At 42.8% G+C, this 266,597-nt stretch overlaps 11 protein-coding genes, 1 long non-coding RNA gene and 1 other non-coding gene across 25 annotated transcripts; 6 read left to right on the top strand and 7 right to left on the bottom strand.

Moving 5' to 3' along the window:
- The first annotated feature begins 8,835 nt into the window (after positions 1 to 8,835).
- Positions 8,836 to 45,306, top strand: LOC123727839 (uncharacterized). Of its 3 annotated transcripts, none has more exons than XR_006759769.1 (3): positions 8,836 to 8,995; positions 21,471 to 21,561; positions 45,211 to 45,306. It is a non-coding gene; the product is annotated as an uncharacterized lncRNA (long non-coding RNA). The 3 variants fall into 3 exon arrangements; XR_006759768.1 differs by lacking the exon at positions 45,211 to 45,306 and adding an exon at positions 29,231 to 29,332; XR_006759767.1 differs by lacking the exon at positions 45,211 to 45,306 and adding an exon at positions 22,238 to 22,333 and having other exon boundaries at positions 8,837 to 8,995.
- Positions 20,488 to 33,171, bottom strand: vcam1b (vascular cell adhesion molecule 1b). Its single transcript, XM_014149425.2, has 10 exons — positions 32,884 to 33,171; positions 32,268 to 32,543; positions 30,364 to 30,654; positions 29,707 to 29,967; positions 29,222 to 29,497; positions 27,964 to 28,233; positions 25,264 to 25,575; positions 24,641 to 24,916; positions 22,279 to 22,539; positions 20,488 to 21,888 (listed from the first exon to the last, which is right to left on the bottom strand). Exons 1-10 carry the CDS (start codon positions 32,918 to 32,920, stop codon positions 21,728 to 21,730), a joined length of 2,421 nt encoding a protein of 806 aa, XP_014004900.1. The 5' UTR covers positions 32,921 to 33,171; the 3' UTR covers positions 20,488 to 21,727.
- Positions 45,307 to 50,847: 5,541 nt separating the features above from the next.
- Positions 50,848 to 57,006, bottom strand: LOC106573980 (lachesin). The gene is made up of 6 exons (XM_014149463.2): positions 56,824 to 57,006; positions 56,442 to 56,723; positions 55,962 to 56,242; positions 55,222 to 55,479; positions 52,475 to 52,750; positions 50,848 to 51,940 (listed from the first exon to the last, which is right to left on the bottom strand). Exons 4-6 carry the CDS (start codon positions 55,439 to 55,441, stop codon positions 51,825 to 51,827), a joined length of 612 nt encoding a protein of 203 aa, XP_014004938.1. The 5' UTR covers positions 55,442 to 55,479; positions 55,962 to 56,242; positions 56,442 to 56,723; positions 56,824 to 57,006; the 3' UTR covers positions 50,848 to 51,824.
- Positions 57,007 to 57,508: 502 nt separating this feature from the next.
- On the bottom strand, positions 57,509 to 65,624 carry LOC106573966 (probable G-protein coupled receptor 88). Its single transcript, XM_045696801.1, is given in 6 exon segments — positions 57,509 to 57,724; positions 57,727 to 57,888; positions 64,610 to 65,000; positions 65,261 to 65,415; positions 65,418 to 65,462; positions 65,465 to 65,624. Coding segments are annotated over 6 exon segments (1,029 nt in total). The 3' UTR covers positions 57,509 to 57,608.
- Positions 65,625 to 71,861: 6,237 nt separating this feature from the next.
- Positions 71,862 to 155,013, bottom strand: LOC106573944 (cell division cycle 14Ab). Of its 6 annotated transcripts, XM_045697310.1 has the most exons (17): positions 153,434 to 155,013; positions 152,630 to 152,809; positions 147,750 to 147,840; positions 142,467 to 142,542; positions 136,848 to 136,940; positions 132,936 to 133,015; positions 127,717 to 127,783; positions 104,613 to 104,675; positions 103,827 to 103,914; positions 103,270 to 103,500; positions 91,354 to 91,492; positions 87,360 to 87,540; positions 86,636 to 86,739; positions 83,104 to 83,151; positions 79,709 to 79,843; positions 76,901 to 77,300; positions 71,862 to 74,235 (listed from the first exon to the last, which is right to left on the bottom strand). In XM_045697310.1, exons 2-17 carry the CDS (start codon positions 152,730 to 152,732, stop codon positions 74,206 to 74,208), a joined length of 1,929 nt encoding a protein of 642 aa, XP_045553266.1. In that variant the 5' UTR covers positions 152,733 to 152,809; positions 153,434 to 155,013; the 3' UTR covers positions 71,862 to 74,205. The 6 variants fall into 6 exon arrangements, with proteins under 6 accessions (XP_045553266.1, XP_045553267.1, XP_014004894.1 ...); XM_045697311.1 differs by lacking the exon at positions 76,901 to 77,300; XM_014149419.2 differs by lacking the exons at positions 152,630 to 152,809; positions 153,434 to 155,013 and adding an exon at positions 148,316 to 148,855.
- A 273-nt stretch (positions 155,014 to 155,286) lies between these two features.
- LOC106573946 (RNA 3'-terminal phosphate cyclase) lies at positions 155,287 to 167,965 on the bottom strand. Of its 2 annotated transcripts, XM_014149424.2 has the most exons (13): positions 167,776 to 167,965; positions 167,649 to 167,687; positions 167,176 to 167,210; positions 166,961 to 167,061; positions 166,278 to 166,421; positions 165,310 to 165,433; positions 164,288 to 164,346; positions 164,048 to 164,189; positions 159,782 to 159,903; positions 157,352 to 157,410; positions 156,587 to 156,681; positions 156,252 to 156,356; positions 155,287 to 156,133 (listed from the first exon to the last, which is right to left on the bottom strand). In XM_014149424.2, the coding sequence occupies exons 3-13, from the start codon at positions 167,206 to 167,208 to the stop codon at positions 156,035 to 156,037; spliced, it is 1,083 nt and encodes a 360-aa protein (XP_014004899.1). In that variant the 5' UTR covers positions 167,209 to 167,210; positions 167,649 to 167,687; positions 167,776 to 167,965; the 3' UTR covers positions 155,287 to 156,034. The 2 variants fall into 2 exon arrangements, with proteins under 2 accessions (XP_014004899.1, XP_014004898.1); XM_014149423.2 differs by having other exon boundaries at positions 167,176 to 167,687; positions 167,776 to 167,938.
- A 7,373-nt stretch (positions 167,966 to 175,338) lies between these two features.
- Positions 175,339 to 182,855, top strand: LOC106573943 (lipoamide acyltransferase component of branched-chain alpha-keto acid dehydrogenase complex, mitochondrial). Its single transcript, XM_014149418.2, has 11 exons — positions 175,339 to 175,492; positions 176,135 to 176,276; positions 176,631 to 176,706; positions 176,886 to 177,067; positions 177,312 to 177,439; positions 177,980 to 178,232; positions 178,389 to 178,555; positions 178,930 to 179,007; positions 179,251 to 179,442; positions 179,688 to 179,759; positions 181,644 to 182,855. The coding sequence occupies exons 1-11, from the start codon at positions 175,448 to 175,450 to the stop codon at positions 181,809 to 181,811; spliced, it is 1,503 nt and encodes a 500-aa protein (XP_014004893.1). The 5' UTR covers positions 175,339 to 175,447; the 3' UTR covers positions 181,812 to 182,855.
- Positions 181,403 to 181,541, top strand: LOC123727950 (small nucleolar RNA SNORD94). Its single transcript, XR_006759912.1, has one exon. It is a non-coding gene; the product is annotated as a small nucleolar RNA SNORD94 (small nucleolar RNA).
- Positions 182,856 to 184,610: 1,755 nt separating the features above from the next.
- On the top strand, positions 184,611 to 189,839 carry lrrc39 (leucine rich repeat containing 39). Its single transcript, XM_014149417.2, has 8 exons — positions 184,611 to 185,306; positions 185,449 to 185,554; positions 185,702 to 185,858; positions 186,078 to 186,214; positions 186,663 to 186,808; positions 186,915 to 187,067; positions 187,320 to 187,498; positions 187,890 to 189,839. The coding sequence occupies exons 1-8, from the start codon at positions 185,185 to 185,187 to the stop codon at positions 187,961 to 187,963; spliced, it is 1,074 nt and encodes a 357-aa protein (XP_014004892.1). The 5' UTR covers positions 184,611 to 185,184; the 3' UTR covers positions 187,964 to 189,839.
- trmt13 (tRNA methyltransferase 13 homolog) lies at positions 187,209 to 207,126 on the bottom strand. The gene is made up of 11 exons (XM_014149416.2): positions 206,851 to 207,126; positions 192,406 to 192,455; positions 192,238 to 192,304; positions 190,802 to 190,864; positions 190,511 to 190,580; positions 190,315 to 190,421; positions 190,063 to 190,230; positions 189,866 to 189,938; positions 189,420 to 189,494; positions 188,817 to 189,240; positions 187,209 to 188,676 (listed from the first exon to the last, which is right to left on the bottom strand). The coding sequence occupies exons 1-11, from the start codon at positions 206,983 to 206,985 to the stop codon at positions 188,502 to 188,504; spliced, it is 1,407 nt and encodes a 468-aa protein (XP_014004891.1). The 5' UTR covers positions 206,986 to 207,126; the 3' UTR covers positions 187,209 to 188,501.
- Positions 207,127 to 207,251: 125 nt separating this feature from the next.
- Positions 207,252 to 220,108, top strand: sass6 (SAS-6 centriolar assembly protein). Its single transcript, XM_014149413.2, has 17 exons — positions 207,252 to 207,489; positions 207,826 to 207,886; positions 208,485 to 208,564; positions 208,636 to 208,740; positions 208,825 to 208,999; positions 209,310 to 209,387; positions 209,507 to 209,626; positions 210,714 to 210,905; positions 211,150 to 211,344; positions 211,473 to 211,562; positions 211,799 to 211,978; positions 212,160 to 212,241; positions 212,383 to 212,516; positions 213,045 to 213,170; positions 213,504 to 213,607; positions 213,870 to 213,964; positions 219,420 to 220,108. Exons 1-17 carry the CDS (start codon positions 207,425 to 207,427, stop codon positions 219,485 to 219,487), a joined length of 1,950 nt encoding a protein of 649 aa, XP_014004888.1. The 5' UTR covers positions 207,252 to 207,424; the 3' UTR covers positions 219,488 to 220,108.
- A 6,403-nt stretch (positions 220,109 to 226,511) lies between these two features.
- LOC106573938 (hippocampus abundant transcript 1 protein) lies at positions 226,512 to 243,948 on the bottom strand. Of its 5 annotated transcripts, none has more exons than XR_006759766.1 (13): positions 243,681 to 243,948; positions 239,995 to 240,090; positions 239,259 to 239,321; positions 239,035 to 239,162; positions 238,667 to 238,781; positions 238,200 to 238,418; positions 233,608 to 233,721; positions 232,083 to 232,154; positions 230,190 to 230,302; positions 230,003 to 230,100; positions 229,304 to 229,470; positions 228,283 to 228,549; positions 226,512 to 226,788 (listed from the first exon to the last, which is right to left on the bottom strand). XR_006759766.1 is itself a non-coding variant. In XM_014149411.2 (13 exons), exons 4-13 carry the CDS (start codon positions 239,283 to 239,285, stop codon positions 228,343 to 228,345), a joined length of 1,260 nt encoding a protein of 419 aa, XP_014004886.1. In that variant the 5' UTR covers positions 239,286 to 239,321; positions 239,995 to 240,090; positions 241,396 to 241,456; positions 241,746 to 241,821; the 3' UTR covers positions 227,098 to 228,342. The 5 variants fall into 5 exon arrangements, 4 of the variants coding, with proteins under 4 accessions (XP_014004886.1, XP_014004884.1, XP_014004887.1 ...); XM_014149411.2 differs by lacking the exons at positions 226,512 to 226,788; positions 243,681 to 243,948 and adding exons at positions 241,396 to 241,456; positions 241,746 to 241,821 and having other exon boundaries at positions 227,098 to 228,549; XM_014149409.2 differs by lacking the exon at positions 226,512 to 226,788 and having other exon boundaries at positions 227,098 to 228,549.
- Positions 243,949 to 254,531: 10,583 nt separating this feature from the next.
- Positions 254,532 to 261,262, top strand: LOC106573965 (cadherin-4-like). The gene is given in 12 exon segments (XM_045696674.1): positions 254,532 to 254,553; positions 254,712 to 254,749; positions 254,852 to 254,992; positions 255,080 to 255,235; positions 255,348 to 255,492; positions 255,621 to 255,793; positions 255,880 to 256,008; positions 256,163 to 256,348; positions 256,528 to 256,594; positions 256,597 to 256,768; positions 256,977 to 257,095; positions 261,033 to 261,262. Coding segments are annotated over 12 exon segments (1,560 nt in total). The 3' UTR covers positions 261,245 to 261,262.
- Positions 261,263 to 266,597: the final 5,335 nt, after the last annotated feature.

Genomic DNA, 266,597 nt, shown 5'->3' with positions numbered 1-266,597 from the left:
CAAATTATGCAGCCTGTTGCTCTCCAAGAGCAGAGAACACACAGACAGTACACATTTCTGCTTAAGTAAGAATGCAAGTCTTGGCCAAGCATTTTAATCATCATTGTTAAACTACTTTAACCAAGGTAGACACGTGGCAAGACCAAGTATCCATTCAATGGGTCAAGTACTTCGGCCAAAGGCTAAGTTCCACCGTAGATTAATAAAACATTTTATTTTATATATTTTTTATTTAACCTTTATTTAACTAGGCAAGCCAGTTAAGAACAAATTCTTATTTACAATGACGGCCTACCCCGGCTAAACCCGGACGATGCTGTGCCAATTGTGCGCCGCCCTATGGGACTCCCAATCACGGCAGATGTGATACAGCCTGGATTCAAACCAGGGACTGTAGTGACGCCTCTTGCACTGAGATGCAGTGCCTTAGAGAGCTGCGCCACTCTGAGTAAACAAACCCATCTGCAGCAGGCAACAGGAAAGCAAGCATAACTTTGGTGTCACTTTGAATACAAGCTGACTCCGGCTAGACGGTGTTTCCTTCAAACATTGGTGAGGCTGGCTTCCGGGTTAAGTGAGCAGTGTGTCAAGAAGCAGTGCGGCTTGGCAGGGACGTGTTTCGGAGGCAGCATGGCTCTAGACCGTCGCCTCTTTTTTATTTTTTTATTTCACCTTTATTTATCCAGGTAGGCAAGTTGAGAACAAGTTCTCATTTACAATTGCGACCTGGCCAAGATAAAGCAAAGCAGTTCGACACATACAACACAGAGTTACACATGGAGTAAAACAAACTTACAGTCAATAATACAGTAGAAAAATAAGTCTATATAAATGTGAGAAAATGAGGTGAGATAAGGGAGGTAAAGGCAAAAAAGGCCATGTTGGCAAAGTAAATACAATATAGCAAGTAAAACACTGGAATGGTAGATTTGTAGTGGAAGAAAGTGCAAAGTAGAAATATAAATAATGGGGTGCAAAGGAGCTAAATAAATAAATAAATACAGTAGGGGAAGAGGTAGTTGTTTGGGCTAAATTATAGATGGGCTATGTACAGGTGCAGTGATCTGTGAGCTGCTCTGACAGCTGGTGCTTAAAGCTAGTGAGGGAGATAAGTGTTTCCAGTTTCAGAGATTTTTGGAGTTCCCTTCCAGTCATTGGCAGCAGAGAACTGGAAGGAGAGACGGCCAAAGGAGAAATTGGCTTTGGGGGTGACCAGAAAGATATACCTGCTGGAGCACGTGCTAGAGGTGGGTACTGCTATGGTGACCAGTGAGCTGAGATAAGGGGGGACTTTACCTAGCAGGGTCTTGTAGATGACCTGGAGCCAGTGGGTTTGGCGACGAGTATGAAGCGAGGGCCAGCCAACGAGAGCGTACAGGTCGCAGTGGTGGGCAATATATGGGACTTTGGTGACAAAACGGATGGCACTGTGATAGACTGCATCCAGTTTATTGAGTAGGGTATTGGAGGCTATTTTGTAAATGACATTGCCGAAGTTGAGGATCAGTAGGATGGTCAGTTTTACGAGGGTATGTTTGGCAGCATGAGTGAAGGATGCTTTGTTGCGAAATAGGAAGCCAATTCTAGATTTAACTTTGGATTGGAGATGTTTGATATGAGTCTGGAAGGAGAGCTTACAGTCTAACCAGACACCTAGGTATTTGTAGTTGTCCACATATTCTAAGTCAGAACCGTCCAGAGTAGTGATGCTGGACGGGCGGGCAGGTGCGGGCAGCGATCGGTTGAAGAGCATGCATTTAGTTTTATTTGTATTTAAGAGCAGTTGGAGGCCACGGAAGGAGAGTTGTATGACATTGAAGCTCGTCTGGAGGGTTGTTAACACAGTGTCCAAAGAAGGGCCAGAAGTATACAGAATGGGGTCGTCTGAGTGGAGGTGGATCAGAGACTCACCAGCAGCAAGAGCGACATCATTGATGTATACAGAGAGTTGGCCCAAGAATTGAACCCTGTGGCACCCCCATAGAGACTACCAGAGGCCCAGAAAACAGGCCATCCGATTTGACACATTGAACTCTATCAGAGAAGTAGTTGGTGAACCAGGCGAGGCAATCATTTGAGAAACCAAGGCTATTGAGTCTGCCGATGAGGATGTGATGATTGACAGAGTCAAAAGCCTTGGCCAGGTCAATGAATACGGCAGCACAGTATTGTTTCTTAGCGATGGCGGTTACAATATCGTTTAGGACCTTGAGCGTGGCTGAGGTGCACCCATGACCAGCTCTGAAACCAGATTGCATAGCGGAGAAGGTACGGTGGGATTCGAAATGGTCGGTAATCTGTTTGCTGACTTGGCTTTCGACCATTCTGTCTGTTCCCCAGCTCACTAGCCTTGTTTATACCTGATTCTAACATGCATCCTATGTCCTGATCTTGTCCACATTCTGATTGTGCCCAGATTTTCCGACATGGGCTTACACATGGTGTTAAAATGTGTCTTTTAACTGTCAATTGTGATCAGATTTTTTGGTCCCTCCCTGTATGCAAATTATCGGACAGATATTTTTTCAAAATAATATTGTATTATTTATTGTAAGAAACATATTGATGCCGTAAGTCAACGGTGCCACCTTTCAATGATTTTAGAGGGCAGGATAATTATGATTTAAATGGTTTCACAGTCCAGATCCGTCTACACTTGAAATATATCCAGACACGATGGGTCCCTGATTACCTCTGAAGACGGTCGGGAAGATATTTTCACAATCACAATGTGTCTTTTAATAATCTACACCTGTCTCAAAATGTGGAGACAAGATCAGGACAAAGGACACATGTTAGAACAAGACATAAACAAGACTACTGTCTCCATTTCTACATTCCGCTGTCCTATCTGCCAAAATAAATAGAAATATGAAAGGGGGTCAGAATCTCTGATCCCCTTTAAAAATAAAAGAATCAAAAGCAGGTGTTGACCATTCATCTTAGAAACTACAACTCTGCGGTGACATTTTGAGCAAGAAGTGAACAGGACCTCAGAAGACCCTAGAACGTGAAAATGTTAGCTTATAGTTTTTCATGTAAAACAACCTGTATGGCTCAAATAAGTGAAAACAACTTTTAGTTCCATAGGGAGTTGTACCTGACCCTGTTTTCTAGAGGCCAAAATGTGATTTTTTTTGGCATGTTTTGTAGTGATCTTGCTTTTATAAAATATATTGATCACATTGATATTGATGCTGTATTTGACTCAACCTTTGCCGACAGCAAAGGCCCGATTCATTCATTCATTCATTCAAGTAGGCTATTTCATAGGTTATTATACTGTAATTACAATTTATCAAGTCCTTTCTGAGTACATACTTGGTCATTTATGTTCTGTAATATTAAGTGCTACCAAATTGCAATCAACAGAACATAATACATGGGGGAAAATGTGCTGACACCAGAGATAAAGCACCTCCACATAAAACATAGCCTGGTCCCAGATCTGCTTGTGTTCTTTCGCCAACTCCTATAGTCATTGGCAAGACCGCATTAACAGATCTGGGACCAGGCTGTATGAAACGACCCTGGTGCAACCGACATCTTCTGAACCACAGGGGTCCCCCTCCATAAAAAAGGTTGGAGTGGTAATCAAACAAACAACAACCCTCGGCAGCAGCTTTAGTCTAGTTCTAAAATAAAATATGTCTATTGAGTCTAGTTCTAGTTATAAAATATATGTCATCACAAATCTGGAACGAGCGCTGTTGCTTACTACCAGCGCCGTTGCTAACTACCAGCACCGTTGCTAACTACCAGCGCCATAGCTAAATACAAATGCCCATTGCTAACTAGCGTAGCTGGTCCCAGAGCCATATATTTTTACATATTTATTAACTTATTTCCGGATATCTTTGGAACTACCCACAATACACATTTCTCAACGTCATATGGAGAACCGGTGCTACCTATCTAGTTCCAGCTGGCTAATGTTAGCTACTAGCCATGTTAGTGTTGGCGCGACTATGTACATCCATGAAGAAGAAACCATATAAATGAATGCAAAAAACTGAAGCTCTTTTTCTCCTGTGCGTTTGGTATTGGTGGTCCAGCAAACGAGTGAGTGTTGTAATAGTTTTCCATCATTTGTAGCTGGTGCAGTAATACCCACATAGTGCAGGGGTTACAACTCATTTGTGGCCCAAAAACGAGAAGCAAGCTTTGAAGTCGGAATGGTTTGCCCAATTGAACCGAGCAGGTTGGAGTATGAGAACCATGCCCACATCTACTGTATGCAGTGCTCATTTCACCCTAGAGGGCTTATAGACAGGACAGCAGGATTTGGTCAGTTGTGCACCGTGGCCTCCCACTCCTCTTTCTATTCTGGTTAGAGCCAGTTTATGCTGTTCTGTGAAGGGAGTAGTACACAGCATTGTATGAGATTTTCAGTTGCTTGGCAATTTCTCGCATGGAATAGCCTTCATTTCTCAGAACAAGAATAGACTGACGAGTTTCAGAAGAAAGTTCTTTGTTTCTGGCCATTTTGAGCCTGTACCCTCCGTATTTTTCCTACCTTTTCTGTGTCTAGAGTCAACCATGTCTGACTGCCCCTTGTCTTCTGTTTCTAGGCCCATCCCTCCCCCCGTGTCATCGATGGCCAGCCAGCGTACACGGTGAGACGCCTCCTGAGGGTTCGACCACGGGGCAGGGGTTTCCAGTACCTGGTTGACTGGGAGGGTTATGGCCCGGAGGAGAGGTGCTGGGTTCCCGCTAAAGACATCTTGAACCTGACCCTCATCGCCGACTTTCACCGCTAGCACCCCAGTCAACTAGGTATCCGCCCAGGTATCCTGGCGTCCCTGGGGGGGGTACTGTCACACCCCTGATCTGTTTCACCTGTCCTTGTGCTTGTCTCCACCCCCTTGAGGTGTCGCCCATCTTCCTCACTCTGTGTTTTCTGTCTGTCTGGGCCAGTTCGTCTCGTTTGTCAAGCTTACCTCTCCTCCAGCGTTTGTTCCTGTCCTGTCAGCTCCTGTCTTTTCCCAGCCTCTCTTTTTCTCGTCCTCCTGGTTTTCGACCCTTGCCTGTCCTGACCCTGTACCCGCCCGCCTGACCGCTCTGCCTGTCCCTGTCCCTGAGCCTGCCTGCCGTCCTGTACCTTTGCTCCTACTCTGGATTATTGACCCCTGCCTGCCTTGACCTGTTGTTTGCCTGCCCTTGTTGTTACAATAAACATTATTACTTCAGTCTGCACTTGGATCTTACCTTGATGCCTGATAATTGTGGTGTTTGATGCAAGAAACCACTTGACAAAATAAAATGCATTATTATTCCTATATCATTATTACAGAGAATCAGACAAATGATGTTAGCCTCTGTCCCGTTAAGACAAAAAAAAAGCTCTGTCTAGAAATGTACACGTTTTGTGCTCTTGTAGGAAGCTCTGACGGAAACCGTGAGGCCGATACGTAAGCTTATTAAAGATCAGTGATACTATCAAGAGCAGTGTGCGGCTTCCTTTTTCCTTCATCTTGTTCAACTGTTGCCATGCACATGCAAAAAAGATTGCTCAGATATGCGAGTGCCTTCTGAATTTTGTGCTCTTGTAGGAAGCAATCACTCCCCTATTGCAGACTACAAATGATCTAGAACTGGGCTAATAACTAACTAGCTAAATATGTGCACACTTGGCTACATGCAGCTCTCACTTTGATCTCTAAACAAGTGCATCTACTCACAACCACAGCTGTAAACACAGTTCAGTTAAGATATGCAATCAGATTGGAAACACTTTTTAATTCCCTAAACATTTAAAATAATTCTCTCTACAGAGCAATACCAATTGCATGGGATCGATTGATGATCGATTGTGGGGAAGAATCTCACCCAGTGTCATATATACCGCAAGGATTTTGTGTTTTTTCTTACCTGAGCCTAGAGGATTTACCACTTCAAATGCATCCTGGTAGAGATTGATAGACAATGATGAGAGAGACTCTTGTAACCGTACATTTTCCTTTACATTTTTTTAAGTAAAACAGGGCTAAGTTACTCAAGCGTGCCCCTTGGTCAACTTCATCAACTACATCATCTTTATCAACATGTGCATCTGTGAGTGTGACAGTCTCATCATCTACTATATTTTCTGCATTTTGTCTGACATGAATGTGATCTGCAACCAGCTCCTTATGTTTTCTGCTCAGATGAGAGTTAAATGATGACCCGACCCGGAAATATCTGGAGCAGCCTCTATGGGGACAAGACACCTTTTTCCCATCTCTGATATGCCATCTCAAGTGAGCACACAAAATTGAAAAAAAATAGGGTTCTGAAATGAGCATCCCTGAACCTGGCAGGTCCATGGGAATTCCCCTTGTTGAGTCACCTCATTCTGAGGTTTTGTCGTTTTATGATGCCTATATACAGTTGAAGTCGGAAGTTTACATACACCTTAGCCAAATACATTTAAACTCAGTTTTTCACAATATCTGACATTTAATCCTAGTAAAAATTCTCTGTCTTAGGTCAGTTAGGATCACCACTTTATTTTAAGAATGTGAAAAGTCAGAATAATAGTAGAGAATGATTTACTTCAGCTATTATTTTTTTCATCACATTCCCAGTGGGTCAGAAGTTTACATTCACTCAATTAGCATTTGGTAGCATTGCCTTAAATTGTTTAACTTGGGTCAAACCTTTTGGGTAGCCTTCCACAAGCTTCCCACAATAAGTTGGGTGAATTTTGGCCCATTCCTCCTGACAGAGCTGGTGTAACTGAATCAGGTTTGTAGGCCTCCTTACTCATACATGCTTTTTCAATTCTGCCCACAAATATTCTATAGGATTGAGGTCAGGGCTTTGTGATGGCCACTCCAATACCTTGACTTTGTTGTCCTTAAGCCATTTTGCCACAACTTTGGAAGTATGCTTGGGGTCATTGTCCATTTGGAAGACCCATTTGCGACCAGGCTTCAACTTCCTGACTGATGTCTTGAGACACATTATAATAATTTTCCTACCTCATGATGCCATCTATTTTGTGAAGTGCACCAGTCCCTCCTGCAGCAAAGCACCCCCACAACATGATGCTGCCACCCCCGTGCTTCACGTTGGGATGGTGTTCTTTGACTTGCAAGCATCCCCCTTTTTCCTCCAAACATAACGATGGTCATTATGGTCAAACATTTCTATTTTTGTTTCATCAGACCAGAGGACATTTCTCCAAAAACTACGATCTTTGTCCCCATGTGCAGTTGCAAACCATAGTCTGGCTTTTTTATGGCGGTTTTGGAGCAGTGGCTTCTTCCTTGCTGATTGGCCTTTCAGGCTATGTCGATATAGGACTCGTTTTACTGTGGATATAGATACTTTTGTACCTGCTTCTGCCAGCACAAGGTCCTTTGCTGTTGTTCTGGGATTGATTTGCACTTTTCGCACCAAATTACATTAATCTCTAGGAGGCAGAACGCGACTCCTTCCTGAGCGGTATGACGGCTGCGTGGTGCCACCATGGTGTTTATACTTGCATACTATTGTTTGTACAAATGAACGTGGTACCTTCAGGCATTTGAAAATTGCTCCCAAGGATGAACCAGACTTGTGGAGGTCTACCTTTTTTTTCTGAGGTCTTGGCGGAGTTCTTTTGATTTTCCCATGATGTCAAGCAAAGAGGCACTGAGTTTGAAGGTAGGCCTTAAAATACATCCACAGCTACACCTCAAATTGACTCCAATTATTTCAATTAGCCTATCAGAAATTTCTAAAGCCATGATATCATTTTCTGGATTTTTCCAAGCTGTTTAAAGGCCCAGTCAACTTAGTGTATGTAAACTTCTGACCCACTGGAATTGTGATACAGTGAATTATAAGTGAAATAATCTGTCTGTAAACAAATTAGATTTCCTAACCGACTTACATTTAACATTTACATTTAAGTCATTTAGCAGACGCTCTTATCCAGAGCGACTTACAAATTGGTGCATTCACCTTATAATATCCAGTGGAACAACCACTTTACAAGTCTGTGACTTGCCAAAACTATAGTTTGTTAACTTGAAATTTGTGGAGTGGTTGAAAAACGAGTTTTAATGACTCCAACCTAGGTGTATGTAAACTTCCGACTTCAACTGTACATTGGATTTAAAAGCAGAGAAGTTCTTAAAAATGAAAAGGCACTCCTCGACCCCACAAGTAAAACTGTTTTTTTGCCACATTTCTATGTTTTTTCCCATGAGTAAGGAATGCTTTAATATTTATATTTAGGCAACAGAAATGGCAGGATTTACACCTGTACATTCCCAATGAAGCTACTTCCAGCTACCAGGCAGCCTGCAATATGGAAATTACACTACCCACAGCCAACAAATTGCATGCACACACCTGAAGAGCTATCAAGCTTTACAATGCAACTCATGCTAACCACACAATCTCAAGAAAAACATTTGTAATGGACTACAAGGCTAAATAAAATATCAGTGTGTGCCTGATGTTTCAGATATACTTCATTTAACGTTGCCTAATTAATGGATGGATAAGAATATCACCTGAAAGATTAGCAAAAGCACGAGGAAAATTCAACTTTTGCGGGAAAATGCCACGACCATGGTCCTGAATAATGCTAGAGAGCTAACCACACAAACCGGAGAAAATGAAAATATAAGAAAACTTTAATATCCTGCAGGGCAAAATATCAGTCTGTGCCTGTTGTTGCTGAATTTATTAATTTAATGGATTAATAATGATAAAAATCAGGGGGGATATTCTACTACACTTCTAATAAATCACATGCACCCCCAGACAGAATAGAGCTAATCAGAGATATTTGGGGAAAGGTTAGGGAAAGCTGAAATGCTAATGTTGTTCCCGACGTTACTCTACCTATATACAACCAGGCCTGCCCTGAGAACAGTCTTGATTTCCACTAATGCGATGCTCGGCGCCAAACGGTCTGTGAGGGAAGACGCATGAGAAAATAAGCTTTCTGTTCTACTCGAGCTATTTTATTAGTCATTTTCTTGGAAAAGTCACCTAAATATTTTTGAGCAGCTGCTAGGTATGTACTAATTCCACATACTATATAGTTCCATATACCTACTGCAGGTTTTCTTAACTAAGCAACTAACCTAGCTAGCTAGCTTGTTTGGATTGTGTTAGCTAGCCAAGTTGACATGTCGGTCAGTTGCGTTGATCTTTCTTGCTGACAAAATAATCAGTGATATTGTAGCTGTAGAGAAAATCCTTTTAGTATTAACAACGTGCAGAAATCCATATGTGTGTTTCTTTGGATAGGCTACTTAACTGGTGGGTGCATGACATGGGTGGCATGGAGCTAACGCTATGGTGGAAGAGTGGTCGTGGCGACACCGGACAAAAATACTGTTCGTATAGGGAGGGAGCAAGTGTTTAGCTAGCTAGGTCGAATGCACCTTTAGTTTGACAGCAGGCACAGACTGACATTTTGCCTTGGGATGTATAATTTTGCTGTGTTTTGTAGTTGGAATGAGGGTCTTCTCAGATGAAAGGGCAATGGTGCTTGCTAACGTTAGCTATAGCTCAGAGATGGGGAATTCCATTAAACCCCTTTCTGTAATTATTCTAACCTGCTGCGTTAATTCTCGTAACGTGCTACGAAAAATCACTTCTGCTAGTCAAAACTGGCAGACCTGCCCTGAGAACAGTCTTGGTTTCAACTATGCGATACAGCTCTCTTTCTCTCTATCTCACACACACCACAGACCGTTTGGCGCCACCAACTACAGCAGCGTTCGGGTACTACTGTACAGGAGGATTACAATTACAGTTAATAACAGTACTTTTCAGAATTTTACCCATAATGCAATGCAATCTACAGCATTAATGCTGTAAAACACTTAAGGTATTTTACTGTGCATTCTACAGTATTTTACTGTTGAAATTACAGAAAAGTCTTACAGTGTGGCATTGTGTTGTATGACAAAACTACACATTTTAGAGTGGCCTTTTATTGTCCCCAGCAGAAGGTGCACCTGTGTAATGATCATGCTGTATAATCAGCTTCTTGATATGCCACACCTGTCAGGTGGATAGATTATCTTGGCAAAGGAGAAATGCTCACTAACAGGTATGCAAACAAATTTGTGCACAAAATCTGAGAGAAATAAGCTTTTTATTTTAGCTCATGAAACATGGAACCAACACTTTACATGTTGCTTTATATTATTGTTCAGTATAGTACATTTGTATTTGGTAAGCAAAGTACGTGAGGATGGCTGGGGAGTGGTGATTATTAGGGGGGTTATTAGGTCCCCCGTCCTAAAGTTGGAGAATTTTGCTATTTTTTTTCCCTCTCACTGTTCAAATAAACCTACCATTAAAATTATAGACTGATCATTTCTTTGTCAGTGGGCAAACGTACAAAATCAGCAGGGGATCAAATACTTTTTTCCCTCACTGTACCTAATACACACAAATCTAAAGGGAGGAATAAGAATATGTAAATCTAAATATATGGATGAGCGGCATAGGCATGGTGCAGTAGATGGTATAAGGTACAGTATATACATATGAGATGAGTAATGTAAGATATGTAACATTATTAAAGTGGAATTGTTTAAAGTGACTAGTGATACATTTATTAAAGTGGCCAGTGATATGAGTCTCTATGTAAGCAGCAGCCTCTCTGAGTTAGTGATTGCTGTTTAGCAGTCTGATGGCCTTGAGATAGAAGCTGTTTTTGCTGCATATCAAATGAGATTTTGTTTTACTACAATGTAAAAACAATTTAAACTGAGCCATGTTGGTTTAAAAAGCTGACTCTTCAAAATGAAAAATTGATCAGTTGATCACTGAGACAGAAGCTGTTTTTGCTGCATATCAAATTAGATTTTGTTTTGCTACAATGTAAAAACAATTTAAACTGAGCCATGTTGGTTTAAAAAGCTGACTCTTCAAAATGAAAAATTGATCACTGTTAATTGTTAATCGTTCAGGTGACGAAAATAAAAAAGACAAACCGAGAGGTAGACTGCCATCTCTTGGATTCCATCCTAAGTCATGATCTGAGATTTCCGTCTAGATGGTAGTAGGGTGAACAGGCAGTGGCTCAGGTGGTTGTTGTCATTGATGATCTTTTTGACCTTCCTGTGACATCGGGTGCTGTAGGTGTCTTGGAGGGCAGGTAGTTTGCCCCCGGTGATGCGTTGTGCAGACCGCATTGCCCTCACCCTCTGCAGTTATGGGCGGAACAGTTGCCATACCAGGCGGTGATACAGCCCGACAGGATGCTCTCGATTGTGCATCTGTAAAAGTTTGTCAGGGTTTTAAATGAGAAGCCACATTTCTTCAGCCTCCTGAGGTAGAAGAGGCGCTGTTGCGCCTTCTTCACCACACTGTCTGTGTAGGTGGACCATTTCAGTTTGTTCGTGATGTGTACGCCGAGGAACTTAAAACTTTCCACCTTCTCCACTACTGTCCATTCAATGTGGATAGGGGGGTGCTCCCTCTGCTGTTTCCTAAAGTCCATGATCATCTCCTTTGTTTTGTTGATGTTGAGTGAGCGGTGTCACTCTGAGTGCCCTCACCTCCTCCCTGTAGGCTGTCTCGTCATTGTTGGTAATCAAGCCCACTATTGTGTCGTTTGCAAACTTAATGATTGGGTTGGAGGCGTGCATGGCCACGCAATCATGGTTGAACAGGGATTACAGGAGGGGGCTGAGCACGCACCCATGTGGGGCCCCAGTGTTGAGGGTCAGCGAAGTGGAGATGTTCTTTCCTACCTTCACCACCTGGGGGCGGCCCATCAGAAAGTCCAGGACCCAACTGCACAGGATGGGGTTGAGACCCAGGGCCTCCACCTTAATGATGAGCTTGGAGGGTACTATGGTGTTGAATGCTGATCTGTAGTCAATGATCAGCATTCTTAAATAGGTATTAGTCTTGTCCAGATGGGATAGGGCAGTGTGCAGTGTGATGCGATTGCATCGTCTGTGGACCTGTTGGGGTGATATGCAAACTGAAGTGGGTCTAGGGTGCGTAGAACTATCCTGCGCCAGTTCTACGCACTGTGTCGCCAGTGCGCCTGCACAGCCCAGTTCGTCCTGTGCCAGCGACCTGCCCTTGCCGGACTAAAGTAAGCATCCAGCCAGGACGGGTTGTGCCAGCCATAAGCTCCAGACCTCCAGTGCGCCTCCACAGCCCAGTATACCCTGTGCCTGCTCTGTGCACCCAGTCTCCTGTGCGTTTCCCCAGTCCGGTGAGACCTGTTCCAGCTCCACGTAAGAAGCCTCCAGTGATGATCTATGGTTCAAAGCCTCCAGTGATGATCCATGGCCCGGAGCCTGTAGTGATGATCCATGGCACGAAGCCGCCAGTGATAATCCATGGTCCGGAGCCTCCAGTGATAATCCATGGTACGAAGCCTCCAGTGATGATCCATGGCCCGGAGCCTCCAGTGATGATCCATGGCAAGAAGCCTCCAGTGATGATCCATGGCGCGGAACCTGTAGTGATGATCCATGGCACGGGGCCTCCAGCGACGTCCCCCAGTCCGGAGCCTCCAGCGACGTCCCCCAATCCGAAGCCTCCAGCGACGGTCTGCAACCCAGAGTCTTAAGCGGCGGTCTGCAGCCCAGAGTCTTCAACGGCGGTCTGCAGCCCAGAGTCTTCAGCGGCGGTCTGCAGCCCAGAGTCTTCAGCGGCGGTCTGCAGCCCAGAGTCTTCAGCGGCGGTCTGCAGCCCAGAGTCTTCAGCGGCGGTCTGCAGCCCAGAGTCTCCAGCGGCGGTCTGCAGTCCAGAACCTCCGGCGATGATCTACGGTCCGGTTCATCCAACGACGATCCACGGTTCAGAGCTTCCGGCGATGATCCACGGTCTGGTTCCTCTGGTGACACAAAAGCGGAGGGATCAGCGGGCGGAGTGGGGGATACGCCCCGAACCGGAGCCGCCACCAAGGGTAGATGCCCACCCGGACCCTCCCCTATAGGTTCAGGTTTGCGGCCGGGAGTCCGCACCTTTGGGGGGGGGGTACTGTCACGCCCTGACCTGAGAGAGCCGTTTTCTCTGTTTAGTTAGTTAGGTTGGGTGTGATATGGGGTGGGCATTCTATGTATTGTATTTCTTTGTTTTGGCCGAGTATGGTTCCTAATCAGAGGAACCGTTGTCTCTGATTGGGAATCATACTTAGGCAGCCTTTTCCCACCTGTGTTTGTGGATAGTTGTTTTCCGTTTAGTTATCTGTTGCCTGACGGAACTGTTTGCTTTCGTTTTGTTTCTTTGTTTAAGTGTTTCGTTATAGTAATAAATATGAGCACTTACCACGCTGCGTTTTGGTCCCCTTCTCATTATGACGAAAGCCATCACAAACACTTAAGATTTTCTGGGCTAACAATGTAAGAAATGCAAACAAAATACTGCATAGTTTCCTAAGGACTCGAAGCGAGGCGACCATCTCTGTCGGCGCCATCTTGCTAAGGTAGCCTAGCGGTTAGATTGTTGGGCCAGTAACGGAAAGGTTGCTGGTTTGAATCCCGAGTCGACAAGGCTCTGTTGATGTGCCCTTGAGCAAGGCACTTAACCCCAATTGCTCCTGTAAGTCACTCTGGATAAGAATGTGTCTGCTAAATGACAAAATAAAAAAACACAACCCAACGCTATCACAGGAAAGCTTTTTTAAACGGAAAAGCACTCAACAGTGTTAGCCGTGAGATATTTATCTCCTTTAATACCACTATGGCACAGGCCAGTGAAGCAAGAGAGCAGCTCATGTGCTTCACCATGTACAGAACTGTCCTTTACTCCCCTACACGTGTTGAACGTTAGCTGAGTTCCATTGATTTACCATAGCTAATTGGTTAAAAATGCTTTGTAAATCTTTTCCATTATTATTATCTTCTTTGAGAAAACATTTCTGGTAACTCTTCTTCTAGCGTAGGCCAGCCCTAGACTGGCCAAGTGCATTCTTATACAATACCAACTTGCTGAGCAGCATATCAATGCACACCTCACATGCCCACTCTAATATGTTCAAAGTTAGGCTGCGGAGAGAACCTAATACAACAATAGATACTATAGGAAGAGTTTTCAGTTGCACATCTGACCAAAATGAGATTCAAATGTGATTTTTGATCAAAATCATCAGTGATATTTATTTCCAAAATCCCTCAATATGCTTTTTCACTCCTTATTCAGGTGTAAGTACAGGGCTGCTTATATCGAAAACCAATCAAATCACAATCAAATCATGAAGTCTATTATATAAGTCTTTATAAATTAATAACACTATTTCTACTTAATGAAGGTGAACAGTAAATGTATTCCAATGAAACTGCTTGCGAACACTTATTCATTCCAGAGGACTGTTTTTTTTCTTCATATTCAGCAACATGCATTTTTAACCCATTCAGCAAAATAGCATTTTTAACCCATAGTCTTGGGATCCATATGATCACAAAATAGACCTACATCCAAGGAGATCCTCTTCACTCTTAACATGGTCCGCTACCAATGGGTCTCTCACTCACTGTCTGTAAAATTTGAGACATCAGTGGCCTGGATAAACCTACTTTGCCATCTCTCCAAAACAGACCACAATGCTCCATTTGCACCTCCCCTACTCTCCCACATGTCTTTGTCCTCGGGGGTTGTCTTTGTCCTCTTTGTCTTTCCTTCTGAAGCCAGGCATCGGGGCTGCTTCCATGGCGACTAGCCAATATGGTGGAAAGGGAAAAGAAAATCAATAGACAATGTGCTGAAGAAAGGAGCTGGGAACATGATAAAGACTTGTTAAAGCAGCAATGCCTTGTCCTGATTTGTCCACCCTGATTTATTTGCCATATTAAGCACATTGAGAACGACTATCAGTGCCTATGGGGGCTCAATATACGTTTGATTAAAGACATCAATGGCCATCATTTAAAGTAACCTTTAAAGACAGAACATGGAAGCGTGTTATGGACACTAATGATGTTGAAACCCAATGATTTAACAGTTTAGTTTGGCGTGACACATCCTCAGTGTGCTAGAACTCTCTGAACATGCAATCTGATTGTGTAAGACACCTGGGCCTCTTTTCACTACATAATTGAGAAACTCAATGTTCCCTGTAATTAAGAATAGATACTACACTCTTAAAAATAAAGGTAACAGTTGAAACCAAATAAGGTTCTTCAGAATGATGCCATAGAGGAACCTTAAAGGGGCATTTCACTGCTGCTCTAGTTAACAATATATGTCCATTAATATGTTATTGACATATCATATGTTTCATAGAAATCGAGAATTTTCTCACTACATGCAAATACGAGCGTTTCTTCATTTCAGCGGTAGAAACAGGCCAACTAAATTTCCTGGTTGTAAGGAAACCACAATGTCCAGAATTCATATTGATTTCGGGACATGGAGGACCGCCCCGTTGAGGTGTATCCAGTTGATGTGAAAAATATAGAAATGTGTCGCACCAGCCTTCACTTTGGCTTTCTCTCCTGTCCAGCTCAGGCGTTTGGCCTTCTAGCTGCTGCCAAACATACTGCTGGCAAACGACCTTCACTCATCAACCCCGGACTTGTCTTGTCATCATTACACACACGTGGTTCCAATTCCTACTCTATCACTGTATATATACTCCCTCTGCCGTTTGTCTTTGTCGGTCATTGCAAATGTTACTTGTTTTCCTGAGAGGAATCTCACCTACTATTTCCTGAGTACTTTATATTTTGCACTTTGGGTGCCTTTTTGTTTATGAAGATATATATTTTTTTTTTATTTCACCTTTATTTATCCAGGTAGGCCAGTTGAGAACAAGTTCTCATGTAAAACTGCGACCTGGCCAAGATAAAGCAAAGCAGTGAGACAACAAACAACACAGAGTTACACATGGGATAACCAAAAGTACAGTCAATAACAATAGAAAAATCTATATACAGTGTGTGCAAATGGAGTAAGGAGGTAAGGCAATAAATAGGCCATAGTAGTGAAGTAATTACAATTTAGCAAATTAACACTGAAGTGATAGATGTGCAGATGATGATGTGCAAGTAGAAATACTGGTGTGCAAAAGAGCAAAAAAAGTAAATAAAAACAATAAGGGGATGAGGTAGGTAGTTGGATGGGCTATTCACAGATGGGCTGTGTACAGCTGCAGCGATCGGTGAGCTGCTCAGATAGCTGATGCTTAAAATTTTGAGCACAACAGTGTTTGGGTTTCGTCCCACTTTGATCTATGGTGCTTTAAATAAACTCACTAGTTCTAAACCTGCGACTGCCTCCTGCCTCCTCTCTACACCAGTGACAAAATGTCTGTGTTTGTAGCCAGCGCTTTCAGCCAGCTAGGAACTGAAGACTCAACTGATGGGGATGCCGTGTCGTCGAACGTTGAAAGTGATGCTATTCCATCGAGTTTACCCTTCACTTCAAAGAGGAAGGTATCTGATCAGCCAACATTAGCACAGCAGAAGAGAGGGCAAGCTGCATTAAGGTAGCGAACTACATTTCTTTATCTAAACCAAAATATAGCTATCTAGCTTTCATAATACACTGGCAAGACATTCCAAAGCATGCCAATGTAATTAGCCAGCTGCTATCTGGCGATGAGATTTTAACTTTGCAAGCTAACATTAGCTTCTCAGGTTACGTAACCATTAGCCATTAGCTAGCTAACTAACTACCGCAGATGCTAACGTGACTATATGTGTTCTATTCCATCAACATTTGAAGAGGCTTCAACATCAAGCTCAGCACCAGGAACTAGTGTATGTCACCTAAAATCGACTAAATCTTTCCATGACGAGCAAATAAATCTACTGGAGCCAGGCATAAACATGGTCCGTGTCTTGTCATAGTTGGTGTGTTTACAAGTAGGCTATAACATCGCCAAAACCTGCTAAACCAGCTACCATTACCAACACAATAAGAGGTTCACCAGCTGAAGAACATTCTGGAACCTGCCTGGAACATTCAACCAACACAACATCCATATTCAGTTAGACTGACGTTGTAGTACAATATGGAATGCTTAATATGCTCACAACTGAATTGTGATATAGATATTTCTAGCTGTTGAATGTATATAATGGTGTTTTATATATATATTTTTACAAGTGTACTGACAAGTGACAAAATGATTCCAGCTGCATCGGAAACTAATGAAGTGTTGACTTCAAATTCAAATAAAATGTTATTTGTCACATGCGCCGAATACAACAGTTGTAGACTTTACCGTGAAATGTTTACTTACAAGCCCTTAACCAACAATGCAGAGTATGAAAATATTTGCTAAATAAACTAAAGTAACACAATAAAATAACAATGTGGCTATATACAGGGGGTACCAGTACCGAGTTAATGTGCAGGGATACGGGTTAGTTGAGGTAATTTAGGTAATATGTAGATCGGGGTAAAGTGACTATGCATAGGTAAAAAGCGAGTAGCCATTTGATTAACTGTTCAGCAGTCTTATGGCTTGGGGGTAGAAGCTGTGAAGGAGCCTTTTGGACCTAGACTTGGCGCTCCGGTACTTGCTTTGTGGTAGCAGCGGTAGCAAAGAGATCAGTCTATGACTTGAGTCTTTGACAAAAATGAGGGCCTTCCTCTGACACCACCTGGATTAGAGGTCCTGGATGGCAGGAAGCTTGGCCCCAGTGATGTACTGGGCCGTACGCACTACCCTCTGTAGTGCCTTACGGTCGGATGCCGAGCAGTTGCCATACCAGGCCGTGATGAAACCAGTCAGGATGCTCTCAATGGTGCAGCTGTTGAGGACCTGAGGACCCATGCCAAATCTTTTCAGTCTCCTGAGGGGGAATAGGTTTTGTCATGCCCTCTTCACAACTGTCTTGGTGTGTTTGGACCATGATATTTTATTGGTGATATGGACACCAAGGAACTTGAATCTCTCGACCCGCTCCACTACAGCCCCGTTGATATGAATGAGGGTGTGCTCAGTCCTCCTTTTCCTGTAGTCCACGATCAGCTCTTTTGTCTTGCTCATGTTGAGGGAGAGGTTGTTGTCCTGGCACCACACTGCCAGGTCTCTGATCTCCTCCCTATAGGTGGTCTCATTGTTGTCGGTGATCAGGCCGACCACCCTTGTGTCGTCGGCAAACTTAATGATGGTGTTAGAGTCATGCTTGGCCACGCAGTCATGGGTGAACAGGGAGAACAGGAGGGGACTAAGCACGCAACCCTGAGGGGCTCCCGTGTTGAGGATCAGAGCGGCAGATGTATTGTTACCTACCCTTACCTCCTGGAAGTGGACCATCAGGAAGTCCAGGATCCAGTTGCAGAGGGAGGTTTTTAGTCCCAAGGTCCTTAGCTTAGTGATGAGCTTGGAGGTCACTATGGCGAACGCTGAGCTTTACTCAATGAACAGCCTTCTCACGTAGGTGTTCTTTTTGTTCAAGTGGGAAAGGACAGTGTGTTCAATAGAGATTGCTTCAACTGTGGATCTGTTGGGATGGTATGCAAATTGGAGTGAGTCTAGGGTTTCTGGTATAATGGTATTGATGTGAGCCATGACCAGCCTTTCAAAGCATTTCATGGCTACGGACGTGAATGCTACGGGTTGGTAGTTATTTAGGTAGGTTACCTTATTGTTCTTGGGCACAGGGACTATTGTGGTCTGCTTAAAACATGTTGGTATTACAGACTCGGACAGGGAGAGATTGAAAATATCAGTGAAGACACTTGCCAGTTGGTCAGCGCATGCTCGCAGTACACGTCCTGGTAATCCGTCTGGCCATGCCTGAAACACCCTGGAAAAACACTCCAAATAGTGTCTAGCGGTGAGGTTTCCCTTTAAATGGGATGGTTATTTGAAAACCATACAAAAATCAAGAGCTCCAAAGAACCATTTTTGTTTCTACAATAATATGGAACCAATAATGTTTTTTTTAATGTTTTTTGGGGTGTTGTTTTGGGTGTTGAGCCTGATTTGCATATTTCCCATGATGCATTTAGAGTAAACATTATCTATATATTGACAAGATATTGGATTGACCACTTTAACAATGCAATTAAATGTCTGCAAAGGCTGAAGACAGGCGGTAGAGGCAGGAACATTCTAGCCAACGTTAGGGCAGACACACGTGCACAACAGGCACAACTCTGATATAAATAGTTTTTCTGAAAGTTGCCGTGATGCCATGTGCGTCCACTTATATCAGTACATTCTAAACAACCTAAACATTACGAAACTTATATTTGATCATATAAGCCCCACTTAGCAAATTAGGAATTACATTTTATGTTGACCAAATTCAACACTCTCATTGACCTTCAGGCAAAATATCCCTATGTCACGCTTCAGCCCCGGTTCGCTTCTTCCTCAAAAAGCACTTTGATGACGCTTTTTGACTACGGCATAAGAGCAACGCAAGATCTACATTTTCCAAAATTCCTAATCTTCTATTGTCATCAACGTATGATTCAAAACAGGATTCAGCCCTTTACCTAGCCTTCTGTGAATATCAACATCCCACTATATTATATATAACATCCCAATCAACCAGTCATGTGGCTTTTTCCTAAGTGAATATGCTATCATTACATTATTTAACACGATACAATACATATTTCATAAGGCCTTATTTTGAGGGCCTAGTTTACCCTAATACAGTGGCCTGCAACTCATGGTTTGCAGGCCACATCAGGCCAGCAAGTCGCATTATACTGGCTTGCAAAGTGATGTGTAATTCCGATTGAAATCCAGTCAGAGTGGGGATAGCTAACATTTTGAATTTTTAAGAGTTAAGAAGACTAAGATAAGAGACTACATAAAGGATCTAAACTCTGCATCGTTGGGAAAGAGCTTGTAAGTAAGATCCCGAGTGGCGCAGCGGTCTAAGGCACTGCATCTCAGTGCTAGAGGCGTCACTACAGACCCTGGTTTGATTCCAGGCTGTATCACAACTGGCCGTGTTTGGGAGTCCCATAAGGCGGTGCACAACCCAGTGTCGTTCGGTTTAGGGTTTGGTCGGGGTAGGTCTTCATTGTAAACAAGAATTTATTCTTAACTGACTTGCCTAGTTAAATAAAGGTAAAATAAAAATAAATAAAGCATTCAGTGACTCATACAAAAGCCCCTGATACTTGTTTGTCACGTCCTGACCAGTAAAAGGGGTTGTTTGTTATTGTAGTTTGGTCAGGGCGTGGCAGGGGGTGTTTGTTTAGTGTGTTTCGGGGTTTTTGGCCAATGGTCTATGTTAGTATATTTCTATGTCTGTGTCTATTTAGTCTATTTCTATGTTCAGGGTTTTTGGTTTTGCCTTCAATTAGAAGCAGCTGTTCTTCGTTGCTTTTAATTGGAGGCCATATTTAAGTAAGGGGTTTTTGTCACTGTGGTTGTGGGTTGTTGTTCTGCGTATAGCCTTACAGGACTGTCTTCGTCGTTTATGTTTTATAAGTATTTTGTTTGTGTTTTTTCCTTCTAATAAAAGAAGATGAGTATACACATTCCCGCTGCATTTTGGTCCCATCAATATGACGAACGTTACATTGTTGAAACGTTCCCTGGCTTTCCCCACTGCAACAGGAGACCCCAAAGCTCCTATTTCAATGAACAGATTTTAGTTATGGAAATAAATATTTAATATTGAACATCTCTACAAACGTACAATTCAAACACAATTCACAAAAAATAGGGCAAAACATATTCACAACATACAAAGGAGTATGAACAGTCACAAACATAACAAATACATTCTACATAGGCTTTGATTTAAAAACAACAGCTTCTTTAATCACGTACCAAACCGGCTCTAATATCCCACAGCAATAAAGTAAATGGTGTGGGACAAAAATACTCCATGCACATTGCACACTCTCCACACATGCAAACACTTCTAGTAAGTGTCCACATTAAAGCTGGAATCCTTAACGGTGAAATTGCCACATCCGTTTGCGATATTACAACAACCAAATAAGTTAATGCAAACAACAAACACTGTTTTTTTCCCCGCCGCGGACATGATTGCACGCGCGAAAGAACACCAGCATATGTACTGCATTTTTTTGTTACTACGACGCTCCCCAGCTCTGCTTCGTCAACAAAACAAAAACAATAACAACAACTGTGGGGCGGACAGTGGCGCTGTTTCCCCTACTGTGGATTCCATCTTTAAAGACCTATATACAAAAAAACCTATGAGGCAAATACAGTTTGGCTTGCTTCTCTATATTACATTACCACAATACTGACTTCACCTATTGTTGGGAAACCACCTTCCCATACTGATATAACAAAGTTAATTTAAACTGTACTTTTCAAATGCATTGTAATTAACTCGTTAAACAGTTCAAGTTTTTATCACAGCCAATTACAAATTGTATAATTTTGTTTAAAAACATGTAGCATATTGCATTTATCCAATAGTTGTGACACTTAGACATCAATGGGTTCAACAATAGCTGCAAAGAAGTGAAAAAAGGAGCAAATGATAGTTAGTTGCCGACAGTTAGATAATTACATTTTTTATTGACTTTTAGCTTAGGTTTAATAGAAATGAAAAACATCCAGAAGACCACACCTCCTTAAAGGTACTTCTCTTTTCCTCTTCCAGTAACATCCAAAGGTCATACGGCCTTGTCCTCTGCCCTTCATATGAGACCTGACACTGGACGAACCTCTCGTCTGTTCCCTCTCCCCTCCAGGTAAGTCTATGCCTTGGTATGCCTCTGCACACAGTGTAAAAGTCATTTTGCCTGAGGAACCACAAAACACTCACCGATGTGATACTCATACAGTACATGGTCATTTTGGTAGCACAAGTGGGGGCCACAATCTGGCTCCGGACCACAGGTTTTAGACTCCTCTAGTCTATGCAGACCCGGGCTTACACTTGGCCAGCTCATAGAAGCCCTTCCTCCTGGCTCTCCTCAGGTAGTCCAGGACTAGGCCCGTGGTGGTCACCATGATACCCACACAGACAGCAGGAATGACTATGTGGTTCCAGTCTGGTGAAGTACTGGAGTGCTTCTCTGGAGGCCAAGGGAGGAGGGGAAGAACAGGGAGACAGTGAGGACGAGACAGATTTGCTAACATTTTGGATTTTATGTTTTTACAGCATTCGAGTCCTCTCAAATAACACCAGTGTTATTGGTGGATGGAATTTCCTTGGCTTTTGCAAGCTTCACTGTTCTCAAACTACTGTACACTGTTGTCAGGTCTATCTCCGTAGTCACTGTTCCCAATTTCTCAGTTCAACATGGGGTTCAAAGTGGTTTCAAGTAACTGGTTTTGCTGTGAATTATATTTTATATAATAATAACAAATATAATAATTATATTTGTGGTGAAGGGAAATAAAGAGCTCTCCTGTTTCTTCTAGCATGCCAAGCTAAAGAGCGAACACTGAACCACATCACTCACCTATGACGTTGATGCTGAAGATCTCGGTCTCGTAACCCAGGTCATTGGTAACATTCACCTGGTATAAGCCTGTATCATTGGGCGCAAGGTTAACCAGCAGGAAGTTCCCATCCGGGGAGTAGAGCTCTGTGCCATTATCCAGTTTCCTTAAAACCACAGCAGGTGGGGGGAAACTGACAGAGCGACAGCAGATGGTGACATTTTGGCCTTCCTGCACCTCAGCAGATGGATATATCAGGACTGTTGTGTTCCTAGGAGGTGCTGGACACAAGGAAAATAGAACACACATCAATACTGAGGGAAGACACTTGAGACTGCCTTGAGACAACAAAGGACAAAATTGTATGAATATAGTACAGTTATAGTCTGAAATACTGTACGACATTTAGTCTATTGGCAGTTTACAATGCAACATACAATATTTATACAAAAGTATGTGGACACCCCACCGTCATAGGATGCCACATTTCCAACAAGCCAGTTTGTCAATTGTCTGCCCTTCCAGAGCTGTCCCGGTCATCTGGTAAGTGCTGTTATTGTGAAGTGGAAACGTCTTGGGGCAACAAAGGCTCAGCCACGAAGTGGTAGGCCACATAAACTCACAGAACGGCACCGCAGAGTGCTGAAGCGCATAACAATTGTCTGTCCTCGGTTGCAACACTCACTACCAAGTTCTAAACTGCCTCTGGATGCAACGTCAGCACAAGAACTGTTCGTCGGGAGCTTCATGAAATGGGTTTCCATGGCCGAGCAACTACACACAAGCCTAAAATCACCATGCGCAATGCCAAGCATCGACTCTGGAGCAGTGGAAACGTGTTGTCTGGCGTGATGACTCACCATCTGGCAGTCCGACGGACAAATCTGGGTTTGGCGGACACCAGGAGAACGCTACCTGCCCCAATACATAGTGCTAACTGTAAAGTTTGGTGGACGAGGAATAATGGTCTGCGGCTGTTTTTCATGGTTCGGGCTAGGCCCCTTAGTTCCAGTGAAGGGAAATCTTAACGCTACAGCATACAATTATATCCTAAATGATTCTGTGCTTCCAACTTTGTGGCAATGGTTTGGGGAAGGTCCTTTCCTGTTTCAGCATGACAATGTCTCCGTTCACAAAGGCGAGTCGAGGTCCATGGAGAAATGGTTTGTCAAGATCAGTGTGGAAGATTTTGACTGGCCTGCACAGAGCCCTGACCTCAACCCCATCGAACACCTTTGGGATGAATTGGAATGACTGCGAGCCAGGCCTAATCACCCAACATCACTGCCCGACCTCACTAATGCTCTTGTGGCTGAATGGAAGCAGGTCCCCAGAGCTATGTTCCAACATCTAGTGGAAAGTCTTCCCTGAAGAGTGGAGGCTGTTATAGCAGCAACTCCATATTATTGCCCATGATTTTGGAATGAGATTTTCGTACCATTACCGTTTGTTATATTGTTGATTACTGAGCAAAATGTGTGAAACTACTGACAACAGTGTGAAATATCAATGAGGAATGTTCTATAGAACCCATTATCTAGAATGACTTTATGTAATTTCATGTTGTTGAGTTCCTGTGCAGTGTTAAGTGTGGTTTAAGTGTGATATTCTATTTTGGTACAGTGTGACAACAGCTCAGCCAATGACAAACTTATAGAGCATGTTCTTAGATACTGACAGCTCCCCAGGGGTGGAAAAAGTACTCAATTGTCATGCATGAGTAAAAGTAAAGATACCTTAACAGAAAATGACTCAAGTAAAAGTCACCCAGTAAAATACTACTTGAGTAAAAGTCTAAAAGTATTTGGTTTTAAATATACTTAAGTATCAAAAGTAAAGGTATAAATCATTTCAAATTCCTTATATTAAGAAAAACATAATTTTCTGTCTTGTTTTTTTTTTTTACGGATAACCAGGCACACATTCCAACACTCAGACATAATTTACAAACAAATCATTTGTGTTTAGTGAGTCTACCAGATCAGAGGCAGTAGGGATGACCAGGGATGTTCTCTTGATAAGTGTGTGAATTGGACAATCAAAATGTAAAAAGTACATTATTTTCTTTAGGAATGTAGAGAAGTAAAAGTTGGCAAAAATATAAATAGTAAAGTACAGATACCAAAAAAGTTCTTAAGTACACCACTGCAGCTGCCACATGACAATAGAACGGCCACACTCCAACAAATGAGAGCAAATACAAGACCGTAAATAAGAAGCGAAAACAAGAGATCTGTGGGTGTAGAGAACAGTAACTTCATTGAAGAAGCAAAAAAAAGCTTATCAGGGTTAGGGAAGGTTTACTGTTGTTGCCAGTATGAATGCGTGGGAGCGGAATAAAGACTTGTTGTGGTGTGTTCTTGCCAGAAGCTTGGCACCCACCTTTGACTGTAATGTGTGTGCTAGCTCGCTGGCTGCCGTGCTCATTGAAGGCCTCGCACTGGTAGAGAGCAGAGTCTGCTAGCAGGGCAGAGGAGAGGGTGAAGGAGGTGGAGGAGCCGTTGCTGGACTGGAGTTCTACATCCTGGTCCTCAGAGAGTCTCCTCAGCACCATTCGTCCCACCGGAGCCCCGTCCGACAGGCAGGACACCGTCACGCTCTCCCCTTCCTTCACCTCACTGGCTGGGCTCACTGTGATGGTGGTTCCCCTGGGGGCATCTGCACAGCAAACATCAGACTCAGTTTAGGTTTATAAACACAGACATAGGTTATAAACCCTCACTACACAACTGCCATTCATACCTCAAGGACTGAAGTTCAGCATAACGGATTCCTTAAGTTGAAGGCACCAAGGGGGTGGACACCCCACCATAAACACAAGTGATTCAAGCAATTAACTGTTCATGGTCCTCCGTTCAGAACACAATGTGTGGAATCCGGTGTGTTATAATGCTGGGGCGGAACAAAATCCTGTACCACCTTGTGGCTTTCTAGGACCATCCCAATCCTTATCTACCCCATGGCCATAAAAAGTTAATGATTTTATTCAGACTTCAACCACTTACAGTGGAGCTCCAGTACAGTCACCGCCTGCCTCTCTCTCCCACTCTGAGGGATTTCGTCCATCTGAAGACTGACTCTGCAGGTGATCTGTCTGCCCTGGTCCTCCGGTCCAACCGAGAAAGAAAGCGTTGACGTCACATTCTGGAGTTCACTGGAATACTGTCCCATCTCGGAGGCTAGCTCGATTTCCCCATCGAGCCACTGGATCTGCAGGAGTCTGGCTGGGTAGACGTCGGCTACCGAACAAAAAAAGGTGCCGACACCGTGTTCCAGAAAGGGGCCAGTGTTCTCAATGATAGGGTCCGAGGGGAAAGCTGGGGGAGGAGAGAGAAATGGGTAGATTAAAATATTAATATGTGACTAAAAGAACCTGAGACCAGATAGAGATGTGAGCGAGTTAGTCAGGCATGTTGAACGGTAGACTCTTAACTTTGAAGGTTCATAGATGGGGTGTTTCAGATCCTAATGTTGGGACCTGACAAATTCCCATAAGATACCGTTTTTTTTTAATTACTCCCAGTAAGGGAGGCATTAATCCACACAACTTGTGAAACATCCCTCTGGATATAATCCTGGGTCAAAGACCTGGAATACAGCAACCCTTACCCCCTTCAACACAATGACTTTCACATCTAGGAAATAGGAAATGTCTTCACTTCAGTGACCCTGGAGTGTATTTATCATTCTTCACTCCTTGGTGATCCCTCTCTCACATTGAACCAGACTACTGATCCCAGTGCAATCCGACAAAAGCAAACTGGACCTCTGCCTATGTTATGTGGAAGAGCAGCATGAGGGATCATTCAAGCTTTAAGTCTTACATTTGGTTTCATAAGAGGAGGACTATTCTTCTAACCTCCTACAAAGCGTCACTGTACTCTTTCCAAGTCAGTGAAGTGAACCTAAGCATTACCCAAAACTGAGCAAAACAGTTACTGTATCAACATAAACCTGTAGAATTTAATGTGGCCATGGTACCACTGAACAAGTGTAAGGCAAAAAAACACACAACCCCAACTAACTTTGTTTTCAACTGGACATTTCCAAATATGCTTGAATTCATCGTATCAATCTGGCATTGGACTTCTGTAAAAAGGTGGCCGATGCAAAGCACGTTTCAAAGCAAATACATTGAACTTAACCAAGCCATCTTTCTGATGATGTACAGTGGCAAGAAAAAGTATGTGAACCCTTTGGAATCACCTGGATTTCTGCATAAATTGGTCATCAAATTTGATCTGATCATCATCTAAGTCACAACAATGGACAAACATAGTGTGCTTAAACTAATAACACACAGCGTAGGTTGGAAAAAGTTTGTGAACGTCTAGGCTAATGACTTCTTCAAAAGCTAATTGGGGTCAGGATTGGAGTCCAATCAATGAGACGAGATTGGAGATGTTGGTTAGAGCTGGCTTGCCCTATAAAAAAACACTCACTAAATTTGAGTTTGCTATTCACAAGAAGCATTGCCTGATGTGAACCATGCCTTGAACAAAAGAGATCTCAGAAGACCTAAGATTAAGAATTGTTGACGTGAATAAAGCTCGAAAGGGTTACCAAAGTATCTCTAAAAGCCTTGATGCTCATGAGTCCACAGTAAGACAAATTGTCTATAAATGGAGAAAGTTCAGCACTGTTGCTACTCTCCCTAGGAGTGGCCGTCCTGCAAAGATGACTGCAAGAGCACAGCGCAGAATGCTCAATGAGTTTAAGGAGAATCCTAGAGTGTCAGCTAAAGACTTACAGAAATCTCTGGAACATGCTAACATCTCTGTTGATGAGTCTAAGATATGTAAAACACTAAACAAGAATGGTGTTCATGGGAGGACACCACGGAAGAAGCCACTGCTGTACGTCTGAAGTTTGCAAAAGTGCACCTGGATGTTCCACAGCGCTACTGGCAAAATATTCAGTGGACAGATGAAACTACAGTTGAGTTGTCTGGAAGGAACACACAACACTATGTGTGGATAAAAAATGTCACAGAACACCAACATCAAAACCTCATCCCAACTGTAAAGTATGGTGGAGCTGCTTTGCTGCCTTAGGGCCTGGACAGCTTGTTATCATCAACGGAAAAATGATTTCCCAGGTTTATCAAGACATTTTTTAAGAGAATGTTAGGCTATCTGTCTGCCAATTGAAGCTCAACAGAAGTTGGGTGATGCAACAGGATAATGACCCAAAACACAGAAGTAAATCAACAACAGAATGGCTTCAACAGAAGAAAATACACCTTCTGGAGTGGTCCAGTCAGAGTTCTGACCTCAACCCGATTGAGATGCTGTGGCATGACCTCAAGAGAGCAGTTCACACCAGACATCCCAAGAATATTGCTGAACTGAAACAGTTTTGTAAAGCGGAATGGTCCAAAATTCCTCCTGAACGTTATGCAGGTCTGATCCGCAACTACAGAAAACGTTTGGTTGAGGTTATTGCTGCCAAAGGAGGGTCAACCAGTTATTAAATCCAAGGGTTCACATACTTTTCCCACCTTGCACTGTGAATGTTTACACGGTGTGTTCAATAAAGACATGAAAACATATAATTGTTTGTGTTATTAGTTTAAGCAGTCTGTGTTTGTCTATTGTTGCGACCTAGATGAAGATCAGATCAAATGTTATGACCAATTTATGCAGAAATCCAGGTATTTCCAAAGGGTGCACATACTTTTTCTTGCCACTGTATAGTATACTCACAGAAGACCTTGACCTCAGCGTGCTTGGCCTTGATGACAGAGCCACACTTGGCCTCACAGGTGTAGGCTTGCTCGTTGACCAGCCCAAGTGGGCCCAGGTGGAGATGGGAGAGGGAGTCCTGGGTGTGTGCACGGCTATGGACGGCCATGTCCAGCATGCTCCTCCAGTAGAAGGCTGGCTGGGGACAGCCCAAAGCCCGGCAGGAGAGCACCAGGTTGGATCCCATCTCAGCCGTCACCCCCACATCCATCGCCACCTCCAGGGGATACTCTGAGAGAATAAAACCACAGGAGAGAGGATAGATGACGTCGCAGTTTCTATGCTCAGTTCAATTGAATAGAGATAAATTCAGTTCAATTTGATTCTGTTCCATTTTGGGAAAATTCTGTTCAGTTATTTGAATTAAATTAAAACTACTATCCTGCAAGAAAAGCTCTTAGCAAAATCAAATATCTTTACATCTTAATCGACAAAAGAAAAAACAAGGCAAACATTACAGTATATTAAGAAGAGTAAACACACATCACAAAGTAAACTTTCATCACAAAAATAATCTGATGGGTAACACAATGAACATTTTGCCAGAGCCCTCCACTCCACATGATCATCAACAATAGTATTAGAAAAATGTACTTTATTTAGCAGATTCTCTTATCCAGAGCAACTTACAGGAGCAATTAGGGTTACGTGCCTTGCTCAAGGGCACATCAGCAGCTCCTGTACTTATCTCAACTTACCTGGAGGTGTGAAGCCTATCCTCAGAGTAAAAATAGCAGCAATCCACATTGGAGAGTCTCTCAAACGTCTGTACGAGTGTGAACAGATCATTTACTATTTCTGCTATCTGCTATGCCACTGTTCTATGGCTCTTCTACCCAGAGGGGAACCTACTGGCTTGGTGATGCAACACTGTTTGCTTCCCAGAGAATTTGGGTTGTCAGTACGTTTACTAAGACAAATTCCCCATTTCCGATAGAACATGTATTGTTCTATTGTTCTACTGTATTTAGGTTACACTTTACATTGAAATATATTATGCAGCTACTTGGGTAATTACATGTAATATACTGTAACAAGGCAACTATTTTGAAAAATAATTTGTCCAGTTTCCATTATTAGAATCCTGCCCTTGTTTAATGTACAAAGCTGCAATTACATAATTCAAATCTGGTAACTAAAGTAGTTATAGTAACTACTGCGCAAAAGCATAAAATCAACTTAAAATGTAATATTACCCAAATGTAAAAAAAAATCTCACCTTCAACAGAGAGCAAGGCGCTGACTTTCTGACTGCCGTGTTCATTGAAGGCCTGGCACTGGTAGAGAGCAGAGTCTGCTAGCAGGGCAGAGGAGAGGGTGAAGGAGGTGGAGGATCCGTTGCTGGACTGGAGTTCTACATCCTGGTCCTCAGAGAGTCTCCTCAGCACCATACGTCCCACCGGAGCTCCGTCCGACAGGCAGGACACCGTCACGCTCTCCCCTTCCTTCACCTCACTGGCTGGGCTCACTGTGATGGTGGTGTTGGTTGGGGGAGCTGCCAGAAGGGAAATCATCCAGGACAGAGAACACAAAACAAAACTTTAGCTTGCTAGTTTAGATGTTGCTTTATTGAGATTGCTCCTCCAAACAGACTTTTTAGACAAAGCTATAAAGATTACTCCTAACTATTAAACTATCACAAAGTGACACCAAACAGTAATGATCCAAAATACAAAACCAAGGGGAAATTCAAAGTCATCCTACCTTGAACAAGGACGTTCACGCTGGCTGTGATGTTTCCAATGGTGTTGCTCACCACACACTCATATTGACCAGAATCCACCAGTGTCATCTCTGTAAGGACAAGCTCCTCGCTCTGCCCCACAATAACAGCCTGTCCATCTGGACCAATGGCCTTCCACTGTGTATCTGGTCTGGGGCTCCCTTCAGCATGGCACGACAACGTGAGACTGGAGCCAACTCTCACAGCAGTCGGCTCAGATATTGATATATTCTGTGGTGCATCTGGAGAAAATAAAGAATACATTTTTGATGTGGTTGTTGTAGGTAGGCCTCAATGTAATCCTTATTCATGACTCAAATTCCATTGCATTCCATTGAGACATTGCTAATTGCTAAACTGCACATGGTAAGTGTATCTTTTGTATTCAAAAGATTATTTGTTGCCGTTATGAAAGTTAAGTTCCAAATGTTTCCAAACTGTATAGTAGTTCACTTGAACCAGTTGTCCTGGGGGAGTCCTGGGTGTGTGATTTTCCTTTTGTGAGGGTGGAGACAGAACTCTCAATTTCTAACACATATAAACAGAAATTAATCGCACAGCTGACCAAATTCCGCAAGATTTTACACTGGGTTAACAGAGATTACCCTTTGTCTAACATTTACACTTTAGTAACTTACAAAGCACTGTGAGAGACACAGTGGTTTCCTTGGTCTTCTCTTCATCAGGCACACCATCCTGATCGTGAGAGGCTCTGCATGTGATGCTTGCCTCTTTGTCCTCTGGGGTGGGCATGAACCTGTAGGTAGATACAACGGACTCTGCGTCTGTCTGGAGCATGCTGTCTCCTCGCAGCCACTCAAGTCGCAGGTGCTCCGCGGGATAAGCGTCTATCACCTCACATGTCAGAGTGTTGGACTGGCCCAAGAGAAGATGGTCGTAGCCTGATATGACAGGAGCCTCTGGAAATGCTGGAATATAAAATGTCGATCGTAGGGCAGCTACACATGTTTGAAACTGAAATTCGTAGACCTACTTTCAACATGTACTGTACATGTACAGTGCCTTCAGTGCCCCTGGGGCGGCAGGGTAGCCTAGTGGTTAGAGCATTGGGCTAGTAACCGAAAAGTTACAAGTTCAAATCCCTGAGCTGACAAGGTACAAATCTGTCGTTCTGCCCCTGAATAAGGCAGTTAATCCACTGTTCCTGTCATTGAAAATAAGAATTTGTTCTTAACTGACTTGCCTAGTTAAATAAAGGTAAAAAAATAAATATTCATACTCCTTTATTTATTCTACATTTTGTTGTGTTACAGCCTGAATTCAAAATGGATTAAATTGATCACCCATCTACACACAATAACCCATAATGACAAAGTGAAAACATGTTTTTAGATAATTTAGCACATCTATTGAAACTAAAATGCAGAAATATCTAATTTACCTAAGTAATACATGTTAGAATCACTGTCGCCAGTGATTATATCAGTTTTGAGTCTTTCTGGGTAAGTCTTTAAGAGGTTTGCACACCTGAATTGTACAGTATGTGTTCAATATAAAAATTCTTAAAGCTCTGTCAAATGGGTTGTTGTTCATTGTAGACAGCCATTTTCAATTCTTGCCATAGACTTTCAAGCCGATTTAAGTAAAAACGAACTAGTCCACTTAGAAACATTCAATGACATCTTGGTAAGCAACTCCAGTGTATATTTGCCTTGTGTTTTATGTTATTGTCCTACTGAAAGGTGAATTTGTCTCCCAGTGTCTGTTGGAAAGCAGACTGAAACAGGTTTTCCTCTAAGATTTTGCCTGTGCTTAGCTCTATTCCATTTATTTGTATTCATAAAAACTCCCTAGTCCTTGCCATTGACATGACAAGCAAACCCATAACATGATGCAGCCACCACCATTCTTGAAAATATGAAGAGTGGTACTCAGTGTTGTGTTGGAATTGCCCCAAACGTAACGCTTTGTATTCAAGAAATAAAGTACATTTCTTTGCCACATATTTAGCAGTTTTACTTTAGTGCCATATTTCAAACAGGATGCATGCTTTGGAATATTTGTATTCTGTTCAGGCTTCCTTCTTTTCACTCTGTCATTTAGGTTTGTATTGTGGAGTAACTACAATGTAACTCCTCAGTTTTCTCCTATCACAGCTATTAAACTCTGTAACTGCTTTTATGGGGTATTGTGTGTCGGTCAGTGACACAAAACCCAAATTTAATCAATTTTAAATTCAGGATGTAACACAACAAAATGTGGAAAAAGTCAAGAGGTGTAAATACTTTCTGAAGTCACTGTAGAACTGATTCAATTGGACTGATTCAATTCACTAATGCATTAAGTTACATACTGCTAACTTTATAATATGTTGTGTGATTATTAAAGTATTAATAAAGAATTTATTGATCCATTCATATTTCATTTATAAGCATTTATAAGTATGATAAGCATTACAATTCATAAGCATTCATAATATTTATAATAATCATTGAAAAACTTATAAGCATTCATATGCATTTTATATTGGCTTATTACAATGGTTTATGATGGCTTAGTGAATGAAGTTTAATGGACTTACAGTACACTTTGACAACCACACGCTGTTGTTTGGTCAATGCTCCGCAACTGACTTTGCAGAGAAGAATGTCATCATGTACTGTCATCACAGGGTCAAAGGCCGCCACGGATTCCGACCCTGAGGTGTGTATTTTAGCAAACATGGGCTTATCCCCCAGCAAAGCCCAGGACATAGTAACCTTTTCGTTACAATCCTTCACCGAACATTGCAGCTCCTGCCTATCACCAACTCTGAAAAATGCACTCTTTGGTTTTAGCTCCACATGAAATGCAAAGGCTGAAATGTAAAATAAGAATGAATTAGAATTCACATTCATAATCAATAACACATAACGGTAACTATAAAGTAGTCTAAGGAACGTTGAGGTCATGACAGTCAATTATTAGTTATAAGGTAGGCATCTTAGTAAACTAGAATATTTAGCCTATTATGGCTGCATATGTACATATTGTCAAGTACAATAGAGACATTTTCTGATTAGTTCATATCGCAAGCCTACCCATAATCATATTAAAATGTATGAAACACAGTAGGCTACCTACAGTATATAGATTGAAGACAAGTCACACTGATTGTAAAGTATAAATCTGTTGGAATTAAAGAAAAATAAGCTTACCTGTTACTGGTAGTATCAATATCCATAACAGAGACATTGAGCTAGACTGTAAATTTCCTTAGTATTCCTTTGTTAGGCTGTGGATGTTGTGTCTGGTCTGCCCAGTGTCCAGATCCAGAGCCTGTGGATTTATCACTTGTAATAGGGGGGATACCAACAGGGGGAAAATATATATTTAAAACACCCCCTTAAAATACCAAGGATGAATTCCCCCACTCCTTGAGTGGCCTTTAGTCTCGGTCTCTGTCTCTCTCGCTCTTCTTTCTCTCTCTCTTTGTCTGGTTTGGTTGTGAATGACAACCCCCTCTGCTGGTTTAAATGGAACACAAGATGGTTTCCTTTAAAACGTGATTAAATTATATTTTATCAGAGGAGCAAGATATTTGGGATCCCTCTGAAAATCCCAGACATGATATGTTAACTGACATAGACATGTTCCATACATTAACTATATTGATGTATTTGATCTGTCTGGTTGCCTGCCTGTCTGTCTGTCATGTATTTTTTTATTTAATTTAATTTATGCCTTTATTTAACTAGGCAAGTCAGTTAAGAACAAATTCTTATTTACAATGAAAGCCTACCCTGGCCTCCCCTAACCCGGACGACACTGGGCCAATTGTGCACTACCCTATGGGACTCCCGATCACGGCCGGTTGTGATACAGCATGGGATCAAACCAGGGTCTGCAGTGACACCGCTAGCACTGATATTCAGTGCCTTAGACCGCTGCACCATTCGGGAGCCTAAATGTATACAACATGTATTGAGCTAAATTAAATCTCCATTAACATAAATATGTGTAGGCTATCTAATCAAATTCAAATCAAATCAAACGTATTTATATAGCCCTTCGTATATCAGCTGATATCTCAAAGTGCTGTACAGAAACCCAGCCTAAAACCCCAAACAGCAAGCAATGCATGTGAAAGAAGCACGGTGGCTAGGAAAAACTCCCTAGGAAAAACTCCCAAGAAAGGCCAAAAACCTAGGAAGAAACCTAGAGAGGAACCAGGCTATGAGGGGTGGCCAGTCCTCTTCTGGCTGTGCCGGGTGGATATTATAACAGAACATGGTCAAGATGTTAAAATGTTCATAAATGACCAGCATGGTCAAATAATAATAATCATAGTAGTTGTCGAGGGTGCAACAAGCACGTCCGGTGAACAGGTCAGGGTTCCATAGCCGCAGGCAGAACAGTTGAAACTGGAGCAGCAGCACGGCCAGGTGGACTGGGGACAGCAAGGAGTCATCATGCCAGGTAGTCCTGAGGCATGGTCCTAGAGCTCAGGTCCTCCGAGAGAAAGAAAGAAAGAGAGAAAGAGAGAATTAGAGAGAGCATATTTAAATTCACACAGGACACCGGATAAGACAAGAGAAATACTCCAGATGTAACAGACTGACCCTAGCCCCCTGACACATAAACTACTGCAGCATAAATACTGGAGGCTGAGACAGGAGGGATCAGAAGACACTGTGGCCCCATCCGATGATACCCCCAGACAGGGCCAAACAGGCAGGATATAACCCCACCCACTTTGCCAAAGCACAGCCCCCACACCACTAGAGGGATGTCTCCAACCACCAACTTACCGTCCTAAGACAAGGCCGAGTATAGCTCACAAAGATCTCCGCCACGGCACAACCCAAGGGGGGGGGGGGGGGGGGCCAACCCAGACAGGAAGACCACGTCAGTGACTCAACCCACTCAAGTGATGCACCCCTCCCATGGACGGCATGGAAGAACACAGTAAGCCAGTGACTCAGCCCCTGTAATAGGGTTAGAGGCAGAGAATCCCAGTGGAGAGAGGGGAACCGGCAAGGCAGAGACAGCAAGGGCGGTTCGTTGCTCCAGCCTTTCCGTTCACCTTCACACTCCTGGGCCAGACTATACTTAATCATAGGACCTACTGAAGAGATAAGTCTTCAGTAAAGACTTAAAGGTTGAGACTGAATCTGCGTCTCTCACATGGGTAGGCAGACCATTCCATAAAAATGGAGCTCTATAGGAGAACGCCCTACCTCCAGCCGTTTGCTTAGAAATTCTAGGGACAATTAGGAGGCCTGCGTCTTGTGACCGTAGCGTACGTGTAGGTAGGTACGGCAGGACCAAATCGGAAAGATAGGTAGGAGCAAGCCCATGTAATGCTTTGTAGGTTAGCAGTAAAACCTTGAAATCAGCCCTTGCCTTAACAGGAAGCCAGTGTAGGGAGGCTAGCACTGGAGTAATATGATCAAATTTTTTGGTTCTAGTCAGGATTCTAGCAGCCGTATTTAGCACTAACTGAAGTTTGTTTAGTGCTTTATCCGGGTAGCTGGAAAGTAGAGCATTGCAGTAGTCCAGCCTAGAAGTAACAAAAGCATGGATTAATTTTTCTGCGTCATTTTTGGACAGAAAGTTTCTGATTTTTGCAATGTTACGTAGATGGAAAAAAGCTGTCCTTGAAACAGTCTTGATATGTTCTTCAAAAGAGAGATCAGGGTCCAGAGTAACGCCGAGGTCCTTCACAGTTTTATTTGAGACGACTGTACAACCATCCAGATTAATTGTCAGATTCAACAGAAGATCTCTTTGTTTCTTGGGACCTAGAACAAGCATCTCTGTTTTGTCCGAGTTTAAAAGTAGAAAGTTTGCAGCCATCCACTTCTTTATGTCTGAAACACAGGCTTCTAGCGAGGGCAGTTTTGGGGCTTCACCATGTTTCATTGAAATGTACAGCTGTGTGTCGTCCGCATAGCAGTGAAATGTAACATTATGTTTTCGAATGACATCCCCAAGAGGTAAAATATATAGTGAAAACAATAGTGGTCCTAAAACGGAACCTTGAGGAACACCGAAATTTACAATTGATTTGTCAGAGGACAAACCATTCACAGAGACAAACTGATATCTTTCCGACAGATAAGATCTAAACCAGGCCAGAACTTGACCATGTAGACCAATTTGGGTTTCCAATCTCTCCAAAAGAATGTGGTGGTCGATGGTATCAAAAGCAGCACTAAGATCTAGGAGCACGAGGACAGATGCAGAGCCTCGGTCTGACGTCATTAAAAGGTCATTTACCACCTTCACAAGTGCAGTCTCAGTGCTATGATGGGGTCTAAAACCAGACTGAAGCGTTTCGTATACATTGTTTGTCTTCAGGAAGGCAGTGAGTTGCTGCGCAACAGCTTTTTCTAAAAGTTTTGAGAGGAATGGAAGATTCGATATAGGCCGATAGTTTTTTATAATTTCTGGGTCAAGATTCGGCTTTTTCAAGAGAGGCTTTATTACTGCGACTTTTAGTGAGCTTGGTACACATCCGGTGGATAGAGAGCCGTTTATTATGTTCAACATAGGAGGGCCAAGCACAGGAAGCAGCTCTTTCAGTAGTTTAGTTGGAATAGGGTCCAGTATGCAGCTTGAGGGTTTAGAGGCCATGATTATTTTCATCATTGTGTCAAGAGATATAGTACTAAAACACTTTAGTATCTCCCTTGATCCTAGGTCCTGGCAGAGTTGTGCAGACTCAGGACAATGGAGCTTTGGAGGAATACGCGGATTTAAAGAGGAGTCCGTAATTTGCTTTCTAATGATCATGATCTTTTCCTCAAAGAAGTTCATAAATTTATTACTGCTGAAGTGAAAGCCATCCTCCATTTGCGAATGCTGCTTTTTAATTAGCTTTGCGACAGTATCAAAAATAAATTTCGGATTGTTCTTATTTTCCTCAATTAAGTTGGAAAAATAGGATGATCGAGCAGCAGTGAGGGCTCTTCGGTACTGCACGGTACTGTCTTTCCAAGCTAGTCGGAAGACTTCCAGTTTGGTGTGGCGCCATTTCCATTCCAATTTTCTGGAAGCTTGCTTCAGAGCTCGTGTATTTTCTGTATACCAGGGAGCTAGTTTCTTATGACAGATGTTTTTAGTTTTTAGGGGTGCAACTGCATCTAGGGTATTGTGCAAGGTTAAATTGAGTTCCTCGGTTAGGTGGTTAACTGATTTTTGTCCTCTGACGTCCTTGGGTAGGCAGAGGGAGTCTGGAAGGGCATCAAGGAATCTTTGGGTTGTCTGAGAATTTATAGCACGACTTTTAATGCTCCTTGGTTGGGGTCTGAGCAGATTATTTGTTGCAATTGCAAACGCAATAAAATGGTGGTCCGATAATCCAGGATTATGAGGAAAAACATTAAGATCCACAACATTTATACCATGGGACAAAACTAGGTCCAGAGTATGACTGTGGCAGTGAGTAGGTCCAGAGACATGTTGGACAAACCCCACTGAGTCGATGATGGCTCCGAAAGCCTTTTGGAGTGGGTCTGTGGACTTTTCCATCTGAATGTTAAAGTCACCAAAAATTAGAATATTATCTGCTATGACTACAAGATCCGATAGGAATTCAGGGAACTCAGTGAGGAACACTGCATATGGCCCAGGAGGCCTGTAAACAGTATATAAAAAGTGATTGAGTAGGCTGCATAGATTTCATGACTAGAAGCTCAAAAGACGAAAACGTCATTGTTTTTTTTTTTTGTAAATTGAAATTTGCTATCATAAATGTTAGCAACACCTCCGCCTTTGCCGGATGCACGGGGGGTATGGTCACTAGTGTAACCAGGGGGTGAGGCCTCATTTAACACAGTAAATTCATCAGGCTTAAGCCATGTTTCAGTCAGGCCAATCACATCAAGATTATGATCAGTGATTAGTTCATTGACTATAACTGCCTTGGAAGTGAGGGATCTAACATTAAGTAACCCAACATTAAGTAACACAATCTCTTTCAATAATGGCAGGAATGGAGGAGGTCTTTATACTAGTGAGATTGCTAAAGCAAACACCGCCATTTTTAATTTTGCCCAACCTAGATCGAGGCACAGACACGGTCTCAATGGGGAAAGCTGAGCTGACTACGCTGACTGTGCTAGTGGCAGACTCCACTAAGCTGGCAGGCTGGCTAACAGCCTGCTGCCTGGCCTGCACCCTATCTCATTGTGGAGCTAGGGGAGTTAGAGCCCTGTCTATGTTCGTAGATAAGATGAGAGCACCCCTCCAGCTAGGATGGAGTCCGTCACTCCTCAACAGGCCAGGCTTGGTCCTGTTTGTGGGTGAGTCCCAGAAAGAGGGCCAATTATCTACAAATTCTTTCTTTTGGGAGGGGCAGAACACAGTTTTCAACCAGCGATTAAGTTGTGAGACTCTGCTGTAGAGCTCATCACTCCCCCTATCACTCCCCCTATCTCTATGGTTTACCACCTAAATGTAGCATTAAGTATACCAATAGCAATATAACTAGTGTCGTGTCTTTGGCTATGCCGGATTCATATAAATCATATAAATGTAATTAACTAGAAAGTCGGGGCACCACGAAAGAGTGTTTATAGAGCTGTTATCTTCCGAATAAACTCTTAAAGACCTAGTAATATTTTACATCAATAGCAGTCAATATTAATCGTCACCTTATTTCAGTCTCATCTGAAAGTTGTAAATTCTTGGTTATCTTCATGAGCCCTGGCTAACAAGTTGAATCAGCAATACAAAATTGGGTTTACTTATTTATTTACTAAATACCTAACTAATCACACAGAATTACATATACACAGAATGCAAATTATGTCATACAGAAAATGTCCACCAGGGACGTGTATGATGGCTTGTTACTCAAAGAGAGGGGGTTGGGCTTGAATGAAAGAGCGGGAAGACTGAGGAACAAAGGGAGAAGCTGTGCTATCGTAAATACAGTATCTTATGCATTCTAAATTACCGCCCATTTGGAAAAGGAAAATGCAATAAATATTTACTCTGAGCTGCCCTTCGGTAGGTTGGTCGTAGATGCTGGCCGTGTTGGCCAACAGAGATCTTCCTGTCCTCGGAAGAATGTCTCTGGTGGTAAATTGTATACGTTGTAGTATCTTCGTTGTGTGTTAGACTGGATACCTCGTCCGTCCTTTCCTAGCCCACGTTTACAGCTGCTGTTGCTAACTCAACAGCTAGGATGTCTCACTTCTTTAGTGAATAAGAGTTCAAAGTTCATACCATTCACAACCAAAGCTCACGCTGAGGTTGGCTTAGTTCTGTAGTTGACATGTTAGTCCTTTTTAACGTATGGACCGTCGTCCTATCGTACTCGGAACAGAAAGTTATTCTTTCGTCAAGGGCTTATATAGTGGAGGGAGAGAAGGGTGTGTTTCATAGTTTATAACCAATGTCTCTTCACAGGGGCGGGCCACTGATTAAGCAGAGCTCTAACCTTATGAAAACCCAATTCTCTCATTTGGAAGCTAAAATTACATTTAATCTTTTCACAAATACTTTCATTTAAATTGCATTTAAATTGCACAAAAATTCCATGTGAATCTGATAACTATAATGTGTAGACTTTCCCAGATACAGTTTATGTCGTCCTGTCATCAGTCATAATGTCTCAGATGACAACCGAACAGACATCATATTCATTAAGTACCAACGCATATTTACAACTGGATCTATTACCAAAATATGGTTCCTTTCCCCCCACTTGTTTGATGTTCCCAGACTCTCTATGTTTAACAAAGGCTATTCAAGAGTCCTTCAGTAGAGTCAGAGAGAGAGGGAAGGGAGAAAGGTATTTATGGGGGGGGGGGGGGGTCAAAAACCTTACCCACAGGCCAACATCATGACACTAGAATGTATTTCTAGGACAACACCAATGCATCTGAGGATATAGACGTCCATGTGATAAGACCAGTCTGATTTACAGACCAGTATTGTCCCACATACAGTGCATTCAGAAAGTATTCAGATCCCTTGACATTTTCCACATTTTGCTACGTTACAGCCTTATTCTAAAATTCAATCCATAGTTTTTTCCCCTCATCAATCTACACACAATATCCCATAATGACCAAGCAAAAACAGGTTTTTAGACATTTCTGCTAATCTATTGTCACGTCCTGGCCAGTATAAGGGTTAATTGTTATTGTAGTTTGGTCAGGACGTGGCAGAGGGTATTTGTTTTATGTGGTTCGGGGTGGTGTTTTTCTAGAAGGGCATTTGATTTATGTATTCCGGGGTTTTTGGGCACTGTTTGATATTCATGTAATTCTATGTTTAGTCTAGTGAGTCTGGTTCTATGTTTAGGTAATTGGGGTGGAGACTCTCAATTGAAGGCAGGTGTGGTCTATTTGCCTTTAATTGAGAGTCCCATATATTAGGGTGTGTTTGTATTTTGTGGGAGATTGTTCTGTGTTTAGCCGTGTGCCTTGCCAGACTGTTATTTTGTCGTAGTGTTTCAGTGTACGTGTTTGTTGTTTTCAGTTTTCCTTCTTTATTTAATAAAGAGGATGAGTACACTTGTCTCTGCTGCATTTTGGTCCTCCTTTCCCGACGACAACCGTGACATCTATTAAAAATACAAATCTGAAATATCACATTTACGTAAGACCCTTTACTCTGTTGAAGCACCTTTGGCAGCGATTACAGCCTCAAGTCTTCTTGGGTATGACGCTACAAGCTTGGCACACTTGTATTTGGGGAGTTTCTCCCATTCTTCTCTGCAGATCCTCTCAAGTTCTGTCAGGTTGAATGGGGAGTGTCGCTGCACAGCTATTTTAAGGTTTTTTCAGAGATGTTTGATTGTGTTCAAGTCCGGGCTCTGGCTCGGCCACTCAAGGACATTCAGACTTTTTCCGAAGCCACTCCTGTGTTGTCTTGGCTGTGTGCTTAGGGTCATTTTCCTTTTGGAAGGGGAACCTTCGCCACAGTCTGAGGTCATGAACACTCTGGAGCATGTTTTCATCAAGGATCTCTGTAGTTTGCTCTGTTCATCTTTCCCTCAATCCTGACTGGTCTCCCAGTCCCTGCCAGTGAAAAACATCCCCACAGCATGATGCTGCCACCACCATGCTTCACCAGATAACAGCTGCACCCCCACCCCCAAATGACTTCCCGTGGCTATGGTCAGGCGCCTTTTGGATAGTATGAAATTGCTGTGGTATCTCAATGAGATTTCAGGGGGGGCTGGAGGGTGTGGAAGAGCACTGCCCTGGTATAGAATGTACACTCTAAATCAGTCTTAATTGTTGAAAAAGACAATCTAGTACACAGAGTGCTCCGTGTTCATCATTTCTAATAATAACTTTTAGCCAGCTGAGTGCACAAAGTTTCTTCAGGAATGTCCTATTCTTGTTGTTTCGTTTTAAAATCTCAAATTTAAATAGTTGTAATCCGCTGATTCTCTTCACGGCAGATCTAACCAATCACACCCCTCTTTTTAAGAGGGCCACTTGTAACGGCCATCGTCAAAATGAGACCAAGGTGCAGCGGAGGATGTGTTCATCTTGAAAGATTTTAATGGACCGAATGAACACTTACAAAATAAACCAAAAAGGACCAGCAACAGTTCTGTCAGGTTACAAAACTACACAGAAAACATTCACCCACAAAACCCAAAGGAAAAACAGGCTGCCTAAGTATGACACCCAATCAGCAACAACCATGTACAGCTGTTCCTGATTGGGAGCCATACCCGGCCGAAACAAAGCAATCCCAAACATAGAAAAACAGACATAGAATGCCCACCCAAATCACACCCTGACCAAACCTAAATGGAGACATAAAAAGGATCTCTCAGGTCAGGGCGTGACACCACTATGCTCCAGATCGCCTTATGTGCTCAGAGGTCCTTGATGAGGATCTACCCTATCAATACCCCATGATCTATTTTAAATGTAAGACTATGTTGCATATTTAAACTTAAATTGGTGACTATGGAAACAAACAGAATGTAACGGTTGTCGTCGGGAATAGAGGACCAAAACGCAGCAGGAATGTGGATGCTCATCTTGATATTTATTTTAAATAAAGTGAACACCAAAAACGAAAAACGCACAAACAACAAAACAGTCTTGTCAGGCACACTCAGCAAAACAAGAAACAATCTCCCACAACACCAAACCAAACAATTACCCATATATAGGACTCTCAATCAGAGGCAACGAGAAAGCACCTGCCTCCAATTGAGAGTCCAACCCCCCATCAACCTAAACATACAACAAAGGTTCAAATCCTTCCATTGAAAACAAGCATTCCATTTATTTCCATTTGATTGGTTAAGAACAACCTGTTATCTTTACAATATACACTGAGTGTTCAAAACATTAGGAATATCTTCTTAATATTGAGTTGTACCCCCTTTTGCCCTCAGAACAGCCTCAATTCTTGCGGTACCGAGTGGCGAGCGGTCAAAGGCACTGCATCTCAGTCCAAGAGGCGTCACTAGAGACCCAGGTTCGACCCCGGGCTGTATCACAACCAGACATTGAATATCCCTTTGAGCATGGTGAAGTTATTAATTACACTTTGGATGGTGTTAGGTTCTAATTTTTCAGAGTAAATAACTCACCGACACTAGCTTAACCAAGTTTAATTCTTCCCAAAGGGTCGTTACAGCTGTATTCAGACAAAATAACATTTCTCACCATCACAATTATATATACCCCACTTTAGACTCTCCTCCTGCTCTCCAATCCTTACATCTTATGGTTCCACAGGAAGCGGGTAATAGGGTAATAAACCCTTATTACTCCCTTCAGGGGATCTGACCTGACCTCCTGACCTCAACCCCTCCATCGTAATAGCACAGCTCCCCTATAGCAATCCTGTGATCTCCTCCCGTCCACCCAACACATTCCAAAGCCCCTCTCTTCCTACAGAAAACCATTAACGTCTGACATAAAACCCAGTCTCTTTCACTCCTTATAGTCTATGCTTCTCATCCATAATTTATTTCATATCTCAATGTTCAGAGTTTATCCCGATTCCAACAGTCCCTCCTCTTGAACAATAGCGTCCTAATGTTCAATTTACATAAACTTGGAAATGACTTATAAATGGATAAACAATGATAATAAAACATGTATTTAAAAAAACCTAACAAATGATTATAAAACATGAATTAAACAAACTAACAAATGGAACAAACAATGAACAAACATTCACCGTCAGGTTTACAAATTCAGAGATTTATGACATCTGTACTATGATCACGTCATACACATTTTTATTTCCATCTCTCATCACACAACAAAATGCCATTCCAGCTGAATCTGCTGTCTTGTTCCATGTCAGATGGAACGCTTTTTGTTTCTCCACTTTCGCCTTCTGGTTCCTAAGAGAGTGATAGCATAAGACTTGGAAAGCAACAAAAAGACACACAGAACATAACAGTATTAACAATGTGATAAGCTATACATAATTATATATGCATGAAAACCAAAGTCTGAGACCCTGACAATTCCCACTCTCTCTTCACCTGACTCTATGCCTCCAGGATACTTTCCTGTTGGGTTCCACAAAAATGAAAGCTCTAAAAAAAACTTCCTCATGCTTTCGCCCAGTCTTCCCCTTTCGGCCGCCAGGTTCCGAGAGGTGTTCCCAAGTCATGTCATTTTCACTTTGTCCTTATCTCCTCCATTTCACCAGATAGGCACGTCACCTGATATGCAAGTGCGTATCCCTAATCAACGTAGCACTGTATATGCTTTCACATCAATGCCTTCAACATTTTGTACAATTACCCAAACATCTATTCTCTATCATATGATGCATTAACCAATAAAGCAGCTAACCCTAACCAAACTATGATGTTTAAAGTAGCTCCCAGAACCAACATATCTCTATGTCTTACAGTGAAATCTAGTCTCTCTCTTTCGCTCTGTTTCCTCTGTCATGGTGTCTTCAAGCTCACCCATTATGCTGCTGGACCTCACTTCACGTGAGAACTATTCACCCCCCCAAGGAGAGACATGACGATCTTTAATGCTGCAGGTACTGTACGAAGTAGGATGTGTGGCCCAAACCAATGCTGTCCCAACACCCCCGCCTGGTGTCTCTTGATGTACACTCAATCTCCAGAATTCAGCCCGTGCCCTTGGTTATCGCTGCTTTCACTGAGGATATACACACTGCAACACATGGGTCATTTCCTGACAACATAAACTCCCCTCCTATGGCAAGATCACTAATTTGTGACATTTGAAAAACAGCCTCCCCTGTCCTCCCATCGGTCTCCCAGTTACCAGTTATCAAACCATGTGGCACAAGTCCTCATAAACTGTGATCCCAACAATGCTACTAAAGTAACCCTTGCTACTACCAACATGGTCCATGATTATAGTCTCACAATACCCCTCATTTGCACAGTAGTCCAGTTCCATGCTGTCAATATAGCATCCTTCGCTACTAGTACTGCTCCTTCAGTTACTGTCCCTACCGTGACTGCCATGAGAATAACTCCTGCATGTAATCTGTCAAATGTTTGCCGGCTGTTAGAAATTGGGGAAAAGATTAATGATTTGGGAAAAATATCCAACTTAACAAAACTCACAGGTCACAGGTGTCCTGAAAGTTTACCATAGTGTCTGCAATGCCACCACTATCTCTTCTACTCTCACCATGAGCTAGGTATGTGTAATGTTCAACTAATTCCCCATATTGTGTACAGTTAGCTGTCCTCCCTCTTCTATGAGCTATCTCCTGTAACAATATACAGTCTCTGGGAATGATACTCCTCTATCATTACATCTAACCCATAACACACGATACTCCTCTATCATTACATCTAACCCAGAACACACGATACTCCTCTATCATTACATCTAACCCATAACACACTAGTCACTACTCCTAATGCATGTTCTACAGTTATAAACATACTAACACATTCTCAAATCAGTTAGTCAATATACATCATTCTCTCCTCTGGAACAATGAACACCCTCATGTTCCACGAAACCTAAAAACATATTGACTTTAAAGAGAAAAAAAGTACATGTTTAATAACTTAACGCCATCCATTGATGCGATGTAACATTAAAATTCTGAATACAGGGTAAAACAAAAGAGAACAAGAAACTTTCATGGTTGTCCCAAGCTATCATCCAGTGAGTCCCCTAACAAACCACCTCCCTTCAGGATGACACTTAGAGGTAAGGTTTCTGGAGACTCTTTCGGTGCCCCCACCCCTCATCATTCTGTAGGAATTCTCTCTCGCTGTATCCCAATGTCACGTCCTGACCAGCAGAGGGTGTAGTTGTGTAGTATTTTGGTCAGGACATGGCAGAAGATGTCTGTGTATGTTTGTTCTGGGTTGTATGTTTCTATGTTGGTCTGTGTGGCTCCCGATCAGGGACAGCTGGTTATCGTTGTTCCTGATTGGGAGTCATATATTAGGTGTGTGTTTTTCACTTGGGTTTGTGGGTTGTTGCGCTAGCACTGCTATTATTTTGTATGTATAGCCTGTTAGCATGTCGTGAGTCGTTCTTGTTTATTGTTTTCCGTTTTTGTGTTCTTCTTTATCATTAAAGATGAGTATCCACATCCCGCTTGCATTTTGGTCATCCATTCCCAACGACAGCCGTTACAGAACAACCCACCAAAATAAGACCAAGCAGCGGAAGAAGGAGAAGAGGAACGCTGAGTATATGGACTATGCTGAGAAAATGGATTTTGACATGGACAATCGCGAGAAGTGGACTTGGGAAAAGATTCTGGCCGGAGAGGGCCCATGGAAGAAGGCTGGGGAGGACCGGGAACGCTACCGGGGTACACGACTGGTGAGGAAGCCGGAGAGGCACTCCCAATAAAACATTTTTTTAGGGGGCACACGGGTAGTTTGGCTAGGCCAAGGAAGAGCCATAACTAGACTAGACTAGACTGACTAGAACCAAAAAATTGGATCATATTACTCCAGTGCTAGCCTCCCTACAGTGGCTTCCTGTTAAGGCAAGGGCTGATTTCAAGGTTTTACTGCTAACCTACAAAGCATAACATGGGCTTGCTCCTACCTATCTTTCCAATTTGGTCCTGCCGTACATACCTACACGTACGCTACGGTCACAAGACGCAGGCCTCCTAATTGTCCCTAGAATTTCTAAGCAAACGGCTGGAGGTAGGGCTTTCTCCTATAGATCTCCATTTTTATGGAATGGTCTGCCTACCCATGTGAGAGACGCAGACTCAGTCTCAACGTTTAAGTCTTTACTGAAGACTTATCTCTTCAGTAGGTCCTATGATTAAGTATAGTCTGGCCCAGGAGTGTGAAGGTGAACGGAAAGGCTGGAGCAACGAACCGCCCTTGTTGTCTCTGCCTTGCTGGTTCCCCTCTCTCCACTGGGATTCTCTGCCTCTAACCCTATTACAGGGGCTGAGTCACTGGCGTACTGGTGTTCTTCCATGCCGTCCATGGGAGGGGTGCGTCACTTGAGTGGGCTGAGTCACTGACGTGGTCTTCCTGTCTGGGTTGGCGCGGAGGGGTGTAGCACAGTCTGGAGGGCAGTAGGCCAGAACCAGAGCCACCTCCAGGATAGGTGGGTTGGGGAGGAGGGGTGTAGCACAGTACCGTCGTTGACGGCAGCCACCCTCCCTTCCCTCCCTTATTGTTTAGGGGGTATTTATTTTTGTTTTGTTGTGGTATTGGGGATTTGTTGTTTCTTTTTAGGTGCATTCGGGGTATGCACCTTGAGGGGGGGGGGTACTGTCACGTCCTGACCAGCAGAGGGTGTAGTTGTGTAGTATTTTGGTCAGGACGTGGCAGAAGATGTCTGTGTATGTTCTGGGTTGTATGTTTCTATGTTGGTCTGTGTGGCTCCCGATCAGGGACAGCTGGTTATCGTTGTTCCTGATTGGGAGTCATATATTAGGTGTGTGTTTTTCACTTGGGTTTGTGGGTTGTTGCGCTAGCACTGCTATTATTTTGTATGTATAGCCTGTTAGCATGTCATTCTTGTTTATTGTTTTCCGTTTTGGTGTTATTCTTTATCATTAAAGATGAGTATCCACATCCCGCTTGCATTTTGGTCATCCATTCCCAACGACAGCCGTTACACCCAATCACAATTAAAACATTTTATAAATGATCCAACCCAAATTTAGAATGACAGTCCTCAATACTTACTTTGAGTCTAGGACTTGAATTCCAGCTTCTCAATTTAGCACACATCATCCCTGTTAGAACATACATTTATAAACAACCTTTTTTTGCTGGTAATAACTCTTCTCATTACAGCCCCCCCTGGTCCCTGTTTTCCTGTCACGAGTGGCCTGGTAATGAAAGATCAGTATCTTAATGCCTTCTTAGTCTAAATAGTTAGCAGGGTGTATACCACTACCACCACCCCTTTCCTTCACCCGGCACTTATCATTCTAGCGTGTCTTCTTCAGATATCATTTACAGTTCATTTTCCCAACGGCACATGTAACTTTTGCCTGTCACATTTCATGGCCCTTGATAATGTCCCGATTTTAATATCCAGGTAGATACTTCCGTTTCTCCCACGTACACGAGTCTCTCACCTGAGCCGTTCTCTCTCTCTCCACGCTCACTCCACACGCGCTCTCAGCACCCCTGCCCCGGTTTATGGCTCGGACTCAGATAGGAGTGGTAAAAGTCACTGTCTCTCCTTGCACGCCTTCGCCCGTCTTTCTTCAGCCGGTTAGGGAGGGTATTGAGGTTTACACACACTGCCTGTGGTCAAATTATTCCTACCATGCATTAAGACACGATCTGACGTCACCTTCCATGATAACCTAAAAAATAAAACACAGATCATAACAGTTAAATTCATTTCATTTCTGTTTACAGGAAATTCAGACAAACATTAACTATATGACAAATGATTACATTAACCTTCTCTTAACCTGTTGGGGCTACGGGGCAGTATTTTCACGGCTGGATAAAAAAAACGTACCCGATTTAATCTGGTTACTAATCCTACCCAGTAACTAGAATATGCATTTACTTATTATATATGGATAGAAAACACCCTAAAGTTTCTAAAACTGTTTGAATGGTGTCTGTGAGTATAACAGAACTCATTTGGCAGGAAAAACCCTGAGACATTTTCTGACAGGAAGTGGATACCTGATGTGTTGAATTACCTTTAAGCCTATGCCATTGAAACACACAGGGGCTGATTAATGTTTTGGCACTTCCTATTGCTTCCACTAGATGTCACCAGCCTTTACAAAGTGTTTTGAGTCTTCTACTATGAGATCTGACCGAACAAGAGCCTTGGAACGGTGATGGCCGATTAGACTCTGGCGCGCGAGGTCATGTTGGGTACCCTCGTTCCAATACGTTTTAAAAGAGAATGCATTCGTCCACCTTGAATATTATTCATGTTCTGGTTAAAAAAGGCACTAATGATTTATGCTATACAACGTTTGACATGTTTGAACGAACGTAAATATATTTTTTCCCCTCGTTCATGAAGTGAAGTCCGGCGGGCTTAGATCCTGTGCTAACAACACGGAGCTTTTTGGACATAAATGATGAGCTTTTTTGAACAAAACTTACATTCGTTATGGACCTGGGATTCCTGGAAGTGACATCTGATGAAGAGAATCAAAGGTAATGGATTATTTACATAGTATTTTCGATTTTAGATCTCTCCAACATGGCCGTTTGTCTGTATCGCAAAGCGTATTTTTCTAGGCGCAGTGCTCAGATTATTGCAAAGTGTGATTTCCCAGTAAGGTTATTTTTAAATCTGCCAAGTCGATTGCGTTCAAGAGATGTAAATCTATAATTCTTTAAATGACAATATAATATTTTACCAATGTTTTCTAATTTTAATTATTTAATTTGTGGTGCTGACTTGACTGACGGTTATTGAAGGGAAACGATTTCCTGAACATCAACGCCATAGTAAAACGCTGTTTTTGGATATAAATATGAACTTGATAGAACTAAAAATGCATGCATTGTCTAACATAATGTCCTAGGAGTGTCATCTGATGGAGATTGTCAAAGGTTAGTGCATCATTTTAGCTGGTTTTATGTTTTTTTGTGACGCCTGTCTTTGAATTGACAAAACATTACACACAGCTATTGTCAATGTACTCTCCTAACATAATCTAACTTTATGCTTTCGCCGTAAAACCTTTTTGAAATCGGACAATGTGGTTAGATTAAGGAGATGTTTATCTTTCAAAGGGTGTAAGATAGTTGTATGTTTGAAAAATTTGAATTTTGACATTTATTTGGTTTCAAATTTGCCGCTCTTGAAATGCACCTGCTGTTGATAGGGTGCACCACGGGTGGCACGCTAGCGTCCCACATAGCCCCAAGAGGTTAATAACGTCTCTAAGACAAATGTCAAAAAGCATAACATACTGTTACTGCTAAAATCATTTTCTCAATTAGTCCATACTCCCTTATTCTACCCATGACCTCTCGGAAGAGTTACCAGATTATGAAGTTAGCACCCTAACCCCTCGCAGAATTCCCCACTCCAGGATCCCAATCTGGTGAAATTTGTATCCAAACAAAAAACACAAAAGGAAATCAGCCATACATACAGTTGAAGTCGGAAGTTTACATACACCTTAGCCAAATACATTTAAACTCAGTTTTTCACAAATCCTGACATTTAATCCTAGTAAAAACTCCCTGTTTTAGGTCAGTTAGGATCACCACTTTATTTTAAGAATGTGAAATGTCAGAATAATACTAGAGAGAATGATTTATTTAAGCTTTTATTTCATTCATCACATTCCCAATGGGTCAGAAGTTAACATACACTCAATTAATATTTGGTAGCGTTGCCTTTAAATTGTTTAACTTGGGTCAAATGTTTTGGGTAGTCTTCCACAAGCTTCCCACGATAAGTTGGGTGAATTTTGGCCCATTCCTCCTGACAGAGCTGGTGTAACTGAATCAGGTTTGTAGGCCTCCTTGCTCGCACATGCTTTTTCAGTTCTGCCCACAAATTTTCTATGGGATTGAGGTCAGGGCTTTGTGATGGCCAGTCCAGTACCTTGACTTTGTTGTCGTTAAGCCATTTTTCACAACTTTGTATGCTTGGGGTCATTGTCCATTTGGAAGACCCATTTGCGACCAAGCTCTAACTTCCTGACTGATGTCTTGAGATGTTGCTTCAATATACAGTTGAGGTCGGAAGTTTACATACTCTTAGGTTGGAGTCATTAAAACTCGTTTTTAAACCACTCCACAAATTTCTTGTTAACAAACTATAGTTTTGGCAAGTCGGTTAGGACATCTACTTTGTGCACGACACAAGTCATTTTTCCAACAACAGTTTACAGACAGATTATTTCACTTATAATTCACTGTATCACAATTCAAGTGGGTCAGAAGTTTACATACACTAAGTTGACTGTGCCTTTAAACAGCTTGAAAAATTAAAAAAAATGGTATGTCTTTAGAAGCTTCTGATAGGCTAATTGACATCATTTGAGTCAAGATGACATCATTTGAGTCAAGATGACACAAGTATGATGTTTGTCCCCATGCGCAGTTGCAAACCGTAGTCTGGCATTTTTATGGCGGTTTTGGAGCAGTGGCTTCTTCCTTGCTCAGCAACCTTTCAGGTTATGTTGATATAGGACTAGTTTTACTGTGGATATAGATACTTTTGTACCTGTTTCCTCCAGCATCTTCACAAGGTCCTTTGCTGTTGTTCTGGGATTGATTTGCACTTTTCGCACCAAAGTACGTTCATCTCTAGGAGACAGAACGCGTCTCCTTCCTGAGCGGTATGACGGCAGCGTGGTCCCATGGTGTTTATACTTGCGTACTATTGTTTGTACAAATGAACGGGGTACCTTCAGGCATTTGGAAATTGCTCCCAAGGATGAACCAGACTTGTGGAGGTCTACAATTTTTTTTCTGAAGTCTTGGCTGAGTTCTTTTGATTTCCCCATGATGTCAAGCAAAGAGGCACTGAGTTTGAAGGTAGGCCTTGAAATACATCCACAGATAGACCTCCAATTGACTCAAATTATGTCAATTAGCATATCAGAAGCTTCTCAAGCCATGACATAATTTTCTGGAATTTCCCATGCTGTTTAGAGGCACAGTCAACTTAGTGTATGTAAACTTCTGACACACTGGAATTGTGATACGGTGAATTATAAGTGAAATAATCTATCTGTAAACAATTGTTGGAAAAATGACTTGTGTCGTGCACAAAGTAGATCTCCTAACCGACTTGCCAAAACTATAGTTTGTTAACAAGAAATTTGTGGAGTGGTTGAAAAACGAGTTTTAATAACTCCAAACTACATGTATGTAAACTTCCGACTAATGCACAGATGTCCATCCGCTCCCCTATAGCAATCCTGTGATCTCCTCCCGTCCACCCAACACATTCCAAAGCCCCTCTCTTTCTACAGAAAACCATTAACTTCTGACATAAAACCCAGTCTCTTTCACTCCTTATATTCAATGCTTCTGATCATTTATGTAATATCTCAATGTTCAGAGTTCATCCTAAATCCAACAATGGTGTATCAATACACCCAGTCACTACAAAGATACAGGCTTCCTTCCTAACTCAGATTTTAATGGCTGTGATAGGAGAAAACTGAGGATGGATCCACAACTCCAAAACACTAACCTAAATGACAGTGAAAAGCAGGAAGTCTGTACAGAATAAACATTTTCCAAAACAACACATCACAGAGTACCACTCTTCCTATTTTCAAGCATTGTTATGGGTATGCTTGTAATCAGCAAGGATTAGGGAGTTTTTTGGGTTAAAAAGAAATGGAATAGAGTTAAGCACAAGCAAAACTCTCGAGGAAAACCTGGTTCAGTCTGCATTCCAACAGATACGTCCTGAGAGTCAAATTCACCTTTCAGCAGAACAATAACCTAAAACACAAGGCCAAATATACACAGGAGTTGCTTACCAAGACAACATTAATGGTTCCTGGGTGCCCTAGTTACAGTTTGGACTTAAACCGGCTTAAAAAAAAAAATCTATTTAATCTATTTTGAATTCAGGCTGTAACACAACAAAATGTGGAATACATTAAGGGGTATAAATACTTTCTGAAAGTACTGTACATTAATCGCTGTTAAGCTCTGCTGTATGAATTGAGTAAGGCACTCTGGTTGAGACCATCTGAATGGCTCTGCAATAGATCCCACACAGTGAGGTGATTTAAGGTAGCATCACTTCAGCCATTTAGCTAACATGAATCCTGCCACGATCCCTCCTGTGATTCCGCTGACAAGACTGCCAGCCACTGCGCCCACCAACTGAGTGAACACCTTAGACTCGGGCTCCGCTGCAGGGACAACAGAGGGACACCACAGTTAAATAACATGGCATTTTAGGGAATGGAGTGCAAGTAGTGCAAAAGCCTGTATTACTAAGCTGTTTAAACATGTGGAACTGGCAATATTAACAGCATTAAGCTTTGACTGGTTAGTCTCCATGTAAAAACCTCCACGTTTCCTTTTTACAAATGACTATCAATCTATAAATCAGTTCTCTTTAACCACTTCATTGCTTGATAGCATGTTCTATTTACTTATACCAGGGCTCTCCAACCCTGTTCCTGAAGAGATACCGTCCTGTAGGTTTTCACTCCAACCCTAATCTAGTGCACCTGATTCTAATAATTAACTGGTTGATAAACTGAATCAGTTAGTCACAACTGGGGTTGGATTGAAAACGGGACGGTAGCGCTCCAAGAAGAAGGATGGAGAGTCTTGACTTATACATAGACTGGTCATTTTGTGAATCAATATCAACTTATTGATGGAGGAAATCATTACAAGGCAGCAAATATGACAACACACAGGTGGCTATATCGTACCTTGTACAGAGGCGGTATAGAATGCTCTCTCTGTATTCCCACTGTGGTGAATCACTCTACATTCATAGATGCCTTGGTGGTGCTCTTGGAATTTATCTATGATTAAATGGCTGTTTGTAACCATGGCCTCCTTGGGTAGGGCCATATCTGGGATCCTGGGCCAGATGTACTGTTTGGCTTTGGGGTACATGTCTGACAAGCATGTAAGGTTCAGCTGAACCCCAAAGGAAATGGCCTGCAGTGAGAAGGACTGGATACTTGTGTTTTCTGGTCCGTCTGCAAAGATCAAACAAATGTTGTAAAAATGCATAGATAATATGAAAGTATATACACTGAACAAAAATGTTATATTTCAGTTTCAAAGATTTTGCGGAGTTACAGTTCATATAAGGAAATCAGTCAACTGAAATAAATTCATTAATCTCTTATCTATGGATTTCACATGACTGGGAATACATTGTGCATCTGTTGGTCACAGATACCTGTGGATAAGAAAACCAGACAGTATCTGTGTGACCACCATTTGCCTCATGCAGCGCGACACATCATGTTTGCATATAGTTGATCAGGCTGTTGATTGTGGCCTGTGGAATGTTGTCCCACTCCTCTTCAATGGCTGTGCAAAGTTGCTGGATATTGGTGGGAACTGGAACATGCTGTCGTACACGCCAATCCAGAGCATCCCAAACATGCACAATGTGTGACATGTCTGATGAGTATGCAGACCATGGAAGAACTGGGACATTTTCAGCTTCCAGGGATTGTGTACAGATCCTTGCGACATGAGGCCGTGCATTATCATGCTGAAACATGAGGTGATGGCGGCGGATGAATGGCATGACAATGGGCCTCAGGATCTCGTCACGGTATCTCTGTGCATTCAAATTGCCATCAATAAAATGCAATTGTGTTCATTGTCCGTAGCTTATGCCTGGCCATACCTTAACCCCACTGCCACCATGGGGCACTCTATTCACAAAGTTGACATCAGTAAACCGCTCGCCCACACGTCTGCCATCTACCCCATACAGTAGAAACCGGGATTAATCCGTAAAGAGCACAATTCTCCAGCATGCCAGTGGCCATCGAAGGTGAGCATTTGCCCACTGAAGTCGGTTACGGCGCCGAACTGCAGTCAGGTCAAGACCCTGGTGAAGACAACGAGCATGCAGATGAGCTTCCCTGATATGGTTTCTGACAGTTTGTACAGAAATTCTTCGGTTGTGCAAACCCACAGTTTCATCAGCTGTCCGGGTGGCTGGTCTCAGATGATCCCGCAGGTAAAGAAGACGGATATGGAGGTCCTGGGCTGGCGTGGTTACACGTGGTCTGCGGTTGTGAGGCTGGTTGGACATACTGCCAAATTATCTAAAACGATATTGGATGTGGCTTACGGTATAGAAATCATTTAATGTTTATCTGGAAACAGTTCTGGTGGACATTCCCGCAGTCTGTGTTGCCAATTGCACGCTCCCTTGCAACTTGAGACATCTGTGGCATTGTGTTGTGTGACAAAACTGCACATTTGAGTGGCCTTTTATTGTCTCCAGCACAAGGTGCACCTGTGTAATGATCATGCAGTTTAATCAGATTCTTGACATGCCACACCTGTCAGGTTGATGAATTATCTTGGCAAAGGAGAAATGCTCACTAATAGGGATGTAAACAAATTTGTGTACGAAAATTTGAGAGAAATATGCTTTTTGTGCGTATGGAAAATTTCAGGGATATTTGATTTTCAGCTCATGAAACATGGGACCAACACTTTACATGTTGTGTTTACATTTTTGTTGAGTATAGCTGTCATAATGTTGTCATTTGTAAATGCAAATAGTACAATTATGAATCAAAAGATGATGCGGACACGGTCAACCACCCACCACTGCGACTTGTATGCTCTAGTCGGCTGGCCCTCGCTACATATTCATCGCCAGACCCACTGGCTCCAGGTCATCTATAAGTCTATGCTAGGTAAAGCTCCGCCTTATCTCAGCTCACTGGTCACGATAACAACACCCACCCGTAGCACGCGCTCCAGCAGGTATATTTCACAGGTCATCCCCAAAGCCAACACCTCTTTGGCCGCCTTTCCTTCCAGTTCTCTGCTGCCAAAGACTGGAACGAATTACAAAAATCGCTGAAGCTGGAGACTTATTTTTCCCTCACTAACTTTAAACATCAGCTATCTGAGCAGCTAACCGATCGCTGCAGCTGTACATAGCCCATCTGTAAATAGACCACCCAATCTACCTACCTCATCTCCGTATTGTTTTTATTAACTTTTCTGCTCTTTTGCACACCAGTATTTCTACTTGCACATCACGATCTGCTCATCTATCACTCCAGTGTTAATATGCTAAATTGTAATTACTTCGCTACTATGGCCTATTTATTGCCTTACCTCCTTACTCCATTTGCACACACTGTATATAGACTTTTTTTTCTTCTCTATTGTGTTATTGACTGTACCCTTGTTTATTCCATGTGTAACTCTGTGTTGTTGTCTGTGTCACACTGCTTTGCTTTGCTTTATCTTGGCCAGGTCGCAGTTGTAAATGAGAACTTGTTCTCAACTGGCCAACCTGGTTAAATAAAGGTGAAATAAAAAAAATAAAAACGCATTGTCATAACAATTAGCGTGGGGATATTATTACAGTTCCAGTACCATCAGATAAGGTATCTTAAGCTTAGCATTGTGGAACCCCTGCTTGTTGGCCCCTGGCTAAAGTAGTTAGTAGTACACTTACATTGCACCTCCAGTTTCATCTCTTCCTTTGCCTCGGACACCACATTCTTGGCCACACACTGGTAAACCCCTTGGTTGCTGCGGTGTAGCCGGCCCGTGACGTTTCCTTGTGCGTGTCGATGCAGATTCTTGGGCCAGAGCTCCCCTTTTCTCTCCCACTCAATAGTGGGGGTGGGGTGGCCATTACTTCTGCAGCTCATCACCACTTCCTCCTCTTCCATCCCAGATGAGGAAGCACTGATGTTGATCTTGGGTGCATCTGGAACACAACAACACGTTACTATGAGATATCTGAGGACGATTACAAGGTTTTATACCTCAGCCTATTATCATAATGCTTCAGGATCTATCTGATCCTGTCTGATCTACGACTGCCCAGGGAGTGGCGCCTTTAGGGCGATTAGAAATTCAGCATAAGTCAAACAGTTCAATAGCTCAAGGATTAAGTGTACCGTATTGCCATCAAGGCTGGAAGGAGACATCTTTGAACACAGTGAATCATTTCGGTAACACTCTACCGAGAGCATCCAGGTAAAATGGTTTCTAACTTGTTAAAAGCATGTAGGAGCCTTTATAATGTCTTATAACAAGTCTTACAATGCATAGCTGCATCATAATGCATTATACATGGATGCTTTCAGTAACGTGTTACCATTATTTATTCACAAATTAACTAGGGACTATCACTAAGACACCGTATACCCATTCTGAAGTGAATCTGAATTGTAATAAGGTACTCACAGTGTATGTCGAGACCTGTTTTGAGTTATTTCTCATGTCTGCTTTCACTTCACAGGTCAGATTCTTCCCAGTATGGTCCCTCAGGGGAGTAAGAGTCAGTGTGTCTGACACGTTAGCTGCATCCAAAGTCTGCTGTGTTTCATTTTTAAGAAGCTCACTTCCTAGATACCAGCTTATGTGGACACGGTCAACGTGGTCAAATGCATCAACACTGCATGTTACATCACAAGCCACATTTTCCGTCCAAATACTTGGCATCACCAACACAGGTTGACTAAAAGCTGTAAAATCAGAGAGAAGTTGATATAGAGTGATTTTGCTCTTTCACATGATGGCAAAACAAGTTATTTAGGCCTTGGCTGAAGTAGACTAGCATTATAATTTACAGTGTAAATATGTCAAATTATTCAAGACATTATTCAAGGCATTGACAGTAGTTTTTGAGGTTATGTCATCACATGCTACAATTATTCTACTTACCATAGACAGTCATCTTGACAGTTTTTAGTTTTTTCTCTGAACTGCCATCGCACTTTGCATCGCAGGTATATCGACCCGCATCCTCAATCCTCACGCTGGAAAATTTGAGAGTGCTGTTTTTGGTCAGCATACCATCAGAGTCAGTAGTAGCTCTTGTCCACCTGAACTGTGGTGTCTTACAACTACTAACGCAAGCACAGGTGAACTGGAAGGCTGAACCTGCCAGCACAAATACCTCTTTCCCAGGAGGTGAAATGGCGACTTCTTCTATCTGACTACAGACTACAAAACAACAATACATACATTCATTGAATACATAAAATATCCATAGCATAAATGGAATGAATAATATTAATTTATTGATCAGAGAAATGATGTTTACCTGTGACATGGAAGAAGGCACACAGTTGAAGAAGTTGCATCTTTTTCATATCCATTTTTCAGGTAGAATATTGAGCTTGAATGTATAGTTTTGCTGCAGAGCTTGGCCACTCAGTGTAAGGTATCCACCCTTTACTTTAAAAAGACCGGACTGGATATTCCATGATTCTGATGCCAAGAAGGGATAAGCTAGATCTTTTCCTGTTATTATGGGCTCCTTAAGCCATTTCCAAATGAAAACATTGATGGCCACAGGAAACCGTGTGTGTGTGTGTGTGTGTGTGTGTGTGTGTGTGTGTGTGTGTGTGTGTGTGTGTGTGTGTGTGTGTGTGTGTGTGTGTGTGTGTGTGTGTGTGTGTGTGAGAGAGAGAAAGTGATGATAAAGAAGCCCCTAGTCTCCTGTAAAGGCCAGATGTGACAAAAAGTGTTGCACTTAAAAATTCTGCTTTATTAAAATGAACACAAACTGATTTACAATTTGCATATAACACTATTACAACCATGGTCCATAAAACAGTATAATGAAAAATAGATGAAACTAGACAAACTAGTGTTATACACAATGTTTTTACAAATCATTTACTAATTTGTTGAGTGTGCTTCCAGTTGACAGTGTATTCCATAATGGACCTACAGAATAACGCTTTAATAACAGGATCACTAACATTTTCCAATTGAGAGCAACATTATAGTGTCATTTTTGATTGAGTTGTCAGGTAGGCTTTCTAAAACACTGTAGCAGCTGTATCCTTACAATAACCAATGTCAAAGCAGTTCAGATTACGTTCAGCCAAAAATGTGACTATTTTGTCTTGGGACAAGGTGAGATATTGTATTCATCGTAATGGGCTCAACCCCAACTGCAGACCCTCTCCAAAATTCTCCCTTGAGCACGGATCTTTCCTAAACTCCTCGTTCTTCCACGTGTAGAGAAATGGGTTTGTAACAAAGATAGTGCAGAAAATCATCCATGAACATGTCCTAAGTGCCAATGGAACCATGGTAAAAAGTGCTGTTAATAACACCCAGAAAAGAGGCTCTGTAGTGAGGATGAATATGAAACACACTGCCAACACGTAGAACCCCAAACGTTTGTCCTTTCTGGGGAGCGAACAGGGAAGGTTATTCATGATAGGAAAATGTAATATGCTGATCCTCTTCACACTGATCTGCACCCTTCAAAATACACTGCTCAAAAAAATAAAGGGAACACTTAAACAACACAATGTAACTCCAAGTCAATCACACTTCTGTGAAATCAAACTGTCTACTTAGGAAGCAACACTGATTGACAATACATTTCACATGCTGTTGTGCAAATGGAATAGACAACAGGTGGAAATTATAGGCAATTAGCAAGACACCCCCAATAAAGGAGTAGTTCTGCAGGTGGGGACCACAGACCACTTCTCAGTTCCTATGCTTCCTGGCTGATGTTTTGGTCACTTTTGAATGCTGGCGGTGCTTTCACTCTAGTGGTAGCATGAGACGGAGTCTACAACCCACACAAGTGGCTCAGGTAGTGCAGCTCATCCAGGATGGCACATCAATGCGAGCTGTGGCAAGAATGTTTGCTGTGTCTGTCAGCGTAGTGTCCACAGCATGGAGGCGCTACCAGGAGACAGGCCAGTACATCAGGAGACGTGGAGGAGGCCATAGGAGGGCAACAACCCAGCAGCAGGACCGCTACCTCCGCTTTTGTGCAAGGAGGAGCAGGAGAAGCACTGCCAGAGCCCTGCAAAATGACCTCCAGCAGGCCACAAATGTGCATGTGTCTGCTCAAATGGTCAGAAACAGACTCCATGAGGGTGGTATGAGGGCCCGACGTCCACAGGTGGGGGTTGTGCTTACAGCCCAACACCGTGCAGGACGTTTGGCATTTGCCAGAGAACACCAAGATTGGCAAATTTGCCACTGGCGCCCTGTGTTCTTCACAGATGAAAGCAGGTTCACACTGGGCACGTGACAGACGTGACAGAGTCTGGAGACGCCGTGGAGAGCGTTCGGCTGCCTGCAACATCCTCCAGCATGACCGGTTTGACGGTGGGTCAGTCATGGTGTGGGGTGGCATTTCTTTGGGGGGCCGCACAGCCCTCCATGTGCTCGCCAGAGGTAGCCTGACTACCATTAGGTACCGAGATGAGATCCTCAGACCCCTTGTGAGACCATATGCTGGTGCGGTTGGCCCTGGGTTCCTCCTAATGCAAGACAATGCTAGACCTCATGTGGCTGGAGTGTGTCAGCAGTTCCTGCAAGAGGAAGGCATCGATGCTATGGACTGGCCCGCCCGTTCCCCAGACCTGAATCCAATTGAGCACATCTGGGACATCATGTCTCGCTCCATCCACCAACGCCACGTTGCACCACAGACTGTCCAGGAGTTGGCGGATGCTTTAGTCCAGGTCTGGGAGGAGATCCCTCAGGAGACCATCTGCCACCTCATCAGGAGCATGCCCAGGCGTTGTAGGGAGGTCATACAGGCACGTGGAGGCCACACACACTACTGAGCCTCATTTTGACTTGTTTTAAGGACATTACATCAAAGTTGGATCAGCCTGTAGTGTGGTTTTCCACTTAAATTTTGAGTGTGAATCCAAATCCAGACCTCCATGGGTTGATAAATTGGATTTCCATTGATTATTTTTGTGTGTTTTTGTTGTCAGCACATTCAACTATGTAAAGAAAAAAGTATTTAATAAGATTATTTCTTTCATTCAGATCTAGGATGTGTTGTTTAAGTGTTCCCTTTATTTTTTTGAGCAGTATATTTTGAAATAGCAATACAAAACGACCATTGTCTCACCAATAATAGTCAACAGCAGGGTACCAGCTTCAAATGGGTCAGAGAGAATGGACTTCCTTCCTGAGCACAAATTCCCAGAAATGGTGAGCACTGTTCCTGATAAGAAATAGCACAGGCAAAGTAGATTATGAAACCAGGCAGAGGGGGAGATAAAGGATGGTACTCCTGAGTCAATACCCTCCATGATGGACATACAGTCGTGTACACATGTTTTGTTTTCATCCTGTATGTTGGATACATAAAGTCACAACCTGTCATTCCTATTTCAGAAAATGGCAGCCCTAACACTTTTTATATCTACAACCTTTTGATTTTTATGTGTAAATTCCAAGCTGAGGCAGCAAAGGGGGTGCATACCTTCTACAGGCATTATGCTACTGAATCACAAGAACGTGAGTCTGTGTGAGATCTCCCTTAGGTTTGGCTAATCATAAGCATTTAAACTGAGTATTTACTCATATTTAGCCTGTATTTTATTTTATTATGGGTCAGGCACATAGCCGCGGGAAGTCATGTTGCTGAGGGTGCTGCAGCACCCCCCTGAAACCCCACCCCCCCCAGTCGGCAAAATAAATACTGCACCCCCACCCCCAAATGACTTCCCGCGGCTATGGTCAGGCGCCTTTTGGATCGTATGAAATTGCTGTGGTATCTCAATGAGATTTCAGGGGGGGCTGGAGGGTGTGGAAGAGCACTGCTCTGGTATAGAATGTACACTCTAAATCAGTCTTACTTGTTGAAAAAGACAATCTAGTACACAGAGTGCTCCGTGTTCATCATTTCTAATAATAACTTTCAGCCAGCTGAGTGCATAAAGTTTCTTCAGGAATGTCCTATTCTTGTTGTTTCGTTTTAAAATCTCAAATTGATAAAGTTGTAATCCGCTGATTCTCTTCACCGCAGACCTAACCAATCACACACCCCTCTTTAAGAGGGCCACTACGCTCCAGATCGCCTTATGTGCTCAGAGGTACTTGATGAGGATCTACCCTATCAATACCCCATGATCTATTTTAAATGTAAGACTATGTTGCAGATTTAAACTTAAATTAGTGACTATGGAAACAAATAGAAATGTGATTAACAATATTTTCAACATCCAACTTTATCCTCTGTATTACTTTTTACAGTAGGTAATAAGCTGTAGCAAGGTGGTCATTATCAGGTTATGATTAGGTCTTAACTATGACCAGTAGGCTACATAATATAGCACCTAATATAGTGGTCAGAATTATGACCAGCTGGTCAAATAGAGGTCACAATGTCGACCAACTGGTCGTATGGTTGTCAGAAAAAGTCATACTGACGTCTTTTTAACCAGGTTTTACCGACTGGGTTGTTTCTATAAAACCATAAACAACAAAACACTGGCAGCTAAAAGCACAGTGGCTCTTCTTGGAGAAAAGCTATAAAACACTTTGATTGCAATCTGGTATGAAACAATCAGAAGCAAAACAAAGGACCTCTTGAACTTCCTTGAATTGTTTTTATATCTGGATTACTATTCATAACTTGGAAATCTTCTTGCTTCAAAACATTACAGAAATATAACAAGTGTGTGTTTGGGGTGGGGGGGGAAGGGCACCGATCATATTTGCAATAGAGATGGTATAGCATTACAGTAAAGCCCATACACAACCTATGTTGTAGACTTTCTGGTAAGGTTCAAATCCTTCCATTGAAAACAAGCACTCCATTTATTTCTGTTTGATTGGTTAAGAACAACCTGTTATCTTTACAATATACACTGTGTTCAAAACATTAGGAATATCTTCTTAATATTGAGTTGTACCCCCTTTTGCCCTCAGAACAGCCTCAATTCTTGCGGTACCGAGTGGCGAGCGGTCAAAGGCACTGCATCTCAGTCCAAGAGGCGTCACTAGAGACCCAGGTTCGACCCCGGGCTGTATCACAACCAGACATTGAATATCCCTTTGATAATGGTGAAGTTATTAATAACACATTGGTTGGTGTATCAATACACCCAGTCACTACAAAGATACAGGCTTCCTTCCTAACTCAGAGTTTAATGGCTGTGATAGGAGAAAACTGAGGATGGATCCACAACTCCAAAACACTAACCTAAATGACAGAGTGAAAAGCAGGAAGTCTGTACAGAATAAACATTTTCCAAAACATGCATCCTGTCTGCAAAAAGGTGCTAAAGTAAAACTGCAAAAAAATGTGGCAAAGAAATGAACTTCATGTCCTGAATACATAGCGTTATGTTTGGGGCAAATCCAACACAACACATCACAGAGTACCACTCTTCCTATTTTCAAGCATTGTTATGGGTATGCTTGTAATCAGCAAGGATTAGGGAGTTTTTTGGGTTAAAAAGAAATGGAATAGAGTTAAGCACAAGCAAAACTCTCGAGGAAAACCTGGTTCAGTCTGCATTCCAACAGATACGTCCTGAGAGTCAAATTCACCTTTCAGCAGAACAATAACCTAAAACACAAGGCCAAATATACACAGGAGTTGCTTACCAAGACAACATTAATGGTTCCTGGGTGCCCTAGTTACAGTTTGGACTTAAACCGGCAAAAAAAAAAAAATCTATTTAATCTATTTTGAATTCAGGCTGTAACACAACAAAATGTGGAATACATTAAGGGGTATGAATACTTTCTGAAAGTACTGTACATTAATCGCTGTTAAGCTCTGCTGTATGAATTGAGTAAGGCACTCTGGTTGAGACCATCTGAATGGCTCTGCAATAGATCCCACACAGTGAGGTGATTTAAGGTAGCATCACTTCAGCCATTTAGCTAACATGAATCCTGCCACGATCCCTCCTGTGATTCCGCTGACAAGACTGCCAGCCACTGCGCCCACCAACTGAGTGAACACCTTAGACTCGGGCTCCGCTGCAGGGACAACAGAGGGACACCACAGTTAAATAACATGGCATTTTAGGGAATGGAGTGCAAGTAGTGCAAAAGCCTGTATTACTAAGCTGTTTAAACATGTGGAACTGGCAATATTAACAGCATTAAGCTTTGACTGGTTAGTCTCCATGTAAAAACCTCCACGTTTCCTTTTTACAAATGACTATCAATCTATAAATCAGTTCTCTTTAACCACTTCATTGCTTGATAGCATGTTCTATTTACTTATACCAGGGCTCTCCAACCCTGTTCCTGAAGAGATACCGTCCTGTAGGTTTTCACTCCAACCCTAATCTAGTGCACCTGATTCTAATAATTAACTGGTTGATAAACTGAATCAGTTAGTCACAACTGGGGTTGGATTGAAAACGGGACGGTAGCGCTCCAAGAAGAAGGATGGAGAGTCTTGACTTATACATAGACTGGTCATTTTGTGAATCAATATCAACTTATTGATGGAGGAAATCATTACAAGGCAGCAAATATGACAACACACGGGTGGCTATATCGTACCTTGTACTGAGGCGGTATAGAATGCCCTCTCGGCAGGGTAGCCTAGTGGTTAGAGCGTTGGGCTAGTAACCGAAAGGTTGCAAGTTCGAATCCCCTAGCTGACAAGGTACAAATCTGTCGTTCTGCCCCTGAATAAGGCAGTTAACCCACTGTTCCTAGGCCGTCATTGAAAATAAGAATTGGTTCTTAACTGACTTGCCTAGTTAAATAAAGGTAAAAATAAAATAAATACAATTCCCACTGTGGTGAATCACTCTATACTCAAAGATGCCTTGGTGGTGCTCTTGGAATTTATCTATGATTAAATGGCTGTTTGTAACCATGGCCACCATGGGTAGGGCCATATCTGGGATCCTGGGCCAGATGTACTGTTTGGCTTTGGGGTACATGTCTGACAAGCAGGTAAGGTTCAGCTGAACCCCATAGGAAATGGCCTGCAGTGAGAAGGACTGGATACTTGTGTTTGCTGGTCCGTCTGCAAAGATCAAACAAATGTTGTTAAAAATGCATAGATAATATGAAAGTATATACACTGAACAAAAATGCTGTATTTCAAAGATTTTGCTGAGTTACAATTCATATAAGGAAATCAGTTAACTGAAATAAATTCGTTAGGCCCTAATCTATGGATTTCACATGACTGGGAAAACAGTTGTGTATCTGTTGGTCACAGATATCTTAAAAAAAAGGTAGGGGGGTGGATCAGAAAACCAGACAGTATCTGTGTGACCACCATTTGCCTCATGCAGCGAGACACATCTTGTTCGCATATAGTTGATCAGGCTGTTGATTGTGGCCTGTGGAATGTTGTCCCACTCCTCTTCAATGGCTGTGCAAAGTTGCTGGATATTAGTGGGAACTGGAACACGCTGTCGTACACGCCGATCCAGAGCATCCCAAACATGCTCAATGGGTGACATGTCTGGTGAGTATGCAGACCATGGAAGAACTGGGACATTTTCAGCATCCAGGAATTGTGTACAGATCCTTGCGACATGAGGCTGTGCATTATCATGCTGAAACATGAGGTGGGGTGGTGGATGAATAGCATGACAATGGGCCTCAGGATCTCATCCCGGTATCTCTGTGCATTCAAAATTGCCATCGACAAAATGCAATTGTGTTCGTTGTCCGTAGCTTATGCCTGTCCATACCTTAACCCCACTGCCACCATGGGGCACTCTATTCACAAAGTTGACATCAGTAAACCGCTTGCCCACACGTCTGCCATCTACCCCATACAGTAGAAACTGGGATTAATCCGTAAAGAGCACAATTCTCCAGCATGCCAGTGGCCATCGAAGGTGAGCATTTGCCCACTGAAGTCAGTTACGGCGCCGAACTGCAGTCAGGTCAAGACCCTGGTGAAGACAACGAGCACGCAGATGAGCTTCCCTGATATTGTTTCTGACAGTTTGTACAGAAATTCTTCGGTTGTGCAAACCCACAGTTTCATCAGCTGTCCGGGTGGCTGGTCTCAGATGATCCTGCAGGTAAAGACGACAGATATGGAGGTCCTTGGCTGAAGTGGTTAATAACACCCAGAAAAGGGGCTCCTGTAGTGAGGATGAATATGAAACACACTGCCAACACGTAGAACCCCAAACGTTTGTCCTTTCTGGGGAGCGAATAAGGAAGGTTATTCACGATAGGAAAATGTAATATGCTGACCCTCTTCACACTGATCTGCACCCTTCAAAATATTTTGAAATAGCAATACAAAACAACCATTGTCTCACCAATAATAGTCAACAGCAGGGTACCAGTTTCAAATGGGTCAGAGAGAATGGGCTTCCCTCCTTTGAGCAGTGATGCTGCGGAAGCAGGGAGATATGAGCATCCTTTCTGTGGGTACCGCGAAGACGTGATCCAGGGTAGTAGAAATCCCAGCGCCGAAAGCCACGACGCAATTAGCATCCATTCTGTGTGTATTTTTTGGTAGATGGACAGATAGGTCTGTAGTGATTTGGTGTGGTTTTGGTGTGATTGGATCTGTGTGTATTTTTTGGTAGATGGACAGATAGGTCTCCAGTGATTTGGTGTGGTTTTGGTGTGATTGGATCTGTGTGTATTTTTTGGTAGATGGACAGATAGGTCTCCAGTGATTTGGTGTGGTTTTGGTGTGATTGGATCTGTGTGTATTTTTTGGTAGATGGACAGATAGGTCTCCAGTGATTTGGTGTGATTGGATCTGTGTGTATTTTTTGGTAGATGGACAGATAGGTGTTGATTACCAAATCACTAGAGACCTATCGGTTGACGGCTATGAGGGAATGGGAGAGAAGAAAGACAGTGATGCCGAGGAATAGGACTTCGTACCCAGCCGGAAAAGGACTACCAGAAGAAATCTCCACTGCCTCGTGCGGCATCCAAAATGCGCACACCAACAGCCGTTCACAATGAACGCATTGCTAGCCGTCCAAAGTTTCTTAATGTCACGACCAGGTAGACAACCAAAAGGTTTCAAATTGTCCCAAACAAGCACATGAGAGAATAGACTGCCGCAAGGCTGATCTTGGCATTGTGTCCCACATCGCAGTCTATCAGTTGCGATGATTCGTTTGGCATGTTTGAAGAATAAAAAAGGTTTTTCATACGAAAAAACGGGAAGGAGTCCTTATGCAATATTGTTTATGCTAATCTCCTATTCAGTGGATATGTTCCCCATGTTAATGCGGCAGTGATACAGTTGCATGGGGGGTAATAGACTATGGGCGCAGCGCGCCTGTGGTGATGCTACAGAGTGCAGACACTAGCTCAACAAAGACCTATAAGAAGAAGAATGGAACAGCACGCAGGTTCATGTTAACACTTAGCCTACACATCTAGCCTATTGCACCCAGCGTCTTCATTAATATTGAATGATTTCCAGGTACTGAAATAACTAGAAGCGCAAATAGGCAGGGACGGATTAATGCAGGCAGGGTAAACAGGGAAAGGCCCTGGGCCCAGGCCCATAGAGGGCCCAATAGGCAAAAAATAAAACTATTAAAAAAGAATTATATACAGTATATATTATATATATACAGTATACAGTTGAAGTTGGAAGTTTACATACACCTTAGCTAATTACTTTTAAACTCAGTTTTTCACAATTTCGTCCTAGTAAAAATTCCATCTTAGGTCAGTTAGGATCACCACTTTATTTTAAGAATGTCAAATGTCAGAATAATAGTAGAGAGAATGATTTATTTTGGCTTTTATTTCTTTCATCACATTCCCAGTGGGTCAGAAGATTACATACACTCAATTAGTATTTGGTAGCATTGCTTTTAAATTGTTTAACTTGGGTCAAACATTTCGGGTAGCATTCCACAAGCTTCCCACAATAGGTTGGGTGAATTTTGGCACATTCCTCCGCAAAGATCTGGTGTAACTGAGTCAAGTTTGTAGGCCTCCTTGCTCGCACACGCTTTTTCAGTTCTACCCACACATTTCTATAGGATTGAGGTCAGGGCTTTGTGATGGCCACTCCAATACCTTGACTTTGTTGTCCTTAAGCCATTTTGCCACAACTTTGGAAGTATGCTTGGGGTCATTGTCCATTTGGAAGACCCATTTGCGACCAAGCTTTAACTTCCTGACTGATGTCTTAAGATGTTGCTTTAATATATCCACATCATTTTCCTTCCTCATGATGCCATCCATTTTGTGAAGTGCACCAGTCCCTTCTGCAGCAAAGCACCCCCACAACATGATGTTGTCACCCCGTGCTTCACGGTTGGGATGGTGTTCTTCAGCTTGCAAGCCTCCCCCTTTTTCCTTCAAACATAACGATGGTCATTATGGCCAAACAGTTCTATTTTTGTTTCATCAGACCAGAGGCGGTTTTGGAGCAGTGGCATCTTCCTTGCTGAGCGGCCTATCAGGTTATGTCGATATAGGACTCGTTTTACTGTGGATATAGATATTTTTGTACCTGTTTCCTCCAGCATCTTCACAAGGTCCTTTGCTGTTGTTCTGGGATTGATTTGTACTTCTCGCACCAAAGTACATTCATCTCTAGGAGACAGAATGCGTCTCCTTGTTGAGCGGTATTTTAAATGTTTATATTATTTAATCTTTATTTAACTAGGCAAGTCAGTTAAGAACAAATTCTCATTTTCAATTACGGCCTCGGAACAGTGGGTTAACTTCCTTGTTAAGGGGCAGAATGACATTTTTAGCTTGTCAGCTCGGGATTCAATCTCGCAACCATTCGGTTACTAGTCCAAAGCTCTGATCACTAGGCGCCCCAATAGTATGACGGCATGACGGCTGCATGGTCCCACGGTGTTTATACATGCTGTGACAGACCAGGGGGTTGGGTCAAGACGTTTACACAGATCAGACACAGACAGAGTATGATTAGCTCGGTTTCAAGGGTGTTAATTAAATAATAAATCAAAAGAAAAGGATAGGTCTCCCCCATGAGACCCTCTCCGGGATACCGTCTTCTGGGCTCCGGATCTTGCTGTATCCTGTCGGGCACACAAACTCAAACTCCCTCGTCTCCAACTACACGGAAGTCATCTTACTTCCCCCAGTCCTCTCCTGTGTGCTGCCCTTCTGGCAGCGTTATGGGGCTTGTACAACTGGTGAGCAATTAGCCCTTGATTACTCACAAACTTCCCGGAGAGCCCGTCGAGACCTGGCACGTCCAGAAGACAGAGCCATCGCCTCGTGATGTATACTCCGTCTGTCACCAGGCCTCGACGAGTCTCCCCCTGGTGGCTGACCTGCTGTACGCCACAATGCGTAGTATTGTTTGTACAGATGAACGTAGTACCTTCAGGCATTTGGAAATTGCTCTCAAGGATGAACCAGACTGGTGGTCTACAATTTTTTTTCTGAGGTCTTGGCTGATTTATTTTGATATTCCCATGATGTCAAGCAAAGAGGCACTGAGTTTGAAGGTAGGCCTTGAAAAACATCCACAGGTACACCTCCAATTGACTCAAATGTTGTCAATTAACATATCAGAAGCTTCTAAAGCCATGACGTAATTTTCTGGAATTTTCCAAGCTGTTTAAAGGCACAGTCAACTTAGTGTATGTTGACTTCTGACCCCCTGGAATTGTAATACAGTGAATTATACGTGAAATAATCTGTGTGTAAACAATTGCTGGAAAAATTACTTGTGTCATGCACAAAATAGATGTCCTAACCGACTTGCCAAAACTATAGTTTGTTAACAAGAAATTTGTGGAGTGGTTGAAAAACGAGTTTTAATTACTCCAACCTAAGTGTATGTAAACTTCCCACTTCAACTGTACATGTTCATATCTTTTTTATGCAACTGCCTACCACAGGATGACTCAGGAGCCCGCTCTGAATGAGTGTAGACAGCCTTCTGCTGCTTTGCTATTTATCAGATGGGGGAGGAGAGGAGGTAGGGGGCCCACGTGGGTAACTGGGGGGCCCCGTCTTGGTTGGGTAACTGATTCAGGACCGGCCCTTGCCTTTTGGGGGCAAGATATGGTTGTGGGGGAGCTCCCCACCTTGCAGGCAAAACACAAAACACGGCAGAGAGAAAGATAATTTCCGCAATTCTACACATGCCATGAGGCCTATAGAAAATGTTGCCATTTTAAAATCAAGTTTTCTGCAATTCTAGACATTTTGCCATGGTGCAGAGTCATTTTTGCGGTTTTAAAGCTAATTACCTGCAATTCTACACATTTTGCCATGACTTCTGCCATGTTAATGATATCTGAGTGAGGGTGACTAACAAAATCAATAGGGGCCCCCTGGAGGTCAGGGCCCCCTGGTCACATAAAACTTGTTAGCTGACATGGCTAATTGAGTGACTGTCAGTGACTGATATAACAAGATTAAACTGCGGATGCACATTACAAATTGCACCTACTATATCCTACTATTCTAACTCAGTAAGTTGACTACAAAAAAAACCCCAGGGCCTATGATTTGTTAATCCGGCCCTGCAAATAGGTCTAGTCTACCCTGCCTAGGCCTACATAATATAATCTAAAGCAATATAGCATAGGCTATCCTCATAATAGAATAAGGAACATCCATAAAGTGATTATCTGGCAGGCAAGTGTCATAAAACCAATGCATCCCCAGAGACTGGCGGATGGCCTGATATTTAATATTAAATGAGATGAGTCGGGGATGCCTTTTGAACATCTATGGTATCAGCCAAGCTAAAAAACAGTTTGTTAAAAAAGTATATATTCCAGGACCTTCCTCGTGGCGGCGCGGTCTAAGGCACTGCATCGCAGTGCTTGAGGCATCACTACAGACCAGGGGTTCGATCCCGTGCTGTGTCACAACCGGCTGTGTCCTACACCACCTTTTGTAGTTTTGATGGATCATCATTGACGGGTTTATATAATTGCTAAAACCCACACCAGTCAATGGCATTCCTCTCATTTCCAAACATGACTGCAGCATTTCAATAGCTAACAAGGCATTCACATGAAAAATAATCAACTTTGGAACAAGCTGAAGGAAAGATAAGGCCTCATGAATCTGAATCAGTTTCAAATTATTCAACAGCGGGTGTCTAACCATAGCTTATACAGGACACTGCACTTTCATACACTATAAAACACTAACAATCACATGTACTTATTTAAAAATAATGTAGAGTACATTATAGGTTACACTTTATGTAATCTCCAACGGTTGATTTAGAGCAAATCATGTAATTTAAAGCAATGTTTTGTAAAAATATATAATTCTGTATCTCTTCACTGCTAAGAAATCTGGACTTCAGCTCCAAACATCCAACGGTCCTATTATGTGTACGTCATTTACAAAACCAGGAGTTTCACGTACACAGGAAGAAATAAATCCAATGCTTCCTTATCTTGAAAGTAGTAAACTCTGCAAAAAAAGAAACGTCCCTTTTTCAGGACCCTGTCTTTCAAAGATAATTCGTAAAAATCCAAATAACTTCACAGATCTTCATTGTAAAGGGTTTAAACACTGTTTCCCATGCTTGTTCAATGAACCATAAACAATTAATGAACATGTACCTGTGGAACGGTCATTAAGACACTAACAGCTTACAGACAGTAGGCAATTAAGGTCACAGTTATGAAAACTTAGGACAGTAAAGAAGCCTTTCTACTGACTCTGAAAAACACCAAAAGAAAGATGCCCAGGGTTCCTGCTCATCTGCGTGAACTTGCCTTAGGCATGCTGCAAGGAGGCATGAAGACTGCAGATGTGGCCAGGGCAATAAATTGCAATGTCTGTACTGTGACACGCCTAAGACAGCGCTACAGGGAGACAGGATGGACAGCTGATCGTCCTCGCAGTGGCAGACCACGTGTAACAACACCTGCACAGGATCAGTACATCCGAACATCACACCTGCGGGACAGGTACAGGATGGCAACAACTGCCTGAGTTACACCAGGAACGCACAATCCTTCCATCAGTGATCAGACTGTCCGCAAAAGGCTGAGAGAGGCTGGACTGAGGGCTTGTAGGCATGTTGTAAGGCAGGTCCTCACCAGACATCACTGGCAACATCACCTATGGGCACAAACCCACCGTCACTGGACCAGACAGGACTGGCAAAAAGTGCTCTTTACTGACGAGTCGTGGTTTGTCTTACCAGGGGTGATGATCGGATTCTCGTTTATCGTCGAAGGAATGAGCGTTACACCGAGGCCTGTACTCTGGAGCGGGATCGATTTGGAGGTGGAGGGTCCGTCATGGTCTGGGGCGGTGTGTCACAGCATCATCGGACTGAGCTTGTCATTGCTGGCAATCTCAACGCTGTGCGTTACAGGGAAAACATCCTCCTCCCTCATGTGGTACCCTTCCTGCAGGCTCATCCTGACATGACCCTCCAGCATGACAATGCCACCAGCCATACTGCTTGTTCTCTGCGTGATTTCCTGCAAGACAGGAATATCAGTGTTCTACCATGGCCAGCCAAGAGCCCAGATCTCAATCCCATTGAGCACGTCTGGGACCTGTTGGATCGGAGGGTGAGGGCTAGGGCCATTCCCACCAGAAATGTCCGGGAACTTGCAGGTGCCTTGGTGGAAGAGTGGGGTAACATCTCACAGTAAGAACTGGCAAATCTGGTGCAGTCCATGAGGAGGAGATGCACTGCGGTACTTAATGCAGCTGGTAGCCACACCAGATACTGACTGTTACTTTTGATTTTGACCCCACCTTTGTTCAGGGACACATTATTCCATTTCTGTTAGTCACATGTCTGTGGAACTTGTTCAGTTTATGTCTCAATTGTTGAATCTTATGTTCATACAAATATTTACACATGTTAAGTTTGTTGAAAATAAATGCAGTTGACAGCGAGAGGACATTTATTTTTTTGCTGAGTTTATTTATGCACCAGAAGAGACTAATTGACCCTTTCGGTTTCGATTGACTATGTAGTATGGCAAACAAAATGCATTAAAAAAAATAGTAACTATTTCAAGTGCATCTTTGTGGAATATTATACAAAGGTATTTGGTCATCGACGCTCATGATAACGATTGTCTGTGGCTGTTTAAAATCTCTTTCAAGATAAGAAATGTAGGTTTACTACCCAGCTTAGCAGAGTTGATGCAGAGCTGTTATTGCAATAGAATGCTCTGAGTTGATGTGCCTTAGTTGTTGTCATTGGAAATAAATATGCTATTTATAAAGAGATGCTATGTTCAGTTAGCGTTTTCAAATAAAGCATTTAACCTTTTTGACAGCTGAAAGGACAGAACAGCTGTCAAACCAAGACAACCAGAATCAGTCAGAGCTTGTGTTCCTTCCTTTGCTATAATGAAAAAATGTGAATTCTTATCTGTCAAGATGGCAAGAGTTCTAAAGAGACAGTAGGAGCAAGAATAAATCATTTACAGAGGCAAGAATTTTGAAGTCTTTTTTTAATTGTGTTACCTCCTTCAGCAACCTCTGTTCCCCGTAAAATATACACATGTAGTACAGTAGACATTTTACTATGCTTACTGTATGAAAATGAAAAATTCTAATCTACAGTTATACATTTTCTTTACATACTGCTTGAAAAAATATATGCAAGTACGAATTTTACAGCTATAAATTGTACATTTCAAGGAGGTAGAATACCTGCATTATTAAGATTCTCCCATCTCGAAACAAAGAAACGCATTTCACTGCCAGGAATGTACAGAGCTCTAACAATAAAAATAATAATAATCCTTGCAGCCATGAACAGGCGCTTCCGTACACATTCATTTAAATCAACTTTGAAATTCAAAAGTTTAAAAAGTAAAAAGCATAGAAATATAGGGACTCTTATAAGGTCCAACAGAAAATGGATGTCAGTCGAGCCACAGTAGGTCATATTCATTGGTAAAAAACAAGCTTTGATAATGACTGCTGCATTGTACACACAATGACATTCAGCAATGGGATTTTAAAGACGGTATTTTGGGGGACAGTTGTGCTTTTCAGTTTTTTTAGGAACCTCTACCTGCAAAGCGGAAATGTTTTTTTCTTCTTCTACAGTCTGAAAGAATCGTAATACGCAGGAAAAGTTTCTGCGTTGTTTTTACATTCTCGACACAAACACAAAAACTGGGAAATATTTCAGTAATAGCGACGAACATCTGTTACCAATGTGCCTTGACGATAACACAACTAACATAACTGGTTCTACAGTAGGTATGTGTTAAAAATAGGCTGCCACAAATCAAGTTCCATCATCCACAGCGTGTCGAATAACACTGAAAATGTGCTCCTTTTCCTTTCAAAGAGCCTTATTGCAGTGGGATCTTGTCTGTGGAGGGGATTGCTACGCTGCCTGGTGTATGGTATACTGCAGGGACTGAGGCTTATGTTGTGTGTGGTGTTGGTCCAACAACACAATACTACATTTTCTCTACTAATGACCACTGTTCATCATGCTCAACATACCTAGTCACAATAACCTAGTCTGGTTATTGGTATGACTTTAGTTGTCAAATCATTGACCTGTGAGGGTTTATGAAATCAGCTACATCCTTTTTGGTGATAATATTCTGTATTTATCCTTTACTTGACCATGTGAGTCCCATTGAGATGCAAATCTTTTTTTCAATGGAGTGATGTAGGCTTGCGACAGAGGAGAACATTAAGCATTAATTAGTTCCAATTGGGGGTTACCAAATCCCACCAGTTCATTGAATCGATTGAATCAATAAAAATAAAAAACTATTTCAAATAGTGAAGAGGAGACAACACTCATCTCTTCCCTATACGTCATTCTCTTCTCTCTGGAGACCACGTCACCCTTTCATTCCATGAGCAGAGGACTGCACACACATGGTTTCCAGACACACTCACTGCTCAGTCTCAGTCTCATTCACACACGCTCACATAGGTATGTACCTACAGGTTTTCATACAGTCTATGGTACATACATTAGCGTGCACGCACACGCGGTCTACATTCTCACACACAAAACAGAATAAGAAATGCAAGAGCACGTCACCCTGAGCCTGGTCCTGTGCTGCCAATACATTGCTGATTAGGAACCTCTCCATAAACCCCTCGCATATTTGGATGTTGTTAGTGAAGTAGTAACACTCAGACAAAAATAGAATTGTGATAAACCAAAACATGTTCATTAACCCACTTGTAAATATAAACATAATTCTTTATCCAGGCAACACAATTGTCATGTTTCATGTATAAAATCCTCTCGTCTAAAAATATCCTATTTTTTCAGTACATGTCATGTGTTGTGTACACAGTAATTTTGCTTAGCACATGTACACATAAATAAAAACGGAAAACTGTGATGCAGGGAAGCAGAGAGCCTCCAGTCTACTGTATATGGCCATATCTCAGCTTTAAAGAGACAGAGCACTCACATAGTTACAGCCTGGCCAAGCCTAACTACAGCCGGGTAATCTCCCTTTGTTAGCATTATACAAACAGTGACTTCAGTTAAGGTGGATGGAGGCCGTCTGAAGCTGACAGAAGAAGCTCAAAACTCAAAGTTCCATAAGCCCTTGTGAGTTTGTGGCTGTCTATGTGCCTGCCCCCAAAGATCACAGCCATCCAGATGCCAAGAGAGAAGAATAAATGTCATACGTCATATAGCGCCTCCTGGCTTATTCATTTCCCTTTTCAGTATGTGGGAGAAAGCAGGGAAGAAGGGGGAAATGGAGAGGGGTGGGAGACTCCATCGCGCCCAGTTCAGTTGTCACGATGGCTGTCCAGTCTTGGCCAACGCACAACCGCAGCTTTAGTATTGAACATATTCAGATTGAAGGGACTGCAAGAGGTGGAGAGGGGAGACAGAGACACAATATGACGTTGAGTATAATGAACGTGAATCACAGGGCATCATAACAACACAACCTATGGCATCATAACACAACCTATGACATCATAACACAACCTATGGCATCACACAACCTATGACATCATAATACAACCTATGGCTCCATGGCAAATGTAAAAGCACATTGCTGCATGTAATTGTTTTCAAAGTGTTGACGGCAGACAAAGAACATGCAGGGAGAAGGTTGTTATATAACAAGCCTGCATGAAATATTATATTCTAACAGGGTACAATAGAACGGTTGGTTGCAAAGGTCCAGAAAAGCCATTCAAATAGACAATCCTTAAAATTCCAAATGCATTTTCCTGAACTAATGAATAGATTTATGGTGGACAAGACAGACAGGGTGTCTCTGTGTGTATGCAGCTAGAAAAGGAATTAGCAGGACTGACAAACAGATGGGGGGAGGCATGTTGCAAGAAGGGAGCAAACGAGAGAGAAGGAAAAAGCTTATGTTATTCTGATGAAGCCACAACTCCACTGACTGGCAAAACAAAGAGACGAGAGGACAGCTGAGACATCCATAACAGATAGTCATCCAATATTCCCCATTGTCAACCACTCCCTCTGCCATAACCCCTCACTATCCGTCACATCACCGGTTACCTCCTATTCACACGATGTGTGGGCCGGTGGCTGCCAGAATGGTGTGCCACTATCACCTAGGAAGGGTTAGGGGAGTATATTTGAAGATGATGCGATTTCATCTACACTTTATTTATTTTGTAGGCAAGGTGATAGCGAACAAACGTGAATTAACTTGATATCTGTGCAAGGGTAGCAGCTTTTGAGTCTGTCCCTCCTCCAATGCTAAATTAATGACAATGGTGCAACACTCTAGGTTGCCTGAGAAGCAGTGGTGAGAATGCTGGCACAAAGCAGCATTCCTATATGACCAAAATGCTACCAGTGGTGTAGAATGAGAAATAACGTCAGCTTACCCGGTGTAATCCAAAGACAGTGATACTGCACCAACCTTATTTGTCTGAACAGAGTCCTTCTATTCTGAGCGGAATCAAGTGTGGGAAGTTCTGGGAATTAGCCTTAGATGTCTGGCCCTCGTGGTCGGGGCCTATGAAAGTCCCCCTCGTGGTCGGGGCCTATGAAAGTCCCCGTCGTGGTCGGGGCCTATGAAAGTCCCCCTCGTGGTCGGGGCCTATGAAAGTCCCCGTCGTGGTCGGGGCCTATGAAAGTCCCCCTCGTGGTCGGGGCCTATGAAAGTCCCCCTCGTGGTCGGGGCCTATGAAAGTCCCCGTCGTGGTCGGGGCCTATGAAAGTCCCCCTCGTGGTCGGGGCCTATGAAAGTCCCCCTCGTGGTCGGGGCCTATGAAAGTCCCCCTCGTGGTCGGGGCCTCCAAATATTCATTATAAAGGAAGAGGATTACTAGGCTGGCCTCTCAGGGAATGAGTGAGCGCTACAGTATGGCTGAGCGTGTCAAATCCTTGTAATAGCAGAGAGCAGCACCAGACTGCCAGCCTAATAACGTAATTTTTTTTATTTAGCACACTCTTATCCACATAGTCTAGATTTAATAATAATGGTTACAGAAAGTGCATCTTTGGGGGAAAAAAAGTTTAAATTAAAAATATGTATACAAAGGCCTTCGGTTGGCCAGCGTCGAATGGAAAAAAAGCACAAAAGTCAGGATGAAAGAGATTTAAAAAAGTTTCCAGGACCGAATCAATTGGAAGTGGAAATGAGTCAAACTATAATCTCTCTTAGGCATATGATGGCCTACGACGTTGGGGGGGAAATTATGGTGTGATCAGCCTTCCCTTGCATCTATCGAACACACATGTGAATATCTTTCAGTTCTTATGTTTCAAGTGTTGTTAGATGGCTCAGATATTAGATGTCCTCATGTTAAAGCCAAACCCAGAAACCGAAATGAATCACCCTGAAATCCAGCCAATCACCCAATGAAATGACCTGCACATCAGCCAATGAGGCCACAGTGTCGAATAAACCTTTGCTTACCCAGAATCCACCTGGTTAGTAGTTAAAGCACATTTTCAGTTTAGTGTTCATTCTGTTGATGAGCTTATTATTTTTAATTGGTATGTGATGCTAGATCCACTCAATAGAGGTGAATACAGTAAACAGCCTAGGAAGAACAGAGCCGCAGAATAACACTCCACCAACACACATTTGAAGAGGCACCATTGTTCATAACACTAATTAGACCTCTGCCCAAATGTGTCAGTAAATTATTTTAACTGGAGACGGGTAGCTAGTGGGAAATGGCCTAATAGCCATGGTTAGTGTGTATGAAGTAGGCATTTAGACTGGAACTAGGCCATCGCAGGTCCTGTTTCAGCACCATGCAGACAACAGACAAGGAACAGAGAGGAGTTCAGTGGAGCCGCCAGAGAGTTAGACACACACAGTGGAGAGCCTGCAGCAGCAGCAGGGATAGGACAAGAATTCCGACTGGCTACGATTATAAATAGACATCATCTACACAAAAAGGGAAGACACTCGTGTTTGACAGAAGTGCAGAGAGGAAATATGACAGTTCAAAATACGGGTAAGAGAGTAGAAATACCAAAAAGATGGTGATGTTGGAGTATTTTTGGGGGCGGGGCACACACTTACGGGGATTGAGCGGCTGAGGTAGCGGCCGGAGGGTCCGCTGAGCCCGGAGTAGCCCTCCTGCTGGGGTCTGAATGGGCTGTACTTATCAGGCCCGGGGCCCAGCCTGCCTGCAGCATGTTGGGGGGCCCCCGCGGGGCTGAACACCCCAGTAGGGGAGGAGTTATACTGATTGTTGTTGACCTCATGATGGTGGTAATTGGCGCCGCACACGCCATTAGCCACGTAGCCGTGAACGGAGACGGCCCAGCCCGACGGAGGGATGGGGGTGGTGACGATGGAGGGAGGAGAGGAGGAAGAGTGTGATGAAGAGGGCGTGTACGGCAGCTTCCTATTGCCCTCGCTCCCGTCAGCTGCGTACAGGTTGCCTAAGGAGCTGGCTAGCCTGCAGTTAATGAAGGAGCTGAAGGAAAGGTAGATGGGAGCGGGGAAGGGGACATAAATACACAGGACACATCCCAAACACCAAACAAACAATGACAAGAGGACTGCCTTCTTTCACAGGCTCAGGAGAGGACGGCTGCCTACTGTGGACTGGTACTGTGGATCTAATAGTGGATTGATTTACTATATTTTCACTAGGGCTGTCACCAACTAAAACAAAATCTTGGTCGACCAAGTGCCATCTGTTCTTTCGACCAATCTACGAAATGTTAAAACGTGTATTTTTCCATATATAGACACACTGTATGTGTTTAAATAAAATCAACTATATGTAAGCTACTCAGCTTGTCTGAGTAGTCTACATAAGCGCACTGTGATTAAATAATGAAGACAAATGACACGAGGGATTCCGAGATCAAGACAGCCTAACCAGAAGAAAGAAACCTGTTCCTGAACCACCTCCTCCTGCTGCTGGCCTTCTCAGATTCTGCCATTAGCTCCTTGCAGGTAATAGGCTACACCAGGGGTCAGCAACCTTTTCCATTCGGAGTGTAAAGTTATCTTACCATTTCTACCAATCTGCGTGCCAGTTACTTTCGTGGAACAGTTTCATTTATTTTATAATAAAGTCTTTACATCTCAAAATCCTTGTCATGTGATTAATAAAAATTATATCGAAATGAAAATTATACAAATCTAAAAGTAACTTCTATTGCCAACTATGTAAAAATAGCTGACATAAAGGCAACAAATAAAAACATTGCATCCTGCAGGTAGAAAAGATCCTGATAAAAATAAATCACATCGCCTATGCATGATCTGACTTGAAACATTGTATCAACTATCAACTTGGTTCAGCCCAAAGCTTACATTAATGATCTTGCATCGTTGTATAAAATATTCTGGACCCTCAGCGTTTCCTGGCCAATGATCTCTGGACAGACACAGCTGTATTTGTGCAAGAGATAACAAGTAACCAGGTAGGCTATTTTATGACGCTTCCACCGGATCAGAGCATGACATTTTTTCCCCAATTCACACCAAGTGGTGGTTATTGAAAGTGAGAGAGCTGGAAAGATCTTTCAAATAGGCTACATTGAGGAACTATTGTCATTCTCAATGGATGTAAAAACAGACTTTGTTTACTTGCTGTTTGAAGTGATGAAAAAATAACTTTGAGAAGATCCACAGCTTATTAGTGGTGGTGAGTTATGACAATCAGAAATATCAGATCCCCAAATGGGAACATTTATAAGACTACATTTGCACGCAGGCCAGGTAGACTAGTCCTACTTCTATGTGTAATCAGGTGCATGTCCTTACTCAACATTGACAGGAGCACTCCAAAAACAAAACAAAATGAATAGATTGACAACTCATAAATGGAATGAAATAAACCAAAACTTGTTTCTCACAAGTGTAGCCTAGATTGTGCTCTCTGCAAACAATGTGTCCACTCCTACAATGAAAACAGTAAGACTGTAATAATATATGTAATGCGTTAACAGAAATGACGGTAACCAAACAGACATTGTAGGTTAGAAATTATGGGAATTAACGTTAAATGTACTACTTGTGATACTGGTGTGCCACCTCTGCAATGGATTAGTCTACTGAGACAGGCGTCAATCAAGACTTGGCGTAAACATCTTTTATTTATTTCTTAACTGCTCGACAAACCCTATCGACCAAACAATCGACCAGTCGACTAAATGGGATCAGCCATATTACACACAACCGATTTACACTGACGGCAAGCAGTCTACATTAGTGGATTGAGTAGGATAGTAATAGCAGATTGATTCAGCCAATCTATATTGCCATGGCTACCTACATACACATTTACTGTTGAATAATTTGATAGAAAAAGACAATAACAAATCCTGAAAAGAGCACAAAGTACAGTAGGTCTGGTACCGCTCCAGAGGAGAGATTGTTGTGGCATATTTCTGTGTTGTGTTATCTGCTAGTCCCTGTCTCTAGTGGTGCAGAATGCGGGGGATTTAGATTTGGTCTGTTGGGAAAGCTCACAGCCTGCAGCGCGTCAACCCTCTCTGTGAATCGGTCTGGTCACTGAGACACACTGCACACGTGTTCCCTGTCCTGCGTATCCTTCCACCTGCAACTTGCTCTCAGGACATGGGGTAGTCACAGACAGGCAGAAACACAACCAGGGGACTGAGACAGCCAAAAAAGGACAGGACAGGAAAGAGAGGGAAAGAGAAATGTTAAAGGAGTAAAAGACAAAATCTTCAGGAGTCAAGAGAAAGGGTAAGTGGATAAATGGAGGGATGGGAGGCTGCGCAGTATTAAACAGAAAGAAAAGGGAGGAAGAAATGGAAGGAGGGGGAAGAATGGAAAAAAGAAAATGAGTCGATAAAAGAGGAGTAAAGGGTAAGACGTGTCGGGGGAGGGGGTCGGGCTCACCTCTTGAGGTTGGACGCCGAGGACGAGGAGCTACGGCTGATTCTCTTGGCCGTGGCGGAAGCAGAGGATGATGGGACTTTGGAGGACTTGAGGGGGGAGATGGTACCCTGAGTGCCCACTCCAAGGTTCATCCTACTGGGAGAGAGAAAGAGATCGAAGAGAGAGAGAGAGACAGACAGAAGGAAAGGAAGAATAATTGGATATACATCGTGTGAGGTGAAATAAAAGTAAGAGCTGTTAACTTCTCTAGGGTAGGGGGCAGTATTTTGACGTCCGGATGAAAGGCGTGCCCGTAGTAAACTGCCTGCTACTCAGGCTCAGAAGGTAGGATATGCATATTATTAGTATATTTGGATAGAAAACATTCTGAAGTTTCTAAAACTGTTTGAATGATGTCTGTGAGTATAACAGAACTCATATGGCAGGCAAAAACCTGAGAAAAATCCAACCAGGAAGTGTGGAAATCTGAGGTTTGTAGTTTTTCAAGTGATTGCCTGAACAGTATACAGTGACTTAGGGTTAATTTTGCACTTCCTAAGGCTTCCACTAGATGTCAACAGTCTTTAGAACGTTGTTTCATGCTTCTACTGTGACTGGGGAGAGAATAAGAGCTGACTCAACAAGTGGACTGCCTGAGGCCAATGAGTGGTTTACTGTGCGGTCACGCAGGCGCTCCGTACCCTTCTTTTTCCTCTGTGATGAATACGCTATTTCCCGGTTGGAATATTATCGAAGATTTATGATAAAAAGACCCTAAGGATTGATTCTATACATTGTTTGACATGTTTCTACGAACTGTAATGGAACTATTTTGACTTTGTCTGAATTTAATGCGCGAGCACAGCGCATTTGGAGTACTTGACCAAACGTCCGAACAAAAAGGAGGTATTTGGACATATATATGGACTTTATCGAAACAAATGAACATTTATTGGGGAACTGGGATTCCTGGGAGTGCATTCTGACAAAGATCATCAAAGGTAAGTGAATATTTATAATATTATTTCTGAGTTTTGTTGGCTCCACAAAATGACGTGTTTGGTTTCGTGTCTGAACGCTGTACTCAGATTATTGCAAAGTGTGCCTTCGCTGTAAAGTTTTTTTTAAATCTGACACAGCGGTTGCATTAAGGAGAAGTGTATCTATAATTCTTTGAATAACAGTTTAATATTTTAATCAACGTTTATGATGAGTATTTCTGTAAATTGATGTGCTCATTCACCGGAAGTTTTGGGAGGCAAAACATTTCTGAACATTACACGCCAATGTAAAATGGGGTTTTTGGATATAAATATGAACTTTATCGAGCAAAACATACATGTATTGTGTAACATGAAGTCCTATGAGTGCCATCTGATGAAGATCATCAAAGGTTAGTGATTAATTTTAGCTGTATTTCTGGTTTTTGTGAATCCTCTCCTTGCTTGGAAAATGGCTGTGTGGTTTTTCTTGTTTAGGTGCTGTCCTAACATAATCTAATGTTATGCTTTCGCCGTAAATCCTTTTTGAAAATCGGACAATGTGGTTGGATTAACGAGAAGTGTATCTTTAAAATGGGATATAATAGTTGTATATGTTTGAGAAATTTGAATTATGAGATTTTTGTTGTTTTGAATTTGCCACCCTGCTATTTCACTGGCTGTTGAATAGTGTGTCCCGCAGGTGGAACGCTAGCGTCCCACATAGCCCAGAGAGGTTAACCTGTTTGGGATAGGGGGCAGTATTTTCACGTTCGGATGAAAAGTGTGCCCAAAGTAAACTGCCTGCTACTCAGGCCCAGAAGCTAGGATATGCATACAATTGATAGATTTGGATAGAAAACACTCTAAAGTTCCTAAAACTGTTAAAATAATGTCTGTGAGTATAAGATAACTTATTTGGCAGGCGAAACCCCGAGGACAAACCATCCAGGAAGGTTTTTTTTTTTTGAGTTCACTGTGTTTTCTATGGGAACATAGATTTCTGTGGCACTTGGTTGCAGTTCCTATTGCTTCCACTAGATGTCAACAGTCTTTAGAAATTGGTTGATGTTTTTCTTTAGAGAAATGAAGAAGTACGGCTATTCAGAAGGAGGGTCCAGCCTAGTGTACTCTTGTTTGGGGCGCACGACCTGAAGCTCACTCCACTTTCATTTTAGCCGCAATTGAACACAGTGTATTACGTCTTAAATTTTATTGATTATTTACATTTTAAAATACCTCAAGTTGGATTAGGAAAGTTGTTTGAAATGTTTGGACCAAGATTACAGGTAACTTATTAGATATTTTGTAGTCATGTTGGGCGAGTTGGCATCGATATTTTTCTGAATCAAACGCGCCAAAAAAATGGACATTTTGGAGATATAACGACGGAATTAATCGAACAAAAGGACCATTTGTGATGTTTATGGGACACATTGGAGTGCCAACAGAAGAAGCTCTTCAAAGGTAAGGCATGAATTATATCGTTATTTCTGAGTTTTGTGTCGCGCCTGGCGGGTTGAAATATGATTGTCATGTGTTTGTTTGATGGGGTACTATCCTCAGATAATCGCATGGTTTGCTTTTGCCGTAAAGCCTTTCTGAAATCTGACATGGTGGCTAGATTAACAAGAAGTTAAGCTTTAATTTGGTGTATTGCACTTGTGAATGTATGAAAGTTAAATATTTCAAATATTTATTTGGGAATTTCGCACTCTGCAATTTCACTGGATGTTGTGGAAACCTTCCGCTAGTGGAACCCCCAGTCGTAACAGGTTAAAGCAGTCTGGCCGCTGCTTGTGGATGTCTGTGATCTGTCTGTCAGTACTGGGCTGAAGAACTTCCAACGTCATTCAGGACGGTACAGCAATTAGAGGAGACTGTGCTAGTCGGAGTAGCCTCGGCCTCTTTCAGTGACACACACACTCGCGCGCAGACAACACACACACAGACACCCAGACAGACACCCAGACAGACACCCAGACAAACAAACACACAACAAACACACCTACACGCTAACCTTTGAGTAGGTGAAAGAACCAGGGCTAAAGGAGTGGGAGGACGGAGAGCTTTGTAGAGCCTCTTCGAGGAAAATTAATTAAGGGCTGTACTTTAGCACAAAAGAGGGAGTTCCATTTCCATCACTGTTCACACTCCCAAGTCGCCTCTCCTCCTCTACCTCTGACCATCCAGCACTTTGCTGCAGGTAGCCTAGTTACAGCTTGAGTTGAGCTATACTTCGCACCGAATTGAATGAAATATAGACAGGCATGGTAGCATGTGTGAAGGACATTGTGTGTGCAGAGATATGTGTTGAGACTCGAGAGAGAGAGAGAGGTGTCGATGCAACTTATATTGAGGAGACTGTTTTGTGATAGCTAGGATACACCCCTGCCACTTAGACAAACCGCATAGTCAACACTATTGTAAAGGTACCTAAAAGGTTGGGACGGTGACCTGGTGTGCATTTTCATGTCTTCAAGTCTGAAAAAAAAGAGCAAGAAAGATTAATGAGGGTTCACTTCCAGAGATAGCATGTTTGCACACTTACAGTGCATTCGGAAAGGATTCAGACCCCTTGACTTCTTCCACATTTTGTTACATTACAGCTTTATTCTAAAATGGATTAAATAAAACATTTTCCTCAATCTACACACAATACCCCATAATGACAAAACGAAAACAGGTTTTTGAAAAGTTTGCAAATGTATTAAAAATACAATCAGAAATAACATGGGAGTCCACCTGTGCTAAATTCGATTGTGGGACATGATTTGTAAAGGCACACACCTGTCTATATAAGGTCCCACAGTTGACAGTGCATGTCAGAGCAAAAACCAAGCCATGAGGTCAGGGGAATTATCTGTAGAGCACCGACACAGGATTGTGTCGAGGCATAGAGCTGGGGAAGGGTACCAAAAAATGTCTACAGCATTGAAGATCCCAAAGAACACAGTGGCCTCCATCGTTCTAAAATAGAAGAAGTTTAGAACCACCAAGACTCTTCCTAGAGCTGGCAGCCCGACCAAACTGAGCCATCGGGGGAGAAGGGCCTTGTTCAGGGAGGTGACCAAGAACCCAATGGTCACTCTGACAGAGCTCCAGAACTCCTCTGTGGAGATAGGAGAACCTTCCAGACGGACAACCATCTCTGCAGCACTCCACCAATCAGGCCTTTGTGGTAGAGTGGCCAGACGGAAGCCACAACTCAGTAAAAGGCACATGACAGCCCGCTTGGAGTTTGCCAAAAGGCACCTAAAGGACTCGCAGACCATGAAATACAAGATTCTTTGGTGTGATGAAACCAAAATGTAACTCTTTGGCCTGTATGCCAAGCGTCACATCTGGAAGAAACCTGGCACCATCCCTGAAGCACGGTGGTGGCAGCATCATGCTGTGGGGATGTTTTTCAGCGGCAGAGTCTGGGAAACTAGTCAGGATCGAGGGAAAGATGAACGGAACAAAGTACAGAGAGTTCCTTGATGAAAACCTGCTCCAGAGCGCTCAGGACCTCAGACTGGCGCGAAGGTTCACCTTCCAACAGGACAACGACCCTAAGCACACAGCCAAGTCAATGCAGGAGTGGCTTTGGGACAAGTCTCTGAATGTCCTTGAGTGGCCCAGCCAGAGCCTGGTCTTGAACCCAATCGAACATCTCTGGAGAGACCTAAAAATAGCTGTGCAGCATTGCTCCCCATCCAACCTGACAGAGAAGAATGGGAGAAACTCCCCAAATACAGGTGTGCCAAGCTTGTAGCGTCATACCCAAGAGGACTCGAGGCTGTAATCGCTGCCAAAGGTATTTCAACAAAGTACTGAGTAAAGGGTCTGAATACTTATGTAAATGTGATATTTTAGTTCTTGATTTTTTTATAAATTTGCAAACAATAAAAAAAAACTGTTTTTGCTTTGTCATTATGGGGTATTGTGTGTATATTGATCAGGGAAAAAAACGATTTAATCCATTTGAGAATAAGGCTGAAACGTAACAAAATGCGGAAAATGTCAAGGGGTCTGAATACTTTCTGAATGCACTGTATATGTACTTCGTGCACTGGGAAGTGGAAAAGTAGCGATCACTAGCCTAACATTCAAAGCACTTTCCTGAGTCATGTAGGCTACATGACTAAAACCTCAAACGAAAAGCTCAAAAACTACTTTGAGGTTTACAAAACAAAGCAAGTATTTAACAGAAAACCCCAGCATGACACCAAGCCAATATACTGGATAACCTGCCGGACGGTGCCTGTGTTATTTCAGCGGGGTAACCATGGAAACCAGAGCCCTGAATCAGATCACAGAGCCACAGGCTGTCTCACTAGCTAGGAGACAGCGCTAGACAAAGTCAGATAAATCCAAATCATTCCATTTCGTTGGACGATGTATACCATGCATTTCCCGTACATACGACTAATACAACTTGAAACCTCCTTGACACTGAGCCCGGCAGGGCGGTGGTTTCCATGCCAACCAGAACTTGTCGTGCCAGCTAAAATACACTGAACAAAACTACAAACATGTAAAGAGTTGGTTCCATGTTTCATGAGCAGAAAGAAAAAAAATCCTAGATTTGTTCCATATTCACAAAAAGCTTATTTCTCTCAAACGTTGTGCACAAATTTGTTTACATCCCTGTTAGTGAGCATTTCTCCTTTGACTAGATAATCACTCCACCTGACAGGTGTGGCATATCAAGAAGCTGATTAAACAGCATGATCATTACACAGGTGCACCATGTGCTGGGGACAATAAAAGGCCACTCAAATGTGCAGTTTTGTCACACAACACAATGCCACAGATGTCTCAAGTTTCAAGGGAGCGTGCAATTGGCAACACAGACTGCAGGAATGTCCACCAGAACTGTTTCCAGATAATTTGATGTTAATTTCTATACCGTAAACCACCTCCAACATCGTTTCAGAAAATTTGGCAGTATGTCCAACCAGCCTCACAACCGCAGACCACGTGTAACCACACAAGCCCACGACCTCCACATACAGCTTCCTGCGGAATTGTCTGAGGGGGGTTGGGGGGGCTGGGGTGCTGAGGAGTATTTTGGTCTGTAATAGAGCCCTTTTATGGGGAAAAACTCATTCTGATTGGCTGGGCCTGACTCCCCAGTGGGTGGGCCTATGCCCCCTAAGGCCACCCATGTGAAATCCATCGATTAGGGCCTAATTAATTCATTTCAATTGACTGATGTCCTTATATGAACTGTAACTCAGTAAAATCGTAGAAATTGTTGCATGATGCGTTTATATTTCTGTTCAGTATACTTCTGGTTTGATTTCTATTTACTTCAGCATTTTGTCTCAGTGCCTTGACGTATACCAGGGATCATCAACTAGATTCAGTCGCGGGACAATTGTTTCTTGAGCGGATGGTCAGGTGGCCGGAACATAATTACAAATAATTCATAGACTGCAAATGAACCGCAAGAAGCCTTAACAGATATAATATTGGAATAAAACATAAATCTTGCTTCCATTTGTTTATGATCACGTGTCTCTATTATTAGTGGAAATACTTCGGAACAGATTTCCCAAATTAAAATCACCTGATTTCCTGGTGTTTTTACATTTTTTATATCCAACAATGAAAATGCAATTTTTATTTATTGCTCAGAAAACTTAGGGGGGGGGCAAATAAAACCACCCGCCAAATTCGGGCCCGTGGGCTGCCAGTTGGGGAACCCTGAAGTATACTGATCTGATATCTCCTATATAGACCTTTAACCTCTGATAGAAGCTGTAATGACATTATGGTTGAGTAACTGAAACGTGTCCAACTGAAATGTCTAACTGAAATACTTAAATATGTATTACTTTCCATAGAACGGAGGGCAGAGTTCAAACGTGACAAGCTATACAGCTAAAGGAGAAAAGTCCTTGAGATCTCAAAAAGGTGGAAACTAATAAGGTGGGAGGATCTTAAAGGGGACGTTTGGAGTATCCCAGGCAGCTCTTACCTTAGGGCTCCTGTTGTGGCCGACCTGGGCTGGCGCCGGCCCTTTAAGGCACGCAATTTATCTCCTTGGGTCATGCATAGGCCGTTCTCCCCAATATAGTCGTTCTGTGGAGAGAACACATGACCACATAAGATAATGTGGCTAAGTATCTACAGTAGATTGGATTAACAGACCAGAATATGGTACTGTTTTGTGTATAAGAACAATTGTTTATAAAAAATAAATCCTCTAGTCCAGGGTTTCCCAAACTAAGTCCTCGGGATCCCAAGGACTGCACGTTTTGGTTTTTGCCCTAGCACTACACAGCTGATTAAATAATCAACCAATCGTCAAACTTTGATGATTGTGTAGTGTTAGGGCAAAAACAAAAATGTGGGGTCCCGAGGACAGAGTTTGCGAAACGCTGCTGTAGTCTGTTTAGTGCTGGTTTGATTAATAAATTAAACACATTCCATTACAGGTATGTACTAAATAATACACCACAGACATCACAGATTTTCTCCAATCAACAGAGAGAACACTAAAAAGGTAGGAGAATATCTGCAGCCTCTTAGCTGGAAACAATGCAGATGTACATCAGATCCACAGGGAAAATGGGGCATTGTCAGGGTCCGGTTCATTAGGCACCAAACGGAAGAGAAACTCAAATTTTGGTTTCAGCCTGTTTTATTCCGTTTGTTGCCTAATGAACAGGACCCAGGGCAGGGTTGTGGGTGGCGCTGACCTCTTGAAGGCGGTCGGTACTGTGGGACCTGAGGATGCCAGCGGGGCTGCTGGTGGTAATAGAGGTGTGGGTTGGTCTGAGGGTGAGATCGTCCATGCTGGAGATGAGGTGAGACACGCCCCTCGGCTGCTTCTGCTGCGAACGCTGCATGTCCCCCTGCATCCACATGGCTGCCTGCCTCCTGAGACAAAGAGAGAGAGGGAGGGAGAGGGAAGGAGAGAGATGGAAAGTTGGAGAGGTTGCATTAGGAAATCCTCGCCTACCATGTGACATTAAGTCTATAACACCGTGTCACTTGTGGCCTGACCAGAGAGAGACCGATACAGACCAGCTTGTCCATCCATACCATTCCATTGCGCTGGGATGGAAACTATGCCAAGAGATAAGACCATAACTGCTGTTGAAGGATTGAATGGAGTGGAGGAAACAGAACCCCATTTAATCTTTACCCTTTGTTCACCCCAGAACATGGACAGATTGGAGAATTAGGAAAACAACATTTACATTGTAGTCATTTGAAAGAAGCGGTCAGGTCACACCTTTAACTGAACTGGTATATATATATATTTTTTTTTTGTAAAGAAAAAAGTATTTAATAAGATTATTTCATTCATTCAGATCTAGGATGTGTTATTTTAGTGTTCCCTTTATTTTTTTGAGCAGTGTATATATATATATATATATATGTTGCAGGCACCAGACTCTGTCACGTCTGTCACATGTGCTCAGTGTGAACCTGCTTTCATCTGTGAAGAGCACAGGGCGCCAGTGGTGAATTTGCCAATCTTGGTGTTCTCTGGCAAATGCCAAACGTCCTGCACGGTGTTGGGCTGTAAGCACAACCCCCACCTGTGGACGTCGGGCCCTCATACCACCCTCATAGAGTCTGTTTCTGACCGTTTGAGCAGACACATGCACATTTGTGGTCTGCTGGAGGTCATTTTGCAGGGCTCTGGCAGTGCTCCTCCTGCTCCTCCTTGCACAAAGGCGAAGGTAGCGGTCCTGCTGCTGGGTTGTTGCCCTCCTACGGCCTCCTCCACGTCTCCTGATGTACTGGCCTGTCTCCTGGTAGCGCCTCCATGCTCTGGACACTACGCTGACAGACACAGCAAACATTCTTGCCACAGCTCGCATTGATGTGCCATCCTGGATGAGCTGCACTACCTGAGCCACTTGTGTGGGTTGTAGACTCCGTCTCATGCTACCACTAGAGTGAAAGCACCGCCAGCATTCAAAAGTGACCAAAACATCAGCCAGGAAGCATAGGAACTGAGAAGTAGTCTGTGGTCACCACCTGCAGAACCACTCCTTTATTGGGGGTGTCTTGCTAATTGCCTATAATTTCCACCTGTTGTCTATTCCATTTGCACAACAGCATGTGAAATGTATTGTCAATCAGTGTTGCTTCCTAAGTGGACAGTTTGATTTCACAGAAGTGTGATTGACTTGGAGTTACATTGTGTTGTTTAAGTGTTCCCTTTATTTTTTTGAGCAGTATATATAAGATTCTCCCCTGCCAAAATCTACAACATTTCGGAACAATTCAGCATTTAAATCAGAGGGGAATTCACAGATTGCTAGTCGGGAGGGATGAGACGAGGTGAGGAGGGGGGATGATTAAAGATACTCTGATACAAGCTGTGGAGGACCAGGACAGGAGTCTGTTCAGCTTCACAGATGACCGAATAGGAACAAGACCCGAGCACTGTGTTTAAACCAGCGGTTGGAACCGGTTCAGGGAACAGAACAGAAAACCGGAAAATAAATGTCATTTTTCAAGGAACAGAAACGTAACCGGCAACGAACATGAACTGTTATTTTAAAAGCAGTTCCATGTTGTCATGGCTCTATGTAGTACTGTGCGCCTCCCATAGTCTGTTTTGGACTTGGGGATTGTGAAGAGACCTCTGGTTTCATGTCTTGATCTTTGCAAGAGGGAAGGAATCTGATTTCATTGGTCCTCAACTCAGTCGTCATTTCATTCAGGGTAAGTGGGGTTAGCTGTGAGTTAGCCTGCCCCGGAGCAGGTTAGTTCTGAAGGATTCGTTGCCGTAGAATTTACCTGGCTAAAAGGTGGGCCACTTTCATATGACCAGTTATCCCGAGTTGAACGCAGAGTTGACTAAAGTTACCTCGCCAAGTCCTCAAACCCAGTGCTTAATTTGAGACGGATCCTGCCGGAACAGGATCCGCCACCTTTCAGTTTTGGACTGTTTCGTTCCGGAACCCATTTTACAGGATTTGGTACCTCTCTTGGCATGAAAAATTATTTTCACTGTTTGCAATGTAAAAATTCAAATAAAAGCGATCAGTGTTCATTCGAGTTGCCTCCTCTGTAAATTCTCCTGCCCCCTTAAAAAAACGTAATGTGAAAATGTGCCTGATATTCTAATAACTGATTCGTGTTGGGCCGGCCCGGGTTCATGGTTTGCGCAACATTGCAGCCTAGAGACCAACACCTGGTCGTTGCTGTGGTGAGAGAGAGAAGCGCACCTGAATCTCTCACATAACTAGAGTGAGATTCACTGAAATGATAGAATTAACAATACTACAATACTAGGAGTAATTTAGCCTCAGAGGATCAATAGCTTATATAAACATCCAAGATGGCGTAGCAGTCAGACGTCTTCGTTCTTCGTCTTGTGTCCTATGTATATCTTTTTCTTAGCATATCTTTTTATATTTTTCTAAACCTCAACTTCAAAATACTCTCCTGCAACCCGCCTCACCCAATGTGGTGTGGATCTGTTTTTTTCTAAAGTATTTTTATTTACCTCGGAACCGGAATCCCCCAACATATCAAGAAGCTGATTAAACAGGATGACGGTCTAAGGCACTGCATCGCAGTGCTAGAGGCGTCACTACAGATCCGGATTCGATCCCGGGCTGTGTCACAGCCGGTCCCGGCTACCAAACACGGTCACCAGTTGTACAGTTTCCCCAGGTGCCGAAGACATGGATGTCAATTAAGGCAGCCCCCCGCACCTCTCTGATTCATTCACATTTCAGTTGAAGGCATTCAGTTGTACAACTGACTAGGTATCCCCCTTTCCCTTTACAGCGTTTCCACCGGCACATTGGCACGGCTGGCTTCCGGGTTAAGCGAGCAGTATGTCAAGAAGCAGTGCGGCTTGGTGGGGTCTCGACCTTTGCCTCTCCCGAGTCCGTACGGGAGTTGCAGCGATGGGACAAGACTAACTACCAATTAGATACCACAAAATTGGGGAGCAAAAATAAAATAAAAAATAGATATACCTCATTACACAGGTGCACCTTGTGCTCGGGACAATAAAAGGCCACTTTAAAATGTGCAGTTTTGTCACACAACACAATGCCACAGATGTCTCAAGTTTTCAGGGAGCTTGCAATTGGCATGTTGACTGTAGGAATGTCCACCAGAGCTGTTGCCAGAGAATTAAAATGTTAATTTCTCTACCATAAGCCGCCTCCAACTATGTTTTAGAGAATTTGGCAGTACGTCCAACCAGCCTCACAACCTCAGACCACGTATAACCACGCCAGCCCACATCCGGCTTCATCACCTGAGGGATTGTATGAGACCAGCAACCTCGACAGCTGATGAAACTGTCGGTTTGCACAACTGAAGAACTTCTACATAAACTGTCAGAAACAGTTTCAGAGAAGCTCATCTGCGTGCTCGTGGTCCTCACCAGGATCTTGACCTGACCGCAGTTCGGCGTCATAACCGACTTCAGTGGGAAAATGCTCACCTTCGATGAACACTGGCATGCTGGAGAATATTTGTAATTTTTTTAAGGCATCTGCAACCAACAGATGCATCTCTGTATTACCAGTCTTGTGAAATCCATAGATTAGGGACTAATTAATTTATTTCAATTAACTGATTTCCTTATATGAAATGGAACTCATTCAAATCTTTAACATTGTTGCATTTATATTTTTGTTCAGTGTATATGAATGAGACATGTAGCTGAATGAAACTGATCTAGGACCAGCTATTAGGAGTACTTACTCCTCCAAGAAGTGCTGCTGAGGGCCGATAACGGAGCCTGGTCGGCAGACCCTGATCCAGGCGATGGTCTCTGCTGCCGTGAAGTGGTAGTGCTTCATTAGGTAACAGCCTATCAGGGTGCCAGTACGCCCAAGGCCAGCTGATGACAAGAATGAGCGAGTGAAAATAATTAGAATTACATTTTTCATAAATAAGGAATTGAATAGAACATATTAAAAGTAACAATGTCATCATCAGACTTGATTGAGATTATACGCACACATGTCAAAAGTTTGGACACATACTCATTCCAGGGTTTCTTTATTTTCCACATTGTAGAATAATAGTGAAGACATCAAAACTATGAAATAACACATATGGAATCATGTAGTAACCAAAAAAGTGTAAAACAAGCTACATATATTTTATATTGGAGATTCTTCAAAGTAGCCACCCTTTGCCTTGATAACAGCTTTGTACACTCTTGGCATTCTCTCAACCAGCTTCATGAGGTAGTCACCTAGAATGCATTTCAATTAACAGGTGTGCCTTGTAAAAAGTTCATTTGTGGAATTTCTTTCCTTCTTAATGTGTTTGAGCCAATCAGTTTTGTTGTGACAAGGTAGGGGTGGTAGGATTATTTTCATCTCATATTGCTCAAACAGCAAACCTGGTGTCAAAAAACAGATAAAGCAACACCTTGCGGCACAACACCTTTCCCCTATTTGACCTAGATAGTTTGTGTGTATGCATTGATATGTAGGCTACATGTGCCTTTAAAAAAATATATATATGTAGTTCTGTCTTTGAGCTGTTCTTGTCTATTGATGTTCTGTATTATGCCATTCTGTATTATGTTTCATGTTTTGTGTGGACCCCAGGAAGAGTAGCCGCTGCTTTTGCAACAGCTAATGGAGATCCTAATAAAATACCCCAAAAATACAAAACAATAGCCCTATTATGTAAAAGACCAGCTCCATATTATGGCAAAAACAACTCAAATAAGCAAAGCGAAACGACAGTCCATCATTACTTTAAGACATGAAGGTCAGTCAATGCGGAACATTTCAAGAACTTTGAAAGTTTCTTCAAGTGCGGTCACAAAAACCATCAAGTGTTAAGTTGAAACTGGCTTAAATGAGGACCGCCACAGGAAAGAGTTACTTCTGCTGCAAAGGATAAGTTGATTACAGCTCCCGAGTGGCGCAGCAATCTAAGGCACTGCATCGCAGTGCTAGAGGCGTCACTACAGACACCCTGGTTTCGAATCCAGGCTGTATCACAACCGGCCGTGATTGGTAGTCCCATAGGGCGGCGCACAATTGGCCCAGTGTCGTCCGGGTTTAGCCGGTGTAGGCAGTCATGGTAAATAATAATTTGTTCTTAATCAACTTGCCTAGTTAAATAAAAATATACAAATTTATATATTTATATTTATATATATAATATAAAAAGTTAACTGCACCTCAGATTGCAGCCCAAATAAATGCTTCAGAGTTCAACAGACAGACACATCCTCTGTTCAGAGGAGACCATTACTGAATGACACCAATATGAAGAGACTTGCTTGGGCCAAGAAACACGAGCAATGGACATTAGACTGGTGGAAATCTGTCCTTTGGTCTGATGAATCCAAATTTGAGTTTGGAATGAGATGTTCGACGTGCAGGTGTCCACATACTTTTGGTCATCACCGCCTGGTACGGCAACTGCACCGCCCACAACCCACAAAGCTCTCCAGAGGGTAGTGCGGTCTGTACAACGCATTAACTTCTCACCTTTCTGGACACCTACAGCACCCGATGCCATAGGAAGGCCAAAAAGAATCATCAAGGACATCAATCACTAGAGCCACTGCCTGTTCACCCCGCTATCAGCGAGGTCAGTACAGGTGCATTAAAGCTGGGACCAAGAAACTGAAAAACAGCTTCTATCTCAAGGCCATCAGACTGCTAAACAGCCATCACTAGCACATCAGAGGCGGCTGCCTATAGACATAGATTAAGAATCACTAGCCACTTTAATAATGTTTACGTATCTAGTAGGGTTGCACATTTTGGGGAATATTCAGAGGTGGAAACATTCTGTGGGAATTAACAGGAATATATGGGAACTAACAGAAATATATGCAAATTAATATTAATACCATTTTAAGGTAGATGTTTTTTTTGCATTGGATATATTTACCATATCATACGGAGACAGAAACATAAACCTTTTACCTTAAATTCCAGACTATAAGCCGCAACTTTTTTCCCACGCTTTGAACATCGCGGCTTAAATAATGACGCGGCTAATATATGGATTTTTCCCGCTTTCAAATTTTTTTCTCCTCAAAAAAACACATTCTGTGACGTGCTCAGTTTTTTGGCAGCATGAAGCTTTCATTAGACCAATGAAATTGCCGAACGGGTTAAGGTCAAACAACTTTTTTGTTTACTGTTTAGATTAAATCGAGCGCTCTCAAACTTCCTAATCATTTTGATTACGGTAGTCATTTTGTCACCCTCATCATGGCAAAGACACGGAGAAATGCATATGATGCAGCTTTCAAGTTGAAGGCGATTGATCTGGCTGTTGGAAAAGGAAATAGAGCTGCTGCACGGGAGCTTGGTCTTAATGAGTCGATGATAAGACGTTGGAAACAGCAGCGTGAGGAATTGACTCAGTGCAAAAAGACAACTAAAGCTTACTGCAAATTTTTTATTTTTGTTACAAGCCGTGTTTCGTTAAAGCCTATTTATTTTTGTTACAAGCCGTGTTTCGTTAAAGCCTGTGTAAAGTTCATTTGTTTCAATGTACCGGTAGGCACCTGCGGCTTATAGACATGTGCGGCTTATTTATGTTCAAAATAATATATTTTTTTTTTAATTCAGTGGGTGCGGCTTATATTCAGGTGCGCTTAATAGTCCAGAAATTACGGTACCTTTTCATAAGTAGACATAATTGCAAAGTATTATATCCTTCCAAAATAAAAAAATTTTAATAAAAAAATGTTACGAATTTAACTTTAAATGAGTTGACTCTTCAAATGGGATGATTTCACTGAACAACAAAAGAAAGGGAATATTGAATGATTCCCAATGGTCCATCGCATCTCCCAAAAACATTTTCAACATACATCTGTAAAATGATAGTCTTATTAAATGATTAAATGATACTTATTAACTGAAAATAGATTTATTTCATTACGAGTACACAAGTAGCATTGTCTAGTTGTGGGAATGAGTGAATTTTTCAGCCCATCCCTTAAGTCTATGCTTTCCTGTTAGTTTCACTTTGAATCCTTCTCTTAAAACAACCTCTTAGCCTGACCAGCATTAACACAGCCTTAGCCATGTAATTAAACTAGTCTTAGTCGCCCGATACTCGGGTTGTAGAATGGGAGTGTCTGTATGTTATTATTAAACCACTGAGCCCAGCCTGGTCTCATAAACTAGACGTAACATAGTAAAGTTAAATCAGGGACACTCAAATGAGTATGATACTGTATGTTACGTTTGGTATGGTTACTTAACGGAAAGGAGAGGTCGATGTGTGGGCTTATAATGCGAACGTCTAGCGACTCAAAGGTTGCATGTTCGAATCTGATCACGGACAACTTTAACATTTGCATTTAACTACTACTTTTAAGCTACATTGCAACTATGCAGCTTGTTAGCTAACGCTTTTCCTAACCCAGTGGTCACCAACCGGTCGATCGCGATCGATCAACTTGTCGATCTCCAAGGCATTTATTTTCGAATGCCAAGCATTTCTGTAAAAAACCTAACGATAAAGCCTTGTGTTCCTATTTTGTTTTGTTAGTCTCGGGCTGTTGGTGGTAGGTGCAGCCAATTCCGCTGCCCTGCGTGCCGGGTAGGCAACCTGTTGCCATTTCATGTGTCTGAAGGTACCAACTCTGCCTTCCCGGTGGGCCTGGTGAGGAAATCAAGTGCACTATGCTACCGCTGGTCAATCAGATGACCGAGTCTGCAGTAACGTAGCAGGCAATAAAAAATGAAAAAAGCAATGGCAAAATTGATACTGTGAGATTTCAAAACCATGACTAGAGAGAACGTCAACGAATACAGCAAAGAGCTGCTGTTTTTTTTGTTGAGTGAATTCAAGTTTAATTTCTTACTCAGCACTGTCAACACTTTGTATTCAACACTTTTATAAGCCATAAAATGTGTCTTCTTCCTATTTCCTCTCAGGGCTACAACAAGCAGTGCAGCAGTAATGAATGAGTAGGAAAGTGTATCTAAAGGCTTGCGTTGTTATTAGCCTAGCTAACGTTAGCGGCAACAAGTCGGAATTTGTAACATTTTATACGTATTGCAAATTCATAACACATTGTACAAATTGCTATTTGTAACATATCATACGAAATGGATGATGGACACACATTATGAAATGTAATATGTATTAATGTTTGTATCATACTAAATGGAAAGGAAAGATTTACTATGTTACATCTACCCAAGGTAGTCAAGGTTGCTGAGCCTGGGTAGGTTCCTCTTTCAGCACTGACTAATTACATATAAGCCTAAATCTTCCTGGCTTCTGTCAGGCTAGGTTGCACATTTTGGGAATATTCAGAGGTGGAAACTTTCAGTGGGAATATATGCAAATTATTATTAATACCATTTAAATGTAGCTGGTTTTTTTTGCATTGGATATATTTACCTTATCATATAGAGACCGAAACATAAACATTATACCTTATCATAAGTAGACATAATTGCAAATGATTAAATCCTTCCAATATAAATAAAAAAACAATTTAGTTACGAATTTAACTTTAATTAAATGAGTTGACTCTTCACATGGGATGATTTCACTGAACAACAAAAGAAAGGGAATATTGAATGATCACCGAAGATCAAATGGCATCTCCCAAAAACATTTTTAACAAACATCTGTAAATTGATTGTCTAGAAACTAAAGCTTTGGTTGTCTTCCTCTCAGGCTTCCATGTCTTCTCCCTGGACCTCCTCAATGTCCACCTCTTGAACATCAGACTCTGAGGCCTCATCTTCACTGTCACTTTCCAACATTGTTGAGGATGCCTCGTTGTCAGGCTCAAAAAGCCTCAAATTTGCCCAGGTGGCCACCAATTTTTCAAACCTTGTATTGGTCAGCCTGTTGCGGTGTGTGTGTGTGTGTGTGTGTGTGTGTGTGTGTGTGTGTGTGTTCCCAAAAAAGGACCAGTTGCGCTCTGAGGCGGCTAATGTTGGTGGGATTTGTAGGATGATGGAGGCAACAAGGGAAAGAGCCTCAGATCCACAAAGTCCCTTCCACCAGGTGGCTGATGAGATATGTTGGCACGACTGCCATATTACATCTCCATCCCAAAGCCCTTGCTTGGAAGTGTACTTCGCCAGACTGCCAAGAACATTGCCCTCATCCAGGCCAAGGTGGCGAGACACGATAGTGATGACAGGCCTTGCTGATCTCTGCACCAGACAGGATGCTCTTGCCAGCATACTTGGGGTCCAACATGTACGCTCCGGGGTGTAAGGGCTTCAGGCAGAAGTCTTCATACTTTTTGATGTATTTCAGAACTGCAGTTTCCTCTGCTTGGAGCAACAGTGAAGTGGGCAGGGCAGTACGGATTTGTTCTCTTACATCTGCAAGCAGAGTCTGAACATCAGACAGGATGGCATTGTCTCCCTCAATCCGTGCAATGGCTACAGGTTTCAGGCTGCTTACCACTCTCTCCCAAAATACATAATCCAGGAGGATCCTCTTGATGGGGCTGTCAATATCAGCAGACTGTGATACAGCCATTTCTTGGAGAGACTCCTTCCCCTCCAGGAGACTGTCAAACATGATGACAACACCACCCCAACAGGTGTTGCTTATTCTTCTCACTTTGCTTGGTGAGGTAGATCGCTGCTATAACTTGATGACCCTTCACATACCTAACCATTTCCTTAGCTCTCTTGTAGAGTGTATTCATTGTTTTCAGTGCCATGACGTCCGAGGAGCAGATTCAATGCAAGAGCAGCACAGCCAAGGGGTGTGACGTGAGGGTAGGACTCCTCTACTTTAGACCAAGCAGCCTTCATGTTCGCAGCATTGTCTGTCACCAGTGCAAATACCTTCTGTGGTCCAAGGTCATTGATGACTGCCTTCAGCTCATCTGCAATGTAGAGACCAGTGTGTCTGTTGTCCCTTGTCTGTGCTCTTGTAGAATACTGGTTGAGGGGTGGAGATGATGTAGTTAATTATTCCTTGCCCACGAACATTCGACCACCCATCAGAGATGATTGCAATACAGTCTGCTTTCTCTATGATTTGCTTGATCTTCACTTGAACTCTGTTGAACTCTGCATCCAGCAAATGAGTAGATAAAGCATGTCTGGTTGAAGGGGTGTATGCTGGGCGAAGAACATTCAGAAATCTCTTCCAATACACGTTGCCTGTGAGTATCAGAGGTGAACCAGGTGCATACACAGCTCGAGCAAGACATTCATCAGCATTTCTCTGACTACGTTCCTCCATTGAGTCAAAAAAACAATCTGATTCCAGGAGGACCATGAGCAGTTGCTATCGATAAGGTGTCTGATTGATCATTTTCACCTCAAATAGATATAAAGGGAGTTTTATCAGAGGTTGGTTGTTGTGAGCGCTGAGGGAACTTTATGCACTTGCCCAGATGATTCTGCATCTTTGTTGCATTCTTCACATTTGATTTGGCACAGTATTTGAAAATGTACACAGCTTTTCCTTCTACATTAGCTGCAGTGAAATGTCTCCACACATCAGATAGTGCCCATGGCATTTTCCTGTAAAGATTAGGAAAAAAATGAGTAAAATAAACAAATACATTTCCATGTACAGATAAATAGTTAACCTCTCTGGGCTAGGTGGGACGAAATCGTCCCACCTACGCAACAGCCAGTGTAATCCCGTGGCGCGATTTTCAAATACCTTAGAAATGCTATTACTTCAATTTCTCAAACATATGACTATTTTACACCATTTTAAAGACAAGACTCTCGTTAATCTAACCACACTGTCCAATTTCAAAAAGGCTTTACAATGAAAGCAAAACATTAGATTATGTCAGCAGAGTACCCAGCCAGAAATAATCAGACACCCATTTTTCAAGCTAGCATATAATGTCACAAAAACCCAGAAGACAGCTAAATGCAGCACTAACCTTTGATGATCTTCATCAGATGACACACCTAGGACATTGTGTTATACAATACATGCATTTTTTGTTCAATCAAGTTCCTATTTATATCAAAAACCAGCTTTTTACATTAGCATGTGACGTTCAGAACTAGCATACCTCTGGTGAATTTACTAAATTACTCACGATAAACGTTTACAAAAAACATAACAATTATTTTAAGAATTATAGATACAGAACTCCTTTGTGCAATCGAGGTGTCCGATTTTAAAATAGCTTTTCGGTGAAAGCACATTTTGCAATATTCTAAGTAGATAGCCCGGCATCACAGGGCTAGCTATTTACACACCCACCAAGTTTAGCCCTCACCAAAGTCAGATTTACTATAAGAAAAATGTTATTACCTTTGCTGTTCTTCGTCAGAATGCACTCCCAGGACTTCTACTTCAATAACAAATGTTGGTTTGGTCCCAAATAATCCATAGTTATATCCAAATAGCGGCGTTTTGTTCGTGCGTTCAAGACACTATCCGAAAGGGTAAATAAGGGTTATGCGCCCGACGCGTTTCGTGACAAAAAAATGTCTAAATATTCCATTACCGTACTTCGAAGCATGTCAACCACTGTTTAAAATCAATTTTTATGCCATTTTTCTCGTAAAAAAGCGATAATATTCCGACCGGGAATCTGTGTTTTAGTTCAAAGGGAGAGAAAGTAAAAACATGAGGTCGCCCCGTGCACGCGCCTCAGTCTGATGGTCCTCTGATAGACCACTTACCAAAGGCGCTAAAGTTTTTCAGCCAGCGGCTGGAATTACATCATTCAGCTTTTTCCCGGGTTCTGAGAGCCTATGGGAGCCGTAGGAAGTGTCATGTTACAGCAAAGATCCTAAATTTTCAATAAACAGAGCCAAGAAGCCCAAGGAATGGTCAGAGAGGGTAGTTCCTGTACAGAAACACCCTAAAGTTTCTAAAACTGTTTGAATGGTGTCTGTGTATAACAGAACTCATATGGCAGGCAAAAACCTGAGAAGATTCCATACAGGAAGTGCCCTGTCTGACAATTTGTTGTCCTTCTGTTGCATCTCTATCGAAAATACAGCATCTGTGCTGTAACGTGACACTTTCTAAGGCTTCCATTGGCTCTCTAAAGCCGCCAGAAAGTGGAATGGGGTGTCTGCTGTCTCTGGGCAAAGTACAGCAGCTCTGTTTGTGAGTGGTCAGCCTGGGGACAGTGAGACTGAGATGCGCGTTCACGAGACTTCTCCATGTTTTTCTCTCTCTCTCTGAATGAATACAACGTTGCCCGGTTGGAATATTATCGCTATTTTACGAGAAAAGTAGCATAAAAATTGATTTTAAACAGCGTTTGACATGCTTCTAAGTACGGTAATGGAATATTTTGCATTTTTTTGTCACAAAATGCGCTCGCGCGTTACCCTTCGGATAGTGACCTGAACGCACGAACAAAACGGCGGTATTTGGATATAACTATGGATTATTTGGAACCAAAACAACATTTGTTGTTGAAGTAGAAGTCGTGGGAGTGCATTCTGACGAAGAACAGCAAAGGTAATCCAATTTTTCTAATAGTAATTCTGAGTTTAGGTTGTCCCAAACTTGGTGGGTGTCAAATTAGCTAGCCGTGATGGCCGAGCTATGTACTCAGAATATTGCAACATGTGCTTTCGCCGAAAAGCTATTTTAAAATCGGACATAGCGATTGCATAAAGGAGTTCTGTATCTATAATTCTTAAAATAATTGTTATGTTTTTTGTGAACGTTTATCGTGAGTAATTTAGTAAATTCACCGGAAGTTTTCGGTGGGTATGCTAGTTCTGAACATCACATGCTAATGTAAAAAGCTGGTTTTTGATATAAATATGAACTTGATTGAACAAAACATGCATGTATTGTATAACATAATGTCCTAGGAGTGTCATCTGATGAAGATCATCAAAGGTTAGTGCTGCATTTAGCTGTGTTTTGGGTATTTGTGATGCATGCTAGTTGCTTGGAAATGGCTGTGTGGTTTTTTGTGTCTATGTACTCTCCTAACAATCTAATGTTTTGCTTTCGCTGTAAAGCCTTTTGGAAATCGGACAACGTGGTTCGATTCAGGAGAAGTGTATCTATAAAATGGTGTGAAATAGTCCTATGTTTGAGAACTTTGAATTATGACATTTTTTTGGTTTAAATTTGGCGCTCTGATTTGTCACTGGCTGTTGAATAGTGTGGGACGATTTCGTCCCACCTCCCCTAGAGAGGTTAAGCAAAATTCCCGGGCTTAACTTCTCACGGAAAATGTCCGGAAAAATTCTGGAAATTTACCGGAAAGTTTCCGACCCTTTGCAACCCTAGTATCTAGCATTACTCATCTCATATGTATAAAACTGCACTCCACACTATTTTAGTCACTTTTAAATTGTGTTGACATATTGCGTCACCCATTTCATATGCATATACTGTATTGTATTCTATACTACACCACTGACTGTTAAACAGCCATCTCCAGTACATCAGAGGCTGCTGACTATAGACATAGATTAGGAATCGCTGGCCACTTTAAGGAAATGAAACACGAGCCACTTTAATAATGTCTCCGTACCTTGCATTACTCATCTCATATGTATGAACTGTACTCTATACTATTCTACGGTATCTTAGTGCCTTTAATTTTGTGTAAATATTGCGTCACCCATCTCATATGTATACACTGTATTCTATACTAAGCCACTCTATCGGAGTCCAATGCCACTCTGACATTATGTATATTCTTAATCCATTCCTTACTTAGATATACGTGTATTTTGGGTATATGTTGTGAAACTGTTAGATATTACTTGTTAGATATTACTGCACTGTCAGAGCTAGAAGCACAAGCATTTCACTACACCCGCAATAACATCTTCAAAACACGTGTATATGACCACTAAATTTGATTTGATGTAGCATAGATTTTTAAATCAATTTAAGTGAAAATTGTAACTCGGCCATTCAGAAACATCTTGGTAATTAACTCCAGTATATATTTTGCCATGTGTTTTAGGTTATTCGCAACAAAGCATCCTTCACTCATGCTGCCAAACATACCCTCGTAAAACTAACCATCATACCGATCCTTGACTTTGGCGATGTTATTTACAAAATAGCCTCCAAAACTCTACTCAGCAAATTGGATGCAGTCTATCACAGTGCCATCCGTTTTGTCACCAAAGCCCCATATACTACCCACCACTGCGACCTGAACGCTCTCGTTGGCTGGCCCTCGCTTCATATCCGTCGCCAAACCCACTGGCTCCAGGTCATCTATAAGTCGTTGCTAGGTAAAGCCCCTCCTTATCTCAGCACACTGGTCACCATAGCAGCACCCACCCGCAGCACGCGCTCCAGCAGGTATATTTCACTGGTCACCCCCAAAGCCAATTCCTCCTTCGGCCGCCTTTCCTTCCAGTTCTCTGCTGCCAATGACTGGAACGAACTGCAAAAATCACCGAAGCTGGAGACTCATATCTCCCTCACTAGCTTTAAGCACCAGCTGTCAGAGCAGCTCACAGATCACAGCACCTGTACATAGCCAATCTGTAAATAGCCCATCCAACTACCTCATCACCATATTGTTATTTATTTTGCTCGTTTGCACCCCAGTATCGCGACTTGCACCCATCTATCACCCCAGTGTTTAATTTGCCATACTGTAATAATTTCGCCACTATGGCCTATTTATTGCCTCACCCCCTTATCCTACCTCATTTGCACACAGTGTATATAGACTTTCTCTATTGTATTATTGACTGTATGTTTGTTTATTCCATGTGTAACTCTGTGTTGTTGTTTGTGTCGCACTGCTTTGCTTTATCTTGGCCAGGTCGCAGTTGTAAATGAGAACTTGTTCTCAACTAGCCTACCTGGTTAAATAAAGGTGAAATAAATAAAAATTGTCCTGCTGAAAGGAGAATTCATCTCCCAGTGTCTGGTGTAAAGAAGACTGAACCAGGTTTTCATGTAGGATTTTGCCTGTGCTTAGCTCCATTCTGTTTATTTGTTATTCTGAAAATCTCCCCAGTCCTTAACGATTACAAGAATACCCATGACATGATGCAGCAACCACTATGCTTGAAAATATGGAGAGTGGTACTCATTAATGTGTTGTATTGGATTTGCCCCAAACAGAACACTTTGTATTAACAACGTCACCATGTTCAAAGGGATATTCAATGTCTGCTTTTCTTATTTTTACCCATCTACCAATAGGTGCCCTTCTTTGCGAGGCATTGGAATATATCCCTGGTCTTTGTGGTTGAATCAGTGTTTGAAATTCACTGCTCGACTGATGGACCTTACCGATAATTCTATGTGTGGGGTACAGAGATGAGGAAGTCATTCAAAAATCATGTTAAACACTATTATTGCACACAGCATGAGTCCATGCAACTTATTATGTGACTTGTTAAGCAAAGTATCAGACCTGCATAAAACAGCCCTTCAGGGCCAAGAATACAAAATTTTGCGCGTTGAGCGTTGCATTACTGATTAACTTGGCTCCGCCAACATGGCAGCCAAACTACATTGAACTGAAGAGTGAACTCTAAAATCCCTCTTCACATATTTTAAATAGTCAGGGTGCGCGTGATTTAGCTTACCAGGCACACCAATGCAATACATCAATATAGTCCCAAAAAATCAGAGTCCATATGCCAGGCAAGCTATTTTAAATATCTCAACAGATACTGCAGTGTGTGTGTGTGTGTGTGTGTGTGTGTGTGTGTGTGTGTGTGTGTGTGTGTGTGTGTGTGTGTGTGTGTGTCTCACCCTTGCAGTGAACGGCCACGGCGCCATCGGTGCTCTCGCAGATGTGCAGGAATCGGCGGGTGATGACGTCGTTGGGTGTGCTGCCATCCACAAAGAACAAGTCGTAGTGGTCGAAGCCGGCATCCGTGAAGCGCTTGGCGTCATAGATCTTCTTGTTGAGCCGCACCACCGTGGTAATGTTGTGTTTCCGGAAGTAGGGGAAGTACGCCTCTGGGGCATGGAGAGGGTAGCCTGGGTTGGGGTGGGGAGGAGATTAAAGGTAAGCTAATTTGTGTAAAACATAGGTAAGGAAAACTGATTATGTTGAAGCATAGAGCAATCTTCCTTAGTATGTTGTCAAATGTATTACTACACTAATGGTGCCATCTGCTGTTACAGAAGAGAAAGGATTAGCAAGAACAGATGCATAGGGAAAGTCTATGTGAATCTAAACCTGAACCCTGTCAAGGTTCAACGGTCGAGACAACTGTACTAAATTACTCTGGAACAACGGTTGTTTTTCTTAAAAGGGGAAGAGCACATAAAAGGTCAAGGACTGAATCCAAAACTCGTCTCACCATTCTCTATTTTACTTTTGGGATGGGGTCCACTGAAGGCCAGAAACTTCCCCGGCACGATCCAGTTGAAGTCACCGTTTTCCACTCGCTATAACACAGAGAGAAGGGAGAAGACTGATTGTCTCGACTGATTGGAAATGTTGTGAATCTGTATAATTGTGTACATGCAGGGATCCCTTGTAAAGAAGGCTTTGGTCTCAATGGGATTTCCCTGTTTAAATAAAAAAGGTACAAAAATAAAAAATAAAAGGACACATCAAACAGGGGCCTAGACTGATATGGACATTTTGCTCTGACTGAAAAATGTTCCTAAGACTTTAGCCTTTACTTAATCAGATTGGCCTCCAGTTAGTAGCCATCTTCAGTAACCTTACACTGCAGGTGGGCAAGACTGCACAAACCGATCTGGCAAGACGGCACAGACAGGCTAGTTTGGTATGCAATAGGTCATTATCAACAACCGCTCAATTTGCAAATGACAATTCCCTCTTCTTTGCTGCTTTTGTTTTAGTGACCAAGTGCCAAACACTTTTTTTCGGTGACAATATTCTGTCTGTTTTTGCAGAGTTGGGTCAAATGAAACTGATGACGCTCACAGAAGACTATTCATGAATCTAAAAGGTCACGTCAGGTCGTCAGTGGAGCTCAAAGTTTCGTAACATCTTAGAGTGGGATTGTGAATATTGTAGGGGTGCTGCGGTTTGCCTTTACAGATGTTTCGCCGTTCAAACTGATGAGCGGGCACTTATTATTGGAGCGGGTCCAAGGTCACCATGACAACATTACCTCGTAGTGCTCATATTCGTCCACGTCAAATCTCTCAAAGTCAAAGAATCCATGTTGCAGGGCCTGGAGAAAAGAGAGCAGAGACAGTTTAATATATATATATATATATATATATATATATACTACCCACCACTGCAACCTGAACGCTCTCGTTGGCTGGCCCTCGCTTCATATCCGTCGCCAAACCCACTGGCTCCAGGTCATCTATAAGTCGTTGCTAGGTAAAGCCCCTCCTTATCTCAGCACACTGGTCACCATAGCAGCACCCACTTTGGGTCACCCCCAAAGTATATAAATATATATATACACTGCTCAAAAAAATAAAGGGAACACTTAAACAACACAATGTAACTCCAAGTCAATCACACTTCTGTGAAATCAAACTGTCCACTTAGGAAGCAACAATGATTGACAATACATTTCACATGCTGTTGTGCAAATGGAATAGACAACAAGTGGAAAAAAATAGGCAATTAGCAAGACACCCCCAATAAAGGAGTGGTTCTGCAGGTGGGGACCACAGACCACTTCTCAGTTCCTATGCTTCCTGGCTGATGTTTTGGTCACTTTTGAATGCTGGCGGTGCTTTCACTCTAGTGGTAGCATGAGACGGAGTCTACAACCCACACAAGTGTCTCAGGTACTGCAGCTCATCCAGGATGGCACGTCAATGCGAGCTGTGGCAAGAAGGTTTGCTGTGTCTGTCAGCGTAGTGTCCAGAGCATGGAGACGCTACCAGGAGACAGGCCAGTACATCAGGAGACGTGGAGGAGGCCGTAGGAGGGCAACAACCCAGCAGCAGAACCGCTACCTCCACCTTTGTGCAAGGAGGAGCAGGAGAAGCACTGCAAGAGCCCTGCAAAATGACCTCCAGCAGGCCAAAAATGTGCATGTGTATGCTCAAATGGTCAGAAACAGACTCCATGAGGGTGGTATGAGGGCCCGACGTCCACAGGTGGGGGTTGTGCTTATAGCCCAACACCTTGCAGGACGTTTGGCATTTGCCAGAGAACACCAAGATTGGCAAATTCGCCACTGGCGCCCTGTGCTCTTCACAGATGAAAGCAGGTTCACACTGAGCACGTGACAGACGTGACAGAGTCTGGAGACGCCGTGGAGAACGTTCTGCTGCCTGCAACATCCTCCAGCATGACCGTTTTGGCGGTGGGTCAGCCATGGTGTGGGGTGGCATTTCTTTGGGGGGCCGCACAGCCCTCCATGTGCTCGCCAGAGGTAGCCTGACTGCCATTAGGTACCGAGATGAGCTCCTCAGACCCCTTGTGAGACCATATGCTGGTGCGGTTGGCCCTGGGTTCCTCCTAATGCAAGACAATGCTAGACCTCATGTGGCTGCAGTGTGTCAGCAGTTCCTGCAAGAGGAAGGCATCGATGCTATGGAGTGGCCCGCCCGTTCCCCAGACCTGAATCCAATTGAGCACATCTGGGACATCATGTCTCGCTCCATCCACCAACGCCACGTTGCACCACAGACTGTCCAGGAGTTGGCGGATGCTTTAGTCCAGGTCTGGAAAGAGATCCCTCAGGAGACCATCCGCCACCTCATCAGGAGCATGCCCAGGCGTTGTAGGGAGGTCATACAGGCACGTGGAGGCCACACACACTACTGAGCCTCATTTTGACTTGTTTTAAGGACATTACATCAAAGTTGGATCAGCCTGTAGTATGGTTTTCCACTTTAATTTTGAGTGTGACTCCAAATCCAGACCTCCATGGGTTGATAAATTGGATTTCCATTGATTATTTTTGTGTGATTTTGTTGTCAGCACATTCAACTATGTAAAGAAAAAAGTATTTAATAAGATTATTTCTTTCATTCAGATCTAGGATGTGTTGTTTAAGTGTTCCCTTTATTTTTTTTGAGCAGTATATATATATATTATATATATAGATATATAAAAATATACAGTACCAAAAGTTTGGACACACCTACTCAAAGGGTTTTTAATTGGACTATTTTCTACATTGTAGAGTAATAGTGAAGACATCAAAACTATGAAATAACACATGTGGAATCACATAGTAACTAAAAAAAGGGTTAAACAAATCAGAATATTTTTTGATATTTGAGATTGTTCAAAGTAGCCACCCTTTGCCCACTCTTGGCATTCTATCAACCAGCTTCATGAGGAATGCTTTTCCAACAGTCTAGAATGAGTTCCCAAATCTACTGAGCACTTGCTGGCTGCTTTTCCTTTTCTCCGCGGACCAACTCATCCCAAACCAACTCAATTGGATTGAGGTCGGGTGATTGTGGAGGCCAGGCCTGTGTGTGTGTGTCTCAACTGATTCATGACCAAGCAAAACTAGTGACCCAGGCAGCCCCAGAACTACATTGACCTCAAACCCTCGGTCTGCTGGGAAGCCTGATGCAGCATCATGATGACGGATTATAATCTGTTATGGCGGAGATCAGCAAAGTGATCCCCGCAGACATTATCAGCTGTATCAAACTAAGCCATGTTGATAATTGTTGCTTAAAAGGACAGGGATAGTAAAGCAATAATAAAAACAAGATGGTATGTGGTACTGTAATTGTTGGCAGGACAACGTGACACGATGCGGTCGCTAAGTACGAGGCTAAATCACTAAAGATAATCATTTGTGCACTTTAACCTCTAATACACTGAGTATACCAAACAATAGGAACACCTTAATATTGAGTTACACCCCCCCCTCTTTGCCCTCAGAGCAGCCTCAATTCATCAGGGCATGGACTATACAAGGTGTCGAAAGCATTCCACAGGGATGCTGGCCCATGAGGTTTCTCACAGTTGTGACAAGTCAGCTGGGTGACCTTTCTTGATACACACGGGAAATTGTGGAACGTGAAAAACACAGGATGGATGCAGTTCTTGACACAAACCGGTGCTCTTAAACCTTTTGTCTTGTCCATTCACTCTCTGAATGGCAAACACAAAATTCATGTCTCAAGGCTAAAAAAATCCTTCTTTAACCCATCTCCTCCCATTCAGCTACACTGATTGAGGTAGATTGAACAGGTGACATCAATAAGGGATCATAACGTTCACCTGGATTCACCTGTTCAGCCTGTCATGGAAAGAGCAGGTGTTCTTAAATGTTTTGTACACTCAGTGTATAGTGTTAGTGATGATAGGTACACAGTGAACAGTCAGCAACCAACCGAGTCAGCATCCAGCCACCATGTTCATGGTGCGCCTGAGGAGAACATGATATCACCATGCTCCTTCCCAGTATTCTATCCTACTCCACACCACTGTGTCCCTCTTGTCTAAGGCCTGTGACATTTGTGGCAGTGGTGTCAAATAGGGAGGGTCTGATTATAAGAGTGAGTGAAGCCAGGACTACACTGTAAGAGCCATATGCTGTAGAACTGTTATCGATAAGTATTAGGTGGTCGTGATTCACACAACACTGTACAAGGAAGTTAATTATTTAGTGAATTTTATAGTTCGGCTGAGCGCCCCCTTCTTTTTATTTTTTAGCTCAAGTCCTGGAGGTCCGGAAGTTTAGACTGGTTCTTTATCCACCGGAAATCAATTATCAACTGGTTTAATGGACTGGACACCGACTTCACAGTTCTGGTTTCTCATGTCTAGATCAGTCACAGACTCCAAAGTCAGTATAATAGCCTAGGAGATTTTTTTATTTACTTTTATCCAGTTGATAAACCAAAAAGTGAGATAGACGGGAAGACCAGGGCTTTGTTCTTAAATCAAAACTGGTTGTGAACAAATTATCCCAGCCATGTGCTGTTCACTCCCTTACCGTGGGGCAGACAGTATCAGAGCATGAGGTCTGATAGAAACTGTCTCTGAGCCTGTTGGTATCTACAAGCCATCACACTGCCGAACACTTGAACTGGACTGACCGCCTGCTCTGATTCTCTGCACTTTAGCAAACATGCACTCACACACCCACAAATGTGTAAATATTGGACTATAAACTGTACCTTCCTGTATCATACTCATGCTAAAATGTTTATTATAGTCAGAGCCATTTACTTTATTTTCGTATTCTTATCTTTTGTTGTTGTTGCATTGTCGCGAAGGAACCTGGAGGTAAGCATTTCGTTGGGACGGTGTATACCATGTGTATCCCGTACATATGACTAATAAAACTTGAAACTTCTACACTGAGCAGGCTAGGCGGTGGTTTCCATGCGAACCAGATAGACTAAAACTATAGCATGTCATGTCACCAGTTGAGTCTTAAAGGGATAGTGCGAGACTTTGGCAATTAAGCCATTTTTCTACTCACTGATACAATTTATTTGTGTGTGCTGTTTGAAGGAAGTTCAAATTGCAATGGCCGGTGCACATTTCAGGGAGGGCGCCGCTCCATATCAAACATCTTGGTTGTAAAATAGTTGCTATTAAGCCAAATAGAGTTGACATACAGAAATGATACCTCCAGAAATCTGAGACCCTCCTCTCTTTGACAGGGACAAGGGGACAAAGCTTCCAAAGCGGTGTTTTTTCCTGCAACTGCATTTTGAAATGTTATACAATCAGAGCACGTTTTTTTTTGCATTTGGAGGAGAGTGGTTTGCTCATCACAGCAGCATGCCCAGGTGAAACAGGCACAGGGCAAAAACTTTCATTAAAAGATGACAATGCACTTTACTGTTTGATAAAATCAGGGTTTTAGCAGCCCCAAAAATAGGTTGTTTTGAGTGAGGTGACAATGTAGAATGTGCTCTGTCTACTTTTATAGGGAGCCTTCCCGTTTTTTACAAACCACAATCTGGGCTGAGAGTCGGATGACAGAGTCGGAGAAAGTCTCTTCGCTGATGCCGCTTTTTAACTTTGAATGTGAGAAACCCAGGCCGGTCCATCTTGGTCAGGGGGCAGCTGATCAGCCAAAAGCTCATTATAGATAAGTAAAGAAATTGTGCAAAAAAATAAAACAATATTAGCAGGCCCATGGGCCGCTGGCCATGTCATGTTTTATTTCTTTTTCCCCTTGATCAAATATTTTTGTGTGTCAATTTTGACCAGCCCATTAAACAAATAGTGCTGCCCATCTGGCATTTGCCAGAATTGCTAGATGGCCAACTCTGCTCCTCACATAACACCGACATGAGCTACTCTGTTACGCATTTCCTTTCCGGTCAGGCATTTACAGGCACTCGTCACACATCTTCATATCACCATTCCCCTGTCCCAGTTTAATAAGACTTGAGTAGTTTATTAAGGCTTTAGTTGAAACATTGTCGGTGAACTTCACAACCATTTAGTCGCATTTTGCGACCCTTTGACTTGGCTGTCAATAATAAGATGTAGTGTACAGCGCAGTCAGGAAGTATTCAGACCCCTTGACTTATTCCACATTCTTTTCCTTCACATTTGTTACGTTATTCTAAAATGGATTCAATTGTCCCCCCCCCAATCAAATCTACACACAACACCCCATAATAACAAAAAAATACAAAAGAGGTTTAGAAATGTTTGCAAATGTATTAAAAATAAAACTGAAATATACACTGCTCAAAAAAAATAAAGGGAACACTTCAACAACAGGTGGAAATGATAGACAACAGGTGGAAATTATAGGCAATTAGCAAGACACCCCCAATAAAAGGAGTGGTTCTGCAGGTGGGGACCACAGACCACTTCTCAGTTCCTATGCTTCCTGGCTGATGTTTTGGTCACTTTTGAATGCTGGCGGTGCTTTCACTCTAGTGGTAGCATGAGACGGAGTCTACAACCCACACAAGTGGCTCAGGTAGTGGAGCTCATCCAGGATGGCACATCAATGCGAGCTGTGGCAAGAAGGTTTGCTGTGTCTGTCAGTGTAGTGTCCAGAGTATGGAGGCGCTACCAGGAGACAGGCCAGTACATCAGGAGACGTGGAGGAGGCCGTAGGAGGGCAACAACTCAGCAGCAAGACCGCTACCTCTGCCTTTGTGCAAGGAGGAGCAGGGAAAGCACTGCCAGAGCCCTGCAAAACGACCTCCAGCAGGCCACAAATGTGCATGTGTCTGCTCAAACGGTCAGAAACAGACTCCATGAGGGTGGTATGAGGGCCCGACGTCCACAGGTGGTGGTTGTGCTTACAGCCCAACACCGTGCAGGACGTTTGGCATTTGCCAGAGAACACCAAGATTGGCAAATTCGCCACTGGCGCCCTGTGCTCTTCACAGATGAAAGCAGGTTCACACTGAGCACGTGACAGACGTGACAGAGTCTGGAGACGCCGTGGAGAACGTTCTGCTGCCTGCAACATCCTCCAGCATGACCGGTTTGGCGGTGGGTCAGTCATGGTGTGGGGTGGCATTTCTTTGGGGGGCCGCACAGCCCTCCATGTGCTCGCCAGAGGTAGCCTGACTGCCATTAGGTACCGAGATGAGCTCCTCAGACCCCTTGTGAGACCATATGCTGGTGCGGTTGGCCCTGGGTTCCTCCTAATGCAAGACAATGCTAGACCTCATGTGGCTGCAGTGTGTCAGCAGTTCCTGCAAGAGGAAGGCATCGATGCTATGGAGTGGCCCGCCCGTTCCCCAGACCTGAATCCAATTGAGCACATCTGGGACATCATGTCTCGCTCCATCCACCAACGCCACGTTGCACCACAGACTGTCCAGGAGTTGGCGGATGCTTTAGTCCAGGTCTGGAAAGAGATCCCTCAGGAGACCATCCGCCACCTCATCAGGAGCATGCCCAGGCGTTGTAGGGAGGTCATACAGGCACGTGGAGGCCACACACACTACTGAGCCTCATTTTGACTTGTTTTAAGGACATTACATCAAAGTTGGATCAGCCTGTAGTATGGTTTTCCACTTTAATTTTGAGTGTGACTCCAAATCCAGACCTCCATGGGTTGATAAATTGGATTTCCATTGATTATTTTTGTGTGATTTTGTTGTCAGCACATTCAACTATGTAAAGAAAAAAGTATTTAATAAGATTATTTCTTTCATTCAGATCTAGGATGTGTTGTTTAAGTGTTCCCTTTATTTTTTTTGAGCAGTATATATATATATTATATATATAGATATATAAAAATATACAGTACCAAAAGTTTGGACACACCTACTCAAAGGGTTTTTAATTTGACTATTTTCTACATTGTAGAGTAATAGTGAAGACATCAAAACTATGAAATAACACATGTGGAATCACATAGTAACTAAAAAAAGGGTTAAACAAATCAGAATATTTTTTGATATTTGAGATTGTTCAAAGTAGCCACCCTTTGCCCACTCTTGGCATTCTATCAACCAGCTTCATGAGGAATGCTTTTCCAACAGTCTAGAATGAGTTCCCAAATCTGCTGAGCACTTGCTGGCTGCTTTTTCTTTTCTCCGCGGACCAACTCATCCCAAACCACCTCAATTGGATTGAGGTCGGGTGATTGTGGAGGCCAGGCCTGTGTGTGTGTGTCTCAACTGATTCATGACCAAGCAAAACTAGTGACCCAGGCAGCCCCAGAACTACATTGACCTCAAACCCTCGGTCTGCTGGGAAGCCTGATGCAGCATCATGATGACGGATTATAATCTGTTATGGCAGAGATCAGCAAAGTGATCCCCGCAGACATTATCAGCTGTATCAAACTAAGCCATGTTGATAATTGTTGCTTAAAAGGACAGGGATAGTAAAGCAATAATAAAAACAAGATGGTATGTGGTACTGTAATTGTTGGCAGGACAACGTGACACGATGCGGTCGCTAAGTACGAGGCTAAATCACTAAAGATAATCATTTGTGCACTTTAACCTCTAATACACTGAGTATACCAAACAATAGGAACACCTTAATATTGAGTTACACCCCCCCTCTTTGCCCTCAGAGCAGCCTCAATTCATCAGGGCATGGACTATACAAGGTGTCGAAAGCATTCCACAGGGATGCTGGCCCATGAGGTTTCTCACAGTTGTGACAAGTCAGCTGGGTGACCTTTCTTGATACACACGGGAAATTGTGGAACGTGAAAAACACAGGATGGATGCAGTTCTTGACACAAACCGGTGCTCTTAAACCTTTTGTCTTGTCCATTCACTCTCTGAATGGCAAACACAAAATTCATGTCTCAAGGCTAAAAAAATCCTTCTTTAACCCATCTCCTCCCATTCAGCTACACTGATTGAGGTAGATTGAACAGGTGACATCAATAAGGGATCATAACGTTCACCTGGATTCACCTGTTCAGCCTGTCATGGAAAGAGCAGGTGTTCTTAAATGTTTTGTACACTCAGTGTATAGTGTTAGTGATGATAGGTACACAGTGAACAGTCAGCAACCAACCGAGTCAGCATCCAGCCACCATGTTCATGGTGCGCCTGAGGAGAACATGATATCACCATGCTCCTTCCCAGTATTCTATCCTACTCCACACCACTGTGTCCCTCTTGTCTAAGGCCTGTGACATTTGTGGCAGTGGTGTCAAATAGGGAGGGTCTGATTATAAGAGTGAGTGAAGCCAGGACTACACTGTAAGAGCCATATGCTGTAGAACTGTTATCGATAAGTATTAGGTGGTCGTGATTCACACAACACTGTACAAGGAAGTTAATTATTTAGTGAATTTTATAGTTCGGCTGAGCGCCCCCTTCTTTTTATTTTTTAGCTCAAGTCCTGGAGGTCCGGAAGTTTAGACTGGTTCTTTATCCACCGGAAATCAATTATCAACTGGTTTAATGGACTGGACACCGACTTCACAGTTCTGGTTTCTCATGTCTAGATCAGTCACAGACTCCAAAGTCAGTATAATAGCCTAGGAGATTTTTTTATTTACTTTTATCCAGTTGATAAACCAAAAAGTGAGATAGACGGGAAGACCAGGGCTTTGTTCTTAAATCAAAACTGGTTGTGAACAAATTATCCCAGCCATGTGCTGTTCACTCCCTTACCGTGGGGCAGACAGTATCAGAGCATGAGGTCTGATAGAAACTGTCTCTGAGCCTGTTGGTATCTACAAGCCATCACACTGCCGAACACTTGAACTGGACTGACCGCCTGCTCTGATTCTCTGCACTTTAGCAAACATGCACTCACACACCCACAAATGTGTAAATATTGGACTATAAACTGTACCTTCCTGTATCATACTCATGCTAAAATGTTTATTATAGTCAGAGCCATTTACTTTATTTTCGTATTCTTATCTTTTGTTGTTGTTGCATTGTCGCGAAGGAACCTGGAGGTAAGCATTTCGTTGGGACGGTGTATACCATGTGTATCCCGTACATATGACTAATAAAACTTGAAACTTCTACACTGAGCAGGCTAGGCGGTGGTTTCCATGCGAACCAGATAGACTAAAACTATAGCATGTCATGTCACCAGTTGAGTCTTAAAGGGATAGTGCGAGACTTTGGCAATTAAGCCATTTTTCTACTCACTGATACAATTTATTTGTGTGTGCTGTTTGAAGGAAGTTCAAATTGCAATGGCCGGTGCACATTTCAGGGAGGGCGCCGCTCCATATCAAACATCTTGGTTGTAAAATAGTTGCTATTAAGCCAAATAGAGTTGACATACAGAAATGATACCTCCAGAAATCTGAGACCCTCCTCTCTTTGACAGGGACAAGGGGACAAAGCTTCCAAAGCGGTGTTTTTTCCTGCAACTGCATTTTGAAATGTTATACAATCAGAGCACGTTTTTTTTTGCATTTGGAGGAGAGTGGTTTGCTCATCACAGCAGCATGCCCAGGTGAAACAGGCACAGGGCAAAAACTTTCATTAAAAGATGACAATGCACTTTACTGTTTGATAAAATCAGGGTTTTAGCAGCCCCAAAAATAGGTTGTTTTGAGTGAGGTGACAATGTAGAATGTGCTCTGTCTACTTTTATAGGGAGCCTTCCCGTTTTTACAAACCACAATCTGGGCTGAGAGTCGGATGACAGAGTCGGAGAAAGTCTCTTCGCTGATGCCGCTTTTAACTTTGAATGTGAGAAACCCAGGCCGGTCCATCTTGGTCAGGGGGCAGCTGATCAGCCAAAAGCTCATTATAGATAAGTAAAGAAATTGTGCAAAAAAATAAAACAATATTAGCAGGCCCATGGGCCGCTGGCCATGTCATGTTTTATTTCTTTTTCCCCTTGATCAAATATTTTTGTGTGTCAATTTTGACCAGCCCATTAAACAAATAGTGCTGCCCATCTGGCATTTGCCAGAATTGCTAGATGGCCAACTCTGCTCCTCACATAACACCGACATGAGCTACTCTGTTACGCATTTCCTTTCCGGTCAGGCATTTACAGGCACTCGTCACACATCTTCATATCACCATTCCCCTGTCCCAGTTTAATAAGACTTGAGTAGTTTATTAAGGCTTTAGTTGAAACATTGTCGGTGAACTTCACAACCATTTAGTCGCATTTTGCGACCCTTTGACTTGGCTGTCAATAATAAGATGTAGTGTACAGCGCAGTCAGGAAGTATTCAGACCCCTTGACTTATTCCACATTCTTTTCCTTCACATTTGTTACGTTATTCTAAAATGGATTCAATTGTCCCCCCCCCCAATCAAATCTACACACAACACCCCATAATAACAAAAAAATACAAAAGAGGTTTAGAAATGTTTGCAAATGTATTAAAAATAAAACTGAAATATACACTGCTCAAAAAAATAAAGGGAACACTTCAACAACAGGTGGAAATGATAGACAACAGGTGGAAATTATAGGCAATTAGCAAGACACCCCCAATAAAAGGAGTGGTTCTGCAGGTGGGGACCACAGACCACTTCTCAGTTCCTATGCTTCCTGGCTGATGTTTTGGTCACTTTTGAATGCTGGCGGTGCTTTCACTCTAGTGGTAGCATGAGACGGAGTCTACAACCCACACAAGTGGCTCAGGTAGTGGAGCTCATCCAGGATGGCACATCAATGCGAGCTGTGGCAAGAAGGTTTGCTGTGTCTGTCAGTGTAGTGTCCAGAGTATGGAGGCGCTACCAGGAGACAGGCCAGTACATCAGGAGACGTGGAGGAGGCCGTAGGAGGGCAACAACTCAGCAGCAAGACCGCTACCTCTGCCTTTGTGCAAGGAGGAGCAGGGAAAGCACTGCCAGAGCCCTGCAAAACGACCTCCAGCAGGCCACAAATGTGCATGTGTCTGCTCAAACGGTCAGAAACAGACTCCATGAGGGTGGTATGAGGGCCCGACGTCCACAGGTGGTGGTTGTGCTTACAGCCCAACACCGTGCAGGACGTTTGGCATTTGCCAGAGAACACCAAGATTGGCAAATTCGCCACTGGCGCCCTGTGCTCTTCACAGATGAAAGCAGGTTCACACTGAGCACGTGACAGACGTGACAGAGTCTGGAGACGCCGTGGAGAACGTTCTGCTGCCTGCAACATCCTCCAGCATGACCGGTTTGGCGGTGGGTCAGTCATGGTGTGGGGTGGCATTTCTTTGGGGGGCCGCACAGCCCTCCATGTGCTCGCCAGAGGTAGCCTGACTGCCATTAGGTACCGAGATGAGCTCCTCAGACCCCTTGTGAGACCATATGCTGGTGCGGTTGGCCCTGGGTTCCTCCTAATGCAAGACAATGCTAGACCTCATGTGGCTGCAGTGTGTCTGCAGTTCCTGCAAGAGGAAGGCATCGATGCTATGGAGTGGCCCGCCCGTTCCCCAGACCTGAATCCAATTGAGCACATCTGGGACATCATGTCTCGCTCCATCCACCAACGCCACGTTGCACCACAGACTGTCCAGGAGTTGGCGGATGCTTTAGTCCAGGTCTGGAAAGAGATCCCTCAGGAGACCATCCGGCACCTCATCAGGAGCATGCCCAGGCGTTGTAGGGAGGTCATACAGGCACGTGGAGGCCACACACACTACTGAGCCTCATTTTGACTTGTTTTAAGGACATTACATCAAAGTTGGATCAGCCTGTAGTATGGTTTTCCACTTTAATTTTGAGTGTGACTCCAAATCCAGACCTCCATGGGTTGATAAATTGGATTTCCATTGATTATTTTTGTGTGATTTTGTTGTCAGCACATTCAACTATGTAAAGAAAAAAGTATTTAATAAGATTATTTCTTTCATTCAGATCTAGGATGTGTTGTTTAAGTGTTCCCTTTATTTTTTTGAGCAGTATATTTCCATAAGTATTCAGACCCTTCACTCAGTACTTTATTTATGCACCTTTGTCAGCAATTACAGCCTCGAGTCATCTTGGGTATGTCTACAAGCTTGGCAAACCTGTATTTGGGGAGTTTCTCCCATTATTCTCCGCAGATCTTCTCAAGCTCTGTCTGGTTGGATGGGGAGCGTTGCTGCACAGCTATTTTCAGGTCTCTTCAGAGATGTTCGATTGGGTTTAAGTCCGGGCTCTGGTTGGGTCACTTAAGGACATTCAAAGACTTTTCTAGAAGACATTTACATTTAAGTCATTTAGCAGACGCTCTTATCCAGAGTGACTTACAAATTGGTGCATTCACCTTATGATATCCAGTGGAACAACCACTTTACAATAGTGCATCTAAATCTTTTAAGGGGGGGTGGGGGGGGGGTTAGAAGGATTACTTTATCCTATCCTAGGTATTCCTTAAAGAGGTGGGGTTTCAGGTGTCTCCGGAAGGTGGTGATTGACTCCGCTGTCCTGGCGTCGTGAGGGAGCTTGTTCCACCATTGGGGTGCCAGAGCAGCGAACAGTTTTGACTGGGCTGAGCGGGAACTGTGCTTCCTCAGAGGTAGGGAGGCGAGCAGGCCAGAGGTGGATGAACGCAGTGCCCTTGTTTGGGTGTAGGGCCTGATCAGAGCCTGAAGGTACGGAGGTGCCGTTCCCCTCACAGCTCCGTAGGCAAGCACCATGGTCTTGTAGCGGATGCGAGCTTCAACTGGAAGCCAGTGGAGAGAGCGGAGGAGCGGGGTGACGTGAGAGAAGCTACTCCTGAGTTGTCTTGGCTGTGTGCTTAGGGTCATTTTCCTGTTGGTAGGTGAACCTTCACCCCAGCCTGAGGTCCTGAGCACTCTGGAGCAGGTTTTCATCAAGGATCTCCCTGTACTTTGTTCCGTTCATCTTTCCCTCGATCCTGACTACTCTTCCAGGCTCTGCTGCTGAAAAACATCCCCACAGCATGATGCTGCCACCACCATGCTTCAGCACAGGGATGGTGCCAGGTTTCCTCCAGACGTGACGCTTGGCATTTAGGCCATAGTACTCAATCTTAGTTTCATCAGACCATAGAATCTTGTTTCTCATGGTCTGAGTGTCCTTTAGGTGCCGTTTACTAAGGAGTAGCTAGCGTCTGGCCACTCTACCATAAAGGCCTGATTGGTGGAGTGCTGCAGAGATGGGGGAACCTTCCAGAAGGAAAACAATCTCCATAGAGGATCTCCAGAGCGCTTTCAGAGTGACCATTGGGTTCTTGGTCACCTCCTTGACAAAGGTCCTTCTCCTCAGTTTGGCTGGGCAGCCAGCTCTAAGAAGTCTTGGTGGTTCAAAACTTTTTCCATTTAAGAATAACGGCCACTGTGTTCTTAGGGACCGTACATTTTTTTATTAATTCGTAAAAAACAATCAAATGTCAAATCACTTTATAAAACAGAAATCAACAGAAAGGCAGAGTAGGAGACTACCCAATTCAGACAGGGAAACAGAATGGACAAAGATGCACACAAACAGATACGTGAACGTGCCGTGGGCACGTGCACGCACACAGTCTTTTTCCATCCCCTATTCTCCCTGTCAGGTCTGTAGTGTTGACCGCTGTCTGTGAGCTGCTCTCTCCCCCAGGTCTGTGTTATGTACCTGTTCTCAGTTCTCCTGGGCAGTAGGTACCACAGTGAATGAAGCCCTCTGCCAGCCACAGTAAACAATGGTGAAAATGTACTACTCCTGCTCTGTGCCATGTTAAGGTTAACAAAGGAAGGAAATCCCTTTAAAACCTCTTAAGGATCCACCCTTTTGTTTTGTTTTTTCACCTAAAATGACAAATCTAACTGCCTATAACTCAGGACCTGAAGCAAGGATATGCAAATTATTGATACCATTTGAAAGGAAACACTGAAGTCTGTGGAAATGTGAGAGGAATGTAGGAGAACAACAGAGCTTGTAAAAGAAAATACAAATAAGAAAATACGTTTGTATTTTTTTGTACCATCATCTTTGAAATGCAAAAGAACGGCCTTAATGTATTATTCCAGCCCAGTCGCAATTTAGATTTAGGCCACTAGATGGAAGCAGTGTATGTGCAATGTTTTAGACTGATTCAATGAACCACTGCATTTCTGTTCAAAATGTTGTATCAAGACTGCCTAAATGCGCCTATTTGGTTATTAATAACTTTACGTTCATAACTGTGCACTCTTCTCAAACAATAGCATGGTATTCTTTCACTGTAATAGCTACTGTAAATTGGACAGTGCAGTTAGATTAACAATAATTTAAGCTTTCTGACAATATCAGATATGTCTATGTCCTGGGAAATGTTCTTGTTACTTACAACATGCTAATCGCTTTAGCCTACGTTAGCTCAACCGTCCCGCGGGGGACCCACCGATCCTGTAGCGGTTTTAAATAGTTTATACTGTGGTGTCTGACCCACCTGTCTCTGTGTGCTGTATGTACACCTATGTACATTTGTGCGTGTGTACCATGGTTTACGTTAGGAAAATTAGGCGCCGGACAACGTGACCTGCAAGATTTTCATTTACCATACATTCGAGAAATTTACCGAACATCCATATGCATTGGGTGTGTACAGCTTTAGGACGTCCACCCACGGTGCTCAGAATCACATTTAGATTATGGTCATTCATCAGAATAGAAAATAGCCTCAAGGTGTAATAAAAAAGTAGAATGACCTTATACCAACAACAGGTTTTATTGAAAAGTTGTCTTCATCCCGCTATAAATTAATTTTCATTTAAAGAAAAAAAAAAACACTTATCCTAGTAGAACAAGTTGCCGACAGTAATACTGGAACCGTAAAATCCTTGATTTCATGCATGTTAACATCAGCCTCCTCCCTAAGTTTATTTTACTCACTGCTTTAGCACACTCCGCCAACCCTGATGTCCTTGCCGTGTCTGAATCCTGGCTTAGGAAGAGATTTCCATCCAACTACAACATTTTCCGTCAAGATAGAACTGCGAAAGGGGGAGGAGTTGCAATCTACTGCAAAGAATGACAGAGCTTGCAGGCTTACTTTCCAGGTCTATGCCCAAACAGTTCAAGCTTCTAATTTTAAAAATGAATCTCTCCAGAAATAAGTCTCTCACTGTTGTTCGTTCTGTTAGGTGACCAAACTGGGATATGCTTAACACCCCAGCCGTCCTACAATCTAAGCTAGATGCCCTCAATCTCACACAAATCCTAAAGGAACCCACCAGGTACAACCCAAAAACCGTAAAATGGGCTCCCTCAGATATTATCCTGACCAACTTGCCCTCCAAATACACCTCTGCTGTTTTCAAGTCAGGATCTCAGCAATCACTGCCTCATTGCCTGCATCCGCTATGGGTCTGCGGTCAAACGACCACCCCTCATCACTGACAAACACTCTAAAACACGTCTGCGAGCAGGCCTTACTAATCGACCTGGCCCGGGTATCCTGGAAGGATATTGACCTCATCCCGTCAGTAGAGGATGCCTGGTTGTTCTTTAAAAAGTAATTTCCTCACCATCTTAAATAAGCATGCCCCTTTCCAAAAATGTAGTACTAAGAACATATAGCCCTTGGTTCACTCCAGACCTGACTGCCCTCAACCAGCACAAAAACATCTTGTGGCGTACTGCACTAGCATCGAATAGTCCCCGTGATATGCAACCTTTCAGGGAAGTCAGGAACCAATACTCACAGTCAGTTAGGAAAGCAAAGGCTAGCTTTTTCAAACAGAAATTTGCATCTTGTAGCTCTAACTCCAAAAAGTTTTGGGACAATGTAAAGTCCATGGAGAATAAGAGCACCTCCTCCCAGCTGCCCACTGCACGGAGGCTAGGAAACACTGTCACCACTGATAAATCCACGATAATCGAGAATTTCAATAAGCATCTCTACGGCTGGCCACGCTTTCCTCCTGGCTACCCCAACCAAAAGCTCCGCACCCCCTGCAGCTACTTGCCCAAGCCTCCCCAGCTTCTCCTTCACCCAAATCCAGATAGCAGATGTTCTGAAAGAGCTGCAAAACCTCGACCCGTACAAATCAGCTGGGCTAGACAATCTGGACCCGCTTTAAAATTATCCACCACCATTGTTGCAACCCCTATTACTACTCTGTTCAACCTCTCTTATCGTCTGAGATTCCTAAAGATTGGAAAGCTGCCGTGGTCATCCCCCTCTTCAAAGGGGGTGACACTCTAGACCCAAACTGTTACAGACCTATATCCATCCTGCCCTGCCTTTCTAAACTCTTCGAAAGCCAAGTTAACAAACAGATCACTGACCATTTCGAATCCCACTGTACCTTCTCCGCTGTGCAATACAGTTTCCGAGCTGGTCACGGGTGCACCTCAGCCACGCTCAAGGTACTAAACGATATCATAACCGCCATCGATAAAAGACAGTACTGCGCAGCAGTCTTCATCGACCTGGCCAAGGCTTTCGAATGTCAATCACCGTATTCTGATCGTCAGACTCAACAGCCTTGGTTTCTGATAGAAGAATTTTAATGTTTAAAGGTAATGACTAAAGCATTCCACCCAAAACTGTATAACTGTGAAATGTGTTAGAATCATAAGAAGATAATCTGAGGATGTGTGTAGCTCTGTTAGAATTCTAGAACTAGGGCATTATCTTATGTAGATATGCAAGCAGGGTGCAGTTGTAAAACAGATAACAGAAAACCATTAGAGGTTTTCAAACCAAGGGGCCCCAACGGAGGAGGAGAAATGAAAGACTTGAAGAATGTGACAAGATTGATAGTTCTTTCTCTATTCTGTGGTCAGTGGAAAAATACTGTTTGTTTGAACAGGGAGTAGCCAAAGATAAGGATTTGTGTGTGTATAAAAGACTGGCTCGCTTTTGAGGGACAGAGCGCTCTCTGAATAAAGTGCTGATCCTTTGTATGCTGGACTTTGTTTATTAAAACAGAGCTTTACAACCTCTAAGATACAGATGGAGTATAAAATTGTTCAGTTAGAACATTGAGATAGCAAAATTCTCATGACAGTTTCTCAAATGACTGCTTCGCCTGGTTCACCAACTACTTCTCAGATAGAGTTCAGTGTTTCAAATTGGAGGGCCTGTTGTCCGGACCTCTGGCAGTCTATGGGGGTAACACAGGGTTCAATTCTCGGGCCGACTCTTTTCTCTTTATATATCAACGATGTCGCTCTTGCTGCGGATGATTCCTTGATCAAACTCTACGCAGACGACCCCATTCTGTAAACATCTGGCCCTTCTTTGGACACTTAACAAACCTCCAAAACGAGCTTCAATGCCATACAACACTCCTTCCATGGCCTCCAACTGCTCTTAAAACGAAATGCATGCTCTTCAACCGATCGCTGCCCGCACCCGCCCAGCATCACTACTCTGGACGGTTCGGGCTTAAAATATGTGGACAACTACAAATACCTAGGTGTCTGGCTAGACTGTATACTCTCCTTCCAGACTCACATTAAGCATCTCCAATCTAAAATTAAATCTAGAATCGGCTTCCTATTTCGCAACAAAACCTCCTTCACTCACGCTGCCCAACATACCCTTGTAAAACTGACTAGCCTACCGATCCTCAACTTCGGCGATGTCATTTACAAAATAGCCTCCAATACTCTACTCAGAAAACTGAATGCAGTCTATCACAGTGCCATCAGTTGTCTCCAAAGCCCCATATACCACCCACCACTGCGACCTGTATGCTCTCGTCGGCTGGCCCTCGCTACAGATTCGCTTCCAGACCCACTGGCTCCAGGTCATCTATAAGGCTTTGCTAGGTAAAGCTCCGCCTTATCTCAGCTCACTGGTCACCATAACAACACCCACCCGTAGCATGCGCTCCAGCAGGTATATCTCACTGGTCATCCCCAAAGCCAACACCGCCAAAGCCAACACCTTTGCTAAATTGTAACTACTTCGCTACTATGGCCTACTTATTGCCTTACCTCCTTACTCCATTTGCACACACTGTATATAGATTTTTCTATTGTGTTATTGACTGTACTTTTGTTTATCCCACGTGTAACTGTTGTTTTTTGTCGCACCGCTTTGCTTTATCTTGGCCAGGTCGCAGTTGTAAATGAGAACTTGTTCTCAACTGGCCTAACTGTTTAAAAGGTGAAATAATAAAAATAAAAAAAATACATACTGGATTTTGTTTTATAAATGTATCATTTTTGAAGGACCTGGCCTATATGTTATCTGTACAAACAGATTAATTAATAAATGACAAAACACAGCAGTTTCAAAATACAATTTAGGCCTCTCTAATTTAATTTAGCCCAACGCACTCCAGACGGCCAAAAATTGAAGAAGTTCTAAAACTGATGTTGGACAATCAAATTCGATATGTAAATAAACATTTGTTAAGGCTGGTTCATTGAGAGAAAGCTTATTTTACAATGCGCCTGTGAAACGAGGCCAGCGCCATGCATTTACAAAAGGAAACATGCTAATTCATGTTATGTTTATTGTAATTTGAACTATCGTGGGGTCATGACTGGTGTCATGTGTGATATAGGTGGCTTATTGATAACAACTCTGTTTCATACTGTAGGCAATAGGCAGCCTAATGATTGCAACTCTCCGATGTGACTAGTTGGCAAAAATGTTTAGTTTCCAAGTGCGACTGAATAAGCTCAACTGAAATGCACCAATTGCGCATGATACACATTATTACTCTAGTCTATCAATCCATTCCAAAACTTGATACTATACATGAGGGGCAGCATATGTTGATCTGGCCTAGGGTGGCAGCAGAACTGCTAGGACTGGGCCTGATGAACACAATAATGTGCTTCTAATTTTCTCGCGTTTGCAGCAGACCTTTGCCTGATCAAAGTGAACCACTGCAGTTGGGAAGTAAAAACTGTTAACTCCTTGGTACAGCTTTACAGCCATCAGCCTCATTACTTTGTCCTCAAGGCACGATCGTGAGGCAGTCTTGGTTGGTTTTGGAAAATAATTCCCTCTCGGCGGGCACACTGGACACAGGGATAATCAACACAATTTATGCCAATTTTGCCCAGTCAAGGTACACTTAGGCACTATAGCTATGAGGACCTCACATCTTTTGCGTGAGTAAAAATAGAACACACCTAACACTAATTTCCAAGCAGCTTGAGGATTTATTAGCCTATGAAGTATATTTGACTTTGAAGTTGGAGGATATCGACTGGTATTTCCATGAATGAATAAAAAGCATTATTTTGCAATGGATTTTTTTATTTTTCTCCAGACAACTTAACTTCTTAAAGTATAGGGGGCAGTATTTTCACGGCCGGATGAAAAACGTACCCAAATTAAACTGGTTACTACTCTGGCTCAGAAACTAGAATATGCATATTATTAGTAGATTTGGATAGAAAACACTGAAGTTTCTAAAACTGTTTGAATGGTGTCTGAGTATAACAGAACTCATATGGCAGGCAAAAACCTGAGAAAAATCCAACCAGGAAGTGGAAAGTCTGAGAATTGTAGTTCTTTCGAAACTACAGTGTCTGTGTGGTCACGTTGCACTTCCTAAGGCTTCTATTGGCTGTCAACAGCCTTCAGAAAGTTCTTTCAGCATTCTCCTGTCACTGGGCAGAGTACAGGAGCTCAGTTAATCAGTGGACAGCCTGGGGACAAAGGGATTGGATATGCGCGATCCCGCGAGCGCGCCGTTCCTTCTTTTTCTTCTTGAATGAATATGCTATTGTCCGATTGGAATATTATCGCATTTTTACGTTAAAAATACCATAAAGATTGATTTTAAACAACATTTGACATGCTTCTAAGAACGGTAATGGAACATTTTGACTTTGTCTCTGGTACTGCGCTCGCACGTTATGCCTTTGGATAGTGCTCTGTACGCACGAACAAAACGGAGGTATTTGCACATAAATCTGGATTATTTTGAACAAAAACAACATTTCTTGTGGAAGTAGCAGTCCTGGGAGTGCATTCTGACGAAGATCAGCAAAGGTAAGAGAATATTTATAATACTAATTCTGAGTTTAGGTGACCCCGAATTTGGCGGGTGTTTGAATAGCTCGCCGTGATGGCTGAGCTATGTACTCAGAATATTGAAGAATGTGCTTTCTCCGTAAAGCTATTTTAAAATCTGACACAGCGGTTGCATCCAGGAGTAGTCCATCTATAATTCTTAAAATAATTGTTATATATTTTGTCAACGTTTATGATGAGTATTTTTGTAAATTGATGTGCACATTCACCGGACGTTTTGGTGGAAATACATTTTCTGAACATCACTCGCCAATGTAATATGCTGTTTTTGGATATAAATATGAACTTTATCGAACAAAACATACATGTATTGTGTAACATGATGTCCTAGGAGTGTCATCTGATGAAGATCGTCAAAGGTTAGTGCTTCATTTAGCTGTGTTTTGGGTTTTTGTGACATATATCCTTGCTTGGAAAACGGCTGTGGTTATTTTTGTCTATGTACTCTCCTAACATAATCTAATGTTTTGCTTTCGCTGTAAAGCCTTTTTGAAATCAGACAATGTGGTTTGATTAACGAGAAGTTTCTTTAAAATGGTGTAAAATAGTTGATTGTTTGAGAAAATGAAATGAGATTTTTGCTGTTTTGTATTTCGCGCCATCCTATTTCACTGGCTGTTGAATAGTGTGTCCCGCAGGTGGGACGCTAGCATCCCACGTAGCCCTGAGAAGTTGAAGTCAGAAGTTTACTTTAACTGAAAATAATTATATATATATATATATATATATATATATATATATATATATATATATATATATATATATATATATATATATATATATATTTATTTATAAATATATATATATACAAATGTATTTATTTATACAAATGTATTTATTTATATAAATAAATTTATATATATAAATAAATTTATATATATAAATAAATTTATATATATAAATAAATTTATATAAATAAATACATTTGTATAAATAAATACATTTGTATATATATATATTTATAAATAAATAAAATAAAAACAGGTTAACCTGTCTGGGATAGGGGGCAGTATTTTCACGGCCGGATAAAAAAAACATACCCGATTTAAACTGGTTACTACTCTTGCCCAGAAACGGGAATATGCATATTATTAGTCGATTTGGATAGAAAACACTCTGAAGTTTCTAAAACTGTTTCAATGGTGTCTGTGAGTATAACAGAACTCATATGGCAGGCAAAAACCTGAGAAGATTCCAAGCAGGAAGTGGCCTGTCTGACAATTTGTAGTCCTTCTGTTGCATCTCTATCGAAATTACAGTATCTGTGCTGTTACGTGACACTTTCTAAGGCTTCCATTGGCTCTCTAAAGCCTTCAGAAACCGGATTGGACAGATAACAGCAGCAGAGTTTGTCAGTGGACTGCCTGGTGACAGAGACCGGAGATGCGCGTTCACGAGACCTCGCCATTTTTTTCTTTCCCTCTTTGAATGAATACAACGTTGTCCGGTTGGAATATTAATCGCTATTTTACGAGAAAAATAGCATAAAAATTGATTTTAAACAGCGCTTGACATGCTTCTTAGTACGGTAAAGGAACATTTTGAATTTTTTTGTCACGAAATGCGCTCGCTATATTTGGATATAACTATGGATTATTTGGAACCAAAACAACATTTGTTGTTGAAGTAGAAGTCCTGGGAGTGCATTCTGATGAAGAACAGCAAAGTTAATCAAATTTTTCTAATAGTAATTCTGAGTTTAGTGAGCCCCGAAGTTGGCGGGTGTCTGAATAGCTAGCCTGTGATGGCCGAGCTATGTACTCAGAATATTGCAAAATGTGCTTTCGCCGAAAAGCTATTTTAAAATCTGACACAGCGATTGCATAAAGGAGTTCTGTATCTATAATTCTTAAAATAATTGTTATGTATTTTGTCAACGTTTATGATGAGTAATTTAGTACATTCACCGGAAGTTTTTGGTGTGTATGCTTGCTCTGAACATCACGTGCTAATGTAAAAAGCTGGTTTTTGATATAAATATGAACTTGATAGTTATACAATACATGCATGTTTTGTTCAATGTCCTAGGAGTGTCATCTGATGAAGATCAAAGGTTAGTGCTGCATTTAGCTGTGGTTTGGGTTTTTGTGACATTTATGCTTGCTTTGAAAATGGCTGTGATTATTTTTGGCTGGGTACTCTCCTGACATAATCTAATGTTTTGCTTTCGCTGTAAAGCCTTTTTGAAATCGGACAATGTGGTTGGATTAACGAGTCTTATCTTTCAAATGGTGTAAAATAGTCATATGTTTGAGAAATTGAAGTTATAGCATTTTTGGGGTATTTGTATTTCGCGCCACGCGATTCCACTGGCTGTTGAATAGAGTGGGACGCTAACGTCCCACCTAGCCCATAGAGGTTAAGCACGACAACGCGGAGTGCCTGGATACAGCCCTTAGCCGTGGTATATTGGCTATCCCCCAAGATGCCTGATTGCTATTATAAACTGGTTACCAAAGTAATTAGAACAGTAAAAATATGTTGTTTTGTCATACCCGTGGTATACAATATACCACGGCTGTCTGCCAAATCAGCATTCAGGCCACGAACCACACAGTTTATAATTGGTCCTATGAGACAGATGAAAGACTAATTTGTAACCCCGTCACACTCCAAGACTCATCCTAACCCATTAAGTTGAAATAGGTCTAGATTTCATCAGTTTAGGCTGAAGGTGTCACTAACTTCAGGTTATGATGCATAAATACCATGTAGATGTTTGGGGTTTCAAATAATTTGGTAACTCATTCAGAATTACGGTAATTACACATACTACGCATGTCAATGTTGACCTAAGGACAGAACTAAAATAAGTACTGTGTTTATATTTAGGCCACCATGGTAGTTACTGAGTAACTAAAGGCCAGCATCACTTCCTGTAAAGTGTTGGCTTGCCTTGGATATAAGAAAGTACTTAGAGGGAGGAAGAGAGGGCGCAGCTTGAAAGCAATCAAGATGTTACAAAAATTATTAAGTTTAATTTAACATTAATTTACGTTTATCCAATAACTCCATAAATACACAAAACTCACTTTCCGGATTCCTTGTAGGCAGTCGAGAATCGTCAGGTTGTATGTGCAATTTCCAAACGAGGCATCCCTGAAAAAACAAAGAGATGAAGGCGTGAGTGAACGATTAATTGAAAAATGAGTGATAAGAGTGTCACAATGAACACATCAGAGATTGGAAAAACTGGAGCCCACACATGGGTACTGTATAGGTAGAGCTATGGATGGATAAGAGGGTATACAAGGTGCTCTTTGAATAGGGTAGGCTATATATTCTCCATGTTTTCCTAAGTACTTCAGAGAGATTGGAAGAGGACAGCCAATGTAGCATCCTCATATCAACCCTCCAGAGACACAACCATATCAGATTCAAAATACAGCCAACATCCACATTGCACACAGACACAAATAAGCAACCCTCTATCCAAACCTATAAAATCATGATATCATCTTCGTGGGACATGGGTACCAAGAGGAATGCTCCAATTGAACCAGGCATTGCACCAGGAAAACTTCGATGTCACCATACACTTCTCAGATGACATCCTAGATCTAGAACCCCTGATATACAGGCTGTGGGTGACACAGTCACCTTGGAGACAATTACCATTTGGAGTGTCTCATATTATGTGATAGATGGACACTAAATAATAGGCCAGTGACAAAGGAGAATAAAAAATAAAAAAATAAACATTGTTTTCAAAACAGAGCTTGAAACAGGACTGTATATTCATGGTGCAAAGCGTAAGACGTTCTTATGGGGATGTTGCATGCAGAGTTGGCCCTGAGAGAGGACACCAGACAATGTGGGAGAGATCTTTCTAGAGATATTTCACAAAATCCAAGCATTTGCATTGCAGCCCTATTTGGCATAGCCAATAACATAGTTTCTGTCTCAAAAACACATTTACGCATACACAAAATGAATGTACATTATGCGCGAGTTTACTTGATTCCTCATTTCATCTGCATATTGTAGATGTCAGAAATAATCTGGGTCAAATTCAGCTGTTGTGTTCCCTTTCCACTCTAGGTTGGAGTGAAGCTGCAGGCTGAGTGTTCTGCTACTGACAAGAGCATCAACGTGAATGGGAGAGGTTCAACCAAGAACCTTCAAGAGGCCACCTACACAAAACAATGCGTCGGAAGCATGAGGAGCTCAGTTACCGTGACACCACACACAGAAAAAACATTTGTGCATGTGTGTGATTATATGCCACAATGTGTTGAGTCTCTGTACCGTAATGTGCATCTATGTACTACTGTGCATGTGTGGGTCCGTCCGTTTCCCTGTCATGGCAGTGTAACAATCCCATCTCAAACTCCAGTCTGCACACAGCTAAAATAAGTCAACCACTAATTAGTAGGGCTGTGTTGATACCAGTAGCGTAATATTTTTTCCATGTCAAAAATTAACACAAAGCAGGTCAAACTCCTTGGTCCTTTATAAACCTGCAGTATGTAAAATATTGCATTCTATAGCTTGGAAAATAAATACATGTGAATCTGGATGACAACATGATAATTGTTTCCAACATTTGGGCCGTTTCCCTAAACAATTCAAATCCGCTTCCTATTTTATTTCTTTGCCACGATACTAGTGAATATCGCAATACAGGTATCGTCCCTGCCCTACTAATTATGGGAGCTGAGGATCAGGGTACCGTCTGTCCGTCCATCACCCCCTCTACGACCCTCTCCCTCCATCACCCCCTTGCGAACATTCTAACCACACCGACTGACCCTCTGAAGGGAACCACTGGGGAGAGACGGAGGAAAAGTCAAGGTCAAAGGCCCAGTTAGAAATAGACTTTCTAAAAGTAGCTCAGAGATATCCATCAAACCCAGTTCAAAAGGATACTAAAAAAAGTGCTGGCTTCGCCGAGTGGAGGGAGGGTTGGTCCAGCCTCTTTGCACAACTATGTAAAACGAGGCCTATATGTTATAGCTTAGTTGGGAATGCTCACACAGCTCTTAAAGTAATTAAAATTGCTGTTTGACTTTAATCGTTTGTGTTCGTAATTCCTCAAGCTACCACTGGGAGAAATTAAATGAACATTACAGTTTAAAGTGCTGGACCAGAGAGCCTAATAATGGAATGATGAGAACACCATCCCCCTTATTCGCCATTCTCCCCTTGTTCATTCTTCACCAATTTCAACATATTATGCAAGTGCCATCCCATTTGCTAGAGGCCCATTACAACTGGTCAAGTAATCTGTCAAAAGCTCCATTCTCCCTCCAAACAAGCAGGCAGGTTGAGACAAGCCCGCAGGGCCAATATCTGTCACTATCATAACTCAAGCCAACAATACCCAAATCAATCCTAGAGCCTGGCTGCCAACCCGTATCACAGGGCAATGAATCACAGTCCTTGTGTACAAGAGTAAAGAAAGCAGTCATACAAGTCAATGTAGTGGCAGAGAGTGGGTAAAACATCTCGACATGCCTTCACTTTATTTACCATATGACGTAACCGCGCTCTGTCCCTTTCCCGCAACACATTAAATGTTCCCCTCCACCCCAATTCCTGACCTCCATGTGGAGCTGGGTTGGAATGCCGATGGGACGGTGGTCATGAGGGTGTGACTCACTCCACAGTGAGTCAAATCCTGGTATTTGTTATCTGATCAAGGAAAAGGGTCAAACTAACACGGAGGTGAACATAATTCCAAATTAAAGATCCTAATCTAATCCAGTTATCTATTCTAAACAGTCCACTCCATCCAGATGCATGAAAACTGGTTGTTTGTGTTATGACAAGACAAACAAACCAGGCCAACATCAGGATTAAAGAACGTGTGCACGTAACAGCGGTGTGAGTGATAAATCTTTTTTATTCCATTTGTCACTTTCACTCCTCTGAAATGCAGTCCAATCCTATTAAAAAGAGTGAGTCCGCTGATCCACAATAGGCATAGATATCTTATGCTACGGGAAAGCAGATTAGTCCATGTTATGCTAGGGAGAGAGCGGTTGGAATATGCAGAGTAAAAAAAAAATAACAAATGTGCGTTCTGTTTCAGAGTAGGGCAGATCTAATAACTGAAGAAGAAAAAATGTTCTGGCTAAACTTGTAGGATATAGAAAATGTTTTGTCATTGCCTCAAACCTACCTGGGAAAACCACAGACCTTACTATATGAAGTATAACTACTATCTGAGAGGGCATCGAAGCAACTGCTTTTTCAGGTCTAATACCTGACCTGGTTGAACGACACGAAACACTTCGGAAGTTATTTGAGCCTCACAGGTAATACATCATTATGTACACATACAGTAGCAGTCAAAAGTTTGGACACGCCTACTCATTCAAGGCTTTTTATTTTTTTTTACTATTTTCTACATTGTAGAATAATAGTGAAGACATCAATACTATGAAATAACACTTGGAATCATGTGGCAATTTAATTTTTTTATTTAACTAGGAAAGTCAATCAAGAACGAATTCTTACTTACAATGACGGTCTACCCCGGCAAAACCCAGATGACGTTGGGCCAATTGTGTGCCGCCCTAAGAGACTACCAAGCACGGCTGGATGTGATACAGTCTGGATTCGAACCAGGGATCTTGCATTGAGATGCAGTGCCTTAGACCGCTGCGCCACTCGAGCGCCCAGTTCCATATATTTTTTATTTGTTTAACACTTTTTGGGGTTACTACATAATCCCATTAAATAATATGTTAATTCATAGTTGATGTCTTCAGTATTATTCTACAATGTAGAAAATAGTAAAAATAAAGAAAAAGCCTGGAATGAGTAGGTGTCCAAACTTTTGAATGGTACTGTGTACACACAGGCCCAATCTACTGTAAGACGCACACATTCTGTTAATAAGAGGATGATGACAGGTGGCGCTGTGACCCAGGTCTTTGTCGTCAGGTGGCGCTGTGACCCAGGTCTTTGTCGTCAGGTGGCGCTGTGACCCAGGTCTTTGTCGTCAGGTGGCGCTGTGACCCAGGTCTTTGTCGTCAGGTGGCGCTGTGACCCAGGTCTTTGTCGTCAGGTGGCGCTGTGACCCAGGTCTTTGTCGTCAGGTGGCGCTGTGACCCAGGTCTTTGTCGTCAGGTGGCGCTGTGACCCAGGTCTTTGTCGTCAGGTGGCGCTGTGACCCAGGTCTTTGTCGTCAGGTGGCGCTGTGACCCAGGTCTATGTCGTCAGGTGGCGCTGTGACCCAGGTCTTTGTCGTCAGGTGGCGCTGTGACCCAGGTCTTTGTCGTCAGGTGGCGCTGTGACCCAGGTCTTTGTCGTCAGGTGGCGCTGTGACCCAGGTCTTTGTCGTCAGGTGGCGCTGTGACCCAGGTCTTTGTCGTCAGGTGGCGCTGTGACCCAGGTCTTTGTCGTCAGGTGGCGCTGTGACCCAGGTCTTTGTCGTCAGGTGGCGCTGTGACCCAGGTCTTTGTCGTCAGGTGGCGCTGTGACCCAGGTCTTTGTCGTCAGGTGGCGCTGTGACCCAGGTCTTTGTCGTCAGGTGGCGCTGTGACCCAGGTCTTTGTCGTCAGGTGGCGCTGTGACCCAGGTCTTTGTCGTCAGGTGGCGCTGTGACCCAGGTCTTTGTCGTCAGGTGGCGCTGTGACCCAGGTCTTTGTCGTCAGGTGGCGCTGTGACCCAGGTCTTTGTCGTCAGGTGGCGCTGTGACCCAGGTCTTTGTCGTCAGGTGGCGCTGTGACCCAGGTCTTTGTCGTCAGGTGGCGCTGTGACCCAGGTCTTTGTCGTCAGGTGGCGCTGTGACCCAGGTCTTTGTCGTCAGGTGGCGCTGTGACCCAGGTCTTTGTCGTCAGGTGGCGCTGTGACCCAGGTCTTTGTCGTCAGGTGGCGCTGTGACCCAGGTCTTTGTCGTCAGGTGGCGCTGTGACCCAGGTCTTTGTCGTCAGGTGGCGCTGTGACCCAGGTCTTTGTCGTCAGGTGGCGCTGTGACCCAGGTCTTTGTCGTCAGGTGGCGCTGTGACCCAGGTCTTTGTCGTCAGGTGGCGCTGTGACCCAGGTCTTTGTCGTCAGGTGGCGCTGTGACCCAGGTCTTTGTCGTCAGGTGGCGCTGTGACCCAGGTCTTTGTCGTCAGGTGGCGCTGTGACCCAGGTCTTTGTCGTCAGGTGGCGCTGTGACCCAGGTCTTTGTCAGGTGGAACTGTGATGTAAGGCAATTAGCCAAGATGTGCTTCCTAGACAAATAACAAATTATTGTTTCTGTGGTTAGAAATCATGCTGCTGTGTAGTAGAGTGGACATGGCTGGTCTGGTCTTACCTGAAGGGAAGATATGAAGCATTGGAGCCTGAGATCAGAGCCCTGTAGGCCTCCTCTGGGGTCTTCTTTAGGTAGATTACCTGGTAGATAGACAGAAGAGAAAGAGAGAAAAAGAAAGAGAGAAAGTGACAGAGGAAGTGTGAAAGAACGCAGTTAGTAAACCATGGCTTGGAATCACTGAAGCCACAGTTTTCATTCCCTCATTTTGGTAATCCTTCAGCTTCCTGATTTACTCTGGTTTTGAAAATATTTGTTCTTAGAGCACTAATATAAAACAGGGAATATAATGAGGACAGGCAATATAACAGGGAGAGAGAGACATGGAGACATTGTGTCACATGAGATTCCCCAGGCATCAGCCTAAATAGGCCAGTAAGGGGCCAGACGGCATGGTCACAGCACGACAGGCTCGCCATACATAAACACACGGTAGCCAACTCATCCATCCACGAACGTGCTGCTCTCCCAACCCCAGGTCAGAAAAGCAGGGCTCATCTGAATCAACACCTCGGCATCCCACATCCATACAAGGAGTTGTAACGACAGAGAGTGGAGGGCAGAGACAAGCAACACGTCTGCTATTTCAGTTCCACTGAAGATCTAGAGAATTAGGCAGAACTATGAACAAAGTAAACAAAGAACATTGACAAACCCCTGGAAATAACAAAACTGGTCTCAGAGCATTTCGTATTATTCTGTACGTAAATCCGGGACACTTCATTTAAAAAAAATAAGAATTCAACATGTAAAATATTGGTCCCATGTTTCATGAGCTGATATAAAAGATCCCAAAAATCATCCATACACACAAAAAGCTTACTTCTCTCAAATTTTGTGCACAAATTTGTTTACATCCCCATTAGTGAGCATTTCTCCTTTGCCATGAGAATCCATCCGACAGGTGTGGCATATCAAGAAGCTGATTAAACAGCATGATCATTACACAGGTGCACCTTGTGCTGGGGACAATAAAAGGCCACTCAAATGTGTTGTCACAGAACACAATGCCACTGATGTCTCAAATTCTGAGCGAGAGCGCAATTGCATGCTGACTGCAGGAATGTCCACCAGAGCTGTTGCCAGAGAATTGAATGCTCATTTCTCTACCATAAGCCGCCTCCAAAATCGTTTTATAGAGTTTGGCACTAAGTCCAACCGGCCTCACCACCGCAGACCACGTGTATGGCGTCGTGTGGGCGAGCGGTTTGCTGATGTCAACGTTGTGAAAAGAGTGCCCCATGGTGGTGGTGGGGTTATGGGCAGGCATAAGCTACGGACAACGAACACAATTGCATTTTATCGATTGCAATTTGATACCGTGAAGAGATCCGGAGGCCCATTGTCATGCCATTCATCCGCCGCCATCACCTCAACTTTCAGCATGATCATGCTGTGACCAAAAGATGCATATCTGTATTACCGGTCATGTGAAATCCATACATCAGGGCCTAATGAATTGATTTAAATTGACTGATTTCTTTATATGAACTTTAACTCAGTAAAATTCTTGAAATTGGATTTGTTTACTTTAAGTTTAGTCTAGGAGACCAGGCTGAAATAACAGGTCCGAACAGCCCTGCTGTGAAAATCTGGCCATTTTGCAAAGGTCGACTGAAAGATTTGCCTTGACTAGGAGGCTTGTATGGGAGAGTGGGCTTGTGTATGCAGTTTGTGTGTCAGTAGGTCTGGTGACATGGAGGCCAAGCAGTGCACGAAGCCTGTGTCCCCTCAGCAAATAGAACAGAGCTTTGTTATTCCTGCTCCCACTTCATGAAATATTCACCAGTCAGACAATTGGATACTGCTGAAATGCACCAGCTGAAATTCTACTGCTGGTGTTTGTGTGTGTGTGTGTGTGTGCTGTCCCACGTGATCCACGTGACAGAATTTGGAGTCCCACAGGGACAGCTGTTCGTCCCACACATATAATCCTCTTGGGTTCAAAGCGGGTCATTTGTATTAAAACATCTGTAACGAGAGCAGGGCCAGGAGGACTCAACGGAGCCCACACAATCACCTGACCGGATCAATGTTGACCCACTTGGAGAGAAAAACCGGGAGGAAAGCCCTGCCACCTTCCCTGCATGTTCTCTCATTATTAAAGACAACACAATCCCCCTAGGCTAAATAGCTAGACACACAGCAGAACAGAGATTACAACATTGCAGACAAACCTCACATCCCATCTAAGTGGATAAACGCAGTTCGTCAGGCTCGATATTGATTTCTGAATGCTATGTCTTCTGCGTGCATTTGTGAGCCAATGACTCGTGCAGAAGGAAGAAATTATGTGGCCTGGTTTTGAAAGAGGTGCTGATATTTCAGTGTCATTGAATGAGGAGTTCATATTGGGCTTCGGGTCAGGGTTCAGGCTAAATTTAGCGGAGCGCTTCGCCTTGTGCATCTACCCTTGAGAGATTGTCTAGGAAGGAATAAATGACATCAGCTTTAATAGGGTCACTGAGTGACAGATTAGACACCATCATTGCAATTCAACTCCCACAACCCACAAGGTCATCAGTCTCCTATTGGCCAATACAGGAAATGTAAAGGGAAAAGTGACAGGATCTATTTGGTGAGTGGATCAAATGCTATTTTTGGTTGGAAAGCACTGTACATACATTATTTCTAGCATGGACAGACATTGACAAGCATCTGATCATGTGTCAATATGGCTAGACATGCTGACAGGACTAAACTAGCATGGGACTTTGTGAACAGCTAGGATAGCATGATGTACAGGGTTCACCTCAGGGGTAGGTGTTGGGGGGGGGGGGTATTATGGCATGCAACTGTCCTCCTGCCACTGTCAACCAGGATTAGAAGCCAAATCCAGATTATAATCCAGCAAGGCCCCTGCTGCAACGATGCTTCAAATCTCCTCCCAGAGCTATGAGACTGGGGCCCTGCCTGGGTTGCTAACAAGACAGTTCTGGGGACCAAGGTCCTTATTCAATCCAACCCTGGCCATTATAAGAATACACTTTGGGATGTATATAGACTAGCTAGTTAAGAAAAACATGTTTACCATGAGAAACTCAACAACTGCATTTTACCAATCACTGTCATAGCCATTAAGGGCCAAAACCAGAAGGGTTGATATAGCCTATATCATGTTTCTAGTCCAGGCAGGGCATCACAATGGAAAAATATTCAGAGAAGGGCCTTAAATTACATGCAAAGTATGTCATGACAGTTGCTGTTCCTCTGTCTGTTCCCTTGGGGTAAGGACTGGGCACAGTCCACTGAGTAAATACTAGTGACCCACATTGCCTGAGAAGATCATCATCATGCCATCGCCGGGCTCTGTCATAAGGCATGTCCTCATCATAGCATAACAACAGAAGAACCGGATAAATCCCCTCATTTACTGCCATGTGACAGAGCGGCCAGCTGGCAAGGGATGCCGTCACACATTACAGTCAAGGCTGGTATCTGACTGGGAGTGAAAGGACAGCCTTCAACCATGGCTGGCAGCAAGAGACCAAATGAATAGGGACTAATGCAACAGGAGCTGCTGGGCATTCAAAGGGGGCAGGAAGATGGGGCCACTGTGGCAGGACAATAGGGCTGTCTATAGCAGTCCTCTCCCATCCGTTTCTCCAAGAGTCAGAGAGAGACCTGGCTGGAAGGGGTTGTGCCACCTTAAAAGGAAAATCAGCACTGACTGAAAGTAGACCTGAAAAAAAGGCCTGGGTCGACAACAATACTGCAGATACAACAAAAACAACATGCTAGGGGAAAAGTGCATTGGGGCCATCTGGGTACATTGATACAAATGCAAAATGAGTTGAGCTGCATTTTTTTTGAGGGGTGCAGCATGACGCAACGGCCCAAAATAAGCTTTTTTCTCCTTGCCTAACTTCCTTCCCTGCAGAGAGAGGACAGTGAGAGAAAGGAGGGAATACTCACAGCATAGGCAGCGATTAAAACCGCTGCATTAGCCCTTTTCCGCTGGTCAAAGCTGGTGTAGTGTACGATTCGCTTTCTGGTCAGTGTGAACGACTGCAGACAAAAGGAGAAAATACACGTAAGAAAAAACTAAAATCACATTCATTTAGAACATCTTCACATTAAAAGTTATTTAAGATTTTAGAATCATTGATAAAGATATGCACAAACACTGGATGACGCACAACAAACTCAACTAAACCACGTCTAAACAACAACTGTTAGGTGACCAAAGGTTGTACAGTACTGTGTATGATGTATTTCTATCTAGCTTAGAAATACACTAGTCCTATAAATACTAGTGTTAATGAAACATACAGAAATCAACAACGATAAACTCGGCAGCCTCCTATCTTGCACTCAAAGAGAAAGACGCAAGAATGTGGCAAGTTTGGGTCTAATTAATAGACCTAAAGGCACATCTGGTTCTGGCTTGTATATGATATTACATTAGGCTATATTATTTGGACAGATGCAGATAGACGCTGACGTAGCTGCTGCTCAGACGCTCAGGACACCACCGATCCGCTAGGGATGCAGGAAGAGGAGCCGCTGGCAGAACAGGTGGGCTGCCGGTGTGTGCCGCTGTCAGTGTTCTCGTTCAGAATCACTGCCCGAGTCGGCCAAAGCACTCAGAAGCAGCACAGGCAAGCTAGAAGATAGACGCATCCATCCATACACACAGTCACTGCTACACACGGCTAAATCAGCGATATGAGGAACAGCATGCTTGAGTCTCTAGCCTAAGTGAAGTTTGGTATGGAAATGAAACCACAAAGGCTTGTAAGGACAAACCCAGTCCCCCCCCCACCCATTGTGGGTCATCATGCAAATTATGTTTACAGGGGTGGATCCCAAAATACATGTGTAAAGTGATAAACTAATTAAGTCAGTTGTTCTAGACATTTTATAGTTAAAGTAGCATGTTGCCTTTTTTTCCTCCTATGACAAAACAAAAGCTGATTCAAAGGGGGTGTGGCAGATTTCAAAACTCTTCCACAAAGGACTATCCTCAATGAAAAGGTGGCCATCGAGGAGGGGAGGTCACTTTGACCAGTTTCTTGGTCACAGAGAAGAGAGGACGGAGGTGAGAAGGTGGAGGATGGACTTTTGCACAAATGAGAAAGCCTGAGGGAAGCAACCTAGTTCTTGCATTCAATGGCAACAATATGCTAGTCTTCATAGGAAAAAAAATGCTATATCACAGAAAAATGTAGCCTACTGTCAGAGTTTCCAGTACATTGATGGCTATGAGCAATAGGACATAGCCTACAATGCACTGTGGGGGAAATAGACCCAATCTGCTCAAATACTTTCACTTGATATGTAAAATACTTCAACAGACTAACAAGGCTTCTAGAGGATGTAGGCCTCTGGGTAAAGGTCAGGGTTAAAACAGGTGAACTGCGTCGCTAAGCAGGTTAAGCCAGACCAACCGGAAGCCAGGCCAGACACAAGCATGAGTGGTGAGAGGATGTGGAAATAAGGTAGGTGAGTGGGGGGCAACACATATCAAATGGGCTCTGTAAGCCCCAGATCAAGTCCCACAGGTGTGGGATGTTCACATCCTCCAAACGGTGTCATTTCTCAAATCAGGGTTGTCCACTTTTCCTGTCATTTTTTTTTTACATCTCAGCTTTCATGTACCAGATCCAAACCAATGGAGGATCTAAGGAATGCTGTCCCTAAGGCAACACACTGTTCACAACACAAACATTGGAGGGCAAAGCGTGGTGGTGTGGACGGGGAGGGAGGGAGGGAGAGACAGCCATAAAAACATCATGCTTGCTTGAGACTTTACCTTCAACACTGACCAACACCTACATATGACAGACCTACAGATCGTCTGCTTCGACAGAAAAATGACAGGACAAAAAGACGCAGAACCTCTATTAATGAAACTCTCCTGAGAGCAACATTCACATGGGGGTAGAAAGGCATGAGTTAGACAAAATTGGCAACTTTATTGGTGTGTGTGTCTGGGAAGTTGGGAGCTCCCCTTGACCAGGGTCTTATGAGGTTTTGGCCAGGTGGGCTTTTAAAAAGGGCAATTGAGAGCTAAAAATTGAGTAGGCATAGCAAGAACTTCACATCTCCTTTACCTCACATACCTCTGAATATAATTGAGATTGCTTAACAATAAACATATTGGGAGAATTTAAGCACCCAGAATGATAACAATAACTCAAATACTCAGGTTAGCCTAACAGCAACTGAATTCATGTAAAAATTGGCATTAGTGTCATAAATCGTGAACAGCAGAATTGTTGTTACGACTCCTGGATAAAAGCCAGGCCCTGATTGAACTCAAATTATTTATAATGCACATCCACAAACAAGAACAAAGACAGCTTTATAAACCACATGCTATGTACTTGACAGGCATGACCATAACTAGCTAGGTTTCCACCCAATCGGCAACAGATTTTTATGCAAATATTCTCAAATATGCATTTAAACAACATTTTCCCACCGGAGATGTGTTTCCATCAAATTGACTTGATGGGGATAAAAGAATGTGCGTGATGACGTTGTGCACATAAAAATCCCTTCTTGCAGTTAAATCCCCCATGTAACGAATCAAGTTAAATGGGTTTCCATTGTATTTTCTACTCTACTGACAGTTTTCTCACAAAAAAGTTTGCGTTACATAGCAAGTGTCCCCACGCTAGTATTGGCATGTGCGCTGTAGCCAACAGCTCGCATATACTGTGCTGGTATAGCATACATGAGATTATTATGGACAAAAGGGCAAGATTATTTGTTTGTCAAATGGCAAGCATTGATGATAATGTCACCTGAATAAAACCCTGGATATTTAATAGAAAGAAGCATCAAGCTCATCACCTTGCACTTTCACCACCCTGTGAAGGTCATCATAACTTATTATTTCATCTGTATCCTAATAAACAGCATGCTTTCCTGACGAGTTGAAGGAGGACCACACAACATATCATGTGACTCCAAGTTTACTTCACTTTTATGCGCAAATATTGATAGTCATATCGATTCCACCAACATTTTACGCAGACACAGAAGGATCCCACCTTGTCTAGCATATTTTGTTTTGTCAACATTTGGAAAGTTTACCGACAAATATTCTGTTTCCATCAAGCCTGTAATGAGAATTTCTATCAGATATTTACTTTACTCGCATAAAAAGGTAAGATGGAAACCTATTTATAGATTTTTTTTAAAATTATAATACTTTCATTTTAATTGACTATGTATGCCAATAGCCATAGACTTTTTTTTCTGGATGTCGACCACACGCTTATCAATAGTGGTAGCCTAATAAATCACTGCAGATTTTGGTTGCACCGAACATGACAAACAGTAGTATCTAAACATACTTCGGGGAGGCTCCAGAATAAACCAACACACAGTTTACCTATGTTCCTGAAATTGGTTTGTGACCAATGTTCCCTCAAATTTTTCGTCATAGAGCAAATTTCAGGTCTGCTGAGCACAAACTTCAACTTTCGGAAAATGCTGTGAAACTTCCAACGTGCATTTACTGTGAACACTGAGTCTGTACCCGCTTTAAGTTAGAGTTTTAACAGTGACCAAGTTGGCTACTGTGGCTATTTGATCATAATGTAGGCCAACCGGAGTGTCCTACCGTCAAAAACAATGGAGAAAATGCATCCCATAACATTTTAACATTGATAGAACAGCCATTTCCTTCAGCCTACAGTAGCAATGTGTGGTGGTCAATGTAGGCCTACATTCCATGAAACTTCTGAAACACGCAGGGCTCGACATGAACCTGTTCATCCACTTGTCCGTCAGACAAGGAGGTGACTGAAAATGTTTGGGTTGTTTGATGCTGCATGCAGCTCTTAGGTTGATCTCAAAACAAGCACATCAACTCATGACCACAGCTGTAAACACAGTCCAGTTCAAAGTAAACGGCACAGATCCACATATGGCATGTTCTATTTGCATATAGGCCTACTGCAACTTTGATTGTTTATGCCGGTCTAGGTAGAGTACAGGCCGAGTCATGACCATGAGACCCCTATAACAAAACCTCTTGCGTAGTTTGTTTAGTTTTGGTAAGTTGCATCGAAAGTGGCTAATACTGGGCAGATTCTATCACACTTGCCACAGTAAGGGGAAATGTTGATAGTGTTAACTAACAGGGAAAACTCTAGAAAGGTGAGTGAAATTGAATCTTGTGCTTCTCTCCATGAGCTGATAGTTGTTCTGCACTCTTGCCCCGGGGAGCTGTGCAGCAGTCTATGGCTACTTCACACCTGTGCAGGCACACAGCTTAGAAGGAACATTGTGAGGCAGACAGGCATCAAGACATTCAGTTACTGTTTGATTGAATGTTAGAATGGGCTAAATGAGTTACCCAAGTAAGTGTGGTATAATTGTCAGTGCCAGTACCTCAGAAACGGACAGCCTCCTGGGCTTTTCACGCGCAACATTTTCTAGGGTTTACCGAGAATGGTGCGACAAATAAAAAACATCCAGTCAGCGGCAGTCCTGTGAGCAAAAACAGCTCGTTGATGAGAGGTCAAAGGTGAATGGCAAGAATCATGCAAGCGGGCCACAAACAGGCAAATAACAGAGCAGTACAACAGTGGTGTGCAGAACAGCATATCGGAACGCAACAGTCCTTGTCACGGATGGGCTATTGCAGCAGACGACCACACCGGGTTCCACTCCTTTCAGCTAAAAACAAGAAGCGACTCCAGTATGCACGTGATCACCAAAACTGGACAATTAAGGAGTAGAAAATGAACGCCTGGTCCGACGAATCCCTGTTCCTGTTCCGTCATGCTGATGTCAGAGTCAGGATTTGGCGAAAGCAGCATGATTCCATGGCCCCATCCTGCCTGGTACAGCCTGGTGGCAGTGGTGTAATGGTGTGGGGAATGTTTTTCTTCCACACGTTAGGTCATTTGATACAAAATGAACAACATTTCCATGCCCTGAAGAATTCAAGCTGTTCTGGAGGCAAAGGGGAGTCCAACCTAGTACTAAATGGGTGTACCTAATAAACTGGCCACCGAGTGAATATTGTAGCCTACACTACGAGCTGGAGCAGATTGTGTCAGCCCACACAGATTATCCTGGCATCTCTAATGACTCTGTGTCCGAGGGAAAGTGCCAACACAGCTTTGGGACAGGTGAGTCAGTGGCTAAAAACAGAAAGCCAATTACTTTGCCAAAGCTTTGATTTAAATGGTCTGAGGACTTGTGTTTTATCCATTAATTCCATACCTACCCTTCAAGTTTCACAATGGTTTTAAAATGACATGCAGACAAAGAGAAAAAAAGATGCTCATATACTACAGCTAGAGGCCTCTCTGTATTTAGTATTGTCCTTGCAAGTAGCTAAACTCTAGCCGAGGGGGCAGTGTGTGGGTTTTGTAATTATCTAATAACTAACCCCATAAACTACACTACTGTATGTGTTGGCATGTTTTCAAATGCCACAGACCTTGCGGTTGTTGTCAATGAGGGCGTGTGAAGTAGAACTACACAAATTGGTTTTGTTTTCACAGATCCATAATGTACATTCTTAATGAGGGAAGAAAGGCATGAATAGAGAGGCACATGACTTACCTTCAGCTTTTTGTTGAGTTTACAGCTGTATCTGAATAGCATGGCTAGATTGAGTGGTCCAAAATCCGCATAGAAGCTGAAATATAATTAACATTAAAAAATGTCAGACTGGACTGGTTAAAACATTTTCATTCATGATAGAACTGCCTAATATTGAGATGACTTAGCTATCCTAATTCAGGAATGATTTTTCTTATCAATTACATTTTTGTATTGAACTACAATTTTGTGTTTTACTTTCCTGTTCACAAGTTCAACAGGGAGAGTTAATCAAACGCTTGCATTATGTAAACCCGGTATTCCCAAACTGGGGTACACGTAGACCCGGGGGTAAAGAAAATAAAAATAAGATTCCCTTTTTAAAAATATACAGTTTTTTTTCCCCTTCACATTTTCAAACAGTCCATTTATATTTTCCAACGGGGCTATACATTTGGGTGAGGTTTTTTTCTCGCCTGAGTATCCTCGTTTCACTGCCCAAAATAAAATTAAACCATCTAGTGTTCAGCGAAATAACAACACAATGTCAAATACAGGTAGCCTAGTCAAATAATGAACATCCAATCACATGAACCGTTACTCTCTCGCGGGAATTACACTAACGGTCCGTATGTAGCTGCTGCTCATGTTGGTATCTGTACTGATGGTGCAAAAGCCATGACAGGGAGACATAGTGGAGTGGTAACATGCATGCAAGCAGTTGCTCCTGACGCCACTTGGGGGCACTGCAGTATCCACTGAGAGGCTCTTGCTGCCAAGGGAATGCCTGACAGCTTGAAAGACGTTTTGGACACATCAGTGAAAATGGCTAACTTTGTTAAAGCAAGGCCCCTGAAGTCTACTGTATTTTCTGCATTATGCAATGATATGGGCAGCGGCCATGTAACGCTTTGCTTATCAAGGGGCAAAGTATTGACACGGTATTAACACGTTTTTTTTTTATTGAGAGAAGAACTTAAAGTTTCCTTTACAGATGATCATTTTCACTTGTCTGACTACTTGCACGATGAGTTTCTCATTAGACTGGCCTATCTGGGTGAAGTTTTTTCTTGCCTGAATGATCTGAATCTAGGATTACAGGGACTCTCCGCAACTACATTCAATGTGTGGGACAAAATTGAGGCTATGATTAAGAAGTTGGAGTCCTTTACTGTCTGCATTAACAAGGACAAGACACAGGTCTTTCCATCATTTGTATGATTTTGTGTGTACAAATGAACTCAAGCTTACGGACAATGTCAAATGTGATATAGCGAAGCACCTGAGTGAGTTGGGTACGCAATTACGCAGGTACTTTCCCAAAAAGAATGACACAAACAACTGGATTCGTTATACCTTTCATGCCCTGCCTCCAGTCCACTTACCGATATCTGAACAAGAGAGCCTCATGAAAATTGCAACAAGCGGTTCTGTGAAAACTGAATTTAATCAGAAGCCACTGCCAGATTTCTGGATTGGGCTGCGCTGAGTATTCTGCCTTGGAAAATCGCGCTGTTAAGACTAGAGGTCAACCAGTTACGATTTTTCAACGCCGATACCGATTATTGGAGGACCAAAAAAAAGCCGATTCAATCGGTCAAATATATATATATATATATATATATATATATATATATATATATATATAAAATGCTCAAAAAAATAAAGGGAACACTTAAACAACACAATGTAACTCCAAGTCAAATCACACTTCTGTGAAATCAAACTGTCCACTTAGGAAGCAACACTGATTGACAATAAATTTCACATGCTGTTGTGCAAATGGAATAGACAACAGGTGGAAATTATAGGCAATTAGCAAGACACCCCCAATAAAGGAGTGGTTCTGCAGGTGGGGACCACAGACCACTTCTCAGTTCCTATGCTTCCGGGCTGATGTTTTGGTCACTTTTGAATGCTGGCGGTGATTTCACTCTAGTGGTAGCATGAGACGGAGTCTACAACCCACACAAGTGGCTCAGGTAGTGCAGCTCATCCAGGATGGCACATCAATGCGAGCTGTGGCAAGAAGGTTTGCTGTGTCTGTCAGCGTAGTGTCCAGAGCATGGAGGAGCTACCAGGAGACAGGCCAGTACATCAGGAGACGTGGAGGAGGCCGTAGGAGGGCAACAACCCAGCAGCAGGACTGCTACCTCCGCCTTTGTGCAAGGAGGAGCAGGAGGAGCACTGCCAGAGCCCTGCAAAATGACCTCCAGCAGGCCACAAATGTGCATGTGTCTGCTCAAACGGTCAGAAACAGACTCCATGAGGGTGGTATGAGGGCCCGACGTCCACAGGTGGGGGTTGTGCTTACAGCCCAACACCGTGCAGGACGTTAGGCATTTGCCAGAGAACACCAAGATAGGCAAATTCGCCACTGGCGCCCTGTGCTCTTCACAGATGAAAGCAGGTTCACACTGAGCACATGTGACAGACGTGACAGAGTCTGGAGATGCCGTGGAGAACATTCTGCTGCCTGCAACATCCTCCAGCATGACCGGATTGGCGGTGGGTCAGTCATGGTGTGGGGTGGCATTTCTTTGGGGGGGGCCGCACAGCCCTCCATGTAGCCTGACTGCCATTAGGTACCGAGATGAGATCCTCAGACCCCCTGTGAGACCATATGCTGGTGCAGTTGGCCCTGGGTTCCTCCTAATGCAAGACAATGCTAGACCTGCACATCTGGGACATCATGTCTCGCTCCATCCACCAACGCCACGTTGCACCACGGACTGTCCAGGAGTTGGCGGATGCTTTAGTCCAGGTCTGGGAGGAGATCCCTCAGGAGACCATCCGCCACCTCATCAGGAGCATGCCCAGGCATTGTAGGGAGGTCATACAGGCATGTGGAGGCCACACACACACTACTGAGCCTCATTTTGGCTTGTTTTAAGGACATTACATCAAAGTTGGATCAGCCTGTAGTGTGGTTTTCCACTTTAATTTTGAGTGTGACTCCAAATCCAGACCTCCATGGGTTGATAAATTGGATTTCCATTGATTATTTTTGTGTGATTTTGTTGTCAGCACATTCAACTATGTAAAGAAAAAAGTATTTAATCAGATTATTTATTTCATTCAGATCTAGGATGTGTTATTTTAGTGTTCCCTTTATTTTTCTGAGCTATATATATATATATATATATATATATATATATATATATATATATATATATATATATATATATAATAATTACAATTACAACAGTACTGAATGAACACTTATTTTAACTTAACATAATACACCAATAAAATCTATTTAGTCTCAAATAATGAAACATGTTCAATTTGGTTTAAATAATGCAAAAACAAAGTGTTGGAGAAGAAAGTAAAAGTGCAATATTTGCCATGTAAAAAAGCTAACGTTTAAGTTCCTTGCTCAGAACATGAGAACATATGAATGCTGGTGGTTCCTTTTAACATGAGTCTTCAATATGCCCAGGTAAGAAGTTTTAGGTTGTAGTTATTGTAGGAATATTTCTCTCTATACCATTTGTATTTCATATACCTTTGACTATTGGATGTTCTTATAGGCACTATAGTATTGCCAGCCTAATCTCGGGAGTTGATAGGCTTGAAGTCATAAACAGCGCAATGCTTGAAGCACAGCGAAGAGCTGCTGGCAAATGCAGGAAAGTGCTGTTTGAATGAATGTTTACGAGCCTGCTGCTGCCTACCACAGCTCAGTCAGACTGCTCTATCAAATCATAGACTTAATTATAATAACACACAGAAATACGAGCCCTAGGTCATTAATATGGTCAAATCCGGAAAATATAATTTAGAAAGGAAAAAAAAACGTTTCTTCTTTTGGTGAAATACGCAACCGTTCCGTATTTTATCTAACAGGTGGCATCTCTAAGTCTAAATATTTCTGTTACATTGCGCAACCTTCAATGTCATAATTATTTACAATTCTGGCAAATGAATTACGGTCTTTGTTCGGAAGAAATGGTCTTCACACAGTTCGCAACGAGCCAGGCAGCCGAAACTGCTGCATATACCCTGACTCTGCTTGCACAGAACGCGAGAGAAATGACACAATTTCCCTAGTTAAAAGAAGTTCATGTTAGCAGGCAATATTAACTAAATATGCAGGTCTAAAAATATATACTTGTGTATTGATTTTACGAAAGGCATTGATGTTTATGGTTAGGTACACAGGTGCAATGACAGTGCTTTTTTCGCGAATGCTCTTGTTAATTCATCACCCGTTTGGCGAAGTAGGCTGTGATTCGATGATAAATTACGAGGCACCGCATCGATTATATGCAACGCAGGACAAGCTAGATAAACTAGTAATATCATCAACCATGTGTAGTTAACTAGTGATTATGTTAAGATTAATAGTTTTTTCTAATTTAAGTTTAATACTAGCTAGCAACTTACCTTGGCTCCTTGCTGCACTCGCATAACAGGTGGTCAGCCTGCCACGCAGTCTCCTCCTGGAGTGCAATGTAATCAGCCATAATTGGTGTCCAAAAATGCAGATTACCAATTGTTATGAAAACTTGAAATCGGCCCTAATTAATCAACCTGTAGTTAAGACACTGATGCCCTTTGCAACAACGTACCTATGTGAGAGTGGATTCTCAGCCCTCACTAGTATGAAAACCCAATACAGGCACAGACTGTTTGTGGAAAATGATTTAAGACAGACTCTCTCCAATACAACCCAACATCGCAGAGTTAAGCGCATCCTTTCAAGCACACCCTTCTCATTAATCTGTGGTGAGTTATTCAACATTTTTGATGAACAAATAAGGTTTTATATGTAAGATAGCTAAATAAAGAGCAAAATGGTTTATTATTATTATTATTATTATTTGTGCCCTGGTCCTATAAGAGCTCTTTGTCACTTCCCACGAGCAGGGTTGTGACAAACTCACACTCCTTCAAACAGTCAACCTCCAGCTGCGTACCAAGGCACCAGGGTCAGTTCACTTTCAAATGTTTTTTTGCCATCATGGTAAGCCTGCCACGGCTTACCATGATGGCAAAAAACAACATTTGAAAGTGCACTTACCCTGGTGCCTTGGTGCACAGCTGGAGGTTGAATGTTTGAAGAGGTACAGGACTATAAAAAGTTTGGGAACCACACCAACTACTCCAAGCCGAGTGGAACACAATGGCTTTATTAATCTGAATTGGAAAACGTTCAATTAAAAGCTGTTACATAATTGCAGTGAAAGCTCTTCAGCAGCCCCAGCGACACTTGTTGGCTCTGTCCAGTGGACCGTTGCTAAACAAATGCACTGAAGCTAATGAACGTGCGAAGAGACTGCGAGGGAGAACAAAACTTACTTTTCATAGATAAATTCGTCATCTGTGCAGAAGTAGTGCGTGTTTGCAGTGCTTTTTGGCTTGCTTCTTAGGGTAGCAAAATATAATCGATCTGAAGAAGAAAAAACATGGGTACATGTATGAACAGCAAACCTTCAGGGGCCATAAAAACGGACATCACAACATAGAACTGAGGTTTAGTTATATATAAAAAAAATCTTTAAACACACTTCACCAAGGAAGACTTGGAAACATTGTTTACTCATGCGACTGTCACTCGCTTTCCGCGAGCTGTGATTACAAGGTAGCTAGCTGACTTGCCGTACAAAACTACATTAATCTCAAAATATCATATTCATTCGCTATCTTAGTTTACTTTGAAAATAAGAAAATATACGTTTCAAGTTAGCCAGTAACGTTAGCCATAGCTAGTAGTTCTCGAACCAATTCATGTCAATCACAGACTGCTTAGACTGGCTCGCGAGATGCAAAAGAAGGCTAGCTAGCCAGGTTGGCGAAAATACTCGCGTTGACTTAATTAATTAGCAGAAAGTTTACACATAGCTAACTAGCAAATGTTCACTTACCTTTTATTAATTCACAGGCTCCTATCAATTCAATGTCGTCTGCCATTTTAAACAAAGTTGAAAGGATAGGAGAATGTTTAAGACTGTCGAGAGTCATCGACACAAACAAGTTGCTAACTGACTAACTAGTTAGCTTTTTTACCAGTTAAATGATATTAGTAAACATTTTTTTTAAATCAGAGTAGCTAATGAAGTTTGGATAGCTTCTATCCAACTAGTAGCTAAGTTAGCGGTTTGCTAGCAGCCACGCACTTTGCTCCGGCCAAAATAATAAATTAGACGTAATTTGCCAATATGAAATCCATGACCAAGAAAAAGTAAAGGTCTGCAGAAGAAAGTATTTGCGTGCCTCTTGGTTTCATTCAGCGCTGAGGAAAATATCCATGCATTACAAATAACAGATGTCCTCTTGACTTATTTCCTACCCAGACAGTGCACAAATCTTTTCTCTGAATCCCTGCCATGATTGCGGATAGTCATTCGACTACAAGCAAACATCTTAAAGGGACATCACACAGAAACCCAATCGCCACACAAAGGCACGTTGCCAGGGAATGGTCTCCCTCAACCAATCAGCGATCAAATACGTTGTCTGAACTCGACAATGGAGGGAAGGACACAGTAACACACTTTGATTATGCCTGTTCAGCATGGCCCAGTGGATTACATACAAAAGTTATAGGATGCAGGAAAAAACATCATGACATGCTATAAACCCCGCCCCAGAACTATATAAGTAAATAAATATATAGTTCGAGATGAGCAACTGAAACTTCTGTTAATATTGTAACAACATTTGCCAAACGCCTACTTGGCGACCTCATCAATAATTTCAGACCTCTTGGAGTAACAAAATGTTGGTTGCTGATTTGATTAGATTAGATTTGCTGGACCTAGGATCATGGAGTCTGGGCTATAAATCGGGGCTATAATAGTATAGTAATAATAAAGACCTTTTTTGTGCAAGACATCTTATAGATAAAACAATAGGTAGCATATTGTTTTTAAATGTGTGCATGTTTTTTTCTGACAAAACAAAAACTGATTCAAAAGGGGTGTGGCAGATTTCAAAACTCTTCAGCATTTTCGAATCTGAGAGGAAAATAGAGCCGAACATATTGATAAAAGTAACCTTGTACTTGAGAAATTTACACGGTTATCAAAAAGTCACACCAGGTTAAGCCTACATGAAACACATCCCTTATTTTAAGTGTTTCTAAAATCCCCTATGGGAAAATGAATGGTGGAGAAACCATTGGAACTATTTTCCTGTTTGACCGCTAGGTTTTATGGGTATTATGACTTATACTGTGGTACACTATACATCCCTCCATTTTACTATCCTTACTGTTTTACTAACTTCAACTGTAGATAGAACCTGCCTTAGCTTGAACTACCCCCAACATTTAGTTTTTTGACAATACAGGAAGTAAGTAGAACTGGAGTTAAATGTTATTTGTAAAATGTCTACTGATGTTGCCCTAAAAAGAAATACTTTACCCAAGAGTATAATGATATTTCCCATTGACTGATCATGTTTTTTCAGATCCCCTAACAATACAGTTTGCAGGTCAATCTGAACTCAGATATTATGACATAACAACCATTCACGGGCCGGACTCCAAAAGCAAGCCACCAATGGACAGTACCAGAAAATATGTTATTTGATTATGTTTCCTTGTGTCAGAGTCTGCACAAGGCTGACTGTTCAATGCCCCATATACTGAGCATCCTTTTTGTATCAAGTATTTTATATAATAGCTTAAATTGAAATGAATGGATTGTTGTGTCAATTGTTGATTTACAGTGCCTTCGGAAAGTATTCAGACCCCTTCACTTTTTCCACATTTTGTTACGTTACGGCCTTAATCTAAAATGGATTTTTATTTTTTTTATCCTCATCAATCTACACACAATACCCCATAATGACAAAGAGAAAACAGTTTTTTTTTAGAAATTCCTTATTTACATAAGCATTCAGACCCTTTGCTATAAAATTGAGCTCAGGTGAATCCTGTTTCCATTGATCATCATTAAGATGTTTCTACAACTGGATTGGAGTCCACCTGTGGTAAATTAAATTGATTGGACATGATTTGGAAAGGCACACACCTGTCTATATAAAGTCCCACAGTTGATAGTGCATGTCAGAGCAAAAACCAAGCCATGAGGTCGAAGGAATTGTCCGTAGAGCTCCAAGACAGGATTGTGTCGAGGCACATATCTGGGCAAGGGTGCCAAAAAAAGTATGCAGCATTGAAGGTCCCCAAGAACACAGTGGCCTCCATCATTCCTAAATGGAAGAAGTTTGGAACCACCAAGACTCTTCCTAGAGCTGGCCCCCCAGCCAAACTGAGCAATCAGGGGAGAAGGGCCTTGGTCAGGGAAGTGACCAATAACCCAATGGTCACTCTGACAGAGCTCCAGAATTCCTCTGTGGAGATGGGAGAACCTTCCAGAAGGACAACCATCTCTGCAGCACTCTACCAATCAGGCCTTTATGGTAGAGTTGCCAGACAGAAGCCACTCCTTAGTAAAAGGCACATGAATGCCCGCTTGGAGTTTGCCAAAAGGGACCTAAAGGACTCTCAGACCATAAGAAACAAGATTATCTGGTCTGATGAAACCTAGATTGAACTCATTGGCCTGAATGCCAAGCGTAACGTTTGGAGGAAACCTGGCACCATCCCTACGGTGAAGCATGGTGGTGGCAGCATCATGCTGTGGGGATGTTCCCTGTGGCTCAGTTGGTAGAGCATGGTGTTTGCAACGCCAGCATGGTGTGCGCAATGCCAGGGTTGTGGGTTTGATTCCCACGGGATACCAGTACAAAAAAATGCATGAAATGAAATGTATGCATTCACTACTGTAAGGCGCTCTGGATAAGAGCGTCTGCTAAATGACTAAAATGTAAATGTAATGTTTTTCAGCGGCATGGACTGGGAGACTAGTCAGAATTGAGGGAAAGATGAACGGAGCAAAGTATAGAGAGATCCTTGATGGAAACCTGCTCCAGAGCGCTCAGGACCTCAGGCTGGAGTGAAGGTTTACCTTCCAACAGGGCAATGACCCTAAGCCCACAGTCAAGACAACGCAGGAGTGGCTTCAGAACAAGTCTCTGAATGTCCTTGAGTGGCCCAGCCAGAGCCCGGACTAAAAATAGCTGTGCAGCATCACTCCCCATCCAACCTGACAGAGCTTGAGAGGGTCTCCAGAGAAGAATGGGAGAAACTCCCCAAATACAGGTGTGCCAAGCTTGGAGCATCATGCCCAAGAAGTACTAGGTAAAGGCTCTGAATACTTATGTAAATACGATATTTTATTTATTTAAAAATCAATCAATTTGCAACAATTTCCTGTTTTTGCTTTGTCATTATGGGGTATTGTGTGTAGATTGATGAGGGGGGAAAAATATTTAATACATTTTAGAATAAAGCTGTAACCTAACAAAATGTGGAAAAAGTCAATTGGTCTGAATACATTCCGAAAAGAACTGTATGTCACTTGATAGGAATTTAATAGGATCTCCATGGGTATCATCCTCTCGTGCCAGTATTTATGTGGGTCACCCCCAATGAGAGGGAGTAAGTGAGTGAACTGAAAGCAACCCCTTGTTTTTGTTGCCATCATGCACAGTTTGGGACTACACAGAATTTATGCCTCCGGAGCTGCTCTTGAGTCAAAAAAGTCCCCTAAATTGACAGAAATATAATCCAGAACTTGACCAGGACAAACTCTGGCCTTTCAAGGTAGGCTTATTACCTAGGCTTGTATCAACCCTATGCGCATACTCAGGTTTATTTGGTAAGTACATTATATACATTTGTATTTTAATGAACTGTCCTTTAAAGACGGAATCCGCAGTAGGGAAACAGCGTCGCTGTTGTTTTTGTTTTGTTGACGAAGCAGAGCTGAGGAGCGTCGCAAATTGCGCACATTTTTTGGTTGTTGCTATTGTTCTGTAGCATCGGGAATGATGTCCAAGGGAGAAAAAAAGTGTTCATTGTATACAGTAACCTCTTTGTTGTAATATCACAAACGGACGTGGCAGTTTCACTATCTGTAATAGCATGCCTTTATAATAGTAGCTGTTTGTTTCATTTTCATTCAATCACAGGATTGCAATAAAGACCGTGCCTGTTTTCGCCTCAAAGTCCCATAATACAGTTATTGCCAATCAATAAGTGGAGCTTAGAAGAGATACCACATAAAACAAAGCCCAATCCCAGATATAATACTCATTGATCCTAGTAAAGGTTGATGCCTCTGGCAGAAGTTAGGGAGAGAATGTGGTTTTCCATGGATCTAGCTCACCTGCTATGAGAGAGATCCAGACCCGCTGGGGGGCTGATGCTGCGGCTGCAGGCTGGCTCCAGTCACCGTGCTCCTGGGTCCTCCAGGATGCAACGTCTGACATGCCTTCATTGGGGTGCAGCAAAACGGGAGGTTTGGGGGCCACCCGGGACCTCAGCGACAACTCTATGGATCACTGTGCTGCTCCAACCCCAGAATATAAACAAGTCGATGTTTACCAAACGATAGAAAGAGGGGCTTTGTGAGTGCTGTACCCCTGAGCATGCCAGAGGAACACAAAGCTAGCAAGGTGAGATCAGGTAACCACCTCAGGTTACTGCAATGTGATCAGCCCTCACATGGGGCTCCTGTTCCTGTTACACAGCAGCCAAGGTGTGAATTTCAAGCTTCCTTGAGTTCCCTCTCCAATTGATCAACCACTAATGTGCCATTTCCTCTATGTAGATAGAAATCCATCTGCCCTATAAATGCTGCTCACTTGTCATCTAATTGCTGTGCTGTGTATTACAGTATTTCACACACACCATGCATTGACGAGTTGTTTGTATTTGGTGTTGTGTCAATCGGGCACAGGTTGAGACGACTTAATACTCTCCACATCTGACATCATGGAGAAGAAGGACAAGCAAACCTGTACCTGTAAAGCAGTGGACGGCTCATAAGAATGGCTAGAACGGAGCAAATGGAATGGCATCAAACTATGTGTTTGATACCATTCCACTGATTCCGCTCCAGCCATTACCACAAGCCCGTCCTCCCCAATTAAGGTGACACCAACCTCTGTGCTGTGAAGAGATGGCTTACCTGCACTGTGCAACAAGGAAAGCAATTTCAGACAAGAGAATGTTTGGATGTGCATAGTTTCCTCTCATCAGTTTATTCTAAAGAACCACCAGACAATAGGAGTATTAGATCAAGAGAGTTGTCTTGACAGGGTGTTTTGCGAATTTAAAACAGTGACGTGATGCAATTTCCCCAACCTCTCAGTGTTAGTACTGGTTTTGAAACATAGGCTTTTATGGCTCTGCCAACTCTGAGTAAATCTTTTCACTTCAGAAGTGTGTTGACAATAATCCCTTATGCAACCATTGTAAGGGCAGTTCAGAAAGGTTACGCAATGGTTGACGAGGAACAACATACAAGTGTGTATATTTGACAAATACAGGTTACAGTATATTGTTTACATTGTACATTTTCAGGCCTGTTCTTTCATGTCACCCTACACTATGAACCTGATAAGATGTCTATAGTTTGTTTTTCTTGCTTTATCTGCAGTAAAAATGACACAACGGCCCTAAAGTCATGTGGTGTTGACATACTGTATCTATCAGCACCGCCACGGTTTGTGAACGCACAGAGATGACTGATTGTAGGCCTGCGGTACTGTAGCAAACAAATCTTTCTCATTATCATACTTTCAAGTCCTTCTACATCAGCTCCCTAAATGGTCTTTACGGTTTGGAACCTTTTATTGCATCCGAGAACAGACAAACAGGATGGGTGGAGAAAAAGGAAGGACGATGAAAAGATGGAAGGAAACAGGACGAGATGATAACTGATAAGATTACACAATATCCCGTGCCGTGAATACATAGCCAGGACCTGGGGTGTCCCTGAAATAGACAAAGCAGCCTAAAGTTTATATAGTGCTGCTATTATGGGTGTAGTACTTTTGGACTATGTTTTTATTCATGAGAATTTGTAGTTTTATGTACTGTAAAATCAGTATACAATGACTGAGCTACCAATAAAAACAATATCAGTTTCAATCTAAAACAATAGCGTAAAATTAGGAAGTTTGTGGCTACCAGCAACACACGTAGATTACTGTTGTGAATAACTGGAGATTGAGCTTTTTTTTCAATGTTCACAACAACCTCACCAATGACATGTCTACACATTTGGTGGTGAGTGAAGAGAATTGGAATAGGCCACAAAAATAGCTAAGCAACAAGCCTTGCAGTCAACCCTCATGCCCTCACACATTCACCACTTTCATAACCACTCAACAAGCAAAGCTAAAACGTACCATAGTTTACCTTCTCATTACTTTGAGAGCTTGTCAAACGTTGTCAAGTAGTTGCAGACGGGAGGACAAAAAGTCAGCTTTGCTGAGAGAATTTACATAAGGTTTTTCACAGGTCTACACTTCACTCCTGAAGACTTCAAGTAGTCACATGCACAAGTACAGTGAAATGCTCAAGGTGTCTGACTGCATGCTTTCCAGTCAGACAACCCTGCAGCTATTTCTGCTAATGATCTGGAATAAGATCACTAAGCACCTCAACAGTTGTAATGGCAAAAAGCAAAGGTTCTTGCTGGTGAATCATTAGTTGCCAAGTATTACATGACCATGCTATCAAGCTGGGTCAGCTAGACAGTTATTAGCTATCAGACAAGCAACTCCATGCTATGGCTATGTACTCTTCAGCACATCTAAGATTCCTGGAACGAGTCATTCACTGGAATTAAATAGTCTCCTGTACTAAAACAGTTTGAATCACTACCATGATATGTAAAGACATGGATTTACTTTTTTAATGCTATGAAGGGGCTATGAGTGATGACAGATGTCCAGCTACACATTTCTGGGGGTGAGAAGATATCTGAATAAATCCATGATCTGTCAGAAATCCTTTACTCAAGATCACCTCTTGTTCAGATCAGGCAAAAATAAGGTATTTTATTCATATTTTCTCAAAACAATGTGGAAAACAAATCTCCAAATTGTCTTTTAAACATTATCTGACTAATACAGTAGTCAACACAACTCTGCAGTCTAATCTGCATTACCTGAGTGACAAACAATGCACCAAAAAAAAAATCTAATAAGTGAAATAATTGACTTAAAGGAAAACTCCACCCAAAAACAACATATTGGTCTTTGTTTCATAAGTCCATTGTTGTCATAGCCCCAAAATGTTGCCTGTTAGCAATCACGTTTTCAAGACATATCTTTCAAAATACAGAAATCCTCCCCGTATGAAGCAAAATGGAACTACAATGATCAACTAGGGACAGAGACCATGAACAATGTTTTTTTGCCATAAAAGCCTGTATGCACTGAGGCGCTTCAACAGACTGCTGAAACGTACACCCCTTCTACACAGAAATCTAATGTTTTTATTATAACAGTGTAAGGCATTAATACCCTGAGTTATACAAGCTACGAGGGTAATGACAGTTAATGCAATAGGGGGAAAGGACAACGATGACCAACTGTCATGTGGCTGTGCATTTGTAAACCAATAATTCATTTGCTTGAATATCGTGCCATAATAAATCCTAATATAAATAGAAGCAGCATCCGACCGTTAGGTGACACAGTAGTGTCTCCAGTGCCTCTTCTATCCACGGCTGCAGGTGGAGACAACATAAAAGGGGCGGTTAGACACATGGGCGTGGCTAGAAATGAGGGTTGGTGACACCCACTCCTTGGCACTCGATGATGTAGGTGTCATTGCTGGCATTCTCGTCATCTGCCTTGGTCACTGTAAACTTGGCCTGGGAATAAGGAAAGAATTTGATATAAAAAAGTTGACTTTATAAAACCATGCACCGAGTACTCATTTTCCCATCAATTGAGTCTTTGGAAATCAATTAAAATGTGTTTTGGACCCACCTGGGTGAGCTGTTCTGCCACATGGATGGCAGTCTTCGTGTGTAGGGTGACTGGGCCAGTGCGGATTCTGGAGATGCCGTTCGCCAAGGCCATGAAAAGGATGAGCTGCCAGAGAGTGAAAGAAGAAGAGTTCAGCAGCTGACTCCAAATAGAGTAAGTTCAAGTGGCTGCGGTGAAATGGACAGTGAGGAAAAGAGAGGTGTGGTGTCAAGCACCTATTCTTAACTTGAATTTGGAAGTACACGTTAATTACAATGATTCTAGATTACTTACAGGAGGACACCTAAGCTTGCTTTGTGAAATACCCCTGTGTGTGTGCGTGGTACATTGCTAACCTGGTCCTGCAGAAACTCGTCCACACAGCCGTTGTGCCTTATATTCCTGAGCAGCATCTCTGCAGCCTCGAAGCCCACTTTGTCTGGGTAAACACCTGAGACATTGGGGGGGGGGACCAGCGTTAGACAGCCAATCCACTCAGCATTTGTTATAATTTTTTCCAAATTATTTTATCTGGGCCCGTATTTGTAGTGTCTATCTAGGATCAGGCCTCCCTAGAATAATCTAATCATATTATGATCTAAAAAGCAAAACTGACTCAAAATCAACAGATATCTTACTCTTAGATGATTTGAGAATACTGGCCCAGAGGTTATCGGTGTGCGAGGGGGTACCAGAGAGTCACAGGGGAGGTGCAAACCAGGTCATTGGATAGAGCTGGGTTGGATATTTAAATCATTCAGATACATACACTTCCTAACTCTGCCCCCAATAGAACAAACTGTGTTCTTCATGTAACGGTCACAACATTAAAAAAACTACGTCCAGATGCATATGATAGCAATTTGAAAACTTTAGCCAACAATATTTTCCTTTTTCTCAATATTTCCCTATTCTCTGCTGTTGACTGCTTACCTTATATGGCCTTAGCAATGCTTATGTTGAAGCACAACTTTACTCACCATCCAAGCTTATATACAGTTTCATATCATAACATTGCCTAGCAAGCCTTTCTTTGTAGAACGTTGCCCACTAGTGGTAGATATTGGTCTGTACACTTCACTTCATAGACCAAACTAGCACAAGAACAATGGATTTCTCACCTTTCTTGCCAAGAGCTGACCCTGCAAATATACAGCCTGTGGAAGACTCTGCGATGATTCTGGGGAGAATAGAGACAACATATCAAAAATGTGGTAGAGGTGGATAGCATTTAAGATGAGCGAGGGAAACCGGTGGATTACTGAATCAAGCACGCCAACTAAACTTACTTTTTTGGGATATAAAGGACTTTATCGAACACTCTTGGGATTGCAAACAGAGGAAGATCTTTAAAGGTAAATTATTTCTTTTAAATTGCCATTTCTGACTTTCGTGACGCCTCCGCTTGTTTGGAAAATGTTGAATGCTTTTGAACGCGGGTCGCTGTCCTCAGATAATCGCATGGTCTGCTTTCGCCGTCAAGCCTTTTTGAAATCTGACAAAGCGGCTGGATTAACAAGAAGTTAAGCTTTTAAACGATGTAAGACACTTGTATTTTCATGAATGTTTATTACAAATTTTGTATTTTGAATTTCGCGCTCTGCAATTTCACCGGATGTTGGCGCACTGATCCGCAATAAGTTAAGGACGGTATAACTAAATAACTATCTCTGAAAGTGTACGCATTCACAGGGTCAGGTTTACATCTAAATGTTGTACAACTTAGATGATTAAATATGAAACTATTTGTGAGAAGATGAAATGTGATTTTAGCCTTCTAATTTAGATTGTTTTTATATAAATACTTTTTGCCAAGTCAGTAACCATGCCCTTCGAAGGTGAGTGCATAAAAGAACTCCTAATAAAATTTACAGTAGACCAGAACACGTTGAAATGGTTGCAATTTAAATATACACCAGTTCATTGCCGGGTATACGCGAGCTGAATACGTGACAAATGGTCTAAAACTACAAGACACTCTCGACAAGTGAAGGCGAAGACTATACCAAACATTCTCAGTCTACAGCTGGGTAATGTAGTCTAGAACTTTGAGCAAAGACACGAGGGAGATCTCAGCAAACGACCATTGTGTACCTTTGATGTATCCATTCTAACAAAAACTTCCAAAACAAAGAAAGACGACAACAAATACAAAGGACATTGTGACCTCTGGTGGACAAACCAGAGACTTCTGTCGAATGACTCAATAGATGGACCGGGCGATTTCAACAGAGACAACAAAGACATACAAGCGTAAATATATACACCATTGCAATTATTTTCGAATGAGCGGTCGTTCATGTGCAAAGTATTCATATTCCCATGAGCATAGCTTCCACATGCATGTACAATAAATGTACTGTCTCTTCTCCTTACATGCCCCTCCCTTTTCATTGTGTACCAAGCTGTCATATCAGGTTAGTCCACTAGAGACTTTTCATTGCATTATGTTAGTAGTCAACATATAATCTATCGTGTATGTGTTTATGTAATTCTGTGTGATTATTTAGTTAGTAAATAATGAAGCCAATTTGTGTATCACTGAATCATTTAGACTACGGTTCATGCAGATTTTAAGTCAACGACGTTCAGAAAGACTGATGAGGTAATAATAATTAATGGATGACTAATTTTACAATATATTCTTTAGTTAATTCGGGAAACGGTAACTCATTAAACAAACTTTGTGGTGCCCCAAGATTGCTAATGAGTTAATTGTTACATGATTAATTTAATCACGTAATAATTAAACCGTTAACTGATTTGATAAAATAACCATCACGATAGTCACTACCAATGAAGCATGTTCAGATGACATCCAAGATCCTCCACTAGTGCAACTGTTTTGACAAAGATCTTCACAGAAAACATTGCCATTGATTGTGATTGATCCAGGTTTACTGGGGTCATACAGGTATAGACATCTTTGAACTGTTTTTACAGTTTTATCTGGTATCCCTCTAATTCTCCCATCGCTTTCCCCTCCCGGAGGACCATCTGGACTGATGACCCCTGGCTGTCCCTAGTCCACCTGGTTGTGCCTCTGATCCAGTTTCTGTGGCGATGGAAAACCTGACCTGTTCACCAGAGGTGCTACTTTGTCCCGGACCTGCTGTTTCGACCCTCCCTCTCCCTACACCTATCCCATCTGCTGTCTCGACCTCAAAGCCAACTGACATTTACTCCTGAGGTACTGACCTGTTGCTCCCTCTACAACCACTGATTATTATTTCACCCTGCTGGTCATCTATGAACGTTTGAACTTCTTGAAGAACGATCTGGCCTTAATGGCCATGAACTCTTATAATCTCCACCCGGCACAGCCAGAAGAGGACCCCTCAGAGCCTGGTTCCTCTCTAGGTTTCTTCCTAGGTTCCTTCCTTTCTAAGAAGTTTTCCTAGCTATCATGCTTCTACATCTGCATTTCTTGCGGTTTGGCGTTTAGGCTGAGTTTCTGTATAAGCACTTTGTGACATATGCCTATGTAAAAAGGGCTTTATAAATACATTTGATTGATAATGCAATGGTTAATGTCATGTAAATACACTCACATGATGCCGTTGCCGCTTCCACAGGCCATGTCCTTCTCCTGCAGTGTTTGGATGTTGATGTAAAGGTCCTTTATCTCTCGCCTGATAACTCTTGTTGCCGTCGTTGCCATGTCCTTGGCAAGCTGGAGGAAAAGGAGTATTTGAGCTCACTCAAATTTGATCTCAGAAACTACTTCATTTTATCATCATGTGCATTTAAGTCCAGAGGGATAGCAGATGGATAGGAAACTGCTCCATCACATGCATGTCACCTGTCCAGAAAGGTCTAATCCGTTGTTTGTAAGTACACAAGTGGAATAAAGACCAAACCGTAAAATTAAAATGTTACTTTATTTGTCACATGCGCCGTATACAACAAGTGTGGACTTCACCGTGAAAAGATTATACAAGGAGTACCGGTACCAAGTCAATGTGCTGGGGTACAAGGTAGTTGAGGTAATATGTACATGTAGGTAGGGCTAAAAGTAATCACTTTAGTACTACATTAAAGACATGCCCTGGTATTTTGGTGACTACCTCCCTCTTTGGGCTGGATGTGTCAATGTGTAGGTCATACATTAAGATTTTTTATTTAACCCTTATTTTACCAAGTACGTTGACGGAGAACACGTTCTCATTTACAGCAACAACCTCGGAAATAGTTACAGGGGTGAATGAGCCAATTGTAAGCATAATGTCTTACCTCAATTAGCCACGAAATCACTAGTTTGAAAGAAACGTTTTCTTGAAGCTGCGCCATTTTCCCTACATTTCCACCCCATGTGGGCCAGCCCCCTAGGAATTTGAATTCTACCCAAAGAGCTTCAGCCCCTCGCATTTGAGTGACAGCTACCAAAAGCCTACCCAGGGTTAACCAATGAGGTTGCAGGGCAGGCCCAACAGCTCAGTGGACACAGCAGAGAGAGAGCCGGAGAGCAATGACATAGTACACAGAATCTCTTTCATACACAGGCACAGACTGTGGTTTTTTTGTTCGTTTCTTTGCATTGTTTGGAACTTATATTTTTTACATAATGTTGCTGCTACCATCTCTTATGACCGAAAAAAACTTCTGGACATCAGAACTGTGATTACTCACCACGAACTGGCAGGATCCTTTTTTCCCTTTAACGAGTCCGACGTGAATGACATACTGCTTTCCCGGGAACAGGCCCAGATCCCCGTCATTTGCATGAAGAGAAGACGGAGAAAATGGGACCGGAGGGCAGGCTGCCTTCTGAGAATTCGTAGGCAAACGAATAAACCCCCACTGCCTGTCATTCTGCTAGCAAACGTGCAATCTTTGGAAAATAAAATCGATGACCTACACGGACGATTAAACTACCAATGGGACATTCAAAACTGTAAAATCTTATGCTTCACGGAGTTGTGGCTGAATGACAACATCAACATACAGCTGGCTGGTTATACGCTGTACTGGCAGGATAGAACAGCGGCGTCTGTTAAGACAAGGGGAGGCGGACTATGTATTTTTGTAAACGAGCTGGTGCACAACATCTAAGGAAGTCTCAAGGTTTTGCTCGCCTGAGTTAGAGTATCTCTTGATAAGCTGTAGCCCACACTATATACCAAGAGTTGGTGTATTTTTCGTAGCTATCTACATAAGACCTCAGATTGATGCTGGCGTTAAGACCACCATAAGCAAACAGGAAAACGCTCCCCCAGAGGCGGCGCCACTCTTGGCGGGGGACTTTAATTCAGGGAAACTTTTTTTATTTATTTATTTATTTATTTATTTTTTTTTTTTTAAATCGCCCTCCATTTGGCAAATCTGACCATAATTATATCCTCCCGATTCCTGCATACAAGCAAAAATTAAAGCAGGAAGCACCAGTGACTAGATCACCACATCAGTCATTGGCTTCATCAATAAGTGCGTCAATGACGTCGTCCCCACAGTGACCATACGTACATACCCAACCAGAAGCCATGGATTACAGGCAACATCCACACTGAGCTAAAGGCTAGAGCTGCCGCTTTCAAGGAGCGGGACTCTAACCCGGAAGCTTATAAGAAATCCCGCTATGGCCTCCGACAAACCATCAAACAGGCAAAGCGCCAATACAGGACTAAGATCGAAACGTACTACACCGGCTCTGATGCTCGTTGGATGTGGCAGGGCTTGCAAACCATTACAGACGATTAAGGGAAGCACAGCCGAGAGCTGCCCAGTGACATGAGCCTACCAGATGAGCTAAACTACTTATATGCTCGCTTCGAAGCAAATAACACTGAAACATGCATGAGAGCACCAGCTGTTCTGGAAGACTGATCACACTCTCCGCAGCCGATGGGAGTAAGACCTTTAAACAGGTCAACATTCACAAGGCCATGGGGCCAGACGGATTACCAGGAGGTGTACTGCGAGCATGCGCTGAACAACTGGCAAGTGTCTTCACTGACATTTTCAACCTCTCCAAGTCTGTAATACCAACATGTTTTAAGCAGACCACCATAGTGCCTGTGCCCAAGAACACCAAGGTAACCTGCCTAAACGACTACCGACCCGTAGCACTCACGTCTGTAGCCATGAAGTGCTTTGAAAGGCTGGTCATGGCTCACAACACCATTATCCCAGAAACCCTAGACCCATTCCAATTTGCATACCACCCCAACAGATCCACAGATGATGCAATCTCTATTGCACTCCACACTGCCCTTTCCCACCTGGACAAAAGGAACACCTATGTGAGAATTCTATTCATTGACGACAGCTCAGCATTCAATACCATAGTGTCTCAAAGCTCATCAATAAGCTAAGGACCCTGGGACTAAACACCTCCCTCTGCAACTGGATCAGGAACTTCCTGATGGGCCGCCCCCAGGTAGTAAGGGTAGGTAACAACACATCCGCCACGCTGATCCTCAACACATTGGCCCCTCAGGGGTGCGTGCTCAGTCCCCTCCTGTACTCCCTGTTCACTCATGACTGAATGGTCAGGCACGACTCCAATCGTTAAGTTCGCCGATGACAACAGTGGTAGGCCTGATCACCGGCAAGACAGCATATAGGGAGGTCAGAGACCTGGCCATGTGGTGCCAGGACAACATCCTCTCCCTCACCATGATCAAGACAAAAGACAAAAACAAAAAGACAAAAACCCTACCTCTTCAAAGAGCATCTTAAATAACCCCTCTCCTTTTTACGTATGCCTTTTTAAAAATGTATGTATTTCTGTCCTTGAGCTGTTCTTGTCTAATGATGTTCTGTAGTATTTCATGTTTTGTGTGGACCCCAGGAAGAGTAGCTGCTGCTTTTGCAACAGCTAATGGGGATCCTAATAAATACCAAATACCTTGTTTTTAATAATACAATAAAACAACTTTCCTAAACCAGCACTTGCACTTCACAAAAGTCTTGCCATAGATTTTCAAGCAGATTTAAGTCAAAACTGTAACTTGGCCACTCAGGAACATTCAGTCGTATTGGTAAGCAACTGCAGTGTAGATTTGGCTTTATGTTGTAGGTTACTGTCCCGCTGAAAGATTAATTCCTTTCCAAGTGTATGGTGTAAAGCAGACTGAAGCAGGTTCTCTTGGATTTTGCCTGTGCTTAGCTCAGGATTTCCCAAACTCGGTCCTCTGGACCCCAAAGGGTGCACGTTTTGGTTTTTGCCCAAGCACTACACAGCTGATTCAAACAATCAACGAATCATCAAGCTTTGATCACTTAAATCAGCTGTGCAGTGTTGGGGCAAAAACCAAAACGTGTACCCCTTTGGGTCCTGAGCACCGAATGTGGGAAACACTGGCTTAGCTCAATCCTGTTTCTTTTCATCCTGAAAAACTGCCCAGTCTTTGCCGATGTCAAGCATACCCATACCATGATGCAGCCACCACCATGCTTGAAAATAAGGAGGCAGTTACTCAGTGATGTGTTGGATTTTCCCCCAAACATAAGGCTTTGCATTTAGGCCAAAAATAGCATTCCTTTGCCATGTTTTTTTCTTCCTCGGTTTTCTCCCATCATTGCCATTGAACACTGTAGCAGTTTTAAAATCCCTAATGGCCTTATGGTGAGTCCATATAACTTGTGATTTGTTAAGCCAGTTTGCCTAAACAAACTGTGTAATTTGTAAAATGCGTAGAATTCTCTTTTCACTTTGACATTATGGAGTATTTTGTGTAGTACAATTACAATCTTCTTAAATCCCACTTTGTAACGCAACAAGATGTGAAAAAAGTTCAAGCTGGTGTGGACTTTCTATTGGCACTTAAAGTAAAATTCATAGGCAACTAACCCAAAGCCATTGCTTGGTATGGTACCTTATAGGGTAAAACCCCAGCAACAAAGGACCTTCCATAGATCTTGGAGATGGTTCCTCGTTCGGTCATGTTGACAGGGCTCAGCTCGCTCACTGGGCTAACCTTAGCCACCACCTCACCTCCGCCTTTGGGGTAGTAGCCCCTATTCAAGACAAGAACACGTATGGTCATATTTTGGGGACCAGGCAGTATTTTTTTTTTTTACACCAACACTAATCTAACAGGGGGGACGATACTAACCTCATTCTCAAGTCACAGTTGAAATGTACACCAAACTTCTCCACAATGGGCTTGAATACCTGGAGGAAAATGTAAAACTGACTTTAGGAGTACATATAATGGTAACAAAACCTGGACAAAATGCGTGAACAAAAAGGAGGTATTTGGACATAAAGATGAGCTTTATTGAACAAAACGAACATTTGTCTAACATGGAGACCTGGGAGTGCCATCAGATGAAGATCAAAGGTAAGTGATTAATTTTAATGCTATTTCTGACACCTCTCCTTGGTTGGAAAATGGCTGTATGGTTTTTGTGGCTAGGCGCTGACCTAACATAATCACATGGTGTGCTTTCACCGTAAAGCCTTTTTGAAATCGGACACAGTGGCTGTATTAACAAGAAGTGCATCTTTAATCGTATGTATAACACTTGTATCTTATATCAATGTTTATGATGAGTATTTCTGTAATTTGATGTGGCTCTCTGCATTTTCACCAGATGTTTGTTTGAGACAATGCATTTCTGAACATAACGCCAATTTCAAATGAGGTTTTTGGACATAAAGATTAACTTTATCGAACAAAACAAACATTTGTCTAACATGGAGTCCTGGGAGTGCCACCAGATGGAGATCAAAGGTTAGTGATTAATTTTAACGCTATTTCTGACTTTTGTGACACCTCTCCTTCTTTGGAAAATGGATGTATGGTTTTTTGTGGCTAGACGCTGACCTAACATAATCACATGGTGTGCTTTCACCGTAAAGCCTTTTTGAAATCGGATACTGTGATTGGATTAACGAGAACTTTATCTTTAAAATGGTGTATAATACTTATATGTTTGAGGAATTTTAATTATGAGATTTCTGTTGATTGAATTTGGCGCCCTGCAATTTCACTGGCTGTAGGCCAGGTGTTCCGCTAGCTGAACCCCCTTCCCAGAAAGGCTAACTGCCTTGCCTAGTTAAATAAAGGTAAAATAAAAAAATGGAATTACAAACACTGGTACCTCTCCCAACACAGGTTAAGGTTAGCCATACCTTGATGGTGTAGTCAATCTGCGGGGCCATGTCCGCGTTGGTGCCCCCCTTCAGACAGAGCTCAGAGGGGCCATCAGCATACAGGGCACAGGGTAGAGAGACCTGCAGCAGCAGCCCCACACTCCTGGAACAGAGCAAGATAGAAGTATGAGATAGATAGGGAAGGTAAATGGGATACCTAGTCAGTTGTACAACTAAATGCATTCAAACAAAATAAACGCAAACCCTCTGAATCAGAGAGGTGCGGGGGGCTGCCTTAAAATCGACATCATAGGTGCCCAGGGAGCAGTTGTTGTTGGGGGTTAACTGCTTTGTTCAAGGGCAGAACAGCAGATTTTTCCACCTTGCCGGCTCGGGGGATTCAAACCAGTGATCTTTTGGTTACTGGCCCAATGCCCTTACACGCTAGGCTATCTGCCGCCCCAGCAGATTAACAGGGGGTTCCATACTCCCAAATGTAAATATCCCCCATCGTTATACACAAAATGAATTTACATTTAAAAATTGACAGTGAAGTATATTGTATCATCTGAGGCAAAATTTGTTTTTTTTTCCTATTTTGTGAAATTGTCAAACTCTACATAGTTTTGGGTAATGTTTATATGGGTATCAAGTATCATGTCAGCTTGATAGTAACAAGGTTTTTAACAAGTGCGTTTGGATAGCCATCCACAGCTCTGTCTTTCTTTGGGGCGGCAGGTAGCCTAGTGTTTAGAGAGCTAGGTTGCTAGATCGAATCCCCGAGCTAACAAGGAAAAAATCTGTTGTTCCGCCCCTGAACAAGGAAGTTAACCCACTGTTCCTAGCCCTTCATTGTAAATAAGAATTTGTTCTTAACTGACTTGCCTAGTTAAATAAATAAATAAAAGTAATTATTGTCTGAGATTAGGAACCAAAACTCTCTGTCCCATACTCCCATTGAATGTGTGCCGTCAGGAATAACGGTGGTGCAGCCTAACATGATTTACCCTGCCGTTTGTGGGTCTGCGGTGTGATTCCCAGCTTTTATTTTCCCAGGGGTGAGTGTGACTTCTGTAGATCCCACTGAGCCTCCCTCAAGATTTCCACAACAAATGTCCCTCACCAACTCCAACCCTGACAGATGCTGTGGTCTAGTAGTGAAAAGGGGAAGGGGGGCAAGGGGTTAACAATGAAAGGAAAAAGACTTAGCTATTTCAATTGAATAATGACAATATGTAGGCTATGATATTATCTGCGCTGAATAACACAAGGCAATGAGGGAAAAGTTTTCTAGTTCAGTTGTTGATAGAAATAAGTCAACTGCCATGTGCTTGCACATTACCAACAAAGGATCACATGAAAAATGTAGCTATGAGGGTGGGCATCTGCCATTAAATATTAAACAAAAGTTAAGACAAGTTATAGACCATGGGCTGTAAAACAGTTATTAATTGTCAGAGATTAAAGTTGACGCTCTATCTATCTGCTTGGAAAATAAAGGTCCTATAAACCAACTTTGCTTTGTTTTCTGATTAACTGAACTTCAGTCTGGAGACGCCGGCGATTGCCCCAGGGCAATAGACTACAACTCGAATGAAGCGTTCTTATATTAGTAGGATGACATGTGGCTTTTGTTGTCATCTAGCCACATAATCTACAATATCATGACATGGATTTAGGAAATGAATACCTTAATCCTGGTGTACCTCTACCTGCGCGAATTTTGTTTATTCTGATGGAAGCGCCGTTGATGCAACTCAGTGCGGCAGATACTCTCAAAATTTGCCCGCCCTGAAAGAGGACAAAACATAATATACATAGTAAAGACATATTCTATGTTCAATGTCAAATCATGTTGATAAAATATGTAGTAGAAAGTGTATTTTAATCGTGTGAAATACTCACACCCTCCATTATACTTCCGTCCATTTCCACCATTGCTGCGGCCATTTTTGAAACAAGAAGAAAAATATTTATGTTTTTCAATGACTTCCCCACTATACGAAATGTATGATGTCTGTCCCTAAAGATGTCAAAACACGCAAATGTGGATGGTCTGCTCTGAAGTAGCTTTTTACAGCGCTTGATGTAACAGACACTCCGCCGGCGTCTGGGGTAGCTACTCCAATTGTGAACTTCCCCCAACCGTCACTGCGCAGTGCGGTAGTTATCAATGAAAGCAATTTCTTATTACTTGGGAGAGAAAAAAAGGAAAATCCCACAACCATACGGAAAAACGGGTTATATTTGAACTGCGATGTTCACGTGTTATTCACATTTTTCCATGAAATGTTGCTCAGCATTAAGGCTGCTACTCTTGATCGTATTGACTGTTAGCACATGCGCAATTGTGATCAGCAAGCAATCCATTGACTCACCCTCTCCCTGTTCAAAGTTGTAAAAGTTGTGGGAAAGGCCTAGAAAAAAATACCAAAAAATCATAACAATTAATTAATGCATAGGCATTAAAGGGATGGTTCACCAACATTACATTGGTTTCCTTACCTTAGATATTTAGCATTTTCGTGCTTCATGACCAAATCATCCTAAAGTATCTAAAAATGAATTGTGTAATTCAACCGCACTTTAATACGCATTACAGTGTGTGTGTGTGTGTGTATGTGTGTGTGTGAAAGAGAGCGAGAGAGCGTTTATTAAGTCATGGCATTGCAACGAGCAAGACCGCAGATATTGAGATGAGCGAGATGCAAGACTTCGCTCTCACACGGTCACACACAGTATCTGCGCAAGCGCACGTGTTCGCTTCACACTGTAACAGCTTAAAAGCCACGGGACTGAAACTTCGGAGAAGTTGAGCCTCGCGCTTGTTGAAGGAAATTGACCTAATATGCTGTTTACTTTCTGCGTCTACGTCATATTGCTGAGTCTACCTTAATAAACACTGCCACACATTTTTTAAGTCTATATACAAAATGCTAATTTCTCTAAAATTTTGTGCAAAAATTTGTTTACATCTCTGTTAGTGAGCATTTCTTCTTTGACAAGATAATCCATCCACCAAGCGTGCAATTGGCATGCTGACTGCAGGAATGTCCACCAGAGCTGTTGCCTGAAAATGTTGTGTTAATTTCTCTACCATAAGCCACCTCCAATGTCGTTTTATAGAATTTGGCAGTACATCCAAGCAGCCTCACAACCGCAGACCACATATAACATGGCGTTTTGTGGGCGAGTGGTTTGCTGATGTGAACAGAGTGTCCCATGGTGGTGGTGGGGTTATGGTATGGGCAGGTATAAGGTATAAGGTACGGACAACGAAGACAATTGCATTTCATTGATGGCAAATAGAACGAGATTCTGAGGCCCATTCATCTGTCGCCATAACCTCATGTTTCAGCATGATAATGCACTGCCCCTTTCGCAAGCACCTGTCTCATTTGTCTCAAGGCTTAAAAATACTTCTTTAACCTGTCTCCTCCCCTTCATCTACATTGATTGAAGTGGATTTCACAAGTGACATCAATAAGGGATCATAGCTTTCACCTGGATTCACCTGGTCAGTCTATGTCATGGAAAGAGGTGTTCTTAATGTTGTGTATACATTTACATTTACGTCATTTAGCAGACGCTCTTATCCAGAGCGACTTACAAATTGTGGAGTAATTACGACTTACAAATTGGTGCATTCACCTTATGATATCCAGTGGAACAACCACTTTACAATAGTACAGCTATATCTTTGTTTTTTTTTTGGGGGGTTGGAAGGATTACTTTATCCTATCCCAGGTATTCCTAAAAGAGGTGGGGTTTCAGATGTCTCCAGAAGGTGGTGATTGACTCCGCTGTCCTGGCGTCGTGAGGGAGCTTGTTCCACCATTGGGGTGCCAGAGCAGCGAACAGTTTTGACTGGGCTGAGCGGGAACTGTGCTTCCGCAGAGGTAGGGAGGCGAGCAGGCCAGAGGTGGATGAACGCAGTGCCCTTCTTTGGGTGTAGGGACTGATCAGAGCCTGAAGGTACGGAGGTGCCGTTCCCCTCACAGCTCCATAGGCAAGCACCATGGTCTTGTAGCAGATGCGAGCTTCAACTGGAAGCCAGTGGAGTGTGCGGAGGTGTGGGGTGACGTGAGAGAACTTGGGAAGGTTGAACACCAGACGGGCTGTGGCGTTCTGAATAAGTTGTAGGGGTTTAATGGCACAGGCAGGGAGCCCCGCCAGCAGCGAGTTTCAGTAATCCAGACGGGAGATGACAAGTGCCTTGATTAGGACCTGCGCCGCTTCCTGTGTAAGGCAGGGTCGTACTCTGCGAATGTTGTAGAGCATGAACCTACAGGATCGGGTCACCGCCTTGATATTAGCGGAGAACGACAGGGTGTTGTCCAGGGTCACGCCAAGGCTCTTAGCACTCTGGGAGGAGGACACAATGGAGTTGTCAACTGTGATGGCGAGATCATGGAACGGGCAGTCCTTCCCCGGGAGGAAGAGCAGCTCCGTCTTGCCGAGGTTCAGCTTGAGGTGGTGATCCGTCATCCACACTGATATGTCTGCCAGACATGCAGAGATGCGATTCGCCACCTGGTTATCAGAAGGGGGAAAGGAGAAGATTAATTGTGTGTCGTCTGCGTAGCAATGATAGGAGAGACCATGTGAGGATATGACAGAGCCAAGTGACTTGGTGTATAGCGAGAATAGGAGAGGGCCTAGAACTGAGCCGTGGGGGACACCAGTGGTGAGAGCACGTGGTGCGGAGACGGATTCTAACCACACCACCTGGTAGGAGCGACCTGTCAGGTAGGACGCAATCCAAGAGTGAGCCGCGCCAGAGATGCCCAACTCGGAGAGGGTGGAGAGGAGGATCTGATGGTTCACAGTGTCAAAGGCAGCAGATAGGTCTAGAAGGATGAGAGCAGAGGAGAGAGAGTTAGCTTTAGCAGTGCGGAGAGCCTCCGTGACACAGAGAAGAGCAGTCTCAGTTGAATGACCAGTCTAGAAACCTGACTGATTTGGATCAAGAAGGTCATTCTGAGAGAGATAGCAAGAGAGCTGGCCAAGGACGGCACGCTCAAGAGTTTTGGAGAGAAAAGAAAGAAGGGATACTGGTCTGTAGTTGTTGACATCAGAGGGATCGAGTAGGTTTTTTGAGAAGGGGTGCATCTCTCGCTCTCTTGAAGACGGAAGGGACGTAGCCAGCGGTCAAGGATGAGTTGATGAGCGAGGTGAGGTAGGGGAGAAGGTCTCCGGAAATGGTCTGGAGAAGAGAGGAGAGGATAGGGTCAAGCGGGCAGGTTGTTGGGCGGCCGGCCATCACAAGTCGCAAGATTTCATCTGGAGAGAGAGGGGAGAAAGAGGTCAAAGCATAGGGTAGGGCAACGTGAGCAGGACCAGCGGTGTCAATTGACTTAACAAACGAGGATCGAATGTCATCAACCTTCTTTTCAAAATGGTTGACGAAGTCATCCGCAGAGAGGGAGGAGGGGGGGGAAGGGAGGAGGATTCAGGAGGGAGGAGAAGGTGGCAAAGAGCTTCCTAGGATTAGAGGCAGATGCTTGGAATTTAGAGTGGTAGAAAGTGGCTTTAGCAGCAGAAACAGAGGAAGAAAATGTAGAGAGGAGGGAGTGAAAAGATGCCAGGTCCGCAGGGAGGCTAGTTTTCCTCCATTTCTGCTCGGCTGCCCGGAGCCCTGTTCTGTGAGCTTGCAATGAGTCGTCAAGCCACGGAGCAGGAGGGGAGGACCGAGCCGGCCGGGAGGATAGGGGACATAGAGAGTCAAAGGATGCAGAAAGGGAGGAGAGGAGGGTTGAGGAAGCAGAATCAGGAGATTGGTTGGAGAGGGATTGAGCAGAGGAAAGAGATGATAGGATGGAAGAGGAGAGAGTAGCAGGAGAGAGAGAGCGAAGGTTGCGACAGCGCAATACCATCTGAGTAGGGGCAGAGTGAGTAGTGTTGGAGGAGAGCGAGAGGGAAAAGGATACAAGGTAGTGGTCGGAGACTTGGAGGGGAGTTGCAGTGAGATTAGTAGAAGAACAGCATCTAGTAAAGATGAGGTCAAGCGTATTGCCTGCCTTGTGAGTAGGGGGGGACGGTGAGAGGGTGAGGTCAAAAGAGGAGAGGAGTGGAAAGGAGGCAGAGAGAAATTAGTCAAAGGTAGACGTAGGGAGGTTAAAGTCACCCAGATCTGTGAGGGGTGAGCCATCCTCAGGAAAGGAACTTATCAAGGCGTCAAGCTCATTGATGAACTCTCCAAGGGAACCTGGAGGGCGATAAATGATAAGGATGTTAAGCTTGAATGGGCTAGTGACTGTGACAGCATGGAATTCAAATGAGGAGATAGACAGATGGGTCAGGGGAGAAAGAGAGAATGTCCACTTGGGAGAGATGAGGATTCCAGTGCCACCACCCCGCTGACCAGATGCTCTTGGGGTATGCGAGAACATGTGGTCAGGCGAGGAGAGAGCAGTAGGAGTAGCTGTGTTTTCTGAGGTAATCCATGTTTCCGTCAGCGGCAAGAAGTCGAGGGACTGGAGGGTAACGTAGGCTGAGATGAACTCTGCTTTGTTGGCCGCAGACCGGCAGTTCCAGAGGCTGCCGGAGACCTGGAACTCCACGTTGGTCGTGCGCGCTGGGACCACCACGTTAGAGTGGCAGCGGCCACGCGGTGTGAGGCGTTTGTGTGGCCTGTGCAGAGAGGAGAGAACAGGGATAGACAGACACATAGTTGACAGGCTACAGGAGAGGCTACGCTAATACAAAGGAGATTGGAATTAAAATTAACTAAACAACTGGGGAAGCGAGAGCGCAGGGACTCCCTCACTAACCATTCACTGAAACACTCAAATATAACTTTTCCTACTTCCACTTTAAAATGATAATTGATGTAAACTACAGTGGTTCAGTGTTTCCAGGAATAGGCTCAAACTTAGTTTATTCAGCTAGATAACTTGGTACAGTATTCTTCCGTGAAACCCACCCAGTGCACCGTATCCTTTGACGCCGTAGCTAACTAGCATGCTAGCATCCAATAACACACGGTTAGCACCAATACTTGGTTACAGCAAACTACCAATGGATCATTCGTGTCCGTGTCTAGTTCCTTTCATAACGCTGAAGTAATTTAACGTTGGCTAGCTAACACAAAGTCAGTCCTGCTAGCTACACAAGTGGACTACACGTCTCGAAAGTTCAGAAAGTTAAGCTTACGTTGCAAAAATCTTATTGACTAAAAATGATACAATACTGCTAGCTGGTAGAGTTGGCTAGCTAGCAATGGCTGCGAACGAATACAGCTGGCTAGCTAACCTTGTTAGTTTCTCAAAGCTACACCTTTATCCTTGATACAAAGACAGCAAAGACAACTATGTAGCTAGATATATATATATATATATATGTTGTTGATACATCCTCAAAATACATTTTATATTTTATATTCTTGCCTTGATGACAGCTTTGCACCCTCTTGGCATTCTCTCAACCACGAAGGGTCAACGATCCACACACAATACTCTGTAATGTCTTAAGTGGAAGAAAAATTATACTATATACTATTATACTAAGTATTCAACCCCCTGAGTCAATACATGTTAGAATCACCTTTGGCAGAAAATTACAACTGTGAGTATTTTTGGGTAAGTCTCTCTTGGGTAAGAGCTTTGCATACCTGGATTGTACAATATTTGGCCGTTATTCTTTTCAAAGTTCTTCAAGCGCTGTCAGGTTGGTTGTTGATCATTGCTAGACAGCCATTTTCATGTCATCGATTTCAAGCAGATTTAAGTCAAAACTGTAGCTAGGCCACTCAGGAACATTCAATGTCGTTTTGGTAAGCAACTGACAGTGTATATTTAGCCTTTTAGGTTTAAGGTTATTGTCCTGCTGAATGGTGAATTTGTCTCCCAGTTTCTGTTGTAAAGCAGACTGAACTAGTTTTTCTTCAAGTATTTTTCCTGGGCATACTATTATGTTTGCTTTATCCTAAATAACTCCCTTGTCCTTGCCGATGACAAGTATACCCATAACATGATTCAGCCACCACCATGCTTGAAAATATGAAGACTGGTACTCAGTGATGTGTTGTGTTGGATTATCCCCAAACATAAGTTAATTTATTTGCCACATTTTTTTGCAGTATTATTTCAGTGCCTTATTGCAAACAAAATGCATGTTTTGGAATATTTTTGGCTTCCTTCTTTTTACTCTGTCATTTAGTTTTGTGGAGTAACTACAATGTTGTTGATACATCCTCAGTTTTCTCATATCATAGCCATTAATCTGTAACTGTTTTAAAATCCCCATTGGCTTCATGGTTAAATCCCTGAGTGGTTTCCTTCCTCTCTGGCAATTGAGTTAGGAAGGACGCCTGCATCTTTGTAGTGACTGGGTATATTGATACACCATCCAAAGCATAATTGATAACTTCACCATGCTCAAAGGGATATTCAGTGTCTGCTTTTTTTATTTTCACCCATCTCACAATAGGTGCCCTTCTTTGCAATGCATTGGAAAACCTCCCTGGTCTTTGTGGTTGAATCTGTGCTTGAAATTCACTTCTTGACTGAGGGACCTTACAGATAAATGTATGTGTGTGGTACAGAGGTGGGGTAGTCATTCAAAAATCATGTTAACCACTATCATTGCACACAGAGTGATTCCATGCAACTTATAATGTGACTTGTTAAGCACATTTTTTAAAATGTAGGCTTGCTATAACAAAGAGGTTGAATTCTTATTAATTCAAGACATTTCAGCTTTTCATTTTTTATTAATTTGTATAAAATTCTAAAAACAGAATTCCACATTGATAGTATGCGGTATTGTGTATATATCAGTGACACAAAATCTCAATTGAATCCATTTTAAATTCAGGGTGTAGCACTACAAAATGTGGGAAAAGTCAAAGGGTGTGAATACTTTCTGAAGGCACTGTATTTCCATGCCAAAAGACACATCACGAATCTACAGCCATCAACATACTGTCCTGCAAATCTAATGTGCTTCCTCTACCTATCATCAGGTACTGACATTGATTGTATTATGTACTATTTTTGTCATTGTTTTGATGTTTGATTACAAAAAACCTAGTCTGATACTGACTGACAAGCAACGAATCACAAATCTACAGCCATCAACATACTGTTGTCCTGCACATCTAATGTTCTTCCTTGTGTCTATCGTCAGAATAAACACCAATAAACCTCGATCGCTGGCTGGACAGTCCTTTCTTTAAAAACACAACACAAGAGAGTTACAAAGTACAATGGCATCTTTTACATGAACATCCCCTCAAATAGTTGTACTGCGTATGTGTTATGAACTTGCTATTACATTTGACATTTTAGTAATTTAGCAGACACTCATACACAGAGCTACTTCCTGGAGCAATTAGGGGTAAGTGCCTTACTCAAAGGCACATCAACAGATTTTTCACCTAGTCGGTTTACCTCATCACATAGTCGGCTCAGGGACTCAAACCAGCAACCTTCAATTACTGGCCCATCACTATTAACCCCATTAACATCGCCTCAAGTAAAGTTGTAACACAGACATAAGACAAATATTTTTTTTAGAACTAACCCAAGACAGAGTGTGAGATGGAACGAGATGGATTTTGGCCGACATTCTGCACATTTTCTCGTCGATTAAACATTTTATTTCAAAACCGTTTTCTTAGCCCAAAACTAAAATCTGTTATGAACTGAGTGGACAACGTTTTTGTAGACTTTACCGTTTGCAAAAGTTTTAAAAAATCGCAATGTTTAGGAGTGCAAAGGCGAATGTAGTTTCTGCACAGGCGCAATTCACATAATATGCGTTCCCTAACGGAAATATGCAGATATATGCTGGAACGCGCCAATAGGATCTCGCTAGCTCGTGCTTGTATCTGCCCACCTCATTGCTTTTTCTGTCCACTATGACTCATTTATTCCCATTGAAAACAATAGGCTGTGGTCTATCTTGGTTCAGTTGTAAAACTCTTTGGCTGAAGCATCCGTTTAGAACGTTTTCTCACCCCCAAATATGGTAGTGAGAGGCAGTCCAGTCACGGGTTACTTAGCTCAGTAAATACATGTATGTTCCTTAAACTAGAATATGTTAAAATCACAGTGCACTTAGTTTTATAGATTTGACGAGCAATTCACGACGGAGGCGTTCCCCTACGGCGACTGATCTCTGGTTGGCCATTGAAAGGGGTGTGCATTGTTCGTCAGATCCGGACGGAACAAAGATGGCGGCATTTACTAGAGGCTCATTCACATTTATGAGACGCTTGGTATGTTTGTTTGAGTTTTTCCAAATGTTAATCCCCACCTGAAAGTTTTGCATAAATAGTTGATGATGCACAAGTATCTTACATTTATAAAATCTGCCACTATACCTCAATCTAGAGACTTTACCCATGCAGCTGCTAGCAAACAAGCTACCTAGCTGAATGGCTAACGTTAGTTAACTAGTCTACACTACAGTGGGATTGAAATGAATGTTTCGTCATTGCTTTGTATTGACAAAAATTGCTATCTGCTCGCTACTACTAGCCAAAATATGTAGTTAGCCAACAAATTGACTCAAACTCTTGACGATGTGTGTGATGACAGAATTGAACATGCATGCCAATGTCAAACCTCGGTTACAATGTCTTTTCAACAAGTTTCCAGTTAACGTTAGCTAAAGTAACTTTGATAAACAATTTAGCCATGAATGGCTACAACACTTTGGGATTGACGATTTAACTTTGTTGGATGTTAGGTTGGTTAGATAATAAATAACTTTAACTTGCTTTGCATCTAGTTAACTTTTGATAGCTACTCAACAGTCATGCAATATAATAACTGAAGATGCTGTGTATAGAAGTAGCGAGCTCCCGCAGTGCCCAGCCCCATCAAATTAATGATAATCACATGGATCTATTTGTCAGCGTTTATCATCCCAGATTTTGGAATATCGGCACAAGCGTTGCTGCTCCAGGGTCCAAACTGGCCGACCAGACTACACCCTCCATCCCCACCATGTCTTCGTCCCTCAGCTGTGCAGCGCTAGGTTTTTTCGCACAAGTTATGGTAGGTAGGCTTCTGCACTAACAGTATATTCCAACTGAGTTCTTTTTGTAGGTCCCGGTGCTGGGGGCTGGGTTAGCTTTTTTTTTTTTAGACCATTCCCTTGGTCCTTAAGTTAAATCTCCAACCACCCTGGCATTGTACCATGCAAAACGAACTAGCCCAATGAGGAAGAACGCTGTTGACAGTGTACACACAGGCTGTAAACAATCAATCTTACAGGTTCAAATTATGTAAAAAATATTTTATTTTAAATAATTGGGTTCTATTACAACAGATGTTATAGACATAAGGCTATGTGGAAGTTATAGGCTAAATAATTAATGTTGTTTTAATGATCACTTGTTCTCTTTACAGGCACACCAGGACCAATTGTGCCATTCAAACTTTCAGATATTGGCGAGGGCATCATGGAGGTGACGTTGAAGGAATGGTATGTTTTCAAAATATGGTACACCGATGTGAGCACCACTTTTTTATGAATTAGGTTTTTATAAGAGTTGCCACTAGAAGGCACACAAGTTCAATTATTACAGGGCTTTGCTGCTCCAAGATTTGCTGCTCCAAGATACATATTTTGTTTAGGTTCAATGTCTCTTTCTCTTTCTGTAGGTATGTAAAGGAGGGAGACAAGGTGTCTCAGTTTGACAGCATCTGTGAGGTACAGAGTGACAAGGCATCTGTCACCATCACAAGTCGCTATGACGGTGTCATTAAAAAGCTCTACTATGAGGTGGATGCTACAGCCTTAGTGGGCACAGCGCTGGTGGATATTGAGACAGAGTCCGGTCCGGGTAGGTAGGGCACCAACACTAGAGTAATGGGAATCTCCCAACTTCTTACGTATGAAGTCGTTGACAGTGAACATTTTCAGAACAGTTGGAACTGGAAACCTTGAAGCCATTTCCTTTACCTTTTTATATTACCGTTCATCATCAAAATAAACATTTAGGAACACAACAGAATATCTGGAAGTCCGAAAACAACATTGACTCCCATTGGTTGGTGGTGGTGATGACTTTGTGGTCGATCTTTCAGAGGTGGCCAATGAGGAGGATGTTGTGGAGACCCCGGCGATGTCACACGATGAGCACACACACCAGGAAATCAAGGGACACAAGACCCAGGCCACCCCTGCAGTCCGTCGTTTAGCTATGGAGAACAACGTGAGTTATTAAAACACACACTGTCAACACAAAGTATAGCAGCACACTGCCCCTTTAAACCAGTGGTACCAATGCTCATCCTAGAGAGCTAATGGGTGTGCAGGATTTTGTGGATGTCCACTAGGGCTGGGAATTGCCAGGGACCATATGATGTTATCACGATACCTAGGTGCTGATATGTATTGCATTATGATGTTCCAAATATATTGCTCGCTATATGTCTACTACAGAGAGACAAGAGCATGAGAAAATTAGTTTTGATCAGTCAGGAAAATAAGTGCTAAAAACATGGTGTCTCACTGTTTAAAAAGAAGATCGACCACAAGTTATAGTTAGGAAAATACCACCATTTTGGCGCAGGTACAGCTGACTAGCGCTATCTACAGTAAAAATATATATAAAACAAATAAATAACATTGCGATATGTAAGTGTATCGACCACCATCACTAATGTCCACCTGTCTGTCCTTTTACCTCATTGCCACTCCCCATTATTCCTTTACCTCATGTCCACCTGTCTGTCTCATTACTCCTTTTCAGATCAAGCTGAGTGAAGTGGTTGGAACGGGGAGAGACGGACGGATCCTCAAAGAGGACATCCTCAACTTTCTGGCCAAACAGACAGGGGCCATCTTACCCCTGACCCCATTCCACGAGATTCAGCCCCCACTTCCCACAGCATCCGCCCCCTCTTCGGCTGTCAAGCCAAAGGCGAAGCCCCCACCAAGTGTCCCGCTCCCTGCAATCTCTAGGCCCGTCTTCTCGGGCACGGACAGCACTGAGCCCCTGAAAGGTAGAGGCAGTTTTACAGAGATGGTTAATGCTTCCAATAAATGTATTTGCTTTCTGGGATACATCTCTGATTCAGATAATAATCACTATGGGTGATGGGCTGCTCTTTCATCAAAACTTTATCCCTTTTTCCCATTGTATTCCTTGGAACGACCAGGTTTCCATAAAGCGATGGTAAAGACCATGACTGCTGCCTTGAAAATCCCCCACTTTGGGTACTGTGATGAGGTGAACCTGACCAGGCTGGTACAGCTGCGCAAGGAGCTGAAGGGCCTGTCAGAGGCTCGTGGTGTCAAGCTCAGCTACATGCCCTTCTTCATCAAGGTGACCTTTGACTCCCAACATAATATAATGACGTTGTAAGGTGACATTTGGGTGTCAAGGTGGTACTATTGTCAAAATGCACTATAACACTTTATTTGACATGATTGTTATGACATTGAAATGAGTGTTATAAGCTCATGTCAATTTATGACCACCCATGCCAAATGACATATTATTGTTATGACAAATTAAATGGCTTCTGTTATGACTGAAGTGATTTAACATCTTGGAGAGCAACCTCACTGCAACGGGTGTCATAAGTCTCATGATGCAGTGGGATGCATCATGCCATACCAAAAGGACTATGTTGGAGGATTTGTAGAAATAGTCTGTTTTTGCTGTGATGGTGATAAATATCTTGTCTGTTTGAGCAGGCTGCTTCTCTGGGCCTACTCCGTTTCCCCATCCTCAACGCCTCGGTGGACGAGGCTGTTCAGAACATCACCTACAAGGTAAGGCTGCCGGAAGGTCCCCCAGATCTAGATATTGCAGTGTTATTGAAGACAATGATGCATCAAAATATTCAAATAAATGGTGTATTTGTGCTTGCTCATGGCGAGCACAATTCTGGACGGTAGAAATAGAATGAATCATTAACATGAACATGAAGAGAGTTTAAACTTCTCAGATCTCCCCCGTCGAAAAGATTGAGAACCCAAACTGGGTCTGAACTTCTTTTTCGTCTCCTCCACCAGGCGTCCCACAACATTGGCCTGGCCATGGACACGAGCCAGGGTCTGCTGGTACCCAATGTGAAGAATGTGCAGGTGCTGAGTGTGTTTGAGATCGCCGGGGAGCTCAACCGCATGCAGACCCTGGGCGCCACGGGCCAGCTGGGCACGGCCGACCTCACAGGAGGCACCTTCACCCTCTCCAACATCGGCTCGGTGAGCTGGGGAGAGGGGGTGGGGTTTAGGGACCTTGGGAGAAACTAATGCTAAAGCTGGGAGAATGAGCTTGATCAATAAGTAATACTGATAAATCAAACTGGTTGGCCTTTGTGGTAGCCATCTAGTAATGCTTACTTGAATAGTAATTGACTGCTAGCTACTGCGTTATTTGTTTCCTATGCTTGCTTGGGTCGCTTGTTCAGTATTTACATGTCATGTATTTGTGTATTCCCTTGAATCAGATTGGAGGCACGTATGCAAAGCCAGTGATTTTGCCTCCTGAGGTGGCGATTGGCGCTCTGGGAAAGATCCAGGTTTGTGAATCGTAAATGACTTTATCAGCTACAGTTGAAGTCGGAAGTTTACATACACCTTAGCCAAATACATTTAAACTCAGTTTTTCACAATTCCTGACATTTAATCCCAGTAAAAATTCCCTGTCTTAGGTCAGTTTGGATCACCACTTTATTTTAAGAATGTGAAATGTCAGAGTAATAGTAGAGAGAATGATTTATTTCAGCTTTTATTTCTTTCATCACATTCCCAGTGGCTCAGAAGTGTACATACACTCAATTAGTATTTGGTAGCAATCCCTTTTAATTGTTTAACTTGGCTCAAACGTTCCGGGTAGCCTTCCACAAGCTTCCCACAATAAGTTGGGTGAATGTTGGCCCATTCCTCCTGACAGAGCTGGTGTAACTGAGTCAGGTTTGTAGGCCTCCTTGCTCGCACACTCTTTTTCAGTTCTGCCCACAAATTTTCTATGGGATTGGGTCAGGGCTTTGTGATGGCCACTCCAATACCTTGACTTTGTTGTCCTTAGGCCATTTTGCCACAACTTTGGAAGTACACTTGGGGTCATTGTCCATTTGGAAGACCCATTTGCAACCAAGCTTTAACTTCCTGACGGATGTCTTGAGATGTTGGTTCAATATATCCACATAATTTTCCTACCTCATGATGCCATCTATTTTGTGAAGTGCACCTGCAGCAAAGCACCCCCACAACATGATGCTGCCACCCCCATGCTTCACGGTTGGGATGGTGTTCTTCTGCTTGCAAGCCTCTCCCTTTTTCCGCCAAACAGTTCTATTTTTGTTTCATCAGACCAGAGGACATTTCTCCAAAAAGTACGATCTTTGTCCCCATCTGTAGTTGAAAACCGTAGTTTGGCTTTTTTATGGTGGTTTTGGAGCAGTGACTTCTTCCTTGCTGAGCAGCCTTTCAGGTTATGTCGATATAGGACTTGTTTTACCGTGGCTATAGATACTTTTGTACCCGTTTCCTCCAGCATCTTCACAAGGTCTTTTGCTGTTGTTCTGGGACTGATTTGCACTTTTCTCACCAAAGTACGTTCATTTCTAGGAGACAGAACACGTCTCCTTCCTGAGCGGTATGATGGCTGCGTGGTCCCATGGTGTTTATACTTGCGTACTATTGTTTGTACAGATGAACGTGGTACCTTCAGGCGTTTGGAAATTGCTCCCAAGGATTAACCAGACTTGTGGAGGTCTACAATTTCTTTTCTGAGGTCTTGGCTTTCTTTTGATTTTCCAATGATGTCAAGCAAAGAGGCACGGAGCTTGAAGGTAGGCCTTGAAGTACATCCACAGGTACACCTCCAATTGACTCAAATGATGTCAATTAGCCCATCAGAAGCTTCTAAAACCATGACATAATTTTCTGGAATTTTCCAAGCTGTTTAAAGGCACAATCAACTTAGTGTATGTAAACTTCTGACCCAATGGATATGTGATACAGTGAATTATAAGTGAAATAATCTGTCTGTAAACAATTGTTAGAAAAATTACTTGTCATGCACAAAGTAGATGTCCTAACCGACTTGCCAAAACTATAGTTGGTTAACAAGAAATTTGTGGAGTGGTTGAGAAACGAGTTTTAAGGACTTCAACCTAAGTGTATGTAAACTTCCGACTTCAACTGTATGTTGTCCATGATGGCTATGGTGAGAAGCACAAGGGTACGGAACTCTGCTGATAATGGGAGCTGAGTGTTGGTGTTGGTTCTTAGTTCAGTGGGCAGGTGTCCGGCTGACTGGGAGGTGCAAACACAATACAGACGCCTGACTGAGCCTCATGACTCTCTCTGTACTTGTTACATTATATTTATTTGGTGGTTATGGATGTCTTGATTGCTTTATGAATAATAGTCTCCTGACATGTTCATGCCCCTTTCAGGCCCTGCCGAGGTTTAACTCGAGGGACGAGGTGGAGAAAGCTCACATCATGAATGTCAGCTGGTCAGCAGACCACCGGATCATCGACGGGGCCACAATGGCGCGGTTCTCGAACATGTGGAGGGACTACCTGGAGAACCCAGCATCAATGGTCCTGGACCTAAAATGAGCCTGCGGCACCCTGGACGGCCTCCTCTGGATGCAGCCCTGCAACACAAAACCAGTCACCATGATTATGTGAAAATGTTCTACTGTACTCTGACTCTCTGGGTAGTCACATTGACTGGGTGTTACTGGTCCCCATACTGCTCCCGCCTCCTTGGCCTTCCAAAACCTTTCTTCCTCAGAATATGAATGGCTGCACATGCCACAGACACTACAAGTTACCTACTACTCAACATTGTGAAACTAATATCTAGTTGCAGGCTGTTTTATCTTTGTGTGTGGCCTTAGTTTTATTTCTCTCTTCCGGTTGCCTTACTGATATAGGATGGTTATAAAAAGTAGTGATTTTTGCTGAAGAGCTGAATGTTGGAAAACAGACCTTTAGTAAACCTGTATTTCTGAAATACTGTATGTCTCTGTTAAAAAAAAGAAGAAAAGGCCCTGCACCTTTAAGGGTATTGGTGCCGAAACCATGGAATAACCTTAAAGGTGCAGGGCCTTTTTTATGTTTTTATGGCCCCACACATTCCCTCAACACTAGAAAGCTCTTTTCAAGAGAATGTGTGTTTTAGTGATTCCCCTTGAAAAGCATCATTGCACAACACGCACTTGTGAGTGTACACATCTGCTATGAGAATGGACATAAGGCTCCTACAATAGTTCCACAATTGTTAGTTTGATCAATTTATCTGTTACAGTTGCTGCTTTTCTAGAATGGTGCTTTTATTGCTGTCTGATAATGTATTGCTTTAAAAAAAAGTATAAAGTAATGGTTGGAAGTGAACACCTAGTGTAGGATTTGGGGGAATGGATTTTGGGAAATGTGTACTGTGATCTCTCTGTACTTAAGTGAGATTGGCATTTCTCCTGTCCCTTTAAATAATACAGACTGACTCAACAACCACTGTTCTTTCTGATAGTGTGGATCCTGAAAAGTTTAAATCAATTTAATGCGTAAAGATTTGCTTTGTTGTGTTGTACATTATATGTTCCCCAAAACTCGTGAAGCTCACTATTTTGGTAAAATAAAGCATTTCATTTATCTATATCACGTGTCAATCTCATTCCACAAAGGGCGGAGGGCCAATTTGTAAGTCGCTCTGGATAAGAGCGTCTGCTAAATGACTTAAATGTAAATGTAAATGGGTCTGCGGGTTTTCTCCTTATCGATCTACAGCTATGTATGTCAGCTCAATTTGGAAATGACCTTAGTTTCTGTAACGTTTCATCAATACAGATTGAACAGAGCCCTAGGTCTTCATTGAAAGGAAAAAAACAGCAGACACTAGGACAGGGATCAACTATACTGAACAAAAATATAAATGCAACAATTTCAAAGATTTTACTGAGTTACAGTACATAAGGAAATCTGTCAATTTCAATAAATGCATTAGGCCCTGATCTATGGATTTCACATGACTGGGAAAAGTTGCGGGCCTGGGAGGGCATAGGGGAGCCAGGCCCAGCCAATAAGAATGAGTTTATCCCAACAAAAGGGCTTTATTACAGACAGAAATACGATCCCGCAGGTGAAGAAGAGGGATGTGGAAGTCCTGCGCTGGCATGGTTACACGTGGTCTGCTGTTGTGACGATGGTTGGACGTACTGCCAAATTCTCTAAAATGACGGAAATGGCTTATGGTAGAGAAATTAAACATTCAATTCTCTGGCAACAGCTCTGGTGGACATTCCTGCAGTCAGCATGCCAATTGCGCGCTCCCTCAAAACTTGAGACATCTGTGGCATTGTGTTGTGTGACAAAACTGCACATTTTAGAGTGCCATTTTATTGTCCCCTGCACAAGGTGCACCTGTGTAATGACATGCTGTTTAATCAGCTTCTTGATATACCACACCTGTCAGCTGGATGGATTATCTTGGCAAAGGAGAAATGCTCACTAACAGGGATGTAAACAAATTTGTACACAACATTTGAAAGAAATTAGCTTTTTGTGCATATGGAACATTTCTGGAATCTTTTATTTTAGCTCATGAAACATGGGACCAACACTTTACATGTTGTGTACATATTTTTGTTCAGTATAGATTCAGCCGTGGGCCGATTTTGTTCTTGAACAGAATTGCTAATAATTTGTAATCCTGCAAATTTACCACAAGAAGCCCAAACATACAATATGTGACTGAAACATAATAATTTGTAACCTTGCTTAGATTTGTATACGAGCACATATCTCTATGATGGGAATTATTTGGAACAGTATTCCAAAATTAAAATCACAATTTTGCTGGTGTTTTTACAGTATTTTTTGTCCAACAATAATGAAAAAAAATATTATTTTTTTTTGGGGGGGGGGGGGGGGTGCAAATTTGGCCCGAACCTTGCACTAGGCCCTCCATGGAATGAGTTTGACTGCCCTGATCTATAGGAAATGAACAGTTGTTACCAAACCTGAAAGTAAAGCATGGGACAGAAGTACAGGTTGAAAATTCCCAGTATTTCTTTATGGCTAATAAAAGGTCTGTAGATCACATAGGCCTACAGTCTATTTAAAATGTAACCATCTTTCCATTGACCATTGCTCAGTCTTTTAGTCTATCTTTCAGATTTTGAAACAAATAGAGCTGATCCTAAATTATTCTTATTTCACTCCCCGTTAAACAGAGGACAAACATGTTGCATGGACATTGAAGGTTTTCCAACACAAACTATTTCACTCTGTTCGTCCTACCATTTTCTGAAAAAATGTGTGGTCAGGGGCGACAGAAGTCCATGTGCCAAGTTTAGCATGTGACCACCAACACTATTTTCAGTGTTCTACCCCTGACTAAAATTAGACCTCCTCTAGGGTCACGTTTCATCAAGGAACACCACTGACAGACATGGGACGAGGTCTATTGCTACTCTTACAAGATTTTCAAAGCAAAGAAGCTATTCCGTCAACACAATGGAATACACTGAAGAGATTTGTGAGGAATTTATTACAAGGGTTTTCTTGATGCAAATTTGTCCAATCTAGAAAGTACTATTTTACAATTTCTTACAGGACTACTACAGCTGTGCTCCAATCGGTTTTGAACTCGCACATTGTGTTAGTGCTTCCTTGAACTTTACAGTCTATTTGGGGTGACAGATGTATTTAATCATTTTTGTCAATTATGTGAAAGAGTTATCTACTCTTGATATGGAAGATGAATGAAGATCCTAATAAAAAACAGGCTACATAATCTTATGTTATCAATCATCATTATGAGTGAGTTTCCTTCTGCAGTCAAGAAATCTGAGCAGAGAATTTCCTGCATCTGTCCTTGTCTAGCTCTGTCCATCTAATTAAGGGAAGCAGTGATCAACCAGACTCCAGTCCTGTTTTGAGTTTAGACTTTTTTGGGAGCTGTTTGAACAGTTGGTGTAGGGTCACCATGACCGGGGTGGCAGTGTGCAGTGGCTCTGTCAGCTCTATCAAGTCCCTTTGGGAGACTAGAATTAAGAAAACAAAACAAGATCTGCAGAAGCAACAAGAACAAAGGGCCGGTGTAGGTAGGTGAGTGATATTTATCCATCATTTTATTGAATATTTAATACCCATGGGTAAGCCAATAGGCTTAATTGAAAGTGAATGAGCCCAAACCCACTGAGATAACTTGGACCTGTCTAATACTTATTGCTCTACATCTATACCAAAGGGTGAGACATAACTGGGAAGATCGGATAATATTGGCCAAGCTGAAAGAGAAGGTGGTGACAGAGGAAGGACGTGTCATTTTAAGGATAGAGAAAGAAGAATGGAAGGTATCTTCCATCATCTTAACTCTATGTCGTATGATTGTGTAAAAACACTTGCTGTTCTATTTTGATGACAAATTCTACTTTTGGGGAAAATTGACAAGCATACCACCAGATAACCCTTTTTTTATGTTGACTACTCTTCTTTGACAGACTTTGCCTCGAGCCTTGGTTCACTTTCCTCAGCTCATGGAGTGGCAGCTTCACAGGGTTGGACTACAGACAATCCCCCGCTTCATTTCCAGCTTTGAGAATCTGCTTGTTCTTGACCTGTCCCGAAATGCCATCACAGAGATCCCAAAAGAGATTGGTCAGTAAACCAGTTGCATGTAACATGCCCTCAATGAATGTATCACAGGCGCTGCCCACTGGGCACACACTGGTTGAATCACGAAGTGTCCACGTAATTTCATTGAAAGTATGTTGAACCAACATGGAATAGAAATTGAATTGTCGTCTGTGCCCAGTGGATGATGACTTGTGCTTCATGTCAGAACACATGGCCTACTGTGTAGCTTTCTCTCTCTAGGTAAACTGACCAGGCTAAGGGAGCTGCTGGTGAGCTACAATAGAGTGCAAAGTGTTCCAGAAGAACTGGGCTGTTGTGAGAACCTGGAGAAACTGGAGCTGGCAATGAACAGGGACCTTGACGAGCTGCCTTCAGAGGTACCCAACATGGCATGATTGTTGGTTTAATGTTAAAGGGAAACTAAACCATTTTTCAACTTCATATTCATCCTCTCCAGCACCACCCCACCATCAACATATGTGAAAATTGTGCTTTTTTATGTTTTGTAATAAAAAGGATATAGGAATTGAAGTGTTTCCAATGACATCATTGGTGTGCATCGTGTGATTTTGACCAATTGTGAGTGGGCATTGCCTACTAATTTGTTGATGTCATTGGAAACGCTCATCTTTCTCAATATTTTTTACTACAAAACATAGAAACGCGCCATTTTCACATATGTTGATGTTGGGGTGGTGCTGGAGATGATGAATATGAAGTAGTGTTTTTTTATTTTTTTATATTCCTTTAATGGAACCTTCTAGGTACATGATGATTTATGTGCGTGTCCCTCACTGTGCTAATTTCCCGTTCTGTTGTCCTCAGATTGGCAACCTGAAGAAGCTTTGCCACTTGGATCTCTCCATGAACCAGTTCACCGAGATCCCAGAGAGTGTGGTGAGTCTGCCTGCCCTGGAATGGTTGGATATGGGTGGAAATCGGCTGCAGAGCTTACCACATGACATCCACAGGTAGGCTTACACACATCTACCATAACCATATATCCAAGCACAGCATATTGATAGAAATACACGAGAAAGAAAAAAAACGACATACATATGTGCTTGCTCTGTCCAGAATGGAGAAGCTGCATACTATGTGGCTGCAGAGGAATGAACTGGAGTTCCTGCCTGACAACATCTGTTACATGCGAAGCCTGGACACGCTGGTGCTTAGCAACAATAAGCTACATGACATTCCCTCAATGATGGAGGATATGAACAACCTCAGGTGAGAGCCATGTCTAGGGGTGGGAGCTATTGGTTGTTTTGGGGATGAGTGGACTGTAGACAAACAAATGTATTGGCCCAGATCGGCAACAATTAACCTAATAAAAGCGGGTAAACAAATATGTAAGCCAGGAGTCATTAATTGTATTTACAAATGCTTTATATTCATATTAAAACTAGCAAAAGATTTCCACCAATGTATTTTATATCAAAACAAATTAATCTTCATTCATCATGTTCGCTATACTTGCAGGTTTGTGAATTTCAGAGACAACCCTCTAACATATGAAGTGGAGCTGCCTGCTGCCCCGAAGAAATCTGAGGATGAGGAAGAGGATGACAGAGAGATGTTTGGCCGAGATTTCATGCGCGTCTACTGCCAGGAGGCACGGAAAAGAGTTAACGCCATGCTAAATATGCATCGTGTAAATCGTATGTACCAACAAATATGTACTTGAACTGTATGGTGATCTGTTGACTAATAGCAGGGTAAGCTGACATCTTATTGAAACGTTTATTCCAGTTAAATGCACGCAGAAAAACATGCTAACGTTACCACTCACAGTCCAAGAGGTGAGAAAAGTCCTCAACTCATCCAGCTAACGTTACGTTCTGTATCAAAGCGAACGGTGCCATCTAGTGCAGTTTGACTCACTAGCTAGCTTCCAAGACACGTTGTCATTTGCTGACTACTATGAATATTTATGAGGGATATTACTAATTGTTCCTGGAACAAATCATGCCAAAAGGTATTTGCATTTTTGTAGACCCCCCCCCGGAATTGCTCTTTAATGACACTGTCCTTTTGAAATGTCTGTTTCAGCACCTGAGTCAAACTACACCTCAGAACTAAATGTGATCCTTGAAGCTGTGGCAGAATCTGCACCGTCATTGTGACCTACTGTAGCAGTCATTCATGTTGGCCTCTGTCGGTTCCTGCCTTGTCCGTTGTGGACAGCGTCTCGTCCTCCGTGTGGTGACGGCCTGGTCTTGTCAAGCATGTCCTTCTGAGCATTTCTTCATCTTTTTGGGAAATCTAACTTGTCCAACATTGGGGTCAAATCCACTTAAATTTCCTGGACATTTTTAAAATAATTTACAAAAATTAATTGACTACACTTTAAATGGAATTGACTCCAACCATAGTCTTGTCTGCTATGTCCTGAGCTTTTTGCCCTGTTAACAGTCTGTTTTCTTCTGTTGCCAGTCTGTTTTCTTCTGTTGCCAGTCTGTTTTCTTCTGTTGCCAGTCTGTTTTCTTCTGTTGCCAATCTGTTTTCTTCTGTTAACAGTCTGTTTTCTGTAACTGCAAACAGGTTGCTTGCTTTCTTGGCTTAAAAAAAAAGGGAAAAGTATCAAGATAAATAGCACTGCTCAAAATAGAGAGTTGTGCTGTCCGTGCACCGCGCATGTTGCACTGTCAATGGAATTTATTTTCACCGCGAGGCGGGAAGTGCAGTTAGCAACACGTTTTCTAGAGAAACGTCTGAGCTGGTGTAGTAGAGTAGGCGGGAGTCAAATCCCTTTTGCTGCAGGAAGTGAACCCTGCCCTGGTCAATCAGCAGCTTGCACAGGCGTCCTATGTGTTCACGGTCCTCAGCATTCAACACTCTAATAGTACAGAAGAAAATAAAAGATGAAGCAATTGAGGTTTATGTTGGACACAATGTGATGACAGGTCTTCAGTCTATGTTACAATGACTATGCGACATGGGTGCAATTTATGTCTACAGCTCAACGGCAATACTCACCCTTCCAAGCTGTCTAGTTCAGCCTCTTCTGTCGCCTCGTGCTCCTCTTCCTCAAACGTTTGGTCAGTTTGACCTTGTGGTGGAGAGGTCTGTCTTGCTTGTCTCGAGCCACAGGTCGCCCAACTTGACATGCGCAGGAAGGCAGCGAACTCAGAGGCACCTAGTCCTTTCTCCTTGAAGAACTCCTTGCCTACATAATGCCTCCAGTCACAGCGGTGGTGGCAGCACAAGGCGATGGCCACCCCACCTACCCTCAGCTCCTGGCCAGCAGCAGTCTCCCCTGCCGCCCTGGGAATGGGCTGTAGCTCCGGTCCTGTAGACTCTCCAGGCTGCTGCTGGAGCTTTGAACGCTTGCTGGGTGGCTGATCTTCGATCCCATGGGGCGCAGCCTCCGGGTTGCCCAGTAGGCATTGAAGAGCAAGGTCTATTCAGTGCGGTGGAGGTTAGTGAGCAAGGAGTGAATCAAAGACGCATTAATCAATAACTATTCTTTTTGGAACCACTTCTATGATGCCTTTCAAAATTCAACACCATTCAAGATTCCAGTACAAGATCTTACCCCCCTGGTGAGACCTAGTACTCAGATGTAGTGCCTGGTCTTACCTGTTGCTGCGCCACACAAGTGTTTGCCCACTCCAACCACTGGAAGTCCCTTTTCTTGGAGGAGAGGAACTTTACCTAAAAGGCAAATAACAGGAAAAGGTTTCAGAAAAGCTCAACTCATCGTGCCTGCTAGTGCTTTGTTCAATTCTTAAATCAACTCTGTACTTGGCTGTACAAATCCTTCTAATCTTCATAATATATAAGTGTGCTTCCCAGGCAATTTGTCAGTGCCCACTTGTGTTTGAAGGGTGATCTCATCACGTACATTTTTAGAGGGTGTGGCATCTCTTTCACTGTGTTGAAAAGTATAATCCACTTCACCTCCAGAAAACACTAACAGGGTAGGGTGCCTGTATGTGATGACGTCTTACATGATAACTGATTGACTGTTTTATGTGAATAAATATTATTCAAATTAAATGTGGCTTTTAAATTTAGTTACTTACGCAAATCAAGGTGCTGAATATCCACTTGTAGTCTTTCAAATTTGGTATCAGAATTTTGGTGTTTGCCATCTACCTGAATGAGATAATGAATTGGGGGGACAATTACCTAACAGTGAAGATGTGTGCACAGCCAAATAAATCACTTTATGTATAAACGGTTTGAAAGATAAAACATAGCTTAACAGGTGGTGTTATACTTTAAAACGAGCGCTTGATCTTTCCACAAGCAGGAAATGGATGTCGTCATGGGCTTTCAGAGCGACATGGATCCAGTGGGAAAGCTTGCCTTTCCCTGCACCAAACTCAACAAAACACCTGTTAGGTCCAAGCAGGTGCAAATCCTCCATGTTTCCTAAAAGGGACGCCTTTTAAAACAGGCAAATCATACATTAATTTATATTGAAAGATAATGTATATAAATAAATGCAAATCATGTGAGATTAAAGTACCTGTTGCTTCAGGTGTTTGAACGCAGAGTCCCCATTCTTTGGATCATTCAAAGCTTCATGGAGAGCAGGGTGAGATTGTATATTTTCTTCATGTTTGCATTTGAACCCTGCAGAAACATTGGGGGCTCATACATTAAACACCACATTGGATTAATCATGTTAAGCATGTCAGTGAATGCTGTTAGGTATTGCTTACCTTTGACGGCAGTCTTCAGTTTTTTTATGAGCAGGTTCAACTCTGCTTTGCTGCGATCTGATAAAGGTACCTAAATAAAAGTGAATCATGTAAGTATGGCCTTAATCATGGTGTGTCTCTATTGTAGGTCATGTCAGCATCTTTCTAAGGTTCTGCTCATAAGACATACACCCAGTTTCTAGTAAATAATGTCACTTTAGTGACTAAATGCTGAAATCAGCTAAGCTTCCAACACTAGCAAAATGTTGAGAATTCCCTTTCATGTCAATGTGTATGCGTCTTTGACATTACCTCATCTTTGGGGGTGTCCTCAACAATGGCTGGTCCAGCATTAATATCTTGCACATAGAACAGCTACATTTGCATAGGAGAAAGAAAGATTCATAATTTTAGGCAGATAGAAGGGATATTTAGGCCAATGTATTTGAGATACCTGGGTATGTATTCTCATAATTACACTGAACAAATGGGGAATACAGATATGCATCTTTTGGTCACAGATACCTTTAAAAAAAGTGGGTTATGGATCAGAAAACCAGTCAGTATCTAGTGTGACCACCATTTACCTCACGCAGCGCGACATATCTTCTTTGCATAGAGTTGGTCAGGCTGTTGATTGTGGCCTGTGGAATGTTGTCCCACTCCTCTTCAATGGCTGTGTGAAGTTGCTGGATATTGGTGGGAACTGGAACACGCTGTCGTACACGTTGATCCAGAGCATCCCAAACATGCTCAATGGGTGACATGTCTGGTAAGTATGCAGGCCATGGAAGAGCTGGGACATTTATCTTCCATGAAATGTGTACAGATCCTTGCGACATTTTCAAGCTGAAACATGAGGTGATGGCAGCTGATGAATGGCGCGACAATGGGCCTCAGGATCTCGTCACGGTATCTGTGCATTCAAATTGCTATCGATAAAATGCAATTGTGTTCGTTGTCCGTAGCTTATGCCTGCCCATACCATAACCTCACCGCCAACATGGGACACTCTGTTCACAACACCGACATCAGCAAACCGCTCGCTCACACGACGCCATCTGCCCGGTACAGTTGAAACTGGGATTCATCCGTGTGCCATCGAAGGTAAGCATTTGCCTACTAAAAGCGTTTACGACATCAAACTCGAGTCATGTCAAAACTCTGGTGCGAACAACGAGCACGCAGATGAGATTCCCTGAGATGGTTTCTGACAAATTGTCCAGAAATTCATCTCAGAAAATCCTTCAAGTGAAGAAGCCGGATGTGGAGGTCTTGGGCTGGCGTGGTTATGGTTATGAGGCCGGTTGGACGTACTGACAAATTCTCTAAAACAACGTTGGAGGCAGCTTATGGTAGGGAAATAAACATGACACTCTCTGGCAACAGCTCTGGTGGACATTCCTGCAGTCAGCATGCCAATTACACCCTACCTCAAAACCTGAGACATCTGTGGCATTGTGTTGTGTGACAAAACTGCATGTTTTAGAGTGGCCTTTTGCCCTCAGCACAAGGTGCACCTGTGTAATGATTATGCCGTTTAATCAGCTACTTGATATGCCACACCTGTCAGGTGGATGGATTATCTTGGCAAAGGAGAAATGCTCACTAGCGGATTTGTGCACAAAATTTGAGAGAAATAAGCTTTTTGTACTTTGGAAAAATTTCTGGGATCTTTTATTTCAGCTCATGAAACCAACACTTTACATGTTGCGTTTATATTTTTGGTCAGTGTATATTCAACTTACAGGTTTGGGTTTCTCTCTGGAGTTGCACTTCTTCAGATGTTTTGCTAAAAGGTCTTCGAATACAGTGCTACAAAGACAGAAGAAATCATAGATTTAGAGATTCTCCTGAAATTGTACAATTTACCTTTTTAAAATTCTGGATTTTGTCTCTCCCATGTACCAACTCACTGTTTTGGATCCAGAGGACATGGTATTCTTTTTTTCTCACAGTCCTTTTCCTAAACACAGCACAAGAGAAGAAGTTGCCATATGAAACTTATAATCACTCCCACTAGCTAGGTTTTCATCCAATTGGCGACAGATTTTCATGTGCATATTCTAAAATCTGCATAAAAACATATGAGATGTTGATGTTCCATCAAATGTACAAAGAAAAGGCGCTGCGTGACGACGTCATGCACATAAAAATACCTTTTGCAGTTAAATTCCCATGTACCGAATAAAAACTCAAAGTTGAATGGGTTTCCATCGCATTTTCAACTCTACTGATGGTTTTCTCACATAAATGTTTGTTATAAAGATTGGCTCTAGCCAAAAGAATGCAGATACAGTATTGCCCGCTGTTAGCTAGAGCGCATCTATAGCCTATATCAGGGGATTATTATGGACAAAAGAGCAAGATTATTTTTATTTGTCAAATGGCAGCCTAGTATCGATGATCATGTCACCTGAAACCCTGGATATTTAATAGAAAGGAGCATCAAGCTCATCACCTTGCACTTTCACCACCCTGTTAAGGTCATCATAACTTATTTCATCTGTATCCTAATAAACAGCATGCTTTCCTGACGAGTTGTAGGAGGACCACACGTCATCACGTGACTCCAAGTTTACTTTGATATGTTATTATATCAATATTTGCGAATAAAGGCGTTTCCACCAACATTTCTCGCATAATTAATTTTACAGACAAAGATACCTTGTCTAGCCTATTTTGTTTTGTCGACATTTGGAAAGCTCAACATTTTTCCCATTTCCATCAGGCCGGTCATAAAAAAAGGTACTGTACTCGCATTAAAAAAGGTGAGATGGAAACCTGCTTACTGTTGCCATCTCATGAGTTAGCTAGCTGTTCCTTGTATTGTAAACATCAACCACAGTAGCTGACTAAATTCCACTCCATGGAGCTGGAAGTGTCTGATCAACATTATCAGCTTTATGGAATTCAGCTCAGACTTCATCGATTCGTCCAATGTCAAAACTTAAACGCTTACCGTGTACCTATTTTTGTTCTCTGTAGTTGCGTTCCTTTCTTTGTTTGCTGAAATAGATCATTTTCTAATAAACGTTAATCAAATACAACTGACTGTTTGTTCATTGCTGTTGCTCTAAGATGGCAACTCAGTGCAAATGCACATGTGCCAATTGAATCTCAACAAGGAAACAGTTGTGGTTGTATCTGATTAACGTTTATTGAAAAAGTATGGATTTCTGCTAACAAAGAAAGCCACGGAACCAGAGGATAAACATAGGTACAAGGTAAGTGTTTCAGAATGTAATCTTTTTTTAAGTATTGACCTTGGACGAATCCAGGGAGAAACGACTGCCACCTCGCATTGAGGATTTCAGGTTGAAGGCCGACCGCGGTACCGCAGTGTCATGACTTCCGCCGAAGTTGGTGCCTCTCCTTGTTCCTGCAGCGTTCGACATCACTGGCTTTCTAGCTGATCACTGATCATGGTTTTGTGAGTGTTTGTTCTTTGTTTAGTGTTCAAGACTTCTGTGAGCTGGTGTGTTTTTCCCTGCGTGGAAATTGTTGTTTCTTTTCGAGTAAAGTACGTCTTTTACTCAGTTCTGTGTCCTGCGCTCGACTCCGTCCTACCCGCTGCACACTGACACCAGACAGAAATACGCACCTAATATGGAGTCAGCAGGTGCACCCAGTCCTCCGTTACCAGTGGAGGAGCCCGTCCAGCAGCACGCGACGATGCTCCAAAATCTTGGCACAGCCATGGATCGCGTGCTGCACACCATGGAGCGATGGGAGAGAGGTTTTCCCACACCCCCATCAACTTCACCCCAACCCACAACGCTGTCCACCCCTCCGTCACCTGGACCCAGTGGGATTCGGCTCTCGCTCCCGAGGGCATATGATGGGACGGCTGCTGGGTGCCAGGGGTTCCTGCTCCAGTTGGAGCTCTACCTGGCGACCGTCCACCCGGCTCCCTCGGGACACGAGAGCGTGTCCGCCCTCATCTCCTGTTTGTCGGGGAAAGCGCTTGAGTGGGCCAACGCCGAATGGGGAGGAATAGACGCAGCATTGGTCTGCTATGAGGATTTCACCCGCCGCTTCCGGGCGGTCTTCGATCATCCACCTGAGGGGAGAGCGGCGGGGGAACGCTTGTTCCATCTCAGACAGGGGATGAGGAGCGCACAGGACTTCACACTGGACTTCAGGACCCTGGCTGCCAGAGCGGGATGGAATGAGAGGGCCCTGATCGACCATTACCGGTGTAGTCTAGGTGAGGACGTTCGTCGGGAGCTGGCATGCAGGGACACCACCCTTACCCTCGATCAGCTGGTGGATTTATCCATCCGGCTGGATAACCCGTTAGCCACCGGCGGACGTCCGGATCGGGGTCCGTCCATTCCATCCCGCAGCACCTCCGATCCTACACCTATGGAGCTCGGAGGTGCTGCCCTAAGGGTGACCGGAGGGGAGGAGGGGCGTTTCCTGCACCACCTGTGGCCGCAGAGAGCACACTGCTGGTCGGTGCTGGGGAGGTTCCCCAGGGAGTCGAGGCAGCAGGCAGGGCACTGGTGGATCATCCCAGGTGAGTAGGCACCCGACTCATCCAGAGCTCCCTGTTGCACACGTGTGTATGTATAGAATTTCCTGAGTTTTCCCTGCATTCCCAGCATAAGGCGCTAGTAGATTCAGGCGCAGCTGGGAACTTTATTGACTGTTCATTTGCACTTAGATTAGGGATCCCTATTGTTCCTGTTGATGTGCCCTTCCCATTACAGTGAGGGAAAAAGTATTTGATCCCCTGCTGATTTTGTACGTTTGCCCACTGACAAAGAAAGGATCAGTCTATAATTTTAATGGTAGGTTTATTTGAACAGTGAGAGACAGAATAACAAAAAAATCCAGAAAAACGCATGTCAAAAATGTTATAAATTGATTTGCATTTTAATGAGGGAAATGAGTATTTGACCCCCTCTCAATCAGAAAGATTTCTGGCTCCCAGGTGTCTTTTATACAGGTAACGAGCTGAGATTAGGAGCACACTCTTAAAGGGAGTGCTCCTAATCTCAATTTGTTACATGTATAAAAGACACCTGTCCACAGAAACAATCAATCAAATTCCAAACTCTCCACCATGGCCAAGACCAAAGAGCTCTCCAAGGATGTCAGGGACAAGATTGTAGACCTAGACAAGGCTGGAATGGGCTACAAGACCATCGCCAAGCAGCTTGGTGAGAAGGTGACAACAGTTGGTGCGATTATTCGCAAATGGAAGAAACAAAAAAAAACTGTCAATCTCCCTCGGCCTGGGGCTCCATGCAAGATCTCACCTCGTGGAGTTGCAATGATCATGAGAATGGTGAGGAATCAGCCCAGTACTACACGGGAGGATCTTGTCAATGATCTCAAGGCAGCTGGGACCATAGTCACCAAGAAAACAATTGGTAACACACTACGCCGTGAAGGACTGAAATCCTGCAGCGCCCGCAAGGTCCCCCTGCTCAAGAAAGCACATATACATGCCCGTCTGAAGTTTGCCAATGAACATCTGAATGATTCAGAGGACAACTGGGTGAAAGTGTTGTGGTTAGATGAGACCAAAATGGAGCTCTTTGGCATCAACTCAACTCGCCGTGTTTGGAGGAGGAGGAATGCTGCCTATGACCCCAAGAACACCATCCCCACCGTCAAACATGGAGGCGGAAACATTATGCTAAGGGGGTGTTTTTCTACTAACGGGACAGGACAACTTCACCGCATCAAAGGGACAATGGACAGGGCCATGTACCGTCAAATCTTGGGTGAGAACCTCCTTCCCTCAGCCAGGGCATTGAAAATGGGTCGTGGATGGGTTTTCCAGCATGACAATGACCCAAAACACACGGCCAAGGCAACAAAGGAGTGGCTCAAGAAGAAGCACATTAAGGTCCTGGAGTGGCCTAGTCAGTCTCCAGACCTTAATCCCATAGAAAATCTGTGGAGGGAGCTGAAGGTTCGAGTTGCCAAACGTCAGCCTCGAAACCTTAATGACTTGGAGAAGATCTGCAAAGAGGAGTGGGACAAAATCCCTCCTGAGATGTGTGCAAACCTGGTGGCCAACTACAAGAAACGTTTGACCTCTGTGATGGCAACAAGGGTTTTGCCACCAAGTACTTAAGTCATGTTTTGCAGAGGGGTCAAATACTTATTTCCCTCATTAAAATGCAAATCAATTTATAACATTTTTGACATGCGTTTTTCTGGATTTTTTTGTTGTTATTCTGTCTCTCACTGTTCAAATAAACCTACCATTAAAATTATAGACTGATAATTTCTTTGTCAGTGGGCAAACGTACAAAATCAGCAGGGGATCAAATACTTTTTTCCCTCACTGTACATGCCTTAGATAGTCGTCCTTTAGGGTCGGGCCTGATTAGGGAGGTCACAGCTACACTATGTATGATAACGCAAGAGGGTCATGAGAGAATTAGTCTCTTCCTGATCGATTCTCCTGCGTTTCCTGTGGTGTTGGGGCTTCCCTGGTTGGCCTCTCATGACCCCACTATTTCGTGGCAACAGAGGGCTCTCAAGGGATGGTCACGTCAGTGCTTAGGGAGGTGTGTAGGTGTTTCCATAGGTTCAACTACGGTGGAGAGTCCAAACCAGGTCTCCACCATGCACATCCCCCCCGAATATGCCGATTTGGCTCTCGCCTTCTGTAAAAAGACGGGGGGATTGTAAGTCGCTCTGGATAAGAGCGTCTGCTAAATGATGTAAATGTAAATATCTAAAATGATTGTGCGATAAATCTCCTGGTAGATGCAGCACTTCCCAGGAGTCAAGTGTATCCTCTGTCACAGGAGGAGACGGCGGCTATGGAAACATATGTCTCCGAATCTCTGGGACAGGGATACATTCGGCCTTCCACTTCACCTGCCTCCTCGAGTTTCTTTTTTGTGGAGAAGGAAGGAGGTTTACGCCCGTGCATTGACGATCGAGGTATAAATCAGATCATGGTGAAGTACAGTTACCCGCTGCCTCTCATAGCCAGTGTGACAGAGTCACTGCAGGGGGCGCGCTTCTTCACCAAATTGCATCTCAGGAGCGCTTACAACCTGGTGCGTATCCGGGAGGGGGATGAGTGGAAGACGGCATTTAGTACCACCTCTGGGCACTATGAGTACCTCGTCATGCCGTACGGGTTGATGAATGCTCCATCAGTCTTCCAATCCATTGTAGACGAGATTTTCAGGGACCTGCACAGGCAGGGTGTAGTCCTGTATATAGATGACATTCTAATATACTCCGCTACACGCACCGAGCATGTGTCCCTGGTGCGCAAGGTGCTTGGTCGACTGTTGGAGCATGACGTGTACTCAAGGCTGAGGAATGTCTGTTCTTCCAACAGTTCGTCTCCTTCCTAGGGTACCGCCTGTCCGCGTCAGGGGTGGAGATGGAGAATGACCACATTTCAGCCGTGCGTAATTGGCCGACTCCAACCACGGTAAAGGAGGTGCAGCGGTTCTTAGGGTTTGCCAACTACTTCTGGAGGTTTATCCGGGGCTTTGGTCAGGTAGCGGCTCCCATAACCTCCTTGCTGAAGGGGGGACCGGTGCGACTGCAGTGGTCAGCTGGGGCGGACAGGGCTTTTGGTCACCTGAAGGCTCTGTTTACCTCGGCTCCCATGCTGGCTCATCCTGATCCCTCCTTAGCATTCATAGTAGAGGTGGACGCATCCGAGGCTGGGATAAGAGCTGTGCTGTCTCAGTGCTCGGGTACGCCACCAAAGCTCCGCCCCTGTGCTTTCTTTTCGAAGAAGCTCAGCCCTGCGGAGCGAAACTATGACGTGGGGTACCGGGAGCTGTTGGCTGTTGTCAAGGCTCTGAAGGCGTGGAGGCATTGGCTTGAGGAGGTTAAACACCCTTTCCTCATTTGGACTGACCACCGCAATCTGGAGTACATCCGGGCGGCGAGGAGACTGAAACCTCGCCAGGCAAGGTGGGCTGTGTTTTTCACCCGTTTTGTTTTCACCCTACCCTACAGACCAGGTTCCCAGAACGCTAAGGCAGACGCACTGTCCCGGATGTATGACACAGAGGAGCGGTCCATGGGTCCCACTCCCATACTTCCGGCTTCTTGCCTGGTGGCACCGGTGGTATGGGAGGTTGACGTGGACATCGAGCGGGCGTTACGTACGGAGCCCACTCCCACCCAGTGTCCAGTTGGGCGTCTGTACGTTCCAAATGATGTACGCGATCGATTGATCGGTTGGGCCCACACGTCACCCTCCTCTGATCATCCTGGCATCGGTCGGACAGTGCGCTGTCTTAGTGGGACGTACTGGTGGCCCACTTTAGTTAAGGACGTGAGAGTTTATGTTTCCTCCTGCTCGTTGTGCGCCCAGTGCAAGGCACCTAGACACCTGCCCAGAGGGAAATTACAACCCCTACCCATTCCACAACGGCCGTGGTCACACCTATTGGATTTTGTGACGGATCTTCCTCCGTCACAGGGAAACACCACAATTCTGGTCGTTGTGGATCGGTTTTCTTAGTCCTGCCTCCTGTCTCCTTCCTTTGCCCGGTCTCCCTACGGCCCTACAGACTGCGGAGGCCCTGTTTACTCACGTCTTACGGAACTACGGGGTGCCTGAGGATAGTGTCTGATCGGGGTCCCCAGTTCACATCGAGGGTCTGGAGGGCGTTCATGGAATGTCAGGCTGACCGAGACCCCCAGACCTCAGGGTTTCACCCCGAGAGTAATGGGCAGAGTTAACCAGGATGTGGGTAGGTTTCTGTGGTCCTATTGCCAGAACCGTCTGGGGGAGTGGGCGGCTTTCATCCCTTGGGCAGAGATGGCCCAAAACTCCCTCCGCCACTCCTCCACTAACCTGTCTCCGTTTCAGTGTGTACTAGGTTATCAGTCGGTCCTGGTACCGTGGCATCAGAGCCAGATCGAGGCACCTGCGGTGGATGAATGGTTTCGGCGATCGGAGGAGACATGGGACGCTGCCCATGTGCGCCTGCAACGGGCCATCCGGCGACAGAAGGCGAGCGCCGACCGCCACCGCAGTGAGACCCCGGTGACCAGGTCTGGCTCTCGACCCGAAACCTGCCCCTTCGCCTGCCCTGCCGGAAGCTGGGTCCGCGGTTTGTGGGGTCATTTAAAGTCCTGAGGAGACTGAACGAGGTATGTTATAGGTTACAGCTCCCCCTGATTACCGTATTAACCCCTCGTTCCATGTGTCTCTCCTCAGGCCGGTGGTGGCTGATCCGCTCCAGCAGTCTGAGGTGCGGGAGGTTCCTCCGCCCCCTCTGGACATCGAGGGGGCCCCGGCGTATACTGTGTGAGCTATCATGGACTAAAGGCGTCGGGCGAGGGGCCTTCAGTACCTCGTGGAGTGGGAGGGGTACGGTCCAGAGGAGAGATGCTGGGTGCCGGTGGAGGACATCCTGGACCATTCCTTACTGCAGGAATTTCACCGTCTCCACCCGGAACGTCCTGCGCCTCGTCCTCCGGGTCATCCCCGAGGCCGGTGTCGACGCGCGTCAAGGGGGGGGGGGTGTAATGTCACGACTTCCGCCGAAGTTGGTGCCTCTCCTTGTTTGGGTGGCGTTTGGTGGTCGACGTCACCGGCTTTCTAGCTGCCACCGATCTACGTTTCTTTTTTCAATTTTTGTCTTGTCTTGATTGTACACACCTGGTTCCCATTAAGTTATAATTTATTCCCTATTTAACACTCTGGTTCCCACATGGTTTTGTGCGTGTTAGTTCTTTGTTTAGTGTTCAAGACTTCTGTGAGCTGGTGTGTTTTTCCCTGCGTGGAAATTGTTGTTGTTTCTTTTTGAGTAAAATACGTCTTTTACTCAGTTCTGTGTCCTGCGCCTGACTCCGTCCTAACCGCTGCACACTGACACTTGACACGCAGGCATTGTTTCCAGATAACAGGATTCCCCCATTATAGTGAATGAGGAAATGGCAATCTTCGTGGTCAATATTCATGGATATATATAAAAAAGAAAATCAGAACACAATCATTGCTTCTATTTCACTAGATTTTTGTATTTGAACTAGTGATGCACTGATATGACATTTTGGGCCGGAACCAATAAACAGACACCGATAACCGATATTTAACATTTTAGCTGCCTTTTAAGCATTCTAGTACAGTTAAATAGTTAACACACACACACGGACGCAGCGGTCTAAGGCACTGCATCTCAGTACAAGAGGTGTCACTACAGTCCCTGGTTAGAATCCAGGCTGTATCACATCGGGCCGTGATTGGGGGTCCCATAGGGCGGCACACAATTGGCCTAGCGTCGTCCGGGTTTGGCCTTCATTGTAAATAAGAATTTGTTTTTAACTTCTATGGGCTACGTGGGACGCTAGCGTCCCACCTGCGGGACACAGCCAGTGAAATATCAGGGCGGCAAATTCAAAAACAGCAAAATGTCATAATTCAACTTTCTCAAACATACAACTATTTTACACCCTTTTAAAGATCCACTTCTCCTTGATGTAACCACATTGTCCGATTTCAAAAAGTCTTTACAGCGAAAGCAAAACAGATTATGTTAGGAGAGTACATAGACAAAAATAATCACACAGCCATCCATTTTCCAAGCAAGGACGTGTCAATAAAACCCAAAACACAGCTAAATGAAGCACTAACCTTTGACGATCGTCATCAAATGACACTCCTAGGACATTATGTTGCACAATACATGTATGTTTTGTTCGATAAAGTTCATATTTATATCCAAAAACAGCATTTTACATTGGCGCGTGATGTTCAGAAAATGTATTCCCACCAAAACGTCCGGTGAATGTGCACATCAATTTACAAAAATACTCATCATAAACGTTGACAAAATATAACAATTTTTTAAAGAATTATAGATGGACTACTCCTGGATGCAACCGCTGTGTCAGATTTTAAAATAGCTTTACGGAGAAAGCACATTTTTCAATATTCTGAGTACATAGCTCAGCCATCACGGCGAGCTATTCAGACACCCGCCAAGTTCGGGGCAACCTAAACTCAGAATAAGTATTAGAAATATTCTCTTACCTTTGCTGATCTTCGTCAGAATGCACTCCCAGGACTTCTACTTCCACAAGAAATATTTTTGTTCGAAATAATCCATATTTATGTACAAATACCTCAGTTTTGTTCGTGCGTACAGATCACTTATCCAAAGGCATAACGTGTGAGCGCGGAACCAGAGACAAAGTCAAAATGTTCCATTACCGTATTTAGAAGCATGTCAAACGCTGTTTAAAATCTATCTTTATGGTATTTTTAGAGTAGTAACCTGTTTAAATTGGGTACGTTTTTCATCCGGCCGTGAAAATACTGCCCCCTAGCCCAGACAGGTTAACTGACTTGTCTAGTTAAATAAAGGTTACACACACACCAAAAAGTTATTTTGTTGGCATTGACGTATGTCCCCATTACCAGTAAAACATAATCAAAACCTGTTTATTTCACTTACTTGTTTCGTTGTTCATTTTCAACCAGGACTTCTATGGAACGCCCTTTGGTCTTTGCGTGTCAAAAAAGATACACGTCAAACTATTTTTTTCAAGTAACACTATTTGACGTGTCAAATAAGCTTGTTGACCAATCAGGACCTGAATATGACTGCACGACACAAAATAATTGAACTCGTTCATGAATTTTTTACGCAGTTATTACATATTGATTACACTATAACTCGTACTTCATATGTCACAACGATTCATCGATACGTATGCTATGAATGCTGGTCGTAAAAAAAGCTAACTAGCTCATGGATGCAAACAATGTTCTTCCCCAAAAACATAGCAAACCGACAATCTTTTTCAGTAGCTATAGTTAGCTAGCTACAGTTGAAGTCTGAAGTTTACATACACCTGAGCCAAATAAATTTAAACTTAGTTTTTCACAATTCCTGACATTTAATCCAAGTAAAAATTCCCTGTTTTAAGGTCAGTTAGGATCACCACTTTTATTTTAAGAATGTGAAATGTCAGAATAATAGTAGAGAGAATGATTGATTTATTTCAGCTTTTATTTCTTTCATCACATTCCCAGTGGGTCAGAAGTTTACATAGACTAATTGAGTGTTTGGTAGCATTTCCTTTAAATTGTTTAACTTGGGTCAAACGTTTCAGGTAGCCTTCCACAAGCTTCCCACAATCAGTTGGGTGAATTTTGGCCCATTCCTCCTGACAGAGCTGTAGTAACTGAGTCAGGTTTGTAGGCCTCCTTGCTCGCACACGCTTTTTCAGTTCTGCCCACAAATTTTCCATAGGATTGAGGTCATGGCTTTGTGATGGACACTCCAATACCTTGACTTTGTTGTCCTTAAGCCATTTTGCCACAACTTTGGAAGTATGCTTGGGGTCATTGTCCATTTGGAAGACCCATTTGCGACCAAGCTTCAACTTCCTGACTGATGTCTTGAAATGTTGCTTCAATATATCCACATAATTTTCTCTCCTCATGATGCCATTTATTTTGTGAAGTGCACCAGTCCCTCCTGCAGCAAAGCACCCCCGTGCTTCACGGTTGGGATGGTGTTCTTTGGCTTGCAAGCCTCCCACCTTTTTCCTCCAAACATAACGATGGCCATTATGACCAAACAGTTCTATTTTTGTTTCATCAGACCAGAGGACATTTCTCCAAAAAGTATGATCTTTGTCCCCATGTGCAGTTGAAAACCATAGTCTGGCTTTTTTATGGCGGTTTAAGAGCAGTGGCTTCTTCCTTGCTGAGCGGCCTTTCAGGTTATGTCGATTTAGGACTCGTTTTACTGTGGATATAGATACTTTTGTACCCGTTTCCTCCAGCATCTTCACATGGTCCTTTGCTGTTGTTCTGGGATTGATTTGCACTTTTCGCACCAAAGTACGTTAATCTCTAGGAGACAGAACATGAGCGGTATCCTGAGCGGTATGACGGCTGCGTGGTCCCATGGTGTTTATACTTGCGTGCTTTTGTTTGTACAGATAAACGTGGTACCTTCAGGCATTTGGAAATTGCTCCCAAGGATGAATCAGACTTGTGGAGGTCTACAATTTTTTTTCTGAGGTCTTGCCTGATTTCTTTTCATTTTCCCATGATGTCAAGCAAAGAGGCACCAAGTTTGAAGGTAGGCCTTGAAATACATCCACAGGTACACCTCCAATTGACTCAAATTATGTCAAATAGCCTATCAGAAGCTTCTAAAGCCATGACATAATTTTCTGGAATTTTCCAAGCTGTTTAAAGGCACATTCAACTTGGTGTATGTAAACTTCTGACCCACTGGAATTGTGATACAGTGAAATATAAGTGAAATAATCTGTCTGTAAACAATTGTTGGAAAAATTACATGTCATGCTCAAAGTAGATGTCCTAACCGACTTGCAAAAACTATAGTTTGTTAACAAGAAATTTGTGGAGTGTTTGAAAAACAAGTTTTAATGACTCCAACCTAAGTGTATGTAAACTTCCGACTACAACTGTAACTATATAGCTAGGTGTCATGATTTAAAATAACCCTAATTTATAAGACAATTCTTATTTGATTAATTGTGGTCGGACCAATCTATGTGGAGCTAGCCACAATAGGAATTAGCCACAGTAGTGGACTTTGCGGTTAGCCTTCAAAATAAAATATGTCATTGACAGTGATGCAAATTAATACAAATAGTAGAATTATGCTATAATTGAATAAATCCTGCAAAACAAGGTTGGAATGTTATATAAAGTCAAAAGACAATAATTTGTTAATTTGACAAATCTGTTGAAATCACACTGGATGTATTATACTTTATAATTGCATTGGGGGCATACTTATTTCACTGTACAGCCTTACCCCATGTCATTGATCCACAATCCATAGGTATCTACTCAGTGACACCCAGAGAACATTAGTGTCGTAGCACTTATTGCGGGACTCTGAAACAACTGAATTGAGCTACATTTATTGTCAACCTATGTGTATTGAACAGTATTCCAGAGGAAAAACAATACTGCGTGGATGTTTTGGAGTCTGATAACTTTGAGGTGGACTTTGGGAAAACATATATTGGGTATTGAGTAAACTGATACCACATTTCATTGATCCCCAATCCTTAGGTAAAGCTGTACAGTGCAATATGAATGTCAATACACAATTGGCTGACTGGGGAGGTGATTTCACAGTCACAGTTCTGTGATAAGAGCTACAATGCTAATATTTGCGTAAACTCTTCCCAGTTGTGTTCTGTGGGTGTCACCGAGTAGACGGATACCCACTTCATTGCTTCACATTCCAATCTTGTTTAATATTATCTAGTCTAAATATGGTATGATTCCACCAATTGTAACCTTCTGCATCACTTTCAAAAAGGTACTTTTATTTTGAAGGCAAATCACAAATTCCACTATTGTGCCTAATCCTTATTGTGGCTAGCTTCACAACATATAACCCAGTCCGGTGGAGCATCACTAGCCAGATGAAGCTAGTTGGCTGCTTATAACGTTAGCTTTGGGCAACAGGGTTAAGTAGCTGGCTAGCTATTTATTTTCATGAACTGATAATGAAAATGACTGCAGTTTCTACTGGTAATTGTTTTCAGGGTGGTTGTATTGGTGCTCGTAAGGTACCAAGGTAAAGCTAGCTAGCTACCCCAGAAGTTGCGGTCGAACAAATAATGCTTTATTACCAATGCGGTATTGTAAACACATCGTTTGTGGCTTGTTTTCAGACTTTTTTGTACAGCTTTGACAGTGCTACTGATAGTAGTGGTGGAGCTTGGCTTGCATGTGCAAATTGAGAGCACACAACATTCTATAATAGAACTGTGTTATTTGACAAGTGTCAAATTAAAATCTTATTTAATGCGTCAAATATTGTTATTTGACGTGTGTCTTTTTTGACACGCAAAGACCCAAATGGCGTTCCATAGTATGTCGTGAAGCTAATAGCAGTGACGCTATTACCTTGTAACTCCGGTAGGTCAACATCTGAAAAATAGCATGCATGGTAGTGTGTACCGGTGCTCGACCAGTCGCGAAAGCCAACATCACCCACGACAGAGAACAGTTGATTGTCAAGGGCAATGAATTCCATTATCTTGGCTTTAATGGATTTCACCTTTGAGCTGTCTCGCTGAAATATTCTTCCTCTTTCAAATGACTGCTCGACTTGTTGACTGCTCGATCCACACAGCAGACGTTGTGGGCTAGGTTAGGAATGCTGTGTTGCACATGTAACGCAACATTTTACGTGGCGTCATAACGTAGGTACATGACGTAATATAGGTATGCACATCAGCTTTGACATCGGTCTTGCACATCGGCGTTAAACTAGACATCGGGCCGATACCGATGTTGGCATTTTTAGCTATATCGGCCGATTACGATATGTTCACCGATATATTGTGCATCCCTAATTTGAACCAATTACTTTAAAATCATACACAGACAATGTTATAAGGATAATTTTGTTGCTAATGCCAGCCTGCAGTACCTTGGTCAGCATTCAACTTGAGTTACTCCATGAGCGGTGGCAGCACTGAGCTAGTCTGCAACATCACTTCTTAGAGCAGGGATCATCAACTAGGTTCAGCCTCGGACCGATTTTTTTCTTGACTAGATGGTCGGGGCCGGAACATAGCTACAAATAATTTGTAAATTGCAATTTGACTGCAAGAACCCCAAATAGATCATTTCAAACCTTGCTTACATTTGTATACAAACACGTTTCTCTCTATTATGCGTGTGAATACTTGGGAACAGATTTCCTAAATGAAAATCACTTGGAGCTGATTTCCTGGTGTTTTTACAGTCTTTTATGCTTAGAAAAATTGTGGGGCCAAATAAAAACCACCTGCATGCCAAATTCGGCCTGCGGGCCACCAGTTGGGGAAACCTGTCCTAGAGTAACTCAAACTGTACATGCAACGTTTCCAAAAACTCCTCCATGTAGTAAGATGATGACCTGCTGAAATGACTTCCTGATAATCAAATGTGCCACTGAGCATTCTCATAACAAACAATGGGGTAATGGCTTCATCCATATTTTTTTGGGGTCTGGTTCACGTTCTAGTCGGAACTAGGAAACTCGGAAGTTCCGACTTGCTAATTGGTTGTAGTTATACACGTGCTGCGTCTAACATTTTCGAGGTCCCTAGTTCCGACTGGCACATGAACGCGGCATTTGCTTCATCCATATTTTGTTACAGTCTATGGCCGAATCGATGTAGTCGGAGATTAATTTCACTTAGCCTGGTCTCTGCATCACTCCGTTGGTGGAGTTAATCTGAAACTTCATTCACCATGGAGTGGAGTTTAGTCACCTATCTTCAGTTGCCATAACAGTAGCCTACACCAATCCCCCACGGTCAGGTGGTAGTTTATGGGGCTAACCCTGGCTGGGAATACGTTGACAGTTGTGTCAAACAGTGTGGTGGTGTCCTGCTCTACTTACCGCATTAGCATGTTCCCCACAATATGCTTTTCCACTTCCAACTATCATTTTGCAGTATCGTTTTTTCTTTTCCACGTAAAAAGCACATCTTCCAGGCAGAGGTGCAGACAGGCCGTCCGCGGTGGGGAGCTCCATGTTTACAACTTCCGTATAGTTACCGCGTCATCAAACTACAGTACCATAGAATGGGGACGCGTTCCAGGTGGTCTACATTTCACGAAGCGGCAACTCAATGACTGAGTATGTTTTACACATTTATATCCAGTAGTAGCTATGGCGTGTCGTTAATTTGGTGTTGTAGTAGTTTGACTGTAAGATCGACCAACAAGTGAAGCAGCACATTGTGCTACTCCACCACTCGTCTGCAATCTAGACGATCTGGAACGCGCACATTATTTTTCGACGTTACTTCCGTCGCCTCTTTCTCGAGTGGATGTTTCCCCAACGGTTATTCGCGGGAGAGAAGCGCCAAACTCGAAATTGAAGAGCCTATTTATTTTTTAACAAAGGCCATACAAATCTAACCTTGGAATTTGCAATTTAAACACTACATTTTTGGGAGTATGAAACAATCATGACAGAAACACTTTTTAACAAGCGATTGCAAGTGCACGTCAAATGCAAAGATTGCGAAGAAAGGTAAGTTCGATTGATTGCTAACGTTACCGTAAACTAGCTAACATAATTAACGTTAGCTAGCTACTGTAACTAGCTAGATATCAAGCAATATCGACACTTGCGGCCTAACTAGATAGCTCATCAATTTGATATAGCCGTGTTTGGGCATCAGCTAGCTACAGACTATCCAGCAAGCTGTGCTACGTGTTACATTGCTAGCTAGCTAAGTTAGCATGTTCAGTAACGTTAAATGTCATCTTCGCCACTCGCCAGATGGCGCTTGATGATAACAAATATCCCTAAATATACGACTAAAAATACATTGATTGAATCTTTCTTGCTAACTTTACATTACAGGAGAGGAAATATCAGAGTCGGCATTGAGCTTCAATTAACAACTAATCCAGTCCACAAAAGGGTAAGTGGTGCTCACAACCTTGGTTGGTGTTTTACAAGACTGGATTATTTTCCCATCATCACCCTCCCTCCTTTTATATAGTGTGAATGAGCAGTGTTTCAGAAACCAGTGCATTGATCTCGAAATGCATTGCTTACTACTGTGGGCATGCATAAATACCCAACTTAAAGATAGACTCATCAATACAACATCATACCACAGCGGGGTAACTTCCTCAGAACAGACATCAACACAATGTTTCCAGTCTCTCACTTCATGGTAAAACGCCATGGAGAAGCACCAGTCCTAATTAGCAATGCAGCGTTACAGCCACATAACTGTTAGTGGGTGTTTTAATGGAAGTGAAAGTTGCAAAAGGGTGGCTCTCTGGGGAGGCATGTATGGATTAGGCTATTCATGGACCTTAATGGTTTTCAAGGGCTGACCTACAAACATTAGCGACTGGATTCTGCATAATGATTGACGTTAGTTGACGATGCACGTCCCCTGTTCAAGGGATTTCCTATCATGTCTGCTTTTCCCAAATGTCAGTCCTTCCCTCAAGGTAGTAAGTAGTTAGTGACAAAGCCACTGTAACTAACACAACTTTGCGTTCTAGGATCTGCTGGTGAGACTGACAGATGACACCGACCCTTATTTTCTGTACAACCTTGCCATATCAGAGGAGGACTTTCAAAGGTATCTTACAATTCAGTCATTGTGCCCACTATAATGAGCATACACTAATCCTACGTCTTCTCTGTCATCAGTTTGAAAGTTCAACAGGGCCTGTTGGTAGACTTTGCGTCCTTTCCTCAGAAGTTTATAGACCTGCTAAACCAGTGTATCTCGGAGCAAGACAAAGAGAATCCAAGGTGAGAAGACTCTCTCAGCTTGTTGATTGTCTCCGCTAACTGTGAGATCATGGACGTGACGTCTCTTTGCTCTCCTTTCCCTAGATTTCTGCTCCAGTTGTCATCTCCATCATCCCCAGTATTAGACCACAGCCCTGCCAACCTCAATGTTGTGGAGACCAACGCATTCAAGCACCTCACTCACCTGTCTCTGAAGCTGCTACATGGCACTGACGTGGAGATCAAGAAGTACCTGGCAGTTTGTCTCTCCTGTGTGAAGGTAAGTGAATCTCCCGTAACTCCCTCAGAAACACTAGTTTCAGGGACACAGATTTAGCCTAGTCCTGGATTTAAAAAAAAAAAGATACATTTTTGGTGGAGTTTTTCCATTGAGGTTGGTTTTAGTCCTGGACTAGGATTCATCTGTGTCTGGGAAACCACCCCTAGTTGTCTTTGTGACCTCAGTCTTGGGAATGGTTGATGGCAGACCTATGAAGGAGATTCCGTGAAGCAACACAGACTGCAGTATACTAAAGTCTGAGATACTTCTTCGTTGTATTTTAAGTTATCCCCCCATTTTGATCTGTCAGGAGGAGAAGCAGCAGTTGGAACAGAGGCTGAAGAAGACTGAAGATGATCTCTCGAGGCAGCTCAGCTACACACAACAGGTAAAGCAGTAGTTGATCTGAATTGATTGATTCATCTAAAAATGTAGGCGGGAGAAGTAACATCTTAAGTGGGTCGCGATTTTTGAAACGGTCACCTTTCATATAAACGTGTCTTACAGACTCTGTCGGAGAAGAGCAGAGAGCTAGACAAGCTTCGGTCTGAGTGGACCAGCCAAACAAGCGCTCTGTCGAGCCGCCACTCTCAGGACCTCACTGCAGAGCGGGAGAATGCTTTGGAGGTATCAAGTAACTTCTCATATTATAAGTCTGATGTTTAGTTAACTGCCTGAAGTAGTCTAAGTGCTATTCCAGTTATCAGGAGCCATAAAACCTTGAATGTTTTTTTTATCTATTTGAGATGACGGGGGTCTTCAACAGGTTTATAGCGAGCTACCAGTAGCTCACAGCCCACCTATGAGAAGCTCGCCAAACAATTCTGAAATTACATGCAATTTTCACGTGTTCCACCAAAAACTGTCATGAACAAATCTCACAAGTAGACACCGCAAGCTCCCAGCTACTATCTAATCAACACAACATTGAAATTATCCCGCCCTTGGTTAGCCACTATTGGCTTAAAAAGCCAAACCTAACACTCAGCCAATTGATTTCCAGAAATATTCCCCTGTCTGTCTGTATCGTGCGCGTGTTTGTCTCACTCCATGTGTGGCCAGTTGATGTGATAATTGTCTTGTGGGTTGACAGAAACTTAACCAAAAACCTTCTCAATTAAATGTTAACTGCAAAGTAGGTTTACCTGGGAGAATTATATAATGAGTAAGTATATCATTTGTATCTATTATTTATTTGTAAACTTTGCTGTGAAATGAGCAGCAGCAGCACAGAACCATCACTAGACCAGAACATTCAATGGCACATTCCTCACTCGCTAGATGCACAATTAAAGGGCCAGATGCGCAATTAAAGGGGAATCACACACAAAAATCTACCCAGACGTAAAATAAATGGTGTTCTGTGATTTAAGCATTGACATCAACCCAGAACATCTGTTTCTTTATGAACTATTGTAATTTTGAGAGTGAAAAACAAAAGAAATCTAAAACCCGGAAAAATAAACTGAGAAACAGAATTTGGGAAAATATAAAACAGAATTTGGGAGAGAAAAAAGGGCCCCCTTAGAGTTGTTTATTAATAAACCATTATTTTACTATGTATATTGACAGAAAACATGGTACACTACTTTCTCTTGTACACTGAGAAGCTCACTTCTTCTTTTAAAGTAGTTCTCATGCTACTAGGTTTTATATGATTTCTCTCAAAATAAGTGGTTTTCTCTTGTGGTGTTTCTCATCTTGCCCTGTGCAGACACAAACCAGGCTGCAGCAGCAAAACGAGCAGCTGCGCCGGGAGCTCGAGGGAGCCCACACTAAGAGCACCCAGCAGCTGCAGAGCAGGCTGGCCGAGCTTGAGGCCTCCAACAGGGACCTGACTGAGAAGAGATACAAGAGCGAGTCCACCATCCGCGACTTCAAAGCCAAACTAGTGGGACTGGAAGAGGTGAGGGGGGGAAGCAAGGGGCCTTCAGTTAGTGGGGGAAATTTCACAAAAACTGCCACTTTTGTGAACAGTTAAACCTTTTAAGTCTGAAACGCTCCTAGGATAAGTATCTGTCGGTTCATATCATGCGTGTTTTTTTTGGACATCCATATTGAATTCCTGATTTGATAGAGAAATTTAAATCTTGCCGCCATGTTGACCACCAATGTCTAAATAACCTGCTGACGTGTGTGTGAGTGAACAGGAGTCTCAGCGAGCGAAGCAGCAGGCCCTGTCTCTTCGGAGGGAGAACGGCACCCTGGACACGGAGTGTCACGAGAGGGAGCGTCAGGTGAACCAGCTGCAGACGCGCGTGGCAGTCCTGGAGCAGGAGATGAAAGATAAGGAGCAGCTCGTGCTCCGCACCAAGGAAGTGCTGGAAGCCACTCAGCAACAGAAGGTATGTAGTCAGTCCCCTGGGCAAATGGAGAGCATTTACCCCCTCAATACTGTCAGAAAAGCCAGGATCTTTGTTAAAATGAATATTAATGAATTATGTCAATTATGACATTCTGTGTTTGTGTGTAGAACTCAGTTGAAGGAAATGCCGAAAGCAAACAACTCCAAATAGGAAAACTGGAAGCCACAGTGAAATCCCTGTCTGAGGAACTCATAAAGGTGGGTTACTTACATTTCCAGTCATGGCTTTTTGTTATGCATGTCATGGTCTGAAAATACATGGTCACAGACTCAATCCAGTCAAGTTCAAATCCACAACTCCTTGTCCACCCATGCACTTATTTGAGTCTAAATATTGATACCAATTTTGTCTTGGGTCTGATCACGTCCCCTTTGAGAAAGAACACGGTGGGGGTGAAGTATCGTCTTGACACTACTTCATGTTGACTTCCTAGGCCAACGGCATCATCAAGAAGCTGCAGGGAGAGCTGAGGGGCCTGGTGGGGAAGATCAAGGTGAAGAACACTGTGATGGTGTCTCAGGAGAAGGTGCTTCAGGAGACCCAGGAGAGGCTGCACAAAGCCCAGAGAGACCTCCAGGACACTCAGCAGCAGCTCAAGCATAGAGACGAGGAGGTGTGTGTTTCCATTAGTGTCTACTACCTTAAATGCGAATCTGAGGATAACAAAAATTGTCAGAAATGGCTGCCGAAAGACCGTGTGTGTGTGCAAGCCAAGTTCTGAGGAGTAGTGGGCGCTGACATCATTCTTGGTGTCAAGTTTGGACTGATCTTTTTTGTTGTAACTTCCACTGTAGGTGTCGAAATTGAAGAAACAGTTGGAAGAGACGGTTCAGAAATTAGACGAAAGCAGGGAGGTGCTGAAAACAAACGAGAATGGTATGGAAGGTCTTTTAAAGAAATGGTTCACACAAAATACAACTACATGATTTTGCGCTTAACCTTGGCTGTTATCAAATGACCTACTGTTTGTATTCCTTTAGTCTTCCCCCTCAACAATGGATTTGTTTTATCCTTCAGTTATAATGTGGCTGAACAAACAGCTGAATGAGAACCAGTTATCCAGGAAGCCGGAGACCCTTGGAAAGTTTGAGACTCCTTCAGCTCTCTCAGCCTCAGCTGGACAGAGGATGGGCAGTGCATCTCACAACATGGTAAGCACTAAACATGTCATAGTACACGTTAAGATATTGGTTTGATATGTTTTAGTTGCAGTGGGTATTGTGTTTGTTTTTAATTGCAGCTTTAGATACGTGTGTCGATTTTTAAAGTTAATTTGAGTTGTATGCATGCATCTTAAAGGCAGATTGCAATAAGACATCATACACAGGCAGGGAAACGTCCTGCTTATAGACTTCAATAAAAGTTGAATCTGCTAAGACGATCTGCTGCTATTGGCATTTGGCAGATTTAAATATGATTGTTTTCTGTTAGTAGGGACGTGTTACGCAGGCGGCAAGACACAAAGATTTGGAGTTTTCAGATATATGAATAAACTTGCCTCCGACATGTATAACAAGGAATCATGTCGGCTCTATTCATTGTATTTCTATCTGCAAGTTTCGACAATGTTGTGAATGCTATCATATTGTCAAGTCTACCTTTTTTAAAGTTACGATTCAACCAGCAAAGTGCACACAATCAGATCAGCTCAAGTCATATGTGCTTGACTTTGTTTTCAGCTGGACAGCCGAGCATGTCCCCCCTCGGCCGGACAGGGCTACCCCATCACATCTACGCTGAACTCCAAACTCCCTCTGTCCAGCCGCTCCGTCTTCTCACTACACAACCAGGGCCCTGGAGCCAAGGCAGGCTCATCTTTTCTCCTTTGTTACTCTGAATTCTAATTAAACTTTCATGCTATATTTAGAAGTGTGTTGAAATAGGTGTGGTTTTGCAATGACACAGCCTTGAATTTGGCCCACATCATGAATAGCAACCTGGATGATTTACCTAAACACTAATAATTAAGTTTCCTTACGTCGACGATAATTTCATCCTGGAAGAACCAATACAATTCTATGAGGTGTGGGTTAAGGCAGCTTGAACTCAATTGTATGTTGTGGTTTCTAACTCGTTTCAACTGTATTCGGGGGTTTGCTTGAATTCTGACTCTTTTGTTGACCTGGACTGAATTGCAGGTCCAGTTTAACCCCATGAGTACCAAGCCCGGCATGTCTCCTCTGGATGTGAGGGACGGGAGCCCCACAGTACAGCATCCCCTTCAGCCCTCCAACAAAGAGAAGTGAGTCCAGCTCTTTGTTTGGGGATTCCATGTGTGGTTCCAGTTTACGTTGTGCTTTCAGCATCAGAATTAACTTGGAAGTGTTCAGAAACGTTTTCTCTGCTCACTGTTACACGAAAGTAGCTCCCGGTTTATTGGATGGTGCATCACCATCAGCAAGAGCCCAAGACCATCTACGTTATTCTCTGGGCCTTCCATTCAGACTGCCTTTTTCCCACCTTCATAACTGTCTTATTCTTCTTTCTCTTTTTTGAACTTGTAGTGGCGAGCCTGCTGGGTTGGAGTCCAAGTACTTCGAGAAGCGAGACGACAGCATTCCCCTCCGTGGTCTGTTGTCTGGCATGCACCTCAACAGAGGTAAAACCACATCCATACCTGCTTTGTAGACACTGGGGGTTATTTGTTTTTGAGTGATTCATGCCAGTTTATGAGGGGAAGTTCACTCTACATGCCTCTTAATAAGTCCCTTCCCACTGGGCACATCATTTCAACATGGAAATGTGGGTAATATTTGGTTGAGACGTTGATCAATGAGATTTCAACCTTTTTAAATGTAATCTCAACTGCAATCCAGGTCATGTGGTTCTGTTATTAGATGAAGCACAGTGAAACTTAAAATGGGTGAATAAAGTACATGGTGCAAGAGATCAAAGTTGTTTGAGATTCTGCACAGATTATTATAGCAATCCACAGACCTGCAACATTTGCATGCTATCTAGAACATGCATGCTTTCTATGATAACAAGACATTACTAGTTAGGCTACTACAGTAGGCTAACCTCAATGTGGCCATGGATGTGTTACTCATTTTAAGGTTGAATAAATACTGTTACATTAGTTTGTAAGTCAGCCTTAACTTTAGGCTATTTACTATATTATATTTGGTTGATAACGCAACCAAATATTAACATTTTAATGCTTGGATCGTTTAATCTGAGCCACTGGTTTAATCCTATTCTTTTAACTTTTTGTTTTAGTTGGAGACAGGAATCCAACACATCATTTGTTAAGTTAATAGGTTATTTACTGTATTGCAAAAGTGATATTGAAGGATATGTATCTTTTGACACTGACTTAGTCTGATTTTAATTCCAGTTTATCAAAAAATGTATAATTTGATATGTTGGCTTCACGTCTCCATCTCAACCAAAAATCCAAGTTAAAGAATAGGACTTAATATAATCAGACTTAAATAAAGTTTGATTTGATTTATTCCTATTCTTTAACTTAGATTTTTGTTTAAAATCAACCAAAGCTTGAAACCCTAGGCCTATATGTATTGTCAATTTTTCTAGTTTAACCCTTGGTTTAATTGAAACTAGTGGAGGATGACTTTGCAAATGCTATATAGGCCTAAATACTATCATTGATTATATATGACTTCTAAAGTATGGTTGCATTTAATTTGCTCTGTTAAACCTACCCTTTGGAATGACTTCGATAGGAACAATAAATATATTTAGTTATTAAGAGATCTCTCAATCATTCTCATGATGGCACATTGGTAGTAGTCTGTGACAAAGTGTTGGAGCAAAATAATTTTATTAGTCTAATGCTGTTGAGACTGCAAAATGTTTTTGTTACAGTCACTGGTCATTTCCCACAGCTGTCCAGTAATCTCGTCATACACTCAACAAAGGAGTGATTTGTTATTTGTTCCTTATCTCTGTGGCACTGAAAGCCATCCAGGTTTGAATTCTTCTCCTGTCTGTTTAGGCTCTAAAGCTCATCACTCCCCTATCTTAAGACACATAGGCTGTAAGAACTGGTTAGAACCTGTTTTTGTTTGTTTGAATTCTTTAAGGCAGTATAACTAATTACCCTTATGTATCTCTTTTGTAAGCTTGCCTCCCTCTTTGAGGGATAAGAAGCTTTTTGTGTTGGTGGAGCATATAAAGACTGAGGGACTTGTAAATAGTCAAGATCCTATCTGGGTTTATCCTGAGAGGGAGATCATCCTTGCAATTGCTCGAATAAACCTCGTATTGCTGATAGGAGTTCTGCCTGATTCCATGACGCAGAGGTCTAAGGCACTGCATTGTCACTACAGATCCGGGTTCACACAATTGGCCCAGCGTCGTCCGGATTAGGGGAGGGTTTGGCTGGCCGGGATGTCATTGTCCCATAGTGCTCTAGCGATTCCTGTGGCGGGCCGGGCGCATGCACGCTGACACGGTCGCCAATTGTACAGTGTTTCCTCCGACACATTGGTGCGGCTGGCTTCCGGGTAAAGCGAGCAGTGTGTCGAGAAGCAGTGCGGCTTGGCAGGGTCGTGTTTCGGAGGACACATGGCTCTCGACCTTTGCCTCTCTCTCTCGAGTCCGTACGGGAGTTGCAGCGATGGGACAAGACTGTAACTACGAATTGGATATCACAAAATTGGGGAGGAAAAAGGGGTAAAAAATTTTTTTACCTTGGATGGGAGACCAAATCAGTAGGAGGTGCTGCCCAGCCTGTACATCTAATTTAAAAAAAATTAGATGGTAAAGTTTGCACTTAGTGTACAAAACATTAGGAACACCTTCCTAACATTGAGTTGCACCCCCCCTTTTGCCTTCAGAACAGCCTCAATTCTTCGGGGCATGGCCTCTACAAGATGTCAAGCATTCCACAGGGATGCTGGCCCATGTTGACTCCAATGCTTTCCACAGTTGTCAAGTTGGCTGGATGTCCTTTGGGTGGTGGACCATTCTTGATACACATGGGAAACTGTTTAGAGTGGAAAAACCCAAACAGCGTTGCAGTTCTTGACACACTCAAATCGGTGCGCCTGGCACCTGCTGCCATATCCTGTCCAAAGGCACTTAAATACTTGTCTTGCTCATTCACCCTTTGAATGGCACATATACACAATCCATGTCTCAATTGTCTCAAGGCTTAAAAATCCTTCTTAAACCTGTCTCCTCCCCTTCATCTACAGTTGTGGCCAAGTTTTGAGAATGACACATTCATTTCCACAAAGTTTGCTGCTTCAGTGTCTTTAGATATTTTTGGTCAGATGTTACTATGGAATACTGAAGTATAATTATAAGCGTCAAAGGCTTTTATTGACAATTACATGAAGTTGATGCAAAGAGTCTATTTGCAGTGTTGACCCTTCTTTTTCAAAACCTTTGCAATCCGCCCTGGCATGCTGTCAATGAACTTCTGGGCCACATACTGACTGATGGCAGCCCATTCTTGCATAATCAGTGCTTGGAGTTTGTCAGAATTTGTGGGTTTTTGTTTGTTCACCCGCCTCTTGAGGATTGACCACAAGTTCTCAATGGGATTAAGGTCTGGGAGTTTCCTGGCCATGGACCCATAATATCGATGTTGTTCCCCGAGCCACTTAGAGCACCTTGCCATAAGGCAAAAGTGATAACTATCATTTTTTTCATTTTCGTCATTTAGCAGATGCTCTTATCCAGAGCGACTTACAGTAGTGAGTGCATACATTTCATACATTTTTTTCCCCGTACTGGTCCCCCGTGGGAATCGAACCCACAACCCTGGTGTTGCAAACACCATGCTCTACCAACTGAGCCACACTATCATGCTGGAAAAGGCATTGTTCATCACCAAACTGTTCCTGGATGGTTGGGAGAAGTTGCTCTCGGAGGATGTGTTGGTACCATTTCGTTATTCATGGCTGTGTTCTTAGGCAGAATTGTGAGTGAGCCCACTCCCTTGGCTGAGAAGCAACCCCACACATGAATGGTCTCAGGATGATTTACTGTTGGCATGACACAGGACTGATGGTAGCGCTCCAGACAAGCTTTTTTCCGGATGCCCCAAACATCGGAAAGGGGATTCATCAGAGAAAATGACTTTACCCCAGTCCTCAGCAGTCCAATCCCTGTACCTTTTGTAGAATATCAGTCTGTCCCTGATGTTTTTCCTGGAGAGAAGTGACTTCTTTGCTGCCCTTCTTGACACCAGGCCATCCTCCAAAAGTATTTGCCTCACTGTGCGTGCAGATGCACTCACACCGGCCTGCTGCCATTCTTGAGCAAGCTCTGTACTGGTGGTGCCCCGATCCCGCAACTGAATCAACTTTAGGAGACGGTCCTGGCGCTTGCTGGACTTTCTTGGGCGCCCTGAAGCCTTCTTCACAACAATTGAACCGCTCTCCTTGAAGTTCTTGATGATCTGATGATATGGTTGATTTAGGTGCAATCTTACTGGCAGCAATATCCTTGCCTGTGAAGCCCTTTTTGTGCAAAGCAATGATGGCACGTGTTTCCTTGCAGGTAACCATGGTTGACAGAGGAAGAACAATGATTCCAAGCACTTAAAAAAAAAATGTTGTCCAATGTACTTTACACAGATTCCATGTCATAATACTGTAACGACCCTGGGTTTATAAGCGTGGAAATCGACTCTGCCGCTCGAGCATGCTATTGCGGCACAGTCGATAGGCGCCTGACTTCGGGCTTTAAGGTCGAGGGTTCGAGACCTGCTCCCTGCCTGCTGTTTCATTACAATACGTTGACAACTTGCATTGAAACAAAGTTGATTCAACCAGTTTGTGCCCGGTGGGTTTGTTCTGCATTTTTTTCTTTTTTAGCGTGAGTTTAAATCATACACATTAGCTGTGTTCGAATACCCATACTAACATACTGTATACTACATAATGAGTGTATATACTGTAAGTTAATTTTAGTATACTGTAAACGAACAGTATCCTTTCAGTTGAGCGTACTAGCTCTTTGCCGGTCTACCGGAAGTTGATGCTGTTGCTATGCAACCTCTTGCTAGCTAGTTAGCATTACAAATGACTAGTTAGACATTTTACGACTTCGGGTGTGGTGTTAAATTCAATCTGGATTGTCGCTCCCGGAGCGCACACTGGACGCTCCGCCGAGGAATAGGGTTGATTTGAGCGTTCTGACTTTACAGCGGCAGTCAAGCGCCCAAGCTAATGTTGGCTAGCTTGCTAGCTACTTCCAGACACAAGTGAGACGACTCTGACCATTTTACTCGCCCTAGCAGAGCCGGTTAGGCAGTTTATTATCCAGAGCGTTTGTGACTGTAACTGTGCTGCTGGCAACAATTTAATTACGCTTTTTTTGGCCGACGTTTACTGACACCGGCCACATTCAACGGGTGTTGAGCGCTCGTAAATTCATTATTCTGCGCTCTGGTACACTCAGACGAGAGCGAATTTACGAAAGCAGCAGAATGTCCATTGAACGCACAACGACGATACCATTTAGCTGAGAATGACGTGAATAATCAAGTCAAAACGTTGTGTAGTTAGCCTATACTTATCATACTGTCAAGTTTGCTGTATTATTAGCCAACTGACGTTAGCTTATATACAGGTGCATACGGTTGTAATGAGGTTCGTAAGGACAGCGTAACTAACAATTTGTCAGCGAACATAACATGTAAGGTAACTTATTTGAAAAGTCATTACTTTTTTACATGGTTTAACATTGTCCTAATTAGTTAAAGCAATGAATTTGTATCTGCTGTCGTTGTACTTTGGCTGCATATTTTCCGCCATTTTCTTAAAATCTGAAAATGACTGAAGCCACGCCCATTTCCTGAAGAGTTGCAATATGGTCCCTAAAGTACAGAAATAGTGTACTCTTCATGTATACTTAATATTTTGGTGAATTTAGTACGACAGCCAGGAACTTTGGCATACTAACTATCCATATTAATAATAAGCATACTATATACTCAATTAACGTCACAAATAGTGCATTTAGTATGTGTATTTGAACACAGCTATTGTCTTGCACATTATGTCAGTAACCTTGCTGAATTAAGATTCAGATTTTGTCTGTCATACAACTTCATTTTCCCCCCCTGTTGTCTCTAGATGTTCCAAGGCCACCACCAGCCAAGCCTGGCCTGCACTCTCTGTCGTCCGCTTACTTCCCTGGCTGAGAAGGAATGGAGCCAAGAACTACTGTAATGTCCACTCCACAACACACCACTGAATACAACAGTGACTAAGGAGAGTGAACTGTTAGACCAACCACAGATTCTCACAGTACCTCCACCTATGTTAATGTTTTTAACTTGTGCTGTGTTTCCAAGTATTTATTAAAAAGATAACCAATCAATAGTAATTAAGCCACTTGATCGGTTTGCCAAATATTACAGTTGTTGGTTTGTTTAAAAAATAACTTTGTCATCACGTCTTACTCGTAATTAGCATTGACATAACTAATGCTGTCATCATGTTGCTCTGGGTGTTTTCATAACTTTTAACACTCAATAGTACTCAAGTCCTGGTACGAATGATACTTGAGCCAGTGTGAAAACATTCTACCAACGAAAAGCTGCCGTCTGTTCACATGGTGCAACAATTTGCTAAAAGATAACCATAGAGTTAACATGTACATGCTAATCGCAAGTCATCACCAGCGTATTGATGAACAGAGCCTCAACGACAGAATGATTGCTACTGCAGTGTTTGCTGTGTAAAAACTGTACATATGGGTGTATGAAATGGATCATTAATGTGTGTATATATCTGTAGATTAAAGCTTTTTGTTTTCAGAATCTGTTAAGTCTCTCTCTGATCAACTAGCTACAATGAACAAAAATATAAACGCAACATGTAAAGTGTTGGTTTCTTGAGCTGAAATAAATGATCCCAGAAATTTTCCATATGCACAAAAAGCTTATCTAATCTTGTGCACAAATTTGTTTACAGCCCTGTTAATAAGCATTTTTCCTTTGAATATACCATCCACCTGACAGGTGTGGCACATCAATAAGCTGATTAAACACCAGTCTCAACGTCAACAGTGAAGAGGCGACTCCGGGATGCTGGCCTAGGCAGAGTTCCTCTGTCCAGTATCTTTGTTCTTTTGCCCATCTTAATCTTTTATTTTTATTGGCCAGTCTGAGATATGGCTTTTTCTTTGCAACTCTGCCTAGAAGACCAGCATCCCAGAGTCGCCTCTTCACTGTTGACGTTGAGACTGGTGTTTTGCGGGTACTATTTAATGAAGCTGCCAGTTGAGGACTTGTGAGCTTTCTGTTTCTCAAACTAGACACTAATGTACTTGTCCTCTTGCTCAGTTGTGCACCGGGGCCTCCCACTCCTTTCTATTCTGATTGTGTGGAAAGTCACAGTCCCCAAGTCCAGAACAGACAATGGGAGGCACACAGTACTACATAGAGCCATGACTACGTGGAACTCTATTCCGCATCAAGTAACTGACGCAAGCAGTATAATTAGATTAAAAAAACACCTTATGGAACAGAGGGGACTGGGAAGCAACACAAACATTGGCACAAACATGCATACACACACGCGATAACATACACACTATACATACACATGGATTTAGTACTGTAGATATGTGGTAGTGGTGGAGTAGGGGCCTGAGGGCACACTGTGTTGTGAAATCTGTGAATGAATGTTTTAAAATTGTATAAACTGCCTTAATTTTGCTGGACCCCAGGAAGAGTAGCTGCTGCTTTGGGGACGATGAATTGATGAAGCTAGTGACTGATGTGGTGTACTCCTCAATGCCATCGGAAGAATCCCAGAACATTTTCCAGTCTGTGCTAGCAAAACAGTCCTGTAGCTTAGCATCTGCTTCATCTGACCAGTTTTTTATTGACTGAGTCACTGGTGCATTCTGGTTTAGTTTTTGCTTGTAAGCAGGAATCAGGAGGATAGAATTATGGTCAGATTTGCCAAATGGAGGGCGAGGGAGAGCTTTGTAGAGGTCTCTGTGTGTGGAGTAAAGGTGGTCTAGAGTTTTTTTCTCCTCTAGTTGCACATTTAACACGCTGGTAGAAATGATGAAAACAGATGTAAGTTTCCCTGCATTGAAGTACCCGGCCACTAGGAGCACCGCCTCTGGATGAGCGGTTTCCTGTTTGCTTATGGCCGTATACACCTCATTGAGTGCTGTCTTAGTGACAGCATCAGTTTGTGATGATAAATAGACAGCTACGAAGAATATAGATAACTCTCTTGGTAGAGAGTATCTCATGATAAGCTGTAGACCACACTACCTCAGGCGAGCAAAACCTTGAGACTTCCTTAGATATCGTGCACCCGCTGTTGTTTACAAATATACATAGACCGCCACCCCTTGTCTTACCAGAGGCTGCTGTTCTATCCTGCCGTTAGTGTATAACCCGCCAGCTGTATGTTATTCATGTTGTCGTTCAGCCACGACTCGGTGAAACATAAGATATTACAGTTTTTAATGTCCCGTTGGTAGGATATACGTGCTTGTAGTTCGTTCACTTTATTATCCAGCGATTGTACGTTGGCCAATAGTACCGATGGCAAAGGCAGATTAGCCACTCATTGCCGGATCCTTACAAGGCACCCCGATCTCCTTCCGCGATATTTCTGTCTTTTTCTCATGCGAATGACGGGAATGAGGGTCTTGTCTGGAGTAAAACCCTCTCGCCCGACTCATTAAAGAAAAATGATTTGTCCAGTTCAAGGTGAGTAATTGCTGTTCTGATGTCCAGAAGCTCTTTTCGGTCATAAGAGACGGAAGCAGCAACATTACGTACAGAATAAGTTACAAACAATGCAAAAAACAAACAAAATAGCACAGTTGGTTAAGAGCCCATAAAACGGCAGCCACCCCCTCTGGCCCCATCTTCTATGGCCAATGAGCAACGATATGTTTTATGTGTAATTTATTTTCATTATTTATCTTCATATGACAACGATTGAAAAGGATTTGCCAGTAGATTGTCGACTTGATTCATGACGATGACTGCTTGTCTAGCAAGATTTTGAAAGTATGTTGATATGATCAGTCCAATGAAAGCGACGGTATATATGTGATTTGACAACATTTTAGTTGTGGCCAATGATCTTAGATGGGTACTTCTAATGGAACTCTATGGCAGCACCCAAGAGGCTTGAATTTGAGGTACCCCCCATAGATTTTGTATGACGTAGTGTCCCCATGAGTGACAGAACACTGAGCCAAGCATTGCACAATTAGAGAACATGACCAACCCCTACGCTCCGTATTTTCCGCTGGCTTCCCCTCCTGCATTGAATGACGGTCGCCACTGGGCCTGCATACTCAGCATACATGTCACCCATTTGTGATACTCTGGATCGACAGCGTGTTCCAGTTCCCGCCAATATACAGTAACTTCACACAGCCATTGAAGAGGAGTGGGACAATATCAACCCTATGTGTTGCCCTGCATGAGGCAAATGGTCACACCAGATACTGACTGGTTTTCTGATCCACACCCCTACCTTTTAAGGTATCTGTGACCAACAGATGCATTCGGAAAGTATTCCGACCCCTTCACACATTGTTACGTTACAGCCTTATTCAAAAATTGATTAAATCGTTTTTTCCCCCTCATCAATCTACACACAGGAGCCCATAATGACAAAGCAAAAACATTTTTTAGTTTTGCAAATGTACTACAACAAAAAAAACGGAAATATCCCATTTACATAAGTATTCAGACCCTTTACTCAGTACTTTGTTGAAGCACCTTTGGCAGCGATTACAGCCTCGAGTTTTCTTGGGTATGATACTACAAGCTTGGCAGCCCTGTATTTGGGGAGTTTCTTCCATTCTTCTCTACAGATCCTCTCAAGCTCTGTCAGGTTGGATGGGGAGCGATGCTGCACAGCTATTTTTAGGTCTCTCCAGAGATGTTCGATTGGGTTCAAGTCCGGGCTCTGGCTGGGCCACTCAAGGACATTCAGAGACCTGTTCTGAAGCCACTCCTGCGTTGTCTTGACTGTGGGCTTAGGGTCATTGCCCTGTTGGAAGGTAAACCTTCACTCCAGCCTGAGGTCCTGAGCGCTCTGGAACAGGTTTTCATCAAGGAACTCTCTGTACTTTGATCGGTTCATCTTTCCCTTGAGCCACTGAAAAACATCCCCACAGCATGATGCTGCCACTACCATGCTTCACCGTAGGGATGGTATTGGCCAGGTGATGTGCGGTGCCTGGTTTCCTCCAGATGTGACGCTTGGAATTCACGCCAGAGTGGTTTCATCAGACCAGAGAATCTTGTTTCTCATAATCTGAGAGTCCAAGCGGGCTGTCATGTGCCTTTTACTGACATGTTGCTTCCATCTGGCCACTCTACCATAAATGCCTGATTGGTGGAGTGCTGCGGAGATGGTTGTCCCTTTGGAAAGTTCTCCCATCTCCACAGAGGAGCTGTCAGAGTGACCATTGGGTTTTTGGTCACCTCCCTGACCAAGGCCCTTCTCCCCCCGACTGCTCAGTTTGGCCAGGAAGAGTCTTGGTGGTTTCAAACTTGTTCCATTTAAGGATGATGGAGGCCACTGTGTTCTTGGGGACCTTCAATGGAGCAGAATTTATTTGTTACCCTTTCCCAGATCTGTGCCTCGACACAATCCTGTCTCAGAGCTCTTCGGACAATTATTTTGACCTCATAGCTTGGTTTTTGCTCTGACTCAACTGTGGGACCTTATATAGACAGCTGTGTACCTTTCCAAATCATGTCCAATCAATTGAATTCACCACAGGTGGACTCCATCTCAAGGATGATCAATGGAAACAGGATGCACCTGAGCTCAATTTCGAGTCCGTTTTCACTTTGTCATTATGGGGTATTTTGTGTAGATTGATTAGGATTTTAAATTTTTATTGAATCCATTTTAGAATAAGGTTCTAGCGTAACAAAATGTAGATAAAGTGAAGGGGTGTGAATACTTTCAGAATGCACTGTATCTCTATTCCCAGTAATTTAAAATTCATAGATAAAATTCATAGGGACAAATGTATTTATTTAAATTCAGTCAATCAATCAAATGTACTTATAATGCCCTTCTTACATCAGCTGATATCTCAAAGTGCTGTACAGAAACCCAGCACAGTGGCTAGGAAAAACTCCCTAGAAAGGCCAGAACCTAGGAAGAAACCTAGAGAGGAACCAGGCTATGAAGGGTGGCCAGTCCTCTTCTGGCTGTGCCGGGTGGAGATTATAACAGAACATGTCCAAGATGTTCAGATGTTCATAGATGACCAGCAGGGTCAAATAATAATAATCACAGTGGTTGTCGAGGGTGCAACAGATCAGGCCCTCAGGAGTAAATGTCAGTTGGCTTTCATAGCCGATCACATTCAGAGTATCTCTACCGCTCCTGCTGTTTCTAGAGAGTTGAAAACAGCAAGTCTGGGACAGGTAGCACGTCCGGTGAATAGGTCAGGGTTCCATAGCCGCAGACAGAATAGTTGAAACTGGAGCAGCAGCACGACCAGGTGGACTGGGAACAGCAAGGAGTCATCAGGCCAGGCAGTCCTGAGGCATGGTCCTAGGGCTCAGGTCCTCCGAGAGAGACAGAATTAGAGAGAGCATACTTAAATTCACACAGGACACCGGATAAGACAGGAGAAATACTCCAGATATAACAGACTGACCCTAGCCCCCCGACACAAACTACTGCAGCATAAATACTGGAGGCTGAGACAGGAGGGGGTCGGGAGACACTGTGGCCCCGTCCGACGATACCCCCGGACAGGGCCAAACAGGCAGGATATAACACCACCCACTTTGCCAAAGCACAGCGCCCACACCACTAGAGGGATATCTTCAACCACCAACTTACCATCCTGAGACAAGGCCGAGTATAGCCCACAAAGATCTCCGCCACGGCACAACCAAAGGGGGGGGCGCCAACCCGGACAGAAAGATCACGTCAGTGACTCAACCCACTCAAGTGACGCACCCCTCCTAGGGACGGCATGGAAGAGCACCAGTAAGCCAGTGACTTGTAATAGGGCTGAGAATCCCAGTGGAGAGAGGGGAACCGACCAGGCAGAGACAGCAGGGGCGGTTCGTTGCTCAAGTGCCTTTCCGTTCACCTTCACACTCCTGGGCCAGACTACACTCAATCATAGGACCTACTGAAGAGATGTCTTCAATAAAGACTTAAAGGTTGAGACCGAGTCTGCGTCTCTCACATGGATAGGCAGGCCATTCCATAAAAATTGAGCTCTATAGGAGAAAGCCCTGCCTCCAGCTGTTTGCTTAGAAATTCTAGGGACAGTAAGGAGGCCTGCGTCTTGTGACCGTAGCGTACGTGTAGGTATGTATGGCAGGACCAAATCGGAAAGATAGGTAGGAGCAAGCCCATGTAATGCTTTGTAGGTTAGCAGTAAAACCTTGAAATCAGCCCTTGCCTTAACAGGCGGCCAGTGTAGAGCCTAGCACTGGAGTAATATCACATTTTTGGGTTCTAGTCAAGATTCTAGCAGCCGTGATTAGCACTAACTGAAGTTTATTTAGTGCTTTATCCGGGTAGCCGGAAAGTAGAGCATTGCCGTAGTCTAACCTAGAAGTGACGAAAGCATGGATTCATTTTTCTGCATGATTTTTAGACAAAGTTTCAGATTTTTGCAATGTTACGTAGATGGAAAAAAGCTGTCCTTGAAACAGTCTTGATATGTTTGTCAAAAGAGAGATCAGGGTCCAGAGTAACGCCGAGGTCCTTCACAGTTTTATTTGAGACGACTGTACAACCATCAAGATTAATTGTCAGATTCAACAGAAGATCTCTTTGTTTCTTGGGACCTAGAACAAGCATCTCTGTTTTGTCTGAGTTTAAAAGTATACAATTTGCCACCATCCACTTCCTTATGTCTGAAACACAAACTTCCAGGGAGGGACATTTTGGGGCTTCACCATGTTTCATTGAAATGTACAGCTGTGTGTCATCCGCATAGCATTGAAAGTTAACACTATGTTTCCAAATGACATCACCAAGTGGTAAAATATAGTGAAAACAATAGTGGTCCTAAAACGGAGCCTTGAGGAACACAGAAATTTACAGTTGATTTGTCAGAGGACAAACCATCCACAGAGACAAACTGATATCTTTCCGACAGATAAGATCTAAACCAGGCCAGAACTTGTCCGTGTAGACCAATTTGGGTTTCCAATCTCTCCAAAAGAACGTGGTGATCGATGGTATCAAATGCAGCACGAGGACAGATGCAGAGCCTCAGTCTGACACCATTAAAAGGTAATTTACCACCTTCACAAGTGCAGTCTCAGTGCTATGATGGGGTCTAAAACCAGACAAAATTGCCTGATTTCCTTATGAATTGTAACTCAGTAAAATCTTTTAAATGGTTGCATTTATATTTTTGTTCAGTATACATTAGCTGGTTTGTCATCTTCAAACTGAGAAGTTGATATGCATCTTGTGGATTTCCTGAAATCGTTGCATTGCTCAATGACCTTACCTAAAAGAAATTGTAAGATAAGAAACATAGCATGAGGTTAAATGTTTTCTTGGGAATATAACTGCCTGCAATGTATATTTGACAACAGGCGAGATGGAGTCTGCTGCCCAACACAGTATAACTTGGAAAACAAAAATAAAACAATATTATCTTAGAGTGTACAATTAAAGGATATGGGTGGAACCATAAAATGCATTGACTACCAGATGCATTAACTACAGTATGGACTTGTCATAGTGGTTTGGATTTGGCTCAATGTTCTGTTCACCTAAAACAGCACAGGTTTCCCAGCCATAAATCCAACATACATCAAAATATTCCACTTTATTGAAATGCATGGTTCTATTCTTAATGTATATTTACAAGGTCAGTCAACAATTATGTTTAAAAGGTTGAACTAAGGCAGCAAAACAATATTACAATACATGAAAAAGAAAACAGCATACAGTATTAAGAAATTGCAATGTTTTACAGAACACCAACTCATAAATAACTAGAGCACACAACTAATATTTCACAACTTTCATGATTCAATATGTACTTTTTTGGTATTTGGTCAATTAGCAAGTTAAAACAAGAGCGCATTGTTTGTACAAGTGAAATGGTTTATAGAAGGCCACTGGAGATGGATCTACGGATTCCGTAACTATGCAACGTGTTGGCTGACGACGAGATATTTAAAAAAGGCAAACCCTTCTTGTATGATCATTTCCTGTAACTGTACGATCCGTACATGTCAGGGACTTGGCCGTGTACACATACAAATGAGAATAAAAGACTAAAAATACCAAGCCAATCTGTCACACATTCCGTGATGTCAGAGAGAGCGATCAGGGGGCAATTCAAGATCTCATTGTGGTCCCGTCAAAAAGTAACACTCCCAACCCCCCAAACAGCATTTTCAAAGCCAAGGGAAGGCACCAGTCAGTCTGACGAAGTGGTAGTAGGAATTCATATAGGCAGCAGTTTGATATGAGCGTCAAAATAAAGGTTGCTTTAAAAATTCAGCTGTACCATTCCAAGTCCATTGCGTTTTCACATTCCATGGTTATGTGGATTAAGGCTTTTTATGCTGAGATCTGGGGAAATGCCACCTGAATTTCCAACTTGGCCCAGCAGTGTCTTTCTCACACCACGTTCCGTAAAGCTGAATTCTAGAGGACTAACCAGTCTTTGTGATGCGTTTATCTTTCTAGGTTGCTTTTGTTGTGCAGATGCCCTCTTCTGATTGTGGAACACTGTTCAGAAACAGCCCCGTCTTACCAGGTGTATGTCCCTGAGTGAGCTATGCCCCTGTTCAATATCATCAAAACAACGGTCCAGGGAATATTTTTGTTGTTGTAAAAGTTCAAGGAAAAAACAAAAAAAATCAATAAATATAAGCCATTGCAAATAGTGCCTTTGGATAGAACTTTCTCTCAACAACATATACTCCTATGTATACATATATAGTGGTAACTCTTAATATAGCTTTTAGATTGCTGTCTGTTATACCTATATAAGGAGCTCTCTTTCTTTGTGAAGAGGGAGGGCATCTGGCCTAAGTAGCCAGTGTTACACGTTTGAGTCCTGCAGTAGGGGCTCTTTGGCCTCCCCGGGCGGCCGCAGGCTGTGAGGGTGTCCGTGGGGAGAGCTGTGCTTCTTCCAGCTGCCGGGCCGGAGGCCTAGGTGAGGTTGCTCTGGTATGAAGAGTGCCACCAGGAGCGCTAGTAGCACTGAGCATGCTCCGAAGAGGAAGGGCGGGCCAGGAATGATGGAACTCTGAGAGGAGGAAATAAAAGGTTCACATCTTCCATACCTGAAGTGACAAAATTAGGAACATTTAACAAATTAGAGTTACACAAGTGTATTGATACTTGATAACGGCCTTCCCTGTAGCTCAGTTGGTAGAGCATGGTGTTTGCAATGCCAGGGTTGTGGGTTCGATTCCCACGGGGGGCCAGCACAGAAAAAAAATGTATGAAATGAAATGTATGCATTCACTACTGTAAGTCGCTCTGGATAAGAGCGTCTGCTAAATGACTAAAATGTAAAAAAATAAAAAATGTAAAAAAAAATAACTAGTTAACATTAAATAGCGCCCAAAACCCTCTAAGTGTGCATAGTGTCTAAATAATCATAGTAACTTTTAAGACAGGGATAGAACCTTGTTAAACTGTCTGGTCATTTTTGAGGAGGTATCCTGGCTGTCAAAACAAACCTTCAAAGTCTACGCTAACTAAGTCAAATGTATTATCTGGCTGGTTCCGGTTGTGTATTGTGAGGCCGAGTAGAGGTTTGATTGGGCCTGAAAATTCAAGCCCCATCGGGTTCGGGCTAAAGATCTAAACAATAAGGCGGAGGAGCAGAAAAGGTTGGGGATGTGGCTCTGGGGGCTAACCTGAGGGAGGAGCAGAAAAGGTTGGGGATGTGGCTCTGGGGGCTAACCTGTGGGAGGAGCTGAAAAGATTGGGGAGCTGGGGGCTAACTTGTGAGAGGAGCAGAAAAGGTTGGGGTTGGGGAGCTGGGGGCTAACCTGTGGGAGGAGCTGAAGGTGGGCTTGAGTATGGACCGGAGTGTCCCCGTTGCCATCTGGGGGCGCATCCAGCTCCACGTGGAAGATGTAGAAGATGAAGCCGTAGAGCGCTGGGCCCAGGCCGTTACACAGCCCCCGGATACCTGTCACCATCCCCTGGCCCACTCCTGTGAGATGACAGCCAACAATAATTTATCGATTGGATTGCATTCAACCTTTACTTCACCAGGCAAGTTAAAGGGATAGTTCAGAAAAATTACATATTTATAATTATTTCCTTTCCTTGAAGGAAACAAACATCTTAAAATGTAATTTCACTGAACTCCCCCTTTAATTAACTGAGAACCATTTCTCATTTCCAATTACGACCAGGCCAATAGATGAATCGAAGAACGTGCAAAATCAAATAAAAATGTATTTGTCACATGCGCTGAATACAACTTACCGTGAAATGCTTACATATGAGCCCTTAACCAACAATGAAGAGTTAAAAAGTAAAAAACAATGTGCTAAATAAACTAAAGGAAAAATAGTAATAAAATAACTACAGTATAAAGAGGCTATATACAAAGGGTACCAGTACAGAGTCACTGTGCAGCGGTATGGGTTAGTCGAGGTAATTTAGCTAATATGTTCATGTAGATAGAGGGTAAAGTGACTATGCATAGGTGCAAAATAAAACTATAACAAAGTACAAACCTTGTTGGTCTGGTTCAGCAGTGCGGGAAACCAAAGCACTGATTGCTGGGAAAGTGATGCTTGACATGGCTGCTAGAGCCCCTGCTGCCCACATCATCCTGTAGAGATGAGAGAAAACAGATTAAGTCACTTGAAAGAGTATCTCTTCATTGACCTGAATCAGATGAGTCACTTTAAAAAAGCTTACCATGGCTCGGAGCCAAACCCATACCAGGCAAGCTGTAGTATCTGGAACCCGAGGCCGAGCAAGATAGTGTTCTTGTTCCCGATGGAACGCATGAGTAAACTTAATACTACTGTCTGACAAAGGAAAGAAAAAAAATATATAAATATATATAAATAAATAATTGGAAAGCATTTATTTGAATGTTAATATTGCATATAATGAATGTTCTCATTAATGCCCAAACCAGGTTAACATAACATGGCAGAGATTGGGATTACAGCGCCTTCAGACGGTATTCATACCCCTTATTCCACGTTTTGTTGTGTTACAGCCTGAATTCAAAATGGATGAAATACCCCATAATGACTAAGTGGAAACGTTTTATACATTTTAACACATTTATTTTGAAGAGTCAATAATTTGTAGAAGCAGCTTTCAGTTATCTTGGGCATGTCTGCATCACCTTTGCTTATATTTATTAATCTGGATTTGGGGATTCCCCCCCATTCTTTCTTGCGTATTTTCACAAGCTCTGTTAAGTTAGATGGGGAGTGGCAGTGAACAGCAATCTTCAAGTCTTTCCACAGATTTTCAATGGGATTCAAGTCTGGACTGTGGCTGGGTCACTCAAGGACTTTCACATTCTTGTTCTGAAGCCTTCCCAGCATTGCTTTGGCTGTATACTTGGGGTCATTGTCTTGTTGGAACGTAAATCTTTGCCCCCCAGTCTAAGGTCATTTGCACTTTGAAGCAGGCTCTCAAGGATTTGCCTGTTTTCATTGTTTCCTCTATCCAGTCTCAGTCCCTGCTGCTGAAAAGCATCCCCATAGCATGATGCTGCTGCCACCATGCTTCATGGTAGGGATGGTTTTAGATGGGTGATTAGCTTTGCATAGCGCTTTGAAATCAGACCAAATAGTTACATTGTCTCATCAGACCACAGAATATTTTGCCTTATGCTCGCAGTCTTTCACATGCCTTTTTGCAAACTCTAGGCGTGTGGTCATGTGACTTTTTCTCAGGAGTGGCTTCCGTCTGGCCACTCTTCCATAAAGCCTAGATTGGTGAGGTGCTATAGATTGTTCTCCTTCTGGCAGGTTCTCCCATCTTAGCCAAGGAACTATGCAGTTCTGTCAGTGGTCATTGGGTTCCTGGTCACCTCCCTGACCAAGGTCCTTCTTCCAATTGTCTCATTCTTCCCCACTCCTCTCCTCTGTAACTATTCCCCAGGTCGTTGTTGTAAATGAGAATGTGTGGTTAGTCAACTTACCTGGTAAAATAAGGGTTAAACAAATGTTTTCCTTGGTTGCTCAGCCAGATCTAGGCAGTCTGTGTAGTTCCATATTTTTTTAATTTTATTTCCCAATGTTGGAGACAACTGTGCTCTTGGAAACTTTCAACACTGTAGAAATAGTTTTATACCCTTCCCCAGATATATGCCTCATCACAATTCTATATCAGAGCCCCACAGACAGTTCCTTGGGCTTCATGGTATAGTTTCTGCTCTGACATGCACTGTCAACTGTGGTACCTTATATAAACAGTTGAGTTTCTTTCTAAATCATGTTCAAACAATTGAATTGACAACACGTGGACTCCAATCAAGTTGTAGTGAAATCCCAAGGATGATCAAAGGAAATTGGATGCACCCAAGCTAAATTTGGAGTGTAATAGCAAAGGGGTGTGAATACTTATAAAATAATATTTATTTTTCATTTTCAATAAAATTGCACAAAAAAATAATCTCTAAACACGTTTTCACTGTCGTTATGGGGCATTGTGTGTAGATGGGTGAGAAAATAACCTATTTAATCCATTTAGAATTCAGGCTGTAACACAACAAAATGTAGAATAATTCAAGGGGTATGAGTACTTTATGAAGGCACTGTACGTGTTAATTGAATGACAACTAACCTGTGCAACGATTGAAAGCAGTCCTAGAACAGCTATGAAAGCTGCAACACTTTCAGGTGAAAATCCCATAATCTGTAGGGGAAAAAATTAAACAAAATGCATGTGATTGTACTGCCAGTGAGACCAAAGTAACTACACCCATCATCAAGCAAAGACAATGATTTAGCTGAATATACACTACATGTAGACACCCCTGAAATTAGTGGATTTGGCTCTTTCAGCACACAGCCATTCAATCGCCATAGCCAAACATTGGCAGTAGAATGGCCCATACTAAAAAGCTCAGTGACTTTCAAAGTGGCACCACCATAGGATGCAACCTTTCCAACAAGTAAGTTTGACATTTCTGCCCTACTAGAGCTGCCCAGTCAATTGTAAGTGCTGTTATTGTCAAGTGGAAACGTCTAAGAGCAACAACGGCTCAGCTGCGAAGTGGTAGCCCACAAGCACAGGACCGCCGAGTGCTGAAGCGCGTAAAAATAGTCAGCACAAAAACTGTTTGTCGGAAGCTTCCAAGAAATGGGTTTCCATGGCCGAGCAGCCACACACAAGCTTAAAAATCACCATGCGCAATACCAAGCGTCAGCTGGAGTGGTGGAAAGTTCGCCGCCATTGGACTCTGGAGCAGTGGAAACACGTTCTCTGGAGTTATGAATCATGCTTTACCATCTGGCAGTCCGACGGAGAAATCTGGGTTTGGCAGATACCAGGAGAACGCTACCTGCCCCAATGCATAGTGCCAACTGTAAAGTTTGTTGGAGGAGGAATAATGGTCTGGGGCTGTTTTCCATGGTTCGGCTAGGCCCTGTAGTTCCAGTGAAAGGAAATCTTAACTCTACAGCATACAATAACATTCTAGACAATTCTGTGCATCCAACTTTGGGGAAGGCCCCTTCTTGTTTCAGCATGACAATGCCCCCATGCACAAAGTGTCCAACCTCACTAACGCTCTTGTGGCTAAATGGAAGCAAGACCCTGCAGCAATGTTCCAACATCTAGTGGAAAGCCTTCCCAGAAGAGTGGAGGCTGTTAGCAAATGGGGGACCATCTCCATATTAATGCCCATGATTTTGGAATGAGATGTTCGACGAGCATGTAGTGTAGCTGCAAGCAGCAAAGAACAGCAATGAACAGTGTAACGGACCATTTATGAAATTACTTTGCAATGTTCTTCAAATGAACTATAGTCAAACCCCCTCGACAAGTCTGCCAAATATTTTGACTATGAAGGGGACTTGACCTCCGTGACATTGATCATGGCAATAACAACTCAAAAGGTAAATTTGTCTTATGTACAGGATACACCGTCCAACGAAATTCTTACTTGCAGGTTCTTCTCGACAATGCAACAACAATAAGAAATAATACAATATAAGAATACAAACAAAGTAAATGGTAGTAGAATAGAATAAACATTTGAGCATAATTTTAATACAGGAAGGAGGTGGACACATCTGACATGCATCTCACACACACGCACTGTTTATTTGGGCCACACGTTTGACAGAATACATTGCAGACAGACCTGTCGTAAGTAGAGAAAGAAGCTGGAGTACTGGCCAGCCTCGGGAAGGTAGGACAGGAACACTGTTATACAGATGAGCAGCACAGTGGAATCCTGGCCCACTTTCCTTAGAGACTGGAGACAGAAAGCAAAGGTTTAGATTGTACATCATATTGTTATCACCAATGAACACCCATCCACTCCTTCACACATCTCATGGCGGAAAGAAAGCCTTCTATGAGAACTGGGTCACAACCAGAGAGCAAGCGAGAGATTTCGCTCAGACTAAAAAATAATAATCCTTTAGCCTCATTGTTGTAGGTCAATCCAGGGCTCTAGACTAGCTTTTTCCACTAACCTTTTGGTCGCACCAATTTTTAAATGACCTGACTAATAATGACTAGCCATCTTCGCATGCCCTTCTGTTCTTGCATTGATTTGGATAGATTTACTCATGGTTCAATGTTAACTTTTTTCCCTCACTGGCAGTTAATGCATTGGGGTGTATGCTTTCTCTCTATATCCAGCTAGTAATAGGCTACATTTGGTTATTATTTAATTATGTATTAAAAGCTGTATGATATAATTTTACAATGCAAGACATTACTCTATTTGATACAACTGCATTAGATTAATTGCATAAATGTTTGTTTCTAAAGCAGGTCTGTAATTATTTATTACATCTCAAAATAGGATGTTGCCCCTTTAAGACCGACTGCAAAATAGATATTGATACTGTAGGCCTACAGTGGGCTAGCCAAGGCCTACAGTGGGCTAGCCAAGGCCTACAGTGGGCTAGCCAAGGCCTACAGTGGGCTAGCCAAGGCCTACAGTGGGCTAGCCAAGGCCTACAGTGGGCTAGCCAAGACCAATGCTAGGTGTCTTTTTGTAGCTCTCTCTTTATAGACTATCAACAATAGCCAGTAGAATATAATTTTTTTTAATCAGTGACAAGTAAGACAACAGATGGTAGCCTATGATTAAAAAAGTAAGCCATTTCATCTAACATATCCAGAGAATTAGGGGTGTAAGGGTAAATGTATTCGTATTGAACATTCGCTATGGGGACCTTGGTTCGGTCCGCACGGTGAACCCGAATAACATCAAATAAATTAGAATAATCAAACAACACCTATAGGCTATGCACGTTGTAATCAAAATTCGGGAACTTGTTCTGTACGATTACGAGTGGTGGGGTCGATAAACCAGGATTCTCCATCATCGTCTAAATCTCCAGTTTGAGAACATTTTGGCTTCACAGTAGATTACACTGGCAATGGACAGAGCGTTAACAGTACTACGTAGCCACTGCTCAACCAGAATAGCCTATGCAGCTCCCAGCACCTCAAATATGTTGACACATTTACGCTGACATCACCCAAGGATTCATACCACCAGGAAGGAGCAAGACGGAAACGCAAAACGCTGCATTCAATCAGCTCTTCGCAGCGGATTCTGAAAAGGCCAAATAAATTACAATAGCGATAGGTATGTTTAGCCTATAGACACAGATATGCTCCCATTCTCGGTGGTTTAGAATAGGGGATTTCAGCACCTTGTGTAAATCATAATCCTATTTATTTGCATATCTGATTCCAAATCGGTTATTTTTCCTGCAGTTGGAACAGACTGGAATCTGATTTCAAGCCACCTTCATAGGTGGTTTGAAGTCAGATAGAAATCTGATTCCTGGCCATGTGACTTGTGTCTGAACGGTCAAATCTGATTTATTTGCCCTCAAGTAGTTTTTAGACTTAAACATATCTTGTTGCTTGGTAGCTACACTGTTGACAGTTTGACAAGAACATGTGGTAGCTAACTACCTAGTAAATTGTTTACAAACAAATGTGTGAATGTGCTAGAATGCTAAACAGCTACCTAGTTGACTGCTGTGGCTAGCCAAAAAGGACTCATTTTGAAAGTTGGATCATCTTATCCTTTGAGGCTTTAAAAGTGTTTTTACACTATGATTTTGAACATTCAAAGCAACTGAGAAACGTCCATGATAGGAAGGGTTGTCACCTTAGTTTGAAACACAACTTCTGAGTGATAGGAAGCACCAGTACCGCCACCAATCAGCCTACGCCACTGCACACCTGTCGTTAGTATGACAACTAGCATAGCCTTGTCAGTAAATGACTGCTGTCTGAACACACACACAAATCTGATTTGGTCACTCGTAACTTGCTGTTTTGACCATCAGTAGTCCAAAACAGATTTAAAAAACAAAACTGATTTGAGCATTAAGGCTTGCAGTGTGAACAAGGCTTTAGTGACAGCCCATCTCATTGCCCCGGAGTGGGAGAAGTACTGTGCTACAGACCCCTTTATGAGAGTCTCAAGAGTGCATATTTTTCTCTTTGTAAGAAAACCTTATAGCATAGGCCTATACAATGTCCGAGCCATGTTTACATATTGATTTCACACGCATATTGCACTTTATTTGAGTGTTGTTGATTAATCGTGTTTTCATTTAAGAAAAGTTGTTATTCCTGATGGTGTTCTCATCAGGCATTATATGACACATGATCATATGGAATCAGGAATATCAGCCCTTTGTATTTTTATTTAACTACAGTAACTGTTGGCATTTCATTTTCCCGCTGTACCGAAACGTGACCCCAAAACTGCAATACGTACCAAACCGTGGGTTTGGTGAACCTTTACACCCCCACTTAATAGTTAACTACCGAAAAACTACTAGCCAGGCTACACGATGTGTTGAATTGGATATCTCGTTAGTCTGTCATTTTTTTATGGGCTAGGCCTACCTGCTGTAAATGTCTAACTCTCTCCTCTAGCACACACATGTCTAACTCTCTCTGGCACACACACAGCTGATGCACACCAAGTAATAGCTATAACTCAGTAAATAGCAAGTAATATCAACAAATGTGCCCACATGGGTCTCAGTGTTTCCCTTATATTCATTTAGCAGTTGCGGACCACTCCAAAAAATCTATACCAATAAAAATTGTAAAAATGTGTAGAATTTCAGGAAATTCTTTCTCAGTCCCATGACAAAGTGAGCAGAATTGCAGGAAATTAGCTTTAAAACTGCAAAATGTACCCCCCCAATTCTGATCAGAGTAATTGTTTAATATGACCTTGGACAAGTAAAACAAATCTATTCGGTCAACTCAAATCTATATTCTTCTAGTCAGACTATTTTCTTTTCTTGTTCCGGACAAGCGTTAATGTCAAGTCCTGTGTGAGGTTGATTTATTTTAGCAACATAGCCTTCCCACTCAACATTGCCTGAGGAAGACCTGTTAAGTTGTGCCATGAGTAGCTGCTGTACATTGTGTAATTTAGCTTCAAACATTTAATGGCGCAGCCCCTAGGCGATTTGGAGTATTATGAAATGTGCTTTTCAGACCCCTCTCTGTATATAGTATGTTAATAATGCCCCCGTTTTGCCTCTGTGTATACCATGTAGCACTCCCTCCCCCCTTCAAACAGTTTGGGATGTCCCTACCCCCCAATGAAATTGACATTTCAAACGGTTAAGGTAAGAGTTACGTTTAGAGACGGGACATCCCAAGGATACCAGATAGCACGGACCATCAAACAACCCATTTTAGGAGAGGTCAGGTTTGCATGATGTAGAACACACCCTGGTCTAAACGCTTGTTCCTTGTGCTGGGTAAATCCCATTGTGGTTTTAAAAAATGATGTTTGTGTGCCATTTCAGCACGGTTAACCGGTTTAGGGCACTGTTGGTTTCTATGCCCAATTAGAAAGACATTGTTCAGAACGCTGAGGTACACTAACATGGCCTGTACCAAACAATTCAGTCCAAATGCATGAACAAGACCAACTGAGATGTATGCATTTGTGAAGAGAAACTGACCAATTGTAATGTGGTTCGTTGTAAGGGTGTAACCTCTTGCAACTAACCACATTACAATTGGTCAGTTTCTCTTCCCAAATGCATACAACATCTCAGTTGGTCTTGTTCTTTTATGAAATCTAATGAAAACATTAATTTTAAGTGATTGAGTTATTGTGGAGGCAAATGGTAAGACTGAAGAGGACCACTGGTAACATGAGAAGCTAGTTGAAAGTGTCAACACACAACCAGATGCTATAATGCTTCCATAAGGGAAGCCATGGCTGTCAGTCAAGAGGACAAGGTCTTGCAGCACAGCCATTCTCACCACATTCTATTACTGAGCCCTCTTTTTACCAAGAACAATACCTGCCTCCACCACCAATTCCGTTGATACCATTGTGTGTGTGTGTGTGTCATCAGGACTGTGACGCGGTAGAAAGGAAATGTCCATTTTCTCCTCAGTCTCAGAGACCCACCAAATTCTAGCTACTACCACTGATCAGTGCCGAAGTGAAGCACACATCTTCAACAGGTTTGAGAATGTTTCCCAAACAAGCCAATATATTTGTACATTGGTAGGACTAGGCTAAACCTTTATTTCTTGAATCCTCATGTAATTTGCCATAAAGCCTATCGATGTCAAGAGAAGGCATCTCATCTGGCCAATCCAAATCATATTGAACTCTAAAAGCACACTAATGGGGTACATAAACATAACAGTTGGATAATTCATGGGGTAGAGAAACTGACAGCCTTTAGAAGTGGACCATGTACTCACAGCAAAGGGGTCAGCCTGCTCCCAGGAGATGGGAGCCCCCCAGGATGCTGGCCGCATCTTCTCAGGCAGAGACTCTGGCACGGCCACCAGGATGAAGCAGATGTCCAGCATAGCGATGGCCGAGGCCAGCACCACCACCAGGCCGTCACCATACACACGGCCCAGGTAGGCTCCGATGGCCGGGCTCGTCACCAGGCTAGCAGCAAAGGTGGCCGACACCTAACGGACAAGAGTAGAGGTGGTTTACTGACTAAATCTTCAACTACCACTCTTTAAATCAAATTGGAGTTTCACTTTCTTGAGTTTGTGCAAAATGTCTACTTTGTTAAGTGGGACCATAATGCAAATAGGTTCTAAAGGGTATAACTATTTTAGCCAGAAATGGACCACAAATCACTGAACCAAAAAAGGTGAGGTGGTAAACTTGAAGATTAGAATAAATTGTGTAGGTAATGTCTGATACACACCAGTCCATAGGCCATGCTGCGTTCATGCTCCTGCGTGATGTCAGCCACATAGGCAAAGACCACGGAGAAGGTTACAGCAAACACACCGGACACTGATATAACTGCAAAATACCACCTGAAACAGAGGCAGGATATGGCACTCAGTTATTATTACACTTGACTCTCAGTTCCATCTCAACACATCACATTATATTAGCTAATGAATCTTGCATAAAATATAGAATAGTGTAGAGTAGAACAGTATGAAATTCAGCATGAAGTTCAGATCTTCCCAATTTGTTTAACCACAATAGATTCCATAGAACTAGGATTCATTTGAATGGTGATCTCAGTAACTATGGACGCTCTCTGGTTGCGTGCCATCGTACCAGGGGCTTATCTTCATCAGTGGAATGGGAGCGCAGGTGAAGAAAACAGTAAGCAGGAGAAAAGACTTCCGACCCCACACATCAGACAGGGCACCAATCAGAGGAGCACTCAGGAAAGACAGCAGGCCCTGAAAGACAATAAGACACACCCAATGAATGGAAATAGAATTGAAGTGTAACTATATGTGCTGTTCAAAATAATAACACATGTTCAAACACCATACCTTTACCCCCTGGATCAAGCCATTCATTAGAAACGTATGCTTCGGGAATGTCTCATGTAGGACCTGGATAACAAGGGGATAAGGACACATAGTGGAGACTTAATTGTGATTATAAACTGGGTGGTTCGAGCCCTGAATGCTGATTGACTGACAGCCATGGTACATTTAAGCAAGAAGGCCCAAGGGGGTATGGTATATGGCCAATATACCACGGCTAAGGGCTGTTCTTAAGAATGACGCAACACGGAGAGCCTGTATACAACCCTTACCCGTTGTATATTGGCCATTTAACACAAACCCCTGAGGTGCCGTATTGCTATTATAAACTAGTTAAAATGTGATTAGAAAATTAAGAATAAATATTTTGTCATACCCGTGGTATACGGTCTCATATACCACGGCTTTCAGCCAACCAGCATTCAGGGCTCGAACCACCCAGTTTATAACAGACCGTATACCACGGGTATGACAAAACATGTATTTTTACTGCTCTAATTATATTGGTAACTAGTTTATAATAGCAATAAGGCACGTCAGGGTTTGTGATCTATGTCCAATATACTAAGGCTAAGGGCTGTGTCAAGGCACTGCGTTGCATCGAGCATTAAAAACAGCCCTTAGCCGTTGTAAATTGTCCATATACCAATCCCCCAGGGGCCTTATTGTTTAAACAGTTTCATCAGCAGCCAACAAATCATTCTGTTTGAAATAATAGGTAATAAAGACGACAACCTACCACCAAAGTGGGTGCTGTAAGAAGGCCCCAGGCAAAAAATTCCAAAAAGATGACAATTACAGCATGGTAGACGCTGGGAGCTCCGAAACCTTGTGCCTGGTGAACAGAGTAGAAGTATGTCAATGTAAGTATGTCAACAAGCAATACTCAATGATCTTACTTTCAAATAAGATATATTTAAAGGTAAACTCAGCAATAGGACATCATTATACACAGTATGGCAACTTCCTGCTTACAGTCATCAACAACAGAATTCATATCTGCCATTATTGACTCTCCTAAAGTTACATTTCCCACATTGGAAGAGCCAGTAGTGGCAGTCTTGGCAAATGTGACTTTTGTTAGCAGGAATATGGTCCCCTGTGTATGATTATACACTATGGCCAAAAGTATGTGGACACCCCTTCCAATTAGTGGATTCAGCCGTTTCAGCCACACCTCTTGTTGACGGGTGTATAAAATTGAGCACACGACCATGCAATCTCCATAGACAAACACTGGCAGTAGAATGGACCGTACTTAAGAGCTCAGTGACTTTCAACATGGCAGTCTACCGGTATTGATGCATGGACTGATTCGGGTTTTTACTTTACCTTCTATAACGGCATTTGATTGTTTGATTTGTTAAATGTGATACGCCATGTTCAATTTTTATAGTTTATTTCGCTACTTGAGTCATCTCTCTCCGCTCTCTCTCCATGCAGCTTTCCACACAGACCAAGCCCCGCCCTGCCACTCAAGGAGCGCATTTGTTGTCAGTGATGCCAACTTTGCAATTTGTTGCTAGATTTAGCAACTTTTCAGACTACCCTGGCAACCTTTTTTTCCAAACAGCACCTAGCAACAAATTTAGCTACTTTAAAAAATTTATTTTGAACTTTTAGCAACTTTTGAAAAGTGACTGAAATGATAAAATGCATGCATTTCCCCTCTAAATGACACAAAAACGATTTTCTCTGTCACACAATCAGTCACAACATACGTGCCTGGCTGCAAAAGTGCATTGCGAGTAACGTCAGCAGCAGGCGCTCATCTCGAACACTGGCAGCAGCAGGCCAGCAGCAATTACAGCAAATTGCAAATCATTGTTGGCTGACTGCAGCAGAAGTAGTACAGGTTCGACGAGCCAAACCCAATGAATATAGTTGGTCACGAATGCTTGATCTTGAACAGAATTTACGACATCAATCAACATGTCTCAATCAAAATTGTACAGCCAGAAGTACAGAAAAGAGCGGGAGTCTGTACCTGAACAAATGTCAAATCATATTTTTTGCCGAGATGGCCAGTCAATTTGAGAAACGTTATTGTGTATTCTACGTAATGACGCAGTTTTACATTATCACGCAATAACATCACAACGTCATTTAGCAACAAATCAACCTGCCTCCAGCAACTTACCCCGAAAATTAGTTGGCAACTCTGTTAGTTGTTCCTCGACCACAAGACACCTGCGTTCAGTCTGCATGGTCAAAGCAGCACATGCAACAAAGCTGTTTTCAATCTGCTTCTTCATATAAATCCAGTAGCGTTCTATAATTACACTACTAGTTTGTTTTGCTCACATCTGCAAACAGCTAGTTTGTCTTTTCTTAGCAAGTTGGGCCTAAATCTTGTTAGCCGCTAATGCTAATCGCTAGGTAGCTAGCTAATAATTGTACAGGAGTCAGAATAAACATAATTAGTTATACTGCCTGATAATACCAGTGATGGTGTAGTTCAAAATCAGCATGTTGTTTGTGCAACTGTACCTTCTAAATCAAAGAGCAATACAAGAGGCATTAATATGTTAGCTACATGAAGTAGCTAAGAGAAAACAGTCAATGTAGCCAAAGATTATAGGGTCCCATAGGAAACAATTATCTACACTTTCGTTCCTACCCTATCACAATAACTCCTCCCTGGCATGCTCCTTCGTTTTCATGTCAAACAACACTATTCAAAGTGCCCACTATCATATTCTAACTATAGAATTAAAATAATAATTCTATTTCCATGATTCCAACTTTTCACTTAAGTGTTTTGCTCTAAATTATATGTCAAATCGCGATTGCAATATTTGGTTCAAAATAAGTTTTAGATTGTTTGCCTATACAGTGCAGCCCTACATGGCAGAGTGGAAATTATCTCAAATGAGTGCAGTAAATGCAGAAATATATGAAAATGGAAAAAAAATATTTTGGGTTGAATTGAACAGTATAAAACAATCAGAATGGAGAAAGACCCATTGAAATCACTTAGAATGTATGTGTTGCCACCCTGAGCTCATGCACTACTTATAAAGCAAAAAAAAAAAATGTAAAAAATAGTGTCAACATTTTTTTTTAATACCGCGATATGGTATTTTGGCCATATTGCCCAGCACTACGTGGCACCCTAATAAGCTGACACCTTTCCAACAAGTTAGCTTGTCAAATTTTTGCCCTGGTCAACTGTAAGTGCTGTTATTGTGAAGTGGAAACGTCTAGGAGCAACGAACCGTACCGCTGAGTGCAGAGGCGCGTGTTTAAAAAAATAAAAATTGCCTGTCCTCGGTTGCAACACCCATTACAGAGTTCCAAACTGCTGCAGGAAGCAATGTCAGCACAAGAACGTTCGTCTGGAACATCATGAAATGGGTTTCCATGGCTGAGCAGCCGCACACAAGCCTAAGATCGCAATGCCAAGTATTGGCTGGAGTGGTGTAAAGCTCACTGCCATTGGACTCTGGAGCAGTGGAAACATGTTCTCTGGAGTGATGAATCATGCTTCACCATCTGGCAGTCCGAAAGAAGAATCTGGATTTGGCGGATGCCAGGAGAACGCTACCTGCCAAAATGCTGCCTACTGTAAAGTTTGGTGGAGTAGGAATAATAGTCTGGGGCTGTTTTTCATGGTTCGAGCTAGGCCCCATAGTTCCAGTGAAGGGGAATCTCAACGCTACAGCATACAATAACATTCTAGACGTTTCTGTACTTCCAACTTTGTGGCAACAGTCTGGGGAAGGCCCTTTCCTGTATCAGCATGACATTGCCCCTGTGCACAAAGCGAGGTCCATACAGAAATGGTTTGTCGAGATCAGTGTGGAAGAACTTTACTGGCCTGCACAGAGCCCTGACCTCAACCCCATCGAATACCTTTGGAATGCCAACTGTGAGTCTGGCCTAATCGCCCAACATCACTACCCGACCTCACTAATGCTCGTCGCTGAATGGAAGCAAGTCCCCGCAGAAATGTTCCAACATCTAGTGGAAAGCCTTCTCAGAAGAGTGGAGGCTGTTATAGCAGCAAAGTTGAGACCAATTCCATATTAATGCCCATGAATTTGGAATGAGATGTTCGACGAGCAGGTGTACACATACTTTTGGTCATGTAGTGTAGCTACCATACTGCTGAGTGAGAAGCTATACCTTTACGAGAGGATAACTAGCTAACGTTACACGGAACTAAACAAGAAGCTAACGTTACACGGAACTAAACAAGTAGCCAACGTTAGTTAGCACCAGCAGATACGTTAGCTAGCTGACGTAGCTAGCACTGTTGTTTTTGAGAGGACTAGGAAGAGGCATTGGAACTTCCCCCAGGGCGCTGGCAAGCAGAACGAGCTAGCGCGTTAAATTTCACATATTGTAGACAGACATACCACATGCGGCAAACTAATCTCAAGAAATTCGATGCCAAATAGTGCGATTTTGGTGTAAACTCACCGTTCCTCCATCCTTGATAATAATTTTTTTCGCCAGCAGGAGACTGCGATTCGCCCGTTTCTTCTTTTTGCTCTGTGTCATATTACCATTCTAGTTATTTGTTTAATCAGAATATATCTGTTAAGACATTTAAGACAAACTATTTAAATCAGATTATGTTGGATAAGAAACGGAATAAATCAAATGTTCGAACTAAAAGGGCTGTTTCGTCCATTCACTCAGCCACCGCCATCTTTGCAAAAACATTGTTAAAACGTAATGACGTCTCATCACACGATGTTCTGACGTGCATGTACCCGCGATCAAAGATTATGCCGCGTTCAAAACAACTGCGACCTGGGAATTTGAAATTCTCCGACTTCCGACTTGTGCGTTCAAAACAACTGGGAACTTGGAAAAAAACGAGCTCCGACTGGGAAAAGTCAATTTGAACGGTCATCCAACTCGGAATTCCATCTCCTGAATTCGGGCCTCTTTCTTGAGCTCAGACCTGAAGATCACTAACGTCATGAATTGACCTCGTATTGCCGCGTTCAAAACTACTGGAATCTCGGAAAAATATAAGGTCAAATCATGACAAACATATTCAGTTGATATACATATTATTCATATTTAATTCAGTGATCGAAATTATGACACCATCCTCGGTAGCCTATTCCAGCAGGCTATTGGGAAACAAGTACTTCTTACCTTGCAATTAATCTTAAGCAAGCTGCTTAATCGTTCAGGTTACATTTTGCCTACATCTTTTCTAGGCTACTGTAGACTACTTGAAATGAGATGTAGGCCTATCAGGGGCTATAGGCTTCCTGCCTTGATCTAAGGAAACCATAGCAAAGTCAAATTACAATCATAAACCCAGATTTTAATCTGCAGCCTATGCCTATTAAAATGCAAATCTTGCAAATGGGCCATTTATAACGGTTTGAAGTCTTAACTCCCGAGTGGCACAGCGGTGTAAGGCACTGCATCGCAACGCTAGAGGCGTCACTACAGACCCGGGTTTGAACCCAGGATGTATCACAGAAGCCGTTATCTGCAGTCCCATAGGGTGGCCCACAATTGGCCTAGCATCGTCTGGGTTAGGGGAGGGTTTGGCCGGGGGGGCATTACAAGTAGGCCGTCATAGTAAATAAGAATTTGTTCTTAACTGACTTGCCTTGTTAAATAAAGGTTAAATAAAAGAAAAATGAAAACTTCTGGCACATAATGACAGCACAATTGCCAGAAAATAGCCTAGCATAATTTTTTTTTAAATGTTCTTCCAAGTGTTCCTTGCTCAGAGATTGAGATCCTCCGTCCAACTTTCATCCCTAAAACTTTCCTGTTGGATTTAACTATAGTAATGCACATGCACAAAGGGGATTTATTTACAATTATAAACTAGGTAGTTCAAGCCCTGAATGCTGATTGGCTGAAAGCCGTGGTGTATCAGACAGTATACCACAAGTTTGACAAAAAATTATTTTTACTGCTCTAATTACGTTCGTAACCAGTTTATAATAGCAATAAGGCACCTCGGGGGTTTGTGATATATGACCAGTATACCACGGCTAAGGGCTGTATCCAGGCACTCAACGTTGCGGCATCCTTAAGAACAGCCCTTAGCCATGGTATATTGGCCATATACCATACCCCCTTGTGCAAATAATCTGGCGAGCTAAATAAGGGCAAATTATTTTTTCTCTTGCAACATTATTCAAATAGATTGTATTAAGTCATGTCATAGCTTGCAATATTTATTATTTTGAGGAAATCTGAATTTTGCTTCTAACGTCCTACAAGTTACTGTGATATTCCTTCTTAATTGGCTCGATAACGTTATGGAAAAAAGTTTATATTGTATAAATATGGCAACTGGATGGCCATAGAAACTGCCATGTGGGGAATCATAAGTGACTCGTTTCAGCTAGCTTAATCTTGTTCTTGATACCATGGCTGCATTCCAAACACTTAACAGACACACCAGCTGCATTTCAAACTCATAAAAGACAAACCCAGTCCACTTACCCTCGCCTTATGCCCTTGGGGGAATCCCCTCGGCCATTTTGTCGTCGGTCCAAATGATTAGCCAAGCAAGAAAAGTTTACAACGTAAGTGTAACAGTGTAGGTTCCATCCCTCTCTTCGCCCCAACCCTGGCTCGAACCAGGGACCCTTGCACACATCAACAACTGACACCCACGAAGCATCGTTACCCATCGCGCCACAAAAGTCACGGCCCTTGCAACGCAAGGGGAAACCCTACTTCAAGTCTCAGAGCGAGTGACGTCACTGATTGAAATGCTATTAGTGCGCACCACCGCTAACTAACTAGCCATTTCACATTGGTTACATAAGCCCCTCTGCCCTCGTTTTTAATGGAGTTTGTGAGTGTACAATTATGTTCACTTCGGGGTCTGAAACACCCCACAATTAAATTTGCAATGATTGTACATCCACTAACAAAAGTCAGCCAAAACTTAAAACCTCAATGTCAATATGGAGTCAACATACAAGTGTAAGTAAAAACAAATGTAAATAAGTTAGAAATTGTGCTACTAATGGACAAACACGTCTTGTAAAAGTAATTATGTTTTTGTTTGGTTAGCTTTTGGAGAAATAAAACATTGTCCTTCTTCAGAAGTTCCAGCTAGGCAGGCTAACGTCAATTAGTTAATTAATTTGCTAGCTATCACAAAGTAGGCCTATATTAATAATTATATAGTTAATATAAGTAGACATGCAATCATAATTGACTGTAGCGCATATAAAGCACCCACAAGCTACCGGTGGCTGACAACACAATCATCGCGGGATGAACGAGTGACGAATTTCCGGGCAAGGGCAGTCCATTTAAAAATCATTCCTTCCGGGAGCACGTGATGCCGCGGAGCTGAGCAGACGTTGACAAACCGAGCTCTTCAAAGTTATTCCATTATTACCTAAATAACAACGTTGAAACAATATTCTAACATCGGCTGATAAATTGTCAAGTACTTACCTTCCCAAAGAGCCATGGACCTCCGACCGAGAGGCAAGAAGGACGACCAAAACGTTGTTGATTCCCAAGATAACGATAACGCTTCAGCTAGCAAGATTAGCATTACCCCTCATAACTCAGTTATGAGGGCTAATGCTAGAGTAGCAAGCGAGCCTGCCGACATGCTTGCTACTCTCCTCCGGGAAATTCAGGATGGTAGCAAAGGTCTTTCTCTGAAAATTGACAAGAAATCGGCTGAACTCCATTCTTCCATAGACGAACTGAAATCCTCCATGAATGATCTCCTTTTGAGAATGACTGAAGCTGAGTTGCGCATTAACACAGTTGAAGATACCATCATTCGACATGACCAGGTTCTGATACAACTGCAGAATGACAATGCCTACCTCAAAAACAAGGTAGACCAGATGGAGAACCAGAGCAGACGCAGCAATATCCGTGTGGTGGGATTGAAAGAGGACAGCGAGGGCTGTGACCCGGTCCGTTTCTTCACTCAATGGATCCCGGATGTCCTAGGCATAACCAACTTCACCAAGCCGCTGGAAATCGAACGCGCCCACAGAACATCAGCGTCGAAACCCCGGCCAGATGACTCCCCACGGGCCGTCCTGATCAGGTTCCTCCGTTTCCAGGACAGAGAGAAGATACTGCAACTCCCAAGAGCCAAAGGGGAAATCACCATCGATAGCAAGAGGGTCAGCCTTTTCCCGGATATGAGTGCGGATCTCGCCAGACGTCGCAAGCAGTTCAGACCTGCCGCCAAAGCACTGAAGGAGAAGAACATCACCGGCTACCTCATCCACCCTGAGCGGATGAAAGTTCCGTACAAAGGCCGAAGCCATCTCTTCAACACACCGGGAGAAGTGTTCACTTTTCTCAAAGAACTGAACAACGTCTGAACCAGGATGGTCTCTCTGGGGGATAAGATGCAGTTTGTTTGTTTTTTGTTATCCGTGCTGTCCTGGGACTGAACTGCTGATATCTTCTTGGAATTTGGATCCGTTACCCCGCTATCCAGTCGTTGTACATTTTCAACTAACCGTTTCTTTCCCCGGGGTGAGTTCTATTACATTTACAGGAGAGTATATTTTGGTTTAGTCAATATCCACTGGGTGAAGCAAATTAGTGGGCTTAGGCCCACTGGTTTCCCCCCCATTTATGTTTCTCCTCTCTGTCATGGCGTTGCCCTCTTTGGGTTTTCTATGCACCATCCCCCTACCTCCCCCTACCCAGACTCTGTGAAAGCAGTCGTAAATTCCTAAAAGAATGTCCTGCCTCATGGCCACAGTTTTGAGACAGAGTGGGTTTCATAGAAAGAACCCATGAATTCTTCCACCTCACAGGACTGGAGAACCGAACGACATTTATGTTCGGGAGAAGGTAAAAAAGATCGGTGACGAATCCAGCTACGAACTGGTCCGTTTGGTACAATTTTGTGAAACTCATGAGAGACAATACGGCCACATTACCATGGCGCTGTTTATATACGCTGTTTATATAATAGCCTCAGTTGTGAGACTTACATCTAATGGTTGTATAAAATGAATGAATAAGGATAAAGCTATTTGGAATATGTTGGGATGCTTGTAAGATGTTAATGTGAGAGAATTGAATTTCTGTTTGAAGTTTCACCAAGTCATCGGCACGCCCCCATGAACAGACGGGACCTGGCGTCATGAGACAGCCTTTTTCCGAATTCCGAATATAACCCCCACCCAGGGTTTCTATCACCAGACCGAGCTTAACCTCCATTACGAGTGGCTAAACGTTGGAGACCATGCATTACTCTGTCTGAACTTTAACCATACCACGTGGTTAAACTCTTAGACTATTGATACCGACAGAATAATAACAAGTCTTTGATATTGATTACTAGTCTGCAGCTAGGAATTCGGTATCATTGAAAGCGAAGACCGACGAAACATCTGTCCTATAACGACATTAATGAATGTCACTTTGAAATATCCATTCTAACCGAGAGAGAGAGAGAGAGAGAGAGAGAGAGAGAGAGAGAGAGAGAACGGGGACAAAACTCTCCAACAGAACAAACTTTTCAACAAAGACCCCGACGACACACTGAGCGTAAATAAATGTATTGATTGCAATTGTTCCCGAATGAGTGAGCGTTCATATGCAAAGGTTTAGCATATCAATTGTTATAATTATCAACTCTTATCAACCTTTTGTCTAACAAGCCGCCATGCCGGTTTAGCCCACTAGGGCACATTCTCCTATCATTTCCTTGAAACCATAGCTACTGTTTGTTATGAATTTCTGTGAATTACTTAGTTAGTAAATAAATGATTTTAAGACAATTGATGTATGGATGACTCATAGTGAAGACTGGGATCGTGCAGATAACCAACAATTTACGACGTTTGGAATGAGACTGACGAGGTAAACTAATACATCATTAATCAGAAGACTAATAGATCAGATATTATAATATCTGAAAATTATATTAGAAAAATTATAACTTTGTGATCTGAATATTTTCCTTGGTGCCCCGACCTCCTAGTTAATTACAGTTACACGATTAATCAGTTTAATCGCGTAATAATAATTACAGAGAGTTATTTGATAAACATGTCTTCAGTTTAATGATGCCAAAGACACGACATCTCCTAAAATGAGACTCAAGCAGCCCTTACTGTGGGCAGTAAATATTCAGCCATAAATGTCTATTCACAACGTTTGTTTTCAAGTCAGAGAGCTCGCAGGTTTTAGTTTACGCCAAGGTTTAGCTAGTAAGAGCAAGATGGAAAGCGAGCAACAACGTATCTCTACAAGTGTATTCATGTTTGATTGTTGGGATTGTTGTTTTAGTCTGACAATCGGGGTGGGTGGGGTTTCTGTTTTTTTCTTTCCTAAAGAGACACATAGGTCACTTCAGTGTTCAAAATAAAGTTGAAAATTTTCCTGACTATTTACATATGAGAGATTTCCATTTGGTTACATATTTGAAACCCAACCTATGCTTAATCCACTAAAATATGTCACATTCAACATAAAAGGTCTTAACAGCCCGATTAAGAGGAAAATAGTCTATACATACCTTAAGAAATGAAAGGCTGACATTGTGTTTTTACAAGAAACACATCTTACAGCCAGTGAACACAAGAAATTGAAGAGGGAATGGGTAGGACAAGTTCCTCCATTCCACTTGGCAGTGTTCAAAACTACACGGTTTCTGGCAGGGGGTATGCAATACCATATCCTCAATTCACGGGGTTGCATTCCCTTTAGACCCATAGGTCTGTCTACTGGGTAATTTACTAACTCCAATCTTAGGCAAAGCCATACTATAAAGCTAACAGAAATATTGCTAGCGATTGCCAAGAAATGTATTGCCTTGAAATGGAAATCGGATTCCCCCTGCCAGTTGCAATGTGGCTATATGAAGTAAATAGTTGTATCCCACTGGAGAAAATCACTTACTGCTTGAGGAATAAGTTAAAGACATTTTACAGAATTTGGCCTTTTATTCACTATATGGAGACTCTCCCCTCACATCACATTGATTGAATCTCTATATAATCCTTATATAGTGTTTCACACGTAATGTATAATATGTAGCTTACGGCAGGACCATATGATCCAATGTCTCATTATTATTATTTTTATTATGACTTAGTTATTGTATGTGTCACATTCTTCTTCGTCAGACGATAAAGAGAAATCATTGTCGGACCAATACGCAGTGAGATCGTATGTACTCATCTTCTTTATTAAAGAAAATAAGGGAAACCAAAACAAACATGTACACAAAAGACACAACAACGAATAACAGTCTGGTAACGCACAAGGCTATACACAGAACAATCTCCCACAAACTCCAAACACAAACACATACCTAATTATAGGACTCTCAATCAGAGGCAACTAGGAAACACCTGCCTCCAATTGAGAGTCCAATACCCAATACCTAAACATAGAAATACTAAACTAGAAAGAACATAGAAATACAAAAACATAGAACATAACCTAAAACCCGGAAATAGTAAATCAAACACCCTTCTAAGCAAACCACCACCCCGAACCACATAAAACAAATACCCTCTGCCACGTCCTGACCAAACTACAATACAAATAACCCCTATTACTGGTCAGGACGTGACAGTATGTTTGTATATATAATTATTATTATTATTATTATTTTTTGTTATGCTCGTCTGTTACTGTCACTTTGTCATATTGTTGTCTAATATTTTTTCACTTTTGTTTTGAATGTTCTTAATTAGAAAATGCAAAAATAATATCAATTTAATTTTTTTTAAAATCATTCCTTCCTCCCTTGCCCTTTGCCCTGCAAGTGTATACTCGTCAGATGTCATAATACGTCATCAGAAGTGTCCACTTAATTTGAGGGCTGAGGGGAGTTGGTGGCTGCATTCCAAACACTTAAAAGACCAACCCTATCTGTATGATAGCTTGCAAATGAATTAGCGAAATAACGTTAGCCTGCATAGCTGGAACTTCTGAAGAAGGAAAATGTTTTATTTCTACAATTTCCAAAAGGTAACCAAACAAAAACATCAACTTTTACGAGACGTGTTTGTGCCGTCATGTGCAATTTCTAACTTATTTACATTCATTATTACTTACAGTTGCATGTTGACTCCATATTGACGTTGAGGTTTAAATTTTTTTTTATATATATATATATATATATATATTTTTTTTATATTTTTATTTTTTCTATTTTTTAATTTCTTATATTAACAACAAATCAATACATAAAGTACATGAGGAACACAAGTATATATAAAGAACATACAAAGGACATTTGGGCTAGGGGGTACAATATCACATTACACAAGGACCTTAAGGGACATACACACATTTATAATCCCAACATCTTTTTTGTTGGCAGAGTATTTAAAATATAGTTCAATTTATTTTTGCAAGGTAAAAAAATGTGGTGTTTTGTTTGTAAATTTACATTTGTGAATATGACATTTGGCAAAAGAATAATGAAATCAATTACATAAAATAGTTTCAACTTATTTTATCAAAAATAAAGAATCCAAGCAGCAGATCTCTCCATAATAGTGTAAAATCTTCAAAAATGTGTTCAATTATAAATCTACTGATGTCTTGCCACAAATTCCTTACATGAATACAATGGCAAAAAATATGCAACACTTTTCTGGGTGGTCATTACAAAAGGTACAATTTCAATTTATGTTTTTTTTTACTTCTTCATATAGTGGTTGGCAGGATAATATTTATGAATAATTTTAAAAGAAACTTCCTTAATTTTGTTAGTAAGTAGGTATGTGTGTGGCAACATCCAAACTTTTCCCCAACAGACATTATCAATAAAACCCATTCCAATATGGCATGACATAATGTGTAGATAAAACATCCTTTTGAAACAAGGCTCGTATAGCTCCTTTGTTGTTCAATGGACTTAAAGAAAAACAAATCTTTCCTACTTGATGAGTCAACAGGGTCAATGGAAGGTAGGCTCTGAGGGTCATGTCTTGACCCGTTCCCGAATAATAAAGCAACACCTGAGGGAATGGCATCTAAAGCAATTGCAAAATCTTTAGATGTTACAGAAATCTTGTAAAGTGATAAGAATTCCTTATAATTAAGTAAAAGACCCTCTGCATTTACAAGTTGGCTGTCACGACTCCTACCGAGGGTGGCTCCTCTCCCTGTTCGGGTGGCGCTCGGCGGTCGTTGTCACCGGCCTACTAGCTGCCACCGATCCCTTTTCTGTTTGTTTGGTCTAATTAGTTTCACCTGTTTTGTATTAGGCTTGTTAGTTGGGCTATTTAAGCCTGTAAGCCTGCCTGCTCTTTATGCGGGCTTAATTCTTCCTTCCACTGTGTTCTGGATATTATTATTGGGCGTTTGTATTTTGGTGCGCCCAGCATTTTGGGCGAATTACTTTTAACACATGGCCGGGCCCGGGTCTCTCTGACCCGGCCTAGACGCGGGGGAACGGCTCCTAACACATGGCCGAGCCAGCGGGTCGCTCTGACCCGGCCAAGACAACGGGAGGGTTATCCCTGTAGATCATTACCCAGCAAACAGTTTAATTCCCCTGAGATTAGGGAAACCTTGAGGGGTACTCCCTCTCATATCTTAAACCCTCAGAGTTCAAGCTAGGGCAGGTCAACCACAGTTTAACAGTTCTTGGTGGTTAAACACAGACACACATTCTTCTCGTTCCCAGTCCAACCTTGTTAGATTTATGCTTAACCTTTTAGTTACTCATTCTACATGCTATATAGACCATATCCCTATTAGTTAAGTTTCAGGGTAGAATTATTTAATCATTACATTCAAACATAAATCCCTTAACTACTACTTGGTGACAGTGGATATGGTCAGAGTAACTTTTTATTCACGCCATACGTAAATCCCACAACCGCTGAGCAGCAAAGATACAACCAAGCTCATATCTGCACGAGAGGGATGGTCGAATGCATGTTTGGAGTACGGAAAAATCTATTCCAGTGTTTACAAAATACACTTCGTTTCAAGCCAAAAAGATGCTGCAAGGTGATCATTGCTACAGCTGTGCTGCACAACTACCTGAAGCAGCATTGCTGTCTTGATCCTCTAATGGAATATCAGGATCAAGCAGATGTGCCCATGGCTGAGGCAGGCAATGACCAACGAGGACTTGCACAGAGTTGCTTTCACATTGCAGCACCTCAACTAGATGGAATGCATTTAAATATGGAATGTATTCATTATGGCTTATTTTTGCTTTGATAATGTTTGTTCTGTACAAAATTAAAATAGTGTGCAGCAAAATTTAAATGAGTGACAAAACCAAGGCTGGTTTAAAATGTAGTTTGTGGTGATCAATAAACTCACTCATGAATATCCAAACGACAAAACATTTATTTTTTACATGTCATATTGTTCACCATGCTGGTAATCACAACTGTCTCGTTACTGTCTCTCTCTTCAAACTTCATATCCAATTCAACCTGTAGAATTGCTATCTTCATTTCATGTTCTTCCTTCAGATATTTCATTTCATTCTCATGAAATTCTCTGGCTAATCCCAGGTGTTCTCATTTAGGCTTAATTACCTTACTCCAGGACTCCATTGTCTCCTACTAACTAAGCTACGTTCATGAAAGCTACTTAATGTCACACCCTGATCAGTTTCACCTGTCCTTGTTATTGTCTCCACCCCCTCCAGGTGTCGCTTGTTATCCCTGGTGTATATATCCCTGTGTTATCTTTCCCTCCGTGCCAGTTTGTCCTGTATGTTCCAAGACAACCAGTGGGTTTTCTGTGCGCATGCCTGTTTCTATTCTCTTTTACTAGTCCTCCTGGTTTTGACACTTGCCTGTTTTCTGGACTCTGTACCCGCATGCCCTGACATTGAGCCTGCCTGCCACACTATACCTCCTGGACTCTGAACTGGTTTTGACCTTTAGCCTGTCCACGACCATTCTCTTGCCTACCCTCTTTTGGATACAATAAACATCAGATGCAAACCATCTGCCTCCCGTTGCCTGCATGTGGGTCTCTCCTCGTGCTTTTATACTTAAATGTCCTCGTTTAACTAGTACACATTAAGGCCTAATCCTGGCTTAGATTATGAATCCGGCCCTAAATGTGAATATGTCCAAATACTTTTTCAAATAGGGGGACTAGATGCTTTAAGTGCTTTCATCTTTAAACAGGGAACAGATGTATATGAAAACATGCTCAAATAAAAGCTGGCATTCTGTATTGTCACCTAATATTAAACATCTCTCTAATGTAAAAGGCTGGAATGTAGAGCCAAATTAAACCATTTAACTTCACTGTCCAATAACATATGGAGGGAAGTGTAGATCATGTTTTTCAATATTGTTTTCCTTCGAACCTCAGGGTTGGGTCCTGGGGAGAATGTCTGAGACTTTACAGTCAGGTAATGGCTTTGACTTTCCACTGACTGGAGGGGAAGAAACTGAGGGTGACTTATTTTACTGTTTAGAATATTATATTGCATTATACAGAGTAGTAGCAACATACTGTAGTGGCATTGTTTGCTTTAAAACTGTTCATATTCATTTGATCTCCTCACAGAGGGCTTCGGCCATGAGGATGCTGGCATTGTCTTTCAGGTGAGAATGTGGATCTTACAACTTAGTGTCAGTTTCATTCCTCTAACTCTAATCATAGGGCTGGTCTAATTTTTCTAGTTTGAACAAATATTTTTGGCACAGCCTAAATATCATGCAAGTCTTCCAGTTCTGGAGTTTCCAAAGCCTTTGGTAGGTATGGTGAGAAGGAAAAGGGATTGGGTCGTTCCTCCCATCAACTTCCCAGAGAACGACAGAGGCCCTTTCCCCAAGTCTTTGGCGCAGGTGAGTGATTGTAGATTTGTTGGCAGGAACAATGGTTGGTTCAGGATTTTGCTCTGGTTTTAACAATGTTAATTTTTATACATTCAGATTAGGTCCAACAATGATAATGATGTGAAGATCGTGTACAGCATCACTGGTTCTGGAGCAGATCAACCCCCTGTGGGACTGTTCACTGTGGACAGAAACTCTGGGATTCTCTATGTGACCCAGCCTTTGGACAGAGAGAGACAAGACCGTTATGTGGTAATGTTTGTAAATAAGACAAATATCTGGTAATGTGAGTTTGTTTTGCCTTTTAAATTCTAGAACACTGAATGCATGTTATTTTAAAAATTTTCTATCTTTTCCCCTTTAGCTTTTGGCTCATGCTGTTGCAGTTGGTGCGGGTTTAGCAGAAGACCCCATGGAGATCATTGTTAGAGTAATTGATATGAATGACAACAAGCCGGTTTTCACTGTAGTTACTTTTAAAGGGCTTGTCCCTGAAGCATCCATACCAGGTGTGTCTCAGTCAACATTGAGTCAAATACACTCAGCTGAGTTTTAGAATAAAAGTACAATATCATATTCAATATATTTGTTACTGTCATCCATGAAAATCATTTATGTTGAAATATTTTCTTCTCAGCCTTTGAGTTCATGCAGGTCACAGCCACCGATGCAGATGAGCCTGGCTCAGCCAATTCTGATGTCAGATACACTATTATAAATCAGGAACCTGAACTGCCGAGTCCCAACATGTTTGTCATGAACCCTGTCACAGAAGCGATTCAGGTCAATGCTGCTGGACTTGACAGAGAGGTTAGTGGCTATACTACTAGCATACAATTTTAACTTACAGTAACCGCTACATTTCACAATGTGCTCCATCTGGTGTCATTTTCCAGAATATTCCAAAATATACATTGGAAATCCAAGCTGCTGATTTGGAGGGTAATGGTCTGACATCTTTCGGAAAATCCATAATTACTGTAGCGGACATCAATGACATAGCTCCTGAATTTGAGAAGTCTTCGGTAAGTGTACAATCAGCAAACCGTACCGCTCATTAAACAGTAAAGGTGACTTGAAGAGGGAAATATTTTGATTGAAGGAGCTGACGTGAGGAAAATATGATGAACTTGATGAATGCCATACAGCACATGTTCTCTTCATGTATTTTCTTTTCAGAACACGGTGTCTGTCCCAGAGAATAAAGTGAATGCCCTGGTGGTCAAAATGCCAGTGAGTGATGGAGATGAGCCACACTCTTCCAACTGGGCCACCAAGTACAGGATTGTAGATGGAGACCCAGGTGGAATGTTCACTGTAAGCACTGGACCTAGCAGACTGGAAGGAATCATTACCACAGCCAAGGTACCTGCTTGGTTTCTTTGTTTCTTTTTTCAGATGAGTATGTGAATGGAACCCAGTTACAGAAAATACGTATTTGACAGAGGTCTGAATTTCACTGTAGATCAATACAAATATTTTACACAATTGTTGATGTTTTTGTCATTGTGTCATGAACCTGGCTGTGTCTCGTTCCCGTTTAGCCCCTTGACTTTGAGAAGGACAATCACTACACCCTGTTGGTGGCTGTGGAGAATGAGGTCCCATTTGCCACCCCCTGCCCACCTCCACTGCCACAGTCCAGGTGAATGTGGAAGATAGGAATGATGTCCCTGTCTTCGACCCAGTGGAAAAGGTTTTTTCTGTATCTGAACACCTGCCAGTGGACAGTGATTTGGTTCTGTATACAGCCATTGATCCAGACATCATGGCACATAAATTCATGTGAGTTCATGAAACTTTCTTTTATCTGCAATTGATTTAATTAAGTTGAGGTCCTGGTATAAATATGGAGACAGATACATTATGCTGATAAGTCAATTCAATGATGTACATGCCCTTTATGATAAAGTACATTCAGATGCATATGCATTAAGATTGCAAGAAGCCTTGTGAATAGCGATGTTTTAACTCAATATACTGTATATTCTAGGTATCGCATGGACAGAGATCCTGATAAACGGCTGGATATCAACAACGAGACCGGAATGATCAAAACCAAACACCCCCTGGACAGAGAATCTCCCTTTGTCAAAGATGGCAAATACAGAGATTCTCATTCCCGCCATTTAGCCAGCTGTATTCGTTCGTTCGCGCCGTTTTCCAAACGTCGTCAACATCACAACACCACAGCCACTGCTAGCTAGCCAACTTTACCCACTAGTGGTACTGTAGAAACTAATACATTACAACGGAACGATTTGATTAGTGTAACGTTAGCTAGCTACATAGTTGTCTTTGTATTAAAGATAAAGGTAAACGCAGCCACTGCTAGCTAGCCAACTCTACCAGCTACCAGCTAGCAGTACTGTTTCATTTTTAGTCAATAAGATTTTTGCAACGTAAGCTTTCGAGTTGTGTAGTCCACTTGAGTAGCTAGCAGGACTGACTTTGTGTTAGCTAGCCAACCTTTAATTGCTTCTGCATTATGAAAGGAACTAGACACGGACACGAATGATCCATTGGTAGTTTGTTGTAACCAAGTATTGGTGCTAACCGTGTGTTATTGGATGCTAGCATGCTAGTTAGCTACGGCGTCATAAGACACAGTGCACTGGGTGGGTTTCACGGAAGAATACTGTACCAAGTTATCTAGCTGAATAAACTAAGTTTGAGCCTATTCCTGGAAACATTGAACCACTGTAGTTTACATCAATTATAATTTCTAAGTGGAAGTTGGAATAGTTATATTTGAGTGTTTCAGCGAATGGTTAGTGAGGGAGGCCCTGGTCTCTCGCTTCCCCAGTTGTTTAGTTCATTTTCTTTCCAATCTCCTTTGCATTAGCGTAGCCTTTCCTGTAGCCTGTCAACTATGTGTCTGTCTATCCCTGTTCTCTCCTCTCTGCACAGGCCATACAAACGCTTCACACCGCATGGCCGCTGCCACTCTAACCTGGTGGTCCCAGCGCGCACGACCCACGTGGAGTTCCTGGTCTCCGGCAGCCTCTGGAACTGCTGGTCTGCGGCCAACAAGGCAGAGTTCATCTCAGCCTATGCTACCCTCCAGTCCCTCGACTTCTTGGCACTGACGGAAACATGGATTACCACAGAAAACACTGCTACTCCTACTGCTCTCTCCTCGTCTGACCACGTGTTCTCGCATACCCCGAGAGCATCTGGTCAGCGGGGTGGCGGGACTGGAATCCTCATCTCTCCCAAGTAGACATTCTCTCTTTCTCCCCTGACCCATCTGTCTATCTCCTCCTTTGAATTTCATGCTGTCACAATCACTAGCCCATTCAAGCATAACATCCTTATCATTTATCGCCCTCCAGGTTCCCTTGGAGAGTTCATCAATGAGCTTGACGCCTTGATAAGTTCCTTTCCTGAGGATGGCTCACCCCTCACAATTCTGGGTGACTTTAACCTCCCTACGTCTACCTTTGACTCATTTCTCTCTGCCTCCTTCTTTCCATTCCTCTCCTCTTTTGGCCTCACCCTCTCACCGTCCCCCCTACTCACAAGGCAGGCAATACGCTTGACCTCATCTTTACTAGATGCTGTTCTTCTACCAATCTCACTGCAACTCCCCTCCAAGTCTCCGACCACTACCTTGTATCCTTTTCCCTATCGCTCTCCTCTGACACTACTCACTCTGCCCCTACTCAGATGGTATTGCGCCGTCGCAACCTTCGCTCTCTCTCTCCTGCTACTCTCTCCCCTTCCATCCTATCATCTCTTCCCTCTGCTCAATCCTTCTCCAACCAATCTCCTGATTCTGCCTCCTCAACCCTCCTCTCCTCCCTTCTGCATCCTTTGACTCTCTATGTCCCCTATCCTCCCGGCCGGCTCGGTCCTCCCCTCCTGCTCCGTGGCTTGACGACTCATTGCGAGCTCACAGAACAGGGCTCCGGGCAGCCGAGCGGAAATGGAGGGAAACTAGCCTCCCTGCGGACCTGGCATCATTTCACTCCCTCCTCTCCACATTTTCTTCCTCTGTTTCTGCTGCTACAGCCACTTTCTACCACTCTAAATTCCAAGCATCTGCCTCTAACCCTAGGAAGCTCTTTGCCACCTTCTCCTCCCTCCTGAATCCTCCTCCCCCTCCCCCCCTCCTCCCTCTCTGCGGACGACTTTGTCAACCATTTTGAAAAGAAGGTTGACGACATCCGATCCTCGTTTGTTAAGTCAAACGACACCGCTGGTCCTGCTCACATTGCCCTACCCTATGCTTTGACCTCTTTCTCCCCTCTCTCTCCAGATGAAATCTTGCGACTTGTGACGGCCGGCCGCCCAACAACCTGCCCGCTTGACCCTATCCCCTCCTCTCTTCTCCAGACCATTTCTGGAGACCTTATCCCTTACCTCACCTCGCTCATCAACTCATCCTTGACCGCTGGCTACGTCCCTTCCGTCTTCAAGAGAGCGAAAGTTGCACCCTTTCTCAAAAAACCTACACTCGATCCCTCCGATGTCAACAACTACAGACCAGTATCCCTTCTTTCTTTCCTCTCCAAAACTCTTGAGCGTGCCGTCCTTGGCCAGCTCTCTTGCTATCTCTCTCAGAATGACCTACTTGATCCAAATCAGTCAGGTTTCAAGACTGGTCATTCAACTGAGACTGCTCTTTGTGTCACAGAGGCTCTCCGCACTGCTAAAGCTAACTCTCTCTCCTCTGCTCTCATCCTTTTAGACCTATCTGCTGCCTTTGATACTGTGAACCATCAGATCCTCCTCTCCACCCTCTCCGAGTTGGGCAACTCCGGCGCGGCTCACTCTTGGATTGCGTCCTACCTGATAGGTCGCTCCTACCAGGTGGCATAGCGAGAATCCGTCTCCGCACTACTTGCTCTCACCACTGGTGTCCCCCACGGCTCAGTTCTAGGCCCTCTCCTATTCTCGCTATACACCAAGTCACTTGGCTCTGTCATATCCTCACATGGTCTCTCCTATCATTGCTACGCAGATGACACACAATTAATCTTCTCCTTTCCCCCTTCTGATAACCAGGTGGCGAATCGCATCTCTGCATGTCTGGCAGACATATCAGTGTGGATGACAGATCACCACCTCAAGCTGAACCTCGGCAAGACGGAGCTGCTCTTCCTCCCGGGGAAGGACTGCCCGTTCCATGATCTCGCCATCACGGTTGACAACTCCATTGTGTCCTCATCCCAGAGTGCTAAGAGCCTTGGCGTGACCCTGGACAACACCCTGTCGTTCTCCGCTAACATCAAGGCGGTGACCCGATCCTGTAGGTTCATGCTCTACAACATTCGCAGAGTACGACCCTGCCTCACACAGGAAGTGGCGCAGGTCCTAATCCAGGCACTTGTCATCTCCCGTCTGGATTACTGCAACTCGTTGTTGGCGGGGCTCCCTGCCTGTGTCATCAAACCCCTACAACTCATCCAGAACGCCGCAGCCCGTCTGGTGTTCAACCTTCCCAAGTTCTCTCACGTCACCCCGCTCCTCCGCGCACTCCACTGGCTTCCAGTTGAAGCTCGCATCTGCTACAAGACCATGGTGCTTGCCTACGGAGCTGTGAGGGGAATGGCACCTCCGTACCTTCAGGCTCTGATCAGTCCCTACACCCAAAGAAGGGCACTGCGTTCAGCCACCTCTGGCCTGCTCGCCTCCCTACCTCTGCGGAAGCACAGTTCCTGCTCAGCCCAGTCAAAACTGTTTGCTGCTCTGGCACCCCAATGGTGGAACAAGCTCCCTCACGACGCCAGGACAGCGGAGTCAATCACCACCTTCCGGAGACACCTGAAACCCCACCTCTTTAAGGAATACCTGGGATAGGATTAAATAATCCTTCTACCCCCCCTCCCCCCCAAAAAGATATAGATGTACTATTGTAAAGTGGTTGTTCCACTGGATATCATAAGGTGAATGCACCAATTTGTAAGTCTCTGGATAGGAGCGTCTGCTAAATTACGGAAATGTAAACGGAAATGAAAGGGGTATTTTGATTTTGTTTTAATCTCGTTCACTAGCAGGCTTCAACCTGGGAACAAGATGAATTTAGTTGTGACTTTTTCATTACTCCTTTTGATAAAATTATCTTGTTTTGGGTTATCAGATGAAATCCCTGCAACTGGAACTGGAACCATTCTGATAGAGCTGGAAGATGTAAACGACAATGCTCCGACTATTGATGACACCCCGTTGAAGCTCTGTAACCAAGACCCCCGTCTAGTGCATTTGGCTGTGACAGACAGAGACGGCCCAGGCTTTTTGAGGCGGCAGGAAACCTAGTGGTTAGAGCAGTGGGCCATTAACAAGGTAAAAATCTGTCGTTCTGCCCCTGAACAAGGCAGTTAACCCACTGTTCCACGGCATGCTGTCATTGTAAATAAGAATTTGTTCTTAATCGACTTGCCTAGCTAAATAAAGGATACTTTTTAAATTATTATTACTGAAACCAGTGTAGAATTTCTAGAAGGGTCCAAGAAGGGTCCGAGAAGTATTGCACTGCCCAAATGGACAAAACAGGTGAGAAATAGGGGGATATGTCTGTTAATGGTTCTGCAATCTTTAGTGTTAAAACTGCACTGCAGGTGCACAGTTCATTGCTTTTCACATATTCACTCTGTATTAGTCTGTTCATTTGTATTTATAATAATATCAACAGACCAAGTATGTCACTGTTTTGTGCATGTTCTTTTGACAACATCAACATATTCTTCACATTCAATGTTGAAATGTGTCCCATTTTTCTCCTGTCCCAGGAACTGTGGTTGAATTGACATTCAAGGCATGAGGGAGCAGATACATTTCTACATTAATCTGAGGGTCACTGATGCTGGCGGGCTGAACCAAGACCATGTCATTCACGTCACTATAAACGAGGACAGCTGCATGATTTGGGGGGATTTCTGTGTTAGACCCTGACATATATGATCATTTTGACATTTTCTTAGCGTTTTTATAGCTACCAGAGCTAGATTGTTTTGCAAATGTTGACTGTTGAATTTATTTGGCATCTGGGGTATGACACAAAGTCGTTGACTCTGTCAATTACTACATTCTTATCGGCAGACTCAACAGCCTTGGTTTCTCAAATGACTGCCTCGCCTGGTTCACCAACTACTTCTCTGATAGAGTTCAGTGTGTCAAATCAGAGGGCCTGTTGTCCGGACCTCTGGCAGTCTCTGGGGGTGCCACAGGGTTCAATTCTCGGGCTGACTCTCTTCTCTGTATACATCAATGATGTCGCTCTTGCTGCTGGTGATTCTCTGATCCACCTCTACGCAGATGACACCATTCTGTATACCTTTGGCCCTTCTTTGGACACTGTGTTAACTAACCTCCAGACGAGTTTCAATGCCATACAACTCTCCTTCCGTGGCCTCCAACTGCTCTTAAATGCAAGTAAAACTAAATGCATGCTCTTCAACCGATCGCTGCCCGCACCTGCCCGCCCGTCCAGCATCACTACTCTGGACGGTTCTGACTTAGAATATGTGGACAACTACAAATACCTAGGTGTCTGGCTAGACTGTAAACTCTCCTTCCAGACTCACATTAAGCATCTCCAATCCAAAATTAAATCTCGAATCGGCTTCCTATTTCGCAACAAAGCATCCTTCACTCATGCTGCCAAACATACCCTCGTAAAACTGACCATCCTACCGATCCTCGATTTCGGCGATGTCATTTACAAAATAGCCTCCAACACTCTACTCAACAAATTGGATGCAGTCTATCACATTGCCATCCGTTTTGTCACCAAAGCCCCATATACTACCCACCACTGTGACCTGTACGCTCTCGTTAGCTGGCCCTCGCTTCATACTCATCGCCAAACCCACTGGCTACAGGTCATCTAGAAGTCTTTGCTAGGCAAAGCCCTGCCTTATCTCAGCTCACTGGTCACCATAGCAGCACCCACCCGTAGCACACGCTCCAGCAGGTATATCTCACTGGTCACCCAAAAAGCCAATTCCTACTTTGGCTGCCTTTCCTTCCAGTTCTCTGCTGCCAATGACTGGAATGAACTGCAATAATTACTGAAGCTGGAGACTCATATTTCCCTCACTAGCTTTAAGCACCAGCTGTCAGAGCAGCTCACAGATCACTGCACCTGTACATAGCCCATCTGTAAATTGCCCATCCACCTACCTCATCCCCATACTGTATTTATTTATTTATTTATCTTGCTCCTTTGCACCCCAGTATCTCTTTTTGCACATTCATCTTCTGCACATCTATCACTCCAGTGTTTAATTGGTATATTGTAATTACTTCGCCACCATGGCCTATTTATTGCCTTACCTCCCTTATCTTACCTCATTTGCACACACTGTATATAGACTTTTTCTACTGTATTATTGACTGTATGTTTGTTTATTCCATGTGTAAATCTGTGTTGTTGTATGTGTCGAACTGCTTTTCTTTATCTTGGCCAGGTCGCAGTTGTAAATGAGAACTTCTTCTCAACTAGCCTACCTGGTTAAATAAAGGTGAAATAAAAATACAAAATAAAATAAATACACCACACAAGCAGAACATGACCATACTCCCCAGATCTGGTAAGGGCAGTGAACCTACTGGTCATCCACTGAATGGTGTGTGCCGTCCGCATCGACACATTGATGCCATCTCCCACAGAGATTCTATATAAATTGTACAGTATTTAATCTCCATTGGAACTGATTTGAGTGTGAGAGAGAGTTAATCCCAAGTGCCATCCCAGATAGTTAGCTGATGGGACCATGGGAACCTCTTCCCCACCCTGGAGTAGTATAGACCTATGTCTGATTGAGATGCATGCTATCATTGCTCCCATGTCCTCACCATGCACTTTAATTGTATTTTAACTCTGATGTGGTCCATGTTAATTACTGTCCTAGTTAAAGAATAAATCAAATATGTGACATCTGTGTAGTTCAGGGAAATTGGCTTGGACATTAAACTATTTCCCACACTCTTAAAAATAACCAAAAAGGGTTCTATTGCTTAGTTCGTATATGGCATCCCTAAAGTTTCTATGTAGAGCCCTTTCGTAGGGTTCTTTGAGAACCCCAGGGGTTCTTCTTTAGTGAACCAAAATTGGTTCCATATAGGTTTAGAAACTCAGCAAAAAAAGAAACGTCCTCTCACGGTCAACTGCGTTTATTTTCAGTAAACTTAACGTGTAAATATTTGTATGACCATAACAAGATTCAACAACTGAGACAAACTGGAGAAGTTCCACAGACATGTGACTAACAGACATTTAATAATGTGTCCCTGAACAAAGGGGGGTAAAAATCAAAAGTAACAGTCAGTATCTGGTGTGGCCACCAGCTGCATTAAGTACTGCAGTGCATCTCCTCCTCATGGACTGCACCAGATTTGCCAGTTCTTGCTGTGAGATGTTACCCCACTCTTCCACCGAATCACCTGCAAGTTCCCGGACATTTCTGGGGGGGAAGGGCCCTAGCCCTAGCCCTCACCCTCCAATCCAACAGGTCCCAGACGTGCTCAATGGGATTGAGATTCGGGCTCTTCGCTGGCCATGGCAGAACACTGACATTCCTGTCTTGCAGGAAGTCACGCACAGAATGAGCACAATAGCTGGTGGCATTGTCATGCTGGAGGGTCATGTCAGGATGAGCCTGCAGGAAGGGTACCACATAAGGGAGGAGGATGTCTTCCCTGTAACACACAGCGTTGAGATTGCCTGCAATGACAACAAGCTCAGTCCGATGATGCTGTGACACACCACCCCAGACCATGACGGACCCTCCACCTCCAAATCGATCCCGCTCCAGAGTACAGGCCTCGGTGTAACCCTCATTCCTTCAACATTAAAAGCGAATCCAACCATCACCCCTGGTGAGACAAAACCGCGACTTGTCAGTGAAGAGCACTTTTTGCCAGTCCTGTCTGGTCCAGAGACGGTGGGTTTGTGCCCACCGTTGTTGCCGGTGATGTCTGGTGAGGACCTGCCTTTCCTGTAGCTCAGTTGGTAGAGCATGGTGTTTGCAATGCCAGGGTTGTGGGTTTGATTCCCACGGGGGGCCAGCACAGGAAAAAAAATAAAAAATGTTTAGAAATTAAATGTATGCATTCACTACTGTAAGTCGCTCTGGATAAGAGTGTCTGCTAAATGACTAAAATGTAAATGTAAATAGGCCTACAAGCCCTCAGTCCAGCCTCTCTCAGCCTACTGCGGACAGTCTGAGCACTGATGGAGGGATTGTGCGTTCCTAGTGTAACTCAGGCAGATGTTGTTGCCATCCTGTACCTTTTGCTGAGTTTATATGGAACCAAACCAGATCCTTAAATGGTGCCATATATGAAGCAGATCCTTTTTTTCTAAGAGTCCAGCTAGAATCGTTGAGGAAATTGAAATACAATAAGTCTTTGAGGACAGTGGAAGTTGATAATGCTTCTGTAATATTAAAACCAATATGTTTCGACCTGAAGACTTCATCAGAGTTTAACAGATAGAAAAATGAGAGGCCAGTTTGAATAGTTCAAATTACAGCTCTTCTTACTTCCTCAAAATGTGTAAATGAGCTGAATAAAACAAAAAAGCCAAATGATGGAAACGTTTCTTTAACAAACTCCACATTGTCAGTGATCATTTTTGAGAACAAGATGCTTTTTGTAAATGTTCAAACTAGACTCTTTTATGGAGAAGGTAAAACTGTTGTTTTTATTCTAATTTGAATTAAGCGTTTGGTTCGTAGTCATCTTTGTCACCTCCAATCTGTATAATGAAACCTCCCACTGGCCACAAACTGGTTGAATCAGCCTTGTTTCAACGTCATTTGTCAACGTATTGTGACGTGGAATATACATTGGATTCAGGGTCATCAGGGGGGAATTTCTACTAAAGGATCATGTCGTCATGATAGCCACATTTCAACATAGACAATCCTTGTATAACATATGTAGAATTTGTTTCTTTAAGACAATGTCAGATCTTCAACTTTATATCCACTATTAGAAAAAAAATACAGTCTTGGCAGCAACTCCTACAGGAGAATTGATCTATCTACAGCTACCCCACAGAGTTTCTAAACCCAGAGCAACATCGCGAGACTTCCGGGATCACTTGCGAAACAGACCAAGCAGACCAGGCCGGGGTTTGGGGTTTGAGAAGTCAATGAGAGAAGTGATTTCTTTCCCTTCATTGTTAATTTTTCTCCAAATCTAAATGCACAAGGTACAACCTAGATTAGAGCAAATGTCTTAAGTAGTTGAACATATTATTACTCCAACCTTGTGAATGTGACAAAATTACATGCTTTCAAAAGGATTTGACAGCTTGCACATGCGCAGTTCGGTGCGAGATGAGCGTTATCCCCAATGACGTTTTTCTGCGCCTGAGTTTAGCTAGCCAATGACGCCATGACATCGCCTATAAGTGTGATCAGGGATTCCTATTGTAGAAGCAGTTTCTGCCTATCATTGTACTGTCTTTGGCTACCCTTTGGTGTCCCATCCAGGGTTTTTAACAAGCCCTGTTTATGATATTTGTCACTGATTATTACCAAAGTTCTATCGCGACAATGATTGTTGAGAGATCTCCACTTAAAAACAAAATAGATTCACTGTTGCTATTTAAGTCATTCCAAAGGGTAGGTTTAACAGAGCAAATGAAATGTAACCATAC

This window comes from Salmo salar, chromosome ssa16, assembly GCF_905237065.1.
Source record: "Salmo salar chromosome ssa16, Ssal_v3.1, whole genome shotgun sequence".
Classification (NCBI taxonomy): Eukaryota; Metazoa; Chordata; class Actinopteri; order Salmoniformes; family Salmonidae; genus Salmo; species Salmo salar.
Note: the sequence above shows the minus strand (reverse complement) of the source record. Positions and strands in the feature narration are given on the sequence as shown.

Coding starts and splice junctions, on each gene's coding strand:
- LOC106573938 (XM_014149409.2), bottom strand. CDS start 243,761: ATGACACAGAGCAAAAAGAAGAAACGGGCGAATCGCAGTCTCCTGCTG. Junction 233,722..238,199: donor AGCAGGCTGACCCCTTTGCT/GTGAGTACATGG, acceptor TTCTGTCTCCAG/TCTCTAAGGAAAGTGGGCCA. Junction 228,550..229,303: donor ACCTTCAGCTCCTCCCACAG/GTTAGCCCCCAG, acceptor TCCTCCTCTCAG/AGTTCCATCATTCCTGGCCC.
- lrrc39 (XM_014149417.2), top strand. CDS start 185,185: ATGACCGGGGTGGCAGTGTGCAGTGGCTCTGTCAGCTCTATCAAGTCC. Junction 186,215..186,662: donor TTGACGAGCTGCCTTCAGAG/GTACCCAACATG, acceptor TGTTGTCCTCAG/ATTGGCAACCTGAAGAAGCT. Junction 187,068..187,319: donor GAGGATATGAACAACCTCAG/GTGAGAGCCATG, acceptor CTATACTTGCAG/GTTTGTGAATTTCAGAGACA.
- sass6 (XM_014149413.2), top strand. CDS start 207,425: ATGACAGAAACACTTTTTAACAAGCGATTGCAAGTGCACGTCAAATGC. Junction 207,887..208,484: donor CTAATCCAGTCCACAAAAGG/GTAAGTGGTGCT, acceptor TTTGCGTTCTAG/GATCTGCTGGTGAGACTGAC. Junction 213,608..213,869: donor CAGCCCTCCAACAAAGAGAA/GTGAGTCCAGCT, acceptor TTGAACTTGTAG/TGGCGAGCCTGCTGGGTTGG.
- LOC106573946 (XM_014149423.2), bottom strand. CDS start 167,220: ATGGCCGCAGCAATGGTGGAAATGGACGGAAGTATAATGGAGGGT. Junction 167,062..167,175: donor ACGGAAGTATAATGGAGGGT/GTGAGTATTTCA, acceptor GTCCTCTTTCAG/GGCGGGCAAATTTTGAGAGT. Junction 156,357..156,586: donor ACGAGTTTCTGCAGGACCAG/GTTAGCAATGTA, acceptor ACTCTCTGGCAG/CTCATCCTTTTCATGGCCTT.
- LOC106573943 (XM_014149418.2), top strand. CDS start 175,448: ATGGCGGCATTTACTAGAGGCTCATTCACATTTATGAGACGCTTG. Junction 177,068..177,311: donor TGAGACAGAGTCCGGTCCGG/GTAGGTAGGGCA, acceptor TCGATCTTTCAG/AGGTGGCCAATGAGGAGGAT. Junction 179,760..181,643: donor GCGCTCTGGGAAAGATCCAG/GTTTGTGAATCG, acceptor TGCCCCTTTCAG/GCCCTGCCGAGGTTTAACTC.
- LOC106573944 (XM_045697310.1), bottom strand. CDS start 152,732: ATGTCAGACGTTGCATCCTGGAGGACCCAGGAGCACGGTGACTGGAGC. Junction 133,016..136,847: donor TTTTAATCGCTGCCTATGCT/GTGAGTATTCCC, acceptor TCTATCTACCAG/GTAATCTACCTAAAGAAGAC. Junction 91,493..103,269: donor CGTGGCCGTTCACTGCAAGG/GTGAGACACACA, acceptor TCTTGTCATCAG/CTGGCCTTGGGCGTACTGGC.
- trmt13 (XM_014149416.2), bottom strand. CDS start 206,985: ATGGAGCTCCCCACCGCGGACGGCCTGTCTGCACCTCTGCCTGGAAGA. Junction 192,305..192,405: donor TGTCCTCTGGATCCAAAACA/GTGAGTTGGTAC, acceptor CTGTCTTTGTAG/CACTGTATTCGAAGACCTTT. Junction 189,495..189,865: donor TATTCAGCACCTTGATTTGC/GTAAGTAACTAA, acceptor TTTGCCTTTTAG/GTAAAGTTCCTCTCCTCCAA.
- LOC106573980 (XM_014149463.2), bottom strand. CDS start 55,441: ATGGAAGAGGAGGAAGTGGTGATGAGCTGCAGAAGTAATGGCCACCCC. Junction 52,751..55,221: donor GATGAAACTGGAGGTGCAAT/GTAAGTGTACTA, acceptor TGATCTTTGCAG/ACGGACCAGAAAACACAAGT. Junction 51,941..52,474: donor CTATACCGCCTCTGTACAAG/GTACGATATAGC, acceptor TTGTCCCTGCAG/CGGAGCCCGAGTCTAAGGTG.
- vcam1b (XM_014149425.2), bottom strand. CDS start 32,920: ATGTCTCTGTTATGGATATTGATACTACCAGTAACAG. Junction 29,968..30,363: donor TGTGTCTCTCACAGTGCTTT/GTAAGTTACTAA, acceptor TATTTTCTCCAG/ATGCACCACAGAATATATCA. Junction 24,917..25,263: donor GACTGTACTGGAGCTCCACT/GTAAGTGGTTGA, acceptor TTTGCTGTGCAG/ATGCCCCCAGGGGAACCACC.